The 288,358-nt window shown below is 37.3% G+C and overlaps 1 protein-coding gene across 2 annotated transcripts; it reads right to left on the reverse strand.

Moving 5' to 3' along the window:
* Positions 1-38,516: 38,516 nt before the first annotated feature.
* On the reverse strand, positions 38,517-224,693 carry LOC128865372 (chaoptin). Of its 2 annotated transcripts, XM_054105678.1 has the most exons (7): positions 224,604-224,693; positions 180,306-180,745; positions 84,857-85,001; positions 50,990-51,100; positions 45,162-48,483; positions 42,605-42,631; positions 38,517-42,504 (listed from the first exon to the last, which is right to left on the reverse strand). In XM_054105678.1, exons 2-7 carry the CDS (start codon positions 180,742-180,744, stop codon positions 42,331-42,333), a joined length of 4,218 nt encoding a protein of 1,405 aa, XP_053961653.1. In that variant the 5' UTR covers position 180,745; positions 224,604-224,693; the 3' UTR covers positions 38,517-42,330. The 2 variants fall into 2 exon arrangements, with proteins under 2 accessions (XP_053961653.1, XP_053961654.1); XM_054105679.1 differs by lacking the exon at positions 42,605-42,631.
* Positions 224,694-288,358: the final 63,665 nt, after the last annotated feature.

A 288,358-nucleotide genomic window follows, 5' to 3' on the forward strand; every position in this document is an offset into this window, starting at 1 on the left:
TCATGACGCTGTGCACTCCAAGTTCATTCCAAATGATTCTACGTTAAATAAAGAATATTATTTGGAAGTTATGCGACGTTTGAGAGAGAATATGCGTAGTAAGCAGCCCAATTTGTGTAAAGAAAATTCATGGATCTTGCACCATGACGACACACCGTCTCATAAAGTTCACATTGTGCACACTTTTTTGACCAAAAACTCGACAAATATCATCAAATAACCACTGTATTCATATCCCCCTGTGACTTTTACCTTTTCCCAAACCTTAAATTGCCGCTTTTGTCGATAGAGGCCATTAAGTAAAATTCGCTGAAGGAGCTGAAGAAGATCTCTTCAAACTCGTTTAAAAGGCGCTTTGATGACTGAACTAATCGTTGGCATCTGTTTATTGCTTCGGAACCTATTTTGAAAGGGACAAAATTAATTTAGATGATCAAACAATTATTTTGCGTTTTATTGAACAATTCACTGTACTAGTTTGACAGAATGTATGTTGAAAATTTTCCTGCCCTCGAAACAACTGTTGCAGTCGATTTCTAGAATGGCTTTCAAAGCGTGCAAAGATTCGGTTCTTGTCTTATCAAAATGGAACGACACGACGCTGCATCCGATGCGTCTTCTTGAGCTTGAAGAATAGTAAAAAGCGGCTGTGGGTCGATATTTGTTGAATTTTTAGCAAAAATATCTCGAAAAATCAGCGCAGTTTCATATGTTACATTGCTTGCTTTTGACACCAATAGCGATCTCCCTGTTTTTAGGCACTGAACATATTTGAAACAACTTTGGCTTGATTCTAATGAAATATTGGTGTACTATCAGCGAGGTTGCTATTTGTCAGCCAACAATTTTTGAGCACCAAGTATTTGATGAGAAGGCTCCCAAATAAAGAGAAATATACCCAAAATCGGCGTAACTGTCAAACACCAACAGATCTTCTAAAATCGATTTAGCTCATTGTCGTCTAATCGTATCAGCCACTGTTTGTTAGTCAATCATCCTAAATGCTAAGTATAGTTCTTCTAAATGTGATTGAGAGCATTGGTCATTCAATGTGAGTCTCACTCTATCTCGTAAATTAAACCACTTGTTGTCTAACGACAGGTATTTTATGGAAATTAAAGGGTATTCCAATAAGAGGTGTTATTTTGATATTCAGCAATGGTTTCGTTGCTTGTGTGTCACGTAGCGCCGTCTTGTTGAAAATGACCGTTGTTAAGATCAATACCAACCAATTCCGGCCATAAAGAATCATTAACCATCTCTCGATAGCGCAATCCATTCACCGTAACTGTTGTTCCAGCTTCATTTTTGAAAAAATAAGTTCCAGTAACTTCGCCGGACCATAAACCGCACAAAATAGTCACACATTAAGGACAGAGAGGCTTTTCAACAATAACTCTTGTATTTTCAGAGCCCCAGATCCGACAATTTTGCTTGTTGACGAAGCCACCGAAGTGGAAATGGGCCTCATCACTCAAGATGATTTTTTGATGGAATCCTGAATCATTTTCATGCATTTCAACGATCCAATCAGCAAAGACGCGACTTGAGTTCTTGTGTTAACTGGACTTTATAAGCCTTAAGACCTAAATCTTTATGCAAAATACGGTACAATAATGACGTTTGTGGAATGCCTAATTCCAAAGAACGACGAGGAATGAACAAACTTGGGCTTATTCAACACTTTCGGCTACAACAGCAATAGTTTCGGCTGTTCTTGAGCAACGTGCACCGGTTTTATTTTTCACATCACTAACTTGTCCCAACAATTCGAATTTTTTCACCTGTTTCTGTATTGCTGTCCGACAAGGTGCTTCACGATGACCCAAAAATGTTCGAGTTTTACGAACCGTCTCTGCCAAATTTTCACCATTTTTATAGCGAATTTTAATAATTTGAATGCGTAATTTAAGCCTGTATCGATTCATTTTTAGTTTCTACTTGTCAAATACCAGAAAATTACAGCTTCAAAAATGGCATCTACCGAAATAGCGGGCTATTCAAAATATCACCTGTTATTTGAAAACCCTTTTGTTTATTTCCTGAACTTTTTTTTGCAGTTCATGTTCATTTTTGTTGAACAGCAAAGAATTTCTGTAATATTCTTAATTTTTCTGCCGCAATAAATTATTTACCAAACTTTTTTTCTCAACCAAATCAGACGCCCTATAAAGTATATAGCCAAATTAGCTTTTTATTCTCCACAAATGGATACTTTGGTCGAATATTTGCACTGATAGAAAATACCAACCGATAAAACGCATTTTCGGTTTATCCTCAGTTTAAAATTTCAGCTAAATTTTTGATCCCTGTGTAGTAGCGTTCCCAAGATTTGTGAACAATAAAATATATGTTGTCCGAATGTTCCCCGTCTGCCAGCTTATTATACATACGTCGGTTATTTGAATGAAGTTTTCCAAAAAAAAGTTCTTAGTAAGGCATTTAAGTAAAATACTTTTTCATCTGCTTCAACATCTTTCCCACAGCAGATTTATTTTCAAGACGCTTTAGTGTGTTTATATCCTCTATCGAGCCAGTGGACTAAAATTTTTCTATTACCTTTTCAATTTCGAGCTCTACCGGATGACTTCATTAACGACCGAAAATATATAAAATTTTTTGAAATGTCAGAGATACAACATTTATATAGGTTTGTTTAAATGTATTCGATTATGATTGCCCTTGAGCGTAAGATGGATGAGTTGAACGTGAATTCGTCTGTTGTAGTGTCATTCTGAATGAATTGTGATACGAAAGCTTCATACTAATGATAAAATACAGAAAATGGCTTATATTCAAGTCTGATTTCCCTAAAGATATCTATTATTTGAATTGAGAGTCCAGATGCTCTAATCTCAGTTTCACTTAAGCAGGATAACTGAGTAGTAAATGCTGAGACGTCTGCCTCCCAGGAAAAGAAACTCATCACGTGCATGCTTAGCGAACAAAGGCTGTGTAGGACACGCGCCACAACCATGAATTGAGGATTTGTTAGTCTTAGAAAATTCATCGAGCATCTTCAATCCACCCGGTGGCCAATAAGTCACTTGATCTTGATCTTGACCTTAAGAATTAGTGTAGTTGTTCAGAGCTCACTGAGTTGATCCGTAGCAGTTCATTCACAGGGGAAGGAACACGAAGTGAAGTATCATTTTATTATCATTTTATTTAAAAGACTCTCCACGAAATTTAAATTTTGCTATTTAGCATCCGTTAGAGGCGTTAGAAAGTTGCCATCGATGTGTGTCAGCTATCGTGACAAAATTCTGTAACTCGTACTTGAAGGACCCTGTGTATGTGCGTATTTGATTTGCTAGTTTGTTTGAAATCTCACTGATGCGAATAAATATTTAAAACCAAGCACTTACTATTGCAGGAGGCTTAGCTAAATTAATTTAATATGTAATAATAATTTGTTGATGGTTGATTACTTTCAGGTAATCTAATAAAATATACGATTTCATAAATAAAGAGAGTAAATATAAACGATTACTAAAAATTTTACATATTTGAATAGCACTAAGCGTTTCTTAAGTGACGAAATAATTGAATAATACTTTTTATTTTAATTTATTGTAATCTGGTTTAGCTGGCTTTAAACGAACGCTTGAGTTGGTAAAGCGATTTATATGCATAAGTAAGTGCTTTTTATTAAAGTAATTTACTGGATTTGAATAGAATTCGAATCAGGTTTGATCATGGGAGAATTAGAATAACAGTTCTGCATCTTTAAATTTGGGACTACCAAAGATGCCTTTATGGGCAAAGATGCCTTTACTATTATCAACCCCTCCTGATCACCAAAATGTTGCTTTAGTTTTTCATTAAATGTTAAGTGATTTTTTAAAACTAAATGCATAAGTTTCTTGTTATTATCTATCAGTTCCAAGCTAAGGTAATTGTTGAAATTTCACCATATTTCGAGAAGCTGTCGAATTGAAAAGTATTTGTTGTGGGTAGAGTAAGAAAATATTATTTACATGCACCGAATGAAGTTAAGTAGTCAAAAGCTTGAAAGGAGCACTCAAATATATTATATTTGGATTTTGTACAAACGGCAGAATCTCTTATATATAATCTTATATACCTGCTCAAATGCATTAAAAGCAAATCACCGGAGGAAGCTCCTCGCATCGTTATCGCGAACGGCAGCTCTGAGAGTTGAGTCTACCAACCTCATAGTAACAGGGCCAGCTATTCAAGTGATAAGCGGTTCAAAGTTGAAAGAACGAGAAGAGTGTGAAGAAAGAGATAGAAAACTTGTAGGGCGCAAAATAAAATACGGAACGTTAAGGCTATTGCGAGACCAGTAGAGAAGCGAAACTCGTGGCAGATGGGCGGTCGGACAAATAAAAAAATGTCGCTACATGACGTAAATTTGTATGCAATCCAAATGCTTTCAGGACACGAGTATTTCCAGAAATACCTAAACAAAATAGGGAAAAGTAAATACTCTAGCCGCAGTTGACGCTGAATACACCTTTTTGCAACGCACGCGCTGGGAACAAAAACGTCTAACGTTGGAGAATGCAGTCAGTCATATAACCACTGAAAATGTAATCGTTGAGATGCTAAGCAGCATGGCAACGTGGAAAATCCTTAGTGGATTCGCGGAAAATATACTGCGGATAGAAGAGTGGGATTTGGACGCAGGCACACAAGCATAGATCTTGTAATAGGAAAGGAGGAACACCACTCTGAAGTAATGCGAAGGCGGCTTCAGGGTGGGCAACGGTTCTAAACGAGAGGGAGTTTTTTAATTCCTGGTATACCGTTGCTACGATGTCAACTTTGATGCTGCATTATGCATTTTAAACCTTCTCAACTGCGAAAGAAAATGGGCGGCGTCGGCTCGAAGAACATAATGCTTTTGTAATATTCCATAAAAAGGGGAACACCTCGCTGGCGATTGGTACTTTTTTTCATTATCATAGATGTAGCAATACTGGCTCAAATACCTCAAAGAGGGCATTTCGTTGTTGTTGTTGTTACTGCAGCAGCTTAAACATTCCCCATGTACATGCACGGGGAACGTTGTTAAAGTGATAATTCGTGACTGGATAAAAGTACGGGTCATTCCTTTAACGTAGGAACGACTGTCATGTGAACGAAGAGCCATTCGTCGATCAGCCTTGTCAGCCACAACTATTGATAAGATCTTTAAACGCTAGTCTGAGTCAGTGCGCAGACGTGCAAAGTGGATCTCACGACTGGTCACGGGTAGATCGGTGGCGCTCGAATGTACTTCTGAGGCTAACAAAGCCGCAGCTTTTTAGTGGGTGTCCTTACTGGGCATTGTCCTTTAGGTATCCATGCGGTGAGGCTTGGAATTGCCCCGAATACTTTCTGCTGAAGCTGACTTGAACATGAGAATTAGCTCAGCTGTCCTGAACTGCCCTGCTCTCGTCGAGCTAGATGAATCAAATCCAAATCCCAATAGAGCAAATAAAGATATTTTTATGTGACTGTATGTATATAAATGGCGCTTAAAACCTTTGTTGGATGCTTGGACGAGGTACTATTTGTTGTGCGTGCCTTGATATTTTCCCACGAATGGAGGAACCTACAGTTTTACGCCGCTTTCGAACGGCAGCTGGAGTTTTTATGACGAGCTTTTTTATGGCATCGAAGAGGACAGTATTTTTCTATTAATTTACTCTGGGTGCCAAGGCATAGTCGCATTAAAGTTAACTGTGAGGCAGATAAGTTAACTATTGTAGATAGGGCTCCTCGCTTCAAATTAGTCAAGACAAGGACTTTTAATGGACAGACACACAATTACTGTTGTAAATCCTAACTGGAAACAGTTAAACATCTGCGCTAGCAGTAGACAAACGTGACCCGATTGGAGCAGGGGCCGCACTCAGAGGATATTTAAATTACGTAGTACGGATGTAAGAATCATAGTAGGTCTCCGATCTGGGCGCTGTCTTATAGGAAGGCATACCAGTAGTTTAGGGGTATCATCCAATGACTGTTATAGAAGCTGCCAGCACATATAAGTAAAGGGTTTTTCAATAAGGGCGGGCAGATGTTGAAATCGTCAATCGTGGCATTTGCTGTGTAGCACGTAGCGCCGTCCTGCTGGAACTACATGTCGTCTAGGTCCATATGGTTCAATATGGGCCATAAGAAATTGGTTATCATCGTCGTGTAGCGCTCGCTGTTGACGGTGACCGCCTCACCAACGTCGTTTTCAAAAAAGTACGGACCAATGACGGCGCCGGCCCAAAATCCACACCAAACGGTAACTTTTTGAGGATGCATTATCATCTAGTGAACCTCGTGTGGATTGGTGTCGTCCCATATACGGCAATTTTGTTTATTAACATAGCCATTCATCCAAAAATGCGCTCAAAACTAGGGTTCTCTTCCTAACGATTCGAAGCCCAGTCAGCGAACAAACGGCGTTGTCTATGGTCAGCAACTTTGAGCTCCGGGGTCAGTTGGATCTTGTACGTGTGTAGGTCCAAGTTCCGACGCAAAGTTTGCCAAGTTGAAGTCTACGAAAGGCCAAGTTCTTGTGCACGGTGAGGAATAGACTGCTTCGGGTTCTGCTGTACACTTTCACGGACCGCGGCAATGTTCTCGGCTGATCTTGCATTCTTTGAATGTACGGGTGTTGGCTGATTGTTTACTGACCCGGTCGTCTTAAATTTGGCCACCAAACGTTGAAGAGCCGACTTTGAAGGGCCACCACGTCTACCGAAAAATGGGCGCAATGCGCGCAGCGTTTGCGTTAATGAACACTCATTTTAATAATAATAAAGTTTTATCATTTGAACGTGCTGTTCAATCGTGTAACTTGCCATGATGATTTGGCATAAACAACTGAATAATAAACAAAAGATTAGACAGATGTAACCAAAACAAAATGGCTTCCTCAGGGCGCCAAAATCGACCCGCGCCAATCGAAAAACCTTTTAGAAGACAAAGAGACAGTCGCACATCTTCAATGCAGATGCAGGACTCTGTGTGGAAGACAGTTGAGATTGCTCGGCCTCGCTTTTCTGTACAACATTGCGAATCTTAAACGAGCTGATATAGTCAGATTTTTAAAGGCTTCACAATAATTTAGAGAGGACCAAATACAGTAAAATTAGGATAGCTCTGATGGTACGACAAGGGGCCTCTAACTGGCCTAGATGCGTCCAGGACAGCCACTTCATCTTACCTAACCTGGAGCACAAAAATACGTGGATTGGATTTAATCATTTTTGAAGCACAAAATTCTAATGAATATTCCTTAAGTTTCCTGGAGTACAAAAATAAAAAATCCACTTCCGAAATCTTTCAAAGCACATTCTGAATTATAAATGCTTCTGATTTATTAAAAAAAAAAATTCTTCTTATATCGAACACTTCCAGTATAATATGTCAAGAAGGAATCAAATATTAACCAAACGCTTAAGGGAAACATGTCCATAATCATTTCGCCTCTCACTCAGTTACTATTCAAAATAATTGTCTCAGTACTGACAACCTGACATCAAATCCCTGCTCAGTTAATAATCACTTTGGCTTCTTTGGCATGGAAGAACAGCTGTCAACCATTTACTCCGGTGCACTCAATTGGCCACTGCAACAACAAATCTCATTTGGTCTACAACTACTGCAGTTGCTGTCTGCTTGAGTGCAACTGTAAATGCATTGCACATCGTACACGAAGCATACCTTTAGGCGGTACCCAAGATTTGCAGTTAAAATTAAGTTGGAAATCGAATTGTGGAACTTTTTGTACTTCAGGGCGCAATTGTTCAAAGCAGAGTTTTTTATTGCGTTTACGTTTTTTTTTTGTTTTCTACTTTTGAGCGCATTCCGACTACGACGATTTGCTTTTTTCTAGAACTTAGATTTGTGCGCTTGTAGTTCAGTTACTTTTTGTTTGGTTGCTTGGGACAACTACATGCACATAGACATGTGTGTGTATGTATGCATAAGTGTGATTGGATTTTTTATGTGTATGTGTACATATCTTACAATGCAATAAAAGTCTGGAATGAAATGATGAAGCAAAGCAACGTTCAACGCCGTAGGAGGAAATTGGGAAAGAACGCAAATGGCATTGTAAACAAAATCAGTTAAAAAGGGGAAGGAAAGGTGGCTAAAATGAAATAGTGGCAAGCATCTTGTACAACTAATGCACATTGCAACCACTGACATAAACACCAGCACGCAATAGCGGTAGAAATGAAGAAATTAAAAAAAGAAACAGAAAACAAAGAACGAAATTGGACTGCGGTTCGACAGACCCGGTTTTTTCGCTTTTCTGTTGGTTCTTTGTTGATGGTAGTTTCTGATTTTGTTTTCAGCTGTTGCAGATTTTATTTCCCACTCAGTCACTGCTGAGGTTAAGTATTACATTACCCTTGAGTGCTTTTGCGCAACACACACACACACATACACACCAGTAGGGATGGTGACGAAAAGCACGCCGAATCTTGCGTTCGCTGTCATGCACAGTGGTGTAGAAATGGGAAAAGATCAAATTTGAAATCAAAAATTAGGGGGAAAAAAAATTAAAAGAATTGAAATGAAACAGTCGATTCGAATGCTATAATGTTAATGCATCAGAAACACTTCAGGGGGTAAGAGCAGGAGTGATGGGGCCTAGAACACTCTAATCTTTAACACTCACTACTGATATCACAATTTTCCATGCGGAGCTTTTCGCTATAACAGAAGCAGTGGAAATCGTATCCAAAAGAGTAAAAACTAAAATACTTTAGGATATCCAATCAGTCCCCAAAGCCTTAACAAGCTTCACGTTTAATTTAAAAGTCGTTACAGATAGCAACAATGCACTCAACAAACTGCCGACTCATAATCAGATCTCCCTGATTTAGACACCAGGACTAGAGGGACACGAAGAAGTAAGAAGGCAAACTTTTATGCCAAAAAAGGGACGGACGGGTTATTTATTGGACTAATCCCATTTTCCAGCTTTAACAAAAACGTGCTCAATAGATCAAAATAAAAACCAAGGAACACTAGAACGGCACAAATGGCCTCAATTACTCCAAAAAGTTCCTGCACTTTAATACCAACAGAGCAAAATCTGCTCTCACCCTAGACAAAAAGGGCCTCAGATTACTCTGTGGAGCACTTACAGGCCACTTTGCCTGCAATGAACATTTCAATAAAATACGACTATCTAGCACTAGTTTATACAGATTCTGCTGTGATGAAGAGGAGTCCATGGAACATTTTGAAGTATAGCTCACAGGAGATACAAAGTACTGGACGCGTACCTACAAGAGGATGAAGCCTTACAAAGGCTCCCTTCTAAAGAGCTGGTTCGATTCCTCGCAATACTTAATAATTAAAGTTAAGCGCTGATTTGAATAAATATAATGAATTCAATAAAATGAAATAATGGAAATGAATAAAACGGATGAGTTGAACTAAATTAATGAATCGACGGGAAAAATGAAGGAAATTAATGAAATAAAGTGAAATGAAATGAATGAAATGAAATGAAATGAATGAAATGAAATGAATGAAATGAAATGAATGAAATGAAATAAATTCCTATGAGTGGTGTGGAAAAAGGAACTGAAATGAGCAGAAATAAGCAGCAGAAAATATAGTTTTTTTTTTCGCCAGTTTAAGAGGTGGGTGTAAATGGTCTCATACAGCTTGTTTTTTTTTTTTTTTATGCTGGTTGGGATAGAGCTCAAAATGCCTGCGCAATTACAGCTACCGTCGTGTACTTGGAGAGACACCCTTCCCGTGACTACTTTCTGCATTAATTCGAGGGGACCCAGAACGGCATCCATACAGGATTAATTCTATTCACCCACATCTGGGTCTACCGTATTTGTAGCCAGCTTTCATGCTATAGGCTCGTCTTCTTGTATTTCTATCTGTGCGGCTTCACTTTGTTGCACTGCAACGAGGTCTAGCTTTTTTTCCGTAGTACGGTTTGAATGCAGCTCTTTGCCGTGTTCCAGCTATCCTCGTGTTCAAAAATTTTGCTGATTCTGCTCCTTGGCGCTATATCGCCAATATGCTTCCTCCGATCATCGCTTACCTTGAGCCATCCGTGGGATCACCCTCTTCGCTCGGCGCTTCACAGTATACATATTACACCTGGGATCGCTTACCGAGCCCATGAGGTATAGGTATCTTCATTTCACCGAAGTCCCTTTGGATCCACCTTCCTATTGATGGAATGAGTTTCGCTGAGTTTTCGCATCTGCCACTCGGGTTAGAGTCCCACCGGCTTTGCCACCCAGCAAGGTTTGGCATCTCCGTTCCGCGACGCTAGTGATGACATGTTTTTTCTTGGAGTCCCACACATCCATTCGCTTCCGGGCTATAAAGTCGGCGGGTATCTCTCCACTGATCACAAAGATTGCAGCACCAGAGGCAGTGGCAACCCTGAGGGCAAGTGGTACAACCTATATCGTCCGAATATCTCACTAGATATGTATCTTCTGGCATTTCTATGCTCACGATCTCGTCGTAGCTCAGATTTCAGGGCTGCGCCAGACGTTACCGCTTTTGTGTCTGTCTATCTGGTGTGTCGTACAGCAGTTCACGCTCACTTAGGTAACCCTGGAGAATGCTTAGCAGGTATGCAGGTATTCAAAACCTTTCTCGTAGTGACATTATAACGTCTATCCATCGTAAGCTGTTAAAGGTGTTTCGAACATCAAGCGTTGCCAAGAGGGTGATGCGGTCCGGTTAGTGGCGTCTGCCTTGAGCTCTCTTTGCCACCTCCTCTGCGTCGGAAACCGCATTGCCTTTTTGACAATCCTCCTGCACTCTCAACAAACTCTGCGAGCCTGTACTGTATTTCCCGGCGCTATCCACCATGCAAGGCTGACGCCAGGCTGACGGTTGCACTCGGTTGCCTTTACCTTTACAGCGTCAGCTTCTGTATTTTCTTAGAAACTAAACAGACAACTAAAAGTGAAATTGAAAACTAATGTTTAATTTACAATAAAATTAAAATAAACTCAAACGAATTAAAATTAAAGTTCAAAAACGAAAATTAAAAAAAAAATAAATGAAAAATAAAATTAAAACTAAAATTGGATCCAATTAAAACTAAAATAAAATAAAACTCTTAATTAAAATTCGAAGTAAAATTTTAATTAGAATTACAAGTAAAATTGAAAAGAAAACAAAAAACATTAAAATTTGTATTGAATTTGAAAAAAAAGAGAATGAAAGCAAAAGTAAAAGTAAAAGTAAAAGTAAAAGTAAAAGGAAAAGTAAAAGTAAAAGTAAAATTAAAGTAAAAGTAAAAGTAAAAGTAAAAGTAAAAGTAAAAGTAAAAGTAAAAGTAAAGGTAAAAGTAAAAGTAAAAGTAAAAGTAAAAGTAAAAGTAAAAGTAAAAGTGAAAGTAAAAGTAAAAGTAAAAGTAAAAGTAAAAGTAGAAGTAAAATTAAAATTAAAATTAAAATTAAAATTAAAATTAAAATTAAAATTAAAATTAAAATTAAAATTAAAATTGAAATTAAAATTAAAATTAAAACTAAAATTTAAATTAAAATTAAAATCAAAATTAAAATTAAAATTAAAACTAAAACTAAAATTAAAATTAAAATTAAAATTAAAATTAAAATTAAAATTAAAATTAAAATTAAAATTAGAATTAAAATTAAAATTAAAATAAAAATTAAGATTAAAATTAAGATTAAAATTAAAATTGAAATTAAAATTAAAATTAAAATTAAAATTAAAATTAAAATTAAAATCAAAATTAAAATTACAATTAAGATTAAAATTAAAATTTAAATTAGAATTAAAATTAAAATTAAAAAAAAAATTAATGTGAAAATTTAAGTTAAAATAAAAGTAAAAATTAAGATTGAAATTTAAATTAAAAGAGAAATTAAATTTAAGTTTGTATCAAAATTAAAACTCATATTAAAGCTGAAATGAAAATTGAAACTAAAAATATGTGGGCGGCTTCCTCATTTTTTTGCGTTTTTCATAACTTCAGTAGCACCGTACCGCAGCTGTTCACGCCGCCGTACACATGGCCATTACGGTTTGCGACCATATGCATCATACATGCATACATACATACATACACCGTAACATTGGCACTGAAATGGTTGCCAGTTGTTGCTGGCGATTTTTGGTTTTAGTTTCGTGCACTTTTAATCCACTTTTGGCTAAGCAAGAGCTGAGTGGGTGAGTGAGTGGCCGGTTGAGCTGCGGTCATACGTTAGGGTTACTTGCCACACAGCCGCTTGCCCCTGCTTGGCCAGCTAAACTCAGCCTGGGGAGCTGCAATACAAAATGCCAAGCACGTGTGGGAGAACAAGTGAAGAGTCCGAGTAGCAGAGGTGACTAAGAGCGGAGCGAGTGGTAATGTGTGCGGGGAAGGGGCTATCGCATATTAGTGCAAGTATGTGCAAGGGTTTATTTGCACTTGTGGCCATTTGATGGTATCACGTGTTGCCTAACTTTCGGTGCATTTGCAGTTATTTTGTAATTTACTTGCAACTCGTTGCTGCCACATGCGCGCATTCGCTTGCAAGTAAACCCTTTTGCAAGCGCCACGCCCGCATGCCCGCACACCCGTGCTAGCGTGAAAGAGTCTCATGTTTCCGGAGCTGTTCGTCGACAATTGAGTACCTGAATGCCAGATAGCAAGTGTGTGTGTGTGTGTGTGCGTGCGTGTATATGTGCGCCCACTTGGCTGTTTACACTATTTTGGTGCAATACGCTGGTCGAAAGAAGCACTTCGTTTTCGTTAACTTTTGGTGTATAGCGCAGCGTTTAAACGTTGGCAATTTCCACCGAATCGCTTACTTTGCGCCATCCGACTTGCGTGGGTTTGGTGAGCAAGCAATTGAGCGGGAGCGGGAGAGGGTGCGGGCCAAAGCTTCATGGCACTCCAGCGCCAGTTGAGGTATTGCTTTTGCGTGATAAGTTGTTGTTGCTGCTGCTGCTGTTTGCTTGTTGTTGTCGCCGCCGGGGTCAGCATGCAATGGATTGCAGCAGCAAATATTGACTGTGGCAGCAATTAACAAATTGACACGCAATCAAAGACAGCTTCGGTGCAATAAAAGCGTATTACATATTTGGTGTGTGTGTGTGTGTGTGTGTGCGTGTGTAGCTGTATACGAAAGGCTAATATTGCGCTCGATAAACGATAGTGGTAGAGGGAACCCATTGCGTTTTAAAAGTTGTTTGCCCTTTTACCGTTATTTACTAGTCTTCATTTCTCTTGCTGCTACTTGACTTGCCATTGTTCTTGTTATTGTTGCCACTGCACCGTTAAGAGCCACAAAGAAAGGAAGTTTGGTCACTACGCTCAGAAATTGCAATTCCAATCAGTTTGCCATATGAGTTTTTGGCTGCGGGGGCGCTCGTACGGCGAGATCAAAGTGAAAGTAAAAAAGGTACGCAATGAGGTTTGCGGCTACTTACAAAAGAGCTGGCGCAAATAGCTCTTGAATGCATTGGCAAATATTGCAGCTAACTTCAGTAAAACGCAATTTTCGCAGTCATGTAATTTTGCATTCCATACGAAGAGACTTTCAGCGCGTGATAAGTTCAAGGAGTGATCCTTAAATTCCTTAGTAGTGTTGTAGTAAACTCCAAAGAGCTTATTAACTTACCAAGGAACAAAGAAATACAAAATAACGTTAAAATTTGGTAGTCACGCTTTCTAAGAAAAAAATGAGCCAACGATGCCACCGCTCTAAAATCAGCACTTAAGTTTCACTCTCTGAGGATGCATTGGCAATACATGATAAATTTAAATTAATTTAATATTTAAAAAACATAAAATCAGTGCTTTAACTTATTCCAATATTTTTCAAACCATTCAAATGCAAACCCTTAAATATATCCATATAATATAAAATGGACTTACACCACTTTCAAAGAAAACGGCTCATTTGGTTGCAGCCAGACCGCGCAACTTGCCACACGACACCTGCCACAATCGATCTTTTGCGCGCCTAGTACGGTTATCCTGTTAATCTATTGTCTCGGCAATGTCAATTGGCCGCCAGAGAACTACGATTTGATGTTGTTAGACTTTGGACTTTGTGGAGTGCCATGAAGAACCGATGTCATGTGAACTACCCAGTAACGATTCAAGCTTTTAAGGTGAATATCGAGTCGTGAGATAGAGCCAGAAACTGTCATCAGCTGTTAACAGAATGCTTTGCTGCGATGCCCTTTCGAGTAAACCAACACGAAGGTTGTGTTTTAACAGGGACGCCTTTGCAATACTACGTTTGATCAGCCGTTATTCGATATTTTCAACGAAAAGTTTTATATATTTATTTTAGCATAAATTCACATATAACAAACTTTATTTGTTCTACCAATTTGATTTGTCAGTAGTGAGACCAACATACGTACAAGAACATTTGGTCGTCAAGAAGATTCGTTTTCCTTGGATATCCCATAATTTGACAATTGCAAAGTGAAGAACTCGTGCCGATTGGTGTAAAGAAACGCTGAAGAAATTCATTAGCGGTGGTGCAAAAAACGTCTATGACATCGTAACAGGTGATGGATATTGGATCTATGTAAATGACCTGGAGTTACAACAGCAATCGATGGGTGTTCCAGGACGAGCTAAAAAAGTAGTTAGAGCAGGAAGCACGTTCAAACAAATGATCGTCTAGTTTTCCAAAAAATCTGATCATGACGCAGTTGTACCAATAGAGCCAATTTTGAGTCGTAAGCAACCATTATTATGCCAGAAATTTTTAGAGAATTAAGGAAATTTGACCCTCAAAGGCGAATCATCCTTCACCAAGCCAATGCGAACTCTTACTTACTGGTTCACATAAATCAAATCTTGAGCACTCGAAAGATCGAATTAATGGGTCATCTGGCTCACAGCCTTTATTTGGCACCTACACCCCCAGCGGGTCGCTGAAAAGAATACATCCGCGGTAGGGCATGCCTGTTGTAAGAGACGAATAAAATCCCAATGATTTCAGTAAATAATGTTTTGCCTGAATAAGTAGTGGTGAAGTCTTTAAATACCTGGTTTTGGTAGTATCCACTTATGAGTGGCAAAAGTGCTTTAAAAAAAATGCAAATAGTTGCAGAAGTAATTTGTTTTGGCTTAAGCATCTGAACGACATGGGAATGGAGTTCGGTCTGAAGTTTGAAGAAAACATCACCGCTACAGACTGGCTAGATCGCTGTGTGTAACTTCTTACCAAAGTGAGTATATAAGATATCAACATGGCAAGGCAAAAAGCACAGCCAAACGTGACGCGAATTGAGACTACTCAAAAGGGGAATCATATATTAAGGAAGGTATGCGGCTAGCTGATATTACGACAATTTTGAAAGCAAGATGTGGTTTACTGAAGCTATGCACCCTCTGCAATTTAAACAAGGAAGAAGATATGCAGCACTTCTTAGGCAGATGTCCGGTACTGAAGGAGATCAGAACAAAATGCCTAAACGCAGCGAAGCTAAATGAAGCAGAAGAGCTAGATATACTTAATGACCATAATTGGAAAAGACTAACTTGCTTTATATACTCAGCCTTACGCTATAGAAATTTTCTTACTGCAGAGTTTAATTTTTGATTGATTTTTGAGCTGTGACAGACAACATTGTTATTGCCACAAGTTTATTATTTCTTTCTTTATGTATTTATGTGTTTAAATGAATTATTGTAAAAATGATTGAAATGTAAGATGCAATATTTATAAATAAATAAAGAATTACTACTAAAAATAAAACAACAAAAAAAAGATGCAGAAGTGTTTTGATGTCCATGGAGAATATTTTGAATAACTATAAAACCATTTTCGTTATTATTTTTAGGCAACCATCGTAATAGGTATAACAAAAAAATTCATTTTTTTTTTAATTCAAAGGAGAAAAAGATTCTTTAAGAACCGACCCGATATGACAACAGTAATATATTATATTAAATAAGCCTCTTACTGCCTTATTTAAGTAAAAAAATTGTTTAAATTGATATCTATTTATTTTTTTTTAATTTTGCTAATAGATTTATGCGAATTTAATAATATTTTGCCTATGAAGGTAGCTACGACAATATTTCAATTTTTTTAATTTTAAATATTTTTATTTACGATGTCACTCAAATATACACCATTGAAATACATACACATATATAAAAATTAATATCGTTGTGATTTTGCGACTACTTCCACCGTACCCTGCGTAGAAACCTCAACAATGCATAAGGGCTGCGGTTTAAAAATAATGAAATCGATAAAAAAAAAAAAAAAACAATAACTATGGCTACCCGCAAAAACTGTAAAATAGTATCCATGTGCATAATCTGTATAATAAAATCCATATTCATAGTACTAACCAGGCCATTACGGATTATGGCTTACAGCAGGGAAGCATATGCTGCTCACATTTCAAGCCATCGCAGGGTAACTCATACGCTAAGGTGTACGACTATGCGCATAAAATATAATAATACAAATCGCTTATTTGCTTGAGCAACCCTAAATGTCATGTGTTGACCTTTGCTGCAACAAAAATGCTGAAATTTAAAAATATATCTTTGGCTGGAAGTATATTAAGGTATGAGGGTGGATCTGTTTTTTGGCAAACTTAGAGGCATGCCTTTTAATAATTTTCGGTTGAAATGTTTTGATATCAAAAACTGATGAAATAAAAATTATTACTATTAAATACGGGCAATTCGAATCGAGTGCAGTTATTACGAAAATATCCCGTAAATCGATTATAGTTTATTTGGTCAATTAAACAAAAAGAATAAAAGGACAGATACTTGTAAACGGCCACATTTTCCCTCATTTTCATCAAATTTATTTAAAATGAAAAAGTCAATATTTTTTTCCAAAATTGGCATACAGTTTATTTATACATTAAAGTAATATAACAATTTTTTTTTTTATTTTTATCTTTTAAAATGGTGGATGTACACTCAATTCTTCCAGGAAGGTGGCAGCGGGGCTTCTCAATTGGCGGGCATTGTAGCTTCGGCGTCAGTGACCTGAATTCAAAAAACCAAAAAAAATTGTGTTTATTAATGTCATAATTTCTATATGAATTAAAAAAAATGCTAAAAAAAATGAATTTTGGGGTGAATTTTCCTACTATTTTTGTTTCGAAAAAATTATTTTTTCGAAAAATTTTCGAAAACTTGTATTCACATAGAAAGTAATATTATAAAAGAGATGTGTGCAAAATTTCAGGGAGATCGGTCATTACCTTCTTGAGTTATCGTGTACGTCAATTCGAAAAATATAGTTTTGAGAAAAACGCGTCTAAAGTTTGAAAACAACGTAACTATACCTCTCCCAGCACTCGAACGCAAAGAATAGAGTCGTCATGGTTGACGACTTATAATACAGGGTTGCCAATATTCGACGGACCTATCTGGCAATCCTGTATCTTTTGACAGATACGTCAGATCGCTTAATGACATACCGCGTTGGAAACGACAGTCCAAGCAGGTTTGTACCATACCAACAGTGCACGCCACTCGAGCGCTCCCAAATTGTTGAAATTTACATACAACAAAAGAAGTCAATTATAAAAACTCAACGTGCGTATAAAAAATTGAATAATGTGAAAAGTGCGCCTTCTAAGAACATCATTAAACGTTTGTACGAAAGGTTTTCGACTGGTGATGCTCTTTCTAATCCAAAGAGGCCAAATCAAAACCGACCAAGGCGATCGGATGAAAATATTGCTCTTGTACGGGCCAGTGTGGAGACGTCGCCAAAGACATCCCAAAATCGCCGTTCTCAGCAGTTGGGCATTGCTCGGACCACTTTACAACGAATTATCCGCATTGATTTGCATTTAGCCCGTATAAGATTCAATTGACGCAAAGATTGTTGCATGTGGACAAGCCTCCTCAATTGGAATGGGCCCAAAAAATACATGGGTCTGTCGAATATGGGCAACCCTGTATAAGATATACTTAAATTTATGTTCTAAAAATTGTTTGACATATTCTTAAAGGATTATATTAACATTTTCTGAAAAAAAATTTGTTTTCGAAATTTTACAGATATCTGTCCCTTTAAATAAAATACAAATTTCTGATAATTTTCAACTAGATGTCTTCAGTGAGCCGGGGAAACACGGACAACACTTTAATGTTATATACAGTTGGCAACACACTTCAAGTGAAGGAAATTTCATTTAAATAAATCTTTTTTATTTCGTTGTTTCTTTAATAATTCGCCATCTATTGCGCCATTTTTCATTGGAATTATCCATCGCGTGGAGTCTTTTATGAGTCCAAACTTAAATGAATTGCTAGATTTTATTAATAACTTTTTTAACAAAAATTGTATTCATATATATTTTAAATAAAAAAACACATTTAGCTACTTAACAAAACAAATTTATTTACATATAAAATAAACTTAAAAAAGATTTCAAAACTTACAAAACAATTCAAAAAGTTCAAAGGTAACGATTTTATATATACGAGAGGGGTTCTGCAAGTATCCGTGTTAGAAATGAAGACACCATTTAACAAAAAAAAAATATTTTTCAACATAGTTCCTTTTAGAAATATACACTTCCGCCAACACTCCGGCCACTTTTTTTAATCCCTGAAAAAAAAGGATTTGTCGAACTCACCAAAATGCGCCTCTGTCTCGGCGTTGAATTCCTCGTTTGAATTAAATTTTTTTCCACGAGCCATTTCTTAATGTTGGAGAACAAGAAAAAGTTGCAGGGAGCCAGATCGGGTGAATACGGGGGGCTGCGACAACAACTCATAACGCAATTCACGCAGTTTGGCGGCGACGATTCCGGATGAAAGTCTGGTGCATTATCGTGGTGTAACAGCTGCTTCTTTTTCGTACCAAAACTCACTTTAGTATTGCCCAGTGATCGTTCTTTCTTTTTCTGAAAAGTCCATGAAGAGGACACCGTTCGCAACCCAAACAATCGACGCCCTGATCTCATTTTATGGCCGATGTGACTGCCTTCGCCTTCTTTAGAGCAGACTTACCGGGAGAAATACATTGTTTTGATTGTTGCTTAGTTTCTGGTGTGTAGTGATGAATCCAGGTTCCATCAACGGTGACGACTCGACGCAAATATTCCTTCCGATCTTGCTTAGATTGCTCCAAACACTGCTTCGAAGTTAAGAGCCACATCCCCTTGTTATCCACCGTGAGCAATCGGGGCACCCATCGGGCCGCCAATTTTTTCATCGCCAAGTTATCAAGTAAACTATGTATTAATTGCTATTCCGGTCGATACCCCTATGTTACTTCGCGCACTGTCGTTCGTCGATAAGCGAGTATCATATCGTGGACTTTTTGAATGATTTTCTCGGTACCCACGTCTGCCGAGCATCCCGGACGCTCCTCATCAAAAACGGATGCTCCCCCACGTTTAAACTCGTTGAACCCTATAAACAGCTTCCAACTTTGTTTTCATCTCCTTGCATTTTTCCCATCCAAAAACAAAAAGCAAATAATCAAACGATACTGCACTTTTTCCATCTTGGCGAAAATCACGAAACACATCTTACTTAAATATCTGCCAAATACAAACAAATCTATCAATCAGTCTGAAGTTTGTTTCGGCGTCGTTTTATAGATGACAGCACACGATGCTAACGCCAACTTTTCTCAGGAACACCCCCTGTCATCAAACACGGGTACTTATTGAGCCGCCTTCGTACTGTATTTTTTTATTAATTTTCAAGTTTTCGAAACTAAAAGAGGTAATATGGACAAAAATTTGGGTGAAGCAAAAACAAACAAAATTTAATATTTTTATTCTGCATATTCCATGAAAATTGTTTGGCAGTGTCTTGGGCAAATAGTTTTTTTGCGGCGGGCACAGGTTTTTGTATATATTTTGTCTAAATTCTTCCGAGTTCATATCTACAGTATTTTTCCTTCTGGTTGGGGAATATTTTCTTGTTCGCGAGAGCATTTTGTAAAACGCTTAATGGGAAGCCATAATTCCTGAGGCAATATTTTGATTGTACTTCGTCAAGCAAGATGAGTTTTAATCAAGGAAATTAATGAAATCTCTGGCAAAAGTGGCCTACTGAATAGTTAGATTTCAGTCAATCGACAATGTCAATACCACCTTTAGTGAGATTGTAAAATTCAATAATTTCTGGAAAAAATTGTGAGACACCTTCAATGGTTTATCATTCTTCATACCATGGCGACCATCGATGTAGTCAATTATTTCGTCACCGTTCTTCTCTTCTAACCATAGCAAAATGTGAGCTTCTTGTTGTCAAAGTAGTAATAGCTAAGGCCCGAATGATGCTACTAAAATAGTCGCATACGGTGAAAAAATACCCATGAAATTTCAAGCGACTGTCTTTTATAACAGCGACACAATAACTGAGCGAAATCACACAGAATATACATAGATATAACGCAGAGCATAACGGGAAGCTATAAACTGGCTCGTAGGTTCATTCGTGAAATATGTACAATAATTTTAACATTCTTTTATATTAAATAAAGAACTTTTTTCACCCCGGACAACGGGTTAAGTCTATGATTACAATACCTTACACATATCTTAGATATAAAGGAAGTTCTTAAGGGGTTACATACGTCCAGAATTAAAAAAAAAAAAGATTTTTTTTACACATTATTATTCTTTATAGTTTTAGGCATATTTATTATTAAAGTTCCCCATAGATAAAAAGTTATGGTAGAAAATGTACGACGAGAGCTTGATGCACACAGGTAGCTGTCATTCGGGTGAGGCAGCTGGTCGTTACTACTCGTTTTTCTCGAAACTACTTTTTCCGGCACGGTCTGTATGATAATATTTAATTTTTAATATTTTTTGATGCGGGTGTTTTTAAATATGCAAAAGTGTTTTCTCTATATTCTGTCGAGCCGGATTTTTGATATTTTTTATTAAAAAAATTTATAAACATAATTAAAGTGTGACTTTTACAGAAAGGAAGCTAGGAAGCTGATTAACAAAAGAAGTCAAATATGACCCCAAGATCTAAGAATTATTCAACACTAAAAAGTTGAGACTTTATGATGGAATAAATCCATACGATACGGTTTTAGGCTCTCGACAGAGTCGCTCCAAAAACCTGGTATGCAATGTTCGGAGAAAACTGTCAAGTTGCTAACTATGAAGCGACCTCAGACAAAATCATGATGTTTTGGTTCAGTTATTTCTTTAATTGCTTTCATTAGGCCCAGAATTAAATTCGAACCTCTACAGTCCACAATTGTCCATATTGAAGTAGCGATCAATCAAAAGCCGAAAGAATGACTGAGAATTTGAATGGGAAGTTCTATTGCATCCGCTGCATAGACCCGAACTGGTAAAGAGTGGTTATTAAGGATTTCAAAAATTGAATTTTTTTGATGGTATAAAACGGGTTTAGAGAGACTTGAGGCATGAGCTATTTCAGTTGCCTCTAATAGGGATAAGGACTTCCTTAATTGCGGAATTACGAATGGTTCTCAAAAGAGAAGAAACCGAACTTAAATTTACTGATTGTAGCAAAAGAATTTTCATATTATCATTTTACGATACTTTTTCATAAATCCACATTGTTTCACTTAATACACTCATAGCAGTAGTAGTAAAATAAGGCGTTTTTCAATAGGTGCGCTTCAACTTTTTTCCGATAGGGAGGGCGAACGACGCAATATTTTTTATTTTTCGCTTGTCATTTGCAAACTTCATTAGTATACATTTCATCACGGAACGCTACACACTTGAGCAACGCTTGCAAATCATTGAATTTTATTATAAAAATGCGTGTTCTGTTAAGAAAGTTTAAAGTCGCAAAATCATCTTCAGTGATGAAGCTCACTTTTTGCTCAATGGCTTTGTCAACAAGCAAAATATGCGTTACTGGGCAGAAAGCAATCCACACGTGATTCATGAGGCACCGTTGCATCCCGAAAAAATCACTGTTTGGTGCGGTTTACATGCCGGCGGCGTAATTGGCCCATATTTTTTTGTTGACGAGAACGATCGCCACGTTACTGTGAATGGAAATCGATACCGCGACATGATAAACGATTCTTTTTGGCCGCAATTGAATGGTATGGACTTAGACGACATGTGGTTTCAACAGGACGGGGCCACAAGCCACACAGCACACGCTACAATTGATTTGTTGAAGAGTAAGTTCGATGAGCGCATTATTTCCAGAAATGGACCGGTCGAATGGCCGCCGCGCTCGTGTGAGTTGACGACTCTAGACTATTTTCATTGGGGTTATGTGAAGTCACTGGTTTACAGTAACAAGCCGGCGACAATTTGTGAGCTCAGAGCCAATATTGAACGCGAAATTGCTGGAATTTCGGCCGATTTATGCAAAAGAGTGGTCGAAAATTGGGTTCAACGATTGGACTTCGTAAAACGTGCACGCGGTGGTCATGCAAAAGAAATCGAATTTCAAACTTAAATGTATGTGTTCAAACTCGATAATAAAAAAAAAACTAGTTAAAAAAGTCAAACCGTTTGTGTTTTATTCAAAAAAAAATTTGAAGCGCTCTTACTGAAAAACGCTATATCGAGAAAAATTTTTTTGAAAAAAAGTCAAGGATAAAAATGATGTAGCAGTAAAAATAAATAATGGATTCAGAATTATTTTGATCGCATATCGAACATAATGGCGTTAATTTTGCATAAAACAAATAATTCTAAGTATTTCAAATATTCATTGAAATAATGTTAAAAATGGTCCAGACTTTTCGCTGGATCTAATATTAAGAACTCCGATGTGTTTACTGAGCAGATGTTTTTCCTCTTTCCCAGCAAGATTTTGTATTTAAAAATAAACTCATAGATAGTAGTTTGGTCTATCGCGTACTACTATTTTTGCCCCAATTTGAAAAAATGGCTGCTTGGAAATTTTTTTATTCAAACGGAAAGAAGATAGAAACGTATGGCTATTTCTCAGACTTCGAAAATACCATTATTTGGAAGAGATCAACAAATAGAAACAGCGTTGGACGAAGTGTATAAGCCTAAAAGAAGACTATACCGAAGAATAAAAAAGGTTTACCCAAGACATTTAAGTAGCTTTTAATTTTTCACGGACTTTTCAAACGACCCTCGTACTCTGGATAACCTGAATTGCATATGTTTCGATAACATAAAACATTAAGAGTTTTGATAACATAAAACATTAAGTTTTAAAGTAAGCCTTAAAACTATAATATTTAATTTTTTTCTGTGACACCCCTAATGCATAAATGTTTTTGGAATATTTACCTTAGCACACCTTTTGCCATTATTGTTTGTTCGCATTTACTACCGTTATTTCCTTACCTCCGCTTGGGCGCTCATTTGCAGTTCATTTGTACTTGTTGAAAGCATAATTCGCAAAAAAAAAACAATAAAAACAAAAAAAAAAAATTCCAAAAATAAAAAATGAAACAACAAATAAACACTGGAGTAGTAATAAAAGGAGCCTCATTACCAGCCATGTAAGTAGATTCTAAGTATATTTCCTTGCCTTTTATGCCCTTAAAAGTATGCTGAAAGACAGCAATTGTGCTTTGTACTCGGCTACATGCGAGTATTTTCTTACTTTCAGGCTTTTTTGTATATGTTTTTACGTATGTGTTTGTGCTCACGCCGAAAAGTATGCTTTATGCTTTAAATACAAAGGAGAGCCAAGTATGTTGAGCTACTTTTTGAGTTGGACTACTTAGATGGGTGAAAAGGTACTTACAAACCTGTGTGTGTATGCAGTGGCACAAAGGAGAAAACCATGTAAAATAAACTCGCAAAAAAAAGAACGCGCAACTCAGCCGCCTCAACTGACTAGTTCAAGGTAAGAAAAATATGTGGACACGCATAAGTTGACATGTTTTACACTCGCAAACACACAGCCGCATACGCACGGTGTACGGTACGTGCCGGGTCAGTGCGGTCGCAGACGAATATGCATATGTGTGTGTGTGTAAGCCCGTTGTCACGTTAGCATTGACACTCTGTTTTCTAGTTTTTTCGCCTTCCGTTCTTTTTCGAGCGGCAAAAGTGCAGTAAAGCAGGTAAAGAGGCTCAGGCGTACATGGTCGAGTCAAAGGTGCAGTTGGTGTCTATGTACAGAAGCAAAGGAACGGCAGCGTGCAGTGAATGGAAAAATATACAATATTTTCGAGTCGAGTGACATATTTTGTTGGTGTTTTTTTCACATTTTTTTTTTTTTTTGGGCTTCATTGATATTTTTAGCACTGTGTTGGCTTTTTGCGTTGAAAGGATTATTTTTCCGACTTACTTGAGCGCCTGCATGTAATGTAAGGTGTGCTTGTGTGCTTTTGGGTGTATGGATTGCAATGTCGAAATATGTCGTCATAAAAAATATGCAATAATGGCAAGCTTTGAAGTGGAAATAACAAGTTATCATAGAATAGAATGAAAGGAAAGGAAATCGTAAAAAGAACTTGACTTAGGCTTGCTTAGACGTGCAACTGCTAAAGCATATATGAAAAAATGTCTTAAGAAAGTCACGTGAGTTAGAGAATTTAAATTCTATGTGATGAATTTATTTTCTGAAGGTTTCTAACTAAGGTTCCTATAATGAAATGCTAAATAGCTGGATAACTTAGTGTTGTGAATAACTACCGCTCAATCGGTTTCGGCTTCGTTGCTCCCTGGGAACAGCTTTTATAATAGCAGAAATTATTGAGGCGATATTATTTGCAGGCGGCCAGCATAATCACAATCCAGAGGTCTTTGGTCTCTTTTGACAGAGAAGTCAGATCGTTTAATGACATACCGCGTTGGAAGCGCCATTCCAAGCAGATTTTTACCATGGAACACTACACGCCACGCGAGCCCTCCCAAATTGTTGAAATTTACATTCAACAAAAGATGTCAATTGTGAAAACTCAACCTGCGTTTAAAAAATTAAATAATGTGAAATGTACGACCAAGGCGATCGGATGAGAATATTGCTCTTGTACGGGCCAGTGTTGAGACGTCGCCAAGGACATTCCAAAATCGCCGTTCACAGCAGTTGGGAATTACTCGGACCACTTTACAACGAATTATCCGCATTCATTGCATTTATTCCCGTATAAGATTCAATTGACGCAAAGATTGTTGCATGCGGGCAAGCCTCGTCGATTGGAATGAGCCCAAAAAACACAAGGGTCCGTCGAATATGGGCAACCCTGTAGCTTTCGCCTAACTTATAGCAGGTAGAGTTTGTTGATAAGTTTATGTTTAGAAGGGATCAATATATACGAGGGCGGTTCAATAAGTACTCGTGTTTGATGACAGAAGACCTTCCTGAGAGAAGTTGGAGTTGACATCGTGTGCTATTAAATGCATCGGGTGCTGCCATCTATCAAATGATGGTCGAACAAATTTCAGACTGATTGATACATTTTTTTGGATTTGGCAGCTATTCGAGTTAGACGTGTTTCGTGATTTTCACTAAGATGGAAAAAGTGCAGTATCGTTCGATAATTCGCTTTTCGATTTTGGATGGAAAAATGGAGGAGTTAAAAGCAAGTTGGATGCTGTCTATAGGGACGCTTCGCCATCTCTGACCCCAGTTAGATATTGGTTCAACGAATTTGAACGTGGGCAAACATCCGTTTTTGAGAAGGAGCAACCAGGATGCCTGGTAGACGTGGTTACCGAGGAAATCATTCAATAAGTCCACGGCATGATTCTCGCTGATCCACGAACGAAAATGCGCGAAGTAACAGAGGTCATAGATGTGTCGACCCGAACAGTCATGATAAGTTGGCGTTTGAAAAAATTGTCGGCCCAATGGGTGCCGCGACTGCTCACGGCGGACAACAGGCGGATGCGGATGTTAACTTCGAAGCAGTGTTTGGAACAATTTAAGAGCGATCCGAAGGTAGTATTGCATCGAGTTGTCACCATTGATGAAACCTGAATTCATCAGTAAACATCAGAAAGTAAGCACCAATCAAAACAATAGATTTTTCACGGTTAATCTGCTCCAAAGAAGGCGAAGACAGTCACATCGGTCGGTAAAGTCATTGTTTGGGTTAAAAAAAGGAAGAACCCAAGGAAGGAAGAACGATCACTTAATTATACTACAGTGAGTTATTGGATCGCTTTCATTGAAAGAGACACGGCCGCATTTGGCGAAAAAGAAGGTGCTGTTTCATCACGATAATGCACCAGCCTATCCATCCAGAGTTGTTGCCGCCAAACTGCATGAACTGCGTTATGAATTGGTGCCGCGCTCCCGGTATTCACCCGATCTGGCTGCCCTACGACTTCTTCTTGTTCCCTAACATGAAGAAATGTCTCGCGAGAAAAAAATTTAGTTCAAGCGAGGAAGTCATGGCCGAGACAGAGGCGTATTTTGGAGAGTTCGACAAATCCTATTTTTTTTGAGTGATTAAAAAATGGACGGAGCGTTTGGAGAAGTGTATCTTTCTAAAACGAGACTATGTTGAAAACTAAACTTATGTCTTCATTTAATATTATGTCTAACACAGGTACTTGTTGAGCTCCCCACGTATACCTTCAAACTCGTACGTTGATACTTCCAGATAATTAAAGTGAGACCCCTTGAGATAATAAACGTCTGTTTCTAGACAATGGAATAACTGCTGATATACTGATCCGAATAGAGCATTTTCATGTCTCATCTTTGCGGTGCGTAAGTATTACCAAAACGAAGCTGGAACCACTACTCTACATTGGGTCCAAAAACATCTGTCGCATATAACTGGCTTCACTAAATACTTCTTACCGGCTTCACAAAAATCATCTAGAGTTCTTTGCTTCGCCGAATAGATTGGCACAACTTAAAAACATATAGAAGTTGATTTAAATATATACAGGATGCACACAAGCTCCCGCACCCATTATTTTTCATTTTGCTATTTTTCAGATAAGATACGGAGGACTACAATTTATCTCATCAAATGAAGAGTTATGCAGTTACACACAGTTCAGAATTCTCTAATTTTCTGAAATTTGATCTTTTATTCGCTCATAAGGCTCGAGAAGGCCGAGAATTGGAAACACCAGGCGGTGATGCAAAATCTGTAGCAAAACGCAAAAAACACGAGGAATGTTCTGACACTGTCGGATCTGCAGAACTTACCCAACAACTGCAAGCGATCATTGACGAGGACCATTCAAAATCTATGAGGGCACTTTCGAGGGACCTTAGTTTTTCTGAAGGTCTTGTCCGTCGAGTTGTCCAAAAACATACACGGTATACCACTGTGGGCAAAAAGTAAGGAGAATTGGGTTGTAAAATGAAAAATCTTTATTTATTCCTGTAAATCAATTTCATCCCCTTTAAAATAATCCCCTCTCGATGAAATACACTTATGCCAACGATTTTTCCAAACATGCCAAATAGTCCATTTCCTGTATAGCCATCAGCACCTTCTTCGATTCAGCTTTAATTTCCTCAATCGACTCGAAACGCGTTCCCCGGAGTGGTCTCTTGAGTTTTGGGAATAGCCAGAAGTCACACGGAGCCAAATCAGGCGAATACGGTGGTTGCGGAACGATATGCGTGGAGTTTTTTGCGAAATGGTCACGAAGAACGAGTGCAGTGTGAGACGGTGCATTATCGTGATGCAAAAACCAAGAGTTGTTGGCCCATAATTCTGGTCTTTTTAGACGAATTGCTTCACGTAAACGACGCATAACGCTCAAATAATATTCCTTATTAACAGTTTGGCCAGGTGAAAGGAATTCATAGTGCACCACAGCACGAAAATCGAAAAAAACTGTCATCATGACCTTTATTTTTGAACGACTTTGACGTGCTCTTTTCGGTCTGGCCTCGCCTTTAGCACGATATTCGCTTGATTGGTCGGTTGTTTCAGGGTCGTAAGCATAAATATAAGTCTCATCTCCCGTAATGATGCATTTGAGCTTGTCCTGATAGTCTGAAAGCATTGTTTCACACACATCAACGCGACGACTTTTTTCCAAGAAATTGTGAGTTTTCGGTACCAAACGAGATTTGACTTTTCGTAGGCCCAAATGGTCTTTCAAAATGGTTTTCACAGATCCTTCTGATATTCCGATCATATCAGTAAGGTCTTTAATAGTCAACCGACGATTTTTGTGCACTAACTCCTTCACTTTATTGACGTGTTGGTCCTCTGTTGCTGTCGATGGTCATCCGGAGCGCTCCAAGTCATCAACACGTTCTCGACCCTCTTTGAAGTCTTTGTACCACTTATAAACATTTTTCTGCGACATGGTTGAATCACCAAATGCTTTCTGCAACATGCTAAACGTTTCCGCAGCCGAAATTTCATTCCGCAAACAAAATTTGATGGCACTTCTCTGCTCAATCAAATCAGACATTGTAAAAATCGAAAAATGCACTCTTGGTCGTTTGCTAAACACAAGCGTAAATATATTACTGACAATGACATTCACATGAAAGTTGGCCCAGATGTTATTAACAGTGCTGCCAACTCATGAAAAAAATAACTAGGGCGAAATTTAAATCCCGCGAAGTTTGACAAATAAATTCCCCTTACTTTTTGCCCACAGTAGTACTTTTCGAGTTATTCAACAATTAAGAAAGGGTGCTCAGGCGTTCCGGAGCAAATAGCAAAACTTTAAATGCGTTTGTCTCAAAACTATGTTTTTTATTACTGCTTTTGAAAAACATAAAAAACTCGCGCCTGATCGACGGATTTTTTTTTTCAAAAATTTCGATTTATTTTTAAACAATTAATTGTCGGGGTTTTTCGCGAAAATCTGAAGAATATTTCCTGAGGCCGCCTTATTGTTTATTTTGAAAAAAAAAAGCTTCGACCAGGCACAAGATTATCTATTAATAAAACCAATTTTTCTTGCCCGATTGATTTTAGATGAATCTTCCGGGAGTTGATATGATCCCCGCAAGGGACTTCTGGAAAAACAGGCTCCACACAAACAGCGATAATTTTTAAGAGCATTAATTTTTTTTTAATTTCTAAAATTTTTCTCAAATTTCGCTAAGGTTAGGCCGAAAGATGATGTGTTAATGCTATGTTTTTATTTTTGTAAAATAGAGTAATTGACTACCAAAAAATAATTATTGAAAATCATGATTTTTTCGGACCTCTGACTGCCCCTAACCCCTTAAGCCTACTGTTTCTTTGCAGGAGTAGAGCGATGTACCAGCCGTCTCTACTTTATCTTGAACGTTCAGCTCCCAAGAAAGTTTCTGATCTAGGATTAAGCTAAGGTATCTAGCGCTATCACTTGCTGACAGAATCGTACCGTTCAACATCGAAAGTTGGAAGGTACCTTGTATTAGATTAGAGAGAGTATCTGGAAACTTCCCTCTTGGTAGTATAACAACATCGTCCGCGTAGGCCACAACATGGATTCTCCTCTTCTCTAAATCTGCCAACAACTCGTTTATCGTCAGATACCACAGTAGAGGGAAAAGTACACCACTTAGAGGAGTACCTCTACAAACAGATCTACGCATCGTCGGAGACCTTAACGTCGACTTCACGAACCTGTTAAGCAGCAGCCACTATATGAAATTCACTAATACCTCGGCAGGTCACGGTTTAGTATCTAGGAAGGGTGCTAATGTATATTCTTTGCTTTAAATTGAACTTTCAATAGCTGTGATAAGTGAGTGTAAAGCCGGTTCTATATACTTACCTTTACTGTAGGTACATTGCGAGTTTGAGAGCTCCGAATGCGGTTTATTATTTCTGATAGACATATCAATAAACATTTCCAGCGTTTTCAGTAGAAAAGATGATAGACTTATAGGTCTAAAAAACTTCAATTTGATATGCGAACTCTTACCTGTTTTCGGAATAAATATTATATTGAGTTCCCACCATGGAGCGAGAATGCTAAAGAGTGCTTTCAAAAATGGTTATTGACCAGTTTAAAATGTGAGCTAAAAGCTGTTGTATGATAATTGCGCCAGAAAGCTTGAAATTCTCAACAGCCCAGAAGATATTTGTTTCTGCGATTATATCCAGATATCTGAGGTAACCGCAAGTTCTGAAGCTCCGGCGTTTAAAATACGAGCAGGGTCTGTGTTATAAACTTCGGAGTTGCCCTTAAGAGCTCAACACCTAAGTAGTTTGCAGAGTTCGAATACCCTTCTGTAGCACTGAAATTCCTCCGTCATACTTACTTTTTAAGCACTTTGCTTGTGCAACAATTACAATTTCCAATCCAAAATTACAATTTACAACAAGAAAAAAACGCATTTAGATTTATATTTTGTATGTATTTTTTATCATTCATATTTGTTTTACTTTTTATTTATTTAGTTTTAGTTACTTTCATTCATTTTTACAACTATTTTTTATGCTTAAAAATTCGTGACATTTTCAGTTTAACGCCGACAGCACTTACACTAACAAAGTGTTTGTACATATGTATGCATGTATGTATGTAAAAACATTGCTGTTATGCTGCATGCCGCGGTTGTGTGTGTGGTTTTTTTTCTCTTTTGCTTTTTGTATGTGTGTGAGTTGCTCAGTATAACTTTCTACAATTTTGGTAATTAATTTTTCACTATTGTTCCCTTTTTAAATTTTTACAATGGTGTGTGAGATAATTTTATGTGTTTTTTTATTTTAAATTTTTTTTTTTTTTAGTTTAGTTTGACTAGCTTATATTTATTTTGTTATTATTTAACTATTCGAAAACTAAAATCTAAACAAATATTTCAGCTTTAATAAAAAAGTATATAATGTGAAAAAAATTGGTTACACGATAGTTAACAAAAAATAAATAGTAAAATAAAAAAGAGAATATAAGAAAATTGAAAGGTTACACTAAAGGTCACCAAATGTGAAATTTCAATGCAAAACATCTGCCGCCAGCAAAAATTATTAACAATTATTGCAAAAGGATGCCGTTAGTTTGTTATAAAATTACTTTTGCGAAAAAGAAAAAATAAAATGCATATTTCAACATATAAAAAATTATAGCTTGAGGTAGGGCGTTAAAATGTCTAACACTTTAAAATACCTGCCAAAAAGAACTTTTGAAGTAGCCAGAGCCTCTTTTCATAAATAAAGTTATCAGAGCGATCATAATTTGGGTAACTTTTCACTCTACAGAAACAGTAATTTGAGCAAAGGTGGAATAATGTCTAGACTTGTATATTTCAATTTATCAGTTTATAAGTAAGAAAAGCCGGAAACTAAACAATAGCAGCTCAATATTTTTACCAGTTTAAACAATTTTTCGTTTGCTTTAGAAATATTTATTTTTCTTTTTTTCAAAAGTAAAAGCTGCTTAAGAACTGACAGAGAACTTGAACACTTCTTATAGACCCTTTCAGACATCAGGCGAGTGCGTGGAGGACTCAAAACGAACCAAGAACAGAAATACCACGTCATTTTGCGTCAAAAAAGAAAGCGACGCTTTATTAGGTGCTTGGCCGCGGTCTTCTTTCTATCCATCAGCTGAATATATTATATAAAATCAACACGATTTTTTAGCAGCTTTAAACTTGCACTTTATTACACTAAAATTTAATTAGCTTTGAAACTGCGTTCGAAAAATTTTTCTAGAAATTTTAAGCAAAAATCATGGAATTGCGATTAAAATTGCATAAAGTATGATTGCGTATTTATATTTATATGTTTTTGTTAGATAATGAGTAACGTGTTAAAAAAACAAAGAGACACAAAGGAAAACTAGCCAAAATTGTTCAAAATGCTGAGGTGCGGTCGTTTTATCGCGCGCTGTATGCACCAAAATTTCTTGCCGCTGGGGAGTGATTAGCTTACGCAGTATACTGAAATGAGCTGAATCCGAATTCGGTTGCAAAAGTTTACATCATACCAAAAATTTTACTCCAAACAACCAAATAATGTCTTTCGAGTTGGATATGAGCACCAGTAGAGATGTGAAAAAACATTAATTTCGTACGTGATATATGAATGTAAGCTTCTCCCGATAGAGAGAATAATAAAGTGGCGCCGATTATAGTACCGCTATTTTACTCTCAGCAAATTTGACAGAATTGCTGTGTATGTCACGCCGCACACGTTCAATTTGTTCATGTGTTGTGTAATTTTTTCTTTCTCTGGATTTCTTATGCCCATTTTCACATTTCTCTTATGCAACTGCACCAATGTGGCGGCATGCACTCTGATGAGAGCAATCTTGTTTCTATCATTCTTCTAATTTTACAATATCTCGATTTCACTCAAGAGAGACATAAAAATAATAAAAATCTATTATGAAAATGAGAGATCGGAACGGATGTATGAGGTTCCGTTTAGTCCTTAAAATTGTGCAACTTTTCCATAGAAAACGAAGTCGTTTATGTAAAGGAAGGTATTGAAGTCAATCAAAGTTTGCAAATTAAATTCATAGGAAGAATAAAATCATAAATTCTGTAAGAATATGTTATCCAGGATGAGCTCGATTAATGCCCTTGAACTATTTAGTTCTGTATAGATACTTTAAAGATAGAGTTTATGTGAAACATTCGTTTATATGAAAATTATCGAGGTGGATCCACAATTAAGCCATAAGTGCTTTCTAAAAGTTCCTAGGTGGCACTAGTTTTATTGCATTCACCACTTTTTCAGTTAGTACTAACCTTAAAAGGGCAACTGTTAAAATTTCTTGATATTCTATTCATTAGTTCATGACTTATAAGGCTTAGAGTGGCGCTACTTTTGTTACTTTCAAAACAATGAATCAAAAATAATTTCGTGTTTTAATTTTACACTGCTTCTTGATGGGAAAAATATCGCTCAAGTAAAGCAATAGCTGGAAATGTGTTTTGGGGACTCTGCTCCATCAGAAACAACAATAAAACGAAGGTTTGCGGACTTCAAACTGACTGATGTTCGTAGATATATCGATGGTGCACAACGCAGTGGACGCCCAAATGCGGCGGTAATACCAGAAAACATCAAAAATATCCAAAAAAATGTTTTGAATGATGGAAAAGTGAAGTTGCACGAGTTAGCTGATATCGTAAAGATATCAAAAGGTCGTGATAGCTATATATTGCATGATCGTGTGACTATGAGAAAGCTCTGTTTAAGGTGGGTGCCACGTTTGCTCACTGTGTGTAATTAATGTGTAAGTGATACGCAAGCAAACTTTTTGAAAACATTTAAATTTTATTTTTATTTATTTTTATTTATTTTTATTTCTTACGTCTCTGGCACTTTCTATTAATACACTGTGGACGAGCCACTGAAAAAAATGAAAAAAAACAACAACACAAACTTCAAAAGGCGTTAAAATTGCGGTATGTAATAAAATCAATTTCAATTCACCAATACATGCACATATATTAATATACAATATTTCATTTCAAAAAATCTTTCACTTAAAAAAACGTTGGAGTGTCTAAATTTCACGTTTGCTATTAGAAATCTTCACTTGTATTTTATGTCTATTGTTGTTTCTGTTGTTGTTATATTAAATGCATCAGTTCAAATAACGAGTTTCGTTTCGTTTATCGTTAAATTATTATTACAAACAAATATACATTTTCAGCATTGATTCTTCATCTACTTAATTTTAAGTATTACTTATCTTCTTCTGTTTAGGTATTTTCGTCGCCTGCTTCTTTTCACACAGACAATTTTCACTCTTCAATCAGCACTTCAGTAAATTTCAGCAGTGTACGACTTCATTTGCTATGAAAAAATCGCTTACTTTTATGGCTAAAATTGATTTGTTTTTTAATATTTTCATACGTTAGCTTTTACTAATAAACCGAATGTACTCGCATATCTAAGTACGTTTCCACTTATAATCTATTCATATTCAGTATATATTATTATATATTATATATATATGTACATATCCATTTGATATTTACAGCAGTAGTTGCTTAATTGTTAAGGTTTGCAGTTTATTTAATTATAATTAGTATCACGATTGTCCATTTTATAAATGAAAGTAGAGCAGAAAGCATGAACCTAATCTTTTATGTATCAAATATTATTGAACTGAATAGACTTCGTAGAGGAAGCAGCAGTTGAAACTTTAACTGAAATAAGACTCTACTTAAAAAAAAAAGAGGAGGAAAAATTAAATAAAACTACTATACCAAATAAAGCCATTCCGATTGACGAGTTTTCTGAGTAATATTTTGATTACATTTAGAAGCTGGACTGAAAGCAGGGGACTCGCTATAAATTCCTCAAAAATTGAAATAATTCCCTTTACAAAGAAACATAGGCGCCCTATAATATCCCCGCTAATTTTTAAGGTTGTGGAGATTCCTTTGAACAAGAATGTCAAGTACTTAGGACTCATATTAGGTAGGAAACTCACGTGGAAATCTAATATTAAGGAAAGAGTAAAGAAGGTCAACGTTGCATTATATACTTGAAAAAAAGCGGTCGCTATCAAATGGGGACTAACACCACGTGTTACGAACTGCCTCTATATTTCCGCAGTTAGGCCAATTTTAATGTATGGAATACTTGTATGGTTGTCATCTGCTCAAAAGGCGAGTTACGCTAAAATCATGAGTAATGTCCAAATAATAGCTTTTTTAAGCATCTCTGGCGCTTTAAGGACTACCCCGAACAAAGCGCTGGAAGTGCTAATCAATTTACCTGCCCTAAATCTGTTAGAGAAACACGTGACCGCCGCCTCGGCGCTCAGACTCAAAAGAATGGCGCTATGGAAAGACCGGTGGTTTGGCCACGCTTCTATTTTGCACTCTCTGAATAGTCACAAACAAGAAATAGACTACACTATCCCTAGACTCACCTCTGAAAGGCTCTTCAAGACGAGTATACCATCAAGAAGGGAGTCGCAGACCCTAAGGCCATGGAGAAGGGGGAATTAAATTTTTATACAGATGGTTCCAAGCTAGACGAAAAGGTTGGCTATGGAGTTTTCTCGAAGAAATTAGGACTGGAACTGTCCGTTTGACTACCAGACTGCTGCAGCGTTTAGCAGGCAGAGGTTCTAGCCATAAAAGAAGTGGTACATATCTAAATACACACGCTGTAACGAAAACGACTATAAATATTTTCTTGGATAGCCAGGCGGCCATCAAATCAATGAATGTGGCTATATGTACTAAGATCGAAGGTGACGCAAGAAATGATGGCAGAGCAGTTGGGAGTGACCCAAAAACCCATTTCCAAACGTTTGAAAGACATGGGGATGATTTTAAAGGTCGGAAGATGGGTGCCGCATGAACTGACTGAAAGGCAGGAAGAGAACCAAAAAAACACTTGTGAAATGCTGCTCTCCCGGTTCAAAAAGAAGTTATTTTTGGCATCGAATCGTTACGGGTGATGAAAAATGGGTGTATTTCTCCAATCCCAAGCGTAAACGATCGTATGGTCCGCCCGGCCACAAACCAAAAACAACGGCCAAACCAAATCGCTTCGGCCGCAAGGCAATGCTGTGTGTTTTCTGGGATCACCGTGGTATGATTTGGTACGAGCTATTAAAACCAGGTGAAACAGTTGACGGTGCACGCTACAAAGGACAATTGGCCGATTTGAACAGCGCTATACACCGAAAACGTGCCGATCGGCGTCACAGAGTAATTTTTCTTGATGACAATGCACCGCCACATCGGACAAGAGCGACCCCGTAATTGGTGTAGGCGTACGATTGGGAACCGCTGATGCATGCGGCTTACTCACCAGACTTGGCGCTTTCCGATTATCATTAGTTTGCATCGATGAGCCACACACTTTCCGAGCAGCGCTTCAACTCTCACGAAGAAGCCAAAAAATGGCTCAATGATTGGTTTGCGGCCAAAGACGGCCAATTTTTTTGGCGCGGCATCCACAAATTGCCTGAGAGATGGGGAAAATGTGTCGCTAGCGATGGCTATAATTTTGAAAATTAAATTTGTAATCATTTTTTGTTAATAAATGTTTGAAATTGAAAAACAAAGTCTCATTTCATAGGTAAGATAATAGGTAAGTAAGATAAAAAGTAGCTAAATTCTGCTCAGCCAAAGTACGATAAAAAGTAGCCAAATTAGGCTCAGAAAGTCTTCAGATCAGTTTTTAAAATTCTTGTCAAAATCAGTTCAACGTTTCTCCAGCGCCACTCCTGAAATACCATATTTTTCGTTAATCCATTACAGAGATTAGTCTTACGGTAGATTTTTTTTAAATGGTTTTATTTATCTCATTAAACGCTCTTCATTACTCATATTTTTTTGCTTTAATTTTTTAGTAATTTCAATATGAAATAGTTTTATTATAGTGCAAAAGAATCACAACGGACCTACGAGGAGTGCCTTTTATATTTCGGGATTTGGCAGCCCTGGTGTTGCAATCTGGCAACTCACAGCTGTATCGCAAAGTTTGGCATTTTTTGGCTTTTACGTACTCAGTACGTTTTGAAATACCGGCGCTATTTGTGTTGTTTACAGTAACTTAAAAGATTCATCTCGGTCCAAAAATGGAATTAAATCGTGAACATTTTCGTGCGATTATTTTTTACAACTTTCGACGTGGATTAACTCAGCAATATTGGACCATCAAGGACCAGTGTTTATCGATGGTATGGTGAATTCAATCGTGGTCGTAGTTCACTACAAGACGAATTTCGTGAAGGTCATCCAAAATCAGTTGTTGTTCCGAAAACCATTGATGCTGTGCGCGAACTGATATTGCAAGATCGTCATGTGACCTATCGTGAGATTGAGACAATCTTAGGCATTAGTGGGACCAGCAAACATTCAATATTGCATAAACATTTGACTGTCAAAAAAATTTGTTCGCGTTGGATCCCGCACAATTTGTCAATCGCTCAAAAAAAGACTCGTGTCGGTTGGTCGAAGGAAATGCTCAAAAATACGATCGCGGGGCTTCGAAATACGTCTATGACATCGTGACAGGTGATCGCGTATGAGCCCGAAAGTAAACAGTCGACTGTATGGGTGTTTTAAGATGAGCCAAATCCAACAAAAGTTGTTCGCGCACGAAGCACTTCCAAGCAAATGGTCGCCTGTTTTTTCGGAAAAACTGGACATGACTGGACATGTAAATTCTGAGTTGTACACAACCATTTGTTTGCCAGTTGTCTTCCAAGAAATTAGGAAAACCAATCGCCAAAGACATCGACAAAACATCGAATGAATGGGTCATCCGCCGTATAGTCCTGACTTGGCACCGAATGACTTCTTTTTATTCCCGTACGTAAAAAACAAACTGAGAGGTCAACGTTTTTCGACACCTGAAGAAGCGGTTGCGGCATTCAGAATGCATGTTTTGGAGGTACCTCATTCAGAGTGGCAAAAGTGTTTCGACAATTTGTTCAAACGCATGCAAAAGTGTATAGATCTTCATGGAGAACATTTTGAAAAACAATAAAGTGATTTTCGATGATTAAAATTTGTTTTTGTTCTCTAATTCCGACATATAAAAGGCACCCCTCGTATAAGGTCTGAGTGAGTATGTCATACGGACCGGCTACCACCATAGTATAAAAGAGGCCAATAAATTTCTTCGAATGCCAGACCAAAAATTTGCTAAAAAAAAGTTTTCAAACTCTGAAAATTATTTGGAAACAAGCAGAAAAAGAAAATAAATCGAATTGGAAACCTACTTTTTTAGTAAAAGCAAATTTAAATTTATTTAATGTATATTATTTAATTACCTCTTTTTAGTCAACTTTCTCTACTCGTATTTTGCTACTAAAAAAGTGCCTTATCATCCTTAAAAAATGTATAATTATTAATATTAAGATTCCAGAATTTTTCTATTTTTCTGCTCATCAACTAAAATCAATTCAACGTCAATGCGCTAATTAAAAAAATTATCTATTTTTTATTTACTTTTTTTTAGATTTATTTAATAATCAATTGCACGGTGCTGATATTTTTTCATTGGATACCAAACATTCTTTCTTAGAAGTCTCAACATTATTTCCTACTAATTCTGTTATTGCGCTAAACTACAACTAAACTACTTTTTTACTTGGCCTTAGCTTACTGAGAAATGTCCACAGCATAACCGAGTGTGGGTGTGTGGGCGTAAGTGTGTTTGGTGATTAGACTTACCCATTAGTATACTTTAGTATAGTTTTTATTTACAGAAAATTTTATACATTTTAAGGTATTTTGTTATTGACTGAAGTGTTTTTTTTTTTAATTTTAATTATTTTTTGCAATTTTTTATTTAGTGTTCATAATTTTTATATTTTTTTTAACTTAATATATAGGTATGTATAAATATGTCTATACCTTTTTAGTTAGATTGGGCATATTTCTTAATAAAAAATCGTGCTTGTTCATTTATTATTTATTTACTATTAAGTTTTTATTTTTACATCAGCTTTTTATATAAATAATCTTTATCAGCTTTTAAGGGGGCTGCTTTAGAGGCTTCAAAAAATCGATTTTTTTTGGTTTTTGCATAAATGTCTTCCGAAGCTATCCAAGAATGTTTCCTGCAAATTCCAGAAGCAAATTCACAATATTTTCGGAGTTACAGGAAAAATTGTGAGCAAGGTATACGCCCGGCCGGATCGCCCGGTTTTCTATTTTTGCAATTTGTCCTAATTGGCGGGAAAGATAGGGAAAAAGTTTAACGTCCTATTGAAACGAGATAACATTGATTGTATTTGGAATTAAATTCTCTTCTAGTTGAACCTAAAAAACCTTAAGAAAGTTGTGATTAACCCACTTTTTAAACAATCTAAAGCGAATTTGTTTTTCCAAAAAAATTATTTTTTTTTTGTTTTTGCGAAAAATTGTTGAATTTCTCACTTTTTGTTTAATTTTCTTGGTTTAACTAGAAGCTATACTATACTAAAATAAAAAATTCTTTGGGTTTTTGGTTTGAGATGAAAATTGCGACCTGCATTTGTCCCGCCGCACGACACATGCACACCCGAGGCGCCTCGGCAAAATGCTTGTACCAGGCATAATGTGACATATATTTTAACGAAAAAATTTGAGAAGACTGTTGAAATATATAACAATAAACCCAGAAAGTTTCAATTCAATCGAATATTTCTTTCCTTCCCAAAAAAAGCCACGAAAAAATCAAGTTTTTTAAGCCTCTAAAGCAGGCATGAAATGCTTGTCGCTACAGCTCATTTGCACGAGAATGTTTTTTTTTTTTGCACAGTTTGCATAGTTTTGGGGAAACCTCACTTTCTCCCTGGCAATAAGTGAATTTCTAACTAATCCATAGATGTCTAGAAGGGATATTGAAATGCCGTTGGCTGCAATAATGGCTGTAGAGAAATCTTTCTCACGGCTACGCTTGCGTGTACTTAGCCAAGTTTAGCTTTTTACGCGTCATAGCCTTGCGAGTGAGGCCAAAAGTGAAAAAGAAAAATGAGTTTCAAAGAAAATAATAATGGGAATTTCCACTAAATAACTCAAACTTACTATTCCCAAAATATGTTCGTAAATGTATAGTAATTACTTATTTTTAGGGTCTTAAAAGTAATGGATTTAGAACCCATAGTATCTTCTCTAAAACAAAAACCAAAAAAAACAAAAACACATGTTTTCAATTGATTACAAGCTGCTCTAATTTCCTCGTTTTTTATCTGAAGCGACAATTTTTTAATTTTTCTGAAAGCTTGAAATATTTCCTAAAGGACGCACGAGTTTTGTTCTCCTGTCTTTGATAGCTCGAAAGTGCCAATTGTTAATACTTTGCCTTAAAACAACATGTGGGAGACGTGATCCTACTTCCGTGCTTAAAATGGTAACCTCGCATGAGACAAGTGATACTTTTTCTGACCAAAAGTGAAATGCTCGTATCAAATACGAGATATTTTTTACCCACCTGAAAAGCTTTCATCGAAAGAGGCACAACTTCGTCGCTCGATTTATAAGGCTAGCGGTTAAAAGAAAAACATATGAGAAAACAAACAAAAAAAGAGGTTGTCTGTAAAGTCGGTTTACTGACGATAGTTTAACGTGACAACGTCATAAGAAAATACTGATGTAATGGTTGCAATTTTCAAAACAAAATTTTAATTTTATTTGTTTGATAGATATTTTGTATGGATATAGAGAAGGAGGTAAATGGAATTACATTTACACAAACGTGAACAATTTCAAATTCATGAAAGATATGTTCAATTTCGATTGTGCATCAGACGTTAATAAGTAAACAACACTAAGAGGCAACATGATCGTTTTCCTTTTTCAGGACACTTTACACTCGAAACACTCCCTTTCATTTCCTACTTTTTCTATCATCGTCCTATTCTCAACAGAGAAATGGTTCATTACCATGCACACAGGAAGAAGGCATATGCAAATACAAATATGTGAATTTATATACAAATGCGCATATACATACATATACATACATATACATATATGCTCACTCAAGTAGGAGAGAGCCAGATGTCGAACGTTGCCGAATGCGGAGGCCGATTGTGCTCTTTGTCGTTCGTTCCGCGCTCTCGCTTACAGTTCAAGTAAGGTAACGACGCATGAGCAGGATAACGACGAATGAGCAAGCAGCATAATGACGCATTTTTTGGTGCGTGCAGCCGGCTATATCGAATTATAAGACGTTACCACGTCAAAAAATTCAATTGTTAAGATTTGGTAGAGGAATACAATATTATCGGTATTTGCTCACAAAATTGCATGTAAAGCTTAACAAGAAACAGGGCGTGTATTGTAGACTTGTAAAAAGTTTTCGCACTACCTATTTGTCCCTTTACATTTCATGAACATTTTTGTAGTGCATCTTCCTTACGAATTGGTTAATGCGTGGGGCGCAGTCGGCTCCACAAACAAACAAAAAGTACTGTTATTACTATCTTAGGCACAAGCCTTGGTAAAAAGATTTTTAGAGGTGTCGTCAATTGATTGGCAAACGTCACCTGGGGTCATGCGAACAAAAAATCGAGATTGTGTTGGTGATATAGGAATAAAATCAACTCAATGCCACTTCGTTGCTATTTGAACGACGAGTGATTGGGTGAGTGTAGGAATGCGTGTGAAAGTGAAGAATTCGGCTGGCGAGGAAGCCGGCGTGGAAGCTGAAATTACTCTCACAATTTTGCTTCGGATGGCCAAACCGTGTAATCTATCATCCTTGTATAGCTAAGAGTTTTACAATTTTGTAAAGAAACCACTACCTGCTACTCTTGTGAGATGTATTTTGCTATTTCACATTTCTCTTGGCTCTGGATGGATTTCAAGATGAGTTTACTTCTGGTTTTGGCATAACAGGTGGGAGAATAAATTCGTTCGTTAATAACAACAAACAAAAAAATTAAAAGAAATGCTCAGTTATTACGTCAGCCAATTGGCTGACTTTATTAGAAATTCTTAGCGCGACATAGCGGTTCGCGCATGCTGCCTCTTTCTGTATTCTCTCAACCGTGGAGTTCGGTATGAAATACGCTATAATGCAGCTCTCAAGGTGAATATGGCGATACCGGTTCTTCAAATACAACAATTTGGTGGGCTATTATCAGTCTCCTCTACTATTCTTCACTGAATGCAGAAGTGAGACAGAAAGTGCAAATATTCTCACTTCTGCCCTCAGGCACCAAGCAACTGATGAAACATTACCACCTCGTAGAGATTCGCCTTGACAGTTTCTATCTAATAGCTCGGCACACGCTCGTGCATTTACTGTCCAGCTTATATGTGTGTGTGTCGGGTGACACACGTACTTGCTTCGTGTCACACATACTTGTTGTCGGCTTTTGCATGATGAAAATCAAAAATTTTTGTTACTAGCGTCATGCACCCGACACGCACACATATAAGCTGCTGGACAGCAAATGCATGAGCGTATGCCGGAGCTATAACGACCATTCCCCTCCAAACTGCTTTTTTCTCTCTCTTTCTCTTCTCCAATTGGTCTCCCCACTTTGTTCACACCCCAATATATATTTATGATAACATTTTTTTTCTATTTTATTTTATTTTTATATTTTCCAGTTACCCAAGTGCTATAATCTATTTCTTGCTATGTATCATATCATCATCGTCTTATATATTTAGTTGTTAGTAGAAAGTAACTGTTTTAGGAATCAATGGCCTTACAGTTAACATTATACTGTGCCGACTTTTTTCATATTTATTAAAATCTTTGCTTTCAACTATAAATTTGTTTCATGCCTTTTATCATTCAACCTATATAAAAAGAATTTAATTTAAATTTAGCGACGGCTTAAAAACTGTTTCATTTATGATCTCTTCACTTATATCTATATCAGATTTACATTTGCTATTATATAATTAAAATTAACATTGTTTTAGGAAATTTACAATAATTTACATTTCGTCAAGCCAACAACACATTTCTTCTCCACTCAGTTCAACAGTTAAAGCAAGAACCACTCCAATTTGTTTAAGGATAATTAATATTTTTTTTCTTAATTTTTACATGGCAACACTTACAGCTACATCACACTTACAGTGCTCTGCTTCTACTTAGTACTTTACATGCACGGTCTGCTGCTTTAATCTCCGTGCTTTCGCTGCTCGTCTTACAGTTACGCTCACGCTCTACTCTACGCTTCCAATTATCAAAGCGACATTGTGAAGAGCGGCAGCACAATCGCCGCAAATGAGAGCAGAAAGAGGCGTTCACTTGAACTGCTGAGCGCGCTCGCTTGGCACAGCAGGTCTTCGGGGAAGATCTCCAGTATGGGCAGGCGACGACCTGTTGTCGGATCGTGACATGTGTTGGAACGCGCGCGCTGTAGAGAGGTGAGATAGTAGAAAACAGAAACAGATAAGTAAATGTACCACAACTTTGCAGTGTTCGAAAATAAAGCAATGAACAGAAAAAAGGCTTACGCGCATAACGTGTGCGGGTAACGGTAGCTTCGTGCGAGGTAACGAAACGCAAAAGAATTTTTGGAAAATAAGAAAACACATTAATTTTGTAAGTGTGTAAATAAAAAAAAGACATGCATACACACATCGCTCATTTACTTCAACAGTGACTCAAAAAACAAGATTTTTTAGTTAAATACGAAAAAATGTGCTCAATATCATAGTTAGTATTGTATAAAAAAGTCTTTGTGATTAGTAGAAAATTGAGCGCGTGAGATAAAAATGTGCCGTTATTCCACTTGTTGTGACGCGTTATTTTTGTACAACGGCATCGACACATTTCAGTTTAACTTCAGTCGTCGTCGTGTAAAGATTATTAGTTTTTCCGAAAAAACGATATATTTTGAATTACAGCGATTTATGTGAAAAGGTAGTTCTATTTTTCGTGTTGCTAATTTTCATGTAAACTATATTATTTCGCGTTGTGACTGTACTGCTGAAAAATGTTAGTTCCTCATAATTTGCGCAATACAATATGTGACGTTGCTGTTGAGAACAAATTAATTGCGTAATTAGATATTTTGTTTTGTGACGTTTTTTTCGTGAAAAAATGGGCTCTGTAGAAATAGCGATTTTGTTTTAATCAAAAATATGTCATTATTTACGAAAATTGTATCCGCTATAATGTAAAACACCTTCTAATAACGCAAAATGATACGCTCTTGCTGATAATAAATGACGAATTTCGACTTTTTTTAGCTTACTTGGAAATGTCGTTATCCAAAAATAATTGCGCATAAACAGCCAAATTTATAATAACTGTTTCGAGGAAGATTCTCCAGATCTAGAATTATGCACGCCAGTAGCTAAACAAAACTCTTTTGATCTACAGCCAAACATAAACGATTCTCCCATCATTTTGGCTAGTCCGGCGATGAAAGGGAAAAAACGAGGAAGCAGCCGGAAAATTGGAAGAAAACATTGTCAACATTGTCAACATTGTCAAAAAGAGAAATAGTGGTGAATACTTTGTAAGCTTAAAAAAAATCATTCGAAACAAAAGAGAAATTAAACCTCCTTGCCGTGAGAGCTGCCGGTATAAATATTCAAATAACGAATTAGGAACATGCATTTTTGAATACATTAAAAGTTTGGCAAAGACTGATGAAGATGAAATAATATTTTATTCCCATAATTGCGCTGGACAACAGAAAAACAAGTTCATGGTTGCCTTGTATTTATATGCCGTTCGCTACTTGGGTATAAAGTCCATCACCCACAAGTACCTCATCAAAGGCCATACCCAAAACGAAGGTGACTCCGCACATTCCCTTATTGAGAGAGCAACTAAACGAATCCTTAAAAGTGGTCCAGTATACACCACTGACTCATTCATTACTATAATTCGATCAGCAAAGAAAACAGGCCACCCATTCTTAGTGCAAGAAATGTCTTATGGAGACTTCTTTGACATCAAATTACTCTCTAATGATATGGGTCCATTGAATATGGGAGAAATTAAACTCTCTGAAGTGCAAATCTTGAAGGTTCAACGAGAGTCACCCAACTCTGTGCTTTTCAAAACATCATACGCTGAGGAGAAGTTCAGGGAAGCCACTATAATCAAATCGAAGAAGAAACATAGCACATCGATTGATTTACAAAAAGCCTACCACTCCAAAATGGGAATTCCTAATATTCAAAGCGAAGATATCAACGAATTAATTAAAAAGAACTTGATTCCACGTTTTTATCAAGAATTTTATAGCAATTTGTGATTAAATTTTCCCTGTAATTTATTATTATTATTATTATTAGTAACATTTTTAAAAACTGAAAATAAAGTTCATATAAAAATTTGTTCTAATGCTATGAATTTTTCTATTTAATTTATGTTTTAGTTAAAAAACTTCGAAAATAAAATGTCTAAATGTGAAAATATTGTATTTTATTCCTCAACAATAATGACACATTTACTTTATGACGGAGAAATTTCTATATTTTTTCAGAAAGAATGACATAATTCAAAGCAGAAAAGTTTTTGTTCAAAAAAAAGTAGCAAATCACTCATTTCGGTCGAATTTTCTTCTATAATGTATACTACATATCGTCCCCTTAGTATTAAAATAGCCTATACATTTTTTGATGTTTTGAGAAAATGAATTTCAAACTTTTTGCCGAAAGTAGCTCTCACTCAAATCTCGTTATGTCTGTAAATATTTATTATTTTTGACTGACGTTTTGACCCACTTTGTGGAACTAGAATTTGACAAAATTTTGACCACATATAAAATCGACGATGAAGAATCCAAAAATTGAATAAAAAAATAATAGCCTATGAGCACATAGGCTATTGTTATACTAAGGGGACGATATGACATATCACTAGTTTGCATTGAAAATCTGCGGCTTTAGCTTTTATTTAACCCACAAAAGAAAGCTGAAATCTATAAATTGCTCTCCTGAATAATTTTGTTTTTTGAGTTATGACACTATTGAAGTAAATGAGCGACATGTCAATCAACTAATTTTAATATATTTTTGTAGTTCCAACACTCTTCGCATTTTTCCGACTTACCTGTACCATCCGTTTCATTTCGTCCTTTTGTATCACTTTAATTTGCGCTGATTCACGTAACCACCGCCTCAGCCAGTGTCCGAACCACACCAGCCCGCACTCGCACTCGAGCGGATTTTGTGACGTATCCAGTCCGCCCATAATGTTGCGTGTGCCCACAGTATCCCAGTAAGTCTTATTCGGATAGAAGCTGTCCGCCGCGAGCGCATTGATTTTGTTGTTTGAAATGTCGATAGCCAGCTGAGGCACGGCACGCAGTGTGTAAAAAATGCCCGGCGGCAAGTCAGATATTCTGGTGTGCGAGATTTTCACCAGCAAATGTTGATTGCGCGCTAATCCCGTCAGCGCATCCGGCGCTATAGTTTGCACATTCCCGCCATACAACTCTAGCAACTGTAACTTCGTGTTATTCACCAGCTTCGCCAATAGCTCTGGGCCGATATTCGTTTCGACGCAATGCACACGTAATTCTTGCAGGCCCGGTATACGTGCCACAATCTCACCCAAATTCTGATGCGACGTGAGATGTAAACTGCGCAGAGAACGCAATTTGATAAACACCGACGGATTGCTCACCTTCACGTCGATCAGATTTAGATCGGTTAGATGGCGTAGAGCAACGAAATCGTGGGCGGTGATGCGTCGCAGTGGGTTGTGCGCCAGATCGAGTACACGCACCGATGTGGGTAAGTGTTCGGCAACGTTGCTGGCATTGACGATTTTATTATGTGACACATTCACGTGACGCAGCTGACGCATCTCGTGCAGCGAGGAGAGCTCCTGCAAGTAATTGCCGCTCACATCGAGGTGCGAGAGATAGGGCAGACTGAGCTGTGGCAGCACATAAAGACCCATGCGCCGTATTTTCAGGCGTCGCAGGCGTGGCGTGTGCAAGAATACCTCTTTCAGATTGGTGGTAACCAACGGGTTTTGCGACAATTCCAAGTTGGTAAGATTGTTGAGAAAAGTGAAGGTGTTGTCGGGCAGCACTGTGATGCGATTGCACGCCAAGTTGATGTCGTAGAGAAACTGGGAATTAACAAACATACTGGAGTCGAGATACTCGAGCGTATTTTGTGCCATCTGTATGCTGCGTAACGTAAAACCGACGTCCGAGAAGGCAGGCACCGGCCACACTGACAGCTGGTTCTCGGAGATGTCCAAGTATTCGAGGCGCGTATTCATGAATACCTCACGTGGAAGTGCACGCAGACGATTGCCACGTACACGTAGTATGCGTAACTTGCGCAGATTCGAGAACTGTTCTACCTGCAGCTGTTCGAGGCCATTGTAGCAGAGATCCAACTCCTGCAAACTATTTAGACCCTGAAAACTACGACGCCGCAGTGAAGTGATATTATTATGTGCAAGATTGAGTATCTCGAGGAATTCCAAATCACCGAACGCATGGTTGGCCAGGCCACCAATGTTGTTGTTCGCCAAGTTCAGGAAGCGCAACGTATTGGCGAGATTCGCGAAGCTTTCGGTCTTGCTGATCGCATTGTGACTGATATCCAGGTTATAAATATACATGTACGAGCTGAGTTCGTCCTCGAAGTGTGAAATTTGGTTGTAGGTGACATTCAGCCTCAGCGGCGTGCTGGTGTTGGAGACAAAGTGGAACATTTTTAGCGAGAGCGTGCACAGATGGTTGTGCATCAAGTCCAAGGCCGCGAGGTTGGGTAGTATGGTGAAGGCACCATGTGAGATGTTGGCCAATTGATTGTAGGACAAATCGATGTAGCGCAGAAATTCCAAATTGTAGAAGCTATGCCGCTCAAGCAATTTCAACTTATTCGATTGCAAGTTAAGCGTTTGCAGGTCACCTAAATTGTAAAAGGTATGGCGCGCAATGACCTCCAATGTATTGTACGAGAGATCGATCTCCACCAAGTGGCTGTGTACGTCGGGTAGAAAGAGTCCACTCGGCAGCTGCTTAACTTGATTGAATGCCAAATTGATGTAGCTCAGCTCGCGCATATTCGCAAAAGATTCATTGGACAACATCTTCAGGTTATTATTGTCTAAACCGAGCCACATTAGTTGTGAGAGCGGCACTAGCGCATCGAGTGGATCGATTGACTCCAAAATGCGTGCCGGGAAGACCGCAAATGAGAGTTCAAGTATTTTCAACGTGCGCGAAACATTCTCGAAAACCATAGGGTGATGTATGTTGATGTCATTGAAGCTCAAACTGATTTCCTGTATTTGCTCCAACCCATAGAAGGAGCCCAAATGCAAGTGCGTGATTTTGTTGTTACGCAACAATATCGTCTGCAAGTTCGCACCCCAATTATCCACCGCAAAAATGCCCTCCGGTATATCCGATATCAGATTGTAGCCCATATTGAGATATGACAGCTGTGTATAGTTGCGCAACGCCAACACCGGGATCATCGTGAAATTATTGCCGCTCAAGCTGAGCACGCGCAGATTCTCGGTATTCTCCGGCAAATTGGTTAGCTGACAAATATTATTCGAGGCTAAATACAAATACTTCAGCTTGTGCAGCGTACTAATCGCCCCTGGCACCGCATTTAGTTCATTACGCTCCAGATCCAAATACTCCAACGTCTCAGTTATACCTTCAAAGGCATTGACATGTATGCGTTCGATGGCATTGAAAGCCAAAACCAAATGCACAATGCCAGTACCCTTGAACACGGCCGGTGGTAGCTGGCGTATATAGTTCTTCTCCAGATTGAGCGCGCGCACATGCACATCTGAGTAGTTGTTCTGAAACCAATCTGATTCCAGCGTCTCCACCAAATTCATGCCCATGTCGAGCTTTTCGAGTCGCATGCGCACCAACCGCAACTCTTTCGTTTGCACGCTACGCAGTAAATTGTCACGTAGCGATACGATACGTAGCCCGTGTAGGTGCTCGAAGAGTTGTTGTGGAAAAACGGTGAGCAGGTTGCTCGATAGATCGATGGTGACCAAAGAGCGTGGCAGGAAGTTGGGCGCTATATGGTAGATGCGGTTATTGGAGATATCTAGCCAGAGTAGCTTTTGAAGGCGGCTAAATGGTTTGCTGGGCGCAATGTGATTGCTCGTGCTTGGTATGTGGCCCGCAGATCCACTGAGTCCAGTCAGCGTGTTCAGCGCGTTATTGTGGCCGCTCTTTGTGGTGGCCAGCTCATCATGTCGCGTGATCGCCGCCAAGCTGGAGGGATGACCACTACCGCCACCATTCACGCCATTACCATTTTCATGCAGACCAAAAGGTGACACTTCGGTGATGTCGTTGCCCGAAAGGTGTAGGGATCGCAATGTGTCGAAGAGAGCTTCCCAGTTGCCTTCGAGCGAAGTGATGTGATTCCTTTTGGTGGTTAGAAGAGCAGGGAAAATACGGAACGTGTGTAAATTAGCTGATATTTCATAGAATTAGTGCAGTTAACATAAGTTTTTGGGAAAGCCGTAAAAATAAAATTTAACAAAATGTAAATTAACTGGATAATCAAATGTTGGCATTAGTACTTCGCTGGCAGAAATTTTGGAGAAAATATTTTTAGAGCCTAAATCGGTGGCCAAACCAGGGTTATCGGACAGAAATGTTCTATTGTGTATTTGGTGGGACTTGAAAGGAATAATTTGTTAAAAGTTGCTTCTGTATGGCCAAATAGAAACTCTAAAACTCAGATCGCTACTGTGAACAACTGGAACGTTTGAAGCTAGCGATTGACCAGTAACGGCCAGAATGGGTCAACAGAAGAGATATTGTATTTCATCAAGATAACGCAAGGCCACACACGTCTGTAGTGACTCGTCAAAAACTTCGGGAGTTGGGTTGGGAAGTTTTAATGCATCCAACGAATAGTCCGTATCTGGTACAAAGCGGTTACCACTTTTATCTGCTTAATAAAAATTTAGTATTAAGAGATGATTTTGAAAATCGATTACTAAACTTTGTTCTGGATAGGTGGGTACGTGAAATGGTTGAAGTGCCGGATTGGCACTCCTCAAGTAGCACTAAAGCACCGTTCTGATACTATTATGAGACCTCCAACAGGCAGATTATCTACAGCCAGCCAGAGCTGGAGGAGGAGATTGATTGTATTTAGGTTGGCGCACTGCCACAGGCTATCAAAGAAAGGAGCGCCCAGTGACTTTAGTCGTCTAGCTGCCAAACCCGGACATTTACAGAGAAAATGCTCTACATTCTCCTTCTCTGAAAGGTCCCCAGAGCTTCTACAATGGGGGTTACATGATAACCCAAGCTTTTCCGTGTGTGTGCCGATCGTCCAGTGATCGGTAAACACAGCTATGAGTTTGGGAATTGAATGGCGAGGAGTCCAAAGGACTTTCTGAGTCCTTCGTATACCGTATTCCGGCCAAAGGGTTTTCGAAATACCGCATGCAGAAATGCAGCTCCATCTTTTCTGTACTTTCCTGAGAAATAATTTGTGCAGTTCTCCTTTAAAAACAGTCAGGGAGATGCCGGTGCCCAGGTAGGAGGTCTCTGATTCTAATTTAGTCTCCTTCCTGGCAAGCTCATCAGCAAATTCATTTCCCTCTATGTTCCTATGTCCTGGAACCCAGATCAGAGAAATGTTACCTGCACGCCCAAGAGATTTGATCTCTTCTTTACAGGAGTTTACTAATTTCCTTCTCCACCGTGGCGTCGTCAGAGCCTTAATCGCGGCTTGACTATCGGAGAAAATGTTAATATTATATCTATCTCGCTCCCGCATTCCCTAAGCATTTTGGTTGCCTGCAAGATCGCAAAGACTTCTGCTTGAAAAACACTAGCAGTGTTCGGCAGTTTAAAGGGGATAGATAAATTGGCTGATTTCGAGAAAACCCCTGCTCCGACTCTCAATTCCATCTTGGAACCATCAGTGGAGACAGAGGTGCAGATTTTCCCCTCGATCCAATCCTGCCTATTTGGAAAGTTTGAGCAAGCACGACCTTCAAATTCTAGTTTGCGGATAGAGAGATATGTTCGAAGTTCCAACAAATACGGTGTTAACTGCCCAAAAATACTACAATGCCCCTTGAAAGATTGCCCGCAGAGGCCAATTTCCTTTAACCTGATTGCACATTGAGCTGCGATGGAAGTGACGAAAAAGTCGATGGGAAGTAAGTGCAAAAGGACATTCAGGGCAGCAATGGGGCAAGTTTTACATGCTCCGGTGACGTCAATGCATGCAGTCCTTTGCACCCTCCCCAGTTTAGTGTTATCAGCCCTTCCGAAAAGCTTCCCACCAAACTAGACATCCATACATTAAAATTGACAAAACCACTGCATTGTACATCCATAGCACGACCTGTGGCTTGAGCCCCCATTTTTTACCGAACATAGATTTGCAGGAGTAGAAGGCTATACTAGCCTTCTTTACTCAATTTTCAATGTGTAGCTTCCAATGGAGTTTGGAGTCAAGTATCACTCCAAGAGACCTAACTTCCGATGAGAGCGGGAGAACGTGGTTGTTAATTTGGGATAGAGACCAAGATTTCTGTGAGAGAGGCACTATGAAGCTGCCTTCAAAATTGTGCGGTCCATATTTGACCCATATCGTACAATTCGAAGCATCGTAAATAAAGTTTTGAATTTGACGCAGAAATAATGGATATATTTTTCCCCAAACTAATATTTTAAATAAGCTTTAAAGAGAGGTGAGGGAAACACGGGAAATAAATCTGAATGCGATAATGATCACTTCTGATGTGATTTGATGCGATGGGGTGTGAGTACTTAGACAGCTGTGGTGCCCTAAGAATGTTTAATGTTGGTGGAGCGTTCTTATTTTTATAATTTCATATAATTTTATAAAATTTTATTTACTTTTTGACTGAAATTAATTTTTAATTTCGATTTTTCTCACCTTTGCGCCACAAGCCGTGTTAGTGAATGCAATTTCTGCAATGCCTCCAGCGGTATGTGCTGCATTTTGTTGCCAGATATGTCCAGCGTCATGAGCGAATGCGTCATTGTGCTGCAATAGAGTAGAAAAAAAAATTATATATTCATAGCATATACATATCAACATATATATGTACAAATAAATAAAGTATTATATAAGTGTGTTTCGGCTAAATGAAAAACTCATTCAATTTAATCAAATATGCGGTTTTAATTACTAAATCAAAATTGTGATTTCCAGTGCCATTTCAAACTCGTTGAAAGCATTTTATCATACCACAATCAACTCTATAATTTTCACAATTCAATTTTGAAAATGAATACCTGCACACTTCAAAACGCTTAACTGCTACTTTCGAGCATAACTGCAAACTTCAAAATGAATTTTCATCTAATAGCAGGATACTCGCAAATCAGCACTCAACAGTTTAAAATCATATTTTGGCTAATGCCATTTTGCATTATGCTAACGAATTTTTGACAAAAACACTTATGGAAATGTGTGTAGACCACAAACTGATCATTTGCCTTTGTATTGGTAAGTGGCAAAAAGCCACCAAATATTTATCGAAAATATGCAATTTTGTCTGCATGTTATTAATGTTGAAGTGTTGTTAATACAAGGTCTTTCATGTTCGAGTTTCCTTTTTAAATCGTAATTAAAAAAATATTTCTAGTTAGGGTTCTTCAAATATTTATTGACAAACGAAAATGTAAAATAGCGGCCGCCGTAGCCGAGTGGGTTGGTGCGTGACTACCATATATGTAGCCAAAAGTAAGGTGAATTTGGTTGTAAAATGAAAAATCTTTATTTACTCTTGTAAATCAATTTCATCCCCTTCAAAATAATCCCCTCTCGATGAAATACACTTATGCCAACGATTTTTCCAATCCCCGAAACATGCCAAATAGTCCATTTCCAGTATAGCCATCAGCATCTTCTTCGATTCTGCTTTTATCTCCTCAATCGACTCGAAACGCGTTCCCCGGAGTAGTCTCTTGAGTTTTGGGAATAGCCAGAAGTCACACGGAGCCAAATCAGGCGAATACGGTGGCTGCGGAACGATATGCGTGGAATTTTTGGTGAAATGGTCACGAAGAACGAGTGCAGTGTGAGACGGCGCATTATCGTGATGCAAAAACCAAGAGTTGTTGGCCCATAATTGTGGTCTTTTTAGCCGAATTGCTTCACGTAAACGACGCATAACGCTCAAATAATATTCCTTACTAGCAGCTTGGCCAGGTGGAGGGAATTCATAGTGCATCACACCACGAAAATCGAAAAAACTGTCATCAAGACCTTTATTTTAGAACGACTTTGACGTGCTCTTTTCGGTCTGGCCTCGCCTTTAGCACGATATTCGCTTGATTGGTCGGTTGTTTCAGGGTCGTAAGCATAAATCCAAGTCTCATCTCCCGTAATGCTGCCTTTAAGCTTGTCCTGATAGTCTGAAAGCATTGTTTCACACACATCAACGCGACGACTTTTTTCCAAGAAATTGAGAGTTTTCGGTACCAAACGAGATTTGACTTTTCGTAGGCCCAAATGGTCTTTCAAAATGGTTTTCACAGATCCTTCTGATATTCCGATCATTTGAGTAAGGTCTTTAACAGTCAACCGACGATTTTTGAGCACTAACTCCTTCACTTTATTGACGTGTTGGTCATCTGTTGACGTCGATGGTCGTCCGGAGCGCTCCAAGTCATCAACACGTTCTCGACCCTCTTTGAAGTCTTTGTACCACTTATAAACATTTTTCTGCGACATGGTCGAATCACCAAATGCCTTCTGCAACATGCTTAATGTTGCCGCAGCCGAAATTTCATTCCGCAAACAAAATTTGATGGCACTTCTCTGCTCAATCAAATCAGACATTGTAAAAATCGAAAAATGCACTCTTGGTCGTTTGCTAAACACAAGCGTAAATATATTACTGATAATGACATTCACATGAAAGTTGGCGCAGATGTTATTAACAGTGCTGCCAACTCATGAAAAAAAATAACTAGACCGAAATTTTAATCCCGCGAAGTTTGACAAATAAATTCACCTTACTTTTTGCCCACAGTAGTAGATCTATTCGGGGCCCAATGCACAAACAGCCAATCAATAATAATAATAATAACACACGTCGTATTTTGTGTCATTTAAATTAAGAAAATATTAGCTGTGTGGTTCGCACGTAAAAAACCCACCCCAAAATTAGCTTAGAAAATTTTAAAGTAAAAATAGCTACGCTGAACAAACCAGCAAATTCATGTGAATTTCAGCAAACACTTTCACTCACAATTCAGGTACTTTTTTATTTGACAAGTGTTCACACAATTCGCAAACAAGTTGAGCCTGTAGAGCCAAGCTGAATGTAATCATAGAGGGCAGGAAAGGAATGAAAGGAAAGTGAGCTTTGCACAGAGTCAGCGTTGAAAATATTATTGTAGAACATTCATGCATACTCGTACATAAGTTCGAACATACTGTACATATGTTAGTATGTTTTTTTCTCCTTTCAAGCATACATGCATGTATATGTGTGCGTTTATATGGTCAGCATATGCCAATGACGCACATTTGAGTACTCGTATTTCTGTACACACCGATGTTGTGTGCAGGTTAGATATAAAAAGTTGCCTTGATTATGCATACCGACACGCACACACTTATAATATTCCTCAAGTATCTGTATGAGGCTCTATGGCTTTTATTCAACTCACCCGACTGCATTTATGTCGCACACGTGCGCCACACTGCGCATGAGCTGCATACCTACGAATGTATGTATTGTACATAGAGAGTAAAAAATGTTACATTCAAAATTTTTGATGACACACATGAGTCAACTTTACATGCATTTCTTTTACTACAAGCATTTTTCCTTTTTTTTTGTTACCTTGTCGTTTCTACCTTTTGCTGATCATCATATGAATGTGCAAATTTGAAAATTTTTGTGGCATGACCAGCAAAGAAATGTCTACACTCACGCATACATAGTTGAATGCAAAAAGGTATCATAAAATTTTGTGTTAGAGGTAAGAAAGTAAGGTATATTTGCAACTGTCAGCCTTTGTTCTGTGTGTCAACGTTAGCTGTGCAACTTTTTTGCGGTTACTCGAAAATGGCTTCGCTCAACATTTTTAGTATTTTGGAAAAATGTGTCAGTTGTGATGCTTTTTAAGTGACTTCAAATGACTCGCATCTACTAGCCCCCACAGTCATTGTTTAGGCACTTCAAAGAGAGTTGTTCAAAGGCGGGAATGCGCGTGTACGTGTGTTTGTGTATGTGTGCGTAGATAAACGCGTCACAGCTATGTTGTAAGGGCTCGCTTTGATGATGTGTCACCATCTTTCTTGTATTTATAAACTAGCTGTACCCGGCGCGCGTTGTTACGCCAACAACTAAAATAAATTTAAGAAAAATAACTTTAAAAAAATCAGTACACAAATATTCAATTCATTTTAAACCATTTTATTGATTTGGTTTATTTCGAAAAAACTGTGACATTACAAAGTTTAGTTTCAATTCGATGTTTATTGAAGTGCTGTGGGATACATAATATTTCTTGTTTTTCCATCCAGCAACATAGAGCTGTCCATGTGAGAAGCATGGCTTCTCCAAATTTAATCCACACACTTGTAACGAATGTCCTTGTGCTTTGTTAATAGTCATTGCGAAAGCGAGTCGCACCGGGAACTGTGAACGTTTGAATTCGAATGGCATATCTGTCGGGATCATTAGAATACGTGACAACAGTACGTTTGCACCTTTGAATTTTCCAGTCAAAATTGTTGCCTCGATAACATTGTTCATCGTTTTCTTGACTGAGAGTCTGGTTCCGTTGCAAAGTCGTGGTGGATTTATGTTTCGAAGAAGAATGATGGGTACGCCAATTTTCAATGTAAGAACGTGCGGCGGCATGCCTGGCAAATCAAGCGAATTCAGCGAATTCAGTTGGATAGTTGACAACCTCGTCTTGATTCTCCACAGTATCGATGGACTTATATGTTGTCGTTTCACTGGGTATTTCATGCTGAATGGTGGAGCTGATGGTATTGGCATCGATGTTTTTGGCTGCTAATATAGCGCGCGTACTGACCAACTGATGGCTTTTGTAGTTTTGTGCAATGTTTGGGAAAACTTTTTGCTCCACTTCCTCGATGCTTTCTGTGGTCTTACAGAAGTTTGCTGGCAGGGTGATGCATTGTGTAGATTCATCAATTTCCATTCGCTTAATTCCAATATTCAATAATTGTTTTGCAAAATTTCCAGCCGATGCATGCCGTTGTAGTTGTGCACGTATGTTAGTTTTCAAAGTCAATTTCTGTAAATGACGCAATAGAACTGATGATTTAAAATATGTATTAAGTTCATCAGCGGGTGTTCGTGGTATCATATAATGGAAAGTGTTTGTCGAAAATCACCAGACAATAAAATGAGTGCGCCACCGATGATCCGTCTGTTTCCTTTCATCCGTCTGTTACATCTAGGAACATGTCATATTCGTTTCCTCTGTGTAAAAATACATGGTGATACTAATTTCTATGACAACTGGTTGAACGGGCCAGAAGTTGCTACTCTTCAGCGCCACCTGGTGGCAAGTGGCAGCAATGAGTATATTCTACCAACCTTCTCCGTGGAAAAATACATATATATACCAATTTTTATAATAATCGGTCTAGTAGTTTTTGAGTTCATCGATGACATTCAGACAAACATTCATTTTTATATATAAGATTTAAAGAGCTAAGGAGTTTTTGGCACTGGTGTCAGCTGCTGACAGTTTACAGACATATATTGGGTTGGGAACAAAGTAATAGCGGATTTTTTTTAGAAAATCAAAGACAATTTTTTCATGGAACTAAATAACTTTATTCTGTAATGTATTTCCCATTTTGATCAATGAACTTTTGTCATCTTTCAGGTAGCTTCATAAGCCCATGTTCATAAAACTTCTGGTTTTTATTAGCAGAAAACTGAATCAGGTACGATTTGATATAATCATCATTATTGAAATTCAAGGAGTTTTGTAAAGATCGAAACAAAAGGTAATCAGATGGTGCAAGGTTGGAACTAAATGGTGGATATGGCAAAACATCTCAACCAAGCTCCAATAATTTTTGTCGTGTGACCAAAGATGTGTGTGGGCTTGCATTGTCATGATGGAATACAATACTTTTTCGATTTGTCAATTCGGGCCGCTTTTCTTCAACTCCATTGTTTAATTTCATTAGTTGTTCAATGTAGACATCAGAATTGATCGCTCGGTTGGGTGCTAAGAGTTGAAAGTAGACAATTCCTTTGTAAACCCTCCAAACTGATAACAAAATGTTCTTTTGATGAATATCAGCTTTTGATGCTGTGAGTGGGTTCCCCTGGCCTGCCCCACGATCTTTTTAATATTTTTGTAAACAACCCATTTTTCATCGCCAGTTTTTAGCCGTTTTAAAAATGGATCATCTTCATTACTTTTCTTTACCAAACCGCAGCTGTTAATGCGTTGCTTTAAATGCGTTCGTGAGCAACCCATGTATCGAGTTTTTGAACATAGTCAAGTTGTCAGGACGACCAGTGCGTTTTTGATCCTTGAGTGAAAAATCACCAGAACGAAATTTGGCAAACCAATTTTGACTCTGCCGGTCTTTTACGGCTTCGTCACCATAATCAGCACATAACTTTTTATGAGCTTCCGATGCGATTTCCCCTTTGCGGAAATAAAAAAGCAAAATATGACGAAAATGTTCTTTTTGATTTTTCAATTAGTTTTTTTTTTTTTTTAGTAGTAGTAATTCTTTATGTGTTTATAAATATTTCATCTTACATTTCAAAAATTTTTTCAATAATTCGTTTAAATATATAAATACATAAAGAAAGAAATAATAATATAAATTTGTGGCAATAACAATGTTGTCTGTCACACCTCAAAAATTAATCAAAAATTGAACTCTGCAATAAGAAAATTTCTATAGCGTAAGGCTGAGTATATAAAGCAAGTTAATCTTTTCCAATTATGGCCATTAAGTATATCTATTACTTGTGCTTCAGAAATTAGTTTTATTAATAGATAATCGTCGTACCAACTGTTTTTTTTGGGCTCGCCGGAATCCGATTTCTTCTTCGGCGGCGGTACGTAGAGAAGGAGAAATGTTGCTTTATTGCTCGTGCATGTCGGTTTGTTTGGCAGTGCTATCTGAGAGCAGGAGTGAGAGTTGTGATGGCAGCTTTTCGATGTTGAACATTCTTTGCGTAGGTACGTTTTTTTCTGCACAGAGGCGTGTGCGCAGTTTGGCTGCAACAAGTTAATGATCGGAGTCGATGTTGAGTCCTCGGATCGTACGTACATCTAATACACTAGAAGCGTGTCTTCCGTCTATCACAACATGATCGATCTGGTTTCGCGTTTTTCGATCAGGAGACAGCCAGGTAGCTTGGTGTATCTTTTTACGCTGGAATCTGGTACTGCAGACTACCATGTCGATCAGCCTCTGTCCTTTACCGGATGTTTCGTTGTGCAGGCTGAATTTTCCGACCGTGGGACCAAAAATTCCCTCCTTGCCCACCCTGGCGTTGAAGTCGCCAAGCAAGATTTTCATGTCGTGGCGGGGGCAGCGCTCATAGGAACGTGCCAAGCGCTCATAGAAGGCCTCTTTGCTCGCATCGTCCCTCTCTTACGTCGGGGCGTGGGCGCAAATTAGCGAGATGTTAAAAAAACGAGTTTTGATGCGGATTGTTGCGAGACGCTCGTCCACCGGAGTGAACGACAGTACTTGGCGACGAAGTCTCTCTGCCACAACAAATCCGACACCGAATTTGCGCTCCTTTACATGGCGGCTATAGTAGACGTCGGTAGGATCTTTATGTGGCGGGTCCCAAACCCAGCGCACAACCAGCTACCCTGGGATGCTTCGCCTTATCACGTTGGCGCACTCTCGAACGGGTGTTCGAAAGCTACCCAGAGGATACTTGGGCTAATCGCGGAAGTTGTGAGCTGATTGAACCGAATGGTAGATGGTTTTCTAAGAGATGGTTTTGCCATTGCCTGCCGAGGGGCGACCGCTATTAAAAAAAAAAAAAAATACCAGTCTAACGGTTAGACGCGATAGAAGTGAAACCTTCCGTAAAACAAACTGAGAGAGAATGAGACGAAAGCAGCATTAGAAGCGGAATAATTATAGGTTCATATAAATATTTTATTTTATTATTATTCATCCTCAATGTTTTCAATTTCAACAAATGATACGAGGGGTTTATGATAGCTAAAATATGATACAAATGCTTTGGTTTCGATGTTGTCAACATATCTTTGAAATACCGCGTCAATTGTTGTTTTTGATCGTGTTGTCGATTCAGTGCGATTGTTACACATTTTTAAATTGAATGTTGTATTGAGAAAGTCAATTAGAGGAACCGCTGTGTCCAATGCAAAATTTACGTTAAAATCGCCACTTAAAATCATTGGAACTTTATCGTAATCTTTTCTAAGTATCCGCGATACTTCTTGTGTATACTTTATTAAATTTTAGTGAATGAATTCCGTGATGCTATTTATTGATTGATTCGGTGAAATATAAATTGACACAATTAAAACTGTTTTTCCATTGCTCAATCTGGTTTCGCATGCACATATTTCTCCCACTTTAGAGAGCTGAACAGACAGTGATTCTAGTTGCTGTGCATTCAGATCTATCTGTGGAGTTACAATACGAGCACCGTCATTTTGATTGTGGTATATTGCAACACCGCCTGCAATTGCGGTAAATATTTAAAAATGAAAATATTTACGAATATAAAAATACGGAGGCAATACAGCACAATACAGGGAATGCTATTATGAGCGTCGTAACGCATATATTACACAGACGTACTAACATACACACAAACATTCGAAGGACGCTTGGTCTAAGCAAGTATTAGGTAGTGTAGTATAGGTATACATAATGCCTTCTCGCTCACCGTGGCTCCGTAATACGCAGGCGCGCACACATACGTACTAGCATGCATACAAACGTACATACGTATGACGCTTGAACTAAACACCAAAGCAAGTAATAGGCAGTGTAGTATACATACTACAATACTCATTATACTATCGTGGCTCAGCAGTACGCAGCCACACACATATACGTATATCAAAATATTATATAACTCTTCGTAGCCAAGAGTGTCGCTTTTTCGTTTCATCGAGTCTCAAATCACTCCCTACGATTCTAAAGAAGTTTTCACTTCAAAAACACTTTCTATAATTCTGATGCTCTATGCTCACAGTGAGTGTCGGAGCGTGGGCCCTACCGATTGGTAGCCACACATGAGCAACATCGTCTTTAAACCAAATAAAGTTACAGAATTTTTCCATTTTTAAATCAACTTCTTAACACAACAAAAAGTTTGGCGTTTCCTGGTGGCTTCTTGAGCGCATGCAGTAGAAGTGAAAGGTGTTTTTAAATTTCGGTATTCAATAAATTCTGCAATAGTTCGTAGTTTAGCTCAAGGCAAATTATCAATTCTACTCACGTTTGAAAGAATATATCGATATAAATCGTATTTCATTAAGTACCCGTTAGAAGTTCGGTAGCCAATCTGTCGATGTAGTCTAAAACAATCTGAAATAGCTTCTTAGAATAGCGAGCATTTGCTCCGCTGTTGACTTCACAAATAAGCCATAAACAGTTATCTTGGCAAATGCGTGAAATTTAGGTCACAGCAGCTATATACTCTACTCCTAAAGCTTCCATTATACTAAAATTCTTTCATAATTTAATTGCTTTACTCCCTTTGTGCTTATGCTGAATTTTCTCCACCCATTATATCCGTGGCACTAATGGCGTAACTACGAAATTGTCACAACTTTTCTGCTTAAACAAGTTTTCCACATTGTTGCTACTCATCATTGCTTTCTAAATATGGCCAATTATGACATCAAGTGGCAAGAGCAGCTGTTGCAAGTCATTCGATGCTGAAGTCTTGCAGAGCACATTAGAGTGCGGCAAACTGGAGGACATACGCATCTATGGTCTTACTTTGTATAGCTACTGTGCATATATATTTAAAGATATATGTATATAAATATACATATCTGTAAATATGTGGGTACGTATTTGTGCTGCTATCTAATGTGACCGTAATAAGAGCTGGCAAATACTTACATACATATGTGGATGTATCATATTAGATTTAACTACGTAAATACAGTCTACAGGTTGAAACTAAGCTGGAGGAAAATATGCTTCGGTACGGAATGAGTGAAAACATTTAATGGAAAAACGAAAATTTTTTGTTAATAAAAGTTTATTGATATACATTTCACTATTTTTTTCTCGAAACAATTTTGTAGTGCGGGAGGATAGAGGTGTTGCGAAAATGTTGTGAAATTCTGGCAGTCTGCAAGCTGTAGCGGATATAATAAGTAAATGAGAGACATGGATATGAATATGAGAAGTCAAGATAAATTTCATAATAAGAGAATAAAGGTTGTAGTAGAATATTGTTTACATTTAGTTGGTAATGGTAATAGTTGTACGGGTTAGGCTAATGCCTTTATGCACTGCTACCCGATTCATCTATCAATCTGTAATTTTAATATGTTGTTCACAACATCAATAGCTATCACCCGTATTAAAATCATATTATTATTTGAATTATTTTGAACTTTTTGATTAAAAAACTGAAAACCCCGATTTTTAGAGTATCAAATTCAAAGCCGTGCCATTTGGTCGATTTTTTTTTTTTTAGTACGGGACATAACTACAGTCATACTGATTAATAGTTTTTTTGTTTTCTGTGTTTTCCCATTTTTCGGGAGGGTCACTTTCAGCGGCATTTTTTAAATTATTAAAACTGAAAAAAAATTTTTTCATTTTTTTATGTAAAAGAAGTTAAATAAAAAGCCTAAACAAATTTAACATCGTTTTTAATTTTTGTATTGTAAAAAAAATTCCTGAAAATACCCTAAATTTTCGAGCTATACACCACCGGGAGTCTCGGATCTCTTGCCCCTACCTCTCAAGAAAAATATTTCTCACGAAATTTATTATTTTGTGCTGGAAATCATGACGAACGTGGTGCAAATGCTATATAAAAAGTGCTGAAATTTATATCAACTCTATAAGGGCTGCGACTCTCAGATCTATTTGGTTCTATTCAAAAAGTAAAGTATGCTTAAGGTACGTGCAATTAATTGCGCCATCTATTATTAGAAAATCATTTAAGATTCCTTTGCCCTTGTGTTTCAGTGTAGGTTATTGCTCTAGTTCAAGATGCCTTGAAGTTCCATTCAGCTCTCTGCAGAATCTAAACATTTCACATAAACTAAAATTACCAGCTTAGCCAGCTGATAGTTCACTACAAAATATCTCATCAAAATTCTATGATAATCTTTGAGATATTCTTTCATAAATAAACTCATGGATTTCTTAAGGTGTTCTCGGTTAATATTATTCCATACTCCTTTAGAAGCTTAAAGATTCAACAAAAGTTTTCTTAGTTCATTAAACGATTTTCCAGTTTCATTGCGGATAGTCCTTTGCCAAGTCATCAATGGTTTGCCTCTTCTTCTCGTTCCTTGAGGGTTCCAAGACAAGGCGCCATGCGGTACTTTCTCATAGGGCTTTCGCGGAGTATGCCCTATCCATCCCTATTTGCTTTTCTTAAATTCACTGTTGATGCTATTTTGGTGCTTGGTCTTCGGTTATAAGAACCCAAAAATAGTCTGGAAAATCATGAAATTTTTTCCGTACAGAATTTGTGCGAAACCATTTAAGCCAAATAAGAAATGTGTGGGTATTTTTGGTCCAAATCTGTTGAGCTTATCGCATAATACCCCCGCATATAGCGCCGACTGAAGTGATTGGGTTAAGGGGGTCGGGCCATCTGGAACGCCGAAAAAATGTGTTTTTTGTAGTATTTTTTTTAAATAAAGAAAAACAACTCAGCTCATTCAAATTTTGCGTATATTTGGACAAACATATAAGCTGTATTTCGTATTTTTTTCACTTCAAAAACTAGCTAAATGACGAAGTTATCCCGGGTGAAACGTAGCGCGTTCTGACAGGAGTATCCAGTTGGCAGGCATGATAGCGTCCACGAGTCTCATCTAAAACATGCAATTAAGCCTTTTTCTTAATTATTAGCCTTTCTTGTCGTCAATGAACTTCGAAAACAACAAAAAAATTTTTTCAAAATATTTTTTTTTCCTTGTAAAAGCTGAAAATCGATTTTTGGAGGTAATTTTCGCGATATTCTTTCAATAATATCAGTACAAACAGTTAGTTTCTACTATTTTTGGAGGTTCACATAGAATGGTATCTAAAAAGCTACAAAAAAGCTATAAATCCCGTCGATAGGTTGAATATTGCTTTTTTAATCCTGCCCGCCAGTTTCAAAAACATGGTTTTGAGATAAAGCGCTTTGAAGTTTTTGGAAGACCATAAGTTATGTACAGAACACTTACAACAATGAATGGCTAATCAGCTATTCCTGGACCATAAAGACATCCTTCCGCCTTCTCGAGAAGCTCATTATGTTTAGTTTTTTCTGCTCTTCGAGCAATTCGAGCTTCTTTAGTGCAATCGCTGCGACGTAGCTCTGCGCGTTCGATTCGGCTTTCGTCCGTTTTGTCGGCAAAAATTTTGCACTGTTGTTCTATTTTCAAGTCAAGTAGTCTCATCAATGTCAAAACAGCAGTGTAACTTTCGTTAAAAATGCCTGCAGCAATAAACGCAGCAGTTTGGATATCTTTTGGGTCTGAATTCAAATGTTTTGGAGCTATACGCCACACTGTGGCGTTAAAAGATTCAATGCCATTTTGAGTGTGTGCGCCCATACACTGTACCAGGAGATCATCTTTCGAAAGATCTTCATAAATAGGAAGAATGTGCTTTTCTACATCTGGTCTTTTCTTCTTTCCTCATCTGGTTCTTTTCTTTTTTTTTCGAAAAAGTAAGAGGCTATCCATTACACCTGCGGCAGAACTCGCTACCACTCAACTAGAAGAAATACGAAACGCTATAACTTCTACAATTTTGGAGCTTTGACGCTATAACATCTTCTGCAATAGTTAAATGATTAAATAAAATAATAAAAAAAAAAATCGATTTTTTTATCGCTCCAGATGGCGCGACCCCCTTAAAGTAGCCTTGAAGAGTTAATGCAACACAGAAATGCGTGGCGTCATTATGAGCAAGATGCAAGATTTTAAATTCTGAAGATTGGTAAATTTCTTAAATTTTACAGAAATGGAAGTCATGAGTATTTTTTCCTAGAATAAAACGAAACTCCGGTTTAAAAAAAAGAATTATTCTTTCTTGTAAAAAACCCCTGCCGCGAGAAATATTCTGATACAAACATAAGCTGCACCTTTCATACACAAGTTCTTGCTAAAAAGCATCTGCATATACTTAAAGCTATCTAATCAGTGCGGTTCACTCGTCCATACATTTCATTTCATCCATTTGAGTGGAAAACAAACATTTTCTCATTGAATTGCTCTTCAAAGTACTTTCCTTTGACTTCCTCTTCGCCTGCACCAACAGCTGCCCTGCCATTCAATCCAACACACTGCTAATAATGCGGAAAGCGCAAATGTCGCGTCAGCAGTAAACTAACACACACAAATAAGCATAAAGACGCACACAGACATTCATACATCCATACATCCATACATAGAAATGGTATAAATGTGCTTGAGTACGCCTAGAGGCGCTACATTTGCAATAATGGCAATAGTAGTGGTGGTAATAGTAATAATAACAGCAACATCCGACAATGACAACAACAAAGAAAAACAGAAAACAATAACAGTAACAGTAATAACAGCAACAAAGTTATATAATAATAGTGAACGCAGTGCCATCCAGCATTCCACGAACCGAGCACAGCGCATCACAGCAGTTATTATTTATCATTAGCAGTTACGCCGTCATCACTATTACAACATTATCACCACCATCCACATTATCAGCTCCACCATTATGATTATCATTATAGTTTAGTAGTGGCATTTGCCTTTGGGGCGGAGCGCGTTGTATTCATTGTATTGCCCGCCGCTGCATCCACACAATCGTTTTCCGCTGTCGGTGCAGCGCGGAAGCTCAAATAGCTGCTGTGTGCCGTGTCACTGCACTTTGCTGGAATTGAGCGCCCGTCTGACTGACTAAATAGCTGGTTGGCTGGCTGGATGACGGGCTGACTGACTGAGGGCTGCATGTCTGTGCGCGCACTTAACCCACACGCAATGCCCTCGTCGCCTCTTATCTTTCCACGCCTTACTTGCTTCCTAAAACATATCCGCAGGCAAAAATTGCTGCTCTCGTGCCAATGACAATACCTTGCAAACGGGTGATAGGTAGTTGTGGAAATGGAATGTGAGTTGCTTTGTCAGTGCATTGAGGTAGTATCTAGTTCTTACAAAAGCACCAGATGAAGCGCATTGGACGTAAGCATCGACCCGACAGAGAGACGCCGAATTGAGGAATTAAGGTTTAGATTCAAGTTCAGAAGTAATACTTTTTAGAATAAGTGAGGTAATCTGGCAACAACTTGGAAAAATTTAAATGTTCTTTGTTAAGATTTCAAGAACCGAAAAAGCGTATTTAATAAATTTGATCGCAGAACGTTATGGCCCACCTAAAATCGCAAACAATCATCAACATCGAAAAATATGAATGGAAGGGATTAACGGCAGTGATAACTGGCTTCTGATCCATAGAAAAGCAGGTAGCCGAAATGCCATAGCTGTAATCAATCGGAAAAAAAGGAAATTATCTTCAATTTCTTCTGTGAATGCACTGCCCTACAGATAGCGAGGATGTTAACCCTTGGTAAATCGCTTTTTGAAAACTTCGAAGAGCTGCTCGGTATAGACGTAAGCAAACTTATGAGGTTTCTCAATCACACAGACTGGATATAATCAAAATGAATGAATAACTCTATAACTTTTTTATAACGAGGAATGGTGCGGAAGCACTAATTGGATGCCTGGTGAAGCACCACTTCAACCAAGCAACCAAACTTGATTGTACAGCGAGAGAAGGGAAGAGATCCAGCCTTTCAAATGATTAAGAATTTTTACCTCTTAAGCCAGGTTAACATGTAGCCATAGATTTGTATGTAAAATTTTCCACAAAAAGGACAGAAGAATTGGAAATTATTAGGTATGGTTTGGAGTAATCTTGAAGTGGAATATTTACGGCTGCAATGTTATCGGTAATTCGACCTGCAAGGTTTCTAATTGGCGCAGTAACATTCTATAGTGAATATAATCCGTCAGTACGTATTTATCCACCAAAGCATGTAGGATCTCTTTTTCCAATTTGACATGTGCATCCTGCTGTTGTTCTACAAATTGAGAAACCAAGAGTTTTATGCCGCCTTCAAGTGGCAGATCACTTTTTATCAGAAGATTTACACTCTCCAAAGAAGAAGATGCACACTTTTTATCAGAAGACTTACACTCCGAGATTTGGCATTGCCTGCGACGAGTGACCTCTATTAGAAAAAAACCTTTTTTATCATTTGATATTTCATGTCTATTAAGGACCAAGCCCGGGCTCTACCGGTAATCATGTACCAACCTATTCGGCTATCGGAGAGCCTGTATTGTGAAACGGTTACTGGATTATTGGATCGACATAAACGGCATCATGGTGCGCCCTCCGACTCGGAATTTCTACAGAGTAACCTATGCTATGCTATGCGAAGGCGAATATCGTAGGCATTGAACAATGAGCTGTATGAGCTTTACGATGACATAGACATAGTGCAGTGAATAAAGATCCAGCGGCTTCACTGGCGGAGTCATGTCGTCCGAATGGATACAAACACTTCGGCTTTGAAAGTATTCGATGCGGTACCAGCTGGAGGAAGCAGAGGAAGAGGATGACCTCCTCTGTGCTGGAAAATGAGGTGGAGAAGGACTTGGCTACACTTGGTCTCCCTGACGTCGGTTAGCTCGAGAAAGAAACGATTCGCGGGCTTTGTTAATCTTGGGACTAATCGCGTAAGCGGTTATCGCGCAAATTAAGAAGAACTTATGCTACAAAGTTGTGAAACCTTCAAATCGGTACATTGGAAATATTATTAGAAAAATTATTCCCTGAGTCACGGGAATGTAGCAGAATAAACTTAAAGCCTATGTGCCAATCCAGATCACACATGGGAACATCGATATACGCGTGAGGAGCTCAGAGCTTAAGTATAATAAGCTTTTATTTTTAGTATTCTCCCAGAACGTCTGAATTTTTGGTTAAAGTACCTTAAAGTTGTTTATTTTTTGTTAAATTAGAGCCATAATTATTCTCATGGTTGTCCCAATCTTGTAGTCCATTGTTCTTGGATCTCAAAGTGCGGCTCAACATAAGGCGCTGGCGTCGACATATTTCTAAACTACTGATGGATCGATTCGGCTCCTATTTAAAAAATATATTGGATGGGTGAAAGAAACACTTTTCCAAATCAAAATTACCCGCTAGAGAGCGCTAGGTACTCAAAAACTCATACTTCTGGTCCTTTCTAAATCAAATTCGAGATAATTATTACTTAATAAAAGAATCTCCAATAGAAATGTATACCCCGTTGTGCCCTCGAAAAGAGAAAAAACTGGAAAATTTATATCTACTATTTTTTACCGTTTTCAGGAAAGTAACACCACGTGATCTCTAAAACAAACAATAATATTAAGGATTATATCGCCAGTTGAGGCCGATCCATACGATAGTACCAATCACGATTCGTGCTTAGTCTAGTTAAAGCAAGTCTAGTCAAAAGTTATTAACTTTATATAGCTGACCCAGTTCATGATTCTGCCTTGTAATAGGGTATTAGCATTCACACTAGATACTGTGTTGTTCCGAGTTAAAACTCGCTCGAGCAAAAATTTCTTTGAGACTGATCGTTACTGGAACGAGATTCTACCGAACCCTAATTGTCACGGATAGTATGAATGAGTATATTCTATCTTCTTTGACAATATTTTACGTGACTGTGAACGGTCCGCTCTCCATGGTTGTCACTATAGTGCTGATCAATCCTTAATAGCGAAAGGCCCCGCAAAGAATATTGTTTCATATTCTCTGCAGTTTAAAACCAGTACCAGAGGTATAAGCCGTTCTTGCGTGGTGTAAGAGGGTTTTAGAAATCTAAGGAAGCAGTTATCAGCATTTTATAACCTCAATTCGTACTTTCATCTGAACTAGGTACATCCTGCTAATCTGAGCAACCATAGTTGAAGACAAGGTGTCTAATCGTTTCCACGACAGTCACCCCTACGTTATCGAAACGACTCAGATTAAATTCGGCAAAGGACTTTCCCTCCAGCAGCATTCACCGCTCACTTATGAGGAATGCTCATGCTGCTACAACAACAACAACGAGGTACCCAATTTGGGTGGGAGGCTTGGTCAGAGCAACCGGGAAGGTAAGCTTTGTGAAGGTTTCATTGACATATACAATTTAAAGCCCTCCCAGACTTACAATATCTCTCTCGGAGTAGGCGGCTGCAAACGGCGTCAGTTTTTTTAGGTTAGACGCTATTGAATATCTGATCATCTTACCCGTGGAGCTCCCCAGATCTTCTTTATGCTTGTAATTTATGGATGTAATGTAGAAAATCAACCTGGTGTCGGTTTTCGAGGTGAAAAATTTGTGTTTTTATGAAAATAGTTCTACAACTGACACCTGAGACCTTATGTTCCATTCGAGGTAAAAGGAATTGATGATGTTGGATTTTCCTGTAGGGTCCTTGTGAGTGCCTTCATGTGTACTGATATGTGGGAGAATGGTGAAGCGCCCGCAGATGATACTAATGATTTTGCGTATTTGATTTTTTGTTGCTTGCTTTTAAATGGCACAATGCAGCACAAGCACGACGATTTTATTTGTCATTTGCCAATGGAGAAGCAACGATGCTGCAGGCTAGGTAATAAAGGAAGCTGGCTGACTACAATCCTGTGCATTTTACAATCACACAGACAGATATATGGACACATACCCAGTTGACGTTGTGCAAGCTGCTTATATGACATAGACAAATGGTCATCAATGACTTTGTCAGAGGAATTTCCCGTTTATCGGGCGTCCCTCTGGATGCATGACGCTCAAAATGACAACTGAGTTTATCTATTTTACTCTTCTGGACCACTTTTCTCCACTAACACAATTCCACATTGAAGACATCGCTTCCTTTCACTTGCTTGAATGTCACGCATGACATCCTAGATGACATGTCATTTAGCGTAGGCCTTTATTGGTTGACTTACTGCTTCTTGACGCGTCATGAGGGAGGTCAATTCTTTATTTCTTTTTTCAGGTAAAATAGTTGAATCCACACACCATCGATGAGCTATTTTCCGGCAGGGTATGCGCCATAAATGTGACGGCTCTGTAATAGCGCTAGTCTTATGTGCCCGCATTAGCGGTCAGCGCTTTATTAGGCCAGCAGAAATGTAGTGAGTGAGCAAAACGGCAAGAGAACAGAAGCGTTGGGAATGAGCAGGGCGAATACAAGCGTGTGGCGCCTAAATACACAACAATCGCTTGATGCGTTTTGTCGTAATCAGCCGATGGGTTGTCAAGTAGCCGCACTGCAGGTCTACTGCTGCATCTGTCGGCTCCATCTGAAAATATTTTGCATCTGTGTTGGTCTGTGTGCATTCATGCGAAATTTAATTTCCCAATTTGACAGACAACATAAGCGGCCAGCTTTGGTTGAACCACTTCACTGCTGGCCACTTACAACTGCCCGGTGCGCTCGCTCAATTATTGTATGCGGGTGCACGAGTGTGTGATCTGTGCGTGATGGCTGCACAAAGGTAATTCAAATGTGCATATGAGTAATGAACAATATTTCTGTTTAGTACAGTTAACTTAATGTTTGGGGAAATGTGCGTGAATATAGAATTAAGGGGGGGGGGGGGGGGGGGGGGGAGGGGGTAGGGTTTAGCGCTAAAAAAAAAACACTTTTTTTTTTGAATTTTTTACAGAAATATGGCTTAAGATACTTTAATAAAATCAGTTGCATGTTATTGTACATCTTTTCAATAAGTTTTTAAAAAATATTAATCGGCATTCGTCATAGAATCATCTGAAACTAAAAAAAGCGAATTTTTCAGTTAAAGTATGACGTAATGCTCCCCCCTACATTAATAAATTTTTTTTTGTTTTCATTTTTGTAGTTTTGGTGGCAAAAAAACGTAAAACGAGCATTTTTGGCGAAAAATTTCGCCATATTTGTAAGTGAAAAACAACCTTAAAAAAAAAAAATAAAAAAAAAACAGTGTAGGGGGGAGGTATTTTTGATTTAGAAAACGTGTGCCAAATTTGAAAAGAATCGGTTGAATAGTTTCGGAGTTGTGATTGGCACCGACTTTTAAGAAGTCGTTTCGGGAAAAACGCGTTTGAAAAAATGACTCTGAGAAATTATCGATGCTCCGCATTCGAGGTAGAGTGCCTACAAAGGCTATAACTTTGAGAGTTCTGCTCCGATCCACTTAAAATTTTGACACAACATTCTTGAAATGATTTACTATAAGATGAGTGAAGAAAAAAAATTTCGATTTTGTGACCCTACCCCCCCCTTAAAGTTGGTTAATGAAGATCAATTGAAAAATGCGATAGGAATTTAACAAATTTTAGGAAAGAGATTTGTGGTCGAACTGGTGGTTTTATTAACGGACGAATTTGTGGTTTCCCTACTCTTCAAAGTATTGTGTGTTACATTAAGTTTGCGCAGTTCCTCAACTAAACAAATATGAAAGAATTGTGCGTAGACTTTTATTCATAATAAATATTTCCTTTGTTAGCCACAAATATTTGCCATTTTCCTGTTAACTGTTGGAAGAACTCTTAATTTCTCATTTTTCTGGTAACAGGTAGCAGAATTCTTAATTTTTTGTAATTATCTACAAATGGTCCAATTTTCATGACTTCATTTTAATGCTAAGCGCTGCTCCGATGAGTTGTATGCCATGAACCGGAATAGGCGATCATCTGAAGGAAGTTCAATCTTCGGAATTCACTGTTTCCAAAGAGGATTTGACAAAATAATTTTTTAGAACATATAAATCCACTAGGTTAGGTTAGGTTATAGTGGTGGTCGGTCCATATGACCATTCGTATTGAACAAGTGTTTACCTAGACAACCTGCTCTGATTTAAGCTAAGGCTGGACAATTGCAAAGAAAGTGGTCCACTGATTTTTATGTTGACGACCGTCCGCGGGAAGGACGGCCAAAAACTTTCGAAGACGCTGAATTGGAGGTATTGCTAAATGAAGATAAATGTCAAACGCAAGAAGAGCTTGTTTCAGTATTAGGAGTTACCCGCCAATCCATTTCCAAGCGATTGCATGCTTTGGGAATGATTCAGAAACAGGGGACTTGAGTTCCTTATGAGTTAAAACCAAGGGAAGTTGAACGTCGTTTTTTCGCTGTGTCGCCTGTGAACAACTGCTCCAGCGGCAAAAAAGGACGGGTTTTCTCCATGGGTGATAAAAAATTGATTCACTACAGCAACCCAAAGAAAACAAAGTCATGCAGACTGCCCGGTTATGCTTCTACGTCGTCGCCTCGGCCGAATATTCACGCTGCGATGCATTTGGTGTTATTTATTATGAACTGTTAAAACCAAGCGAAACCATCACTGGGGATCGGTATCGACTTCAATTGATGCGATTGAGCCGAGCACTGCGCGAGAAGCGGCCGCAATAAGACCTCAAAGATGGAATTCGGGAGGTTATAGAGGACATAGGGCAGCCACTTTGCATTTCGGTTAAGGAAAATTTTATGAAAATGATATTGGCCTGAAAGCGTCGTCGTGGTGGTGATTTGCCTGATGGTATTTTCCACTATTAACGGCACACCTTCCTCTTTATAATGAAATAAACATCCGATCATTTATATAAAAAAATAGTATTTTTCTTTGAGTATCAAAATAACACATTTGTTTGGAAAACCCTATATATGCCATGAATTTCATTGCGATAAGCCCGCAAGATTATCCCAGTATGCTCTTCATTGGCTTTCTTCCACAACTCGAATAAACGAGAAACATTTACCTTTTCCTCGGCCACAAAATATCTCTAGATATTATAAAAGGTCGTCCCTCTCCTGGCTAATTCATTTGCCATTTCATTCACAATAATTCCTATACCGAATCTGGGACCAATAAGAGGAATACCTGGTTGTTTTGACCTAAGATATTATGTCTATCAAGACATTTCAGCACGAGTTTTGAGACAACCTGGTTAGAGCTAAAAACCTTGATTGTTATCCGGCTATCAGTAAACATAGCTAAGCTTTTTAGTTTAGTTCAAGTTCGTTAAAGTGAATACATCTTTCTGTTGGGTAGACTTCCGCTTGGAAAAAATTTGCACTCATGCCTAGCGCTTCCGAGTATATTTTGTTTGGTTCTGCATCGACATCAAATAGACAAAAGCCTAACTTATTGGACGCACATAACTCATGCTGCCAAAAGAGAGCCAAAGTAAGCGGCATGTTAAGTAAGTTCATGGCAAACCTTGGGGGTCCAACGCAGAACAAGCGAAAACTTTTGATGGACGCGACGAACTCGATTTTCTTATACGGATACGAAATATGGGCAGATTCGCTGAGAGTGCAATGCCGGCGGAAATCTCTGCAATCTTTGCAACACACCTGCGCTCTCAGAGTGGCTTCGTCATACAGAACAGTATCTGAAGCTGCGGTTTTAGTTATCAGCGGAACGATCCTTATAGATATTTTAGTACAAGAGCGCAAACGGAGATGGGAGGCAAGAATCACAGAAATCCCAGTGCCACGCTTCCCCGATATTAGAGTTGAAACGCTCACACTTTGGAAGGCAAGATGGAAATCGGAACGGTACGGTAGATGGACAGCGAGACTAATACCCGATCTAAAAAAGTGGGTAGATAAAAAGCACGTTGAGGTTAACTATACCTCACACAATTTTTGTCCGGACATGGGTCCTTTCGCAAGTATTCGTGGCGAATGGGAAAAGTGAGCCTACCAAACTGCATATATGGAGATACTGAGTTTCATGAGGCGGAGCACATCTTCTTTAAATGCGAGAGATGGAACATAGAGAACAGCTCTGCACCGAGCTATTGGTGTATTTAAAAAATGGAATACTGTCGCAAATTTCGTGCAGGATATTATCCGATAAAAAGGAGCGTGAAATGGAATCTTATGCTTAAGAGAATTGAGCATAGGTTTCTCAAAACAGGCGTTCTTGGACGCAGGGTAAGTAAGTAAGTGTCTTTCTTAGGACGCTGTCTGGGCCCTCTACCTCGAAGCAATACGGAAGCAGCCCCGGGGTGGAGGGAAAATCCAAGAGAAAGGATGCATATTTTTTGTGGAATCACCACACACGTAGTAGCGACGGCTGCTATAAGGTGCGAAGGCATTTTTATTTCAACTTCACCGCCAAAAAAAAAAAAATATATATATATGGTAAAGTGATGCCAGTTCTAGAAACAACGTCTATTGATGTCGAATTTCATTGGCCTTTGACCGGTACAGGTGGAAATGTGTTAATGTAGAAACAATGAAAATATTAAAGTCACTTATTTGTTGCGTATTCTTAACTCAAACTAAATTACATTCAATACCTTTGTTTTAATTGCTAGTTTTTGCCAGTAAGAGTATGAGTAGTTATAGTAATTCTTATCTTAGTTATAATAATTCTTATCTCTCGTAATTTGCTAGAGAGGTACCGTATAGACTTTGCATACAACTGCGGTGTAGCTGAAAATTTCTGTGACAATGGATTACTATTGTAAAATATTATAACAAAAATTGTCACAAAATCAATAAAGCAAAAATTTTATTTTCCTAAAATCACAAGCAAAGAATTTAATTCGATTATTTTAAGACAAAATATTTTGGCAAATAAGATTTATTTTTATTTTATCTTAATTCTGCCAGCACTCGATTTTATGGCAAAATTTTTCAGTCAAATTTTCATGACTATCAGGAATTGATTTTTATAACAAATATGTATTATATTTTAAAATAAAATAAATAAGATAAACGCAATGGCAGTCAGGTAAGAGTTTGAAGCAGTACAACAGCAACGAAATATAAGCAAAAAGAAAATTTGTATTTGTTTTGCATAAATGCGAGAGTGCGAGGAAGCGTAGAAATCTGCTTGCAAATGCGATATGAAGCAATTTGGTAAATAAATATGTAATGCACGCAAAATATTTATTTATTGAATTTATTTAGGTATTAAAATGGGGAATATTCGACATGAAAATTAAGGCGAGACTAATTTTCTCTCAATTCTCTAATTCTCATTCTGAATTGTTAATTTTTGCATGGCTTTTTTACTAATATTTACTAACATTTTTAGAATAACTTTGAAGAAGTAGCCCAAGAGGCAGCAATATTTGTGTAAAATTTGAAGCAAAATGCATCTATTAAGCAAATTCCATCATATTTATGTGAAAGAAATTCGCTCAAATTCAACAAAAACAAAAAGAAAAAAAATGTCTTTCTTCACGCAAATATTTTCAGCTAATAACAGTTTTCTTCTGCTTCTCTATTAATTATTGTTTATGCACTCAAGTAAATTTGATGCAATGCAAAAAATAACCAGAAATCTAATTGAAGTTAATTAGATTTTACTCAAATTTTTTCACATTCACCTGTGTGTGGAAAATATTTAATTAAAAACATTTAATTTTCTCTTTGTTATTGAAATCAACTAATCTAAGTTACTTAACTTTAATAATTTGTTCCAAAGAAAATAATTTATTGCAACATTCCGAGAATTTCACAGTTGTTTCTACAATCAATTAATGTGGAACGCACACACACACACACAATACCTTACAAACATTGATGAATTTCAGGTAATAAATCATTTTGCCCTAACAAATTAATTTTTAAGTTCACCTAACAAGGTTTTCCTTGAATTCAGCCATAAAGGGTGAGCCGAGTACAAGCAACTTTTCAAAAAATGAGATAAAATGCACAAACCTCGTTTTATTTTAGAATGCTATGACTGCAGAGAAGCTAACTTATTCAAAAATAATTAATAATTTTATATACCTTCTTATTTTATGAAAAAAAGTATTTTATGCCATTATCAAACATTCAAGTGACACGGATTAATCTCATAATTTTCCTTAATTCAATGTCTGCTCCCTAATTTGAAAATAAATAAATAATCTGTTGTATTTTTGACAAAGCGTCTCGTCCTATTTATCTAGTGCGTATTGATGTTGTTAAAGAAATGGAGAGACCTACAGTTTTAAGCCGATTTCGAGGGGCAAATGGTTTTTTATGAGGAGATTTTTCATGGCAGAAATAAACTCAAAAGTTTACCATTGCCTGCCAAGGAGCGACTCTTATTAAAAAAAAAAAATGTATAGCATTTTGCTCTTTCATGCACGAAGATTCGAAAATACGCACTCCCGAATGGTAGTCACACACCAACTCATTCGGCTACGACAACACGTGATTTAGTGTAGCTAAAAATGGAGTCTCAAATATGCAGACTCCCACTTTTGCTCAGCCCAGGACAGTGAAATAAGAGAAGGTAGTTTGTTTCTTCCTTCTCATCATTTTTACCGCTTCTAAAGCATCACCGAAACGAACCCACTTAACCTTTCTGCATACTTGCTTATTAGCAGTGCCTTATGAGCACTTCGGTGACTGTAAATATGCCCGCATTTTGTATCATAGAATATACTTGCCCACACCTCTTTTTTATTTATAGTCCATCTTCGCACGCGTCAATCTAAAAATACGATTGCGCTCTGTTTGTATAATATATTTAAGCAGCTCGCCTTGCTCTTTTAAAAAGTATGTAGCTTTAAGTGACTTCAAGAATACCAATAAGTTCCTTTCTAAGAAGAGTCTGCTTGGTCATACATTGTCTTGAAACCTCATCTGCCATACAGTTTCCTTCAATGTTCTAAAGACTTTCAAATAAGTTGAGCTGGAGTTTATTCTACTAGGCCTGTCACTGAAAGTGCAAAAGTCCAAAACTTTAGATTAGATTATATTATATTTGTGGGGGGTTGCACAAGTCTCGTTCCTTGTAATACCACAATGTCCAGGCAGCCGAATAAGACTTACTTTGTTGTGTTTTGTAACACTGTTCAGTTTTGTCTTACATTCATCGACTAACTTCGAACAGCATAGTGGGTTAATTGCCGTCAGATTATAAGCAATTTCAGATTCATAATTCAGATGTGTCTTCTGATATGTAGCTTCGATGCTCACCTGTTTAACAATCAAGCAACTAAGTTCTATCTGCTTTTTTGTTTATGCAGTCACATAAATTACGAAAAATAGTTTTAAATTGCAAGTCTCAAAAAAATAGTTTTTTTCCTTTTTGACTGGCTGACTGAATGTACTTTGCAAATTTCCAACAAATAATATTATCAACTTCCTCATGCATTAAAAGAATCGTTAGGGAATTGAAGTTTTTGTTAGTCGTATTAGATTGCAAAAACCTTTTTATAAACTTCATAAAACAGAGGCAGTACTCGTTAACAATATACTTAGATAAATTGTAACTTTTTTTACTTTTTGAAGTTCATAGAAATTTGTACTGAGTGCCTCATTGGCGCTAGTTCATTCACTTTATTTATTTCAGTCTACCGAAGGCTGTCTTACAGGTGAGCTATGATCTTAGAAGAGATTGATTAACTCATGGCAGTTATTGTTGCCATTGGTGGTTAAATTTCAAGGGCCGTTATTGAATGTGAACCACATCTAAACGTCAAGTTTTTTTTCTGCATTGCAATTGACATTTTTCAATTTCAGACTAAATCAATTTGAACCATGGAAAGATACACAATTGAGCAACGCGTTAAAGTTATTCAGGCTTATTATGAAAACGGGCGTTCAAATCAAAATGCATATGTGCGTACAAACGGAAAAATTGTGCAAAAGTTTGAGCACACCGGATCCGTAGGAGATGCGAAAACACCAGTGCATGCTCGTACAACTCGTATTGCAGAAAATATTGCTGCTGTTCGCGATAGTGTGGTTGAAGAGCCGTCCACCTCAACTCGTCGTCGTGCCCAACAATTGCACCTCTCACGCTCGTCGTTGATGAACATTATAAATGAAGACTTGCATTTACACGCTTAAAAGGTGCAATTGACTCAAGAACTAAAGCCCCTTGACCATTTCAAGCGTCGTCAATGGTCAGAATGGTGGCAGTAAATGGCAACAATGAATGACCAATTTTCGAAGAAAATCATCTTCAGTAATGAGGCACATTTTCACCTCGGTGGATTCGTCAATAAGCAGAATTGCCACATTTGGGCGAATGATAATCCAAGAGTGATTGCCGAAAAACCAATGCACACACAAAGAGTGACTGTTTGGTGCGGTTTATGGGCCTGCGACATGATTGGGCCGTATTTTTTCCAAATGAGGCCGGTCAGGCAGTTACTGTGAATAGTGTTCGCTACCGTGAGATGATAACGAACCTTTTATGACCCGAATTGGAAGATATGGATGTGGACGATATGTGGTTTCAACAGGACGGTGCCACTTGTCACACAGCTAACGAAAGAATGGCTCTTTTGCGCGAAAAATTTGATGGCCGAATAATCTTACGTCGCGGCGATGTGAATTCGCCGCCAATATCATGTAATTTGAAAGAAAAAGTGTACATCGATAAGCCAGCAACAATTGAAGAGCTAAAGGATGAGATAATTCGGCACATTAACGGCATAGAACCTCAATTATGCCTCAGCGTCATCGAAAATTTGGACCCTCGGATGGAGACGTGCCGCCGAAGCCGCGGCGGCCATTTGGCCAATATTTTATTCCATTCGTAATTACGCCATACCAGTATTATCATAATAAAGAGAAATGACAATAATTTCCTAAAAAAATTGTATTTTAGTAAAAATCAACACCGGCCCTTGAAACTTAGCCACCCTTCATACAAAAAAATTGTGAGAAGTAGATTCTTCTATCAGACAATGACTGTAGGTCTACAATATCCATCAGTCGATATAATGAGAAGGACCATTTTACCAATAAATCTTATTGAAGGCAAATTTGGTAAACAGTTTTTGTGCTTCTTCAATTTTTTTGGAATGGACCCCGTAGTATGGATTCCATATTATCGAGCAATATTTAAGGGGATGTTCACTTTGTTCTCAGCGCTGTTCGACCTTTTGCGGCTCTTAAGAAGAGAAGAAGTCCTCCATGGTACCATCACACCTATACTCGACGAAATAAGCTTTTCCATATCACTAGTTTACAAATTTTGGGTAGAAAGGAATGAACCGGTCGAAAAATATGATTTATAAGGTAATTTTCCCTTCGGTGTTAATTTTTGAATCTATTTACACTTAGTGTTTACTCTTACGAGTATTTTGTCGAGATAGCCGTCTCGGATCTTTAACAACTTCTCACAAAAAAGTTAGGAAGTTTGCTGATTCTCAGATGCACCAGTTTTGTTTATTAACGTAAGTATTAATAAAGATTAGAATGCTTCTGCCATCAAAAAAAGCTGCGAGTATCAAAATAATAAAGCATTCACTATTTCGTGCATTTGCACCACCCTGTAGAAGTAATTGATTTCGAATATGAAAGAGAAAAAATAAAAGAAAATAAACTACTTTTATAAATACATCTCACGCACACATGCAAGCTTATCATCAACAAAATACACACACACACTCGCACATGCACAAGTGTAGGTGCAGCATTATAACTCACTTACATAGTTTCGTAAAATTTTCCGTGAAGCAAGAATTATAGTTGCCGTGAATTTGTTATCCTTATTGGCATGACAAGATCGAGTGTGTGTCAGTTTGTGTTTTGTAATGATTTTTGCCTTGTGATGCACAGTGATGGTTAAAAGTTTCCGTTATCAAATTGTACTAATAGAAAAATGTCTAAAAAAAGAAATATAGACTTGTGGCACTCCATTTTTTTTTTGTTATTGTACGAGGTTTGATCGGTTGTTATTATTATTATTTGCTGGTCTGAAAATATTGTTAAATATCTTTTTAGCGCTTCTGCCATTTTTAGTAAATTTACTAAATTTGTCATTCTTCAGAAAGTAAATTTTTTTACTCCTCGCCTTGGACTATTTATTGTGATGACAACAAACAACAACTCTTGAATATGCGCATGTTTTCGTAAATCAAATTCATGGGATAAACTCCCTGGTACACTTTGCATAAAAAATATCACAATGTTTGTATAAAACGAAACGGAGTTGAGAATAAAGAAAATTAGAAAGTATAAGTAAATGGTTGCCATCAGTTTTTTATAACTAAATTGAGTAAAATATTACAAAATATAAATAAGTGTAAAAAAAGGTATTTAAGAATTTTTCAATAAGGAAATATGTTTAAATAGGGTTGCCATCTATCCAAGAAATTAAAATAAATCAAACGCATATGCTAATTAAAATATTACAATGGATTTATCAAGCAAATATGCTTAAGAACACCTTGCGTCCGGAAATATGTTTCAATAGGGTTGACACCTATATAAAAAAAAAATGAATTAAATATATAAGCTCATTAAAAGAGTGCAACGTAGTTATCAGCAAATACTCTTAGTATTTAAGAGCTCTTTAATACAGATATACATTTCAATAGGGTTGCCATATATATGTAAAATAAAATAAATTAAATATGGTAAACAGATAACATATTAGGATATAGTTGATTAAGTAAAACTGTAATGTATATCTGTTTTTAGTAGGGTTGCCACCTTCGTAAAAAAATTAGTCTTATAACTAAAATAAGAAAACGTAGTTACCAGATATCGCATTTATGAGCTCTTTAATAGAGATAAATTCCTATAGGGATGCCATGTATATGTAAAATAAAATAAAATAAATATGGTATAATTGTAACATACCCTGCGAGTAAGTAAAACTGTTTGCGAAAACCATAGTGCATATATTTATTAATAGGGTTGCCACTACTACTTACAAAAAAATTAAAATAAAAAATTAAGTAAAATTGAGCTTGTTAATACAAATATTTAATATATTACAATAGGGTTGCCATGTACATATATGAAAATTAAAATTAAATATTATTGTAAGCAAATTATTAATACATATCCACATCGCTTTGCAGGTAAAGTAGCTGGCGAAACCCTTAATATAAATATTTTCGTAAAAGGGTTGCCACGTATCTAATTAAAAGGTTCAGTGAGTAGAATATTTCAAATAAAACAGTTGATTAATTATTAGAAATATTTTAATTGTTAGAAATATTTTAATCTGAAATATATTTTAACCAGAGTTGCCACTACTTCCAGAAAATTTTAGATAATAAAATTGTTTCTAATAAAATATATTTTTTTAAAGTCAACAGAAGAGTTTTTAATTTTAACTAATATATTTTTGTATAAAATTGGTACTAAAAATATTTGGTTGGACTTGCCACTATTATATAAAATTTGGGAGTAATAAAATTTAAGAATCATAAGTAGGGTTGCCATGACTACACAAAAATTATAGGTAATAAAATTGTTTTGGTAAAATATTGTTTTAAAGAATTTTTATATTTTTAAAATATAAGAATTTTTAATTTTACTAACCTATTCGGCTACGGCGACCGATGTGATTGGTTAAATATCTATAGATTTCTATCTTGAATTTATTGAATATAGATTTAAATATTTCTCCGGAACTATATTTTTCAAGTCGGTAGATTCATTATTCGATCAAGATTTGAACGATTGGCTTGAAGTTTTAATTAAATCTGAACAATTACATTCTGACTGAAAGTACGCACGGTTCGGTATATGACACATTTTCTTATTAGGAACAAATTCAAAAAAATTTATTTTTCTTAATTTAAAAAAAAAAACCCCATACTTGTCTTTGACATCTGATTTTTCAATTAATTTTGAAGAAAATAAAATTGATTGCATTCCATTTTTCATTGAAAAATTTTTACATTATTCGTATAAAGCATTACCAGAACTTTTGTCCAGCACTGTATTTATTTATATTTACCGTTAGCTACATTATATTTTCTTCATTTTGCCACCTTCGCCGTATTAAATTCAACTTTATTTACTGGTCAGCGAGCACCGTTATTGATTTATCAGCGCATTAAAATCCACATGGGGAGTAGCAGAGCTCAGTCGAGTGGAAAAGGAGACAAGCAGCTTTGCGCCAATGCGCCAGAAGTGAGTGCACAACGTAAATGAAATTATATACTCGTACATATGTACAATACTTGTATGAATTTCTATTTAATAAAAACAATTCTGAGATGTGCGGGATAGGTCAAATTGGGAATTCCATATAATAATGAGCTGTGTGCACCTTTGCAAGATGGTAAAATGTAAATTGCCTTTTTTATTATTCCTTTTCATTAAGGAGAGCTCAATAATTTGAGTGAATATTATTTTCTTGTTACAAAAACAAAAAACAAAATAGTGAACTGAAAAACCCACTGTATCATATCATATATTATTTACTTCTCTTCTTGATTATTTTTACTTCTCTCAGTGAAGTGCAAAAGCAGAAAGAATTGTATATCAAAAGTGGCAGGCAGCAATAAATTATTACATATTTATTAAGTCCTACCTCGAAAATCGATATTTCTTTGTCAAACAAAGCGAAGAGCAGTGAAAGTTCAGCTGGTGCTCCCCAAGGCAGTATTATGGGGCCGAGCTTCAATAGTCCGGACGTTCGCGGATGACATTGTCGCAGTCAAAATTGACTTCTACCCCTATGTGGCCTCCCAAAAACTTCAGAAAAGACTTGATGAAGAAAATAACTCATTGGTTGAAAGAGTAGCATATTAAGCCAAACGAGACAAAATCTTTCCAAGTCACTTTTACACTAAATCGAAAAACTTGCCCACCCGCTAGGCTCAATAATATATTCATCCCCCAAACCAACGTCACAAAATATCTCGCCATGCTTCTTCATAACAAACTTACAAGGAAATCCCATACTTTCACTAAACGGAAGGATGTAGAAATAAAACTCAGAAGCTTATACTGGCTGCTACATCGAAATTTTAATGTTTCTCTCGAAAGTAAGGAAGAGACTAAGTGAGAGACTCAGCTATCTTGATACCAATATGAACGTATGACATTCAACTTTGGGCCACTGCACCTAACACCAACATCAAAATACATACTTGAAATATTCCAGTCGAAAATCCTCAGAATGATCTCAAACGGCCCATATTATGACACAAATGCACAAATTTATTGTGACCACAGAATATCTACAATAATTGAGGAAATAAGAAAATATGCCACATCACACAACATCCAACTTCAATCGCACTCAAATCCTCTCGTCATAGATATAATTGCAAATCTCATAACCTTCACCAGACTCAAGAAAAACCTTGCAAAAGACCTCATATGATAATAAATTAGTGTAAATTATTATTTATCATAAAATTAGTAAATGGTTGCCCTACTGTGTGTATTCCATAAAAGTTGTTTCTCTTAAATGAGTTAAATAGCTTTAAGTAAAAATATTGCTCAATGCTTAAAAAACAGATCGCAATAAAGAAACTGATTCAGAAAATACCAAAAATAATAATTTGTTCTATTTTTTTTTACCTATGAATTTCTTTATGTAATGTATGTAAATTTTTGTTTTTATTCCTTACCATACTATCGTTAATTCACACACCTACACCCTACAGGGAAGCAATTTTTCTAACTGTAACCCAAAATTTTAAAAACCCTCAAGAAAAAACAAAAAACAATGAAGGAGCTATTGCTTGAAAAGTGCGTTCAAAGAGCTTAAACCAGAGTTAGGCCTTGAAACAGCCATAATTCATTCAAGTTAGCATTGAGTCTCACAGCTTGAATGCCTGTTGATTAATCCTCCATTGGACGCCCGGGTCTGGCCTGACTGACTTTTTTGACTTTGAACGAGAACTAAACATATTTCTACTTTAGCTAACGGCTTGAGCTTCCAGGTAACTTATTGAAATTTAATTTTCCAAAGATTTATGGATATAACCTTTTAAAAGAAATCCTCAAAGAAGACGAAAAAGGCTAAACCTGGGTGTCCAACCGAAGGTTTTAAAATGGGTGTCCAATGGAGGTTTAATAAGCATTCACTTGTTCCATTCATTCATTCTGTTCCAAAATATTCGCTAAGGATTTTTTGAGCAGACTTAAGACAACTTAGTCAAATAGTAATCTGGAAATATTTAAAGAACGATTTCGTGTCAAATGGTTCAAGAAATTTGTACTTTATTTTCTTAAAAATTCTTTATTTGCAGGCTTGAGTATCGTCAGAAATACACTAAAAAAAATTAAAAGAAATGTACTAGTCCTCGAATTTATTTAATGTTGACAATTTTGGTATAAAGTTTTTTAAACTAAGATTTTTTAACATTTTAATTAATTTAATTTTAAATCTTTCTTAATTAAAAAAAAAAACTTATTTTTTTATGGATATGAAATGCGATTTTCAAAATATATTTGAATTTTTTCCAGGCCTTGTTCTGACATAAGTTCAATAGTGGTGTGATTGCACAACATTCTGAGCACGAAACACTCCTCAGTTGGTTATTATCTCTAATAGAGGCAGTGTAGCTAATTTGAATTTATGATAAAATTTGTTTGTTGGCGGTCTTGTGGATTTTTGCAGTAATTCCCCGTGGAACGCCTGCAGATGCATTGAATGCTTGCCTGAAGGCATCACCTTTGTGGAATAACGTAAAAACATTATCGCTAATCACTAATATGAGAGTTCAACTTCAAAATAATCAAAGTGCTGGACAATTTTCGAAACAATTGTTAGCTGTTGGAAATGGAAAAGTCCCAGCTGATGCGACAGCTGGATTAATTACTCTTACCAACGACATTTGTCGATTTGTAGACTCTCAATTACCTCTTATTGAAAATGTCTTCCCAAACATTAGTGAGAATTATCAGAATTATGCTTGGTTAAGTCAATGAGTAATTCTTGCCGCAAAGAATAATGATGTACATGCACTGAATTTCACCATTCAATCAAAAATCGTTGGCGATTTGGTGACATACAAATCCGTTGATTCCATAACAAATCCCGATGATGTAGTAAATTATCCAACGGAGTTTTTGAACTCTCTGGAGTTACCAGGATTTCCATCACATAACTGCAACTCGAAGTTGGTTCAGTTATTATGATATTGCATAATTTGAATCCACCGCGACTTTGCAACAGTACTCGACTTGCGGTGAAAATACTTATGCCGAATTTGATTGAGGCTACCATTATTAACGGAAAGTATGCAGGTGAAAATGTATGTATTCCTCGAATACCAATGATCCCGACTGATCTTCCGTTTGACTTCAAACGATTGCAATTTCCGTTTCGCCTTGCATTCGCAGTGACAATTAACAAGTCGCAAGGCCAATCGCTTAGTGTTTGCGGGATAAATTAAGAAAATCATTCTTTTTCACATGGGCGTCTAGCTATACGTTGCGTGTTCACGAGTTGGGAAACCATACGCTTTGTTTGTGTTAACGTCAGACCAAAGAACAAAAAATGTGGTTTACCAAAGAGCACTTCAATGAAACGGATAATTTGCGGACACGTATAAGGCTTCGATTGAGTATTTACTTTGGATTCACTTGAATTTTTTGCTTAGAGAAGTTCAACTAAATTACACTTCATTTTTGGAATCGAAATGAATTCATTACTGTTGTGAAATGAAATAAAACTTTTCCTGTTCAAATATAAAACAAAAAAAAACATAATTTGTCTTCATCTTTTAATCCCCAAACGAAATGTTACAAAAAACGAATCAATCTGGTTCGAACGGAGTTCCCCGGGTTTTCTAGTACTACAATAAAAATCCATATAAAGTAGAGTTACAAACTCTAAATGTAATACATTTTAATGAATTCGTGAAATTTTCAACAAAATTCCATATTTTTCACTCAGTTTGTTTAGAAAAAAAAGAGTATGCAGTTTTACACATCATTGAAATTTTGAATAATACAGTTTTTAAATTACAAGCAGATCAAAAATCTCAATGATTTCTGGGAAAATTTTTTCGGTCGCGGTCTTGTGCATTTTCCCTATTAAACGCTTGCTCCACATTTACATCCAACAGCGTCAGTAGAAATTATTTTCAAAACTCAACGCGAATTTTAAGCTACTTCAAACTGCACTTTGCTATACCAAAATTAAATGAGCTACTAACTGTATACTGGAAATTTTAGAAAAGATTCTGATAAACTGTTTTTTGTTAACTTGAACAATTTTTCAAATTCAGATTTTTGTAAGATTTTTGTATATTTTCATTCAAAATAATACCTAAAATTAATAAGAAGCTCATACACTGTTGAAACTTGTCTCTATCCCTGTGCTATAGTAATGAAATGCACTGCATATATAATTCGATATTAAGGTTTCATCCCTACTCATTCGCAAAGTTGATTAACTAATAATACAAGTAACCGGGAGACTAATAGACAGGTGAATGCATGCATGCCACACAGTGACAGTGGGCAAAGAAAAAAAGCATTGATCTCCTTTACAAATTCCTTCATTACTTTTTCGCCATTGCATTAAGCATTGAGCTCTTCTTATCCCCCAACTTCGTATTGTATCAGTATCCTCTGAAAAATACGTCCATCAATCGCTCAATTAAATATATACGTGCATGCACACACACACATATACAAATGCATTTATATCTATATATATAACAACTAAGCGAGTTCTACCTATAAATCCGCATGCATATCCTTTCTTTGAAACAACGTTTGCCCCTTTTGCTCGTTTTTCTTCCAACCCAAGTCTGCCACGATTGATGATATCAAATAAATACTTCATTGATTTATATGGCTTAAAAGCTCATGTGTATGCATGTATTACTTATATATGTATGTACGTAGTTATGTGTTACTGTGCACTCACCTGAAGCTGCGTTCTGAAATGTCCTGCAATTCGTTATCTATCAATTTCAATGTCTTCAGTCTGAGTCCCTGAAATGTTTCATCGTCGACACTTTGAAGATGTGTGCGTGACATTTCAATGTAACGTACGGAACTGTGAATGAATTCTGTAAGTAAAAGGAAAGATATGAAATAAATAACGACTAATAGGGCATGCGAAGGTTTTGATTTATTATCTAAATTATTAAAAATTTAAAAAGTAGAGAAGAAGTCCAAATAAGTTGATAGCAGATGAATATTTTGATATTAAAGGTTCAATTTTAGTTTCAGTAATTTATTATTTTATTCCTTAAAAAGATTAGAAGTTTACTGAGATTTCAAATGGTGTAGTAAATATTTCTCCCTTTAGGTTAATAGTGCCAAGTTCTCCATTGCTAATCCTCTGTAGACCGCGATGACTGCGCTCAATGCGGACGCTCCTACGCGAGGCCCATCTTCGTCCTGGCAATACGGAGGGCAGACATAATAAAAGTCCTGCGAGAAAGGTTTCGAATATCCGCATACCTGCTAAGGATCCTTCAGTGAGCGTGAACTTTTGTACGACATACCAGATGATCAGAAAATTAAAACAGTAACGCCTGGCGGTGCCCAAGGACCTATGCAGCTAGGCGCGACATCCCTAGTGACTCAAAAACCGGGGAAATACATGGGCATTCAACTCGCAATAGGCAAATGGGTTCAAAGGAACTTCGGAGAAGTTTCCGTATTCTGCTTCATTAAACTAAGTCCACTATTTCAAGCCACTTCTGAATACCCATAAGTGAATTTCTTACAGTTTTTCGACACTGCTTCCAATTATTTTGACCATTTCATGTAACTTCACATGGATAACACCGCTACACAAAATACTACTTATACATAATTCTTCTTAGACCATCTGCAGTATCATAACAGCAGTGCAAGAGCCCTGGGTCGTTAGGGGCCGTCTCTGTGGCTTAAGTGCGCTGAAAGGGGCCACGTTATTATATGACAGGAGTTCGAGTAGACCTAGGACCGGTCTTATAGTATCATCCCATCTCACTGTGACAGGTCTTGAGCAATTCTGTTGTCAAGACCTGGTAGTGGCTGGGGTGTGTTACAGAGGTAGACGCGGATGGTCGAAGTTTGTGATTGCATCTGCTTATTTTCCTTGCGATGCTCTGGAAGGGCCACCACCCGGAAGGCGCAATCTGGGCCTCATCCTATGTTGCGATGCTAATGCCCAGCATACAATCTGGGGCAGCAGCAAGGGCAATGGACGGGGTTCTCTACTATTCGAATTTATCGCGTCCTCTTGCCTAGACATACATAACAAGGGCTCACATCCAACGTTTGTAACAGCTAGAAGGCAGGAGGTGATTGATCTAACCCTATCAAACTCAAAACTTGGGTGGTCAATCAAGAACTGGAGAGTCCTTGCCGAAGATTCGTGCTCGGACCACAGGTACATTGAGTTTCAGTGTGGCGAGGAGGCACAAATGCCATTGTCCTCTAGAAACCCCAGAAAACCAGACTGGCAGAAGTTTGGACCTTGACTTTGCGCCACTAAGACTTCGAAAAGAACAGGCCATTGAGGCGGCTGTTGAGAAACTCAACGCTGCCCTAACCGAATGTTTTGAGTCAGCCTGTCTAATTCGACCTCTCCCTAACCGGACTCCCGTTCCTTGGTGGAATCGAGATCTCCAGATGTTGAGGCGTGAGTCGAGAAAACTTCTAAACCGGGCCCTCAAGACTAACCTTGCAGAGGACTGGGAGCGATACCGTGATGTTCAGAAGAACTAAAGAGGCTTATTCGGGAATCGAAAAGAGTCTCACATAGGGAATTCTGCAGCGGTATTGAATCTCTGAGTGACACGACGAAATTGGTTAAGATCCTGAAAAGGGGCCCAAGTGCAAAGTTGGGGTCACTTAGGAAATCTGATGGCTCCTTCACGGAGCGACAAAGTGAGACACTCAGCTTGCTGATGGAATCTCACTTTCCTGGTAATCACATAAGCGTCAGCCGGCAATAGCCCTTATTGATAGAGGCAGTTGTCAGAGCTGTTACACCTTCTCGGAATGACTGGTTCATTGCCAGATCTGTGGTGAATGAGGCCGCCATTCGATTCGCCATCAAATCTTTTGGCGGCTACAAGTCGCCCGGACCAGATGGCATATATTGTATCATGCTGAAGGAAGGCGCAGAGTCTGTGACAGCAGCCCTGAGGAAAATCTTCTCGGCATGCCTGACACTGGCTTACATACCACGCTCTTGGGGGATGGTGAGGGTCGCTTTCATCCCAAAGGTTGGAAAAGACGACTACACCAGCCCCAAAAGCTTTAGACCCATCAGCATGACCTCTTTCATGCTGAAAAGTCTCGAACGACTGGTGGAATTGCGCTGTGGCCATGTGTTGCACCGGAGCTTTTCCGATTACTTCAGGCCCGGCATTAGATGCTCTGATTGGTTTACCACCACTTGATGCTTTCATCCAAGGAGAGGCCTTGAAGGCCATCTGCAGACTGAAACACAATGGGAACTGGTACGGCCCCTGTCCGGCATTGGAACACAGAGTAGGCATGGACATCGATCCAACGATTCTCTCCATGCCCCAAAACTGCACTTTGCTCTTGAAATGCATGCATCTGTGTTTCAAGCGGAGGTGTATGCAGTTCAAGAAGGATGAACTTTGTTGTGGAAAAGCGATGGAGAGGGAGATCTATATATGTCTGCAGCGACAGCCAAGCTGCGCTTATGGCCTTAGACAGCCCCCCAACCACATCAGGGGTAGTCAAGTCCTGTAAATCCTGGCTGAACTATGTCGGTAGACATAATAGCCTGATGCTAACATGGGTCCCGGGACACGTGGGTATCGCGGGTAAAGAGACCTCTGACCCCTTTGCCACTCCCTTCTGCGGTCATCATAGCCACGGTTAGCAAATGTGTAAGTACCATCCAAAAGCGAGCTTGGCAGGCTGATAGAGGCTGCAGATGGACAAAACTGATGTAACCTGTCATGCCCCATCGACTGTCGCAAACCCTTCTGTCACTAGGCAGATGGGAGTGCAGACGCACAGTACGGCCGATTCCCAAAAAGCTTGCCAAAAGTCGAAAAAAAAAGTTTCTAGATAGAGTTTTTTTGTCTTTGGGTTGGTTACAGTAATGCCTTGAGTAGTGAAAACCGTTCATAACAACGTCCTGTACCCTAAGTATCCTCTGTATTTTCAGTCGCAACGTGGCCTTCGTTTGAGTATCGTATTACTGTCGATGAATAGTGAAAGTTGTACACATTTGAAAGATTTTGTAATGGAGTAAATTGAACAAAACCAAATGGAATCATCTTCGGAAGATTAGTAAAATACGAGAAATCTTTAGTACATATCAATACCTCGACACAAAATTTTTAGCTGCAGCAATACGTAGATACATTTTTTTAAATTTTTTTTATAAAATTTGAGTTTTCAAACTGTATAGTAATACAACGCCGTCATATGCTGCTTTGAAACCTATTAAAGGTTACTCAAAAAAGTAATGGTTACTGAATAAAACAAGATTCAGCTGCTACCACTTGCTACCTTGCGACCCCGAAAACGTATAAATTTACATGCATCTTGATTATGTTCTTGAATATACGCCATTTCACGTGAGGGGGTGGCCAATAGGGGTGGAAGGGGGTGGATTTTCAAAATTTTAAGATCAAATTCGTAATCAGCGACCCCGACAACCCCCGAGTAAGAAATTTTGAATCAATTACTTAATTTTTTGAGTTTTGGCCAGCTTTTCGGGAATCGGCCGCACTGTGAGACGGCTGGTTGGACTGATGACGGGCCACTTTCTGTGGGCAAAGCACATGGAAAGGTTGGGCATCTCAGACAGTGTACTCTGCCGAGCTTGTGAAGAGGAGGATGAGACGGCGGACCACTTCCTGTGTGTCTGCCCCGCCTTCGCTCGAATCAGGTTTGAGGTCTTTGGCACTGATGTGTTAAGAAACGACCACCTTGGCTGCTTGTCACCACAAAATCGACTCAGATTTCTTCGGAGATCGCGTAGATTTAAAGAAAATTAAAAGGGAATCCAATTGTAGTACAATGGACTTAATTAATGTCTGAGTGCTGCACTTGCTAGTTGTCCCTACAAAAAAAAAAAAAAACAAAAAAAAACAAAAAAAAAAAAACATACAAAAGGGTTCTAGATTGAAAATAGCTTCCGATGGGCCTTTTGAAATAAACGGATACTCCGGTCTCCGCTAGATTGTCCAAAAAATTATGTAAGTATTTAAATATTCAAGTATTTGAGTATGTAAGTATATAAGTATGTAAGTATGTGAGTATGTAAGTATGTAAGTATGTAGGTATGTAAATATGTAAGTGTATAAGTATTTAAGCATTTAAGTATGTAAGTATGTAAGTGTATAAATGTCTAAGCATTTAAGTATGTAAGTAAGTATGTAAGTTTTTAAGTGTATAAGTATGTGAATATGTAAATATTTATGCTTCCTCTTCATTCTTGCAGCTTCTGCAATAATTCAAATGAGGTATGTTCCATCTTTCAGCATGTCGACATAAGATATAGTGGCTTGTGATCAAAACAACTGACATAGAGACGTTTTTTCTTGAGCGGCCATCGAGAAACCAATATGATATTAAAATTTATATAATTATATATATAATATATAAATAATTTCGGCGTTCAAGTGTAAGTAGACTTATTAGCTGGCACCTTGAACAGTAGGAAGGAAAGAGTAAATAAAAATTCAATAAATTCTGATGAAGAGTAGTTGGTAAAAATTTTTTAAATACGTTTAATTCTTTTGCTGTGAACGTCATAGAAGGGATTCAATTCTATGGAACCCTGTGTCAATTTTAAGCGCACAAAATCATTCTGAATAACAAATAATGCCCCGATGTAGGGATACTCAAACTCAATAGAGAAATTTAATAGAGATGCCCGCTATAAATACACTGAAATATATTAGAAAATTTAAAGTATCGCAAAAGTTTTATTTAATTTTAATTTTTATTTATTTTTTATTAACGTTTCTTATTATTAATTATAGAGAAGCCTTGTACAATGCACCTGGTATATATAAAAGGATACTAACAAGCAGTTTTCATTTGACTTTTTTGCACTTGTCTTAAGATGCATTTTACAATATATTCACTACTCTCGCTCTCCATAAGGTCTGTTATCGTTGTGCGTTTTAAACGAGTTTGAAAATAATTCAGCCGAAGTAAGATGAATTCTTCACCGCCGACATGATTTTTAAATCGTTGATTGTCAGCTTTGGCATATCGTTACTTAGATATAGAGGAAGAGAACATTATTATGGCGGCCTTCGCTGTATGTCCGATTCATTGTATTTTGCTGTTTCATTGTTACTCTCTTCTCAATACTACTGACGTGGGAGTATAGAATTACTAGAAATTGGTTCTTACCAGCATCTACCAAATAGAATTACATGAAATGTGATTTTAATGTATCTGCAATCTATGAATTTAAGGTGATGCTATACACTACATACGCATTTATTTTATTTATTTATTTATATAAGCTTATACAATGTAAATTTACATATGTACAACCTAAAAACATGCAGCGCTAGCATCAGAGGCTATCAGCTGACATACGCATTTATTATTTTAAAGTCATTCGCAGCTTCGTGAGCCTTTATGCTTTTCTTTATTTGGTTTTTTGTTGATTATTTTCTTTTTACATCAGAAATTTTTTCAATTCATTTCTTAAGTTTGAAAATATTTCCCTCAATGCTTTCTTATAAACACGCTGATTAAACTTTTTCTCCTCTTTCACTTTTTAAGTAGCTTTTCTGCGCCACCAAATACTTTATCCAATTCCTTTTTTCCGATGTTATTGAAATTATCTTTTTCCTATTCTATTTTTCTATTCCTATTCTAGGTCACAAGAGATCGAAGTTTCGGTCAAAGTTCAAATTGTTTGCCATTTTCCTGGAGAGCAACACACACACATACAAATCCCCTGCCAGTTCATAGATTTGCAAACGTTTGTGGCTCAGATTGTTTTCAGCCACTCACTGCTGCCGCATAGGGCATTTTCAAACAGCACTGTGGTATAAAATAAAGCTAATACAAATGCAAAAATAAAATCGCGCACACAAAAATTACAAATAATGGGGTCATCAGCGAGGCCATCGAGTCATCAGAAATGACAATGGCAATTGGCTTGCGGGTGCACAGGGCGACTGTATCGTTGTAATGGGCACAATTCGTGAAAGCAATGAAAATTGAAATAGGCAATTAAGCCGACAGACAGCACAGCAGGCGGAGAATGATGCCGTCACACAAAGTTCACACAGTTGATTTTGTTGGAAGTGCTTTTCGGAAATGGATTTCTAATTTATTTAAAATTTAAAAGCAATTTCCATTGACAATCGTATGCGCAAATGAGTTGAAAACGTCTAAGTGATTTCGATTTAGATTCATTTCGTTTTTTTTTCTCTTCAATTTCTATTTAGATTTTGCTTAGGTCAGCTTTTTTGTAGTTTCTCTGTGTTAGAACAAATTCAATCAAGCCGCCTACCATGGAAATTCTAAAAAGTTACTCATACGCCATAGTACGCCACAGTACTTTGATCGTAATGAGATATTTACGTTGGCATTGCTTTCACGACCATTTGTGCGCAAGTAATTTTATTTACTATTTCAAATGAAAACGCAATACTGGTTACGTGAAATCATTGGTGCTATCAATTCACCATTAACGTTTAGCCCAAAAACCGCCTCGATTGTAAGTTAATAGATTTTTAATGAGCGCTGCTTACATTTGTAAGCTACAATTATTCAGAGAGCTTAAGCAGTGCTAGAAGCGTGCATGTGTATGTGTAAACGCAGCAAACAATAGACAACAAACTAGGGGAATAATGTGACTTGCGTGGGGGTGGGTGTAATATAATATTATATATGACTGGCGCGCGTGGCGACGTGGTGTGACTCCAAGCAGTGCGCAATAAAATAATGCGCTAAGCGTCTAAAGCTAAACACAGTCGGCCTCTCACACCAAAAGGTTCAAGAAGCCATCAGCGATTGCAAGGCTGCCTATGTACTTGTCTAACAATAAACTATCTTGCTTGTTTAGCTCTTGTGTGTGACTGCTGCGTGCCTGTCTGCCCCCGTCCAACTGCTTATCTGCTTGCCTTTTGTGTCGCACTGGTAATTAACATAAGATTAACTCTCGCACACAATTAAATAGGAAAACGCATAAAAGTTTTTGTGGATAAAAGTAAACACACACAAATGGTACAATTCACAGCGCACACACACACATTCACAAAGAGACATACTTTCAGAGAAAAACTTTTAAAAACGTGTAAGTTTGGCTGAATTGGAACGAAACTAGGACAAAGTATGAATGTGCAAGTATTTGTTTGGATTCGTGTGAAAGGATTTGCTATGCGCGCTTTTGTAAACAATTTGGCCTGCTGTTTTTTGGCACACTTACATTTATAGTATTTGCTTAAATAACTATTTGATAGCCGGCGTATTTACTTTCGCATTATAATATATATGATTGTATGTATGTGTGTATGGATGTACGCATATGTAATATATCTGTATGCACATTAGGGCAGGTCAAGTTTTATAGAAACAGTTTTTTCCGACAGCGTACCGCGCAAATTCGGATTTTACAATACATAAATTTATAAGAATAAAAGTGCATCAGAAATTTTAAAAGCAGAAACTAGAAAGGGAGTTATGGCTATGTAGGAGATACAGTAAGTGGCCATTGAATTATGACCGATGGCATTTTTCTGAAAACTTCAAATATCAGCTACAATTTTCAATCTAATTTGGGCTTTTCCAAATAAAAAAGGGTATTAAGGGGTTTTTAGCCTGTTCTTAGATATTTCTACGAATTTCCGGCCAATTGGCCTGCTACGATTAGAAAAGGATCAGTTTTTTTTGCTTATAAGTGAAAAGTTAAGTATGCAAGTGCCAGTGCGAATTAATTCGATCTTGTGTGAGGAGCATAAAAACACTAATTGAGAACATCTGAAAAGTGAAAGAATTAAATAGTGAATATTCATATATCGAAAATATAACAACAGTAGTAAGTACAATATATACATATCTTTCGAATTTGTCACGGGGATTATCCTTTTTTTTCAATTTAACCAGTCTTTTTAGAAAATGGGCCGAAAGTCGGATTTGACATCGGGACAAAAGCAACAAATTGCAGTTCTTTTGAAAGCCTAGAACCTGGGCTATGTAAGCATAGCAAGAACCGTCGGAATATCCAAAACGTCTATGGTAAATGTTACCAAAAAGTTCAAAAATACCAACAAAGTTTTAGCGGTCCGAGAACACATCACCTCAACCATGCAGAATCGCATAATCCTACAAACAGTTCTCTGGAACAGAAATGCTTCAAGTCGGATGATTTCAAGAGAGCTTCAGGAATCTGGAGTAAATATTTCGGAAAGAACGTCACGACGACGCTTATACGAAAACGGACTTTTTTGCAGACGACCAGCAAAAAAGCCAAAACTGACACCGTGTATGCGAAATCGGCGGAAACTTTGGGCACAACTTCACAAAGACTTCGACGTCGAATATTGGAAAAAAGTAAGTTTAAAAAAAACATTTTTTTCCTGTGTCAAATAGCAGTAAGAAGATGTGCATATTCACACTCTTGTGGTTGTGTTTTTCTTCTTACAGATCATCTTCAGCGATGAATGCCGATTGGAAGCGGTCACAAAATCAGCAAACTTTGTTCACAGAAGCGTCGGAGAACGATATTCTCAAGATTTTGTGCTTCCAAGGGTCAAACACCCCCCAGTGTTGTGGTTTCGGGCTGTATAACCTCAGAGGAACCAGGCCCGCTACATTTTGTTGAGGGAACAATGCGCTCTGTCCAGTATGTGGACGTGCTGAAAAACGTTTTGCTGCCATATTTAGAAACCCTGAAGTGTCCGAGAGACGAATACACATTTATGCAAGATGGAGCTCCATGCCACACATCCAGGATGATGATGAATTGTCTGAATTCAATGGAAATAATGGTTTTACCATGGCCTAGCAATTCACCGGTCCTTAACCCCATCGAAAATTGTTAGGCGTACCTCAAATCGGCAGTAGACCAGAGAAATAATACAACAGCTTAAGGTAAACATCGAAGATGTGATGTGTAATAACCAAAATCTTAAGATAAAGATAACACAGTGCGTAGCCAGTATGCCTCAACGAATTGCGGCCTTCTTAACAGCAAGGGGAGGAGCCTCGAAATATTAGTTAAAAATAAATATGTTTAGTGCAAAAATGTCAAGAAGCCTTTAATAAAAACAAATATGTAAATTTTTTTAAATCCTTTAAAACCATTTGCTTATTATTCGCTCCCAAAGCCATAAATACGTTATTTTTATCATCGGTCATAATTCAATGGCCAGGTATGTATAAAGGGAAAACAATACGTCTCTTATTCATCGCAAAAAAGAGCTATAATGAAAATAGTTTGAAATATGCCATTAATTGTAAAAAAAGTATGATATGAAACAGTTTAAAAATTATTTTTATTTTATATTTAATTTCTTTTGCGTTTTTTGCAAGTTTTTGTTGGGCTTACATATACAAAAATTACATATTTACAACCATTTTTCTTATTACTCCTATTACAAAAATAAAAAAGACGGTAGACAATGGACAATTTCTGAGTGCATTTATGCCATGAAAAAGCTCCTCATAAAAAAAAATAAAACCAAAAAAATAAAAGAATAGGGGGAAAAAAGTAGTAAAAAAACATAGTCAAAACAGTACAAATGCGCGCTAACCTAATTCAACATTGGCTGCGTCGAGGAGATGTGACTTTTGTAACCGAGACTATCCTCCTGAGTCTAAGCCTACGACCAGCCTACACACATGAATTAAAATGAAAAGCGCGCAGAGGTAAACACCACGAAAAATACTAACAAAATTTTCCGAAAAAAAACCGGCTATTTATTTAGTGTGTTTTGCATGCATGTGCATATGTGTGTGTGTGTGAGTGAGAGTGGCGTTGTCAGAGCTATTTTTGCTTTCGTGCTCAGCCACCGTCATCGCCACTCCTCGCAACAGCTGGCTGGCTGGTGGCCTTGCGCTCACGTTAGTGTTTATAGGCCTGTATGCGTGTATGTGTGTGTGTGTGTCAGCTTGAGCTTTGCGCTTTGTCCCCAGAGTGGCATCAACAATAGCAGAAACAACAGTTGCAATAGCTACAACAACAACAATCGAATAACGTTTCGCTGAGCATGTGTTAATTAATGAGGTTGCACTGAGCGTTGAGCGGCTTGAATTGCACGGTTTTTGTTTGTGTTTTTTTCGTTTTTTGTTTGTTTTTTTCGCTTTGTGTTTTTAGTGGGCGCTGGGCGGTGAACTTTAACGCGCCACGCCAAAACAAAGCAAGGCACAGCTGAGTGGCAGTCGCTAAAGGGCGCTGGATGTTGGTCTATAAAGCAGCTGGCTGGCTACGGGGTGCTTGAAAATGTAGATATGCCTTTGTGTGTGTACATATGTGCGTGGGGAATCCATTGGACAAACAGCCATGGGAAAGTATATGCACTAATACACGTGCATGCAGCTTGCGAGCTGCTTGTTTGCTTAGTTTTGTGGGAATTTTGTGTACGAGTATAATAATGTAATGGTGTTTGTTGGCTTCTGTAAGCGGTTTGACAGCTGCAGTGCGGCTGCTGTCGGCACTCGGCACTGAGGCGATACATTTATCAGCGCTGCGCACATACCTAAAGGCATACTCATATACATATATGTGCTTCTGTTTATTCAAACGCCAAAAGGATTTCGCTTACATACACACATATAAAAACATACAAACACACACGAATGAAGGCCCTCTTGTGCAACATTCAACTGAAGAAGGACTAGACCATCTAAGCTCTTTGGCTGTTTGGCTTATTTGGCGCGCCACCCGAGGGCAGGCTGCTAGTGGATGTGGATTGCTTTGCTGTCGGTGAATTGCTTGGCTACTTCTGGATTTTGCCGGCGGTTTATTGTTGTGTACCACTGTGGATGTGTTGCTTGCTACTTAGCTGGACAGCTGTTAAGCTGAGCTGATTAGCTGCTAGAATTGTTTCAAATGCTGTAGAGATTTGCTAATATTACAAGTAATTTCCCTGTGAGTGAGGATGAAGATAGTTGATTAGCTTTGTTGGTGTGGGGGCGTAGTAACACAAGTATGCATTAATTTATATAATTAGTGTTATTTAGGGATACAGGGATGATTTGAACATTTTCTAACAAATATATTTTTGGGTTAAAGTCCTAAGAAATCGCTTGGTGCTCGGGTCTATTAATGCTATCAGTAATAAATTCCATTCGTGCAATGTTGGCACCTGCAAAAGAACCAAGTGTTTCCTGAAAAGGCTTGATAGGGTGATTGGTTATGTTGTGGTGGTAGTCGATCTGTATGACCAAATAACTTCCAAGGACTGTCACTCCAGCAGCATTCCCCGTATGTAAGTATGGGGAATGTTTATGCTGCTACAACAACAACTGTTTCCACGACAGTCGGTTCTACGTTACCGAAACGACCCGGATTTATATCCGGCCAAGGACTGTCACTCCAACAGCATTCCCCGTATGTAAATATGGGGAATGTTTATGCTGTTACAATAACAACAACAACAACCAAATCACTTAGACCTTACAGGTCCTTTATATTTATCTACATGCTGAGACCGCCGTAGCCAAATGGGTTGGTGCGTGACTACCATTTGGAATTCGGATAGAGCTTAGGTTCGAATCCCCGTGAAACACCAAAGTGAAGAAAAAGTTCTTTTAAATAGCGGTCCGCTCTCGGCAAGCAATGGCAAAGTATATTTCTGCCACGAAAAAGCTACTCATAAAAAATATCTGCCATTCGGAGTCAGCTTAAAACTGTAGGTCCCTCCATTTGTGGAACAACATCAAGACGCGCACCACAAATATATAGGAGGAGCGGCTCGGTCAAACACCAAAAAGGGAGTAAGCGCCAGTTATATATATCTACATGAAACCAGTTTGTGGGAACCAGTTAATGAAGCCAGAATAGACTAGTTTAGTAGTAACCAACGGTCTTTCCATAGTTTTACATCTAAGCGCCAGGGCGGCAGTCACGTGTTTCCCTACAAGATTTAGTGCAGACAGATTGATTAGCACTTCCAGCACTTTTTTTGGAATAGTCTTTAAAACACCAGAGATGCATAAAAAAGCTGTTCTTTAGACAATACTCATGATTTTAGCGTCACTCGCCTTTTGAGCAGATGACAACCATAACAGCTTAAAACCTTAAACCCAATGTGAACTTTTCAAAAATTATAGAAAATTCCCGATTTCCAGCACTGAGTTTCTAAAATTCATTAAAAAATTCTATTGTAGTTTACCCAAAGTGATTAGTCTACGTCTGGATAAAGCAGGACGGTGGCACAAAAGGTGCAATATCTTCTCTTCCTCTTCTTCGGTTAGACAGCTTCTGCAGAAGTCGGAGGTAGTCTCTGAGCATTACTACTCATTAGGTAGTGCCCAGTTATAATGAAAATAAGTGTGCCAAGGCTAGGCTTATGTTTTCTTAGCAGATATGCCGTGCATTTAGCCTTGAATATCAATCGCAATTGTCAGGAAATTCTACAGTTGGGTTCATGGGGTCATATTTCTTTAGCTTTTCTTAAAAATTTCTCAGAAATATTGTAAGTAGGCTATGTGTTGGTTGGTACCCATAGCTGGTGATACATCGAGTTCAAGGGTGATGTTTTTTTAGCTCTGAATCATTCAGCTAGCATTTTAGAGGACTCTTTTATTGGACTTACGGTGGCGAGTATAACTGAGTACGTTATGATGTTTTCTTAAATACTTAATTTTATTAACACGTTGGCTGCCACGTATCACCGGTGATCACAAAAAAAAACCTCCCCCAGGTGCCAAGTATCACCGGTGATCACAAAAAAAATCTACCCCCAGGTGCCAAGCAAAAAAAGTCATGTTCCCGTTTGAATTTTAACGAGATATTTTTACCAGGAATAAAAGTCACGCTCCTGACGCGTATGAGCACGTTTTTGTGCTGTGTTCACCGGTGATCACTTGCCGTTTTTTTTAAATATTCTTATTTTTTTTGAAATGTGATCACCGGTGATCCGGTGAAGAAGTAAATCAAAATAAATCAGTATCAAACTTGAGTTCATAGCGAGCAGTTGGTTGCAAATTACAGTGAAATATAGTGAAGTGAAGTTGTGAAGTTATGAATTCCGAGGAAATACGTGACGCGTTGAATTCAATGGAAAATTCCAGTGTTAGTGGTGAGGATTTTAGTCCAGATGAAGATGAGTACATCCCAGATTCAGGCAGTGATACAAGGAGTGATGACAGTATTGATAAAGACCTCGATGTTAGTGCTACAAATGTTAATAATACTGCTGATGAAGATCAGACGGAAACTACGACAGCATGGACCTCGCCTGCTACCGGAGAGACTTTGAAGAATTTAGAAGAATTTACCAATCCACCCCAGGTTTTGCAATATGATGCCGGTACGCAATTTCAATATTACAGAAAGTTTTTGACCGATGAGATATTGAATATTATTGTTGAAGAGACAAATGGGAATGCAAACTCTCAAGTAAGTGGCATCGGTACTCGCAGCAGCAGTAGGATGAATATGTGGAAAGATACTGATCGCCAGGAGATCATGGAGTTTCTGGCCATAGTCATGTATATGGGAATGGTAAAATACCCTGCAATAACCGACTATTGGAAACCAAGCACATTGTTCAAAAACGCATTCGTCCCACAAGTTATGGCTCGTAACCGGTTCCAGATCTTGCTCAAATTCATTCACTTCGCACATAATGCCCAGTCCTCTGAAACAGTGTCAAAAACTTATAAAATGCAAATATCTGACTTTCGTCAAAGCATTATCCTTTTCATGAGTGGAAAAGATAGCGCTTCAATAGCGCGCTCACCTCCGCAGGAAAAACACTTTTTAATAACGTCGACAGAAGCAACAAAGGATGGTAGGCGCAAGAGACATCGTTGCGGCATGTGCTATTCAGAATTAAAGACGACAAACTCGTAGTCAGTCGCCAGTAAGAGGGCCAAACTAGTGGCAACATACTGCGCCCAATGTCGGAGGTCACTATACCTATGTCTTAAACATTTTCAACAACTACATTAAAATTAAAAACGAAAAATACAGTTTTTTCTGTTTCCAGAATTGGATTGAATTTTCTCATTTTTAATTTCGTATTATTTCAAAACTTTGTATTTTACTATGAAATAAAATATTTTTTCTTTTAAAATAAACTTTCATTTTTCCCAAAACTCCTTCCGTTAGGGTCCCAGCCCCTAAAATCTAGGGGCCTAAGCGTGTATCACTGGTGATACATTGGCACCTGGGGGTAGTTTTTTTAAATGATCACCAGTGATACATTGGCAGCCAACGTGTTAATATTAATTATTAATTAAATATTATTTTGTTATTTTTTGTGTAAAAAATCGTTGACTTTTTAACTATGTCCATATTAGTCAAACTTTCAGGCTGTTTCAGAATTTAGCAACATTTCAAAAAAGTTTTTAAAAATTCCATCTAGATTTGCAACTTTTTGCACTTAAACCCAAAAAAATATTTGTAATCAGAATTTACAAAAAAAATACGGATCCAGGGCTAACTGCCCATAAAATTTTAATAAATTCTCTTCTTCTTCTTAATTGGCGCGATTACCCCTTACGCGATTTTGGCCGAGTTTAACAAAGCGCGCCAGTCGTTTCTTTCTCGTGCTAACCAGCGCCAGTTGGACACACAAAGTGAAGTCAAGTCCTTCTCCACCTCATCTTTCCAACGCAGAGGTGGCCTTCCTCTTCCTCTGCTACCACCAGCTGGTACCGCATCGAATACTTTCAAAGTCGGAGCGTTTGTATCCATTCAGACAACATGACCCAACCGAAGTCTTTTACAACCTCGAAGTTATAACTGTCAACAGTGACGTGGGTGCCGATACGCGAGTGCGCCGACTGTTTGTTTGAAGCCAGGAGGTACTTCGTTTTGTCTTCTTCTTATCCAATTGGGAGAATGCAAAACCAACAGCGCGGTTGTTAAGGCCGATGATGTCAATATCATCGGCATACGCCAGCAATTGTAAGCTGCTATGTGAAATTGTGCCTGAGCGATTAAATTCTGCGGCTCGCACGATGCTCTCCAACATCAGGTTAAAGAAGTCACACGACAGCGAGTTACCCTGTCCGAAACCTCGTTTGGTATCAAACGGCTCGGAGAGGTCCTTCCCAATTCTGACGGCGCTGCTGGTGTTGAGCAACGTCATCTTACATAGCCGTATTAGTTTTGCGCGGATACCAAATTCAGACATAGCGGCATACAGGTAACTTCTTTCCGTACTGTCGAATGCAGCTTTGAAGTCGACGAAAGAATGGTGTGTGTCGATTCTCCTTTCATGGGTCTTTTCCAAGATTTGGCGTATTGTAAATATTTGGTCGATGGTAGACTTTCCAGGTCTAAAGTCACACTGATAAGGTCCAATCAGTTGGTTGGCGATATTTAGAAGACTAGTCCCGCGGTAATTGGCACAAATTGCAGGATCGCCCTTCTTATGGATTGGGCAGAGCACACTTAAATTCCAATCGGCAGGCATGCTTTCATCTGACCATATTTTGCATAGGAGCTGATGCATGCACCATAGGAGCTGATACCAGCTCATCACCGCCATGTTTGAATAGCTCAGCCGGCAGTCCGTCGGCGCCCGCGGCTTTATTGTTCTTTAGCCGCATTATCGCTCACCTCGTCATGGTAATAAATTAGGTAGCTAAAAATCGCGTAATTAAAAAAAAGAAAAATCTGGCGGCTATTTGCATTTTAAGCAAAAAATAGAAACGATTTTCTTTTGGAAGAAATGCGCAAGATTGCGAAAAAATTATAAAAAATCAACTTGATTATAAATTGCATTTGTTATATGAAGAAAGAGTCATCAGAAAATTTTTTTTGAAAATTTTTTTTTTTCATCAACGAATACATTTAGCACAATATCAATATTTATATTGGTTAAAAAATTAAGTAATTTTACCATTACCAGTTCGGTACCACTTAAGTACATATAAGTATATATGTAAAAAAGATTCTGTAACTCCTAGTGGGAGCATAGAGCGTCCAGTGTCTTAACATTCCATAGTCCGATCTGAGTCCCTGTACGCTAGCCTAATGTCATCGACGATTGAATTGGTTTTGTTAGCCGAGGCTGATTGTTTGACGATTTAGTGGCATATTGTGTTTTAGGTAAGTTCGTCGCTAGTCTCTATACCCCAGCTTAGTGAAAGGTGGACTATCCGCACCTCCAAGCAGGTGTTTCTCTGTTTTGGTTCGTGAGTGGTATTTTATTTCCCACTTACTCTGCATGATGCTGAGCCTTTCGAGATTCGCAACCTGAGGATGCGTTCGATGGGAGGCAGACAACTCCATTTCTAAAGTATTTTCCTTAGCGATTTCAGGCCTGAAACTGTGGAACCAAATCAATAACTTCAGTAGTTTGTTGCTTCGCCAAATTTTTTCCACCTAATTTTCAGAAAATAATTTCAGCTCTTCCTAGTCGATGCTCAATATAAAATAACACTCTCCAGGTCCCAATAGATTTTCTGAAACGCATTCCTCAGACTGCTTCCTACAGCCTTGCATAACCCTTACATATTATGAACTACTACTAGCACACTCATTTTCCACACAACTTTAGTTAAACGAAAAGTTCTTTAATTAATATTAGACACTTTTCAACTCATCTAATACATTTAATTAAATTGGAAGGTGTGAAAACTGACCCACTTAATTATTAAAGGTAAAAAGTATTAATTTTAATTTGAGATGAACTGGTAACCGGACAAAGTTGTGCGGCCGTAAATAATAATTACGGATAGAAGAGTCTAGAATATATCTACTTATACATGTATGTGAATAAAAACTTTGGTGAACATACTGAAACCATATGAAAAATGTGACTATTTTTGCACGTTTGAAATGTTGATGCAGGAAATTGCAATGCTACAAATGCATTCGCAAAAAGCCATTACCATAATGTCCCGAATGGCGGCCTTACTTGTTTTAAATAAAGTTTGCCATAAATTTTTAATGAGTGCTAAAAATGATAGTCGGTGTTCGTGTGTGACACTGTAGAGTGGTTAGTAGGCAAGGCTTTGTCTTTGGACAGCATTGAAATTCCAAGTATGTATGTATGTATGTATGAATTCAAACATATTACATCTTCTGACAGCTGAAAAGTGACAGGGAACATAAAAATGCACTTTCGTCAGAAAAAATTTCAACAGACGGAGGAAAAATGCAAATTGCAAAAAAATGTGGTATGCATCCGGTGATAAAATCTATGCAAAACATAGTGAAATATTTTTGCAAAAGTTGGCAGCTTTCGGTACATTTATTTTGGTTAGTAATGATGTCCTTATAACTGAATGTTTAATGCTTCGAAATTACCTTTGACATGCACATACATACATATTCTATACAGATTATGGCATACCCTGAGGGAAATTATTACTTAAACTCGTGAGTTGACTGAGCCACTCATGCAGTAATCAGTATGGGGTAAAAATGTGAGTTTTTTTTTAATTTAATGAAAAAAGTTGAATTATGTGTCTCTTTAATTAACGGATATCCCAGATTGCCTGTTTTAAATTTGAAGCAATTATTTTTAGCTCCGTTATTTTTTGCCCAAAATATTGACTGCGAGACCTACGTTCGACTTTTTTGTTATATGAAACAAAACAATTAACGGCGTCAGTAAACAAACAAAAAAGCGAAGAAATTATAAAAAGTCAACACAATGTACGGGCCACTGCGAAATTACATTTTTTACGCTAAATATCCATCTGCGATTCAACTGCAAATTGAACATTTTTTTAAATATTCTGATTACAAAATTTGAGTGTTTAATGGCAATTTGTTGAATTTTGTTTTGTAATTTTCACAAAGTTTGAAGTTTAGATTTATGTGCATTTTGTAGTAGAATGGAATGTTTTTTCACAAAAAAAATTAAAATTAAATGGTCAACAAACAAATTAATTGTCAAGATTTGTTAATAAGTTCCCCTGCTATAGTTAGGTATAGAAGCATTGAGGTAAGGAATTAAGTTGAGGTTAGTTGACTTGACTTCAATTGAGGTACTTTTGAGTGGGCTTTTTAGGTGAGCTAAGTGGTTACCGCGCCAATTAAAATGAAGAAGAATCCTTGACTAACGTGAAAGCCCAATATTGAGGGGAAAGTAAGGAAGGTAATGATCGCCTTGCATCGGTGTAAAGGTCGCTACTCTTAAGCTGCCATTTGGTTCTATAAACTCGTTATAGAGACAATTCTGTTGTATGGATTCCTTGTGCGGTTGAACTCTGTAGAAGGGATGGTGTACAAGCTGGAGAGGATCCAAAGTCTGCTCTCATTAGAATCAGTGGGGTATTTCGTACTACTTCTATTCTGGTCCTTAATGAAGAACTCTGCTGCTACACGTTCCGCAACCAGACTGAGAGGCTCAGACTAAAGGCTTGATCTCAATTACGAAGAATAAAGTATACTTAGTAGCTTTAGACGCATCCCCTTGGCGACTGATCAGTGCGCACCCCTGCTTAGCCCAAGCGGACCATCCTTCACTCACATTCATTCAAGGGAAGAGTGGGCGGGGTGTCGTATTTGGAGGCAGGACCTGATGAATTTGCTGACGGATGGCTCGACGTTGCATGAAAGGGTTGGTGGAGGAGTATTCTGGGAGGGGCTTTCCATCAAATTCAAGTACAGGTGAGTTCTCAGGCAACTGCGGTGTATTCCAAGCAGAGGTAGTGTCAATTAAAGAAGCAACTGGTTGGATGCTAATTTGTGCAATAACTGTCCCGGGGGGTAACAGCTACCCTGAAAGTCAATGGCAAAGAGGCCCTTGTAATCTATGATAATACACGAAACTGGTTGGGGAATGCCTGACTTCACATTCGATTACATCCGAATTCCTTGATATAAGGTTTATTTAGGTACCTGACCATAGCGACATTGCAGGAAACTGCAAGGCGGATGAGCCGGCCAGGCAGGGGAGGTAGTTATACGGCGAAATGAGGGAATTGAGATCTCGTTCACTATCTAGAGCCTGCTCCTGGAGAGGTGAGCTTCGAATCAACTCAACGAGCACTTAGCAACTACACAAATTTGTAAGACCTTTCTGGCCACGAGTGGACCGGGTGCGCTCGAGGGATCTTCTGAAGTTAATAAAATCTCAGGCCACGAATTTTGTAGGTGCCCTTACATTAGCCGCGATGCATGTAAGTACATAATGTGAAACTCGGCATTACTTCGAGTCCTTTTCGCATCAGTCGTATGGAGAATGCGAAGGAGTTATATCAAAACAATTTCCTTAGCTTCCTTGCTTTCGCGGGAGAAAGGTTTCTCATATTTTTGCTACGTCTCTTGATATAACAAGCCTTGGTATCAAAAATGTGATGAAATTCATCAACAGTACAAAGCGGCTAACACCACCGCAACTCAGTTATCGTTCGGTCGTCAACAACAAATACAGATTACCCATTTTTATTACTACCACTATGCGATACTTCTTATATAGGGTATGTTTTTAAGAGCTTGAGAACTTAAAATGATAATCTAAAACAGAATTGGAATGAATCTTTTTTTATGAGAAACTGGTAGATAATTTCATGGGATAGAAATAAGGACCGATGATGCCGCCAGTGCTCCAAGAATTTCGCGTAGAGATTTATATTTTTTAATTCATTTGCAAAAAAAATGTAGTTCATACTACAAAGCTTCAAAAGTTATACAAAATGTTTCAAAATTTCATCAAAACTTCAAAATTTTCGAACTATATTTTTTAGAAAATTTCCAGGTAAGCAGCTTAATAGTCCATACAAACAAAGATAGCAAATTTCGAATTTCAAGTGACTGAAAAATATCGTTGATTTTTGACATTTTTTTCTGGCTGAGTTGTCTTCCATCCCCTGAGTTTTTCTTTCATAAAAAGTAGATGCACGAACTCTTTCACTGTTCGTTTACAGCACATCAACCTTAGCATAAACAAGAAGTTAAAATAAACTGAAGTTTTTAGTAGCTAAGTAGTATTCAGTTAAGTAATTCATAACAAGTAAATAGATTTGATGAGTTTTCTAGCATAAAACAGTAGATGCATATTTACGTAGGTATAAAAATTTCATCAGCCTGCTGCATATTGCGGAAGTGTACAAGACTAGTTGAATTTTATTATTTTTTTCCTATTCAGTTAGTAAACTGTTGCATGTCACACACATTTGGCTGCAATTGTCATTGGCTATGAAATTGAGTGAGAGCAGCAAATGCATCGTACATGAGCGCATAAAAATTTCATGACAGACAATGAACGTGCAGCAAGGCCAGCTGATGCCGAAAAGGCAGGTGAAATAAGTGCACCAGCTAATATAACTCGACTCAACTCCACTTAGCTGGGCTCTTAAAGTGCCCAAAGGAAGAAATATTTTTGTGTGCTTTTGATAAAACAACTTAAGTACACTTAGCACTTTTTTCGGTCAGGCACTAAATTGGTTGCATTTTTCGAAATATTTTAATCAAATAAATATTCACAGATTTAGCGTGTGAAACCATCTTAAGGAAAGTTTACTAAAACTCTAAATTTGTCTCTAATAAAGCCGATATTTTTTAACTCAAGCAAAGCCTCTTAAACTCACATAAGTTGTTTTGCCAAGAATACAAACATTATATGCCAGTGTGTGTGCATTAGGGCGGGTCGATTTAAAAATGGCTCATTGTTCTGTGAAAATCGTATCCTAGGGTCAAAGTAAGAAACTTTGTCGAAGGAACCATACCTTTAAAACGAATTCTGATGTTCCCCAATTTGGGTCGAACGAAAAATCCCACTTTGACCCATTTAGAGTGCTCCAATCGAGTCCAAATGTATGACCGACCCCCATTAACTTTGGACGGGCGATCCACCCATGCCAGTGGCACACCCCCTGGAACTCCCCTGGGGGGTTCCCCATACAATCATTTCAAAATATCACCATTTTTGGCCTTTACATGAGAAAAGAAACTAAAAAGTTCGACCCAAATTGGAGGACATCAGAATTCGTTTTAGAGGTATGGTTCCTTTGGCAAAGTTTCTTATTTTGATCCCTAGAATATAATTTTCACAGAGCAATGGGTGATTTTTTTTGCCTCCCCACAAATCGACCCGGCCTAGTGTGCACGCATGTCTTCAGGCATGAATATATTTTCTCACAAAGTATATTATCTCACAAGTATATTTTCTCGCATATGTTTGGCCAATTTTTATTTCTCAACAAAAAAAGAAGTACGAGCAAATGGTCTAAATATTTACTTGGTACTTTCAAGAGAGCCTTTTGTTTTTGTTTGTTGCTTTCTTTTCCTTTTATTGACAGATTTCACAAATTCACAATGCAAAACGTTCCTGCCAACTATACTGTTATACCTGCATAATACGTGACTGCATTCGTGTTGCATATTCGGGTGAAAATGTGAGCGTACAACTAAACACTGGCTCGCCGGCATTTATTGCATGTCACGTGTGGCAAACCGATAGTGCATCAGAAAAGTGTCAGAGGTAATTTCCACACAGTTATCTGTCACATTTATCTGCTTCCTTTTGGCAGTTAGCTACAAGAGACTGCCAAAAAGTTTGAAATGCCTGAACAATTTTCAGCTTACGTATTTATGTTTTTATATTATATTATGTTTTCAAAAAGTAGATATAAATTCAATACTCGTAATTTCTAAATAAAATATGTACCTAGTAAAGTAATTATATTCCACACACATTTTGCTATTGTGGTTGCAAGTTTTATGCGTATTTTTCCACATTTCCATTATACATTTCGATAAAGCTTCTCTCTCTGAGGCGTCGCAGCGACCAGATAATATAATTTAGTTTTCGCCTGAGTTCTCTTTTAAGATCTTTTCATGGAACTTTTTTATCAAAATATATACAGTGTGCCTCATAAATCCTTCCTTGTGTAAATATTTGGCAAAACAAAAAATATATTTGAAGTGGAATTCGAAAAAAGTGATTAATTTAAAGTATTTTAGAAAAAAAGACAGTTGAAAAATTTGTCATATTCGGCACTGTGTGGAAACTATTTTCTACAATTCAACAAAATACAAGTCGCAATAAATGTACACGATTATTTTTTTGTTAATATTTGGTGTGGCCACCTGCATCGTCTATTATGCCCTCTTTTTAAACGATTTTGAAATAATGCGGTTCTCTAATAAGTTTTTTTACACGAAATTTTTATTCCCGCACGAATCTCAAAGCAAAAAAAAATTTTTTTCTAAACAAAATCAATAGTACTCGTGGTACTGGTGCTAGCATCGTGTGCTACCATCTATCAAATGACGGTAAAAGAAATTGGAGACTGATTGATAGGTTGGTTGGGATTTGTTCGAGTTAGACGTGTTTCGTGATTTTCACTAAGATGTAAAAAGTGCTGTATCGTTCGGTTATTCGCTTTTGGTTTTTGGATGGGAAAAAATGGGAGGAGATAAAAGCAATGCTGGATGCTGTTTATGGGGATGCTTCGCCATCTATGTATGACCACAGTTAGATATTGGTTGAACGAATTTAAACGCGGGCGAATATTCGCTTTTGATGAAGAGCGACCGAGGAAGTCATTCAAAAAGTCCACGACATGATACTCGCTAATCGACGAGCGAAAGTGGGCAAAGTAGGGGAGGGGGCCCAGTTGTGACGCGGGTTTTGAAAAAAATTAAAATTTTTTCCTCAGTTCCGCAAATTGAAAAATGAAGAAGTTTAACATTTAACTATTAACCAAACGCAACTTTTCTCCAAAGAAAGTATGTTTATTTGAGTTACTCAAAAAATTTTGGAACAAATTTTTTCAGGATAACTTTTTTTAGGGCAAAAAAAAAGTGGCCCAGTTGTGACGCACCTCAAGAAATTTACTGGAAATGAGAAAATATGAAAGGAATGTCACACCAATTGTTGTGATTTAATGATTTATTTATTTTGAAGGCTTTCAATGGCAAAAATAATGAAAAATACAAAAGAAAATGTCCTTCAATGGCCATAAATGACAACGATTTTTATTCATCATCGTCATCTAAATATTCCTAGTCGTCGTCCACGTCACTTTCGCAGTGTTTGCAAGTGAAATAACTTGCCTGCATGTTGGCGCACTTCAAATGAACTGGACGCTTGCATACGTTGCAATTGATCGAGTTGGCAGTTGGTTTTTTTTAAACAACAACAAAAATGTAGGAATTCGGCAGTTCTATATTATCGTAGTGCAAAAAAAAGGTGCGTCATAACTGGGCCACCCGCTGAGTCACAACCGGGTCACGATGCTATTTTGTGTATGACAAGCAAGTTTTTTATAGACACCACATAATCACATAAATCCATATAGAATCACAAAATATACGGCAAATACAATATTTTGATGCATTACACTCGCCTTTTCACTGTTAATTTCACAAAATTTTGGTACTTTGAAAAAAGTCAAAATAACTTTTTCGCACGATTTTCAACACGATGTTTGGTGCGTTTATACACAATGCGACTACTAACGTTGGTGTCTGCACAAAAACTGCTGAACGTCAAACGAACATGATTGGCAGGGCTCAAACTGTCATTTTCATACCGCATGTCAAAAATATTTAGCTGCGTCACAACTGGGCCTGCGTCACAACTGGGCCCCCTCCTCAGAGGCCGTATAGTAGGTGTGTCAACCCGAACAGTCATGATAAGTTGGCGATGAAAAAATTGTCGGCTCGATGGGTGCCACGATCGCTCACGGTGGGTGCCACGATCGCTCGCAGTGGTTTTGATGCTGTGCGACGGTAGGATATGTTCACCTCCTTCAGTCGATTTTCGATGGTGTTGATACTCACATCTATTCCTTTTTAGTAAGAACTGAACGTGCTTAGCGTAATCGCAAAGTAGAGTCTCGCTTAAAAAGTTGGACGTTCACTTTATGCTACTTTTTTGTCGTCACTCGCTTCAAGCCGCGCTCGGAAAAGTTATCAACATTTGTGTACACTTTAAATCGCTGATTCCACATCACAACAAACTTTTTTGATTTTTTAATCAGTTTTGTAGCCACGGCGCAAGACGATTTCGGCCCTTTCGAATGCGTGCATACAAATACTGCATCGAAACGCTTCGCACTTCTCACTCATTTTTGTTTTGGTTGAATTTACAGCAAAGTTTCGAACGATACTAACTTGAATTAGCACTGGCATAGTAGCCCTTGAGAGGGACTTTTATGCAGCAGAATGCAGAACGAAATATATCTTGAAGTTACAAAAAAAAATCCGGTTCTTTTCTTCTGACACAGACTGTGTATAGTAGTTATTAGTTTTTGTTTTCAGTTTAGTAGAGGTAGTTTTCGTAGTTTAGTAGAGATGGGCTTGAGCTTCAATAATTGTTATTGTAATTTTTGAGTCCCACTATTGATTCTCCCTCAAATCATCCATCCATTCTATGAAACCGACAACAGAGAGAGCATTTTTTTTACAAGTATACGTACGTAGCTTGAAACACCATCATCAGGAAGAGATGTACGTAGGCGCGCAATTTGTGATGCATGCAAGCTAATTGTGCAGCGGCATTTGCAGCAGCAATAAGAGCCATCGGCTTTGCTACTGTATTGCTGCAACAACTATTGTTTTCATACGGTGAATGTTGTTATTTTTGTTGTGTAAAAGCAATATGTGTTGCCTCTGACTGAATAGAGGAAGACAACCAGCGATTGAATAGCACCGACATTGACGGCTATTTGTATGCTTGTACATCACTGCGGGTAAATACAAATTTGTGTCACAGCTTCTGCTTTCAATAGGTGTGTGTGTGTGTGAGTGCGCATGTGTTATTGCGTTTGCTCGATGTGCCCATAGGTGATAATTAGCCACTCGAAAACAGTGTGATTTAGCGCGCAATACAGTAACTTTGCTGATTTGTGGCTTCTGCTAAATTCACACGAGTAGACGCACGAATAAGAGACGCCATGGCGTATAAGTGATTTTGGAGTTGCGATTGTTAAAGAGGAATGATTAGCTACAAATCACTGTATAGGTGCAAATTATGCACGACAGGTAGTAAGTGTTTTCGATGTTAATGCTGCCGACACAGAGTCAACAACAGTTTTCACTTTCTGTGAACTCTTGAAAACCAAAATCCTTTGGGAATTGAAGCTTGTTCTCATGCACAAGGGTAGCAAGCGTCTGTTCACAAATTAAGCAAAGGATATAGATATAGACTTATGTATGCGAAAATGCTCAGACTGATGTTAGAACTCTATTTGGACATAACTGTGCGTCCATTTGAGCAAGAATTTAAATATTTCAAAAAAACTTACTGCTCCTATTACTCTTTATCCAAGGCAGTTTGGTGTTGCAAATGGGTGAAATCGGTCAATAAATACGCCCACCTGTTAAATAACACTAATTTAAAAAAAGAAAACAAAAAAAAAAGAAAAAAACGTGGCACCTCTGTTATCAACGAATCAAAATTACTCAATCTTGGTACAAAAAATGAGCCGCGATGATCCCGCTGCAAGAAAAAATTTTGAGAAATGGTTGGTGCCAGGCCCATTATTTAGCAAAACGGTGTATTTCGATAATGACTTGATAAAGTTTCCTATCTCATTTACATGCGGCATAAATATTATTCAGATCCGCGCTCAGTTTTTCATGTTAGGACTAAATTTCCAACAATTCGTTCGCTTGGTGTTTCAACCTTTAACTCTTATTGTCAATGACTTTGTTGGACTCAAAAAACTAGCAGCCAGTCCAAATTGAATTTCACTTAAAAGTGCGGTCCAGCCGTTTACTTTGCACTTCCTATTTATCTTTCCTTACCTTTATTAAATGATTAGCAAAACTAAATATTCCTATTTACTGAAATCTGCATTTTCTGATTATTTCGAACTAATTTGTGTACAATTCTACTCAAAACTGTTTTCGTAGAGAAACAATAGCACCAACTCCCAAGCTTTGTGAATAAATAAGCACTGTGAGATAAATTCAATTTCTTCGCGAAAACCATAATTTCAACTCACTTTGCGCAAATAAGCAAAATTCCATACTTAAACCGAAACAAAACAACTAAGTGCAACTTAAACCACAATCACAACCGCAAAACACAAGCATCCACAAAGTCACACACACACAAACACATACAAATAGTTTTTCAATAACCACAAAAATAAATCATTTTCTGTGTTTATCTGCTGCTGCTCGCTTGTTTACACAGCTTATCGCTGGCAGCAGCAATTCGGTTAAGTGAGCTGACGCCAATTCCAACGAAGCTTCCACCAATTTGCCCCACTCTACTCCACTACCGGCACACAGGCAGCCGCAAGAAATGCCGCTTGATGTTATGACTGCATTTGGAAAATTTGCCGCTTAAGCATAAACTATGCCAGCGCTGTTTATCACTTACTTTCCGCTTTGTTTTCACTTTTTAATTTTTTCCTGGGCTTAATATTTCCTTTTTCTTTTCCCACTTAACATATTTTTTATTTATTTTTTTGGCTAGTCAAGTAGCGGGTTGGGTTTCTACGGAGAGAAGTAGACAAAAAAACGTTATAAAAATATTGAAAAAAAAACACGAAATTGCTTTTGCTTCCAAGAGAAGTTTATTGAAAATTATTACGAAAATTGTTTGGCATTTTCGCTATAATGGTTGGCCACACAAAACCATGGCGAATGAATTGAAAGGAAGAAAATGCTACAATAACACAATTACTGTTGTAGCTGGACTTGGCAGACGTCGAAACAAACAAAGGCAGGAAAAATTGGTAGTCTCAAAAAAATGAACCTAACGAAGGGCAAATATGAAAGGCGAAAATGCGAGAATGAGAGGCGGGAATGAAAAGAGAAGGGGACGGAAAATGTTAAGGGGAGGAAAAGTAAAGGTAGCAGTAAATATGTAACCACTTGCAGCAGCATATTTTGTAAAGGAGTGTAAATGAACAGCAGACGTTGTAAATTTGCGGTTGACTAATATACCAGTTCGCGACTAAGAAAGGAAGGAAGAAATCGAGTCTCTGAGCTGTAAGGTAAAATGAAACATGCCACCAGTTAAATAAATATTTAACTTACATAATGCTAAGTAATCAAATCGAAAGTGGAGTGGAAATTGCCCTCATCTAAGCGTTACCGTAAGTTTGTAAAGCCAAGAATGGGAAAGAATTAATGTAGTGGAAATTTACCAGTAAAGACAACAAAGTAATAGGTAACTGGTAACAGAAAGAAGTAAGAGGTAAGAGGTAAGAGGTATCAGGTAAGAGGTGAGAGGTAAGAGGTAAGAGGTAAGAGGTAAGAGGTAAGAGGTAAGAGGTAAGAGGTAAGAGGTAAGAGGTAAGAGGTAAGAGGTAAGAGGTAACAGGTATCAGGTAAGAGGTAAGAGTTAAGAGGCAAGAGTTAAGAGGCAAGAGTTAAGAGTTAAGAGTTAAGAGTTAAGAGGTAAGAGGTAAGAGGTAAGAGGTAAGAGGTAAGAGGTAAGAGGTAAGAGGTAAGAGGTAAGAGGTAACAGGTAACAGGTAACAGGCAACAGGTAACAGGTAACAGGCAACAGGTAACAGGAACAAGCAACATGTAACGATTTCGCCACCCAACGACCAAAGCAATCAAAAGCTCAAATACAACCCTGAATTGGAGCCTACAAAAGCTTGCTCTAATTTTCTGTTACAAAAAGTTAAGGAGGCCTAAGAGTGCCTGCTATTGAACAACCTTTCAGTAGCAGTATGTCTTCAAAACACCTTTTCAAAAAAATCCTAAAAATGTCATTTGCCCTCTCAAAAAATGATATGGAAGCTTTACACAGCAGCCAAAGATAGTTTCTCTTCCATCGAGACGCGGGCGCAAAAGAGCAAGAGGATGAAGAACCGCGCCTCCATATGGATTATTGCGAAGGCTCGTCCACGGAAGTGAACGAAAGCACTTGGCAACGAAGTCTCTCTCCCACAACTAATCCAACACCGAATTTGCGCTCCTTTACATCTCAGCTGCAGTAGATGTCACAAGTTTCAATGCTTTTCTTCTCTTGGTCCGTCCTTCGCTTCTCTTGAATGTCACTGATGCCATCCTTAGCTCTTACGAGAACAGCAACCAGTCGGGCAGAGGCATCTTCTCCATTACTGTACCAAAAATTCCAGGAAAATGGTTTCAAATCGTCATCAGTGTAGGTAGTTCTCGCCCGAGTCTCTCAGGAATTTTTACTCGTTGGGTCCCAAATCCAGCGCACAACCAGATTTCCTGGGCTGCTGCGCCTTCTCACATTAGCTTGCTCTCGAGCGGATGTTCGAAAGTAATCCAGGGAACACTTGGAATAATCCAAAAGAATCGTCCAGGTCATACCCAGGTGAATAGCGATCAGGGAGTTTCACCACTTTGACTTCTACGTTTGAAACATATAAAACCATCGAAATCAGGAGACTAAAACAAATGTTTTTATCCGTCAAACTGAGTAGCTTCAGCTCATTTTTTCTGGAATATTTGCAGATAACCTGGTACCAGCACATTAGAGAAGTGAACCTGAAGGACCGACCTCGGCGCATGCAAAAATTTCGTTCTCATCAGAGAAAATTTATGGAGAATGCAGTACTTACTTACAGGTTTTATGGGAATCTAAAAATGTCCCTGGAATATAAATATTTGCTCTGCGCGTTTTTATTGACGTCTCAGCGGGTTTGATACCACGTCGCACATAAATCAATAATTTCCATCAGAGACATTATGTTCGAGAGCACAAAATATAGAATGCGAGTTCAATGTTTTCTAAAGCCTGGAGAAGCTTTTGGAGCCTTCGAACAGCTCGTTTTGGAGGTATCCAATTTCGAGTGACAAACTTTGAAAATTGATTCAAGTGAACTCGAAAGTATATTGACTCCCAAAGGCTTCGATGGTTAGAACACACAGTTTTCATGGAGGAAATGAGCTCTCAGAAATCTTTTTCACCAACAAACTCTCTAATGAACCGGGCGCGAAGACGTTCAAGGTTAACCTGACTTGACCAAGTCATAGCCTTGACCTGAAAATGGAAAGAGTTAAGAGCTGGAAGTCTATTGCTATGAATCGTGCAGGTTATTAGAGGATTGTGGACGAAGCCAAAGCTCGCGCTGATCTGTAATCGCTATTTGATTATGATGATGATGATTGACCTCCAACGATAAATTTTTGAAAGTCATTAAAGTCGTATCCATTATTACTCTAATGTGTTTTCATTGGTCAAAAATTAAAGGTAACCCTTGAGCCTTAAATTAATTTATCATTTATACACTTCCTCAACAGAAAAAGGATTTTTTTTTATTTTCTCAAAATTAAATTTAAAAAATCTTGCTCCAATCTCATTGCGAAATCATCAGTGCTGTCCACCTTTTTTCTGATCTTATTTCTCCCTTTTAAACCAAGCAAAACGAAAATTCAGCAACAAAAGAAACAAACCAGTGCAAATAACCTTCTGAGTATTTATGTAATATATTACAAACTGCCCATTAAATAAGGCAAGCATGAGTGCATTTTACAGATACTTTAAGCTGATAAATATGAAATAAATGACCGCCAGAGAAAAACATTTCTTTTTCCGAACCCACAAAGCAGTTACCAGTTGGACCACCCGTGCCGTTTTTGCCCACTTTTGCGGAAAAAGTTGTAATATTTTTGAAGATATCGTTAAATTATGAAACGCATTCGCAGCTGCGTTGAACGAGAATGAGCAAGAGTAGGAAAGTAGAAGAAGAAGTGCAGTGAAAAAATATTACCAACTTTTTGGCAAATTTTATTGTAGCCAAAGGCGTTGCAGCGGCTGCAGTGGTGAAAGAAGAAACGCAAGAGCAGTGATTATTATGTCAGAAAGGATGCTTTAGTGCAGCCAGTTGAACAGAAGTGGTGTAGAAAAGCAAGAAATTATTACTGCCACTATGCGCAGCCAATAGTCGAGTTATTATCGGCTATGTGGATTTGCAGAAATTAAAAAAAAAGATAGCAAAATACGTTGAAGTAGTGGCAAGTAGTAGAATCAAAATTTCATTGCCAGTGCAATTGCACGCATACATATATACATGCACACATACACACATACATACATATATATATTACATACATATTACTTATATATATACATGCACAGCTGTAATACAGTTTTTCCTCCATCTTTCTCATGAAATTAACACAGCAATTTATCGATTAAACCATCCGGTTGTCTGGCCATCTGCGCGCTGTTGCTGCAAATGTCACATTAAAAGCCTGATTGTCTGACAACAATAACTACACATTAATCGTTTTAATATGAAATTTGAGTGACAGTTTCATTACGATACGGCAATAAATTGTCACATTTCTCAGTGGTATTGGTGCATAGCAGCCTAAGCATACCCATAAAGCCAAAGGCACACAACTTAAAATATATTTTCGTTGTACGAAATTTTGGTAATATCTGGAATAAGAATCAAATTTGCTTGCGGAAAGTTTAATAGAAAGTGATTTGAGGGGACATAATCTCTTTGAATCTGGTGTTCTGAGAAAAGTCGCTTCGCACTTTTGAGTTGATCCGTGAAAATGATTGAAATGAAATAGAATTCTCCGTCTCATAAAAGTACGTTGAAAGGTTTTTCTCATAATAGCAGTTTTTAAGTGAGTGAGCACCATTATTGTTATTATTTGGTGCTCTAGGCGCGGGATCAAAGTGCCAATGAGCATCAGCCGGTGATCAGAATTACTCAGAAAACATTGAACCGAGTTCTTAAAATTTTTATTTAATTTTTTCTTACTTTTTATTGACTATTTAAAAAAAATTGTTGTGCAAATTAAGCGGCTGAAAAATATTTTTTTTTTTGGATGAAATCAAATTTTCGAATTTTGACAATTCACCAATTTGCATATGTACGAGTATATTTCGGGTTCTTCGACTAATAGCAAAAAAATCTTTCAAATACGTAAATCCATTTAATGTTAAATTTCAGACGAATCAAATATTTGCAAAACTTTGATCACAGTAAAAAAGATCTTTGTTGTTTTAAACTTTTTGCACTTGAAGCTAAAATTGAGTACCGTTGAATTATTATTATTATTATTTGCTACACCGCCTGTTTCAGAGGCTTGAAAAAATCGATTTTTTCGTGGATTTTTTTGGGAAAAAAAGAAATATTCGATTGAAACGATACTTTTAGGTTTTGTTGCTATATATTTCAACAGTCTTTCCAAATTTTTTCATTAAAATATATACCATATTACGCCTGATACAAGCATTTTGCCGAGGCGTCTCGAGTATGCATGTGTCGTGCGGCGGGAAAGATGCAGGTCGCAATTTTCATCTGAATCCGAAAACCCAAAACAAATTTATTTTAGTATAGTAGAGCTTCTAGTTACACCAAGGAAACTAAACAAAAAGTGAGAAATTCAACAATTTTTCGCTAATTAAAAATAAAAATTCATTTTTTTTGGAAAAACAAATTCACTTTAGATTGTTCAAAAAGTGGGTTAATCATAACTTTTTTAAGGTTTTTAAGGTTCAACTAGAAGAGAATTTAATTCCGAATACAATCAATGTTATATCGTTTCGATAGCACGTTTAACTTTTTTCCTATCTTTCCCGCGAATTAGGAAAAATCGCAAAAATAAAAAACCGAGAAATCGCACTTCGATCCGGCCGGACGTATACCTTCCCACAATTACTTTTGTAACTCCGAAAATATTTCGAATTTGCTTCTGAAATTTTGAGGACACATTCTTGGATAGTTTGGGAAGACATTTATGTAAAAAAAAATTGATTTTTTGAGACCTCTAAAGCAGGCTTCCCCTTAAGAGCGCAAAGTGCCAAGGCTAATAAATTCCATTGGATTTGATTTTTTTCCGGCCACATCAGTGAACTGTCGTGAATTCATCGTACGGGCTTTTTCTTTGAGATCCTTTGGGTCGACCTCTACCTTGTGTACTCCAGTCCAGTGACATTTCGCTGACGAAAGTCGCAAATTTTTGCAAAGTATGACCAATCTAGCTCCATTTACGGTACCGTTAGATAATAAATCGTTTTCATATAAATATTTTTTGAATTTTTTGTTTTTTTTTATTTAAAAAAGAAAAAAAAATGTTGAAGATATCCTTTTTTTGCCCCACGTCTTTCATGAATTTAATGCTTTCACTCAAGCATAATACTTAGTTTCCGATGTTTATTTTTTTTTTGCTCAGAAATAATGATTCCCAGGTGAATTTCGTTTTTTTTCTTTTAAGAGTAATTGTTGCCACTTGACTTTTATTTTTCTTTTCACAACATCAAATTTAAAATCTTATGCAACTTAGAACTAATGAATTGAAATTTTATGAGAACATAGTCACTGGATACCTGGTTCTGGTAATGAAAAAGTTGCTCTAAAAGGAAGAGTGCGTACTTTTCCTTGTTATTTTAATTTGAAAAAATTTTTATAAAAATATATTGCACTCTACAATACACAACATATAAATCAAACTTCCAAACTTAGACAAATTTTCATTAAAATTAAAATGTTTGGGCTCAAATACCTGATCGAGTGAATTGAATTTGCTCCCGTTCACTTAAGGGCTTATATACAGCTATAATGCCGAAAAAAGCGAATTTCCCAGAATTTTTTTTGAGAAAATGTGTGCGCGCATTATGTTATCTTTTAACTGTGTTTTAAATAATAAAAATATTTATTTGGAAAGGAGCTACAGCTGATCTCCGGGAGCTCCTCTCAAAAAAGACGTTTTGCGGTGACCATTATATATATCTCTGAACTGGATCCTCTGAAATTCAATAACCAAGCAGATTTTGTTAAAGTAATGTCAAATCTAGTAATTAGTCGAAGCAATAAGCAAAATAAACTTTTGACGAAATGGCAGTTTCTTAAAAAAAAAAAAAAAAATAGATTTTTGTCCAAAATTTCGGCCTTAAATTGTTTATTAAAAAAAATATATTTATCGGTGAGAAAAATCTTCGATTTATTACTACTGTAATGTTGGTCACCGACTTTGAAAACACCATTTTGGGAAGAACGCGCTGCCGCTTCGGCCTTGTACTTTCAAGCACTCTGAAACGCCATTTCAAATTTGCATGTAACTTCGGAAATATTCACGGGAACGATATTAAAGATTCTGTGTATGTTCTTAACACGTTCGCGGACACTTAAAGTGTCAGGGAGCTGCAAAAATAGACAAGGAATTATTTTTCAAACTAGTGTAATACCCAAAATCTGAGTATACATATATTATAAGAGTAATCATAACATCGTATTATAACTGTTCTATGAAAGAGCTTAATGAATCAATTGTTCATTACTTTGAAATGTATATTAATTATAAAAACTTAAAGTTACATGAAATTAAATGAACAAAACTTCGCTTTAAAATTTGAATGCTGTAGCATTCACGTCATTTTGCATCACTATAAAAATGAATGTTATAGCATTCACGTCCGCGAATGTGTTAAATATATGTACATTAACAGGTTGAATGCCATGGAGTTCACTGGTGACCGGCACTAATTTTTTTATAGCGCCGTGGGGGTCACCGGTGAAAGCATACAACTTTTTGGAGATTATTAAAAATTCGACAGATATTCATGAAATACTCAGAATAAATAACAAAAATTGGGTATGAAGTTTAATAGTCCATCGAATTCTACTGCAATAAAGTGAAAGTTTGGAGAGGTTCGAAATTCTTTGAATATTTTGATAATTTTTCCCATTGTTCTGTTGCTCATTTTTTCCTTATAAAAGAAAATAAATTAAAATAATTGTTTAGATTGAAAATTTCGTTCTGAAATCATGAAGAAAGAATTTTCATGTTGTCATAGCATCATAGTCACCCATTGTTTCTTGTAGATGTTGCAAAATTTTCTTCTTTCCCACCGCTTTTTGTCTGGGAAAGGCCAATATCGATAATAGAAACCAGCTTTCTTTCTGGAGGCCGATAGTTGTTTCATTTTTCTAAGCTGAACGTCCTACATGACATCCATGCAAGATGAAAGAGAATTGGCGTCCAAAATGCCTTTTTATTGTCTCTTTTCAAACAGCAGCATGCCCTCTGGCAGTCCTCGTCCTCTGCGAGTCTACTTAAGAACTAGAGCTTTCGTTCTCAAGCAAAACAAATGTATAGTTTATTATCTAAACTAAACGATTTTGAAAAATAAAAGGCATTAAAATATAATTCCCTTCCTCTTCATTGGGGCAATAACCGTTCAACCGATTTTGGCCGAGTTTAACAAAGCGCGCCAGTCGTTTCTTTCTCATATTTCACGACGCCAGTTGGACACACTAAAATAAAATTAGCTTCGAAAAAAATTGTTTGTTATATGTTTTCAGTCGTTGGTTGTAAGTTAAATGGACCAAAATTATTTTGCTATGCAATTCCAAACAAATCTAGTCACAGCACCCTTGAAGATATTTTTATAGGTATATTTTCATATTGAAATCGGCATATGAGGATATTTTTTAAAGGCACTTTTTTATACTGAAATCGGTATAACATTTCTGCTCCTCATATTGGTTACGAATTTATGTTAGTAGTTCAATTTGAATTCAATAAATATTGTTCAAAAATCCTACTTCAAACAAAGCCTGCAGGTTTCGCTAATTGGGTATACTGTTATGTAAGTGTAAGCAAAATATGTATATATTTTGTTAAGCAATATGCACGCACGCACACTGAGCTCAGGTTATATCACGTTACAGAATGCTGTGAATTTGTAAATGGACGTCACGACGTATGATAAACATCAGTGCGGCCTATGAACATTAAATATTTAAATGTGCAGCTCAATTACAGTTGAAGCAAAGAAGACATCATCGTGGGCACCTGCTTCCATATAACCGAAACAATGACTCAATTTCACAATGAGATTTAGTGATATAATTTTATATATAAGATTATAATCACTTAGCATCTCATAAAAATAAGCTTTTAAGAAAGAAAACACTTAGCTTGGGGGTTCTATAGAGATAGAAAGGTTTGCATTGACATATTAGGAGCATGTAGACTAACTCAAATTATTTATTAATTATCAATTTAATTGCCGGTTTCATGATCCCAATACATATTAATAGGTAGAGATGGAAATGAATCAGAGTATTTTATTTATTTTTTCTCCACTTGAGAAACTCAAAGTTAAGTACAGGGAACCAGTTCAAGCTTTAAAAACAACATATCAAGCCTAATGAGAATATTTACTAACGAAGTACTGAACCTCTCACTATTAAATCAATGGTTAAGTGTCTCGCAAGGAATGGCAGAGTCTATATATTTCTCTTATGACGTCTTTTCGACTTCTGGATAAGAGTTTATCTGTCACTTGCTGAGCTCACCATCATGATGATATCTGACTGAAAATGTTGGAAGTATCCGCTCCCTATATCAGTAACAGATGTCTGTCAGGCAGTGTCTTTTTAATGCTCTTTTATGGAATGTCCATTATAATTACTGATAGAAAGTACAATATCAGTTTACTGAGATAACTAGATAGGACTAACATCTGGCAAAATTTGTATTAATAGGTTTGAAACTAAAAAAATAATATACAATACTGGAACACATAAAGGATTTTCGCTAAAACTAGTAAACGAGAGGAAGGAAAAATTTCATCAGTTATGAGAGACCTTAATGCGCTCTCAATATCTGCATATTATCCGAGGCTTAATTGGAGACCGTGCATTTTAATATAAAAAATTGAGCAGCTCAGTGTTATACTGAAAAAACTGCTGTGAAGCCTGCTTCAATGGCGTTCGAGTCATCGGTGTTGTAAAGAAAATTGAGCCTTCGAGTTGAGTTAAGAGTCATTGGTAGACTAAAACCTTGGAGGTAGTCGCACTCGATGCTTAAAATCCTAGACAGTTTTCCGCCAGTTCTTCATTTGTGATGTATGTTTCTTTAAGGGGTTACATGGGTTTCGTCGGGTAAAGCAAGGCCTATTTTCAATATTTTTTTTCTATGTAAAAAATTATTTATTTAATTCAAACTTTTTTGAGTCTTATAGATACATATTTAAAGAATAATTTCTAAAATTTTCAAAAAAAAAAAAATGAAAACTTCTCCATTGTGTCGTTATTTCCGGTGACCCCTCGAAAAAGATGCGTCCGCGTTGTCAGCATAACTCCTGACAGGCTCATCAAAAATGAAAAAAACAATAATAAGTGTTTTAGTTAAGACCATAAACTTGTGCTTGAACGAAGGAAAGAAAAAAAAGTACAAATTGGAGTTTTGGCAGACATTTAAAAAAAAAAATGAAAGCTTCGGTCAAATTTGCTTGACATTTTGTTTTTTTTTTTTAATAGTTGTAATTGAAAAAAAAAAAATCCATCGTTCAAGCACAATACAATTTACCGTATTTCGAACACCTGTGTAAAATTTCATCAAGATCGGTTGAGTAGTTTTCGAGAACGTTTGACAACCGACTTTGAAAACGCGGTTCCGAGAAAAACGCGTTTAAAATTTTGAGTAACAATAACAGTGGTTTGGAGCGCACACCTTCCAAAAGCTATATCTCCAAAACTTTTATTCGGATCGACTTGAAAATTTAGGATAATATTCCTGAGATGTTGTAGAAATTAATAAGCAAAAAAAAAAATAAATCGATTTTTTGAACCAACGAAACCCATGTAACCCCTTAAGTATAATTATATGTTTCTGAGAGTTTCTTTTACTTTATACTTTTCTGCTATGTTATTTGCTATAGACGGCAGTGTTTAAATTTTGATTACGCATTCATAGGTGGATCACAAAAAATCTGATTACTGAAAATTTATTATGGCATGAAAAAGAAAATACTCAGTTTTTCGCCGGGAGGTCTTGTGACATATATTCAGTACCTAGAACTTGTATGCACCACCCTAATGTTTATAAATACATTTACAATATAATTCTAAACAAACTATTATTGAAAATAACACAACATAGGGAGTGTCATAATTTTAAATGCGTCGATTTTTTGTGAACTACCCTAATGTGCATACGAGTTGTGTTCAAACAGTATCGCAAATTTGGAATCTTCGCATGTTACGTATATTCGAATTTCGATTTTTTTGTGGCGGTATTTTGGTACTTATGTCTCTCACTTATGCCGACGAGTTCGGCCTTTTTGTATGTTCAGTTAATTGATGACAGCTGCTTTGCTTGCACGTGTTTCGGCTCGTCTTCGATTTCTACCTATTCAAAAAGATGGATCAAATAACCTGAATCAAATTTTGTGTGAAAAACGAAATTAAGTGCGCGGATGCATTCCGAGTCTTGACTGTGTCATACGGAGAAGCTACTTTGGACCAAAGCAACATTTATCGGTGGTACAAAATATTCTCAGAAGGCCGAGAAGATGTGAACGACGAAAAGCGTGCTGGATGCCCGAGCACTTCAACAACAGACGAAAAAATTGATGAAGTGAAGAAAATGGTATTGGCCCATCGCCGAATAACCGTTAGAGAAGTTGCTGAGGACCTAGACATATCGATTGGCTCGTGCCATTCGATTTTTGCAATGGCTTGGATCGCCGTAAAATACGTACCAAAACTGTTCCATTTCGACCAAAAGCAGCATCGCTTGAACATTGCTAATGAGATATTGGACTCTGTCCGCGACGACTCAAATTTGCTCCAGAGGGGCATAACTGGTGACGAATCGTAGGTTTATGGTTATGACGTGGACACCAAAACTCATTCATCTCAATGGAAGCTGCCGCATGAACCAAAACTGAAAAATTGGCGCGCCAAGTTCGGTCGAATATAAAAGTTTTGCTTACCGTTTTCTTCGATTGCAGGGCCGTTGTGCATCATGAGTTCTTGCCACAGGGTAAAACGGCCAATAAGGAATATTACCTGCAAGTAATGCCCAATTTGCGAGAAGCAACCCACCAGAAACGCCCGGATTTGTAGAAGAACAAAAACTGGCTCTTGTATCACGATAACGCCCATGCTCACACATCGTTGCTTCTGCGCGACTTTTTGGCCAAAAACAACACAGTAATGATGCTACAGCCACCGTATTCCCCAGATCTGGTCCCCTGTGACTTTTTCTTGCTGCCGAAACTGAAGAGGCCCATGAAAGGACGACGCAAGCTACGATTGACGAGAAAAAGACGGTATCGAAGGAGGAGCTGAACAAGATAAAAAAATTTATTTTCTGAAGTGCTTCGAAGATTGGAAAAAACGTTGGCACAAGTGCGGAATATCTCATGGGGATTGCTTTGAAGGGGCCACAATAGATATTAATGAAAGAATAAATCATTTTTGAAAAAAACACAAAATTCGCGATACTTTTTGAACACGCCTCGTTTATAATACATGCATATGTCTATAATAACAATCCAAAATAATTGTAATTAGAAATTACGCTGCATGCGCAGTGTCACATAAATATTAAATTTTTCGACTTTTTGTGCACCACCCTAATGCACATATTTGTGTATATAATTCTAAAATATTTTCAATTGGAATTTGCGCAGTATGCGTTGTGTCATAACAAACAATCAATACTCCATTTTTTTTAACCACCCTAATGTGCATATAGGTGTCTCTAATGAATATATTTATAATATAATTCCAAAATAGCTGTTATTAGGAATTGGGCTCAGTAGGTAACAAATTTTCAACATTTAAATTTTTTTTTTAACCACCCTAATGCTCTTAAACATACATACATTTATAAAAAAAATATTAAAAAAGTTTCAACTGAAAATTACATTTTATTTAGAGCAACGGATTTCGATAGACAACTAAGCATTTGTTGTGAATACTGAACTAAGCCATGGTAAATACTGGCTATTGGGCTGCCGTGTCGTATACGTAACATTTCGCATTAAATGCGCTGCAATGTAGAATGGAATTTGCGTTTAACTTCCAGTTTAACGGCAATCTTTAAAATCGGCTTACATACGCAATTTTCAAATTATCCTAAGCTACATACACACACACTCACGCTCTCACATACTTGCATATATGTACATATGTATCATACATACTTTTGCAAGCTCACTCCCGCAAGCAGCTTAGAAAGAAATTCAAAATATTTATTTACATGTGCATGTTTGAATATTAATGGTCAGAGCCAAACTGGATATCTACTTCAATATAATTTTCAACACTTTTCAAGTTTTAATCTCTGTGGAATATAATAAGTATTACTTGTCTACTGGAATAAAAGGAGCGAGAAAAATAACTGACCTCTAACAATAAATTAGGTGTAGATACGCAATGTTCTTTTGCATTTAACTGCATGTTGACCATACTTTTAGTTTTATTTCACGCAAAAGGTGCTCGCATGGATAACCTACAAATTTCGAAAGAGCTGAGCGCAAACAAATAAATGGCACTAAAAAATGATATCAACATTGAATTTATGGCACCTTTTGTAGCACCTGAACCCATTATACTATGAACACTCTCATTTGATGCCCGAAAGCGTAAATGCTGCGATGGTATGGGTGTGCCTGTGCACATAGCAGAAGAGGGGAGTATCTTGTTTTCGATTTTAAACTTTTTGCCTTAAATGGAGTTGCAATCTATGCATTTATACAATAAAGTTAGATGAAAAACTTAAAAAGCTGCAATTTTCGCAAAGTCTGTAATGCAGCAAATATAGGTACATATATACGCAATGGTATATATGCGCCTTCAACGTGGGTTATCCTATTTCACCTGCTTCAGTTTCTACCTTCCTCCCTTTCCACACTCTATGCTTTAATAGATAAGCTTCACATGTATACATATGTATGATGCTAAAATTTGTATGTGTGTATGTGTGTATACGCATCTTCAAGCTTACACATTTTCACCTACATATGCGTTTATTTGCTGCTTGGCCGTTGCCGCTGGCTTACGGTTCTCTAATCTACTTTCCAGCTGAAAGCATTTGCGAAGCATCCAGCAGCAGCGTTTTGGTTATTTTGTAATTCAAGCAGGTGCCTTGTGGGATAGCTCGTTATCATTAGTTCCTGGTTACTGTGTGCCACATGGATACCTCTTCTATACACATATACATTGCAATGTAATGTATAAATATGTGTGAAATTTATTTAGAAAAACGAATTAATACAACAAATTAAATAAATCAACGAAAGCAGGAATATATGAGGATGGGTCAGTTGGTTCCTAAAAAGGCGATCCATTTGCTATGTAACCGCAAATACAATATTTTGTTTATCAGGAAAAATAAGGGCAAAGAAAGCACCTCAATTTGTTGTACCAGCTATCAAGTAGTGCTTTTGTGGCATCTACTTCAAGCAGACGTCTATGAGCTTATTAAAGAAAACTTTGAAAAGTATTACAGAAACCCTTAATTTTTGATTGAAACCACCCAAAACTGAGTTACTCAATACTGGTAATTTTGTGATGGTTTGGTGTAGCCACAAAGTTGCCCATTCTTAACCAATAAGTTGGCCTGAGCGCGATGAACACTTTTCACAAAGCGTCGATTTTCCTAATGCAATTGAGCGATTTGTAAACATTGTCCAGGCATAAGGCTTTCCATGATGAAATTTCAATGAATAATGAAGAAAAGTGTGTGGTTAGTTTGATAGTAGTCAAGCGTAATCTGTAAAAAACCCCTATTGGAGAAAGTATCGCCAATTTGATCACCATTTATTATCGATAAATATTTTTTCTTGGGCTATATAGGAAATAAGATAGAACTCTGCATTCAATGTCTCAGAGCTTTGGGTCTGTTTAAATTGCAACGCCTTTTTTCTTACCAATTCTAACCACTTTTAGTCGATCAACTTCTCCAATTCGGTAATTTCTTTAGCGTAGAGGCCAGGGTTCTCGATATTGTTGGGATATTGTATGGGCAACGAGTACCTGCATACCCGTTCGATGCTTGCTCCTCTAAAATTGTTGAGCTTAAACTCGCATGCATCGAGTTTTTTCGAGTCAGTTGAGCAATGAAGAAAATTCAAGCGAATATGGAGCTACATCTAGAGCTCTAGTAGATGTTCGAATTGAATGCTCCTCCTGATAGCAGAACAGCGTAAGACTCCCTTCTAACCACATCAAAGATACTTTAAAACATACGTGGACACCTATCTGGACTTGGGAATCGTAAACAATTTTTGGCACAATTTGTTCCTCTGTTATTCATATCTTCTCGATTACTTTCGTTTCCAGGTAAATGTAAATTTGCATAGAACTGAATAAATTCCTAAAAAATAGTCAACATCGCTGCTTATACTTCAAATATTTTCAGGAGGAAATATGATTTATTGCTTTGAAGGTAAATAAGGTTTTATGTAATATTCAAAATAAACTCAATTTCTTTCCAACCTCCTTGAATTTCCACCCACTTAAGTCTCTTGTAGTTCTAAATACACAAAGGAAAAGATATGAACACCCATATGTTGACGACGACAATTGCATTAGCCAATAAGCCTATGAGCTACAAGGTTGAGCAAATACCCAACAGACATTCAAAGAAAGGCGTTGGCGACGAGACACATGAAAGCACGAATACTGTACACAATACAAACAAAGCTGAAAGCAAGAAGAGAAAACACCACTCAATGTGACAAAAAGTAAAGGCGCAAGTAAATAAATAAAATAAATAAAAATAAGAATACAACCAATATTTACGTAGAAATTGACTTAAGGCCATAAAAAGTGGCACAAAACGTACGCAGGAGGTAGGCGACACATGTGCGGTGAACGAAAGAGAACAACCAGAATGTGGCGATGATTTTTCTGTGTATTTGTTTTTCTACGACAAAAACCAAGCGCAACAGTTGCTGACAGCAACACCATCCCCATCAACGTAAACATCACCATCAACAGCAACAACAACAGCAATAGCAACAACTACATTCTAAATAAATACCTAGAAGAGCTTACTTGAGCGGTATGCAAAGTGCTTAGTTTGTGACTGACAGGCGAGCTGAGTTTGTGGAAAAGCCACAAGAGGAGAATTTTGTGTGAAAGTAAGCACTTTTTGGAAGATGAAAGACTATTTAAGTGATGAGGAGAGTAATGGGAAGAAAATTATTTATTAACGACAAACATTTTCTAAGAAATATTAGATTGTAGAGCAGACGTTTTTTCTTTTTTTTAATTTTGCTAAGAAGGTATGTTAAGCCAGATTGGCAGACATATTTCACACAATTCGTGAAATTTTAAGATAAAATGTAACATATTTTATTTTTTTAAAGGACATTGTGTAGCTTTTGCAATGTTAAAATTAGTAAAAAGTTAAAAAATAAGTCACTAAGTAGTTGAGAAGTAAAAAAGTTCCACTCTAAAAATATGCAAATGCTTAAGCTTTACACCATTAATCTTTAGTACAATAGAGTTCAAGTTTGAGGGGGTTAAAAATTTTATAATTTTTTGTTGAAGCTTTTGCACATTCTCGTCATGCAACCTGAGCTATATTTTTACAAAAAATTATAAAAATCAACAAAATATCACAAAAAATCACAAAAATAAAAAAAAACTCATGATAAATAGTAGAAACTGTTAAAAAGGTCGCGATTTTATTGATTCCATAAATGTTTAAACATATATTTCTGATATGTAGTTACTTTGAAGCGTGGTAAGTGCTGGACTGTGGCGTATGAGTAACATTTAAGCTTTTATTGAGAACTGAAAATTATGCACTTACAAAATAGTTGATTGCTGAGATTTTATAAGAGATTTTGATGAAACGGCATATATTATAATCTTTGGCAAATGAAAGCATTATATTTCACTTATATGACCCATCGTGCTTACTTGAGAACTGCATAAGAGCGATTCCATATCAACCGATCTAAGTATTTTGGGCATTGTTGTTAATTATTTAAAAAGATTAATCTTTTTTTTAGGCCAATATAGCCGCCTCTAAATCTATGTTCGGCAAAAAATGGGGTCTCAAGCCACGTGTCGTACTTTGGATGTACAACTTAGTGCTTCTGCCAATTTTGACATACGGTTGCATAGTTTGATGCGTAGCTCTTCAGAAGGGCTACAACACCACTAAACTAGGGAGAGTGCAAAGAACTGTATGTGCGGGCATCACTGGGGCTTGTAGAACATGTCACACCTCTGCGCTCAATGTTATTCTGCACTTACTTCCTGTGCATCTGCAGGTTAAATGCATTGCTGCTTAGAGCGCTATTAGGTTGAAGGAGATTGGCCTTTGGAGATAATTTCCTGTAGGACATAGTAGCATCTTGAAGCAGACCTCCCCTTCCTTCTCTGTTCTTCGCACTGATCTCTCCATCCGCAAACTGGGATTTCAGGGTTGTGCTAGAGCTATCTTACCTAGCAGTCAAGATTGGAAAGAGGGGAGAGTCGGCACGGATACAGATACCTCTGCTTTCACTGACGGATCCAAGATGGAGTCTTGAGTGGGAGCGGGGGTTTACTCTAAATCAGCCATCATTTCGGTCTCCTTTAAACTGCAGGAAACAAGCAGCGTTTTCCAAGCAGAGGCCTTCACGATCCTGCAGGCATGCAAAATGCTTCGGGATCACTGTTGGGAGGGAGACATTAATATTTTTTGCGATAGCCAAGCTGCGATCAAGGCACTGTCGTGGCCGTATTGCTGCTCTCTCCTTGTGAGCTCCTGTAAGGAGGTACTCAAACACCTCGATCGAGCAAGAAACATCTCGCTTATCTGGGTTCCTGGGTATAGGAAAATAGAGGGAAATGAAATTACCGATGCGCTTGCCAAGAAGGGGTCGGCAGAACCGGTTTCAGCTGTCCCCTTCTCAGACATCGGTGCCCCCTTGACCGTTGTAAAGAAAAACTGCACAATTTCTTTCTTAAAAAGGCGCAAGACAAATGGAGGTCTGTCTCATCGTGTGCTATTTCGAAAACACTATGGCCCCAATACGATAGAAGCTGAATGCTTAAGGTTATGCGAATCCCCCGCCATTCAATATCCAAACTCATTGCGGTGTTCACTGGTCGCTGAGTGATTGGAACTCATGCGTAAAAGTTTGGACTTCCGTACAACCCCTATTGCAGAAGCTGTGGGGATCCTTCAGAGAAAAAGACTGTTGAGCACTTTCTTTGCAAATGTCCATCTGTGATGGCTAGGCGCTTCAGATTCCTTAGCGTGCCCTTTGGGGATGACTTGAAGAAATTATCCAGCCTAGGTCTCTTTTCTCTCCTCTACTACATCATCAGCACTGGATAGCTGTAGACGATTTTTCTCTTCCCTAAATATTTTCACAGGTAGTGACCCACATTATGGTATCAAAACGGCACGTCAGTGCTAATTGAAGGGTACCTGGGGTGCTCTTGACATCTTAGCTACCTACCTATCAGACTTTTTTTTTATTTTGTTGTAGGCTTGAGTACAAGAAGTAAACTGAACAAATTTTGAAATTATTACATATATTCGATGTTAAAATTTTTTGTAGTGTTTTTTACTGTAATTATCTTCGGTTATTTTCAACTTTTTTAAACATTTTTTTTTTTAATTTTTTAGATAAATTATACTTTTCAAAAAAAAATTTATTATTTTTTTGTTCTAAAAATTAGAAAAAGATTATTATATTTTTTTGTTTTAACTTAGTAGCGAAAAAACCCACAGTCAAAAATATAATAAAAGAAATTCACGTTGTGTTAGTAAAATTATAACTACATACGACTAAATCTATCTTGCAAAAGGGAGCGGCATTTTAATTCCAACCCCCCACACCAATTACCTATTGTTATTATAACAGATTGTAGTTTACAATAGAAAAAAAAAATTACAATAATAATTTTGATATTTATTCAACATTGATGAAATAGTTTTATGTTATTCAAAATTCTTTCAAACCTGTTTTTTCACGAACCTCTCAAGCTTTTTTGTTTTTCGCAATAGCCTATGGCCTTTGGCTAGTTTCCAAAGAACACTGCTCTGAAATTATTACACTTTTTTTTCTGCAATTGCTTGTGGCTTATAGCTCGAATGCAAATTTTAATCATCGTCCAGCTTTTTCTACTACACACTCTATATGTGTGTTTATGCTTATGGAATTTTTAGGTGTAGAAGTCATTCTTCATGTTGAAGAAAATTTGGTGAAACTTCGGGATATGCATTTGAGTAAATGTTATATACAGCATATCAGTTTATTAAATGAAATGCGTTAAAAACGCGTAAATGCTTCTAAGAATATTGAGTAGAACATTTATATTTCTTGTCGTCCAAACAAATTAACCACAACATCACTCATACGCCACCGCCTAGCTCTCATACAAATATGCCCATATAAAGTGTCTTCATCACATTTTGCTTATTTCATTTGTCTTACTATTCAGTATCTATCTAAATGCTCCGCAATTTGAGTGCAACGGATTAGTTATCATTTATTACTAGTTACTTTTTGGTAAGCAAGCAAATTTTAAAACCGACAGTTGATAATTTGCCCATTCATTCGATTCCCTCTACAGCTGCAACTCAAATCCACTATTGGAATAAATATGTATGTATGCATACAGAAACTACTAGTATTGGGTATATTAGAATGCAGCAGCTGAAGTGCAATAAATATCAGGAACGTGCACAATAAATTAAATGCACACAAAGGGAGGAACTGCAATGCGATTATTTACAGCTCTTGGTGTTGGAGGTGGGAGAAAAGAAGAAGTTTTAGTATCTAAAATGTCTCTTGCAACCTTTGTAAGTGATCCTGCTTATTTCTAATGTTTTTAATGCTGTTTTTGCAGAACAAGGCAAATTTAAGCACCGTAACATTACGTTTAGTTCATCCCATAGCGCCAGTTCTGCTTACCAATAGTGGTCCACTGGGCACATTATATCATAACCTCAACCTTTCTCTTTCTAATTTTATTCAAAATTTTAATCTTGTGCACATGCCGTTATTTCCAAGTAAATGTGCAGTTGCATTTTAACTCATTTATATTTGAGCACAGCGCATACTTGGATGTTAGGCTTTTCCCACACCCCTATAAAGTGGGGATATTTTGCATTTACAGAAATGTTTGTGTGCAGATATTTCGGACACAAACCAGCCGCATTATTCAGTTATCAGGCATGAACGTAAATATCCCCCGGGTAAACATAAAAAAACTGAAATAAAATCTGTACAAAAGTTTTCGTATTTTTTTTTGTTTTTTTTTTTTTGGACGATAGTGGTTTTAAATGTGACCTTCACTTCAATTCAGAAATCATAAGACAAATTTTGAAGAATCTACTTCCCTTCAGTTTCTAACCCAACTTGTGGCACAAGCACAGGAATGTGGCAAAGAAAAGCAGAAATCTATTAATTTATGACGTCTCCGATTTCAAAAGGTTTGCTTTGCCAGCCATGGGCCAATCGCAGTCAGAATTAAATTTTTCATTCATCTGTTTTTCTCATTTTCACATTGGGAAATCATACTTCAGTCACTCACAAATGCACTCGGCTATGAAGACGATATTATTTTGGATGTAGACCGAATCAAAGCCAATTGATCCAAGCACTTTGGACATTGTCGTTAATTCTTCTAAAAATTGTTTAGTTTCTTGGCTTGAGTATAATAGAAAGTAAACTAAACAATTTTGTAAAAACAATTATTATTTCAGGTCTCTGCTTTAATGTTGAAAATTTTTGTGCAGAGGTCTAAATTTTAATTTATTAGGATAAAATATACTTTCAAAAAACGTTTGTTACAAAAGAAATTTCAATTTAAATTTTAAAATTTCTTAAAAACCCGATTTAAGATTGTTTTTCAAATATGAAACATTTTTTTTTTAATTCTTTAATGCGGCTAGTTCATAAATATTTATGAGTAATTAACAAGCAACTTAAATATGACAACCTCATACAATTTTCACTCTACTTAACATAAAGCATTTTTATGGAAGTACAACTTTTTTTTACTATGACTGCTGGCAAAATTATAAGGTAAATACTCCTTGCAGTAATTGTCTAAGAAAAATATAATTTTTTCTAATTCAATATTGTTCAAAAGTTGCAAGCAAGTTAGAAAAATTTATGCATACAAGAAAGTAGCGACCATTTATTTGTATTAAGTTATGTAATCTTATTTGAACTTCGCTGAATTTCTCCAATACTTTTTCATCCAATTACGTTTGAGCCATTTAAGCCAATAGTTTTTCTATGAACCCTTTTGTATTTACTATATTCTCGAAACATGCCACTTTACTTAATGCATTCCACGTCCTTCGATTTTTATTTACACATTTCCCAAGCGAAGGCCACACGTCGCACATTGAAATGGCGACACGCTGTCGAACACCAGGTCGCATACAAGATATGCAATTATTGACTGTCGCTCTGTGTCCGCATACAAATTAGCTTGCGTTTCGTGTTTTTCTCAACCTTTTTAGACTACACGCGTATATCTCCTTTTCCGTTTTTTTTTGTATGGATTTTTTTGTTTCCTTTTGTTATGTACATTTTTTTATTTATCCAACAAACAACAGCAGCTGGCGCATGCAAATTAACAGAAATACATGAAGAGAGTCAAGAAAGAGATTTGACCGTGACAGCTTGGGAATGGAAAAATAGAGATGCAATGAAAAAAGGGGGAAAAAAGAAAGAGTTAAAATGTAAAGAAAAAGTAGACAAAAAGCAAAGGGATCGATGCAGAAACGGTGTATGTGTAAAAATCAACGCCAACCTGGCCTTCGAATGCAGAATACAGAAGCACAAATGTGCATAGTTCCACACACGGGCACACATTAAAAAATTCAGTAGTTGGTCTGTAGTTGAACGTACTAGTCCTGAACTACTTTCTCTACAGCCAAACTTACTAGTTTTAAATTACTTTATTATTTATTTTTTTGGCTAAAATATTTGTAACATGGCGGGATATCTTACGAATTGGCGTTCATGAGCCTTACATACCTTCTGCTGAAATATGAATGAGGCGATATCAATAAAACGGTACGCGGATGGCATATGGCAAAAATAATTTTTTTGTGTTTTGGTAGGACTGTTATAAGCTTACATGGCAAATTTCAGCGTGATATGTCGCATAGCTACTGTAAACAAGTCAAGCTCGAGTGTGTTCTTCGAATTTAACGATGGAAATTCAAGTTGAACAAAGAATTTGTTTTGAAATTTTGTTATTCCAACAAAATTTCGGCTTCAGACGCCGAATGTTGCAGACAACCTATGGGGACTCTGCTCCATCGCGTGCACGTGTTTTCCAGTGGTACAAATCGTTCAAAGAGGGCCGTCCACCAACCCAAAAAACCACGCCAAAGTTGCTCAAAAATTAAGGTTATGCTGACTGTTTTTTTCGATTACGAAGGTGTGGTGCACTCGGAGTTCCTTCCGCAAGGCCTATCGGTTAACGCTGAATATTATTTAGACGTTTTAAAGCGTTTGCGCGAGAACATTCGTCTTAAAAGGAAGGAATTGTGGGACAACAAGTCATGGTTCTTGCATCACGATAATTCACCAGCTCACACATCACGTCTTGTTCGCGATTATTTGAACAAAAATAATGTTAATATCGTTCCGCAAGCACCGTATTCGCCTGATATGGCTCCATGTGACTTTTTCCTGTTTCCCAAGCTCAAGTTGCCGCTCCGTGGAAAACATTTTGAGACAATTGAAGTCATAAAAGAGAATTCGAAGAACAGACTCGAGCTTGACTAGTTTACAGTAGCACAGAAAACAAACTATGTGACATATCACGCTGAAATTTGCCATGTAAGCTTATAACAGTCCTACCAAAAAACAAAAAATTTATTTTTGCCATATGTCACCCGCGGACCGTTTTATTGATATCGCCTCGTTCATATTTGAGTAGAAGGTAATGTGGCTCAAAATTAATCCCTCTATCGAAAGATTTATAACTTTTACAAATGGCGTCGTGCGTCAATCGTATTTGACACTTGTGAACTTGTTGAAGACAAGCAATGAAGCGTGAAAGTCTAAATAAAGATCTCCATCACTCAAAATAATTTTTTTTATTCAGTAAAAAATTTAATCAAAAACAAAATCTGATGATTAATTTGGCGCCACCTTTGAATATTTAATAGTCTGCTTTCCTATGGTGCGAATCGTGTAAGCGGTTATCGCGCCAATCAACAAGATTAAGAATAGTTCAATTGTGTACTAGTTAATAAACTAGTCCATTATGGACAAAAAATTTAATTTAAAATTTAAAAAATTTATTTCTATACTAATATTATAAAGAGGAAAACTTTGTTTGTTTGTAATGAATAGGCTCAAAAACTACTGGACCGATTTTAAAAATTCTGTCACCATTCGAAAGCTACATTATCAACGAGTAACATGGATTATATTTTATTTTGGAAATAGGGCTCGAGATATAGGTCAAAACGTGGACCCGGGTAATCTTCGGATGTGTATGTACAATATGGGTATCAAATGGAAGCTGTTGGTGAATGCTTTAGTACAGAGTATTTTTCATGCCGCTCCGTGACTGGGGTCTCGAGATATAGGTCAAAACGTGGACCCGGGTAACCTTCGGATGTGTATGTACAATATGGGTATCAAATGAAAGCTGTTGATAAGTGCTTTAATACGGGGTAATTTTCATACCTATTGATGACTAGGGTCTCGAAATATATGCCAAAACGTGGACCCGCAGTGTCTTTGCACCGAATTAAACTAAACTTACACACATTGTCAAGTAAGTATTGAAAATGGGTTTCGTAAAATTTGGTTGTAATTCGGAGCAGTGGCAACGGGTACAGCGTTCTTTTGAGCCCGCCATAATGTCGCTTACTTTTTTAACGCTTGGTGCGGAACTGAACTGTCAAATTGACAGTGTGAGTTACAATGTGTCAATATTTCTTTCTGATTTGGATGCCATAAGGAGAAGACGTAAGTGCAACATGTAAAAATTGTGTGTGAATTTTTTTGGAGTGGATTTTGGAACAGTGAATAATTTCTTACGAAATTTGAGAATTTAATGTGAAATCCGAATGAAATTATGTGTTCGTGCGAAAAACAATTTTTTTCGTTTTTTTTTTTTTGAAAAATATAAATGGATAATGGTTAAAAAAGCTCCAATGCCTAATAAAACATATAAATTGAAACGAACAATTCATGGATGATCAGGAAAAAGACGATTGTTATTCATATGCGTTGATTTGAAATTTAAAAACAATCTTCTTTTTTCCTGATTTTCAATTTATATTTTATATTTACTCAAAAACAAATAGAAAAACAAAAAATATTGTTTATGCCAAAGCGCTTGAATGAAGAATAAAGAAATAAATAATATGAAAACCATATATTTTCTGTTCTAAACCATATCTATTCTATTTTAGTGTGCCCAGCGAAGGGGGCCGGGTTTGCTAGTATTTTATAAAGTACTCGTATTCATTTTAAAATAGATTTTTTGCAACTGGTTCAGTTCTAGTCACCCGAAAACTAGTTCATTCGGTGAAATGTGTGCTGAGTAGATGGCCATTAACTAATATGTGAATTTTGCGTCACCTTCTATGTTTTAACAACCTAATTGCTCATCGACCAGTTATGTACTAGTTAATGAACTAGTCCATTAAGGACAAAAAACAGAAAGTGATTGATTTTATAAAGTACGCGTGTTTATAATAATGAAAATGAAATGAAAAATGCGTTCACCTTTTAAATAGTTCTTTGGCAACTGGTGCAGTTCCGGTCACCCCGAAACTAGTTCATTAGCAATTATGCAACTGCTCCAGTGTTAGTTCATTAGTTTAAGTGTGTGCTGACTGGATGGTCATTAACTAAACTGTGAATTGTGAGGTAACTTCTACTATTTAACAACCTAGTTGCTCATGGACCAGTTATGTACTAGTTAATAAACTAGTCCATTAAGGATCAAAAAGGCAAGTTATTGATTTTATTTATAATGCACTCGTGTTTATAATAATAGAAAATTAAATGAAATGAAAAATGAATTCATCCCTAAATAGTACTTTTGTAACTGGTCTAGTTTTAGCTAGCCCGAAACTAGTTCATTAGTTGAAATGTGTGATCAGTGGATGGCCCTTAAAGATCAAAAACGGCAAATTTTTGATTTTATAAAGCACTCGGGTTTATAATAATAAAAAATGAAATGAAATGAAAAAATGATTTCACCTCCAAATAGTACTTTTGCAATTGGTCCAGTTCTAGTCACCCGGCAACTAGTTCAAATGAGTGCTGGGTGGAAGGCTCTCCACTAAAATATGATAGTAGCTGAAAATTCGTATGCATAGTTTGAAGACATTCTACACATTACATATTTATGTATGTAAATGTGCACTTGCATCACTGCAATGTGCCCGCCTAAGTATGCAGTACTTGTCTTATACTTTTTTGTATGCGTACATACAATATATGCCACAACTTGCGGTTGCCAAACCTACCGCAACTGCAAGTTGGAATTTAAAATGTTGCATGCAACATTCATAAAATGCCAAAGGCAATGCGCAACGCTATGGTGTCTGCAAAGTCTGCAAAGTAATGGCAGGGCTGTGGTTAGAGGCAGAGGAGAAAAGCACACTTTACATGACTGAGACCAAAAATGTATTTTCATTCAAATATGTGTATATAAATATATGCATATCTGTGTACGTGTGTGAGGATGTGAAGTTTATACGCATTTCTAAATAAACCTGCTTATATCCAGACAGTTTAGTCAGAAAGTCAAAGCTTTTTTATTGCATATGTGAGCATGTGTGACGCCAGAGCGATGTGTGTGTATGTGCGCGCGTTTGTATGAGTAAAATAAATGATGAATTTTCAATGAATTTAATTTGGCAGCAAATGCAAATTTTTGTCTCACAATCAACTTAATGGTGGTAGAGTAAACACCAGACACCGATGTACACTTAGAGGCACATAATCCTTGCATTCGTTTAGGAAAGCATACAAATATTTATGTACATATGTAAAATGGTAACAATTTGACAAACACCAAGCCACAACAAAGCATTGCATACACATAAAAATTCCAAATAAAAGGCACGCACACCAACACACTTACTGGAGTATGCAAATTTACAAATGAATAATGCAAGTTTTTGCTTTGCAAATAAGCAAACCAGCAAGTAGACATTCCTAGGTATATACATATGTACATATGCACATATGCACATTGAAATATATATAAATACATATAGAAGTATAAACATATATACATACGTGTACATATACACATGCGTATATGTCCATAGAATAAATAAGTTCAGTGTCTGGCGCTGTGGCTGCATACAACGTACATAGCTCTAGGCAAGAAAACAGACAAATCCACATGCAATTTTCAGAGTAATGCATATATATCTATTGTGCACATGTTTGTTATTTACATATCTGCTTTTAAATATGTTTATACCAATAAAGGTATGCAGTTTTTATGCATATAGAAAGATAAGTAAATTCGCTGATGGATAAAATCAATGCACTTAAAATTTTTCGGCTTTCTACAATAGTTACATTTCGTGAAGTTTTATAGAGCGCTGAAATATTTTTTAGAATTCCTCGGAGGTTGCAATGTATATGCCAAGAACAAATTCGCAGAAAAAAGTTCCGTTAATTTTGCGTTGTCTATTCATAAAACATAATAAGTTTCGTGTCAAATTTCGCTTGTTAACAATGGAGTGGCGAGCTAAGGAAAATCGCAATGCAGTGATTGCATTACTGAAGTGTGGTAAAAGGTAAGTGAGTTTCACGAATTGCTGAAAATTTTTAATATTTCGGAAATGTTTGTTTACCGCACGATCAATCGATTTTCCCGAACGTTTGAAGAGGCAGACAGAAAAGAAGTGCTCATTCTCGCGTAGTTCGAACGAGTGCAGCTATAAAAAATCGTTACGGAAAGAATTCGCAGAAATCCGTTCAGAAAGCAGAAAATCATGAAAATCAAGAAAATTCATATCTCGCCCAGAGTCATGCCAAGACTAATTAGAGATGATTTTCACATGAAAGCCTTCCGTCGCTCAACTGATGCGCTTTAGATGACGCGCTAGAGAAAAATTAGACTCTTGAGATGCAAGCAACATCTTCGCTGACATGCGGTTAACGACCAAGTAAATATTATTTTTATAGATGAGAAAGTTTTCACTGTTGAAGAAGTTTTTAATAAGCAAACCGACAAAATCTATGCTTAAACTTCTACAGACGCAAAAAATGTTGTTCGAAGCATTCAGCATGGCCACCATGCAGCCTCCGTAATGGTTTGGTGGGTGAGTGCCTTGTAAAGGCATTACATCTCTTCATTTCTGTGAAAAAGGCGTTAAGACCGTGTTAAAAGTGTACCAGAAGAATGTGTTAGAAAGCGTGATGAAGCATTTTAGCAGTACTCTCTTAAATGGAGAGCGTTGGATCTTTCAGATTCCTCAAGATTCCGCTCCAGCCCATAAAGGAAAAACCACCCAATTGTGGGTAAAAAACAATATTCCTGGGTTTATAGCCGAAGCAGATTGGCCATCTGGAAGCGTAGATCTGAATCCACTAAAACTAACTTCATTATGGGCCATATAGCGTTTTCTTTTTAAACCATTTATTTTTTTGAGAATGGTAACACAAATGACATGCCAAATATGTTCATAATTTACTTAAAGGTTTGGCATTTACGAAATGGGACGCTATACTCTTGAACAAAATTGGGAAATATTGAAAACCTATTTCCAAAGTGGTGAGTCTTCTTCTTTTTCCGTGGTTACAGTAAATGGCGAGCGTTACCATGACATGCTCAACGAGTTTTTGTTTCCAAAAATTGAAGAGCATGACATGGACGACATTTGGTTTCAACAGGACGGTGCAACTTGTCACACTGCCAAAGTTACACTCGAACTTTTGGCTACCGTTTTTGAAAACCGAATAATCAGCCGAAATTCCGATATCAATTGACTGCCTCGGAGCTGTGATTTAAGCCCGTTGGACTATTTTTTGTGGAGAGCCGTTAAGGACAAATGCTATGCGAAACATCCAGAGGCGATTGATGCTTTAAAACACGAAATCGAAGTTGCCATTCATGAAATTGGAGCCCAAACAATCGAAAATATGCTTAAAAATTGGGTTGATCTAATGGCCTACTGCAAAGCCAGTCGTGGCAGTGATTTGAACGATATTATTTTTCATTCATAAATGACAATGTTCAATCTTCAAAATAAAAAAAAAACTTTGAAAAAATATTGATTTCCTTTTTTTTATAGCCGATTCAAAAAGCAAATTTTCCAGGGCCCACCCTATATAATACTTTCGCTGTAGCCAAATGGGTTGGTGCGTTACTGCCGTTCGGAATTCAGAGAGAGCGTACGTTCGAATTTCGGTGAAACACCAAAATGAAGATAAAGTTTTTTTATAATAGCGGTCGCCCCTCAATAGACAATGGCAAACCTCCGAGTGTATTTCTGCCATGGAAAAGCTCCTCGTAAAAAATCTCTGCCATTCAGAATCTGCTTGAAACTGTGGGTCCCTCCATTTATGGAACAACATCAAGACGCACAAAATAGAAGGAGGAGCTCGGCCGAAGACCAAACACCCAAAAGGGGTGCATAGAAACAGACAAAATCCCTCACAAAGCAGTCGACGACCTCCAAGGTAGCCATTACATGCCGAACATATCTTAACGAGAGAGCTGACTCATTTCACCGAAAGGTATCATGGGTTTCCATGGCCATTGACACATTCAGGGTAGCTGCAGAGTCGATGAACTAGAGAAAATCGGCACTAAATTGACCGATGAGTACATAGACAGTGATATAGGCATGCCCTTGCAACCATGTTAGCTGCTTATCTTTGAAGAAATTGCAAGAGGAGCGAGTGATAGATGGCGCAATGACGGCACATGCAGAATCGACCGGCAACTGTGGCCGACTCTCAATGCTAAACGCACAGAATTTCTGCTAAGTCGAGATGAGCAAAGTCTTAGCACATTGAGTTCAGTTATAACGGGGCATTGCCTTCGGTAGGCACGCCCAGCGGATGGGTGTGCAGACATAATATATGCCTTCCGCAGAAGTTAGCTAGATGAGGAAGAGTCGACGCGCACCTTTTGCCCCATTGTCCTGCTCTATCCAGACGTAGGTTTACAATTCTAGGTAGACAATGCTTTAATGAATTGGAAGATGTTAATTCAGTCGAAATCAAAGACCTTCTAATTTTTTGAAAAGTACACACTGATTTTAGGAGAGATAAGGACAAATTCCTCACGCGACATCATAATGGGCTATGAGTTTGAGTATGGCCCATAGTGAACAACCGCTTCAACTTAACCGAACCTAACGGACTTTACTTGTAACAGGGCTTATGGCAAGACTAAGTACTTCAATTATTTCGATTTCAAATAGACCTGCGTGAACGTCAAGTTGAAAAATGTTGATGTGCTTCAAAGATTTCTCATAAAGCCTATATATATATATATATCATCAGTTAGGTTGAACGTACACTGGTGTTCTTATGTTTACTACCAAGCCAACCAACTAAAGTTTTTGATTCGTGCTTCAAAAATGCCAACAATTTTGCGAAATTGCGAATTTTTTTACATCCGTGTTTTTTTTATAATAGAATATTTCTTCAGCAATATCACACACATTTCAATAAGTTGTAAATTTTCTACTTAAACAATTAAAAAATTCAAAAATTGAGAATTTGAATTTGGCCAAAAATTATGTCATCGAGCGAAGACAGCCGTAAAGCTCTTCATGGACATCATCAAGCCGAGCAAAAGTAACAAAAACTTCCTTCAGAATAATAGTAGCTGATGCTAAAACGTAGTGTTTGCAATAAGATTCAGAAAATGAGCAGCGTCAGAGTGAGTGTCGCCTCTGAGTCAAATCACAAAAAATATCTTTATTTATTTATTTATTCTCTCATCAATTAAAGTACAACTCAAATAGATTACTAATACTAAAGCTGAAATATAATATTTGGTAAACAATACTGTGAGATAGATTATTCACAATTCAAAATGTGTATCTCCAGATTAAGTTTTGACTTGAAAGTCTCTCGAGAGTTAGAGAATATATCTAAATTATTGCATAATTGGTTAGACTGCCTTATAAAACGTGCGAATGTTGCATCTCGACTACAAATGGTCTTGTGATAAAGTAAATGTAACATATAGCCGAATCTAAGGCTACGAGTGGGACAATTAAAAAGTATTATCTCCAGCAAGAAGTGGCATTTGATATGGTTCGTAACTATGCTCCTTATAAACATTACCGATGAAAATTTTCTCCACATATCTAAAGTTGGCAACGCTAGCAAAAGGCATCTACTTTTATATACAGGTAAACTATAAGACCAATCAAGTGAATGAAGAGCAAATCTAGTGAAACGTTTCTGAACCTTCTCAATTCTTAAAGATGAACCCATATAGAATGGATGCCAAATAATACAGCAATATTCGAAGTGTGATCTCACAAGAGAAATATGTATATAAATCTTTCAGCGTAGAAATATCCTCCCTTGAATTCCTTATTACAAAGCTAAGCACAGATCTAGACTTGGCAATCAGTAAGTCTATATGTTTACAAAACGACATTTTCGATGTAAATATGACCCCCAAGTCTTTCTTTTTATACATTTTTTTGAGAGTGATAGTGCCCAACTTGTAATCGAAATCAATCGTAACTTTGAGAATACAGAAAGACATGTGCTGGCATTTACCAGCATTAAGAGGTAAGGAGTTGTTATTACACCCAGCTTCCAATCTTGTTAAGTCTTCTTGAAATCTTATGCAGTCAGTTACGTCCTTTATCCGACTGTAAATTTTCAGGTCATCTGCATACATCAGACAATGCCATGTCTCGAAAACGTTTGGAATGTCATTAACAAGTATTAAGAACAATAGGGTCCCGAGATGGCTATCTCGAGGTACGTCTGAGGGAACTTTAATGGCATCAGATTTTATGTTATTTATATGAACGAATTGAGTTATATCTGTTAGATAAGATGCAAGCTACTTAGGTAAGGTAGGATGAAGACCAATCACCTAATCACATAAATCGCCTTTTTGCTGCTAGCGTGCACGTACTATCACTTTGAATGCAATAAATTCGTTTCTAACCACTCGAATACCATAAAATTGTTTAGCTCTCACACAGAGATGTCATCAGCAAAAAAATGTCTTATCCAAAACTTTACTTCACTTTCAACCCCTTATATTTTCACACCCACATTTATGCTGTAGTGAAAATTTTCCAACTTTTTTCTGGAAAATCAATCAAAAATAAATGCGAGGAACGCGCGTTGTATGGGTAAAATTAATTCGTCACGGTATTCATGGCAGCAGATGTTGTCAATTCTTCAATCACCCGCACCTCCAGCAATATAAACCAAACAACCACAATTGCCATAGCGAGCCTCTGAAAGCGTAAAATTGTTTCAATCATACGCTTATTTATTTTTTGGACTCATCTCGGCGTAGGCGCGGTAGATCTGCGAAAGTAATATCAAATTTCATTTCAATTTTTATTTTAAACAAAAAAGAAGAGAAAAATATGAAAATTTCATAAAATTAATGAAAATATGTTCTTAAATGCAAAAACCATCTTGCCACCAACACTCTGACCTTCCATAGGCTGTGACTTTTTTGGCTTGCCAGTAGACAGAATTTTGTATGGCAAGGTGAGAAAGTCTGCTTTGTGGTTGGCTGTGTTGGTAACTGTTTGATATTTCTGTGCATGCAATAGAGTTTGTGTGGTTGAGATTTACCAACATGCGATTGGAGCAACACACTACGGCTGACAAGTGAATCAGCAGCATAGACCAAGGACACTGAACCGCGCTGACAAGCCGACAAGCCGCAGCAGATGATGATTGCAAATGTGTTGGTTTGCTATTTGCGGCAGTCACAAATAAAAAAATAAAAAATATTTGCATGTGCCTGAATTTAAATAAGTAAATTAATAATATTCAGCAAAGAAAAAATCGGTAAAAAACGTTGAAAGAAAAATGTGAAAAAGGTTCTAGTAAATAGCGGCAGCGGCAACGGAAAGCAAATTATGATACAAGCAACGTGTCATATACACAAACACATATACACATAAACGTGTGAAATGGGAAAGCGTAAAAGTGCTTTACCAGCTAATGCGGCCACACACTGAAGTGTTGGGAAACGGGTGGCAGTTGGCGGCTGGCAGATGGGCGCATAATGAATTGAATTGCCGTGCAGATGGAAATGGCAGCAAATGAAATTACATTTGCGTTTGGCACTTCAAAAAAATTTCTTTTCTTTTCTCATTTCAGCGGAATGCGATTTTTTATTTAAGTTTTTTTTCTTTACTATGAACGCAAGGTGGGCGCGTGGTGGCGTTGCTATTACAGATATCTACAGATTCACATACAAAAACCAAAAAAGATTCTGGGAAATCCGAACTTGCTGCAAAACAAATGGGGCGCAAAAACTTGCAAAACAATGCTGGAATGAGGGAAGAAAGAAAATAACAAAGTGAATTGCAAATTTGCCAACTGCTTTTGTGAAGCGTAGCAAATATTTTTCAACGCTAGTAATTACTTTTATTCATTATGGCAAACTTCTAATTCACTTAAATCAATTGGAAAATTCTAATCCGATAAATTCTGATTTATTCAAATTGAAAACTTTTATATACAACACTCAACATTAGTGTAATTGCCAGTGATTAATTAAATTACATCGATTTGATTAGTTTTCGAGTTTACAGGGAAATTAGAAAATGTTTAGCATGAATTCACACAGCGATACTGCGCGCGTATGCGAAATTTAATTGAATAAAAACCAGTGCATAGAAATAAAAGTAAAAAATTACGCATCTTAAAAGTATACGCCGTTGAAAAAGAAATGAATAGTGAGGGAAAAGTATTGTTTGTATGCTGCCTAGGGACTTTTGCCGAATGCATAGAAAAAGTATTTGAAGGAAATTGCCAAATTGCGATCACTTCAAATCAAGCAATTGATATAATTTTTCAAGCATAAATGGTAATGTGCAAAATTTAAAAATTTATTACAAAAAAGTAACACACAAAATTATTTTTTTAACGATTGAGTAATCATTAATACTGATTTTTTTTTATTTGAAGTTTAATTAGTACTGTTGTAATAAGTATATTATTATTGACCTTTTAATTGACTGCCATCACATGCAAGTTGGCGCAAAATTAATCATCCAAAATCGTTTTTGAATAACTTTTTACTAAATAAAAAAAAAAAAAGTTTTTGGGGAATAGTAAAATAAATCTTTATTTTGACTCTTACGCGCTCCATTGCATGTTTGTTTTTATACTGGAGTTGTCAAGTTCACAAGTGATAAATATTCTTTCAATTTATTTTGCGCCAACTTGTATGTATTGTAAAATATACGTAGCTTTTATTTTCAAGTGATTATTCGCCTTTATCGATATCTTATTCGATTTATTTTCATCTATTTATTATAATTGATTTATTTTATCAATTATTTATTTTTAGAGGTTTTTTATTATCTATTTATTATTACTCATTTATGTTATCGATTTATCATTTATTTTTGTCACTTTATTATTTATTTTTATTAATTTTTTATTATCGAACTATTTTTATTTTGTCGGTTTATTATTTATTTTTGTCCATTTTTTATATATTTATTTTTGTCGATTTTTTATCGATTTTTTCTATATTTTTATCGATTTATTTTTGTCGATTTTTTATCGATTTATTATTATCGATTTTATTATCGATTTATTATTATCGATTAATTTTCTATACATCAGATTTTATGCATACATATTCAGTTTTTATCGGTTGACCGCTATTATCAATACATTTTTATCGCTACTTATTTTACTAGATTTATTTTCGTCTATTCATTATAATTGATATATTTCTGCAAATATTTATTTTTGTCTATTTTTTATCGATTTTTTATTATCGATTTATTTTATCGATTTGTTATTTATTTTTGTCGCTTTATTATTAATTTTTGTCGATTTTTTATAGTTTTTGTTTTATCGATTTTGTATCGGTTTATTTTCATCTATTTATTATAATTGATTTATTTTAGCAAATATAAATTTTTGTTATTTTTTATTACCGATTTATTTTATCGATTTATTATTTATTTTTGTCGATTTATTATTAATTTTAGTAGGCTTTTTATCGATTTATTTTCGTCGATTTTTTATAGATTTATTTTTGCCGATTTTGTGTCGATTTATTTTCATAGATTTTTTATAGATTTATTTTTGTCGATTTTGTATCGACTTATTTTTCTCGATTTATTTTTGTCGATTTTTTCTCGATTTATTCTTGTCGATTTTTTAACGATTTATTTTTTATGAATCACAAATATTCAGTTTTTATCGGTTGACTATAGCGGTCATCGATACAATTTTTTTATAAATCAAAATGTGTCTCAGTTTATCAATACCTACATATTTATTTTTTTATTAGCGGCTTTTCAGTCGACAAATCTCATATTTCTACATATGTAAATATATTAAACTTATTACTATATAAAAACGTTTTATCTATCGATAATCCATTTCGGGTTGCTATTATTATCGACCAATTTTTTAATTAAATTTTTGATAATAATATTACCAATAATAATTGGCGCTTACGCTCTTTATTTTATGTTTGGCCTGTCTCCTCCTCCTTTTTGTGGTACATATCTGGATGTTTTCACGCAAATGGATTTTATTCTGCTTCCAAACTGCTGGTGGCATTTATGAGAAGCTTTTTCATGGCAAAAATAAATTAAGAGACCTCGGTAGATCTCTATCATTCGGTGTCTTATTCACGAAAAGTTGAACTTACGCACTTCCGAATGGTGGTCGCTCAATAACCCGTTCGGCTGCGGCGGCTGCATCTTTAAATAAGTTATAGGAATGTATTTAGTTAACACCTCAAAATTTTGGTATGACAAATATTTTTTAATGGATTATCCTTTTATGTTTTTATAATTCGCTTCATTTTTTCAAAACAAATTATTTATAGGTTATTCGAGTCCAATAAATTTTATATTAACCTATTGTCATGGAAATGTATTTTCCAATCGATTAACAATTTTTTCGATTTATTAGCTCATCATGTCTATTTTTTCTATATATGCACTTTATCTTCAGAGTCTTAACTTTATGCCTTTTATCCACATAACAATTGATTATCGTTCAACTTAAAAAAATTCTACTTTTAAAATAGGAAATTATCATTCAGTAGATTATTTTTGATATCGGCATTTAGCTTCATTTCTAAAGTTTTCTACTTTGTATGTCAAACTCTACCCAACCAAATTGATTTTTCAGTCAATTTTCTAATTTAATCGATTTATTTTTAATGTGAAATTTTAAAAAGCCAAAATTTTTGGTTTAGATGTGTGAATATATATTATATAAGTATTTATATAATAAAACGATTTTTGGTTAATAATTTATTAAATTTAATTTAATAATAATAATAATAATCAAATTTATTTGTTTTAATTGGCTATTGATATATATTTATTTTTTAACACGAAATGATTTTTCAATCAATTATTTATTTCTAACCTTTTTCTGCTGCTACTACTTTTGTCAAGACTATATTACCAAACCTTATATCGTAGAGCACAATCCGCAATCACCAGATTTACCTAATTTAGCTGCCTGAGACTTTTGGCTTTGTTTGATGTTTTACCCAGCTGCTGCTATAGACATCGAATTGTGGTCACACACAAACCCTTTAATTAATCTACATTTGCAAGACACTTTTACAAAAAGGAGAGTAATTAAGAAGCGGACAAGATTTTTGAATTGACAAAGTTCGTGGAATAAATGGGAGGTGTTAATTGTTGAGGGTTTGTTATTTGCGACATGTGTCTATATCTGAAATTACTGTGATGCCTACCTTCAATTTGTTTTTAGTTAAACTCCAATAAAGTTTGTATTTGAAGATAGCCCTTTAGCTCTCACTGCTGTTAAAAAAAATTACATTTTCTTCCCACCAGCATCATTATCGATGCAGGCTATAACAAAAAGTGGAAAATGAGGAAACATTCAACCAAAATTACTTTCGCAGCACATCGCATACTTTTGTCTTCCTTTTCTTTAGAGTTGAGCAAAGTACTTTGTAATTATTATTATTATTATTTTTGGATTTTGTGCCGATTAAATTTTAAAAAGATTATAGGTGATGAATCGATCTCGACGCAAAGAGCAGACACTGGTTGGAACGCACATTGGGGTATTTTATCGCAAGATCTTATATTTAAGCTCCGTGTCCATGATAAATATTTATTGATAGAGCAGTTGTGAAACTTTTTACAATTTTAGGATTTCAAAGTTATCATAATTTCGCTTTTTAATTGCTTTAAAAGAATTAAAGCGACTGAAAACCAAACGAAAGCATATTGGTATTTTGCTCTAAAAAATGTACTGACTAGCATACAAGTACTCGTAAATATGTATGTATAAAATTATGTTTTTACACATATGCAATATACAAATATATATATATAGCATCGGGTGCTTTTTTTTAAGAGCTTGAGAACTTAAAGTACTAATACAAAACAGAAATACTGTTGGAATGATTTTTTTTATTATAATCTTAAAGATAATGCCATGGCATTTATATTTTGAAAATTACGCCCGGCATACGTTCGCCGTGGTTACGAGTTACATGGTCCAATCGATCGGGCCCAATTTCTTATTACTTTTTCAATGATTCTGTCCGTATGGCATCAACTGTGACTTGAGTATTGCAATTACGCTGTATGGCAAGTTGCTCTGTCTTGTTGGAACCAAATGTCGGCGATGTTTAGCTTATTTAGTTTTGGAAACAAAAATTGAATCAGCATGGATCTATAGCCTCGCCTCTCACCATCCTTCCTCATTTCGTAAGAAATAAAGACAGACTATGCCGCCAGTGCTCTATGAACTCCAGGCACAATTTTTTTTTTTTTTTTCAAAGTAACCATTAGGAAGCGCTGTTCTGGCGTTAAGCGATTCATGATGACTTGCCAAACCTAACTGCAAAGAAACGTTATCACAGTTCGCCGTTCTCAGCTACCAGATCATAATTTTAGATATTAACAGTTCTCATGCAACTAAAAAAACCCTGTCACTTATACAACAACAAAATAGCTGCAGACAATTTATTCTTCAAAAATGTCTAAAAGTAGAGAAATGTCAGAAGCCAGCGCTTGTTTGTCTGTGAGTGTTAGAATATCGCTGAAAGGAATTACATTTCTGTTTCCAACACCAAATTGAAGTTGCCAAATAAGGCTTCACAATACGTCAAGAATGTGCTTCAGGGCAGGTCAAATGCTTTGATTTAATGTAAGAAATGTGCCCAAAAATGAAAAGTAAATAAATGTAATAAAAAAGGAAAACTATGTACAGTATTTCAATTTAGCCAAAGAACAAAAAAAATGAATACGTGAGTGCGTGCCTGTGCTGCTTTTTATTCTCACTTATAATTTGATTTCTGTTCCTATTGTGAACTTTGACAACTGGGTTTCTGCACCGAAAATTGTAACATATGTTTGGTTTGTTTGTCTGTTTGTCGGTCAGCGGGTCACCAATGTTCAGCAAACAAACTTAAATTTGAACAATGATTGTTGTGCCTTTTTCGTTTATCTCATTTTCTTTTGGCTCACATTCTGTGGCATTCCTTTCACTATTAAAGCTTTCAGTGTATTTAATTGGTTTGAATTCAGTAACGAGTTCTACGGGGGGCAGTAGGATAGGCAATGCGAATTGATGGGTAAAATTGCAGTTGAGTATCATTGAAAGGAATGATTTAGTGGAATGATTGATAAAATTACATACACACATACACTACATATACTTTAAACAGATTGGGCCAGAGAAATAGTGCACTTATTGCGTCCCATATGCAACAGCCCACCAATTTCTTTTATTTGTTGAATCGATATCATCTTATATGAATTCGCCGTGTGAATGGATGCACATACCATAAATGGAAGAATTTCTAAGTGTGAAATGAGCAGGCAAAATTCTGCAGCCGAATTCCGGTGATGTGGCAGCCGAAGTTGCTCTCAGAGTTTTATTTTTCGTCATAGCTGAAGGCCAAACCTTGTAATCTATCATCCTTGGCATGTTTCTCAGTTCAATTATACACTACGATGATATCAAACTTTTTCTAAAATACCAAGGTTTCGCAATAGATGTTGGTCGAGGCGACAAGAATATTCTATTTCTGTCTGCATTTGCTGTTTTTACTTATTTCTAGCATTCTAATTGAATTTTGAGCTTTGGTGTATTAAGAGGCTCATAGTAAAATTGTATGACAAATACATTTGTGGTGCATCGTAACCCGTTACGTCCCTCTGTCATGAATATTATTTGTACTTTTCCATAAAAGTGACAAACAAGGCCCATTTATTGGGCAGTTCAAAATATTCTACAAAAAATTTCTTGTTGCATATAGTGAGTTTAATTGCAATTCATTGCTTAACTATATCCGCTGAACATATTTTATGTCTAAACTGTTAGGACCACTTAATATCAGATGCCAGTTTACCATAAGAATGCTCCTAAAGTGAGTAATTTGCCCCCAAATAGAAAAAAAAATCTCCCGAAAACTTTCAAATCACCAAAACACGAATATTTTTGTTGCCCAATCTATCAGAATTCGTTCTTCGATCAGGTGGTTTCTATGCCCACTTACGACATGAATGGTCGATAAATGGGAGCTTCCATCCCCATAAAACAAAATTCGGACCGTGCAGTTTTTATTTTTGTGTTATTAGATATCAATTGTTAGAACTGTGTAATATATTCTGAATTGTTCTAGGTTAAGCATAGTATTAAGTTCCCAACTCACGCGAAGTGGCTCTTAAAATTCATACAAATTGCATTGCCAAGAAATATGCGTGAAATTTCGTATGCATCTCAGGGCAAAGTAGTACTCAATTCACGTCGTGAAAACATCACGCAACATGCCAGCAACGTGAAGCCAGCAACATTTTTACTTCGAAAACATGGCACTTTAACCTGTTAACTGGGTATGACGAATGTACTTTTTTTACATTTTCTTAAATTATAAAATCTTAGAAATATTCTGTGAAAATTTGAGGTGAATCCAACAAATACTTTTCGAGTTAGTCAACAATTAACAAAGGGCGCTCGGGCTCTCCGGAAGTCGATACGAAAACTTTAAATACATTTTTCTCAAAACAATGTTTTTCGAACTGGTGATTACTGTAACTTAAAAACCGCTTAGTAGATTTCAATAAAATTTATACCGCATTTGAAAAACTTGTGCCTGGACAAAGGATGTTTTTTTTGCAAAAATTTCGATTTTTTTAGAAAATAATTTTCGGTTTTTTCTGAAATCTGAAAAATCTTTCCTGGAGCCGCCATATTGTTAATTTTGAAAAAAAGGGCTTCGATCAGGTACAAGATTATCTACTAATAATCTAATTTCTCTTGTCCGATTGATTTTAAATGAATCTCCAAGGACTTGTGATGATCCTCGCAAGGGACTTCTGGAGAAACGGGCTCCTCTCAAACAGCAATACCTTTTATAATTATTAGTTGTTTCTTTTTGAAAAGGCAAGTTAAAGCATGATATATTAATATGGTGTTTTTATTTTTGTAAAAATATAGCAACTGACTAGCAAAAAAAAATATTGAAAATCATCTTTGTAGCAGGCCTCTGGCTACCCGTAACAACTTAATTTGCTTAAAAACATTTTTCAAATCAAAATTTCCCAATTATAAATGCATGTCGGTGGTTAAACTTCACGGCTGTGAAGTTAGTACTAGCCTTTATGTAGAAGCTGTTTATAAGAAGAGAATTAGTTCATACGAAGCTTCTCCAATGTAGTCAAGTTGAAGTCAAAGATTTTACAAAAGTTCTGCTGAATTCTAAATAAATTTGGTATAATTAAAGGAGAAATACAGGAAGGAGAACATACCATAGATGCAAATTCTTGTGTCCAAGCGACAACACAAAGGGCATTGAGCTGAAGTGAGGCCTAAAGTACAAGGGGGCTCAAAATAGGTTAGAATACGCGGTATTCGTTTGAAGACCGTTTCATGCAGTCTATGGTAATAGATTAGAGTCGGTTCAGAGAGCTTTTTTGCGTTTTGCCTTGCGCAATAAAATTTATTTTTATGTTAGTGTATGCGTTTTCCGTTGTAATGAATTGTTTTTTGTGGGTGTTGCTAAAACTGTTTATGGAATGAATGCTCCTTTTAGAAGAAGCTCAATTTAATGCTTATTCTTCTTCCTTAGTCTTTGATTTCTCTTACTCTAAGCTTACTTTTAAGAAGTTAGTTATAAGAATCTTGTCATAAGGACTTAATTTGTATCTACCTATGTAATAGTCTGTAAGTCTTCAATTCAGTTTTTGAATACTTTTATTTACTGGATAAAATGAAAAAAAAAACTGATGGAAAGAAGTCGTGGAAATCTTTATTTTGCCCCTTACACGCCCATTGCTTGCCTGTTTGTAAACATCATCTGCCTAGCTGCCACAAGTGTCAAATACGATTGAATATAAATCTTCCGGTAGAGTGCTTAATTTTGCGCCACCTTATATAAGCGCCACACCAATTTAACCCATTTTAAATCCAAGTTAACTATTGAGAGATCGAAGGAAGGGTAAAATATTTGGTAAATATTTGTCTTCGATTTTATTTATTGTATGTAAACTGAATTGTTAGTAGCCATCATTTGAAGCAAATTTCAGCCCCTTTCACCGCTTGACTTAGCTGCTTTGATGACCTTCTATTTGAAAACAAAAGAATTTCCATTATTTGTCAAATATTCTTTTCGACTTTTCCCAAATAATGGCTTTGCCTTTCTGCAATTAAATAGATTTCACGCTTACTGCAGCACTAAAAACATTAAAAAATCGTATTGAATGCAAGTGAAAGGAAAAAGAGGAAACTAACCAAATTTAGAAACAAAACCCGAATAAACGAAAACAAAGCACAAGAACGAAACAATGAAATAGGAATGAATAAAAAACTAAGTTTTCAAAATTGAAATGGACTAAAGTGAATAGAAAGCAGAATTTCAAAGAAGCGTAAACAATAAAGCAACATGAAGCGCAAAGCAAAAGCAAAGTTAAGACGAAAACAATTAAAATAAACGAGAAAAATAGAAAGTGTAACTAATAGGCGCATTGTAGCTGTATGTGTGTTGTTAGTTGTGTGTCGTAGAGGCACTGTAAAGAAAAAAGTGAAAGCTTCGCCAAAACGTTGTTTAAGTAGAGCGTGAAAATAAAGCATCAACTTGTGAAAGGCGTCACTGTGATGAACTGAACGCAAATATGTAGATGGAAAATGAATGGAGAGTTTAGGGGTGTAAAATTCACAAAAGTAAAACTCAGTTGGACTTTTGCTGCATAACAGCAAAGAATATTCGCTTTTATTATATGTATGTTTAGTGAAAAAGTTGTACAACTTCGCGTAGAAAGCATCTTGTCAGATCTGCGCAATTAACACACAGAAAGTGACCTTTTCGGGTAAATGAAAAAATTTGTAATAAAACAAAAAAAAAGGAGTGAAGCTTTCAAGGCAGACAAAGAAAGAGGAAGAGACCCGAGAGAGAATGAGAGAGAGAGAAATAATATATATCTAAATAAATTCACAACATTTGCAGATAATACAAATAGACAAAATTTACAAAAAACGGAGAAGGGTCGACCGGTGTAGGTAAACACCGGATACAAACCGTGGCAAGAACGCGCACTACTCCGAGCGTTTATCACCCGCACAAACGCAATGATTCCAGGACCGCAGCAACGGTACAAATTACCGCAAGGCAATACCAATAAATCCGACGCCGGAATAGGTAGCACTTTATAGTACGCACAAGCAATAGTCAGGAAATGGAAATAACCACCAAAAAGTAGGCACCAAAAAAAAAAAAGACGCCAAAAAAATTTAGACCAAAAAACGCTCCAAACAGTAGGCACCGAGGAAATATAACGCCAAAAAGTAGGCACCAAATATATATCTCACAAGTTTGCACCAACAAGCGCCAAAAAGTAGGCAGTGTTATTTCTTACTAGAAATTAGCAACCACAAGGGAAGACTCAGGCAAAATAGACCAAAGTGTATCTAATATATATATATTAGTAGGTATAGCTCTCTCTCTCTTTTTCCTCTACGTTCTATATTTTTTCTCTCTCGCGGAACGCAAATGCTCAAAACGTTGCATGCCCTTGAAATTTTACTCTACATTCTCGCTCGTCAATCGACCCCTAAGAAGTTTCACTTCAAAAAGGACTTGCTGAGTGAAAAGAGTTTAAGATAGCCGCAGGGAATGTTCACGAGAAAAAAAATTAAATTTTGCGATAAATTTGTTTAATGTAAAAACGCTTTAGCATATTTTTAGGCACATGTCATGCAGGGTATGCGCGGTGTGCTACTTAGTGATTTTTCTAAATATTCCACGAAAGATTTGTAAGACACTTTTTGTATGAATGCCAGAACTGACTGGATCTGTATAGCTTTCCTTGAAGAAATGTATGGCTAGACAAGTGTTAGATGTGGTATAAACCACCCAAGGGCCTTTTACTCCTCATCAAGGAGTTGGCTGCCTGAGGTATTGGAAATTAGGGACAAGAAATAAATTCGGACTTCGCGAAGTAAAATTAGAGACATAGTGGAGTCTAGAGCGTCGGAGAATGACACAATGTTGCTGATATATTAGCAGGTTAAAGCTTTAGGGATATTTTTTTCAAAATTTATTAAAATGAAAAAAAGGCGCTAGTCCAAAAATTAGAAACAAACTAAGTTTTTATATGCGGAAAAATGGAATATGGAATAGTACATTTAAAATGGGGTAGGTCACAGGATCACATTTTTTTATTTAATTATACTCACATTTTCGGATTGTTTTTCGGTTTATTTTGGAAATCAAATGTTTTTGTTTTTTTTTGTCCCTGAAGTTGGCAACTTAAAAAAATTTATTTTGAAATAATAGTTCCTGTAACTATTTTTCGAACTTCTTTGGAAGGTGGTTCCCGTAGTTGGTGACTTAAAAAAATTAAGTTCACTTTTTATGTGTGCATAAGCGATACTTTTGTTTTCTCCCATCCGATTTTTTATTCGAACGGTAATGGCCTCTGAAAAAGTGCATAGATTTAATACATTTTTTTTCTAAGATAAGAGCATACAAAAAAAGTGTTCAAAATTTAGTAATTTATAATTAAGAAAATAAAAATAAATTAAAAATTTAAAAAAATAAAGATTAAAAAAAAATTGGAAAAAAATAAAATTAAATAATTAAACAATTTTTTTTATTAAAATTTTTCTTATATTGCCAAATTTTTTTGGAAAAACTTTTTGAACTTTGACAAATTATGTTTTTTTTAAACAATTTTTTGAAAAAAAATGTGATGTAAGGTAAGATAAGATAAGATGAGATAAGAAAAGGCAAGACCAGATGAGAGAGGATAAGAAAATATTTTAATTTCTTTTAATTTTTAATTTTTGCAGCTGTTAAGGTGCAATATTTGCTAGGTATGTAAAGTCTAGAAAAATTTATTTATCACCCAAGAATACAAAAATAAAACATAGTTTTAATTTTTTTTTTTCTATTGCAAACTTTGCCTTTGCTTCTTTGCTGCTTTATTTCAAGTCACTTCTGCTTTGTGGGCGCCTAAAATTGTGAGAAGGGAGCGCGAAAAATGAACGCGCGCTACTAAAAGTGGCGCAGTGGAGCAGCAAAACGCCAAAGCAGAGTAAAATAGACGCAATGGCGGCTGGAAAAAGGAGGCCACAGAAGGCCTGCAGTCAGGCACAAGAATGAACGCATTACACTCGACGTAAGTGTGGCTTTGTTGAGCAGCTTTTGTTGTTGTTGTTTCGTGTTGCTGCTGTTGCTGCTGTGCTATGCTATGCTATTATAATTTAAATTGTGAAACAATTGCGACGGCCTTGAAACAAATGGCGCAAAAGTAACGCAACACAAGTAAACAAAAGCGGAAAACATAAAATTGCACACAAACAAATACGCACACACACACACACGCACTGAGGGGGGAAAAGTAACAGTTATTAAAGCAAAAGCAACCATAGCGCGAACATTAATAAAGGCAGCATTTAGTGCTTGACTATTGCTCTGGAAATTAACACAAAACTACGAAGCGAAAAACAGTGCGAACACACCACAAGCGCCTAGAAGTATGCAATGTGCACACGAATGCCATTAGCAGAAGTAAATGCACAGGAAAAAATAGAAACTAAATAAATACAAAAAAGGAAAGAAGAAAAGTTTAACAACAGCAAAGCAATTGCCATACAAATGTTGCACAACTAATGTGAAAATTTTATATGCAAAAATGCAATTCAGGCGCCAACGAAACTAAACCAGAATGAAGGAAAGAAAGAAAAGCGCCCAAAAAAGTAGCGTTTTTAAAAACGACAAACTAAAAAAGCAAGCCAAGTTAAATAAAGTATAAAGAAAAAAAGACAAAAAAAAACATCGTAAAGCTGCGCAACACGCGCAACAAAATCGCCAACGAAAACGAGCTTTTGACGAAATTTGTTGGACTGCGAAAAGTGAAGTGGAGCAGCAGAAGCAACAGCACCAGCAGATTGTTGCAAGTTGGGACATTTGTTGGTGATTATAGTACGTTTGCTTCTTTTTTTCCTGCTTCTCCTTTGTTTTCTCCGATGTTGCTTCCTTTCGCATTTAAATGATGCAAACTGAATTGGGAGCAGTCAGGAAAAAAGGCGAAGCGCCAAGTGTGGGCAAATACAGAGCAAAGTATGTGCAAAGACCTAAGAGAGACATACAAGGGAAAGGAAAGTGGAAGGGCTGACGTTGGGTAAGCGTGCCAACGTGAGGAAATAGCGTACATTAAGCTTAAAAAGCGTGCGAAAATATGTTGCAAATAAAGGCAAGACAAGACTGGCCAGGCACGGCACAGACAGGACAGTGCATGCCAAGATGGCGGCGCAAATGCAAGTAAGAAATAGCGAAGAAAAATTGCTGAAAAAAAAGGAATGCATGGTGAATGCAGCAAAGATTTCGCCAAATGTAAGCGAGTTGAAGAAAAGTGCCGGTGAAGGAGGCAGCGAAAAGCTTCTATATAAGTACAGAAGGCAAGTAGAAGAAAAAGAGGTAATTATTGCAAGGAGCAGAAATGGTATGCAAATTATGCGAAAAACAAAAAGTAATAATCTGAAGCAGCAGCAAAGTAAAATAGCAACGGAAAGGAAACTTGCCCTCGCGCAGATACACGAATCTGGGATCCCGAATATCCGGGCAAGGGGTGCAAGATACTGTGATTTGTATGTCATTTATTTGAAAAGGAAAATGAGTTTTTCTTTTATTCCTTTTGTACGAAAATAATTTCGGGGTCCCGAAACTCGGGACAGCCGTATATTTTTTTTCAATTCGAATTCTAGGGCTCTGGAAGTCGTTAATAAGCTATAAGCGAAAAACTACAAAAATCCCGAAATGCCGGTATTAAATCTTAAGACTTGGAATTGTCGGTATTGAATGCCTTACTTTCTTACTATATTCAGCACTCAGCGGGAAATAGTTCTAAAATACTGCGATTCGTCTATTATTATTTTTTACAAGAAAAGGTATTTTTTCTTTTTTTCGTTGGAACTAAAATAATTTCGGGGTCCCGAAACTCGGGACTGCCGTATATTTTTTTACAAAGCGAGTTATTAATAAGCTATAAGCGAAAAACTACAAAAATCCTGAAATTTCTAAATTCCGGTAATGAAATCTTAAAACCTGGAATTGTCGATATTGAATGGCTTACTTTCTTACTGCATTCTTCACTAAGCGGAAAATAGTTCTAAAATAGTGTGTGTATAATTTATTTTAAACGGAAATCTTTTTTTCGTCTTGTACTAAAATAGTTTCGGGATCCCGAAACTCGGGACTGCAGATTTTTTTTTTCAAAGGCTCTGGCAGTTATTAATAAGCTATAAGCGAAAAAATTACAAAAATCCCGAATTCCCGAAATTCTGGTACTGAAATCTTAAAACCTGGCTTTGTTGGTATTGAATGCCTAACATTCTTACTACATTCAACTCTTCCGCTTTTATAATTTTTTTATAATTAATTTATTTTAAATGGAAAGGTATTTTGGCGTTTTTTTTTCCATCTTGTAGGGATCTTCCCTGATCCCGCAACTCGGCACTGTCATATATTTTTTGATATTCGAGACTGACTCTAATTTTTTTACATAGTGAATGCTACGGCCCTGGATGTTGTTAATAATCCATAAAAAAATTACAAGAATCCCTAAATCGCGAAATCCCGAAATCCCGGCACTGAAACATTAAAACCTCGAAATCTCGGTTTTGAATGCCTTACTTTCTTACTACATTCGAAAAGCACTCAGCACGAAATAACGTATTCGCATACATACATACACATATTATTGCCCTGTTTTTATTTAATTTTTTGTGCAACTGCGAAAGGGAAATAGCCAGCAAATGCTTTGCATATTTGCAACTTCCTGAATCGTCATCTATAAATACGCGACACAAGATGGCACGACTATTTTTTGCGCCATTTGCTATTTTCTTCTGCAATGCTGGGCAGCGGACTATTAAAGCTTACGGTGGCAGTGTTGCATGATAAGGCTGCTATGACGGCACTAACGAGGCTGGTGTACTGGTGTGTACAAAATACGGACGACTTGTGCGCGTAATTCTAGTTACAAGCACGGTACTAATTTTCACCGTTATGTGGGTTTATAGTCATTGTTGTGCTACTCTGGCAGTCAGGCGTTCAGCTCACTGCTGATATGTTTCATAATACTAATGGTAATTATGACAGTAATTTGTTGAAGCAGCTGTTGATAGCAAATGTTTTTTTTTTTGCAGAGATTTCATTTAATGGTGTGCATTTAGTAAATCATTAAATAGATAAAATTGCAAGTGTGTAAATGTCATAAATCATGGATTCAAATGATAAAATTGATCACTTTTAATATCCGAATCAAATGTTACTAATTCAGAGCAATTCATTTGATATAAAAGTGTGTAGGATTACTTAAAACTTTACTAACGATGACATGTTCGATTATGTCTGGAAATTTACTAATATTAACAACAATTAACAACTGACCATTCGTCGATTCATCGCTTTAGCAGAAATGAATATATGGACAATCTATCTGTCACTGTCCCACAATGTAGAGAGTCCGGCACTCGAAGTGTAATCCAACTTCAGATCGCTCGCGCAGCTGATACACGGGCATCAGCTGTCTGTGAGTTAGCTAAATGACAGTCCAGAGTAAAAGAGAATTAGTAATGGAAAAAAAGAAAGTCTGTAATGGAGGTGATCATCAAAAGACTGCAACGTCAAGTGCAATGGTTCAAAAAGTGAAGAAGCGACTTGAGCGAAATCCCCGGCGAAGTGCCAATCAAATGGTGAAAGAACTGAAAATATCTGACCGTAGCATCCGCCGCATACTGAAAAATGATTTCGAAGTTAAGCCTTACACGATCCAACAAGATACGCATTAAATCAGACTTGAGAAAGCGAAGGAGTTGGTTCACTTGCCGAAAGCGGTCAAGTTCAAGCATTGTATTTTCGGACGAGAAAATGTTTCAAATTGGGCAATTTGTAGACTCCCAAAACCTTAGAATTTAATTGACCGACCATTCATACAAGAATTGAAGTCATCGATTGGTCACCTCACCAAACCATTACCTGTGGCGGGTGCTACCTCCTGATGATAATCATTCTCGTCGAGCCTAGCGTCAAGGTAAATGCGAAATATTTTCTGAAAAGTATACTGGAGGTTGCTTGGAAGCCGTGGGCAGACAAGTAATTCAGTGTCACAATGGACGTTTCAACAGGACTCGGTACAAGTCTCATTAAACTCGAATGAACCAAGAATGGCTAGAATGGTCGTCGGATCCCAAGTAATAAAACATTGATCCTTGCACTATAGGGTGGCAAGGACTATCAAAGGGTAGAGGTTGAAGAGTAAAACGTCAAACTTGTTTTGACCTACTTAAATTCTTAGCAAGTGTGAGGAGTACATCGGATTTTAGATGACGGAGGCATACTGCAACTTCGAATGGACTAAAGCATAAAATAATATCTTCGACTCCAAATACGCATCACTGGTAGCACAATGGACCTTAAAAATCTGAGTGAGATCATGTCATGTTATCATGAGATAAAATCACTCAGCCCTCGATCGGAACAGGTGATAATCGGACAGCGCAATATCTGGAGTTTGCGGTGGATGGGGTAGGATTTCCCATTTCAGTGTTTCCAGGCAGGTTTTAACGGGTTTGGCAACGTGAGGCCGAGCGTTGTCATGCTGTAGAATCACTTAACACCTACTTGGTGGCACCAAATACATAGCATTACCTTCGCAGCGTGAATATTCGGCCGAAGCGTCGACGTAGAAACATTACCTGGCAGTACCCATGACTTTCTTTTCTTTGGATTGCTGTAATGAATCCAGTTTTCATCACTCGTCACGATGTGATGAAGAAAACCCTTCCTTATTTGCCGCTGGAGCAGTTGTTCACAGGCGACACAGCGAAAAAACGACGTTCAAAATCCCTTGGTTTTAGCCCCTAAGGAACCCAAGTCCCCTGTTTCTGAATCATTCCCAAAGCATGCAATCGCTTGGAAATGGATTGGCGGGTAACTCCTAATACTGAAGCAAGCTCTTCTTGCATTCTGACACGGATTCTCATTGAGCAATGCCTCGAATTCAGCGTCTTCGAAGGTGTTTGGCCTTACTTCATGCGGACGGTCGTCAACATTAAAATCACCATCTTTGTAGCCCCGAAACCAATCTCGGCATGTTGTTTCACTTAAAGCAGCATCTCCATAAACTTTTTGTAACTCTCGATGCGCTTCAGCTGCCGTTTTTTTCGGATGAAGAGGAAAATCAACACTTCGCCCAAATGACGATTGCTCGGCACAAAATCAGACATTTTCACAAAACCAAAAGTAAATGATACCAAAACGAAATCACTAATATGTCGAAGCAGTTGGTTTACCATATGTCTAAGCTTGGTTTATAACGTTTAGGTTATGTTAGAATCAACTAGCACACACTGTTGGCGGCATCTATTGACAAGCAGCGGGAAATTAGCTGTGCACCTAATACTTTTCTACGTGTTTACAAAACTACCCAGCAAAATATGATTCCAGGTTCATACTTGCTTTTACCACATCCCTGATGCATGTAAATATAAGTGGTGCGTAAATCAGTTTGCTGAGTGTTTGGCCAAACTCCTCCTCGAACTTGGGGTGTGCGTCTTGAAGTTATTCCACAAATGCAACGACCTACAGTTTTATGTCGCCTCGAAATGCCAAGGGAACTTAATTTTTCCCCCCATTCATATGTCGTTATTTTGCCAGCAGCTACTTCTAATTCAACTATCCTTCGTATGAATTCATTTTGATTTCCCATTTTCCTATGTCTCATTTTTAACTCTTTGATGCATCCACCTCACCTTGTTAATGTGCGCATTTCCACAGACACAGCAATACATTAGCATAGTAAAGGAATTCCGGATGCCATAATTTGTAATCAAATTGTAATGCGAGTTAAATGCATTTCTATTAAATGCGAATTCCTACACACACTCGTACAATTAGGCATCAACACCGCAAAGGCATAAAATTTTATATGCATACACCTACGTCCATATGCCTGGTAGTGTACACAAGCTTTGTAGCGCCTAAAAATATACAACCGCAATTTGCATGCCCCAATTAAAGTGCGGAATGTGTTGGGAAAGGTAGTAGCAGCAGTGACTGTGGATGGAAAAAAATCAAATATTTTGCTACATCAAGTAAATGTGAGCATATAAATGTGTTTTTATAATAGGGCACACAGCGAGATGGCAGCACCCCATGCCAGTTGAGGCATTAGCTAGTCTACCAGCCATTAGCTGGTACATCCATTAGCCGCTTACCGCTGATGGATTGGTAGAAAGGTGCGGTTATGTTGTCAGAAAATTGATATATTGCAAATAGGTTCAATACAGGTGCGTTCTGTTAAAAAAGTACCGGAAAGTTGGCATTTAAAAACACGTTTAAAAGGGTTGGCGAACTTCCAAATATAGTGCAGATGGTAAACGAAAAATAATATTTGGGTATTGGAGCGACTTTTTAGAGAGTTAATTCATCGCAAAAGGAAAATTCTGGATGAAAAAACTTCACTCTTACACTACGAACACGCGCTTTCCCTCTCGAAGCATTCATTGTGAATAAATTTCTATGGTATTCATATTCACCTAATACAAAAATATAAATAAAAAAAATATACAAAATTGTATGATCGCCTATATTCCAGTTCGAATTGGCAAATAAAGAAGAGGATTTGTTAAATAATTTCTAAGACCTTTTTGACAGAATATATACATCTAGAAATATGAATACATATACAAAAGTAGATACAGGTAGATACAACACTAATACTTGTACATTAGCAGCTGGTTGCTGGTCTATTTTGAGCTGAAATTTCACGCTCCGAAAATTCTTGTTTACGCTGCAATTAATTTTTGCTAACATTTGTACATTTGCACCTATACACATACGTATGCATGTACTTGTGTATGTTATATTTTTCTGTAACGTCTTTTTTGCTGTGTAACGAACCCTTTTGGCTGCATATGTACGCGCGCTCACATCTGGCCGGTTGCAAACATTCATCAATTTTAGTTTATGATTTATTCAAGTGCAAATTTCAATCAATTTTCCACAAAACCGGCAGCAACAAAATCGGCAAACGCGAAAAGTTAACTGCGCACCTAAATTAAACGAAATATGAAGAAATAAATGTGTGCAAGCTAGACTTCTAATATCTCGAATATATTCGCCACACATCTAGGGCAGGGGTCGGCAAACTGTGCCCCGAAGCGAGCCATATGCGGTTCTTTGGATGTAAAGCTGCGGCCGTTTAGTTCCATACGAAAATTTTATTAAAAAAAAAAATATTAAAAATCGTTGTGAATCGATTAATGAAGGATAGGCACCGATGCCATCTCTCAGCCAGTTATACTCGCGGGCTGTAAAGAATTCTTACACGAAATGGAAACTTAGTACAGGTCAGTCCATAAGTTCGTGCGTATTTTACCATTAATTTCACTTTTGTACGATTTTTGCATACGAAAAATTATTCGCGGAATATAACGAAACTATTTATATTTTCTTTGATATATTGTGCATTCAACAAGTGATTTTAATCGTGGATAGAAGCACGTGTTGTTAGAAAATAAAATGGAATCTTCGCGTATAAGAGGCATATTTTGTATTTTTTTTATAAAAGTGGTAAAAATTCAACAACTACTGCTGCAGAAATAAACACTGTTCACGGAGAGGATAGCGTGAGTGTAAGGATTTTACAAAATTCCGAAGAGGGAACTGCGACGTGGAGGATGCCCCGCGCGCTGGTCGTCCTGAAGTCTTTAACTCCGACGCCTTGTTCGAACTCGTGGAAGCTGAGCCAAATTTGACAGTCGATATGATAGCTCAGAGGTTAAATTCATCGCATGGAACAGTTCACAGTTCACAGTCACCTGGTTCAGTTGGGAAAGGTTTCAAAGCTGGGAAAATGGGTCCCGCATAGACTTTCCGCTAACCTTCAACAGAGAGTGAATGTGTGTTCTCAGCTGCTGAAACGGCTTGAAAATGAAAATTTTTTGAACCGTATCGTTACTGGAGATGAAAAATGGGCCCTTTACAATAATCCTGTTTGCACACGCCAATGGTTAGGTAAAGATGAAATACAGGAACCGACCCCTAGAAACGGCCTTCACCCCAAGAAAATGTTCCTGTCTATTTGGTGAGGTATGACCGGTATTGTTTATTATGAGCTTCTGGAACTAAACCAGACGATAACTGCTGATTGTTCTTCCCATCAACTATCGAACCTGAATGAGGCACTTAACGAAAATCGACCGTCTTTAGTGAATAGACGCAAAGTTTTGTTTCACCAGGACAACGCGAGACCTCATCCCGCAAGGCAAACATTAGGCAAGCTGAACGAGCTTGGATGGGAGCTAATGCCGCATCCAGCATACTCTGCGGGTATTGCACCTCGTTATTATCACCTTTTCCATGGACCTCAATCCCATATGAGTAACAAGAACTACTCCACAAAAGAAGCTATAAAAAGGGATATCGAAGCGTATTTTGTCTTCAAGGACAAACAATTTTTTGAGCAGGGAATTAAAAATGTGCCTAAATGATGGGATGACAATGTACATAATGAAGCAAAATACATTATTGATTAATAAATACTTTAAACATATTTTTTATTAATTTTAAAACCACCTTTAAAAAACTAATGGACTGATCTGATATTAACCGCTTCACGCTATTGATGAATTGCATCAGGTGCGCAATTATAAATCCGCAATATCCGCAGGTGTAGCAAAAAAGTGGGCGTCCAGTTGACTAAATCGTTACACACGAGAGCGGAGTAGCTGAAAGAAAAGTGCTGAGATAATTCCATCTCGTCTTCCAGGCAGATTCTGCAGGAAAAACCTGAAGCAATTCTAAGTCTCATCGCACGGACATCTAGCAGAGAACATCCGGTAAGGATACCTACCGAGTTCGAGAGCTGCGGCATTGTTAACCTTAGAAGTTCCTTTGAGCGCGTCCAATCTACCCGTGGCTAGAAGGATCTTGCGACATTGCACTCGCACTCACTGTGTTGATGCGAGGCCTATCTTTTCAGGAGTAACCCACATTATCTCAAGGGAGCTCCAATTCTCCTGCTTTGCGATTAAAGCAACTCCAGTGCTCCGTGTCTAGCCAGTTCATCAGCTCAGTAGTTTTCCTCTATGCCTCTGTTACGGGGAAACCAAATGAGTCTCGAGAGAGAATTTAAGTATTCCCTTACTAGTTTCGAACACGCACAAATAACGAGTCCAAGGCTCTAATTGCCGCTTGGCTGTTCGAGAAGATATTTACATTCTTTACATTAATTACAGAAGTACGCAAACTAATCCATTGCTTCCTTAATTCCGGCTATCTCCGCTTGGAAAGCACTATAGTGGTGCGGAAGCCTAAATTTGAGCTTGGTGTGTAAAATACTCCCCCATTAACTCTTTGTAGCTCCTTAAAAACTTTGAAATTTTGTAATTAGTAATTTTTGACTCTTCCGACTCAAAAGGTTGCCAACCCCTGGGGAAATGAGTAGCGAAGTAAATTGCGTTTGTGGGAGACTAAAATGTTCATTTGGCAAGCATTTTTTTGTATAATTCATATATAATTTTTTTTTTTCAAAATCGCATTTGTCTGCATTATTTCGTTTATTGCTACGATTGCGCTTTAACGTTTTTCCTTTCTTTGCTATTGCCTTGCAATTTTTCAACCTACCTGTATGTGCAATAAGCTTCCATATTGCCACGCTTCGCACACTTTTTAGTTAAATGAAATACGTGCTTCATCAAAATTACGCTGATTTAGCGTTAAATTCCGCACGTGTTGCAAGCGGCAAACAGCCGTGGAATAGAAATAGCAAATGCTACTAAAATAGTAAACTCAGTTAGCAAATATCATTAGAGAATTTAATTATGTGCACGACAAGTTATGAATATAAATAATGCAATAGAAATAAAGCGAGTGTTACCGAAATAATGATTATTTTAAACGGTAGGCAGCTCGAAGAAAAAAATAAATTCAGGTATTTAAGGTGTGGCAATTGCAGTCTGTGTCAGGAGAAAATAACCGGGGTTTCCTTGTAAATTTAAGATACATTTCGCTCTGATTTTTGCAGCATAATAGCACCATTCAAAGGCTACGACGCCAGTAATAACTCAGGTCAGTGCCGTTCGAATGCAACCAAACAAAAGTGAGCGAAAAGTTCGCGAAGCGTTTCGAGGCGATGTTTTTATGCTCGCATTCGAAAGGGCCGCGGCTGCAAAAGTGATTAAAAACTCAAGCACGCACAATTCTTGTTAAAAGGGAATAGAATAGAAAATCATAGTTTTGGACTGGCCCTCCCAGTCGCCAGACGCCAACCTCATTGAAAATGTGTGGTGAGTTATGAAAACGCATCTTGCCGGAAGGCCAGTCTATAATATAAAGCAACTCGTGCGTCAAATTCGCAAAGTCTAGTCCTGTTTGTCGTCGAGCTACACAGAAAAGCTGGTTCGAAGCATGAAGAAGATGGCAGACTATAGTCCACATCGATGAAGACTACACGGTTTATTGAGTAATTGCGACACGTAGATTTTTACACATACTTTCATGTAAAACAATTTTAAATATTATAATAGGACTATGAATAAGTTCGTGCGGTTTTACAACAGATGGCGTAACTTGATTATTATTCCATCGATCCACATTTCCAAACATTCATTGGAGAGCTACTGTCGTAAGGCACAAACGTCAGTATAAGTTTTTTATTTGAAGCGTAAACAACAATATTTTTACCACACTTGAAAATGTCGAATTTCGTGCCAAATAATGTGTTTTTGCGGGGAATTCTTCTTCATTATTTTAATATATTATGAAGAAAAAAGCAGCCGAAAGTCATCGTATCTTGGTGGAAGTTTATGGTGAGCATGCTCTATCTGAGCGAACGTGCCAGAAGTGGTTTACACGCTTTAAAAGTGGTGATTTTGGCTTGGAAGACGAAGAACGCGAGGGTGCGCCGCCAAAGTTCATGGATACCGAATTGGAGGAATTGCTCGATCAAGATCCGGCTCAAACGCAAGAAGAGGTTGCAAAAACTTTGGGAGTTGATCAATCAACCATTTCCAAACGTTTAAAAGCCATGGGAATGATCCGAAAGGTAGGCCATTGGGTGCCGTATGAATTGAAGCCAAGAGACGTTGAACGCCGTTTTATGGCATGCGAACAACTGCTTCAACGGCACAAAAGAAAGGGTTTTTTGCATCGAATTGTGACTGGCGATGAAAAGTGGGTCCATTACGACAATCCAAAACGTCGGGCAACGTATGGATACCCTGGCCATGCTTCAACATCGACGTCGGCGCAGAATATTCATGGCCTGAAGGTTATGCTGTGTATCTGGTGGGACCAGCTGGGTGTTGTGTATTATGAGCTACTGAAACCGAATGAAACGATTACGGGGGATGTCTACCGACGACAATTGATGCGTTTGAGCCGAGCACTGCGAGAAAAACGGCCGCAATACGCCGATAGACACGACAAAGTTATTTTGCAACATGACAATGCTCGGCCACATGTTGCACAAGTGGTCAAAACATACTTAGAAACGCTCAAATGGGATGTCCTACCCCACCCGCCGTATAGTCCAGACCTTGCGCCATCCGATTACTATCTCTTCCGATCGATGCAACATGGCCTGGCTGACCAGCACTTCCGTAATTACGATGAAGTCAAAAAATGGATCGATTCGTGGATTGCGGCAAAACCGACCGAATTTTTCACAAAGGGAATCCGTGAATTGCCAGAAAGATGGGCATTGGATATTTTGAATATTAAATTTGTAACCATTTTACGTCAATAAAGTTTCAAATTTCGAAAAAAAACCGCACGAACTTATTCATAGTCCTATTATATATCTTTTACCCTGCATGAATAATTGAGGTTCCTATTTTCTGACACAGACTGTAAGCTCTGTAAATTTAGTTTTAATATTAGAAACGTTTTTCACTACTCCTGCTACTACAGATTCCTGTAACAGTGTACAGCTAAATTTCAATAAACTCTTTACCACAATATTTCCTCCTAAAGAGGACTAGGACAGTGGTACGGTAGATGATGAAAATAGAGTCAGTATATTTATTGACGGATCTATGCTTGATGAAAAGGTAGGTGAAGGACCTTACTCTGTGAGTCTGTGAGGATAAAAATGTCGGAAACATTCAAGTGATGCCGTCGTGCCAATGATATATAGGGCATGCTCCTACTACAACAGACCTCCCCTCTTCGGCTAATTTCCAGCCCGGGACTGCATTTGCACTAAATTGAGGGTGAAGCCGTGGTTGTGGATAACAATTTCAAAAGAAACCTGCATCCAGGCTCTCTACCTATGACGTATGGAAGTTATGCGTCGCTGATAGTCTCCATTACATCATTAAGAAGTAAAAAGAAACCTGCGTCCAGGCTCTCTACCTATGACGTATGGAAGGTATACGTCGCTGATAGTCTCCATTATTTCATTAAGAAGAAAATGGAACTTCGGAAGTGCGCGGTAATGTCATGTGCATTACCTTCATGTCTGCGTATAATATGGTCGTGACTCTCTGGCGCACTGTTTAATGTTACCTTTATCACTTGTCGAGAAGTTCGGTGTGATCGGTGTAATATTACTTTGCTCTAGCTGCCGGTACTGAAGCAGCTCTATTGTTCGCCTTTCTTCGTCGTACTTGTGTAGCGTACGCAAACTTGCATGCAGCATGCCAGCAATGTTTTGAAATGCACATACTGCCAGTGAAATTAGTCTCACTTGGCTGTCTTGCAAGGATAGTGGCTAGCTCCTCACGTTGTCATGCGAATCTTGGACAGTAGAAGAGTACGTGTCGCGCGTCTTCAACCTTCTCTGGAGAGACCAAACCAAACCTATGCAGATAATACTGAAATCAGCCGTGTACGCTCAACATCTGTGAGAGGAAGTAATCCACTTCTACGTGTCTTCGCCGTAACTACCCGTCAAGGTACCTAATCACTGTAGGGTCTTCGAGGCAGTAGTTATAGCCATAAGGGAGGGCTTCTTGCTCTTACAGAAGATACCCCTAACTACGAGGAAAGTATAGGTCTACTTGTATAGTCAGGCAGCTCTGACATTAAGAGAGTCAGTAAAACATTCGTCAAAAACGGTAGTTGAATGCCACAAATTATTATGCGAAATATTGCAATATTTTAAAATATACCTGATCTGGGTGACAGACCATAGAAATATAGAAGGGAATTGCAAAACAGGTGAGCTTGCAAGGGAACCAGATAAGATACTAATACTGATTCCTTAATCTAGGAGCAAATTAGTAATAAATAGGCACTATATCAATGAAACTAGCACCCATTGAAGGCAATCCCCTTTTTGCCAAGAAGCAGGAAAATTTGGCCAAAATGGAACCAAGGCCGTAGAAAATCGCTACTGAATCTCAAGAGACAGGATATGTGAAATACGATAAGGTTACTAACTGAGCATTATATAATTGGAGGACGTAAAAATATACTGAGGGTACTAAATTATGACTTTTGTTGAAGCTGTCGTGATATTGAATAAGAGGAAACCCTGGAATACCTCCTGTGTACATGCATTGCCCTATACAGAAAAAGGCTTTCCACGCTCTGATTCACCTTTCGTGACAGCATTAAAGAGGTCTCTCTAATAGGGTTACCTAAATTCACAAAATTCATTAAACCCACTGGTTAGTTCAGAGAATACTTAGGTGTGTAAAAGACGAGCTGCAGTGGTACCACAATGTGACTAGTCAGGCCTAAGTGTGTCGGATGACAGCTACTCAACCTAATCTACATAATTTAGTTTTAACACTAAAGCGAGGATGTTCGAGTTCTAACTAAGACAATATTCATCTTTTTTTTCGGTATTGTGTGTATGTTCCCACCGTACAAATCGTGAATGGACGACTTTATGTTGGCGTGTTAGAGCGGCTGTATGAAGAATTTTTGGTGAACAACTGGATATAGCACCACGTCGTTATGTCATCTCATTCCAAATTCATTGTGTGAAAGATTTTGGTGAAAAAGCATTCCATTAATACCGCATCTTTTAGCTTTTTTAAGTTCTATGTCTTTCTAATTCACTAAAAAGAATTCATATCCCAGTAAAACCCATCATGCCGACGTGCAGAAGTATCATACAAGGCAACTTAAACCATGATTCTGAATGGGTTAACTTCGTAGGGTTAGCAAGGGTGCTTCGAAAAATGTCGCTAATAACAACTGTGCCTCCAAGAAATAACAGCTAATTTGCATTCGGGCAAATATCAATTATTACTTCCGTTATATTTTTTACATTCAGATGCACCACCAATTAAAGTTTTATTAAATATTGTCACTAAAAAATTGATACTTTTTGCCTATAAATCTGCGAGCAAAAGCCGATATTTTGTTTTCATGATTTAGGTATAAAATTAACTTTAAAAATTCTATACGGAAATTTTCAACTTTGAATATATCTCAAAATTATAAAAAATTTAATTATTTTTTTTCAGTTAACTTCTTATTATACTCTTCTTCTTTTTCTTCATCTTCTTGATTGGCGCGATAACCGCTTAAGCGATTGTGGTCGAGCTTATCAAAGCCAGTCATTTCTTTCTTGTGCTAACCGGCGCCAGTTACATCAACCAAGCGAAGACAAGTTCTCCTCCAGGCCTTCCTTTCCTCTGCTATTTCTACCAGCTGGTACCGCATCGAATACTTTCAGAGCCGGAGCGTTTATATTCGGACGACATGACCCAGGCAACGAAGCCGCTGGATCTTATTGTACTCACGTCGCCTACAAATAAAGCAATTTTCAAAAAATTTTAGACCTTGTCTAAAATACTTGAATCACTTCAAAAGGAATCGCTCTTTGTCCAGGTGAAAATACTCAATATACAGTTATGTGGAAAAAAAATAAGGACAGTCGCTCGCAGTAAATAAACTTGATGCTGATCCAGAAATCTTAGGGAATTTAGAATGTTAAGTTAACTAATTTATTTGGAACAAATTGAAGAAAAAGTTTTTGTCTTGTTTTACCCAGTCTTATCGAACTGTTGTAATTTAATTCATCCTTAATATAAATTGTGATTTTTGCATGTGAAAAAAATTACAATATCAAATAAGAAAAAAAAAAATAGTTTGCATTAATTTGTGTTAAAACTTACTTCTAAATTATTTACAATAGTACTTTAAATATGGCTTTTAAAATTTTCAGTAATTCCTCCATTTTTCTGTAAAAATTCCCTTGTTTAATCAAATTTCGAATATGCTCGAATATGCGAAGTGAAAGGGTTAAGAGTGATTTTGTAAATCGACTACAACTACGAAGGAAAGACAGCAAATGACAAACCCAACTAAAAGCAGCGTAAGCAGTTTAAATTTGCCAAAAAATTTTACGAGGTCAAAAGTCTCAACTAAATCGTTATCGAAATCCTTCATTTAAAAGATGAAGCATGCGGCTAAACGGCAGCGCAGACAACGACAATTGAGCGAATAACTGATAGACGGAAGGAGATTAAAAAGAGTATGAAGGAAATGTGGTAGAAGTACTTATAGACAAAAGGAAAAAGCAACAAACGCTTGATTGCATTTAAACAAACAAAAAGTATTGTTTTCGGAGTGAGAGACAAGGCTTACCAAATGTATAGACTGATGTCCAACTCACAGGCAAGGCGATGAAGATCAAAAAGGCCGCAGGGTGTAAGCTATTACTTCGGATACAAGGCATGACAAGCTGCAGCACCAACAACAGAAACACAACGACCGTAAACAATGGTAAAACAAAACCAAAAAGAAAGAACAGTACCTACAACAGCAACAACAACGCGAAAGCTGCAGAGTCGTGGACAAAACGGAATTTTGCCTCAAATCTTGCAGAAATTACAGTCGAAGCGGAAACGGAAGTGGAAGTGGAAAACAACCAGCCAAAAGGCAGTGAAGCTAAAGAGGGGAATGCGCAACGAGAGGAAATGCGACAAGCAAGAATGTAATCGGCGGTAAGAAGAGTGAGTGGCGAGGAAAAATGAAAAGTACGTAGAACGGACCTTGAGGGTCGCCAACCGAAATGAATTAATGGCAAGGACAAAAAAGTTATAGAAGACAGTAGAAGGCGAGTGAGAAGGAAATGAAAATCAAGCGGCCAAGTCGACAACAATTTCATTTCGCAACTAATTGGCAAACTTAAATACAAAACTTAATTTAGTAGTGTCAGACAATGCGCCAACGAAGCGGCTAAAAGCGATACTAGGCTCTGAGGGGTTGTGGCACAGAGGTGGTTGGCCAAGCATAGTGAAAGGTGAGAGTTGAAGGCCAAAGGCCAACAGAAGGACTTAAAGTGTGCAGCAGGAACTGGAAAAGAGTGGAATTCACGCTAAAGCTGTGGATTAGCTGAAATCTTTTTGAAGTGTAGATAGAATTAAGACATACGTATACTTACATGTATGTACGCGTATGTGTATAAGTATGCAGTATTGGTGTAGATTTTTATTTGTATTGCACTGAGCAATTGCTAAGCTGACTGCACTCGCATGTTTCGCTCGACTTAAAATTTCTTAAATTTTTTTTTTTAACTATTTCGTGCTAATGCAGCGCAGAGTTTTAGCTACGGTAGCAAAGAAGAGAGATAAATGAAACAAAAGCAACAATAGTGGACGTTATTAGCAAATAAGCAGCATTATGCCAATTTTGTTAGTGAAGGATAGGGATTACTGGCGGTATTGCAAAGGTTATTTTTACAGCAAAAATTTAAAGAATGCTAAGAATCTTAGCCCTTGAGTTATTAGAATCGAGAGTAAAATGACAAGGATGTTGATTATGACTTCTACGTTCATTAGGCAAAATCTATTTTTTATAGAAAAATATCCGTTTCTATAAAAAACTGATGCCCCTATTTCTTTGAAAAAGTATTTCTAGTGAAACTATTGAAGTAAAAATGGTAGGCTACTATTTTCTCTGTTATCTAAAATATAATCTTTACGCAACAAAAGTATTTTTCTTTTCAGTTCTTAAAAAGTTTAGTTATTAGGTGCGCAACTAGGTTCTCGCTGTTTGTTAATAGATTCCGCCAGCAGTGTGTGCTAGTCGATTCTAACATAACCTAAACGTCATAAGCCTAGCTTAGACATATCGCACTTGTTACGTTAAAGCGTAACAACTCAAAATCTGAACATTTTCAGTAGAGACGAAAAACTGTTTCCGTAAATATTAATAATATATTACAAGGAAAAAAATATGTAATAGGTCTATTTATAAGTTCGTGCGGTTTTACAACAGATGGCGTAACTTGATTATTATTCCATCGATCCACATTTCCAAACATTCATTGGAGAGCTACTGTCGTAAGGCACAAACGTCAGTATAAGTTTTTTATTTGAAGCGTAAACAACAATATTTTTACCACACTTGAAAATGTCGAATTTCGTGCCAAATAATGTGTTTTTGCGGGGAATTCTTCTTCATTATTTTAATATGAAGAAAAAAGCAGCCGAAAGTCATCGTATCTTGGTGGAAGTTTATGGTGAGCATGCTCTATCTGAGCGAACGTGCCAGAAGTGGTTTACACGCTTTAAAAGTGGTGATTTTGGCTTGGAAGACGAAGAACGCGAGGGTGCGCCGCCAAAGTTCATGGATACCGAATTGGAGGAATTGCTCGATCAAGATCCGGCTCAAACGCAAGAAGAGGTTGCAAAAACTTTGGGAGTTGATCAATCAACCATTTCCAAACGTTTAAAAGCCATGGGAATGATCCGAAAGGTAGGCCATTGGGTGCCGTATGAATTGAAGCCAAGAGACGTTGAACGCCGTTTTATGGCATGCGAACAACTGCTTCAACGGCACAAAAGAAAGGGTTTTTTGCATCGAATTGTGACTGGCGATGAAAAGTGGGTCCATTACGACAATCCAAAACGTCGGGCAACGTATGGATACCCTGGCCATGCTTCAACATCGACGTCGGCGCAGAATATTCATGGCCTGAAGGTTATGCTGTGTATCTGGTGGGACCAGCTGGGTGTTGTGTATTATGAGCTACTGAAACCGAATGAAACGATTACGGGGGATGTCTACCGACGACAATTGATGCGTTTGAGCCGAGCACTGCGAGAAAAACGGCCGCAATACGCCGATAGACACGACAAAGTTATTTTGCAACATGACAATGCTCGGCCACATGTTGCACAAGTGGTCAAAACATACTTAGAAACGCTCAAATGGGATGTCCTACCCCACCCGCCGTATAGTCCAGACCTTGCGCCATCCGATTACTATCTCTTCCGATCGATGCAACATGGCCTGGCTGACCAGCACTTCCGTAATTACGATGAAGTCAAAAAATGGATCGATTCGTGGATTGCGGCAAAACCGACCGAATTTTTCACAAAGGGAATCCGTGAATTGCCAGAAAGATGGGAAAAAGTAGTAGTAAGCGATGGACAATATTTTGAATATTAAATTTGTAACCATTTTACGTCAATAAAGTTTCAAATTTCGAAAAAAACCGCACGAACTTATTCATAGTCCTATTAATTGCACGAAAATATCATTAAAAACAATATAACGGTTCTTTCATTCTTATTTGCTTAGTAGTTGCGCTAAAATAACAAATTTTTGAGCTGTTACTCTTTTCCTGAAATTGTTTTATACACTTAGTGGTGTTATTTTGAGTTGTCTCTGTTTAACTGAAAAAATAACACGTAACTAAAACAAAGTTAAACAAACCGTTTGGTTGTAAACAGGCACAAATTTGTTCAAACACTTGGAGACAACTAAAAATGTAACTCTTTAGTTGAGACAAAAGAAGTCATTCTGAAAACAAAGAGAGAGTCATAACGTTTTTTTAACGAAAGACTAGACAAACCACCGAACGATTTTTACAGTGGGTAGAGATGACCACTGTACATTGTTTTCTTGCAAAAAACTAAAATTTGGAAATTTTGAGTTCTTACGCTTTAACGTAACAAGTGCGATATGGTAAACAAACTGCTTTGACACATTAGTGATTTTGTTTTGGTATCCTATACTTTTGCTTTTGTGAAAATGTCTGATTTTGTGCCGAATAATCGTCATTTGCGGGAAGTGTTGATTTTCCTCTTTCATTCGAAAAAAAACGGCAGCTGAAGTGCATCGAGAGTTACAAAAAGTTTATGGAGATGCTGTTTTAAGTGAAACAACATGCCGAAATAGGTTTCGTGGCTACAAAGACGGTAATTTTAATGTTGACGACCGTCCGCGTGAAGCACGACCATAAACCTTCGAAGACGCTGAATTGAAGGCATTGCTTAATGAGGATCCGTGTCAAACGCAAGAAGAGCTTGCTTCATTTCCAAGCGATTGCATGCTTAGGGAATGATTCAGAAACAGGGGACTTGGGTTCCTTATGAGTTAAAACCAAAGGATGCTGAACGTCGTTTTTTCGCCTGTGAACAACTGATCCAGCGGCAAAAAAAGGAAGGGTTTCTTCATCGCATCGTGACAGCTGATGAAAAATAGATTCATTACAGCATTCAAACTAGTCTTGAAAGAATTTGAGAATGCGTTAGCTTATTTTAATGCTATTACTATAGCAGCCTGAGAGACATAAATCGTTTTAAATAGCAATAAAAGACTTTTTTGAAGAGTCTGAAAATAAATGCACTCAAGAGTTAAAGGTGAGTAAATCGCTTCAGTCCTATTGTCAAACAGAAATGAGAATTCAATACTAATGCTTCTACTGTATAATTACTTTAAATTATCTACTAAGCACCGCGCGTTATAGGAAGGAGTTGGATCCACAAGCTTCAAAGTTTGAAAATCAAAACGAACAAGGGTCATTTGAACGCAATCAGGTGTTCTAATATGACAATCGTGAAATGATCTGCGTATAAAAACTACATTTAGTATTGCAACTTAAACCGAAAGAGAGAATTGTATAGTACCTTTAACGTAGCATTAAGAGTGCCATGAGTACAACCTCTGGCGATTCCCTAAATATTATGCTTGATTTGCTTCCCTTGGATCTTAAGATACAACTCGAAGTAATAAAGGCAATGTGTAAACTCCATAAATATGGTTTCTGGCACGCAGACAGAGTATCGGGACGCAGAGAAATCTTTAAGTTGCTATCTCAGAAGTATTCACTGTTTTTGACACCTGAAGACGATCTGATACCCACAATTACGTTTGGAAGGAAATTTGATGTCAGATTTCCATTCCGTGAGCAATGGAGCAATCAAGAATGCATTCAGGGAGGTTTAACTGATATTTTCTTTATCGATGGGTCCAAGAACGAAATAGGGTCTGGAGCCGGATGGTACTTAAACGATAGTAATAAGTATCACTATGCTATGGGTGAAATGGCAACTGTTTCCCAAACGAAAGTTTTTGCCATCCTGAAAGTAGCTGAATGAAGAATCGAGAGGAGATGGAGCGGGAAACAGATTGGAGTTTTCAGTGGCAGTCAGCCTGTACTGAAGGCCCTGGAGAACGCGAAACAAACGTCAAAGATTGCTCAAAAGTACAAGAAGGAACTTAATTCTGTGGCAAGACAGAATGAGCTTATACTTATATGGGTTCCAGGACACTGCGGTGTTCAAGGAAACGAAATTGCCCATGAATTCGCCAACCGTGGATCAGCGGTTCGCCCAGAGCCAATAATCGGAATCAGTTCCGCAGGAATCATGAATTAGATCAGCGATTATGTAGGCAATCTATTGTACATAAAGAGCAATGGTCCGGTCTAGAACACTGCAGAACTGCAAAGTGTTTTGTGACAAGTCCGAACAGAAAACTGTCAAACATTCTACTAAAACTTGGAAGGAAAGACATTCGATTAATGGTCGGTATTATTACAGGACACAACCCATGGGTTCAGCATATGACTACCATTGGAATCATTGAGTCATCAATGTGCTTGTCGTGCTTGCAGGAAACGGATAGCTCTGAGCACTTTCTCTGTGAGTGTCCAGCTTTTGCTAGAGGAAGGCTACGAGTTTTGGGCTCCGATGACGTGAGAATGAGTAATATTCGTTCTCTAAAACTGGGGGATATTTCCAGATTTGCCAAAGAATCTGAGAAATTCTCACAGGACTTACCATCTCTATCTCTGCCTCTATTCTTTTCTAACTCTTTCTCTGATACTTTTCTCCTTCCTTCCTTGACTATCTACCCTCTTTCGAGAGCTTTAAACACAATGGGCTTTTTAGCCTGAGTGTTTTAGGAGCCACCAAATCTCCTGGTGCTCCTTGGTTCGACCTTATCAAGTTTCAATTTTTTTCACCTTTAACTTATAAGAATCAGTATAGTCTGCACCAGTCGTGTAAAAGCTAAAATATAATAATCATTGGTTATTAAGTAACTTAAATGGCTGTGAAACCATAGTGTCAGGTTCAAAAACAACAGCAAGATCAGCAATGCCTTTAAGAGTAGTTAGACATGAGCATCAAAAAGAAGTTTCACTCTACAAAAAACTCAGTTTGACTTGTAAATTGGTGGGTTTAAGGTGTTTGCTGATATCGCTTAAAAAATTACATTCGAATTATTTGGTTTTATGTACCATGATCTAAGATCTGTTTTCAAGCAATCAGAGCTTTAAGCTATAGTCGTCTGTCGGCGAAAACATCAAAAACAAATTCCATACTAAGGCTAAAAAGTAGCAAAAGCTGGGCCATTCTTAGATCGATTTTTATTGAAATGTTTATGCAGATAGCAACAGCCTCGAACGAGAACAAGAAGAAGTCGATAGGCGATAGATCAAGACAGCGTTGTTACGGTGAAGTATGATATATACAGCTTATTAGCGTTTGTTTTTTTTTATTTTATCGAAGACTTTAGGCAAACAAATTATTCTACACCATTCATCTTTGCATTTGCTCAAGAGTAATGGCAGCAATTGGCCCAGTTTTACGGGAGAAGCAATCATTTTCTTTGGAGTGTTTCGTGAACACAACTTAAGAATATTCTTAATAAACTAGGACGACTTTCCCGATAATCATATATGTACTTTTTTATATTTGGAAAAGCAACGCATTTGATTTTTTCGAGCCTTTGTTTACATCATCTCACACGATTTGCTTTTTTCAGCCACGCGGAATACACCGACTCCAAACTTTCTATATAACTAAGTAATCATGCAAAATCGTTTTTATTTGACTTTTAGCAATACACCAGACAGTCGAAATCTAAAGATGTGCTATATGCCAATCCATTTTAATTATTCTTCATATGTCACAGCATCGACGCATTGCTGAAACAACCGCCGTTTGTGGACGATCTTCATTTTACTCGACACTCGTACTTCGCACTTCATTACGAAAAGTAGAATGAAGCCGACCGCTACCTTGTTAAGCCACATTTACAGGTAGAATCGTAAAGAAATCACCATAGGAAAATATTAGCGAGAAATCGATTTTTTCACAAAATTTGTTTTTCATAACGCTATTAAAGTAAAATTACTTGACGTGCCTTTAACTTACAGCCGGTATAGACCGTCTGCCGGAACTCCAGAAACTTTTAGTGTTACCTGATCAAAGAAAAATACAGAATTTTATTTAAAAGTAACAATTTGGTATTTCATTTCTAGACTTGAGGAAAAAACTTCCACGAAATATTTTAGGTTAGCTTAATTTGACTTGTCAAACAATGATTTCCTATAAACGGAAAGCTAAATATATTAGTCGCATATGATATTTAAAAGAAAATTTACAATTGCTTTCAGCATAAGAATTTGTTTTCTTCATGAAAAATACTGTTTACCAAAATCCTCATGGAATTCCAAATTTTGAATGATGGAAACAAAAATTTAATTCTTCATTTACTCATTACAAGTAAAAATTTGAAGGACTACAGATAATTTTTTTCCAATGAAAAAGCTCTTCATAAAAGGCTTCTTGCCGTTTAGAGGCGGTATAAGACGGTAGCTTCCTTCATTTGTGGAAAAACATCAAAGAAAAATCTCAGAAGCAGCTTGACCAAATACCCAGAAAGAGGCGTATGCGCCAGTTAATTTTATTATTATTATAGACTATTTTCGCTGACAGTTCATTAAGAATTATTTAGGATTACGCCATACTTAATTTGAAGTTAATTTTGAAGTTTAGTATTTCAGCACAATTTGCCTTTGGTGCTTACTGCATTACTTTCTACTTTTTGTATTACTTTCTTTTGTTGTTTTTGTCTTTTATTTATTTCTTATTTTGAAGTGCAGCTTCAATGTTATTTATCTTTTTCTTTTATCTTCAACCCTTTTAATAATCAATAGAATATTTTTTATTAATCGCTGGCCAACTTTTGCCTGGCTTTAATAAAATATAAGTAATAATGAAATGTTCGGTTTCTCAACCCATTTTGTAAGAAACGCAAAAAACGCGTAAAGGACATACTTCGTAATTTTTTCCGTTGCTATCTGTGCTACTCTAAATTTTCAATGAACGCTTAACCCTTTTGCATTGAGAAGTAGCTTGGCACGTTTCACTTAATCTGCATAATTTTTGTTTTTGTTTTTTTACTCCATCTTTCATCAGCACAAGAGTGGTAAAATATCTGGTTTATAAATATTTGAAGCTTATTTGGGATTTGTACATTTCATCCTTACACTTCACTCCATTCATTATTTACATTCAGCGCGCAACCCTCTTTAATTTCGTTATTGTAAGGCTATCGCTCATTCTCACAAGCTTGTATTGCATTTAACCGTACTTTTGCTTCATAGTGTCCTTCACTTGTCTCGGCATTGGCCGGTAAATCAGCAAACCAGCGAAAAGACAATAAAAGGGGACCGAACAATAAGATTTATGATGATGAAGTGTTGTAGAAGATTTTAATTGTTGAGAAAATTTTATGTTCAAGTAAGGTTGCGTGACTGATTGGAGGATGGAAAAAGGAAAATTGTTTTTTTTTAAGCCTGAATTTTCCGGTTGATAAAATTTCTTACCCATACCTGCTATATATCCGTTTAAGATTGAAATTTTAAACTTTTTTAGAGGAAAATGAAATGAAATTTAATCAAGTTAAAGGGCCCATTTTATGTTGCAACAGTGATTCATATTATTGTTGTTGTAACGTTTAAAAACATTGTCCATAAATGTTTTGGGGAAGTGCGAGTGTTTGGCCAGATTTAAATCCGTATCGTTCCGGTAATGTGGAAGCGACTTTTGAGGGAACGAGCGGAGATAGGTGAGCGAATCTATGTCAGGTGGCGCAAGTATTTTCAATTCAGAGATTCAGTTACTCCGAAAATTGGTTTACTTGTAGGTAAAATCTAAGCTAAAAGTAAAGTAACAGTTTGTTGAAATAAAATAATTTGTAGATTTATTGAATGTTCAAAATTTTTGTAAGGAGTTACTCAAAGTCCTATGTATTCGGATCTTTTAAACATTTTTTAATTTTTTTTTTTTTCACGAGAAAATATACCTCTTTTAAGGCAAAATATTCTTAGTTAAAAAAATTAGCTTCGCAAAAATGTAAAAGAAAATAAAAAAATTTATTTTATTTTTTGGGTAACATTTTTGCGGATTAATTTGAAGATGATGGGATTTAGAAAAATTGTCCAACCACTTTACAGACCGGACCTGCCTCCCATTGACCTTTTTCATACCCCAAATTTAAACAAGATGACGATTTTCGGATGGCAGTGAGATGCAGGCGGCTGTAGAAAATCATCATAGAAAAGAAAATCTGAAGAATATTTATTCCGTGCCAAAAATGCACTTTAAAACTTCAAGGTAATCGACCTCATTCGGTACAATCATAGATGCCAACATATTCTGGCCAGACGTTATTTCCAATGCTTATTTACGGTGTAGGTAACAAAACGACGCTAGGTAAGTCGCACATTATGGAAGTGAAAAAATGAATATTGCGAATATGGTACTTGAGTCGAATCAGCAGTGCTCTCGACGAAGAATTCCTTGACTGGGACTGCACGTTCGGAGCACCGACCCATGGGGTAGTGGCAAGAAATGTGTAGGTAGGCGGTATAGATTAGTTGCTGTCGGAGTTTTTTCAGCCTGTGCTAAGATGGCGATATTTTTACATTCAATACTTACTTTCTATTGTATTGTCAAAGACAAGCGCTAGTGAAATTCTATATGTTTGAATGTAAACGGTTGTTTAGACCTGTGACTTTAAAAACAATTAGAATTGTTCTTTTTCCTCAGAATTCATATATATTTGTTAGAATTTGGAACTCAGTAGAATATTTCATACTTTACTACAAAAGGACTAGCAAATAAAGTCAAGAATTAACCCTAAGTGGATAAAATAAGCTTTTCAGTTCAAGTCGTAGCTCTCTACAAAAACGAGACCAACAAGGCAGGGAACCTATAACTTATCTTCTTTTTGATTGGTGCGATAACCGCTTACGCACTTTTGGCCGAGTTTAACAAAGCGCGCCAATCGTTCATTTCTCGGCGTCAGTTGGACACACCAAGTCAGTCTAAGCTCTTTCCCACCTAATTTTCTAACACGGAGGAGGGGCCTTCCTATGATTTATCACTAACCCTTATTATGCGAGTTGTAGGAAGGAGATAAGATGGTATCATTGGAATATTTCATGTTCAACAAGTAGTGAGATTAAGATAGCGGAAGACCTATTTCACGACCAGATCTGTCAGGAGCTGAAATTAGCTTACACAGCCGTTTGAAATATTCCCCATCTAATTCTTGTGAATATTTCTATATTTTTAATTACACGCAACGATCTGCATTTTTTGTATGGTTTATCTAGATGGATGCCCCGCCCAAAACTAGCCATATAAAGGAAAAGACTAAAAATTATCTTGGCGATGCTGATTAACAAAATCCCAACAAGACAAAATGGTAGACGAAAAAATATTGCATTTATCGACTTATTCAAACCCACACCCATGCATATACATACCAATAAAAGGAAATTAATTTCATATTTATTGCACCCAAAATTATTATTATTATTTATTAGATATATCAATATGCTTATATCTAAATATAGAGCAGTACTAGCTGCCAGGGCTTACGACTCTGCACCCAAAATATTTTATTATTATTAAATTTATATGGATTTTTATTATTATTAAATAAATTTCCACAACGCATTTTAAATAAAATCAATCAACTTCACTCACCTGGAAATTTATACAGCGCCACTTCGTTGCAATTGATTTCAATCAGGGTGGTCGTCTCGTTGGGCAAACCCGCACACTGGCACATACTATTCAGTGGACACGCATACAACATATCCTGTTGTTGACCATTAAACAGCGCCGCGAAGCTACCACCACCAACAGCGCCACCATTCCCACTGGGTGGCGGCACAGCTGGTGGAGGACCACGTGCAGTCGCAACCGAACCGCCGTTACCCGGTGACGCTGATGCGCTACGTGGCGTGCGCAAATGTGTGTAAGTGGTTATAAATGTGGGCACATTTAGGGCAGGCGGGTTATGTGTACCAGGGCCGAGTACACCTGGACCACCGCCATCGAACTTCCAACATTCGCCTGTATGACAAAACCAATAGAGCAGGGAGATTGAGATGATGAGCAGTTGTGGACGTTGATGTGCCATCCTGAGTGGGGAGAAAAAGGAAATATATATTGTATTTTAATAAAGTAATACGAGACGAAAGTATTATTCTCTCTTTAGTGGGGAGAAGAGAGGTAAAGAAAAAAAATTTATAAACTAATTTCAAAAGCAAGTGCTTTGCTAAAATATTAATGGTACAGAAAAAATGTGTGGTTTCTTTTTGTTTTTTTAATTCTTAAGTTAAATGCTTTCAAATTTCATTTATATTAAAATATTAAAGCCAATGACAGCACGCTTTCAGCACTCAAATTTAAAATTCATAAACTTTTTAAATTCATAAACTTTTCTCAAACTTTCAGCAACCAACCATAATGCTATACCCTCTTTGTTGTTGTTATTATATTGTATTTTTCACATTGTTATCTGCTGCTGCCTGAAAGTTAATATTTTCCTAATAGCTACAGATGTTATTATTCTAATTTTAAAGGCATAGCTTATGCATAGCGCTTAAATAAGGGCGAAGTTTGCCAGGTGCCTCGAGTGGCTCGGGTGCGCAGCCGAAGGCGCATACATTTATAAAATGACAGATATGCAAAAGTTTGTGCGGAAAGCTGAGGTAGGAAATTAGGAGGAGATCCTGTGGTCTGATTATCATCAAGTGATATTTAATGAAACCAACTAAACTGCTAACCAGTAAAGAAGCGAAAGTGTGGCTTAAAGTCGTAGCGCCTTCTACTATGCTTAGGTTTAATTAGAAAAGTGCTATCAAAGAAATAGGAGTGCAGTGGTGTGAGTGGTGACTCGGCTGCCTGTTGGTGAAATAGTGTATGTATGCTCCTCGCATAATTCATTGCGCTACTCAATTCAGCCTTCATCAACCTTCTGCCTGCGCATCAAGAGCAAAGCCAACACTATCAATTTCTATGCAACAGCGCCAGCATAAGCAAACTGTAGTCACCAGCAGAAAAGGCAACTTCCAGTGCCACAAAATAGCGATAGAATGATTGTCATTAGCATTCCCATGACAAAAACAACATTATTTTCACTCTCATCATCAGCAGCCGCAATATCAACTTTAATTTTATTTTTTGGCCGTCAACCATATCAGCGCCGAGAATAATGTCAGCAACTTGCTTATTTTAATTCTGTTTTCTACAACTTTCACAAGCAGCTGTTGTGTGCACAGCTTTAGCTCGCAATCCACCCATTCTTTTTATAACTTATTTTTTTAAGACTCATGTTGCTGAAGTATCACTTGACTAGGCGCCTTCTTCCTCTTGCGCCCGGTGTGGTTGTATAGGTGTACGCTCTTTGCGCATTTATAATGAATTATCCCGCAGCTAGATGAACCTTTTCCCACAATAATAACAAAGGACACAGTTTGTAAAGTAAAGAGGGTAGCGCGTCACAGCGCTTGTCTGTCAGGTGCTTGTCAACAAAATTGCCTTAACTTTAGCAGCGACCAAACTCTTTGACAAATGCTGGCCATATTTTGTTTTCCTACTTTATTATTATTATTATTACTTTTTGTAAGTGAAGGGGTTTTCTATGAGGATTTCCTAATACTAAAATATTAAAAATAAATATAAAACAAAATTTTAATATGTAAAAATAAAAACACAAAAAAAAAATTATTAATTAGTTTAATTAAAAGTACTTTAGAGATAAAGAAGTTATTTCACCTCTAAAAATTATTTTAAATAAGTCAATTTCATGTAGAGCTTTCGTTAATGATTGTAGGCTAACAAGTACGAGGTGTGTACAGAAAAACTTTCCTTTTTCTCAAAAATTATTTATTTATTCATCAATTTCTATTTTATCTCTTTCAAAGTGGGCCCTTTCAGATATAAAACACTTGCGCCAGCGTTTTTTGCAATCCTCAAAGCAGTTCTGGCATGTACTTTTTGGTATGTCTTTGAGCTGTCTCAGCGATCCGGTTTTTAACTTCGCAATCGTCGCAAAACGCCGTTCTTTCATGGGTCCCTTCACTACTTGGAAAAGTCGCAGGGGGCCAAATCTGGTGAGCACGGTGGCTGAGGCATGATAAAGGTGTTGTTTTTGGTCACATAATCTCTCACATGCAAAAGCCATGCATTTTTTTCCACAATCACGAATGTTTTTTTCGTATTGCTTCACGCAAATGGCGCTTAACTTCAATGTCATCATCAGCATCATTTCTTCGTCTCCGTTGCAGATCATAAGGACAAAGTAAAATTTTTCCATTTTGTGTGATTTCCGGACATATTTTTTCTTGCTGCCAGGTCATTGTTTTGTCTACGGCTTTGTATTCCTCGTCGATGCAGCGTCGCCAAGAACCCCAAGGTCTGCCTATTCTGCACTCTCCATGGGCGTTCCTGCCCAGCGCTTGTCTGCTGATTTCAATGCAACGTTTCCGTTCTCGATTTACGTTCTCTTATTTCAGCGGAGATTGGTTTTTGATGGCACCGTCAATGCAATTCGGTGTGAGATACAAATTCGTCTGGCCCCCAGATACGTAGAATGCGTCTCATAACTTCAAGGTAACATTTTTTTAAATACCGTGCGACCTTGTGGTAAGAACTTCTGATGCACTACGCCATGGCAATCGAAGAAACCAGTCAGCAAAATCTTGACATTTGACCAAACATGGCGCGCTTTGTGTGGTCTTGGCTCTCCTGGACTCTTTCATTGGGACGATTGGGCTTTAGTTTCGATACCGTAACCATATACGAGTACCCATGATTCGTCAACAGTTATGGCCCTTTTAAGCAAATCTGGATCATCGTTGCCGTCCTTCAACAAATCCTGAGCGATGTTCATGGGGAGTTGTTTTTGGTCAAAATTCAGCAATTTCGTAACGAACTTTGCTGCCACACGCTTCATGCCCAAAATTTCCAAAAAGATTGCACGGCATGAGCCAACCGATTTGTCGACATCCTCAGCAACTTCTTTAATTGAGATTCGACGACTCTTCATAACAATTTTGTTCACTTTCTAAACATTTGCATCGGCTGTTGATGTGCTAGGGCGTCCAGAGCGAGCGTCGTCTTTAACATCTCGGCCTTCTATGAAAAGCTTGTGCCACTTGTAACCATTTTTTTTGACTCAGAGTACTCTCACCGTATGCCACTGTCCACATTTCAAGTATTTTTGAACACTTACTTCCATTTTTTACACAAAATTTGATGCAAATTTTTTTATTATTTGCTGTATTCGTTCGCTCTATGTTGGAAAACGCCGCGTTTATTTGGAGGCTATATCACAAATTTTTAATCGACAGAATCGAAAGTGTGCAAAAGGTGTCTCTGAAATTTCTACTCAGATCAGTAAAGTAGACGAATCAGTAAAGTAGAAGATCTCTCGTTAGTTTTCAATATCATTAACGGCAACATTGATTGCCCGTTTCTGCTTCAAAGTATTAATTTTCTTATACGTCCCAGAATTTTTCGTAATTGTTTTTTTCCGAATCAGCATACGATGGTCTCTGAGATACCAATTTTGCTTAAATGGTATCTAAGTAACCAGTTAGAGGTCTTAATTCTACTCTGCTGAGTGAAAGTAGTTCATGTAACTCCTCCTTCCGGTGTCAGAAATTGTTTTGCTTGTCGTTGATCGATAGAATTTCGCCAGTGTTCGACGAACTTCTTCTCCTTCTATCTCCTGAGAAGTGCGTTAATGTGGCCCACAGGAAAGCTATGAACCAATTGGGGAGATGATTGCCCCATTTTTAGTTAGATGGTCCGCTACTTCATTTCTCTCATGCGCCTCGTGTCCAAGAACCCAACCTAATAATACTGTGATGAAGCTCCCTAATATGTTGAGAAGCTTCCGGTAGTCATATACCATTTTTGAGGTAACTTTAGTTGAAAGAAGGGCTTTCAAAGCCGCCTGACTATTTGAAAGTACGTAAATGTGGCTTCTTCTCATTTTTCTGCGGGGACATTCCCTCACACATATCTCGATGCCATGTACATATATCTGCCCGGAAGGTTGTTGAGAATTTTTGAATTTATGCCCATCGATTCCCACTTTTGTTCTACCATCTTCTAATTTCGGCCCATCAGTATAGCAGTTCTCGGATCCAGGCTTAAAAGTGATAGAATTATTTTTCATTTTTCATTAATAAGAACTTTAAAATTCCTAAAGAGAATTGGTTTGGGTGATAATGTAATCACACTATAAAGAATAGGAGTATGTCGGAAGCCTTCAAAGATCTGTAAGTGGCCTTTCATATCTTCACTTTTTAGATCGGAGATACTTTTCAATCTTAAAGCGCTCCAATGGGCTTAACTTTCACTTAAAATGGAAGGAGGTGTTAACCATAGGAGTACATCTAATTTTTCAGTTGGAAATGTTTTCATTGGTCTTGTTATACCGACAAGGATCATGCGGTGCAATTTGTTGAGACCATTTACCGCCTTTCGTTGGTTAATTTAGGCCACAATGACATGGAAGCGTAGATGACTATAGAAGCCTTGTGCCAGCAAAGAATTCTCTTGGGGCTTTCGCAGTAACTTTCTCAAGATGAGAGTTCCAATTGAGAATTTTATCAAGATTGTTGCTAAGATAGTTCGCTGCTGTGGAGAGTTGAAGAGTCGATTCATTTGGGACAGGATATTTAATATTGATGTTCCTTTTCCAGGTGAACGGCACTAGCGCAGTTTTAGATGGGTTAATAGCGAGCTGGTGCGCACCATTTGCTTATTAACTGAGGCTTGCATGTTAGAATTGATCTCCTTATGCGAGCTTACTATGTATTTATATGTCACCAGGTCATCAGGACAAACTTGAGTGGGGAAGCCTGTATTATTCAGTTTATGGAGACGTTCGTCTATTACTAGTAAAAATTAGGATAGAAAAAAACCCCTAAAGCTAAAAGTAAAAACTAGGATAGAAAAAAACCCTAAATTTCAAAATAAAATAAAATAAAAATAAAAATATATGTGAATATTAAATTTTTTTTAAATAGAAAAAGTGGAATTAAAATAAAAATTAATCCAAAAATAGAACCAGATGAAAATCAAGACATACATACTTACGTGTATATGTATGTATGTAAGTTTAAATAGAAATATAAAAAATTTGAATTAATTCTTGGAAAATAAAGTCAGCTCGGTCGGTTACACAAATATTCCGCCCATATTTCTGTTACTTCAATTTTGGTTATTTAAAATAAAAACAAACAAATAATTGGCGCGTACACTTCTGTTAGGTGTTTGGCCCAGCTCCTCCTCGTATTTGTGCTATGCGTCTTGATGTTGTTCCACAAATGGAGGGGCCTACAGTTTCAAGCCGACTCCGAACGGCAGATATTTTTATGATTAGCTTTTTCATGGGAGAAATACACTCGGAGGTTTGCCATTGCCTGCCGAGGGGCGACCGCTAGTAGAAAAATGTTTTTATTAATTCTGCTTTCACCGAGATTCGAACCAACGATCTCGCTGTGAATTCCGAATGGTAATCACGCACCAACCCATTCGGCTACGGCGGCCGCCATGATAGCGAAAATAGTAACCCAAAAAAATTCTTCTGAAGAACAACTGTAGCGCAGCAGCTTATGGGGTGCCAGCTGAGTAGCTTTAAAAACGCGATTCTACATATTTCAATTTAACCCCATTCATACAATACGTTAAAAAATCTTAAAAAGTTGATGAAAATATTTAAGCTCTTCATTGACATTCGCTCAATATTTTGCGGTTTACCTTTGACAGTTGTCAAAACATACCCCTTTTGCATAATTTTAGGCGCATTATCGCATTTTGAGCTTTATTCGCGTCAAGGGACTTTCGAGGGACACCTGCTTTTTAAATGCTCGCTTTCATTTGGGTTTACCTTTATTTTTGTTTTATCCTTACCATCATATATATATATATAGTTAAAGGGTGTTTCATTGAGATCAACTATTTGGAATTTAACATAATTTGGCTTGCGTTTTATTGTGCACGGAAAATTACACAGCATCTTATTTTGCCACAATTATTGATTTCAGGAAGCTGAATTCATTTTTTATTTATTTGGAAGTCTTTGAAGACGTTTGTGTACTAAAAAACTTCTTTGACGCGATATTGCTGAGTGCCATATCGAAATCTCACCAAAAGTACTAACTGGCTTCAGTAGCTTAGCATCACCTGGCCGTCTATCGAATATAGTGTTTTTCACACCACAACCACGCCTACGTGCTTTGCTACAACAAAAACAATAGTAATTTTCAAAATTTCAAAAACGGCAACCCTAATAGAACACCCACTACTACATTTGTTGCTCAACTACCACAAGTGCGCACCTGGCCACTTATCGAGACCTTGACTCTGTTTTTGTGCTGCAGTGTGGCCTCGAAAGCGTTGACGCCAACTGAGTGCCTGGTCATTTCACATAGAAAATTAAAGAAATAAAAAAATGAGGCGTAGTTATTATTGCGGATGAAAGAGTTTATAATGCGAAAAAATATAAAAGGTGAAATTAAAAAAAGGAGGATTGGTAAGCAAAGCAGTAAGCCTGTAAAAATACTTGTTTCGCGCTTTTATTCATTCACTTATTTATGCCTTTTTTGTAACCTTCACAGCTGTGCGTTGTACACGCTTGACGTGCCACTGTGCAATTACTTCTAGTACTCGTAAAGCACAAAAAAAAAAAAGAATTAAATAAATAAATAAATTTGCTCCAACAAAATAGAGGGGAATGCGTTTGCGTGTTTGGCGGTACGTACGCGTGTAAATAGATATAGAATTTTTATATCTACGCTTCTCTTCTTTATTCCTCGAAATAACTTTAGAGGTACCTAGGAACTCGGTTAGTTGTTAATTTTTCATCGCATGGCTGAAAAGCATTGGTTATTTTTATACGCTAACGGCAGTGGCACCAACTATCTCACTTTCCCAATGTTACGAAAATATATGCATGAAAAATGACAAGAAGAGATAAGACGAGATGAGGTAAGGTAAGATAATAACAAAAAAAAAAAAAAAAAAGATTGTAATATAAGATAAATAAACTTAGATAAGGTATGAATAAAAAAATATGAGATAGGGTAAGTAAGAAAAGATAAGATAAGATCAGAAAAGAGAAATTAAAATAAGATCAAGTGAGATAAAGTAAAATTTAGATGTGATAAGATAAAACATGGAACGGTGAGCTAAGATAACAAAGTATATTAAAATAAAATTAGATATCTCTAGATAAGAAAAGGAAAGGCGAGACAAGATAAGACAATATGAAATTGAATCAAGAAAAAAGTTAAATATAACAGTAAACAAATATAAAAAATAAATAAGATAAATTAAAAAATAATGTAAAGTAAAGCCAGATAAAATAATATACTTCATTTAGAATATATTTTATGTATGAAGTTTATTTTTAGTTGCAATTGAAACAATCATATTTCTTAAAGAATACGAATCCAGATCCAGCTAACCTTAGCTTTTGGCATAAAATGCATTGAGATGCTCCACCAACCATAAGGTCGAATCAGTGTTTTAGTTTAGTAGACATACAAATCCGATACCGATGCAATGAAGTCGGTTAAAACAGGTGAGGTAACCAATGAGTAATCTCAAGTCGCCCCGGTTTTCGTCAAAGGTATACAAAAGGTTTAACTAAGTCTCTTCTAAGTGTATTCACAAATTTATTAGCTTCCTAAATGTGACCTCTCTAAGAGCAGAAAATAATTCTGGGCCCAACAGTATAAACCGCTAATTCTAGCTCCTTGGTGCCCTCTTTTTTTTGTAATCATGGGGCACGTACTGACTCTCTTTTTATGACTAGTGAGAGTAAAAAGGGGGCGGCCGCCGTAGCCGAATGGGTTGGTGCGTTACTACCATTCGGAATTCACAGAGAGAACGTCGGTTCGAATATCGGTGAAACACCAAAATTAGGAAAAACATTTTTCTAATAGCTGCCGCCCCTCGGCAGGCCATGAAAAAGCTCCTCACAAAAATATCTGCCGTTCGGAATCGGCTAAAAAACTGTAAGTCCCTCCATTTGTGGAACAACATCAAGACGCACACCACAAATATAGGAGGAGCTCGGCCAAACACCCGAAAAGGGTGTACGCGCCAATTATATGTATATATATATAAGAGTAGAAAGGGTCTGGATCTGATGGTGATCGAGACCACAACAAAACCGTCGGCGCACTAACGTATCGGCACCCATGTTACTATTGGTTGTAAGAGACTTCATTTAATTAGGAACCATCATTTACACCGATAACAATGTCAGCCTTGAAATCCGCGAAGAATATCTCTTGCCAACAAGTGCTACTTTGGACTAAGTAGGCAATTGAGTAGTAAAGTCCTCTCTCGACGAACAAAACTAACACTCTACAAGACTCTCATCATGGCCGTCCTAACGTATGGCGCAGAAGCGTGGACGATGACAACATCCGATGAAGCGACGCTTGGAGAGAAAGATTCTGCGTAAGAGTTTTAGGCCTTTGGACGTTGGCAACGGCGAACATCGCAGACGATGGAACGATGAGCTGTATGAGCTTTACGGCGAGACAGACATAACACCGCGAATAAAGATCCAGTGGCTATGTTGCCTGGGTCATGTCGTCCGAATGGATACAAACGCGCCATCTTTGAAAGTATTCGATGCGGTACCAGCAGATGGTAGCAGAGGAAGAGGGCGGCCTCCTCTGCGTCGGAAACATCAAGTGGAGAAGAACTTGGCTATATTTGGTGAGCCCAACTTTCGCCAATTAGCATCAAAAGAAACGACGGGCTCGCTTTTTTTGAATTCGAAGAAAATCGCGCCAATCAAGAAGAAGTATGAAAAGACTGCTGGAACATTGATAGAAGATGCGGAAGATTTTGGAAAATCAAATAGCGCGTTTCAATGAAATTCTCTTAGGGCAAAAAATAAAAACTGATTAGAGAATATTATTTCGGAGAGCCAAGGGCGACCAAAGATCTACAAAATTTATTTGGCATGGTTCTGGCCCATGCAGACTGTAAGAAAATAAACCGGTCTTATGTGGAGAAAACAAAGCTGTTTATTATTTATTTGTAAAAAGTTGTCTAGTATGAAATTCGCTCATTTTATTGTTTTTTGTTTTTTTTTTTTTGTTTTTGCGCAGCTACATAACAAAGTCGGCACTGCTTCATGGCTACCACTTGCGCTTTTTACTTCACTAAACTTGCCCTTGTTTGTGTATTAGGGTGGACCACAGATAGCGGAAGTACTGAATACTTGCAACGAGACCTCCCAAAATTGTGGTATATTGAAAAACATTCCACTTATTTTTCTAATTTTGTAATTAGCTGATATGTAATGATGTTGCAAAGTCTAATAGGAAATGATTTTTTTTTTTCAAAATTAAAAAAAAAATTGAAAAATTCTCTGAGAGAGAATATTCGAAAGAGAATTTTCGGAGAAGATTTTTAACAACAAAAAAATTTTGTGTATATGATTGATATCACGATTTATTAAATCTGAAAATTATAAACTTTCATTTTAATTTTTTTAGCTTACTTCTCATTATACTCAAATATATAGTCCTCTCGCATATATTTTTTTTATAATATCATCAATGGTAGCATTGACTGCTTATTTGTTATGGAAAGAATTAATTTCAATATGTCACAGCGTAATCTTCGTATCTCTTTACTTTTCGGTATTAAATGTAAAATGGAGTATTCGCGTAATGATTCTATTTTTCGAGCCTTAGGTCAATTGAATCTTGAGTTCTATCTTACACTGACTTTTCATCGCCAAAAAATGTATTTTCAGCTACTATACTTTATGATATTTTCTAGGTTTTTAAGTTATAGTTGATTGTTATTCGCCTTTTCGTTGTAAAAGGACTAAAAGAGACTTGTGTTCACCGACTAAATAATAAATAAATAAATAAATTAATAAATAAAATAAATAAGATAAATAAAATTTGTAAAAAAATAAATAAATAACTAATTTTCAGACAAATTTACAATGTCCAAAATACTCGATTCACTTGACATAGAATCATTGATTACAAAATATAAATTTTTAGCGTTTTTATGTAGAATTTGTTATAGAGAGTAAATCGATTCGTATATAAAATATTTCGAAAATTTCATCGCATTTACTGCACTTTTAAATATAAACCCATTTCAATATGATCAAAACAGCCCAGGGGTGGTGTCGCAGTAAATACGCAGCACGTCAGCTTCTTTATGGGCCACCCTATTGTAAACATATGTGCATTTCTCTACATAAACACGATTGTAGTTGTTGGTTTTAGAGAACCTTAAATGACACGCATTCCTTTGTTTACTGCCTCGCAGTTCCCTCTAAATAGCTGCATGTGAATATTTGTGGAATCATTGAGAAGGCAGTTGTTTTTCTGCTTAGTTTTGTTTGTCTGGTTTTTACTGCATGAATACAGAATCGCATACATACATTCAAAGGCCCATCAGACGTATGGGTACTTAAGTGTTAGTTTTTCATGACCAGCTTCATGACCAACTGGATTCGCTCGACTGCGCTTTATGCGATTCTCGTGTTCATACTACTCTATTTATTTTTTTCTATTGCGATATGTGAATACTTTTTTATTAACTTTTATTTCTACTTTCCAGCACGTGTGGCTTAAGAGCGGAAATACGCATTCATACATTTTAAGCTGCGCACGAACTTTGGGGCGGCACACCACATGCTACGCTGCATAACCTTTCACATATATGCTTATGTGCTTACATATGTACATATATCTATGGTACTTGCATGGACTACGTATGCTCTTATGCATATCTATGCGCATAGCTTTGCATGCAACTGCCAACAGTACCTAACTGTTCAGCTCGCGGAGGTGTTGGCGTTGTATAAACGCATTTGCATAAATTGTTAAACGTTGGCTAGCGTGTGTGCTTTTAGGCGCTCGCCACCGCTATCAACGGTGCGCTGCATTCTTTTACAATCCATAGAACTTTAGCGTTGCTGTTTCACTTACTTTCTGTGCGCAAATTTGCCAACATATTGCAAAGAATGCGGGAATAAATTTATATTTTATTCATTCGTTGCATGCATGAGTGGTGCGTGAAAAAATGTTAAGCATACCGCTAGGCGTTGAGACAATTAAATGGATATGTCCCCGTCTTTGAGGGTCGTTTGAAAAAGTTCGTGCAATATAAAAAATATTTAAATTTTTGAGGTAAACCTTTTTGATTTTTCGACAGAGTCTCCTTTTATGCTTATACACTTCGTCCAATACTGTTCTAGTTTCTTGATCCATTCCGAATAATAGGATTTGTCTAAGTCTGAAAAACAGTCTTTCATTTCTGCAATCACCTTCTCGTTTGAAAAAATCTGTTTTCCGTCAGCGATTTCTTCAAGTTGTTGAGCAAATAGTAGTCAGAGAGAGCCAAGTATGTAGAATAGGGGGATGTGAAACGAGTTGGAACCCTATTTCCATTAATTTCCCCACTACATCTGTTGAGGCGAGAGCTGACGCCATGACGTAATGGAAAAGAAAAATCATTCGAATTCGACCTTGATTCAAGCAAATCCCAAGCACAAAGGAACCAACCGATCTGCCTGTAACTTGGTGTGTGTTCTTCCAAGAGGTGCTGCTGCCTAAACATAGCCTCGAAACGCGCCAGCAGTGCCATCTCTCTGACCTCGCATATTTTTTCAAAATACGCTCATATTTCAAATTTCTACGAAATTCAACTAAATAGGCAAAAATCGTTAACAAATTAATTATTTGAAAATAAATAGAAATAGCCGAAATAAAGTCACGCAATTTTTTTTATTACTAATTATCATATTCTTCTTCTTAATTAGCGCTATAACGGCTTATGCGATTTTGACCCAATTTAACAAAGCGCGCCAGTCGTTTCTTTCTCGTGCTAACCGGCGCCAGCTGGACACACCAAGTGAAGTCAAGTCTTTTTCCACCTGATATTTCCAACGCAGAGGAGGCCGCCCTCTTCCTCTGCTACCACCAGCTGGTACTGCATCGAATACTTTCAGAGACGGAGCATTTGTATCCATTCGGACAACATGACCCAGCCAGCGTAGCCGCTAGATCATTATTCGCTGCGGTATGTCTATGTCGTCATAAAGTTCATACAGCTCATCGTTCGATCGCCTGCGATATTCGTCGCTGCCAACGTGCAAAGGTCAAAAAATCTTACGCAGAATCTTTCTCTCCAAGCGTCGCTTCATCGGATGTTGTCATCGTCCACGCTTCTGCGCCATACGTTAGGACGGCCATGATGAGAGTCTTGTAGAGTGTTAGTTTTGTTCGTCGAGAGAGGACTTTACTACTCAATTGCCTACTTAGTCCAAAGTAGCACTTGTTGGCAAGAGATATTCTTCGCGGATTTCAAGGCTGACATTATTATCAGATTCAGCATTATTAACAATTTTATAGAACAAAAAACTCTAAACTGCTTCTGCAATCAACAATAGTTTTTTGCCTCTCCACAAGCATTGTTGTTACACTCATATCTTGCGGGCTTTGCTAAACCAAAAAAATCCAAATATGCGAGTATTTTCTCTAGCTAGATTTTGTGCATGACAACTATTCGGTTGATTCCAGGTTCGATGTCCGTACTCGATAGGAGATCTCAAATGTCAGAAGAAGTATGAAGAGGCGAAAGACGGTAATTTACCGAGCCAGATCACTTGACAAAGTCATGCAAGGCAAGATTTGTGGAGCTCTTGGTCAAAAGTTCATTCAAAATGAGTGCTTTTCCTCGAAAGTTTTGCCTGTACAATGCAGGAACGTTGATTATCTTTATGTTATTGGGTTCTAAGTTACAATTGTAGAAAAGGTACAGAAAGGGTTGACGAGCATATTTCCCCGAGGGCTTAGCATTCCAACAACAATTACTACATTCTATGTCAACGAGCTCACTAACTTTCTATTACCTTATAAAAAATAGAGAACTTCAAGCAAACTAGACCTCCCAAGTGGCCAAACATCTCATGCAATTAGAGATCGAATAAGAAGTCGAAGAGCTGGTGGACCGTATGCTGGTGGTAGGCAACAAACTCAGATTCCGGCAAGTTAATGAGATACAGCGAAAGGGTTAAAATCGGCCATCAACATGAAACCAAAAATATTACCTCAGTAATTTTTTTTTATTATTATTATTAGGACATAAATAAGTAAAATAAAGTAGCTATTTCCATTTATAAGATTCCTACACTATAAGACTAGGTGGGCGCTGTAGCGGAATGTGTTGGTGCGTGACTCCCATTCGAAGTATGTAGGTTCGAATCGTCGTGCATGAAACAGCAAAATGAAAACGTGTTCTCTATTTGCGGTCATCCCTCGGCAGGCAATGCAAACTTCCGAGTGTATTTCGGTCATGAAAAATCAGTGCCGTTGGGAGTTGGTTTAAAACTTAAGGTTCCTCCGTTTGCGGAACAACATCAAGACGCACACTACAAATAGCAGAAGGAGCTCGGCCAAGTAACTAACAGACGTGTACGAGCCACTTACTAGCAACTAACTTGCCAGTGCGCTTCAAATATCTACTATCTTTATCATCAGAACATCAGAACGAGTATTTCAGTAGAATGAGCTCTAGACATAATGGCGCGTAATATTGACCTTCCAGGTATTTCGACTCAAACCCTACATATTTCTCCAATCTTTCTTTAAAAGCGTGTAAAACGGAAATGAAGAAAGGTTTTTTATTTTTGTTTTCGGTATTTTATTTTTTCAGCCATTGTTATACAACAAAAATTGTTTTTTTTTTTGCCATACGAGATTCGTTCAAGGAGTTGCCAACCTTTAAAACATGGTCTTCTAAAAAAGGTATATCGCTAGCGACACGGATTCCGGGACTCATAGGTGTCTGAAATCAAAAAGACAAAAGGGTTCTTGTTCCGTATGCATGTCGTTAAGGTGTGAATTGCGATCATTCGGAAGAAAAAAAATATTTTATTGTAGTATATATTTCGGACCTTTAAAAGCTAAAAAAAGGGTAAAAAAGTGGGTTTTCATTATTGAATGTCCCCCATTTTGTCTAATTTTATATTTTTTAAAGAGTCTCTGAGTCACGAAATCCGTGTTGCTATTTTTTTAAGGCTGGAAACTTTTTCAACGAGCCTCGTACGGCCAAAAAAAAAAAATGTTTTTTAACAATAGGTTAAAAAATAAAATACTGCAAACAGAAATAAAAAATCTTTTTTCGTTTTCGTTTTACATGCTTGCAAAGAAACACGCAAAAAACAACATATCAAATGACGCGAGGGTCTTAAGAATGAGAAACCGTTTGATTTTTGGGATCACTTTTATTTAACCTGTCGCAATGAATACGCCTAGATATGCGTCGAACTGTATTTCTTTTAGTATCCTCCATATCACAGAACTGAATGGAAATTTGTCTCATCAACTTTGTAAAGGTCATATAAATACTTGATAAGTACTTGATAAAAGATATGCGAAACACAACCTATGGAGTAGTTCGTGTTTTCCTGAATTATATTTTATTTTCTTGCTCCAGAATTTTTGGCTTTAAGAACTTTTTGGCTCTTTGAGAATCACCAAAAATCCTCAAAACTAAACAACTCTTATATCCAAATCATCCAAATACACAACTGGCTTTTCTCGCAGCGACCTTCACGAAAATTAAATTGTTTTTATGTTTCAGGTGACTGTTGTAGTTGTGAACAAAAGTTGACTCAAATTGCTTTGGTTGCTTCAACGGCTGCTCGTTAAGAACTTGAAAGCTTAAGATAATAATACAAAAACTTAAAGTATAATTTTTTTTATTATAATCTGGTATATAATTTAATAGGATTTATTTTTCGAATATGATATCAAAACGGAGCTGGTGCTATTTACCAGATATATAAACCTCCACCCTTTCGACTTCCCAAATTGAACAACCACGTTCTCCCGCTCTCATCGGATGTTAGGTATCTTGGAGTGATGCTTGACTCCAAGCTCTATTGGAAGCTACACATTGAAAATCGGGTAAGGAAGGCCAGTGTAGCCTTCTACTCCTGCAAATCTATATTCGTAAAAAATGGAGACTCAAACCACAGGTCGTGCTGTGGTTTTGCGAATTTTAACGTATGAATGCCTGGTTTGGTGCGAAGCTCTTCGGAAAGGCTACAATATCACTAAACTGGGGAGGGTGCAAAAGACTGCATGCATTGGCATCACCGGAACTTGTAAAACTTGCCCCGGTGTTACCCTGAATGTCAATTTCCATTTACTTCCCATCTAATTTTACGTTATTTCCATAGCAACTCAAAGTAATCAGATTAAAGTAAGTTAGCCTCTGGAGGCAATCTTTAAAGGGACAGGTCATTAGCATTTTCGGGCAGTCAAGACCGTATTTCTCGGAACTTCGAACAGATCTCTCTATCCGTAAACTAGAATTTGAGGGTCATGCTAGAGCAATCTTTCCAAATAGGCAGGATTGGATCGAGGGGAAATCTGCACTGAAGCTTGCACCTCTGTCTTAACTGACGGTTCCAAAATGCTTTGGGAATGCGGAAGCGAGGGAGATATTAACATTTCCTCCGATAGTCAAGCCACGTTTAAGGTTCTGAGGTCGCCATGGTGCAGAAGGAAATTGGCAAACTCCTGTAATTAGGAGATCAAATCTCTTTGGTGTGCAGGTAACATTACTCTGATCTGGGTTCCTGGGCATAGGAACATAGAGGGAAATGAAATTGCTGATGAGCTTGCCAGAAATGGGATGGAAATTGGCCTCAGAAACCTCCTACCCGATCATCGGCATCCCCCTGACAGTTGTTAAAGGAGAACTGCACCAATTATTTCTTAGGAAAGCGCAGAAAAGATGGACCTCCATAACCCTTTGGCCCCAGTACAATATACGAAGGACTCAGGAAGTCCTTGGAATTGTTCGCCATTCAATTTCCAAGCTCACAGCTGTGTTTACCGGTCACTGGTCCATCGGCGCACACGCGGTAAAGCTAGGGTTACCATTTAAACCCCATTGCAGAAGCTATGGGGGCCTTTCAGTTAAGGAGACTGTTGAGCACTTTCTCTGAAAAAGTCCGGGTCCGGCAGCTCTATGATTAAGATCACTGGGCGCTCCTTTCTTCGACAGCCTGTGGCAGTACGCCAACCTATATCCAATCACTCTTCTTCATTATATCAACAGCTCTGGCTGGCTGTAGATATCTGCCTGTTGGAGGCCTTATAATGGTATCAAAACGGCGCTTCAGTGCTACTTGAGGAGTGCCACACTGGCACTTCAACCGTTTCACCTACCTACCTAGCAGGACATCCGGCATATACGCACCGCGGCTACGGGTTACGTGGGCTATTCAATTTTTGACTATTTTTGCCAATAAATCTAAATAATAAATCTAATCCAATCAGCAACATGCAATGCGATCGATAGTCATTTAGAAGGACAAAGACTAACAAGTTGTGAGGCACATTTGGGTGTCTTCTTCAACATTTTGCTCAATGAACTTCGCGAACTGATTAATGTTTGCAAAGTAAATTCCCACAATTTGGAAGCGTTGTCCTTCAATAAACGACCGCCCGACTATGACCTTTGATCTCTTCTTTAATATTTTATTACTGCTTTTAAAGTGTATTTTCCGAACTTCGCCATTGCCGCATTTTTGCCGCTATTCTACATTATTAGCGCTCACTACATCAAAGAAGCAGGCAATGACCTTTGCCTTATACTGGCTTAAGGGAAGCAGCTTATAATATTTGTAAATACTTCATATTAAATTTTCTCTTTCGATATCAGAAATCCATTAAATCTCCCTCAAGCAACTTCATTTCCTGTGTATCACCGCTTATCCTGCCTGCATTGATGATAAATCTATACTGAATATATTAAAAAGAAAAATGTGATATAAGCCCACCGCAGCGTTGGTTGAATTTACATAAATTTATATACGCGCAGATATAACATTAGGCATCATAGGCACCAACAACGCAGCTTCAACAGCACCAGCGTTGAAGTGAAGTAAATGAATTTAAAGCGCCTTGTTATCCTTGACATAATGCGCGCAGCTCAATATGTTTGTTTGCTTTGAGCGGTTTACAAGTGTGCAGCAACACACACACATACACGCGTACGTGCCTAGCTACATACATAAAGAAGAAAGCACACGCTGGCGAGTATACCTGATGTTGCTTAGATTTACTTAGCTCAGTTGGTGATTTGAGCTATCTCTTCATTTGTGTCGTTCACGTAACGTAAGCCGTTGGCGGGCACTCGCTTCACCTTCAACTTGAAGACACACACCAATACGTGGTTACGCGAATATATACAAGTCACTTCAGGATTAAAGCAACGAACGTCGTCTGTTGGGATATAAGCATAAGCGCACTTAGTCGCTTTATAAGCATAGCAAAGCATAGATGGCTTTTTCGTCAATTTAGTCGCACGTCAACATCATTATCATCAAGTGGAGGCCTCGGGGTGCATAGGAGTGGCAGCAGCAATGAATTTATCAGTGGCATTATCAGTGTGGTAAGTTTTAATGTGTTTACTTGTCGCCATCGACTTTGCGTAGCAGTAATCGAAGGTCGACTTGTCTAAGTAAATTTTCATAAGCCGCTGGCATATGCTTATGCATGTACATTAGGCCGGGTCGATTTGTCGGGAGGTAAAAAATTCGCCCATTGCTCTGTGAAAATCATATTCTAGGGATCAAAATAAGAAACTTTGCCGAAGGAACCATACCTCTAAAACGAATTTTGATGTCCCCCAATTTGGGTCGAACTTTTTAGTTTCTTTTCTCATGTAAAGGGCAAAAATTATGATATTTTGAAATGATTGTATGGGGAACCCCCCAGGGGAGTTCCAGGGGGTGTGCCACTGGCATGGATGGATCGGCCGTCCAAAGTTAGTGGTGGTCGGTCATACATTTGGACTCGATTGGAGCACTCTAAATGGGTCAAAGTGGGATTTTTCGTTCGACCAAAATTGGAGGACATCAGAAATCGTTTTAGAGGTATGGTTCCTTCGGCAAAGTTTCTTATTTTGATCCCTAGAATACGATTTTCATAGAGCAATGAGCGATTTTTAAATCGACCCGCCCTAATGTACATACAGGGTGGTGCAAAATCATGTAAATTAGAGAAGATATAAGCTAAATAAATGTTTATGAAAAAAGTGACTTTAAAAATTTTACGGGTTACACACATTCGATTTTCTAATTAATTAAAGTTGTTGCACATTTTCCGAATCTACATACAGAGCCCTAACTGCCAAAAGAACATTTTTCTAAGAGCGGTCGCCCCTCGGCAGGCAATGGCAAACCTCCGAGTGTATTTCTGCCATGAAAAAGCTCCTCATAAAAAATATATACCGTTCGGAGCCGGCTTGAAACTGTAGGTAGAACAACATCAAGACGCACGCCACAAGTAGGACGTAGAGCTCGGCCAAGCACCCAAAAAGGGTGTACGCAGCAAAAAACAACAAAAAAATCCAAAAGAAGCAGCTAACCACCAAAACAAAGCTAAGGATTTTCAACTCGAATCAGAAGGCTGAACTGCTATATGGCTGTGAAACGTGGTCCGTAGCGGTGTCAACAACAAAAAAGCTCCAAACTTGCATAAACCGCTGTTTAAGAGCTATACTGCGCATATGGTCGCCAGATAACTGGATTTCTAATAACGAGCTCCTTGCTTGAAGCGAGCAAAGTTCTTTTGAGATTGAAATACGCGAACCAAAGTGAAAATGGATAGGCCACACAATCCGTAAACCTGCGACTGACATCAGCAGAATGTCCCTAGACTGGAATCCGCAAGGCTCTCGTCGAAGAGATCAGCCGAAAAGAATACGAAGATGTAGCCTTTACGACAAATTTACGACATCTGCGACCCGCTCACTTGCCCGCAGATAAAGTGAAAAGCTGCAAATCGACCCCAATGGATTTTCTTTGTATCGTCACTTTACGCTTCCAGCCGGCGCGATAGTAAATAATAATAATAACTAGCAAGAGAGCGTAAGCGATCAAATTTTCGATGTTTTGTTTCTGTTTTTCATACAAATCGATGAATTGCCACTATACGCGCAAACTTCCAAACGTTGAACGTCCTGCGAAATTATCGTTAAAGTTGTGTCGAATGAAATTTTGGCATAGGTGCTCAATTATAATAAAGAGAAATCCCTCTACTTCACTTTTTGTCACTTATGCCTTTTCAGTGGCTAGAGTTCCATATATATTGACTTTGTAATTTTTTATTTGGTTGTGACCGATATAAAAGTTGGGCGTGCTTCTCTATTCTTTCCAATTAATATTTTGAAATTGCTGAAATGTGACCAAAGGAAGAGTCGCATGGGCATCGGTAAAGAGAGAGTAAAACTAATTAGCTGTCTGAACAAAACTTAATGAACTTCACGTAGTTTTCTGACAGCAATAACTATGATAAGTTAATCTCTATCTAGAGAATCATTCAATAAAATGCCCATTAGCTGCAATAACTTCCTCGACCTGGGTTCGGAAAAGAATGGCATGCCCGTATCAACTGCTCCTTATTCATATTGACCATGACGGTATTAATTGCAGCCTTCAGAGAAGAAATGGTGTCATGAGGATGCTTACTTGTTTCACGCTAACTAACGGGTGATCAATTAAGAGGAGTTTTTTTCATTTGCGTTTTTTTTACAGATCGCGCGCGAGTTGTGGCAAACTGTCATCGTGGATTTGTTGAACAGCGTTTGGCATTTCATCATGGAAAGACTCACACCGCAACAACGTCTACAAATTGTTCAACTGTATTATGAAAATCAGCGTTTTGTGACAAATGTTTTTCGTGCGCTTAGACCGCATTATGGTCAACATAATCGGCCTGCCTTAAACACTACTCGACATACCATCAACAAATTTGAGTCCGAATATTCATTGGTGGATGATTCTCGACCGAATAGACCACGTCCAGCAAGAAGTATTGAGAATATAGCGGCAGTAGCAGAGAGTGTACATGAAAACCGCGATGAATCGATTCGGCACCGTTCTCAGCAACTTGGACTGTCGTATGGAACAACTTGGTCAATTTTACGGAAGGATCTTCATTTAAAAGCATACAAAATACAGCTCGTACAAGAACTAAAGCCAAATGACCTTCCTGCACGTCACCGTTTTGCTGATTGGGCTCTTGAAAAGATTGAAGAAGATCCGCTGTTTTCGAGCAAAATTTTGTTCAGCGATGAGGCGCATTTCTGGCTCAATGGTTACGTCAATAAGCAAAATTGCCGTATTTGGGATGAAGAGCAACCAGAACAGGTTCAAGAGCTACCTTTACACCCAGAGAAAACAACGGTCTGGTGTGGTTTATGGGCTGGTGGAATCATCGGTCCATATTTTTTCAAAAATGATGATGGCCGCAACGTAACTGTGAATGGTGCTCGCTACCGTACCAAGATATCGGACTTTTTGCTACCCGAAATTGAATCTAATGATCTCTACGACATTTGGTTTCAACAAGACGGAGCCACTTGCCATACAGCTCGTGAAACAATGACTTTATTGAGAAGTCATTTCGGAGAGCAGCTGATTTCACGTTTAGGACCTGTGAGTTGGCCACCAAGATCTTGTGATATCACACCTTTGGACTTTTTTCTTTGGGGATTCGTGAAGTTCAAGGTCTATGTTGATAAACCAGCTACGATTGAAGCTCTGGAAGCCAACATTACGCGTGTTATTCACGACATACCAGTCGAAATGCTCGAACGAGTGATTGAAAATTGGACCTTTAGAATGGACCACCTTAAGCGTAGTTGCGGCCAACATTTGAACATAATTTACATTTTTGTTTTTTTTTAACTATTGAAAAAAGCACCTCATGATTGATCACCCGTTATAACCCATACATAGTAATCCAGGGGATTAAGGTCAGGGGAGTTAGGCGGTCATATATCCGTTGTGGTCATGAACATTTTTAGCCATCCAATCTTGTGTCATTATCGAGGGAATAGAAAGATGTATGGCTACCACCGCGTACATTATCTATCGAAGGTTTCCCCACTGTCTCTAGAACCTTGATATATGCAACAGAATTCACTGGAGGATTGGAGCATAGCCACTTCTGCGGTTGGTCTATTGGTATTGGTCAACATTTTTTTTTTTTTGTCAGAAACAAACCATAACATCTCAGGCGTTTCAGGGTATTTAATTTTATTTAGAAAACCATTTAAACGAATAACTCGCTGTTTTAACTCTTAGTTGGAGCATAGGTCGTCAACAACTCCTCTTCACCATCGAACACGGCCTTGTGCAAGGGTCTTAAGTTCATTGCGAATCCTATACAAATTCCTCGTTTCCGCCTCCGTTAAACGGCGCCAGGTGGTTCGTGATCTGCCTACATTGCGTCCTATCGATTGAAAGGCGATTCATCGCAGCGCCTGTTTGGTCATATTGTCGTCACTCGTCCTCAGTCTGTGGCCGATCTATTACCATTTTCTTGCGGGTTGGGGTCCCCACATCGCATTGATTAGTTTTCCTCCGAAATTCGGTATTCGCTATAGTTCGAGGCCAAAAAATTCGTATTAGCCGGCGCAGTCAGCTAGTAATGAACGTTTGGAGACACCTTATGACTATTGCGGTGATCTTCCACGTTGTACAGCCGTACAGCAGGATGGACTTCACGCATTCGTTGAAAATTCGCACTTTAATGTGCGTAGTTATGTCATTATTTTGCCAGAGCGGTAATTCTGCTTTCAATATCAGTCTCGCTGCCTCCATCTGCGGCGCTCAGAAGTCACAAGTAGCAAAAAGTATCCAAAAAGTCTTTCAAAAACCTGCACACCCACTCGTCTGAAGAATCTGATGAGGAGCAGTTCAGGTTAAATGCTTTTGTATTTCTTGCGTTGATTTACTTCTCATTTTCGATCTGATATAAACTGTCTCCTGCGCATAACGTAGAATTTATGCTGGAGATCTTCATAGACAATTCGACGTATGAGACCCTCAACAATGGATAAGAGCCCTCATTGATTTTAAAGTGTCCTCGTCAAAAAGAACCAAACTAAAAATAATGTCTTCGGGAATTTATAGCTACATATATGCATGTACGCAACTACCGTAGGCACCCTGTTAAATGATGCTACGAAACGCATTTCGTTTTGCCATAAATATATATATAAATCGATAAAAAATTTCTTTGCTTTGAACATGATTTTCTTTTGCTTTACAATGAAATAAAAATAAGTTCTAAGCTCTATTGGAAACGGAGATATACATTCTTCGAAAGCCGAAAATCGCGAAGTACTCTGAACTTTTATTCTTGATAGTTCTCAAAAAAAAAAGGAAACAAACAAAGTTACGTATTTCTCTGTCTGTTATTAGTCTAGTAGTAAAAAAAATTGCCACCAAATCAAAAAAGGTGTTTGCTTTGTGAACGAATGCCCGTACATTCATGGTTCGGCAGACGTAAAGCAAATTATTTTTGTTACTGACTAAAAATAATTTGCTTTACGTCTGCCGAACCATGACTAGACTAGAAGAGTCAAGATTTTGAGCAGAGGGAAACTATCAGTATCAAAATATTAATAATTTAAAAAGATGTATATATTTAGCAACCCTTTATTATATTATCTATTTAAATAATACATTATAAATACATTTACTTTTGCTTTCACGCGCATAGAATTTTTTAGCAGCCTAACCGGTTTTTTTTACCAAAGAACCAACTGTGCTGCTTTCTTATTAATTTTTCATCCCTTTTTTAGATTCGTGCGTTTTTTTTCCAAAAACCGCCGGACTTGCTTACATTCCCAGTTTCTCAAAAATTTACCTAAACTTCTTTGTATTCATTTAAGAACTTCTGCCACATGTGAGTAAATAGCTGCGCCTAAAAGTTAGGCAACAAAGTTTTGATTGTATTACTGTATCCCTGCTTTGGGCGGCATTCAGCAGTCATTCCTGCAACCGAGTGAAGAAAAGGAGTTGCACTGAAAACTTTTGCTAATTTACTTAAATTTACAAGCTTGTAAAAATAACATTTCAGACGCACGTACACACATAAATACGCATAAACTCATTTACGTGGTGTGCGAGATGTAAACGAGTGCTGACAGCCATGACTTTCGTCAACACTAAACGCTTTTTAAGCACCACTTGCCTTTCGACTCACTTTTGAAAGTGAAAAGCACAACGCTTTCTCTTATTTTTCTTTTGAAGCAGCTCAATGTGCTTGTATGTAAGGATGTGTATAAGGATGCAGGTTCGCATATATTTTTGCAGGTATGTATTGATGTATTTATGTGTATATGAATGCATGCCGGTACGTATGGATGTATCTGTATATGGCAATACTGCTGAAACTGCTGACACTGAGTATATTATAACCTTTCATTATCGTCAACAGCAGCAGTTGCGCCAACTCAGCAGGGTCTATGTCAACTTGGAAAACCACTATCACCTAAGACTTTTCATTGCGGCTTATCTCCGCGCACGATTATGGATGTTATGCGATACAAAAATACACTTAAAGATGGCTGTAGACCGGAAAGATGCTACTTATGAGCCACTAAGTATGCTACAGGAAATTCGTGCTGGTGTGTAAAAGCTTGAAATGACTATATGCTTATGCGCATAGCACACATACATGCATGAAGTCGTGACATTTCAAAGCTTATGCACACATACAACTACGAGCATGTACTCGCCCCTACGAGTACACCGGTATGACATTGCTTTTTACAATTAAGGCAACCAGTAATGTCACGTTACTTTGTATTTCATGCTGATATATAAGTATTTTTACGCTTGTATACATACACAGGCACATACAGGATCGCATGGCTGTGCGGCTGAAGTTACAATTCAGCTTATGCTACAAAAACACTTGTCCTTGCAAATACGTGACGGGTGCCTTCGCGTGTTAGATGCGTGCAAGCTTTATGTGTCGCATTATCTTTAATCCGAAATGAAATTAGATTTGCTGTGAAAAAGAATACTAAAGCAGATACAGAAAAATGCACATCAAAAATTCATTGGAAAGACTTAATGTCATGCTTCTGATGATAGCGGATAGATCTTTAGTTAGGATAGTTTTACTTTTTCTTTTTTTTTTTTGAAAAAAATGCTTAGCTTTATAATTTTTTTCAAAGGTTACAACAAAATAACAATAAAATATAATATATACACCAACCTATAAAAAATAGATTGCAAGTTGACCATTAGATTGTCAGCAAGCCGTCAATACTGTATGTTGCATAGTGGGATTCGAATAACTTTACGAGTTGCATGCAAATGATGGCATTTATTTACAAGCAGATCCTCAGCATTTTTTAATGGTTTGCCGTACGTATTTGAATATAACTCGAAAAGTTATGAGAATCCCATTTGAAACTTTAGGGGATTACTGAGCTCAGATAATAAGAAAATAATGAAACAAAAAATAGGGAAATATTTGGGGGAAAGAGAATTATTTTTGAATGAAAAAACAACATTTTTTTCGCAAAACCTTTACTTTCTCAAGAAAAATTTATTTTAGAATTGACAAATATAATTTCTTAAAAACTAAGAAAAAAATTATTTTTTTTTCAAAAAAAGTTTTTTTTAAATATGACAAAGAAAAAATTTTTATTTCAAGAATTTGCAAGGAACAAATTTTTTTCCAAGAAAAGTGTTTTATAGAAATTAGAATACAAATTTTTTTCTCAAGAATTAAAAAAAAGTTATTTTTAAATAAAAAAAAAAAAATTGCTCAAAAATTTTCAAATTCATTAATTTTTATTATTTTTCATTAATTCTTTTTTTCCAAAAATTTTCAAAAAATAAAAATTTTACGTTTTTCGAGAAAAGTGTTTTCTAGAAATGAAAAGAGATTTAAAGTGAATGAAAACAAAAATTATTTTTTCAAGAAAAGTGCTTTTTTTTAAATATGACAGAACAAAACTTTTTGCGCAGAAAAATTTACGTTTCTCAATAAAAGTCTTTCTAAAAACGACAATAGAAGAAAAGTGATTTCAGGGAAAGTGTTTCTCCAAAAATTAAAAAAAAAATTATTTTTTTTCAAAAAAAGTGTTTTTTTAAACATGACAAAACAAAATTTTGAGCTCGAAAACTTACAAAAAAAATTTACTTTTCTCAAAACAGTCTTTCTAAAAACGACAATAGAAGATAAGTGTTTTTTTTTTATTTGCAAAACTTATTTTTTTTTTGTAAAATATTTTTGAGACAAAAATTTTGTTTCGGCACATTTAAAAATACTTTTCTTCAAAAAAAATTTGAATTTTTTTAAAAACATTTCGGTTCTTGAAAAAAAAAACAATTTTTTTCTTTAAATTTTTGGTTATCTTTTCTTGAACAGAAATTTAAATTCTTGAAAACGAAAATTTTTTTAAAAACGAAAATATTTTTAAAAAATTTAAACATTGTTTTAAGTTTTAGATTTAAATTTTTTTTATGAAAAAAAAAACAAAAATTAAAAAAAAACATAAAAAAAAAAAACTTTTCATTCAAAAAAAAAAAAATTTTCAAGAAAAGCAAACGAACACTAAAAAAAAATGTTGTTTTTTTTTAGAAAAGTGTTTTTTAAATATGAGAAAACAAAATTTTTTTCTCAAAACTTTCAAAAAACAAATAAAATTTTTTGAAAACGTCGTTTCTAGAAATGACGAAAGAAAATTCTTTTCTTAAAAATTTAATTCTTACTAAGAAAAAGTGTTGTTTAGAAATGACAAAACTAATTGTTTTCTCAAAGCTTCCAAAAAAAATTTAAATTTTTTCAAGGAAAGTGTGTTTTTAAAAATGGTAAAACAAAACTTTTTTTTCGAAAATTTTCAAAAAAAAGTTACTTTTTTCAAGAAAACCAATTTTTTAGAAATGACAAAAGAACATTTTTTTCAAAATTTTCAATAAACTACTAATTTTTTTTAAAAAAAGTTTTTTTCTCAAAACTTTCAAAATAATTTTTTGAGGAAAAGTTTTTTTTTAAAAAGAAAGAAAATTAATTTTCTTTTGTATATACTTATGTACGTCTTGATGTTGTTCCACAAATGGAGGGACCTTCAGTTTTAAGCCGACTCCGAATGGCAGATATTTTTATGAGGAGCTTCTTCGTGGCAGAAATACACTCGGAGGTTTGTCATTGCCTGCCGAGGGGCGACCGCTATTAGAAAATGTTTTTCTTAATTTTGGTGTTTCACCGGGATTCGAACTGACGTTCTCTCTGTGAATTGCGAATGGCAGTCACGCACCAACACATTTGGCTACGGCGGCCGCCATGTGGAACAACATCAACAGGCGCACCACAAATAGGAAAAACACCCAAAAAGGGTGTACGCGCCAATTATATACATATATATATATATATATATACTTATGCACGTAATAAAAATAAATCACAAAAATGTTAAAAAGAACCAAAGGTATGTATTTCAATTTAAAACACTGCTCACCAAAATTCTTGCCCTCTCTGGAGGTCTTTCTTATCTCTTACTTGATCGTACTGAGCGCATAGAAAAAACGTTCATTAAAGATTATAAGAAATTAATCCACTGGGAAACTTTGATCGCAATGATCCAATTTTTTCCTTGTTGTGTGTCTTGTGGCTCCATCCAGTGACAAATCAAGATCGCCTATGTCTATTCCTTCAAAATCAGGGCACAGAAAATCTTCAGTCAGTTGCTTATAGCGATATGGATTGACAGTAGCAGCTCTTTCATTTGCATATTCGCAGAAAGCAGGCCAATCATTCTACCAGCCCATAAACCACAATCCAAAACCAAATTTTTCGAGATAATTTCTCTAAATTATGTGAACGTTTTGTGCTCCGGATCCGGCCATTTTGCTTGTCGACAAACCCATTACGGGTAATATGAGCTTCATCACTAAAGAAGATTGGCATGAAAAAAAACCAATTAATGAAATTTCTGCGTTGATTATAATATGTTGTGTTTAGTTCTTGTGTTAATTGAATTTTATAGGATGCAAATGCAAATTCTTGCGTAAAATCTGTCCAACAGTCGATTTATGAATGCTTAATTGCCGAGAACGTCGAGCTATCGATGTTGAAGCTTCTTCAGCAATACCTTGCGATACAGCAGCAATGTTCTCAACAGTACGTGCAGTTTCTGGTCTGCCAGTCCATTTTGTATTCTCAAGAGAATCAATTTCTTTAAATATTTTCACCAACCTTTGAATTATCGACTCCTTCCGATGATTATTTTCACTAGAAATATCAGGAATTTTGCGATCTACAACTTTCGTTATCAATTTCAATGATTTTAATGCATTGCTCCATAGTGCAAAATTGCACATCTGACTACTTGACAAATGTCAAAGATCATATGAAAAAAGGTACCGTCTAGGAATTATTTAGTAATTCACTCTAAGCGTCACTTTTGAAATGTCTTTTATTTCATCAAAATTAAATGGATTTGATACACTGCTGAAAATATTACTTTAAAGAAAATCAAAAAAATTCTGTACTAGTTGTTCAAAAGCGCAAATCAAATTCATTCCACCAATTCACACACCTATTTAGTTTCTATGTATTGCATTCCCACTCGCAGCACTCCTTTGTCTTTTCCATTTCACTATTCCCAAATAAACTTAAGGGACTTTCATTTCGTTTCATTGTTTTCTTCTTACAATCATCTTTCAATTTTCTCCTTGCTAGCTTACATTTTATGCCTTGACCACTTGGGAAATTTCACACTCGCTCCCCATGAATCCTGGCTAAACAGTATATCAGGCGGCAAGAAGCTTCAATATATAAAAAGGAAAATAAGGAAGCGAAGCCAAAACCAATATAACACATACTCAAAGTGTAGTGCTTTCCAAAAGCGGAATGTGATTTCATTTTCCCAATTTCGTTTGCTCCCTGCTTGGTGACCGCAATGCCCACCATCAGCAGCAGTCATCATAAATTCTTTGGTTTTAGTTGCTGTTAGTTTCTTGTTGGCATTCAACGCTGCTGTAATTCCCACAACTGGGACATTCGCATATTTGTTTTTAGTTATGCCCTTTATTGCATTTCCCCTTCCCCTTTCCCTGACCATTTGCCCTGAGCATTTGACTTTCGCCACTTTTATTTGTTTTTAAATTCCCAAATGCGCTCATCTACTACAATCGTACGTATGTATGTATTCGTATATGCCAACTTATTTTAGCTATTGGGGAAATGTTGCCAACATTCTGTGTCAGCGTGTCAACTTGAGTTTCCAAATTGGCGACTGCAGTCGTCTTTTAGGCATTCGCTTCCACCATAAAGTATTTTTTATTCTTGAAAATGGTCAGGAAGGCAAACAAATCAAGGGGTTTTGGGTAGTGAAAGTTAAGTGAAAGGCTAAAACGCTTCACTGGCATCCGCTTATGGTGACAATGCTGCGGGTCAACTTTCGCTGTAATGCTGCCCTGATTCTCACAAGTAAACAAGTGAGAGGGCAGTACTTAAAGTAAATGGTGGACGTTGAAGGGTACGCCGAAAGTTTACAATACTTTTTTGCGAAACAAAGGAAAGTATTATATTTCGTGTGGGTGGGTGAAAAATTTCAATGACATACATTGACATTTTTTGAGCTCTCGCAAGTTTTCTTAGTTGTGGGTTTACAATATTTTTTTTTTTCTGATAATTTTTCGTGTTTGCGACAAACTATAAAAGTTGTAAAATGTCGCTGAAGTATAAAGTGAAATTGGAACAAAGAAAGAAATGTTATCAACAGCTGGTTAAGTGAAAGTTCCGATACACGAATTAGCAAGGTTTTGGTCATATATGCATCCAAATAAAATAAAATAAATACATTTAGGTTAGGATAGATTAAATGTTTACTCAAAGAGGCGGCCCACTTGTGATACATTTGCAGAGGAAATAAGGCAGGGGAATGAATGGGGCAGAGTGTAAAAGAACGAGCTAGAAGGGCTTGCAGTCGAAAACCGAACCGAGACTGCGTTACGGTTGTGTTGATCGCTTAATGCTTAACGATGTTCAACAGGTGGCTGATATACAAAACTGCTATAACAACAGGCGTAACAAAGAAATGAGAGTCAGGGTGCGTAAATCTTAGCCTCGCGCAACAGAACAGCGAAGGAAAACGTGCTGAGATAATTCCACCTCATTCTGCAGACAGCTGATGCAAAAAGTACACGAAGTAGTGCCGAGTCTCACAGCTTGCATGCATCGCAGACGGTGTCCTGTAAGGGTAACCACAAAAATCGAGAGCTGAGACCTTATTAAGCTTAGTAGATGTCTTATGCAGCTCAGATGATTTTGTGGTCAGAAGGATCTCGCCACCTTACCAGTTTGCGTACTTGCCCAGCGTTCGTTCAAGGAAATCTCAAATCTCTCATTTCACAGGAAAGCTACCTCTCAAGTTTCCTGCCTAATCAGCTCATCCACCCTGCATTTTTCTGCCTTATCACTTTGACCAAGTATCCTGTCACTGTGTACCAATGTGGTGTTCAAGGCAACGAACTAAGTGATCGAATGTGCAGTCAGTCATCCCAGATCAACACAATAAAATAGGTATAAAATGCACCTGATTAATACGTTCGCTTTGATCATTGATCGATGCCTAAAAACCGCTGAACAAGCTATTCAATCCTTTTACAGAGTGCGGCACTCGAAGTGTAACCAATTAAAAAGGCCTTACGTTTAGTTTGGAAAAATACTTTTATTCAATTCAAAGTAAAAAATATGTGAAAATAATACGAAATTAAGAATCAATTTACTTTTGCTCGATATGACCAACTTTTGCCTTGACTATGGCCTTGAGATGGCCCAGAAACGAATTGCAAGCTGCCCGAATGTAACTTGCAGGTATTTTGCCCCACTCGCGGACAATGGCTTTTTTCAGCGCCTCCAGCCCGTTGAATCTTTTAGTTCCGATCTTGCTCTCCAAAATGGTCCAAAGAGAATAATCTATCGGATTCGCATCTGGTGAATTTGAGAGCCATTGTGTGGACGTTATGAAGTTCGAAAGGTTGTTTGTTTTGCCATTCTTGGTTCACTCGAGCTTTGTGAGACGGTGCTGGATCCTGTTGAAACGCCGATGATCCGCCAACGAAATGTTTGTCTGCCCACGGTTTCAAAGCAACCTCGAGTATACTTTTCCGTTAATATTTCACATTTACCTTGACGCCAGGCTCGATGAAAACGATTAGAGAGCTTCCATCTGCAGTTGCAGCGGCCCAAACCCTTAACTGTGGCAGGTGCTGCGTCCTGGTGGCCAATGATGACTCAAATTCTAAACTCTCTTGAAAACTTCTCTTGTCAGATAACACAATGTTCGAACGGAATGTCCGGAAATTTACCACTTTTGGCCAAGCGAAGCAACTCCTTCGCTCTATCAAGTCTGACTTGTTGCTGCTTTAATGTGAGATCATGCGCCTTTTAGATTTTGTAAGGCTTATTTTTGAGATCAGTTTTCAGTCTGCGGCGGATGCTATGGTCAGATATTTTCAGTTCTTTTGCCATTTGATTGGCACTTCACCGGGGATGTCGCTCAAGTCGCTTCTTCTCTTTGGAACCATTTCACGTGACGTTGCAGTCTTTTGATGATCACCACTATGACGTTTCGCGCTGCTACCTGTATCACTATAACGAGTAATGGTGCGATAGACGAAAACTTTATTATTAGCTGCACAAGCGGTCTGAAGTTGGTTACACTTCGAGTTCCGAACCCTGTAGTACTTCGAAGTAAGTAGGCCTAATTTATGAAGAGAATTTTGAGAGTCTAGTCGTGCTGGAGCATATAATTAGATTACTATGATTTATGAATATGTAGGCAAAGGTTTAAGGAAATCTTCTATTGAGTTTCACAAGCGAATTCAATGGCTATCGAAGGGACTCTTGATAAAATAACAGCTTGCCTTACCTAAGATGGGCTAACCCAATTCACCTCATCACCAAAATTGTAGGATGTATAGGTGTACACTCATGGGAAGATTGTATACTGTCGTAAGCCCTTGGAAAATTCGATCAGTTTTCATCTAAATTTAGAGTTTTTAGTCTAAATTCATAGATGAAAATTTGTTAAATTTTTCCAAGTTTTGTGTAAAGTTTGATTGATGAATTTATGAATAACCAAAATGAAAAAAAAAAATATAAAAAAAAAAATTATCTCGAAAAACGTTGAAAATATAAAAGAAAAAATCATCTTGCATGCAGTTTTTCTCGCCACTTTAAATATTTTTCATTTATAAGGTAAACTATATAAATAATTATACCAGTTTTAAGCTTTCTGCAGTGGAAATTTGGATATTGTCTTTTAAAAATCCCCAACTTCTTATTAGACCAAATTTTCTTATTAAGCCAAGTTTTAAAACGGCAGTAGTCATCGAACTCGGAATAATCCAATAAGAACTATGAGCGGCTACTACTTTAAATTATATTTATTTTTAATATAATATTAAATTTTATAAATTTAAGTTAATAATTCTCAGCTATAAATTGAAAAACAAAAATTTAACCCATACATTTATAAAAGAAAAAAAGACTGAGTGCAATAGAAAAGTACAGCACTTTTGCTTTTAGAAAAAGCTGCTTCACGTCATGTCACTCACATTTAAATATAAAATCAAATATGCATTAGCGAATGAATCATCTGGAGGCACTCAAAAAGCCACAAATGACAGTGAAGTGATGGTGCACAGAAAGCGCGCTACGCTGCGCTACTCCATTTAAGTAGTGAGTTGGTACTAAATAACTACATTATCACCTCACACACACACACCCACACACATTCACACTTGGGAGCATATTTTGAAAGCACATCAAACTTGTTGAATGGGTTGAAGTATGAAGCATACTTGAAGGCGCCGTTTGAAATAGGCGCACAAATGTTGTATAATTTTCAAATACATCCACACATACTCGTAGACATAATGCTACACAAGTAATTTCGCGTGCATGTTACATTCACTGAAGCGCAACAACACAAATCCTTTGAATATCAGTTTCGCAGCCATGATAAGGTTATTTCCCACCCGCCCCCTTCCAGATTGTCAGCTTAAACACATGAGCGTTGCTGCAAAACATATTTTTTACGTGAGTCGCATTTAATGGCATTTAGCATACAATTTACACCATCAAAGCTAGCAAATGGGAGGAAGGGGGAGAAATCTAGGTAAAAAGTGGGTAAATTCGCGAAAACAATTTTCAATGCCGCGCTGTGCAATCAGTGATGCATGTCAGGAACACAAATCTACACTTTGAGTCAGGTAATTTTTTTTTGTTTTTTTGTGTTCGACCTGTCAGTTACACAGTTGAGCGATTGTTATGCTTCTTTCTTTGTTGATATGTCTTTATTGTTGTTGTTGGTTGTGCACAATTGAAATGTTATCCAGCACAGTGTAACGTGAAGAGACTAATAAAGGTGAACGTTTTCCACAGCTTACTTTTAGTTGCATGGTAATCATGAGCTTCGATTGCATGGAGTTTGGAATTACTAGGTCATAATTTGAAATTTTTGTATTAAAAATACTCAAAAAACTGTTTTAGATATAGCAATACTGTAAACACGCTTTACGGCTCCGAATGCAGAAGGTCGCTTTCGCTTATCCAACAACTCAACACCACACTTTGTTGGGTCACGGGCGCTCTGGAGGGGAGGGTGGATGAAAGAGTGGCTGAGTGTGCAGGGAAGGGCTCTGAACTGAACCGTCAGCGAGTGGTAAAGGGCCTTAACATTCCTCTAAACAAACTGTACACCGCGATTGACTTGAGCGTAATCGCGGAAACCAGTACAAGGTGGTCTGTGATTAAAAACTGTAGGGACTCAAAAGCGCTCTGGCTCAAACTGAATCTTAAAAGGATAAAATATTTGCTTGGATTAAACAAATGAACTACCAGCGTCGACACAGGTGTTGTAACGAGTCACTGCACAATTGGCACCATAGCCAGTCAAATGGGCGCACCTGACACTGACTTCTGCAGTAGTTGCAGATATGAAGAGCAAACTGAATATCCTGCACTTCAAAGAAGACATGCCAAATATTTTGGCGATTATTTCTTCAAAGGCCTGGGAAATTTGCAAAATGGCTCACTGGAGGGACTACTTTCCTTCTTAAAAAGATCCAAGTGGTTTAAGCAACTTAGTTGGAGGAATTAAATCAAATACAGGTATCACAATAAGCCTCAGAGCCACCGAGTATCTTTGGCTTAGACAAGCAACCTGTCTAACCTAACCTTTTCGGCTGCTACTCTACCTATGAAGTGCGGTGCTTATTGTTAAGCCTAAAATCATTGCAGAAGAGCAGAATAATCTTGCCTTTGACCTCCATTTTCGATTTGATCCGTAGTGCTGTTGCCTGTCGCCTACTTCTTGACAGAATATACTGAAAAAAATGTTTCATGTTCAAAAGATCGCTTACTGAATCTCGAATATTTATTACAAATATTTTATTTGCACTTTCTGTTTGTTAATGCCAATTAATCTTAAAACATGTCTACTTAGCCTATAAGAATTAAATTTATTCATTGGCTTAGTAAAAAAAAAAGTAAACTCAACATTCCATTCAAATCAAATCAAGATGTCGCTCTCGAACTAATTCACAAGAAAAGCGTAAAAGTCAACCAATTAGTAAGGTTACCTGCTTTAAGAATAGGTAAATAGTTGGCTATGAAATGTATTTTATGTCGGTGGACATAATATTCTGATGCTATCATGGGTCGCGGAGCACGTGGGTAACGAGATCACTGACTCTTTAACTAGGACGGGCTCTGAGGTTAACTTCTTTAGCCCGGAGTCCGATTTGCCACTTCCTTCTGCAGCCATCAAACTCACGGTTAGCAAACGGATTACTTTAACTCACAAGCGAGCTTGGCAGGCTGAGAGAGGCTGTAGATGAGCAAAATTGATTTTACCTGTCAGACTCTCCTGTTATTAAACATGAGAGACTGTAGGCGGCTGGCTGGACTGGTGAGGAGCCCATTTCGCTGCGCGAATCAAGCTTTAGGTCTTTGACAGTGATGTGTTAAGAAGCGACCACCTTGGCTCTTGGAGATCAGGTAGATAGTTTGTCCGTGCAAAGTTAGAGATATAGGAAGAACTACTGGAATGCTTCGATGTGGAAGAACACACACCAAGTTTCAGCAAGATTGGTTAATTCCTATGCGTTTGACTTTCGTTTGAATCGAAGAAGTCGAGTGAGTTTTCTTTTCCATCACAAAAAAGCACCAGCTCACGGTTCAGCAGGAGTGATCACAAAATGAACGGAAATGGGGTTCCAACTCATTTCACTTACATCCTACTTATTCTACAGCCTTTTTTGGATCTCTCGGACCACTACTTTTCCCCCAAATTGCAGAAATGGCTGGGAGGAAAAAGATTGTATTCTTCAGTAGAATCCAGAAACGATAGGCTATTTTTCAGACTTGGACAGATCTTAATATTTGGAAGGTACAAAGTGTGTAAGCTTAAAAGTAGACTATCTCGTAAAATAAAATAGGTTTACCCCAAGCAATTAAGTAGTTTTTAGTTTCAGGGACTTTTCAAATGATTCTCGTAAATTTGTTTTCATCCCTATCACAAATTTCTGTGTGAAAGTTCGCTGGCATTAAATTATTCTTAAAGATTTTATGCAACTCTTCGCCTAAGGATATACGAACAAGTGATGTAGGCTTTCTTTAATTTCGACGAAAAATTTGTCTTCTTAACCTTAGCAATACAAACAACAATACCAAATTTCAGATCTGCTCATTTGCCCATTTTTGCCCATTTTTGCCCATTAATCGCACAGTCTCGCTGCACTGTGTCTCAATGGGAGCGAAATAGGTGTATGAATACACAATGACACAAATATGCTAGTACACACCCATACAAACTTGGACAGGTGTGCTAAATCAATTTCACATACAAGCGCGTTAGCAGCGGCACAGAGAGGGATGGCTGATTTCGGTTAAGTCTTTGCGTATTCGCAAATTAAATGGCATTTTGTATTTTATACGCGCTGCGTGTTCGATTTTACTTTCCGTCTTTTTTTTTGTTGTTTTGACTTTTCTGCTTTTAGTTTCAGCGTAGAACATTTTTGTACTCCTCCTGCAAACGGCGCCTTCTTGGTACGGTATTTTGTTACCGAAATCGGCAATCGCTTTCGGTCTACTTCAAAGCAGCAAACACTTCACGTTGTAATCGTTCGCTTCGTTGTTTCGCTCTTTCTCTTTGTCTACAGCCTACCTTTGAGTAGTAAAAATGCCATGGTTTTGTTTTGTGTGTACGTGTGGGTGTGGGTGTGTGTGTGAGTGCTCGTTGGCATCAATGTCAACAACAGCTCCGGTCTACACGCATCGCTAACGTAATGCAGCCTGCCGGTTGATGGAGTCTTTGCTCACTGCCGTTTTATCTTGCGCTTCAAACACATATTTAAACACCAATACTCTCACATAAACAAACATAAAAAATCACCTACTCACGCACTGCGCACATCTCTGACATGTATTTCCTTCACATCCACTTTTCCTCATTGCTTGTTTGACCTTTCAATTCCACGAAATTTTCTTGTTATATGCTGCTTAGGCCTCCTATGCAGGTACACACACGCACACACACACACGTGCAAGCAATTTGTTTGACATTTCTTTTTTTTGGCATTTGTTGCCTTTGGCTTTCGTGGAAATACCAAAGCAAGACTTTTGATTTCGTTACCTTAACTTTTCAGCTCTCCATTCTTCTTCATTTTTGTTTATTTTACTCCACCATTTGGCTTTTACTCAAACTCAAATGCCTTTGTTATTGCTGACATACAACTTACATCGCTGCGCATAAGAGTTTTTGGAATTGGAAACATTTGATTAACATGTTATTGTACTTATCCTGGAAAATCTTTCCTTGCTAAAGTTAGCAGATTTTGCTCCTTCTTTTATTTGAAATTTCGAGAGTCTTTGTTGTGTATGCTGATATATGATTAAGGTTTTAAGCTGACACAGATCAATTTAAACTCTATTTTTTACTGGAATTATAGGATTTTTGCATTGGGATTGCAAAGTATTTGATAGCATTATTAGATACGATGGTCTTATAAGATGATTTAATTAAGCTGATTTATTTGAAAATTTAAAAGTCTTTGACATAGAAAACGGAGAGCATACATTTTTCATGAATGTTCTTGGCTCATTTTGGACTAGTGTAATTTGGCACACAACAGACTTAATCGCACACAGAATTTTTTTGTTTTAACTTTTCCTTTATGATTACTAATATAATTTCTCTTTACTTTTCTCCTATTTTATTAGCAATAGGAAATACCACCTTCATCGAAAAAATTCCGAAACATCCGCCAGGTGACGCCGTAGGTCAATTGATTCGAGTTTTGTTTTTTCTGGTTAAGTTCCCAAATCTGTTAGTAATACTTCTACAGGATACAACCCATGGGGTGAGTGTTGTGCCTTTGCTAGAGCAAGGCTACGAGTTTTGGGTTTCGATGTCATGAGAATGAGTAATATTCATTCCCTAAAACTGGAGGATATTTACAGATTTGCCAAAGAATCTGGAAAATTCTGACAGGACTAACTATCTCTTTCTCTGACACTTTTCTCCTTCCCTCCTTTACTATCCACCCCCTTTCCAGAGCTTTAAATACAATGGGCTTTTAGCCTGGTGCTCCTTGGCTCGACCTTTTCAAATTTCAATTTCAATTTCAATACTTCTACATAAATTTTATCGCCAGTGCTTGACATTTGTAAAAGTTACGCCGTCTTGAAAACCTTAGAAATGTTAGGCAGCTGTTTCGGTAATGATACTCTAGAGAAAATAGACGCTTACGCATGTTCGCTTCAGCAGATATCGCGAGTTCATTGAGGATGAAGTACATAGTGGTTGGCCATCGTCATCGAAAACTAATGAAAGCAACACTAGAGTAAATGAAAAGTAGATAAAGCAACGCATATTCACCATCAGAGAGCTGGCAGAGGAATTGAGTATCGTTTCCGCGACAGTCGGTTCTACGATACCGAAACGACCCGGATTTATATCCGGCCAATGACTGTGACTCCAGCAGTATTCCGCATATGTACATATGGGGAATGTTTATGCTGCTACAACAACAACAGAGAATTGAACATTGCTTACATAGTAGCCACGTACTTAAAGACAGGATGATCTGCGACAGTCGGTCGGACATGACAGGTAACATCGGTCTTGTCCATCTACAGCCTCTCTCAGCCTGCCAAATGCGCTGGTGGATTGAAGTAACGCGTTTGCTAACCGTGGCTTCGTTGTATGCCGAAGGGAGTGGCAGAACGGGCTCCGAACCAAAGAAGTTGGCCTCAGAGTCCATCCTAGCTAAAGAGTCAGAGGTCTTATTACCCGCTATATCCACGTGTTCCGGGACCCATGTTAGCATCAGGCTATTTTGTCTACCGACATAGTTCAGAATGGATTTACGGGACTCACCTACCCTTGAAGTGGTTTGGAGGCTTGTCTAAGGCCATGAGCGCAGCTTTTCTGAGGCTCCAGACACATACAGAACTGCCCCTCCATCTATTTTCCACAACAAAGTTCATTCCTTCTTGAACAGCATATAGCTCCGCATGAAACACAGATGCGCACATTCCAAGAGTAAGGTGTAGTTTTGTCCGGCTGGATTCCTCGTAGACACCAGAGCCGGAACCGCGCTCGGACCTGGACCCATCGTCGAAAATGCGGAAACAGGGTTTGCTGGGCTCATTTTCAGAGTTTGTATACAATTGAGACTCTGGCAGCACCACATTGAGTCAAAGAGCATGGAGAGGATCGTTGGACCGAAATACATGTCTCCCCTGTTGTGCAATGTTGGACAGGGGCCTTCAAGCCCTCTCCTTGGATGAAAACATTAAGTGGTGGTAGACTAATCACAACATCTAATGCGGTGCCTAAGATAGTCGGAAAAGTTTTTGTTCAATAGAAACTACAATGCGTTAGAGAAAACCACTTAGCAGCATTAAAGTTATGAAATCTGTACATTCTGCTCTCAATCAAAAGCTCTTAAATAAAAGACTTAATGTGTTAAATTTAAGAACTTCGGCTCGACAAAATACCTATAGAAAGTACACAAGCAAAACATCATCAGAATTAAGAGAGCAGTGGAGAGTTGACAATAAATGGCAAAACAAAAATTTGTGCAATAACTAAACCTTCATATGCCAAAAAAGCTTGTGTAAAGAGCATAAAATAGATCTTTGTGCCTCATGTGCAAAATGAAGTTTAAAACTTATAAAACTGAGTTTTTATTTTAATAAAATAAGCAAGCATTCAAAATAATAAATAAATATTTCGAATAAAAAATTGCATTTTTATTATATGGTTTTGGGTATATTTGCGATATGTAAGTTTAAATGTGCGCAGGATGTATATGCCGTCCTGCAAATAAAAATGTTATTTTGGGTTAAAAAAGCAGAGGGTAAGCCAGTAAGTCTTAGACCACTAACGAGCTCAAGGCCATTATTCATAAGAAAATCAAAGTTATATCACTCAAGGTGCTTGAAGAAGTAGTGGAAAATACATTAATTGCCATTATATTCAAAACTAGTCCGAATAAATATCAAAATACCAAATTAAATAAAGTCGAAAACACTCACCGTAGAAAAGATGGCATTTCAATGGAATCCTCAAGCCGCCACGTGTCTGCCCGCGAGGGTCCTTCCATCGCCACCTAAAGCAAATCAGACACATAGCGGCTGACAGAAATCATTGCAGAACATTTGCTTCTGCCCTATGTTCCGGCTTGGAACGACATAATATGAATTATGATATTTTTCTTAAATAGTTATATACAAATAAGAGTTATATCGATTACATATTTATATATTTATGTATATATATATATCATTGACGTGTACACTCATTTTGGGTGTTTGACCGAGCTCCTGCTTCTATTTGTGGCATGCGTCTTGATGTTGTTCCACAAATGGAGGGACCTACATTTTCAAACCGACTACGAAAAGCAGATATTTTTTTATGGGGAGCTTTTTTCATGACAGAAATACACTCGTAGCTTTGCCATTGCCTGCCGAGGGGTGACCGCTATTAGAAAACACTTTTTCTTCATTTTGGTCCTTCACCGAGATTCGAACCAGTGAATTCCGAATGGTAGTCACGCACCAACCCATTCGGCTACGGCGGCCACCAGGAAGTCGATTACATTTTTAAATTTTCCATCCAGTTATTTTTGCTCAACATTTATCTCAGTTATATAATATTACGTACTCTTACCGATGTTAGTAAAATAAATATTTTAGTAGCTTTTTATTTGGAAATTATAGTCATCCGCTCATCCACTGTCTGGTAGCTCAAAACTTTTTGTTGCAGTTCATCATATCAACTATTCCAGCCTCTCTATTAACTGGAAATGTTTCAATAACTTCGTAATCGATTTTACCAGTCTTCGTGTTTCTTTTTAATTGTTCTCGTAACTGTGCTTACGTAAAGTGGCATGCACGCAACAACAACCACTTTGTGGCATCACATACAGCTCATCACTTATTCATCGCTGCGTGTGAGAACTAATCAGATTTATATGCCGTACGCGTAATATCTTTACGAGAATATTTCAGTGCACACTAGGCGAAATGTGCGTGCCGATGTACTTAGGGCGAACAAAGATACAAAAAAAGGGAAGCAAAGGCGTAAATAACAGCAAATGTAAGTTGTCGAATATATAGAGAGTTTATGTTATTGATAGCGCTAAAGATTTTATTTACATTATTAAGCACCGATTCAAGTATCGACAAAGGAGAATAAGGTGGTTTAATTTAGGGAAGAGAAGAAAAATAATAGGTCTATTTATAAGTTCGTGCGGTTTTACAACAGATGGCGTAACTTGATTATTATTCCATCGATCCACATTTCCAAACATTCATTGGAGAGCTACTGTCGTAAGGCACAAACGTCAGTATAAGTTTTTTATTTGAAGCGTAAACAACAATATTTTTACCACACTTGAAAATGTCGAATTTCGTGCCAAATAATGTGTTTTTGCGGGGAATTCTTCTTCATTATTTTAATATGAAGAAAAAAGCAGCCGAAAGTCATCGTATCTTGGTGGAAGTTTATGGTGAGCATGCTCTATCTGGGCGAACGTGCCAGAAGTGGTTTGCACGCTTTAAAAGTGGTGATTTTGGCTTGGAAGACGAAGAACGCGAGGGTGCGCCGCCAAAGTTCATGGATACCGAATTGGAGGAATTGCTCGATCAAGATCCGGCTCAAACGCAAGAAGAGGTTGCAAAAACTTTGGGAGTTGATCAATCAACCATTTCCAAACGTTTAAAAGCCATGGGAATGATCCGAAAGGTAGGCCATTGGGTGCCGTATGAATTGAAGCCAAGAGACGTTGAACGCCGTTTTATGGCATGCGAACAACTGCTTCAACGGCACAAAAGAAAGGGTTTTTTGCATCGAATTGTGACTGGCGATGAAAAGTGGGTCCATTACGACAATCCAAAACGTCGGGCAACGTATGGATACCCTGGCCATGCTTCAACATCGACGTCGGCGCAGAATATTCATGGCCTGAAGGTTATGCTGTGTATCTGGTGGGACCAGCTGGGTGTTGTGTATTATGAGCTACTGAAACCGAATGAAACGATTACGGGGGATGTCTACCGACGACAATTGATGCGTTTGAGCCGAGCACTGTGAGAAAAACGGCCGCAATACGCCGATAGACACGACAAAGTTATTTTGCAACATGACAATGCTCGGCCACATGTTGCACAAGTGGTCAAAACATACTTAGAAACGCTCAAATGGGATGTCCTACCCCACCCGCTGTATAGTCCAGACCTTGCGCCATCCGATTACTATCTCTTCCGATCGATGCAACATGGCCTGGCTGACCAGCACTTCCGTAATTACGATGAAGTCAAAAAATGGATCGATTCGTGGATTGCGGCAAAACCGACCGAATTTTTCACAAAGGGAATCCGTGAATTGCCAGAAAGATGGGGAAAAGTAGTAGTAAGCGATGGACAATATTTTGAATATTAAATTTGTAACCGTTTTACGTCAATAAAGTTTCAAATTTCGAAAAAAAACCGCACGAACTTATTCATAGTCCTATTATAAAGCGAATCATAAGAGCTTATGATAGATAAAGAGAGTTCGCAGAAACCCTTGGTGAGACAAATATTTATTTAATTAATTGCTAGAATCTTAATTATAATACATTTTGACTGGGCTGTTTTAACTTAGTTTCTCCGCAATAAGCTAAAAGAAAATTTGCAGAAATTCACTTGTTTTGAGGTAAAGTGGTTTTGAGGTTACTAAAGACATTTATCTACGGGTACGAGTCTAGGTTAATATATCATTTTTCTTCTTTATTACAACTACGTACTATCCTAAATATGTTACATTCGACACTGTTTGCTATACGGGAGTTTCCTTCAGGTATTGTAGCATGAATTGCTACTTTTCACACCATTTGATGCAAATAATTCTTAGAGGGAATATTTTTAAATAATTCCTTAGAAATGCATTTATGTGTGGGCATACCCTTAATACTGTATTTTGACCACAGCAGCGTTTAGCGCCAGTCCTACTAAAGCGCTTAACGTACTAACACCATTAACTTAGACATTAAAACAATCGCTACCCGCGACGCGGTGAGACTCAGGGCCATAGGAAGCTGGACAATAAGATCGTACGGTTACAGAAAGATCCTCCTACAGGGACCCTCGCTGCTCAAAAACAGATCAGAGTTCAAAATTCTCCACCTTAACTTCAAGAAAGACTTTACGGTATGTTTTCCGCCGATAGCCGCATGGAGAAAAGGGAAGGTGATTGGTAGATTCGACATTGAAATTTTCACTGACGGCTCTAAGATGAACTGTGGTGTTGGAGCTCGCCTCTATACGCAGCCACTCAACATACCCAAATCAATTCGACTTCCTGACTGTGCCAGCGTGTTCCAGGCAGAACTATTAGAAGGAGAATTCAGAGAAGCAAGCAAATCACTAAAACACTACAGAAATGGTGCAAGCGTAGCTATCTTTAGATAGTCTAGCACCATCGGGCGCGTGCCAGGTGGCGGATAGGGAAGCCCTGGCATCATAATAGTGGCCTTCCCAGCTGGGTTAGGTTCCAGCACTCGTGTGATGACTCAAAGCTGGCATAGAATCAGGGTGCCATCCGCGAACCAAACTGATTAGGGAGGAGTCCCGAACAAAAACCGAAAAGGTAATGGAAAACGATGGATTAATTACTCCGGGTAGAACCGACACAAGTGGCAATCCAGCCGCTTCGGTGGCAGGGGCATGGATTCTGAAGGCCACAACCATTACACAAGTCTCTCAGCTCTATGAGTGAAAGCGGAGGAGACGGGGTTGCTATCGCAATGTCCACTTCTTCAGAGACGGAGAAGCGTTTCCCGGTTTCGGAGGACCTGAGTTGGGAGGCTGCTTCAGTGGCGGCACGACCTCCCAAAGAAGCCGGGAAATCGAAGAGCGTTGCAAGAAGGGAAAGGAGAAAGCGGCGGACAAGGCTCATGCAGGAGAAATCCTCTTGCGGCTCTGACGGTCATTCTGCGTCTGTGTCCTCCAAAAGGTCTCGATCGGCGGAAGCCAAGGGGTCCTCGGTAGACACTAGCGCTCCCAAATTGTCTCGCTCTAGACGTAAGCGGCCCCAAGGTACGAGCGTCATAACGGCGCCAGTCAATGTGGCGGGCGATGGTTCTGCTGAGCCGCGGTCTAACCGCCGGCTCGACAACAAGTCCAACCCTGCTGTCTGCTCGGCGAAAATTTCGTCAGTGGGGGATGGCGGGCTGGATCTTCGCCTGAGCATATCCAAAGTGTGCGCAAGGATATGCTCTAAACTGGAGGTAGTAAAGGACATTTGCATTCTTCTAAGCAAACTGTACACTGCGATTGACTTGGAACTACAAACAGTAGTGTTTCCAAAGCGCATTGGCCAAAACTGTAACTTAAAAGGACAAAATGTATGCTTGGATTCTAACCCACAAGCAAAACTGATGTTATCGGTCATGTCCAACCGACTGTCGCAGTTTCTCCTGTCACTAAGCAGAGAGGACTGTAGGAGGTTGGTTGGACTAATAACGGGCCACTTTTTATGGGGAAAACATATGGAGGCATCTCAGACAGTGCACTCTGCCTAGCATGTGGAGAGGAAGATGATACGGCGGACCACTCTTTTTGCGTCTTCCACGTCCTCGTTCGAATCAGGCTTGAGGTCTTTGGCACTGAAGTGTTAAGAAGCAACCACCTTGGCTCCTTAGCACCACAAGATCTACTCAGATTTCTTCGGATATCGAGTAGACTTAAAGAAGCAAATTAAAAAGAGAATCCCAGTGCATTACAATGGACTTAATTGTGCCTGAGTACTGTACTTGGTAGTCTGTCTCAACAAAAAAAAAAAAAAATGATTGGATTCAAAAGATCAAATGCCACCATCCTCACAGGTGTTAAAACGGGTTACTGCACTACTGGCACCCTAGACAATGACTTCTGAAGTAGTTGCGGAGATGAAGAACAAATTGAGTCGGTTCAACACCTCCTCTGTGAATGTCCTGCACTTCAAAGAAGCCGTGCCAAATACCTTGCCTGAAGGGGCTGGTTACCTTCTTAAGGAGATCTACATAAGTGGTTTTAACAACTTATTTAAGGTATGGAAATCAAATGTAGGCATCACAATCGGCTTTAGGATCACCAAGTGAAAAAAAAAACAAAAATAAGAACAAAACATCACACGGGAACAGTGGTAGAAAACTGCGCTAGTCGCTAATTAGGACAGTTTCAGTGAAAATACTCAATACCATGAACAGCAAAAACAACAACATATCTTTTTATATACTTACTCTCGTTAACTCTTTGCACTATTCGAAATTATTTAAGTAACTCTAATGCATTGAGCCCTAGGATCTTCCTAGGAAACTACACGTAAAGCAATAAAATCACCTTTTATGAACAAACCTGAAAATATAGGAAATACGAAAACTATTATGCATTATTGCCTTTGTATACTTGCAGCCTCTATCAGAAAGAAGTATAGGAGAAGGTGTGCTTGCATAGAAAATTGCAAAACCATATAAATAAAACTGGTTGTGCAAAAGTATAACTTAAGGCGTTATGCCCATCTAGCTAAAACTAATTTACTTACACGTATGTGTGGCTGTGTGTATGAATGCACGTGTGAATAGGTAACCACAATTAGTACAAATTCCTGCCCGTAAGTCTGTAGAAATGTTCACTTAGCCACCGGCCACTCCGTGCTGAATTACTGAATTAAGTAAGGGAGGAGAAAATTTAAGTTGGAACTTTACATACACTATAGGTACATGTATATATATGTGTGTATCAACTACATACACCGCTCAATATACATTGTAGTAGTGCTAAAATGATTATATTATTGCTTTGTTGTTGCAGCAAAGTATTTTTGGTCATATCCGGCATTTGTGGCATAGTTGACCGCCTCAGGCAGTATGCCATGCAGACGCTTGACCGGTGTTGTTGTTACCATTAGTGTGTGCTATATATGATTATATTTCTTTTTTGCTTTTAAAATTTTATTATGCTGCTATGTTTTCCTCTTTTGTCTAGCACTTAAATGCTCTATTCCCTACTGAAAACGATCAAGCCAGTTCGTCAGTTAGCCAGACAAGCGTTCAACCGAGCGTTCAACGCCACAACGGCAGCTGCTCGACTTTCAAGCCATTACTTGGCTTCAACTGCTTCATCACTTAGCACCTCCAGATGCTTCAGCTACAGCTACTTATGCTACATTGCATATATACATACACACATACACATATATGTGTGTGTATGTATTAAAGTACTCCCTGTTCTCTATCTACACTATTTCAACTTTTTACAACTAAATATCGAAAACCTGTGTTGTATTTTCAGCTATTTACGAATACGCCGTACCTCATTCTCTCACCTCTGCTATTTGTTCACTCCTTTCACCCGCCGTCCTGTGGAACCTTTCCTTCGGCCGTCGTCATTAATCTTCCTCACTTTAGTTGCGCTGGGGTCAAAAGGCTTGAGTGCGGGCAATTTATCTTTTGCAAGTTTCCGCAATTCTGTTGTTACCGATTTTCATTTTGTTGTTGCTCGTGTTTTTGGTGAAAATAACTAAATAAATATGTATATAAATAGATATATGTATATGTCACAAGCACTGAAATCACTGCTGTACATTTGTGTATCAAATGTGGCTACAGCTTGAAATTTCGCAAAACCCAGTGACGCAAAATTTAGTTTCGAAAGGCTTGGAAGAAAGCATGAAATCTGTTATTACTTTTTATTATTATTTATTACTATTTATTAATATATTATTATTATTATTAAATTTATTTATTACCTTGAAATTGGCCTTAGAGGGTACAGGCAAGAAGAAAGTTTAGTGTAAACGTAGTTGAAGTTAAAAAATAAATGCCGCTCTTGAAAAGCTTTCAGTTTTTTATTAGCACCATAGAACCTGAGAAACTCTAAAGTCACTATTCTATGAAAAACCAAGTTTAAGATAATAGAACCTATGGAAAGAGAAACAATTAAAATTTCGTATGTCAAACTTTTTTTTTCTAAGCTGAAGCTCAAAGCACAATAATGGCTTTAAGAATGTACTAAAATTTGGTTAAATTTCAAGGGCCGATGTTGAGTGTGAACCACATCGAAACGTCAAGTTTTTTCTGGGGGCCGTATTTTTTCCAAAATGAGGGCGGTCATGCAGTTACTGTGAATAGTGTTCGCTATCGTGAGATGAACTTTTTATGGCCGAATTGGAAAATATGGATGTGGACGATATGTGGTCTCAACAAGACGGAGCCACTTGTCACACAGCTAACGACACAATGGCTCTTTTCCGCGAAAAGTTTTATGCCCGAATAATCTCACTTCGCGGCGATGCCAATTGGCCCCCAAGATCATGTGATTTGACACCGTTGGACTTCTTTCTTTGGGGTTATTTAAAAGAAAATGTGTACGTCGCTAAGCCAGCAACAATTCAAGAGCTAAAGAATGAGATAATTCGGCACAGTAACGGCATAAAACCTCAAAAAAGGAGGTGTGCCGCCTCGGCAGCCATTTGGTTGATATTTTGTTTCGTGCGTAATTGAGCCATACCAATATTATTATAATAAAGAGAAATGACAATAATTTTTTAGAACAAACTTATTTTACTCGAAATTAACACCGGCCCTTAAAACTTAACCACCCTTTACAAATGAAAATCTTTCGAATACAAAATGTGTGCAAAATAGATAGCTAATCTTTTGCAATATCAGAAATTTATTTAGACGAATAGTTCAAATATTTTTTTAAATTTTCTATTAAACGACAATTTTCAGGAGTACATTTAGATCAATGCTCAGAGCTTTACGAATCCAAAAACTAAAGTAAATTTTCTACGAAATGAAAAATTTCAAAAATTTTTCTAGACGAAAGCTCAAATCTTCTTAAATACAAAATTTTCTGTGCAATTAAAAATTTTAAATTTCTTGATTAGAGCGTAAAACGGAATTGTAGTTTTGACTTATTAAATTTTCTATATTTAAATACTTTCTTAGGCGAAAGCTCATAGCTTGAACAAACTTTGTAAGAAACGATAATTTTTAACCCTCCGTTTAGTACTCAGGCCTAGCCAGACTGGCTTCTCGACTTTGGACGTGAATTTAAGTTATTTCTATTACAGCTAACGACTTGAGTTTCCAGGTAACTTCTTAAAACTTAATTTTCTACCGACTTATTAACATAACCAGCTATAAAGGATTATCGAATAGGACAAAAAAGGCCAGACCCGGGTGCACAACCGAAGGAATTAAAAAAAATTGTCCAACGGAGGGTTAAAATCTGTGGAAACACGAAAAAAGTTTTAGCTGGTAAAATTTTTTGAAGAGAAACTTCTTAGGCGTCGACGGACGAGCGAGAATCCACAGTAAAATTTCAACCGCATGTAACGTTTTTGGCATTTTCGTTCCGCGATAGAGAAAAAAGATATAAAGTAGAGGAAAAGGATAGAGAGAGCTATACCTTATATAGTAAGTAGTATCTTAGAAACACTTTAGGCTATTTTTCCTGAGTTTTTCCTTGTGGTTGCTAATTTCTAGTGAGCAAAAACACTGCCTATTTTTTGACGGTTGTTTGTTGGTGAAAACTTGTAGGAAATATATTTTTGTTGCCTACTTTTTGGCGTATATTTCCTTCGTGCCTACTGTTTGGGTCGTTTTTTGGTCTCAATTTTTTTGGCATTTTTGTTTGGTGCCTACTTTTTGGCGCTTATTTTGGTTTCCTGTCTAGTGGTTGTGCTATCCATTCCGGCGTCGGATTTATTGGTATTGCCTTGCGGTAATTTGTGCCGGTGCTGCGGTCCTGGAATCGCTGCGTTTGTGCGGGGGATAAGCGCTCGGAGTAGTGCGCGTTGTTGCCATGGTTTGTGTCCGGCGTTTACCTACATCGGTCGACCCTTCTCCGTTTTTTGTAAATTTTGTCTATTTGTATTCTCTGCAATGTTGTGAATTTATTTAGATATATATTCTTTCTCTCTCTCTCTTTCTCATTCTTTCTCAGGTCTCTCCCTCTTTCTTGGTCTGCCTTGAAAGTTTCACTTCTGTTATGTGTACTACTTTTTTTATTTTAAAAACTCAAATGTTTAGTAAATCCCACAAATTTACCAAACTTTGTACAGGACGCAACTTTTTAAGATCTAAAAACAGATGAAATCATGGAAAGTAGGGATATCTCTGAGATGAGTTAAAAACTTTAATATTTACTGTGAAAAAGCATTCGAAATTTTATAACAACCGAGAGATTTTTAAAGTGTTTACCTCAAAAGTGTAATGGAAACGAATACATTAAGATTTTAAATGGAGAGCTAAATATCGAAGCTTTAATATTTCGTAAGTTTGAATTTATAATTAAAGAGAAACTAAATTAAAACACTTTTATTTATGTTTAGTAATAATTTTTTTTAACTAATTAAATAAACTTTATCTAAACTTTGAAATTGAACCTTTCTTGAGAACTTTATAGTGAAGCTTTACTCGAGCCAGGAAAAAAGATTTTCTTGAAAATTGAGTATGGAAAATTTTATTTAAGCTTTGCAATTAAGCTTTCTCTCAAAACAGGCCAAAGCTTTTTTGAGATGTCGTCTAATATTTGCTAGTTACAACTTGGTGAAAGCTTTCCACAAAAATTTCACTCTACTGAAACTATTGCTTCTGCGAAAACTTAATTAACAAGCTTTTATGAAAGCTTTGCAATTAGAATTTACTAATAAAGCTTTTCTTCAAATCTGCATAAAAAGATTTTTATTTACGCTTTCTCTCAATTAATAATACGGAATTCACGAAGTCACCCAAAATATTTTAATCACAACTTAGTGAAAGCTTTCTTACTTAACTTTCCACAAAGCTTTCGTTCCTGTGAGTATTTATAATACAAATATTTTTTGCAAAAATTCATTAGGAAAAATATCACTTTTGGCAAGCTCACTTTTTACTTCGGTGGCTTTCAGTCCAAAGCAGAGCTTTGATGCTGGATTGTATTGTACAATCTTTTTTTTTTGTGCTAAAAGCTTCGACTAAACATCCGAAATATGAAATCAGAAATCAAGCGGAAATCACTTACCACGTTTCCACTGGGTTAATAAAAGAGCACATGTGCCTCCACTTAGCAAAACACAGACGCTCGTATGTATATTTTTGAACATATTCGTACGTCCTTACACACATAAACATACTTATGCGAATAAATGTGTGTACTCCTGTGTATGCCAAACAATGCATAAAAGTCATGTAGTTGTGGTCATATTGGCATGCGGTGAAGCTCAGTCGAAAAATTTAAACACCTAAAAACTAGCCGCTAGCTGCTTTTAAATTACATTCCTCCTACTAAACAACAAAATATCTGAAAGTGTATGGGAGCATGTTAGTACATTTTTGCTGAATTTGTATCGTCCGCCTTTGGCCCTTTTACACATTTTTGTCCCTCCGCTTTTAGTTTCAGCCACTTACATTGCTTTGCTGTGTTAAAATTGCAGTGTAGAATAGTCAACTTTTGTTTTCTCTTTTCTTATACATAATTATTTTAATATATATAGTTTTTTGCTTTTTTATTTTATTTTTGTGGTCATCCTCTTTCATTTAAGTTAATAATGGTGATGTGAAGTTTTGAAAATGATGATAAATGTGTTATACGATTGAAGTGGAGATTCTAACGAAGAATATTTAAGGTGAAACTTTTAAAGTACCCATTGGAGCGGGTGTGAGAATTTTCTGAGAGTTTAAATTGCAGTTTGCGTAGTTCAGTGGCTGGAAAGTTTTAAATTATTTTTGTTCTCAAATTGTAACCAAATTTGTAACCCAATTTTAGATAAATTTCGAGTATGCAGTTTTATTGATCATTGAATTTTGGAATAATAAAGTGTAGGTTTTGAGTAGAATTTTTTACTGGATTTTTTTATGATTTGAGCCACCACCATTAGCTATAAAGGCTTCACATATTTGGGTTAATTTATGCGCAAGTTGTAGAGGTAATCGGCTCAAAATCAGTTGAATTGGCCTTGGTGACTATTTGACTGTTCTTTTCCCTTTTCCTGTTCCTTTGAGTTTCGGCTTGATTATTGCTTCAACGTTTTCAATGAAGTCGGCATTAGGCGATTGTGAAGGCCAATCTCACATTTCAATCCCATTTTGCTGCTTCCACTCGGCACACCTTTGGCTTTGATGCTTGGGATAGTTGTCTTCTTGTCTCATCTAAGGTTGGCCATTTCTCATAAATATCTTGCCTGCTGATGAAATTGAATTTAAAATTTGGAAAGTCGAGCCAAGAAGCACCGAGAGATATGCCAACTCCTAAAACACTCAGGCCAAAAAGCCCATTGTACTTAGAGCTCTGAGAAAAGGGTAGATAGTTAAGGAGGAAGAAGAGAAGTAACACAAGGAAAAAGAAAGGACAGAATAGAGAAACAGAGGTAGTTAAACTTTGAGAATTTTCCAGATTCTTTAGTAAATCTGAAAATATCCTCCAGTTTGAGGGAACGAATTTTACTCATTCTTATGACATCGGAACGCATCGGAAAATGCTCAGTGCTAACCCCCACCTCTAAGCAAGACAGGCTTCTCAATGAATTCAATAGTATGTACAATATATGCTGACCTCAAGGATTGTATCCTATAATAATACCGACCTTCAACCGAACATATTTTCTTCCAAGTTTTAGAAAAAAATCCAACAGTTTTCTGTTCGGACTTGCTACCAAGTTGCTCGTTATGTATTGTAAATCGCACACATTAAGATCCACTTGATGATTGCTGCAAAACTGATTGCGATTATTTGCTCTAATCCCTGTTGGGGAACCGCTGATCTACATTTGGCCAATTCATCGGCTATTTTATTCCCTTGAACAGCGCAGTGTCCTGGAACCCATATAAGTATTAGATCATTCTATCTTGCAATAAAATTAACCCTTTGGGGATAAGCCTTTTTATTGTTCCGGACGCGTGTCGTCATATAGCCGCCCAAATTAGCTCGTAGCTGCACGGCTCGCCCCGCCTGTCGTTCTGAGCTATAAGATACGCATAGGTAAGAGTCTCGCTTTCATTCAAAGACATTAGGGGCCTTTAGCAATGCAGTCTTATCTTCCTCATAATGCAAAGTTATGATGTGAGGCGACGGTAGAGTACGAACGAATTTCAGTTCTTCGATTCAGTCCCTCAGTGTCACTGCCAGAGAAATCAGCAGGCTATTTATATATTTTATATCTCATCCTGCTCACGATGTCTAAGCGGTCTAGAGATGATATGTTAGATAGTGAGAGTTCTGATGAAAGTAATAATCTGGTAAGACGGAAGACGACGGCATTACTTCGTCAAGTGAAAATGAAATCGGTGCAATAAGGATCCACTGAGGTCTTTCAATATTGGCGGTGATAGTTTGTTTATAATTATGACAAATTATAAAGCCTTAGTTTGTATAATGCTCAAGGTTTTTCTTTGCGTTACTGGGCACTCAAATACCTCTCATCCTCAGCGACGCTCGCCAGTCCAGCGGCCCCGCCCCAAAGGGTTAAATTTCTTTTTTCTTTGCTTTGCGTTCTTCAGAGCCTTTAGCGCAGCCTGACTATGGCTGCTGATAGCAGTGATGCTTTTGGGTGAATTTTATTCAACAAAACTGCATTCAAGTTCAGCTTTGTCACAAACAAATTAATGACCTTCTGATCTTGTATTGGAGACGTATACTTTTTTGGACAACGTCCGTGGAAGTTTTCAAATACTTTCCATTAGTTTCGAAATATTTTACTTCACTCAGTTTTCTCTAGTGCTCTTTTCTATTTTTCTTACTTCGTTTATTTTTCTTGTAGTTAAATTAATTGGCATTTAAATTTTATCCTCAATTATATTTTAGTACCCATGATGAAAAATTACTGGGAATGTTTAATTTAAACGAACCGCGCACGTGGGAACCGGTTCACATTTTTGAAGTGAAAACTTCTTTAGAATCGTTGGGAGTGATTTGAGACTCGATGAAACGAAAAAGCGACACCAAAAAGAAGAAGAAAAAAGATATACGTATATATATGTATGTATAGAAAATGCTTCATTACCAGGCACACAGAAGGATGGCATAAGCAAATTTAAATTTGTGAATTTATATATGTATGTATATATGCGGATATATGTATATATGTTGTGTGTATGTACATATGTGCCTCGCCACAGCAAAACATATGGTAAAATTTCTCAAGAAATCCAGCGCGCATTTATAGGCACAGCGCACATTCATAGGCACAGCATTGCATGTACAGTAGGGCGGGTCGATTTAAAAATCGCTCATTGCGGGGACCTCTGATGTCCCCCAATTTCAAAATATCACCATTTTTGGCCTTTACATGAAAAAATCAGCTAAATGGCTATGTTTTTTTCTTTATTTTTATTTATTTATAATATTATCTACAATATTTTTTCTCTTAAGAAATTTATTTAGTCAGAACATATGTAAATGAATGAATGTGAGTTATAGAAAAGAAACTAAAAAGTTCGACCCATATTGGGGGACATCAGAAATCGTTTTAGAGGTATGGTTCCTTCGGCAAAATTTCTTATTCTTATCCCTAGAATATGATTTTCACAGAGCAATGGGCGATTTTTTTGCCTTCCCACAAATCGACCCGGCCTAATGTACAGTAACCTTGAACAGGCGGCTGCGGTTGTCGAGCATTTAGAAACATATATTTACATACATATATGGGTGCAAACATATTTACGGAGCCGCGGGCACTCGACTTGACAAAAATTGAATATTAGCAAATAATTCTACGCGAAATATTCCAATATTGACTATTTTCGAATTGTCGAGAAAATTAGCATATGGGCGGCTCGTTTTATGAATGAAAGTACTTGCTCTTAGAACTATGAGCTCGAATTTATAAATCAATTTTTTGATGATGAGTTTTTGTTGCACAGTACAATAGTTGAAACTGTTCGGCGCCGCCGCAACTGTTCAGCGCTATGGCAACTAGGATGATGGCCGCTACGCCTGCGCCTATTAATGCATTTTGTTCTTGTAGTCGCTAGGCATAGAATTTTACAGCAATAAAGTGAGTGGCCTGTGTGTGCGGTTGTATGTTTTGCTGGAAGTTCAGAACACAAATATGTATGTACGTACATAGGCTAGGCCATAGTATAGCATACATACATATGTATATTATAAAAAATTCAAACCAAGCGTCCTACGAATGTTTGCGTGTATGTTAGTACGTCTGTGTAATATACGCGTTACGATGCTCGTAGTAGCAACCGCGTGTGCTGTATTGCGTCCGTATTTTTATATTCGTAAATACTTTCATTTTTAAATATTTACCGCAATTATGCCGAAAAATAATGCAGAAAAGTGTCGTGAATTTCGACAGAAAAAAAAAAATACCAGTCTTACGGTTAGACGCGATAGAAGTGAAACCTTCCGTAAAACAAACTGAGAGAGAATGAGATCAAAAACAAGAATTGACGCGGTATTTCAAAGATATGTTGACAATCACACTCGTATCATTTGTTGAAATTGAAAACATTTAAGATGAGTAATAATAAAATGAAGAAAATAAAATATGAACTTTATAGCAATATTATAATGAACCTATGTATAATTATCCCGCTCCTAATGCTGCTTTCGTCTCATTCTCTCTCAGTTTGTTTTACGGAAGGTTTCACTTCTATCGCGTCTAACCGTTAGACTGGTATTTTTTTTTCTTATGTTGGTAGGCCTATAAGACACACATCTTTCACTTTTTAGCGCCATCGGATCGTTTGAGAGATTCTGTACGTCGCAAACGGGCGGAAATGTGGGAAAATAATTCTTTGATTTTGCATGATGATAACGCGCCGTCGCACCGAGCCCAAATTGTGCTGGATTATTTGACCAAACACCAAGTAAATACCATCGTGCAAGCACTGCATTCATCTGATATGGCCCCGTGCGACTTTTTTGTGTTTCAAAGAGAATGCGATGAAGGAGCTGAAAGCCTTCCCTTCGTTGGCCTACCAGGGGTGCATGAAGGACTTAACGTTGACACATGTGTGTTGCCTCAGACGAGTCATATTTTGAAGGAGATATATTAAAATAAATTTCCTTAAAATTTACCTCTGTTTTGTTTTATTTAAACATTCCCGGTACTTTTTGATCATAGGGTACATCTGGAAATGTATCTTATTTTCTTTTTGTTTTCTTTCTTTAGTTCGACAACAACATACCTCAAGCATCTTTAGATAAAAAGTGGCGCAAAATGAATCACTTTATCGGAAGAAATATACTTTTTGCAAATGATGTTCTACGTCAATCACATCTGATACTAGGGAACTAAACGGCTGCAGTACAAAAACAGACAAGCCATGGAGCGTGTAAATGTCAAAACGAAGTATCCTTTCATCCAAGATAGTTTTTTTCATACAGTAAAAAAGTTATTCAAAAACCAAATGTGACGAATGAATTCTTCGTAAGTCAAATATTTTCGTTTTTGAATTGTGGCTCTAGTTATGGTGGCTTGACTGTACAAATGCGTCTAAGCACACATGGGCGTTGCTCAGCACACAATTATTATACCAACATAATAACATATGTATGTATTCCAACACATATGCAGACATAGAAATTATGCGTCGTTACCTTTAATGGCGTAGTATAAGCAATTAACATTTTAATTAATAGCACGTATACGCCATGTCGAATCAACACATTTCTATGTATGTAACTATGTGGCTTTAGAAATTATATTTATGAGTATGTACTTGTGCATGTGTGAAAGTGCGCTTGTAAGGTAGCTAGCATATAATCTTGTGAACAAGCTTCGCATTCTAATTGGAAACAAAATATACAAGTACGAAGCCATTTGAAGAACAAATAAATGTTTAACAGTACATTCAGAGATATGTGCGATGGTATATATGTAATTATGTGTCAGTAAGAATGTGTAAGTTAGCACTATTCGGTATTTGTTATTGCGTATAAGAGCATTCGGTGCTGCGTTAATTAAAATTCATTCTACAGATGAGCACCTGGTGTTCCACGGCGTATGAGTAATATGAAAACATATTGGTCATATTTTCTACAGAGTCATGGATACTGACCGCCACAGTTTGCTCATTTACTTCTGCTTACTTCCACCAACTACGTTCTTTTTTAACTAAACTTACAAGGTGACCTAACTCCTTTATTCTGGCGTTGGCACGGTCAATGTTCTAAGCGTTCCAAGCTAAATTTTGCAATTCACACCTCTAGAATATCTACATATATATGCATATGTATGCATGGAGTTCAGTATTTGTAATAATTTGCCCTAATATATGTGCAAATATTATGTCTTGCAAATCTAATATCCAATCTGTATAATTACAGTGCAAATTAACTGTTAGGAAGGCAGCCTTATGAGCTTAGATTTATTAAATATGAATGGCCAAGTATATCATTTGAGTAGTGTTTTAGAGCATATCCTGCAGTTGTTTCTATGCTCATGAATAATTTATAAGGAAGGAGGAAAAACACAGGTGAGATATTTGAATAACATATCAGTTATTAGTCCGAAGTTTGTTGACTTCCTCGAGCATGAAACCAAGGCAAAGGGATCCATGGTAAGGGGTTGGGTCTTCAGTTGAAAAATATAATATTTTGTGCATTTGGAAAGAAGCCGAGTTCGCCTTCCTATTTGCGCCGCGCGCCTTGATGTTGTTCAACGAATGCAGGGAATGCACAGTTTCAAGCCGATTCTGAACGGCAGATATTTTTTATGAGGAGCTTTCTCATGGCAGAAATACACTCGAAAGTTTGCCATTAACTGCCTAGGGACCGGTATTAGAAAAATCTTTTTTTATCATTTGGTTTTTAATGCACGGAGATTTGAACCTACACTCTTCCGAATGGTAGTCGCGCCAACACTTTCTGCTACGGTAGCCAAATTATGCATGTGTATGATACATTTTTTCTCAATTAGGCCCCCTTGTGAGGGTTTCTGCTACGAAAGGTACAATCATTCAATTTTGTATGTCTGGCTGGAAGCTGACGGTTTAAAAAAAAATGCGAGTTGCGGACAGGGATTTTGTATTCCTCTCTGAGAATATATTTTGCATCTGCTTAAATAGTTCTGCGAGCAATTCATTGGAAAGGTGGGTTGATTTTACCAACAGTTGTCGCGTTTTGACGCTTATATTTTTTTGTTTTGTTTTTTTTCTTTGTTCACCCCTCTCGGGGGCATAGGGCCTCAACAAGACTCAGCCTTGCGTTGGTTTCGTCAACCTATTTTGATTTCTGACAGAGCAGGTGATTAGCCTGCCGCTACCAATCCTAAATAGTGCGAATGCCCACCTGTCGTTGCTTAGGAATAACACCTAAGCCATCCGTGCTTCACATTTTTCTGACAAAAGGATCTCATAGATGGTTCAGTACTTCGTTAAATTTTGTGCGTCTGCGCTATTACCGCGACCGCCCGCTTCCTCTTGCTGGCGTCACTGATTGTTTTTGTTTTACAATACAAACTGGGAAAATAGGTAAATTTGGAAAAGTGCGGGGACCATGCTTTACATGAGATTCGAACCCATAACCTCTGGGATGGCAGGCTAGTGCACTTACGCTAGACTACTCAAGCCGCTTAGTAATATATAAATATATTTGATCATACCCTTTTTAATTTTAGGGACACCGAAAGAAGCAATAAAATAATAAGAAGATACGTTAAGGACTCGTGATTGCAAAGGTACGACTTTATTCCTTTAAGAAAAATAGAGTGAAGCACAAAACTTCTTAGCTTGGAGCTTTAGCTTAAGTGGTAGGTTATTGAGGTTATATGTAAACCGCGTTAACTTGAGGACATGCATTGAAAGCCTACGCACAAAATTTATAAAACACCAAGATTAGTAACAGTTGGCCTACTGGCCATAAAACCATGCTGATTAATAGAAATATTACGTTTTGCAGCGAAGTATTGTACAATTTTGGTTTTATAATAAACTCAAAAACCTTCAAATCCGTAGAAGGCTTGAAAATAGGTGTCTAGTTCACGATGTTGTTTTTATTTCCATCTTTGAATATAGCTGTGATGGAAGTTACTTCCCCAGCATTTATAAATTGCCGATAAGCTAGTGATTTATTAAAAATTAGCAGAAGGGGAAGAACAGAAATATTTTGACAAAATAAGATGATAATCCGCTTGTCCCGTAATTTTGATGTACTGAATATTATTTCACACATCATCACCAGCTGGCAGGAGAGAAGGAAAATTAAGGGGAAAGATATTCGTAAAATTTCGAAAATTTTTTTCTTTTTCATAAATGTTATTGTAATATAATCCTTTAGGAATATGCCAAACAATTTTTAGATCGTAACTTTAAGTATTTCTTATATTATAGATCGTCAACCACGTCGACCCTCTTCTTTGCGTTCGAGCGCTGGGAGAGGAATTTTTATATATTGAAACTTTAGACGCGTTTTTCTCAAAACTATATTTTTCGAATTGGCGTACACGATAACTCGAAAAGTTATTGACCGATCTCTCCGAAATTTTGCACACATATTTTCTCTGATATTGCTTTCTATGGGTTTCAAGGTTTTGAAAATTTTTCGAAAAAATAATTGTTTGGATACAGAAATAGTAGGAAAATTCACCCCAAAACTAATTTTTTTTCTAAACAATTTATTCCGCGATTTTTGTTTGCATTTTTCTTAATTCATATGGAAATTATGACATTAATAAACAAAAAAAATTTTGGTTTTTTGTATTTAGATCAGAAGCCCCGCTGCGACCTTCGTAAAGAATTGGGTGTTCATCTGCCATTTTAAATGAATATAAGTAAAAAATAGAAATTTATATTATATTATTTTCACGTATAAATAAAATGTATGCCAATTTTGAAAAAAATATATTGACTTTTTCATTTTAAATAATTTTAATATATATCAGGGAAAATATGGCCGTTTCATGTATCTGTCGCCTTAACAGAGGAAGCGGTATTCCCACTAACATATCCGAATTGTTCTGACGCAGTCTGAAAGTTTAATCTAAGAACAGTCCGCAAAAAAAAAAACCAACGGCCTCCGTTGTAGAGGATGAGTAGCTTCTCCTGAAGAACACATCCAAGGGAATGCTCGAAATCTGCTTTCTGTGTTTTACATAACGCCAGAATGCATTTGGATTCATTTTAATCAGGGCTGGACATGGATCATTTAATAATTAACGCAATAAGCGGATAGTTGAATCACCAAAGAACTGAAGATTTAGTGACAATGGAACCCTTATTTTTGGTACCAATAAAAAATTAGAGGTAGTGCAAAATGCCCAATCCTGGTTTTAGTTTCATCCTCAAATCTTCGTACCTAATTACACTGCCGAATTTTACTTAAATACTAAATTTTTTTAGCAAGTCACAAATTTTTATTCCCATAAGCTTTTGTATTAGACAGTTTGCATTTTTTAAAAGACTTCTTTCTCAAATTCTTAACCTTTAAAAATTTCTTTGCACACCAGAAAATTTTATGGCAAAGATTTTACGAAAAGAAGTGTCTACAATAAAATTTTATGACGTTAAATAAATTTTTAGGAATCTCTCTGCAGATTTTGCTAAAAACCTCTGTAAAAATTCTTCAAGACGATGCCAAGCTATTACAGACCACAATGGGGAGCGGACGGCCTATTGACTATGAAACACCTATGTATGGAAGTAGTAAACTAAAAACAAAAGATAAGGCTTTTACAAACTATGGCATTTCTCTGCTTCCTGTAGCAGCTGATTCGTTATTTTGTGTGTGATTGACATGATTTGCAAGTTTATTTCTAAATTTGGTTCGATTCCTCAAGCATTTCTAACTCAACGAAATTTGATATACTCATTACCCTATACTAATAATCAAATTGCAATTGCTCACTCATGCAAATGGTCAGTTATGTCTATTGGGCATATTAAAATGAGATCTGCAGTTACTGTAGTAATCAACCCAAGGCACAAATGCATGCCAATATTAAGGCATATATTCAACTTCTGCATACAAGCATTTCGTAAAAGCAATTAATAAATATTGGTTATCAAATCCTGACCAGCCTCTGTCAGTTACCCAGACAATTGACTTGCTGACATGCGAAATTCCTATACTCTAGAGATAAATCAAAGCAGGTGTTGAGAGTAGCAGTCAGTGAGATAGGACAACAATGTGAACACTGTAAATAAATTCGCTGCTGCTACCAAATTGTGTTAATAACTCAGATCATAGAGCACAGATTTTGTTGATATAAAGGCCGACTCGTGCTGAGCCAAGAAGATATGCTTTTTAGTAAAGTGTTATGCAACTACATCAATTCATGTTGGTCTCATAGCAACTCAATGACAATTATAGCACCAAAAGCTCCCAACGCAAACTTAGCCCTTTAGTTTGGGGATAACCTTAGAGCGGCTGTGTGAAAGCCGCAAAACACAAAATCCAATTAAATTCAAACAAATAATTAAAGTTCCATGTAAATAGGCTGTGAAATAATCGCCAACCAGTAAAGTTTTGGGCAAGTGCGCCTATGTATGGGTATGCGTACGTCTGTGTGTGTGTGTGTGTGCGTGCCAGTGCTTTGAAGTGTTGAGCAGGAGTCAAGGATCAAATGAGCTCAAATAATAATTTGGAAACGAGCTTGATGACAGCCAGAAAAGCAACAACAAAGAAATATGAACGCTTGCTGTCTGCCATGCTGGATGTGTGTGTGTGTGTGTGTGTGTGCGCACAAACATAAGACAGCATAACCTAGTTTATTTACAAGTTTATTATCTGGCAAATAGCCAGGCTGAGGAGCGCATGAAAAACATTTGTTGGACCAACAGCTGCTGCTGCTTGAAACTGGACGACAAGTGTCAAGTCCAGTGCGGCAGTCATCTCCAGTTTTGGCGACAGTAGCTGCAGAGTTCACAATTACTTATTTATGTATGTATAATGCGATAAATATGTAAATTAGAATGTAAATAAATTGTGATACTTCATGAATTTGCTATTGGTGCGCTTGTAAACGTTCCTGTTGTTGCTGCTGTTATTATTACTGCTTTTGTTGTTGCCTTTCTTATAGCCTTAGCAAATTTTATCACAAGTACAGCACGAAATTTCAACGCATTTTCATTGCACTCCAGCTCACTCACCCTCAGCTAACGTTGGATATTCCTGGATTTTGCAGATTTCACTAATACTAAGCCACTTCAAGGCTTTTCGCCCAACACATAGCAGCTGTGTCAATTTGTTTACCTTGTTTATTTGCAACTTATTGACAATATAGTTTGTCTGATGAATATAAATACATTTGCACACACACACACACACACATACATACATGCACACATACACATGCGCTATATTAGTGAATTATAGCCAACACTCCATGAAATCCATGAAAATTGCAATTAGTTTTATGCTATCACTAATATAATTTCTCAACTCAAGTAATTGCTTCCTCCTCATAACAAAATTTAAAATTTTACTTCAAGCATAAATTTCTCATTTAATATTTACTCATCTTCCTCATCTTCTTCCTTCTCTATTTCCCACTGTTTCGTAAAATTTGCTGAAAATTTGCAGTTACTGTACTCGCTTGCTGATCTTTGCTCTTTACTTTGAGCTGTAATTAATTAAAATTTGATTAATTACTTTGATTATCCGATGAATACAATTAATTATTGCTATTATCCTGCTGTGTCATTCAACGGATTTCTGCTCCAATCCTTTGAAGTTGAAGAGGAAAATTCTTGTTAAATAACTGCAGCTAAAATTATGCTCGCTTTATTTATCTAGTTATGTATGTATGCAACAGTGTAGGTATTTATTTGCAAAATGACTTTGTAGTTGGCAGAAGTTATGCAGATTAGTTTAGCTGCATGACATTATTTATTGAAACTTTAACTTTTAGCTCTAACTTTAGCTTTCTGTCATACCAGAAGGCATGCATTTCCTTAAATAACTGTTGCACAGAAACTCATTGACAAGTTAAGTTTTATGAAAATGTAGTTAGACGAGCAGTAATTATAATTTAGTATCTGTGGTGTACCCAATGGCCGGCACTTTGACTTAAAAGACATTTTTCTTACTAAATGTTTTTGAAGTAGTTAATACTAGTCCTATTGAACTAATTAGCTTAGATAATCCCTTCCTCAGACTGGCAATTGGTTGAAAGCCAAATTATTTTAATAAATTTTCCGCCTTGCGGACAAATTTTAGTATCTGCAACAGGATCATTCATGATTCCACTCGACTGCATTTAACCTCGATGAAAGGCAATCAGTAATTTCATCATCCTCTAGACAGAATCTACATTCTATCGCGTTCCCTATGCGAATTTTTGAGACATAATAATTTAAGTAATAGTGACCTTACAGAAATCCTACTATTGGGTGGTCGAAAAAGTCTTCGTATTTTGTCAATAGATGTTGTTGGAGTCATCTATCTCCAGTGCTACCAATCATATTGTGTCATATCATATGGTGTTAGAAAGCTGACATTTTAAGCTTCATTTAACCAAAAAAAAATTAAATTCGGAGCAGTTAAAAAAAAGTTATAGCTGTTCAAAAATGAGTGAAAATCATGAAGAAATTCGCTATATTTTAAAATTTTTGTATAAAAAAGGGAAGAATGCCACGCAAGCCACCAATGAAATTTGTGAAGTTTACGGAGACGATACTGTATCAGTTCGTGTAGCACAACAATGGTTCGCTCGCCTCCGTTCTGGAAATTTCGATGTGAGAGATGCACCTCGCGCCTCGTCGACCTATCGTTGAAAAAGTCGATGAAATTATGGAAAATATTGACCAGGACCGTCACATAAGCCGCCATGACATCGCCATGGCACTAAACATTCATCATCAAACGGTTTTGAACCATTTAAAAAAGGCTGGTTACAAAAAGAAGCTCAATGTTTGGGTACCACATGAATTGTCTGTGAAAAATTTAATGGACCGAATTAACATCTGCGATTCTTTGCTGAAACGAAATGAAATCGAACCATTTCTGAAGCGAATGGTAACAGGAGACGAAAAGTGGATGAAATACGACAATAATGTGCGAAAAAGATTATGGTGCATGGGTGGTGAAGGTCAACAAATGGTCGCAAAGCCCGGATTGACGCCTCGAAAGGTTATGCTCTATGCTTGGTGGGATTGGAAAGGAATCATCCACTATGAGCCTGCTCCAACCGGCTCGAACGATTGATTCTACACTTTACTGTCAACAACTGATGAGATTAAAGCAAGCAATCGAAAAAAACGGTCAGAACTGATCAGCAGAAAGGGCGTCGTCTTCCATCAGGACAACGCTAGGCCACACACATCTTTGATGACTCGGCAAAAACTGTGAGAGCTTGGCAGTGAAGTTTTGATGCATTCACCATATAGCCCTGACCTTGCACCATCGGACTACCATTTGTATCGGTCAATGCAGAACTCCCTTAATGGAGTAAAGTTGGCTTCAAGAAAAGCCTGTGAAAATTACTTATCGCAATTTTTCTACGAGAAGCCACAAAAGTTTTACACTGATGGAATAATGTCTCTAGGAGGAAAATAGCAAAAGATGGTCGACCAAAATGGTACAATACATATTTGGTTTAATAAAGTTCATTATAGGTAAATATAAAAAAAATGAGTTGAAGTTTGATTAGAAATACGAAAAGACTTTTTCTACAACCGATATTATTCTGATGTCTACTGCACGCATTCTGTGTAATTCCCTATTGTAACACATGGGCTGAAAAGTCCCGTGACTAACAACAAGATGGCACGAGTTTTATTGCATTCATCTCTTTTTCAGTTAGTACTAACCTTAGAAAGGTAGCTGCTAAAATTTCATGATATTCTACTCATTAGCTCATGAGTTGTTGTGGTAAAAGTGGCGTTACTTTTTTATTTTCAAAACGATGGATCAAAACAAATTTCATGTTTTAATTTTACACAGCTTCTTGGTGGGGAAAAATATCGATCAAGCGAAGTAATGGCTTGAAAAGTGTTATCGGGACTCCGCTCCATCAGAAACAACAATAAGGCGATGGTTTGCTGACTTCAAAGTAGGTCGCAGCGACACCAATGATGCACAACGCAGTGAACATCCAAATGAGGCGGTAATACCAGAAAACATCAAAAATATCCACGAAAACGTTTTGAATGATCGAAAACTGAAGTTTCGTGAGATAGCTGACATTGTATGAGCATTTGACTATGAGAAAGCTCTGTTTAAGGTGGGTTCCGCACTTGCTCACTGTTCACCAAAAACAAAAACCCTCAACTTCGCATTGCTCCCACATCCACCGTATTCACCAGATTTGGCTCCCAGCGACTACTGGCTGTTCGCAGACCTCAAAAAAATGTTCGCGAAATTTCGTTCCAATGAAAAGCTTATCGCTGAAACTGAGACCTATTTTGAGGCAAAATATAAATCGTTCAACAAAAGTGGTATTGAAATGTTAGAGCGGCGTTTAAATGATTGAGTTGTGCTTGACGGAAGTTACGTTGATGAATATACCTAATATTGAACAAAAAAAAAACATGTTTTCCTAGCTGGGCTTTGAACTTTTCAGCCCATGTGTGATGTAAAATGTCTTATGAGCCTTTTGGCTTTACAGCGTTCTTGTATAACTAGTTGTATACTCCTTGAGCTAGAATACCAAATATTTACCGTGTATTTAGCTTCTGCCCAGTTGATACCAAGCCCTGATATCTGAACTGTAAAAATCAGCAGTCGACCCCGCCCAAGTGAGTTCATCAGCAATTTCATTACTTTTTATTCCACAAAATGTAAAGCTATTGCTTTTAATGCAACTTGACTGTCCCAATGTATAGATATGGGTGTATAGGTGCAGTCTTGACAATTTATTATTATTTAATTTGAATACTTTTTTACGAAAATGTAGTTCATCCTCCTACAAAAAATATATAAAAGACCAAGTTTCAGATTTTGCGCAATTCATTAAAAGTTAACACTTTTTCATTAGAGTTTTTAAAAAATTTTGAGTAAACTGTTTAATAACTCATGGAATTTAGGTAAGATAAGGTGGAAGTTTCAAGTGACTCAAAAATCGCGTCGATTTCTGACAATTTTTTGCTCACGACTTAAAGTTGTTTCTTCTGTATTCAAAATTTTCAACCATTCCTTATATGGAGGAAATGCAAAAGATTGCCAACAAAAACAGTGCGTGTAGAAGTGAAACTTTCAAGGCAGATAAAGATAGAGGGAATGAAAGAGAGAGAGAGAGAGAGAGAAAGAATAAATAAATTCACAACATTTGCAGAGAATACAAATAGACAAAATTTACAAAAAACGGAGAAGGGTCGACCGGTGTAGGTAAACGCCGGACGCAAAACGTGGCAACAACGCGCACTACTCCGAGCGCTTATCACCCGCACAAACGCAGCGATTCCAGGACCGCAGCAACGGCACAAATTACCGCAAGTCAATACCAATAAATCCGAAGCCGGAATGGAGAGCACTTTATAGTACGCACAAGCACTAGCCAGGAAACGAAAATAAGCGCCAAAAAGTAGGCACCAAAAAAATGCCAAAAAATTGGGACCAAAAAACGTTCAAACAGTAAGCACCAAGGAAATATAACGAAAAAAAGTAGGCATCAAAATTATATTTCCTACAAGTTTACACGAACAAGCAAGCGCCAAAAAGTAGGCAGTGTTATTTCTCACTAGAAATAAGCAACCTTAAGGAAAGCCTCAGGAAAAATAGACCAAAGTGTATCTTAGATATATATAAGTTATAGCTCTCTCTCTCCTTTTCCCCTACGTTATATCTTTTTTCTCTCTCGCGGAACGAAAATGTCCAAATCGTTTCATGGCATTGACATTTTACTTTCCATTCTCGCGCGTCCATCGACGCCTAAGAAATTTCACTTGAAAAAAAGTTCGCAATAATTGATATGAGTTTGAGCCCCCTGATATTTGTTTCATACCCGATTTTCATTTTATAGACTCAAATTAAAAATTTGGAAATTTTATTGGATTAGAAATTTTCAGGGTTTTTGTTTTAATTTGCACAAATTTTGGAGCTTGGATTTATGTATATGTTTTTTATAGGAGAATGACACATTTGCGTAAACAAATCATTAAACTTAGTTAAGGAATAAATAAATTGTTAATAAATCTTAGACAAAATTGTCCATAAGTTTTTGTGTTAAAATTATTTAACGCATAATCCTCGGCTAAGCAAGATGGGAAAAATTTGCGTTTTTGGACAAATGTTAATTTTATTATGGATTCCGGTAAAATATCCATGGAATAAAAATGCTTGCTAGAGCAGATTTGTTTTTACCCATAGAAATCGGCGCAACAGTTTTAGGACTTAACAAACAAAGACTTTATTGTAGATTTCAGCAGGAAATCCCTTTGTTAACAATCGGTGTGACAGTTTTAACACTTAAATTAACAAAATTAAGATTTTATTCTCGTTTTCGCCCCAACAACTGTTCGCTAACATTTTTTGCTCTAACATTTTTTTGTTAGAGAAGAAAAGACTCAAAAATGGGCATGGCAGTTTAAGTGTAAGTGAGCAAATTCGAACTGTAGGTTCAGACATAGTTTAAACGCAGTTCAAAAGAGAATGCAAATAGTTGCAAAATACATCGGATTCAGGTCAGCTGTAAATCTGTTCGTATATAGATTAGAAACAGAGTTTAGAAGTAGCTCTGAAATAGTTCGGTTCACATTTGAAAGTAGTTCAGACTCCCTTCAGAAGCAACTAAGTATCAATTGAAAAGCAGTTCAGAAGTAGTGCAGCAGCAGATCTTAACCAGTTCCGAAGGATTGTCATGAGTTAAGAATCAAATTAGAATCAAATCAAAAGCAACTCAGAAACAATTTAAATTGAATAAGTTGTACTCTATAGTTTTGCCGTATACTGCTAATTTATTTCACACAGGTTGTGGCACGATGGCTGTAAGCGATGTCGATTTCGAGGTAGATATTTCCATAAGCTTCCAGACTATGCGGATTAAATAAATTTATGCAAGCATTTTCTGAGCGATTTTCTTTATAATGTTTACAGGAAAAAAAAAACAGATGAGCAAATCCAAATTGTATATTCTATTAGGCTTCTATTTGATTGACTTTTTAAACACCAACGGCTTTTGTCGCAAAATAAGCCTATACAGTCTATTAAGCGGCATATAAATATTCCAATAAATATATACATTGATACCTCTCACTGTATGCAAATGCAAGTATGAAATTATGCACACCATCAACCACAGTTACGTACTTAAATATATAATAGAAAATTTGCGAAATTAGACTATTCCGATCTTTATTAAAAGCAGAAATAGCGCCAAAATGGCCAGAGTAAGCTATGAGTTACGTAACTGTCGCACTAATACTTGCTAACGCTTTCATAAATTCCTTGACTTTAATTAAAAGCCATCACTGATGAGCCAACTAGAAAGTGAGTGAGCCAGCAAAGCTAAAGGTCAATGCTGATAAGCTGAAAAGTAAACTTTATTAAATGTGAATTCACATAAACACAGATAATCAGACACACACACACACACATACATACATACACTTATATGCCTATCCATATGCAGAATTTCGACACTTAAAGGCCGCTATTAAGTCAAACTAAACATAAAAGCAGTCGACATACACATTCATATGCAAATATTTGCTGACAGTTGTATGGGTGTATGCGTGTGTTTGAATTTAAATGCATAATTAAGAGGCCATATGGGCATGTAGGTCAGGTATTGAGACACAAACAACTGAAATTCTCAGTTGCAGCTGACGTTTGTCGTTTCTGAAAATTTTGCAAAGATCAGTTGGTTGATAATAATTCAGATACACAAGTTCGGTATAGCAGAAGTGTAGGCACGTACCGCTGAGTTGCTGGGATTACAGTGCAAGCGAGTGTATCTCTGTAAGTGTTTAAAGGCATTTAGTTGAACGAAAACGATTTCATAAACGTGCCATTATGTGGCTGTGTCAGACGAATGAAATGAAAGCAAGCGATATGTTAACCAATGTGAGCATATAGTTAGGTGCATAGACGTAGTTGGACATCTACTATGGTTGTGTTTTAAAGCTTTGCAAGTGAAACTCTGTGCACTCACTCACTTTTGTAGGTTAGCAGCTGGTATATGGGAGTTCTCTCAATAAGCAGAAAATTGCTATGTTCATGCAGACTTTGCGGTAGCTGAGATATTGCCAAATTGCTCTTCTTTTCAAGTGGTACTGGTTTTTGGAGAAAAAGTAAGTACAAAAAGTGGCTGGCAGAAGAGGAGGGCTTTGTTTTTTAAAAGATTTATAAGTGAAAATTAAAGAGATAACAAAGCTAAAAGTGGAAAAATTGTGAAACTAAAATTTCTTAAAATTTACCAAATAAATATTAACAATAAAAAGACACGTTTCTGGCACTTCTAGCTTTGTTAGTGTTTCTCTGTTGGTCACAAATGGTCTTTGGCTGACCATACCGTCATAATTTTAATTAATTATAATACTGCTACATCTGGTGAGCCAGAAAAGAAAGACGTATCGTTTCTCCAATGACATATGTGAAGTGCGGCATTTCTTTTATTTCTCAAATTCTTTGACTTTAAAGGCAGCCAGGTAGGTATGTAGAATAAATAGCTGCTAATGGGAGCGGCCCACTTGGACAAATAATCGAAATTCGTCCATTATGATACCAACCAGGGGGCTTGTAAATAAAGGGGAAAGAACTAAACAGCCACAGAACAAAATGCCATTTAAACCCCCAATATCCGCAAGTGTAGCGAAAAAGTGAAGGCGCAGATGTATGAACCTTTGCCCAAAGAGAGTAGAGTAGGTCAGAAGAAGACGCCTTGTCCTCCAGACAGCCTCAGCAGAAAGGACTTGCAGAAATCCCAAGTCTCACCGGATGAACACCTAACGGACAATGTCCATAAAGAATACGCACCAAATTCGAGAACTGCGACTTTGTTAGTCTTAGAAGTTCCCTTGAGTGCCCCCGATCTACTCACGGCTAGAAGGATATCGCGACTGCACGTTTGTGCTCTCGCGCTCGCTGAGTGGACGCTAGGCTGATCTTTCCAGGAGTAGACCACAGGGAACTTTAATTCTCTGGTTTTGCGATGAAATCTTCTCCAGGTTCCCTTACCTAAAGACAGCCAAACAGCCGTAGCAAGTACTCGAGTTAGTAGCATTGATTCTTGATGAGTTGCCAAGACGTTATGACTAAATAGATTCTTACTGAAAAAATATGTACGCACAATAAGAGCCACTTGCAAACTACTTCTTCAACCAACCGTACTCACGCACTCAACAGTGGGCAAAGTGTAACGCAGTTGGTTAGTGTAGTGTAACTGAAGGGGTTAGTGTAGCAACATTTATTTTATATATTTTATAGATAATTAGATTCATTCAGATAGTTCAACAAATGGAGGGACCCACAGTTTTAAGCCAACTCCGAACGCAGATATTTTTTTATGTGGAGCTGTTTCAAAGCAGAAATACACTCGGAAGATTGCCATTGCCTTTCGAGGGGCGGCCGCTATTAGAAAAAAGTTTTCCTTTATTATTTTGAGGTTTGATGTCTGATGTTTTGACCCGTCCACTACTGGTCGTCCAAAATCAGTTGTTGTTCCGAAAACCATTGATGCTGAGCGCGAACTGATATTTCAAGATCGTCGTGTGACCTATCGTGAGATTGAGACAATCTTAGGGTGCGACCAGAGTGAGCGCTGAAAGCCGAGCCGAGATTGTCAGTGCGATAAAACTGATTACATACAAGTCAATACAAATAAGCTTGTGTATAACACAGTGAACGCCGACAAAAGCAGAGAGCAAAGCCGATGAGTGCCAGAAAACAGTTTCAAAGCATTTTGCTCGCTTTTTTGGATTGTTGATGTTTACTTTTTAGAGTGCAGTTGTGTTTTTAACACACTTTTATTACAATAGGTCGGGTTGTATGTATGTATGTATGTATGTATGTAACGGAATCTTTGAGCTTAATTTTCACTGGCTTCTAAAAATCTGATCGACTTGAAATTTTGCACACCTATCAAGGACCGATGACAATGCAATAATTTGACAAAAGTTTTCCATTATCCTTATTAGGATTGCCAGGATTAATATTTTCTTTTTTTACCTGTGGGCAAAAAGTAAGGTGAATTTGGTTGTAAAATGAAAAATCTTTATTTATTCTTGTAAATCAATTTCATCCCATTCAAAATAATCTCCTCTCGATAAAATACACCTATGCCAACGATTTTTCCAATCCCCGAAACATGCCAAATAGTCCATTTCCGGTATAGCCATCAGCACCTTCTTCGATTCAGCTTTTATCTTCTCAATCGACTCGAAACGCGTTCCCCGGAGTGGTTTCTTGAGTTTTGGGAATAGCCAGAAGTCACACGGAGCCAAATCCTTTTTAGTGTAATTGGATGTTTTCCAAACTCTTTTGTGTTAATAATTGCATTAATCACACTAGGAGAAGCAAAATACTCTTCATCAGATGAATCCATTACCGTGTACAGCAATTTTATAAACACAAATGAACAAAAAAATTAAATGACATAAGAGCAAAACACATGGAATAAACAGAATTTCAGCGCTGATTCTCGCATTCACTGTGTTATATACAAATTTTCTTCTCGCATGAAAATAAGCGTCAATAAGCTCGGCTCGGCTCCGCTCGGCATCAGCGTTCACACCCTTAGGCATTAGTGGGACCAGCATACATTCAATATTGCATAAACATTTGACTGTCAAAAAAATTTGTTCGCGTTGGATCCCACACAATTTGTCAATCGCTCAAAAAAAGGCTCGTGTCGATTGGTCTAAGGCAATGCTTAAAAAATACGATCGCGGGGCTCCGAAACACGTCTATGACATCGTGACAGGTGATGAATCATGGATTTACGCGTATGAGTCCGAAAGTAAACAGCAGTCGACTGTATGGGTGTTGCAAGATGAGCCAAATCCAACAAAAGTTGTTCGCGCACGAAGCACTTCCAAGCAAATGGTCGCCTGTTTTTTCGGAAAAACTGGACATGTCGCAACCGTACCACTAGAACAACGCAGAACAGTAAATTCTGAGTGGTACACAACCATTTGTTTGCCAGTTGTCTTCCAAGAAATTAGGAAAACCAATCGCCAAAGACGGATCACTCTTCACCAGGACAATGCGAGCTCTCACACATCGGCTCAAACAACTGCATTTTTGAGCACCCAAAACATCGAATTAACGGGTCATCCGCCGTATACTCCTGACTTGGCACCGAATGACTTCTTTTTATTCCCGTACGTAAAAAACAAACTGAGAGGTCAACGTTTTTCGACACCTGAAGAAGCGGTTGCGGCATTTAGAATGCATGTTTTGGAGGTACCTCATTCAGAGTGGCAAAAGTGCTTCGACAATTGGTTCAAACGCATGCAAAAGTGTATAGATCTTCATGGAGAATATTTTGAAAAACAATAAAGTGATTTTCGATGATTAAAATTTGTTTTTGTTCTCTAATCGCGACATATTAAAGGCACCCCTAAGAGGTAATTTAATAAAGAAAAAACATCTGACAAACAGGTACTTCTTCGGTCAACCGCATAAAGTAAATCCAATGTTATACAAATTTAAAGGTCAGTAATGAAAGGTAGGAAGAGAACTCTGGACGAAGAATACTTTACTGTGGCACCGCAGATGTTTCTATAAAGGCACATGGCTTAGTATTTTCATTTTCACTTTAGGAAATTCTATGCCAAAGTGAGTTCGGGAGTATGCTAAGTTAAATGCAGTTAAGTTAAAATATCATATATTGAATGCAAAATAAAGATTGTCACCGCACATATGAAAGATTTAGTTCCCTATAGAGGGATAAAATTAACGAAATAACATCCAAGTTTGATACCTCAAAGGCGCGAATGAAGCAGAAGTGCTAAGCAAAAATGTTTGCGAATCAGCTTTAAGGATGCAACGGGTAATTAGAGTCAATGTATTGTAAAATGTATTATAAACATAGTAAACATCTCACGAATTGCAAATATATTACATTGCCGCGTCATGCCAAATGGAATAGTGAGGAATTTTATTGCACTCCATGTTGTGCATTGAATAAACAATGGGGTACACCACGGCGTATGAGCACGAACATTCGCGCCATTGAGGTTTATTTATGATTAATATAAATATATTACGGAAAATGTATCACATTTATGCTGGCAGCAAAGTAAAAGATATCCTGTATAGAAAGGTTTTTAAAAACATCAACAACAACAATCATGAGCAGAAAGAATTGTAATGTTGCACGGCGAATCACAATACCTATGAAGCAAGCGAAAATATGTATGGGGTGGCCCGTAGCAAGTCAACAGAACATAAGCCACATATCCGTTGGTCAACTATCAGCTATGAATCGCCTGAAAACGGGTGGTCATAGTCACTCATATACGAGAATATACTTTTATAGGAGATACAAACAATGCCACATGCCGCATTTAAAAGTACATGCATCTATATGGGCGTATGTATCCATATAAATATGCACACCAGCGACTGGCACACTCGTCCGTGCTTTCGCCACGAGATGTGGTAAATCAATTAAATTGCTATAAATACAAAAGACAAACAGACGGCAACAAGCGCATAATCACATATGCAAAGTGAATGTGAAGCTTTTATATTTATACCACAGCACGCAAATGCACACTTACACATAGACATGTACACTCATATATAAGCATATTTTCAGCAACTTGTGCTCGCTGGCTGATTGCCCAGTCCGCCCAGCTATTTGGCATTCATTGTGGCTCGCGATGAATACAAATGACATGGAGGCCGTTGAAATTAAGCCAAATTGTCCCCAGCAGCAGGGTCAAAGCAACACTGTTGTTGTTGTTGCACATGCTGTTGTTTATTGTTATGCCATAAAGGGGTCTGCGTGTCGCTTGAATGTCGATAAGCAATAAATTTTCATTTGATTGCACCCGATACGTATGGGACATTGGTGGACTAACTGTGGCAACAGGCAGACAATGGAGACACTAACTAGTTATAAATAATTGAAAAATAACGCACAAAAACACAGCTCTAATAGAGCACCCAGGTTAACGCAGTAACTCATTTCCCTACGTGTTGGCAAACGTCCAGCGACATCAGACGTTCCCAGTCACTTAGCTGGGCAGCTGTGTGTAATAAGTAATAGCCTGCGCTGACGCAGGCACACATGTACATATTAGAAATAAATGGTATAGATAAGCAATACACGGCATACTAAATAATTTAAAAGGCGATATATGCAGGCGTTTGGAAAAGCGACCTTGAATTAGTTTTTAATTACGAAATTTTAGTATTTATATTCGGTGTCAAAGGCGGCCCTCAATTATTTCAATTACTACAACTGTGGTATGGTGCCTGACTGCCATTCGGAAGTGCGTAGATTTGAGTTTCCTTTCCAATCACCAAAATGATAGAAAAGGTTTTTTTCTAATAGCAGCCGTCCCTCGGCAGCCAACGGCTAACCTCCGAGTGTATTTCTGCTATGAAAAAGCTCGCCATAAAAATCATTTGCATTCAGAATCAACATAGAGCTGTCGCCACAAATGGGAGGAGGAGAGCTCGGCCAAGCATCCGATACGGTTGTAAGCTCCAATTATTTATTTTATTTTTATACTCACATACTTGCATTTGCGTGACATTAGAGCAGATGTAGTAATTGATTGCTCTAACGATAAAATCTTAATTAATAAAAAATAAATGTTGCTACAATAGCCTGAAACACGTGTTGCCATACGATATGTCTGCGACGAAAATGTGAAACGGTAGAAATGGCAAAATGTATCATACAACAGTGTTACTCATACGCCATGTACACCAGCGAGCCTCTACGGGCTCTATGAAAGCAATGGAATAAATTAATAAGTAATTTCTTTATTTCAACTTGAATCGATTTCTTTTATTTCATTCCAAAAACTTTTTTCTTTCTGTGGGTTCTAGCTTTCGACTCACCAAAAGGGAAGTCACTCTAAATTCTACTTTTACTACTCGTCTTATAAAATTTGATGTGCGTTTTTTTTTACTTTTTCATAAGAATGTGGGTAAACAAATTAAAAAAATAGATTAAGAATTAAAATAAATTAAGAAATTTAAAAAATTAGATTTAGAATTAAATTAAATTAAGAAATTGCTACAAATGGGTAATAATGAAATAATTACAATCGGACGTTATTGCTTCAGAAGAGTTCGCTACAATATTCTCTTTGAGCGGTTAGCGAGCGAAAAGCGTTCGAAATTTGTTCTAGGAGAAAGCAAAAATAAACATTTTCTATTATTTTTCTCAAAAAAAAAACTAAAATAAATTCCAAGAATTATTTTTTATAGCTTTTTTTCTAATTTTTTAAACATTCTTATTTTTGCTTCATCTTCAATTATACGCAAGTGAATTCCTGCAAGTGACTTCCTACAAGTGAGTTCCTGCAAGTTTCCTTTAAAATCAAACTCAATTTTTTGAAGATATAAAATTTCACGTTAGAGTTTTGCTCTCGATCCACTCTACTGCCGTGACGCAGTTCAACCGATTAACGTACAGTTGTTAGGAAATATAAATAAATTTGAACACACAACTTTGTTTTTTCTAATAATTTTACGTTATCAATCTATTCCAGAAACCATTAGTTGAGCTATGAGCAAATGTTAGACAAGGAAAAATATTTTTCTAGGCCGATACTTAGCCGAACCGAATTTTGCTGATTTTATCAATAAAACACCCAAATCGATTTTCAATGTTTATATAAATAAATAACGGTGTTAATAAATGCAAAAAATTCAATAAAATGGTAAAATAGTTTATATCCAAGCGAACAAAGCAAGTAGCCGAAAACTGAATGTTAAAAGTGGGATTGCATAAAATGAACTTACTAACCCGGCATCCTTCATAGAGAAATAAAATATTAAGGCTAACTCCCTTCTGAATGGGGCAATGCAATGCTTATATTAAAATTATAATATGTATATAAACATATTAATTAGGTTATATGTAGATAGTCACTAAGCTGGCTTAGATACTGGATAGAGGAAAAGTCAAAAAGGCATTGAAAACTTTATACGCCTATAGAAAGAGCTCATAAAGACCGTGTGTTTACACAGTTGACTTTTATAATAAATATATAAAAATTTTTCAAGACATGGAACATGGACGATTGCTGATAAAAAGACAGCATTCGCAAGATAAGTCGACGAAAATGATGAAAATCTTGAAACACTGAAATTTCTAAAGCCACATCATGTGCGAAAACTATGTTGTAAAATACTTAAGGGGGTGGTAGGGTTTAGCGCTAAAAAAAAACACTTTTTTTTTGAATTTTTTACAGAAATATGGCTTAAGATACTTTAATAAAATCAGTTGCATGTTATTGTACATCTTTTCAATAAGTTTTTAAAAAATATTAATAATAAAATATTGACAATAATGACAGAGTTTGTTTGGAGATATGTTTTTCGAGAGTCGATAAGTCGTTTCGGGGAAAACGCGTTTGAAAAAATGACTCTGAAAAATTATCGATGCTCCGCATTCGAGGTAGAGTGCCTACAAAGGCTATAACTTTGAGAGTTCTGCTCCGATCCACTTAAAATATTGACACAACATTCTTGAAATGATTTACTATAAGATGAGTGAAGAAAAAAAATTTCGATTTTGTGACCCTACCCCCCCCCTTAAGGGGGTAGTATGGTTAATTCGGTGTAAAACAAGCATATTTTTCGAAATTTTTTTTGTCGACACAGTTGATTTATTCAAAATTTTAAAATTACTTCATTATAAAGTCATATTTAAAGAATATTGTGTGAAATTTTCATTAATTTTTATGAAGAAATGAGTTGGTGGCAGCGAATCTTCGCGGACGTCTCATAAAAAAGTTTTATTGCGGTGTCCCTCAGAACTCATTACTGGATCAACTAAAATCAAAAAACCAAATTGATTTCATCAGCTAATAAAGTTTCGCAGGTAACAACGTCGAATTTTTTTTTTTTTTTTTTTTAAATTTTTTAAAGCGCTTTGAAGTCAAAACACCGATTTTTCATAAAAAAAACTTGAAAACTTTGTTGTTTTAAAATATGACAAAATTTAAAAAAAAAAAAAACTCGACGTCATTACCTCGTGAATAAAGTAAAGAAACAAAAAAACCAAATTTGAAAAGAATCGGTGCAGTAGATATGAATCTGCAGTGGACACCGACCGTAAAAAAGGCAAGTGTGAGAAAAACGCGTTTAAAGATTTTCGGCAGCGTGAAATCCGGTTGGAGAGGTAGATACTTAATCCTTTGTGTCTTTGTCAATTTAACTCTAATGCACTTCAAACTTTCACACAATAATCTTAAGATGTTATAGAATAATTTAAAGAAAAAAAAAAAAATGAAAAAAAAAAAAAAATACCATACTACCCCCTTAAAAGACATCAAATGACTGCAGCCTAGTAGGCAGTCCAGCGTAAGTGCACTAACCTGCCATCCCAGAGGTTGTGGGTTCGAATCTCACGTAAAGCACGGTCCTTGCACTTTTCCAAATTTATCTACTTTTCCTGTTTCTAAACAAAACAAAAATTATTCCTCATTCCTCAACCCAAAAAACTTATCCTTTCCATTCTCACTTCCGCACAATATTCAGCACATTATTTGCAAATGGAAGCGGCCGATCGCGGTGATATCACAGGCAAAGCAAATTTAGCCAGAAAAATGTGAAATACAGATGGCGCTCTTAGCAGTAAGAGGTGTTGTTCTCAAGCAACGACAGGCGGGTATTCCCACTACTTAAGACTGGTGGCGGCAGGCTATTCACCTACCCTGTCAGCAATCATAATAGATTAAAGAAACCAACGCAAGACTGAGTCTTGCCGAAGCCCTATGCTCCCGAAAGGGGTGAAGAGGAAAAAAAATGACTATAACTATGTGCCATACTTGAATAAAAAAATAAAAAAATTTTGTAAAAATGGCTCGGGTTTGAATTTCACACCCTAAAAATCGGTTTTTTCAGTTTTTTAATCAAAAGAATACGAAATAAATGAAAGAATAATATTATTCTAGTACGGACGATAGCCGTTAAAATTTCAGACGATTCGGTTGAATAACTCTTTTTTTTTTTTGACAACACCAGGTCGAAAAAAGTCGTTTCGTGAAAAATGAGTTTAAGGTTTGAGGTACAGGAGCGCGCGGACCGCTCTCTACTTAGTTAGTGGGCTCTAGAAGCTATAATATTGGGAATTTCCGCATGAAAATTTCACAGTATATTCTAAAAATACTTTACTTTCGAAATATCGAAAAAACAAAAAATCAATTTTTTGAAATTTCTAGACCACTGGGTCCCCTTAAGCCGAACAATGTAATCTGTAGATAGAGAAAAGATTTCTTTTTTTCTTAGTAATGAAGATGGTGCCAAGGTAATTAAGTAAAAAAAGTTAGACCTTTGAGTTTTCTAAACGGCACAGTCGAACTTGTTCTAGCGGAGGTTATTTTTTTAAGCGCATTTTTAAAAAAATCATTTATTAAAATACTTAAAAAAAATTCGTTGTTTTTAACTTGAGTATTCACTTCTCAGTTTAATCAACTGTTCGTCTTAGATCTTCAAAATAGGATTGCCAAGATATTGGAGGGAACGAGGGTAGATAGTCAAGGATGGAAGGAGAAAAGTATCAGAGAAAGAGATAGGAAAGAATAGAGATAGAGATAGTTAGTCCTGTGAGAATTTTTTAGCAAATCTGTAAATATCCCCCAGTTTCGGAGAACGAATATTACTCATTCTCGCAACACTGGAGCCCAAAACTCGTAGCCTTCCTCTAGCAAAAGCTTCACGCTCACAGAGAAAGTGCTCAGTGCTATCCGCCTCCTCCAAGCATGACAGGCACATTGCGCCCTCAATGATTCCAATTGTGGTCATATGCTGACCCATGGGTTGTGTCCTGTAATAAGACCGACCATCAACCAAACGTCGTTTCTTCCAAGTTTTAGTAGAAAGTTTGGCAGTTTTCTGTTCGGACTCGTCACAAAACATTTTGCAGTTCTTCAGCGTTCTAGACCGGACTATCGCTCTTTATGTAGATTGCATACATAATCGCTGATCCAATTCATGATTCTTGCGGAACTAATTCCGATTATTGGCTCTGGCCTTTGTGGAGGCACCGCTGATCCACGGTTAGCAAATTCAACGGCACTTGCTTTTCCTTGAACACCGGAGTGTCCCGGAACTCATATAAGTACAAGCCTGTTTAGTCTTCCGACAGAATTAAGCTTCTTTTTACATTCTTCAACAATCTTTGAGGTTTGCTTCGCGTTCTCCAGGGCTTCAGTGCAGCCTGACTGTCACTGAAAACTTTAATCTGTTTCCCGCTCCATCTCCTCTCGATTATCCATTCGGCTACTTTCAGTGTCGCAAAAACTTCCGTTTGAAAAACAGTTGCCATTTCCCCCATAGCATAGTGGCACTTATTACTATCGTTTAAGTACCATCCGGCTCCAGACCCTGTTTCATTCTTGGACCCATCGGTAAAGAAAATATCCGTCTAACCTCCCTGCATGCATTCTGGATTGCTCCATTGCTCACGCAATGGAAATCTGACATCAAATTTCCTTCCGAATGAAACTGTGGGTATCAGGTCATCTTTAGGTGCCAAAAACAGTGGATACTGCTCCGACAGCAACTTAAAGATTTCTCTGTATCCCGAAGTTCCATCTTCGTGCCAGAAACCATATTTATGGAGTCTACACATTGCTTTTATTGCTTCCTGTTGTATCTTAAGATCAAGGGGAGCAAATCAAGCATTGCATTTAGGGCATCACCAGAGGTTGTACTCATGGCACCCGTGATGCATAAACATACACTTCTTTGCAGCCTGTATAGTTCCCGGATTGTGGACTTACCCATGCTCCGTCGCCACCAGACTACAGAGACGTAAGTGATGATTGGTCTGATAAGTGCTGTGTATATCCATAGGACCACAGCAGGGTTCAGACCCCAGGTTTTACCAAAGGCTCTGCGGCATTGCTGAAAAATCCTTAATGCGCGATTCACCTTCAGTGAAACGTGTACCTCCCAAGTCAGCTTCTTATCCAAGATTACTTCAAGATTTTTAACTTCATCGGAAAGACCAAGCGTCACAGCTTTCAGTGTTGGAAGACTGCGTCCATTCAATTTCCGCTTTCTCGTAAGCAAGACTATGCTTGTTTTGTTCAGATTAACGGAATTCTTAAAAACATACCGCCAACTAAAAAAGTACTAACATAAATATTTAGCTTCTCTAATCCAGTAATAACTGTTTTATATATTTAAGGTATATTTTTATTTATTTTAGATATTTTTTTCATTTATTCCATTATAAAGCAATTATTTGATTATTTGCTCTTATTTACACCAAATGCCCCAACCAAATGCCCTACTCTGGCTAACCACAACTTTTCGTGTCATTCTATTAAAATGGTAAATTTAGAGTCGTCTTTGTTATTGTTGTTATTCCCACAATTGTTGCTGGTGTTGCCGTATCCGCTTGTATTGTGTTGAGTCACAATAAATTATGCAATAGCAATTTACATTGCAACGACCCAACTGTAAAATGAAATTGAATTGTTGTGCCGAGTTACGGCAGCAGCAAAGCACTAGTTGTAACAGCAACAACAAACAAAAAAAAACATTTGCAACAACAAACCCTTGTATCACAATCATGAAAATAACACGAATGGGTTATGAGACGAACAACGCTCGACTCTCGCGGGTCTGAGCGTTTAATGAGTTGTAAGTAAACTGAAAAATGTGGGGAAGAGAAAGTTAGCAGAGAAGACGGACGGAGAGAGTGAGAGGGAGAAAATAAATAAATAAGTGCAAATTGTTAAATGTGTTGAAAGGTAGTTTTGCGTTGTCCTAACGCACGCTAACTTTGGGTGGAGGTGTGTGTGTGTGGGTGAGTAATTATATATGTATGTGTGTGTCGCTGAAAAAGGGCACTAGCATGAAAAGGCTACACAACCGACATGAAGTAAACAAAGGTGTCTACTTTGATTAGAATGAATATTTGATGATGCAAGTGTTGCAAGTGTTGCGAGTGTTTCGAGTGTTGAAATGGACTGCTAAACTGAGAAAGTTATTGTAATTATTATAAATAATTAAGTAAGAGACTAAGTTCGACTGCCACAAACGCCGATAATTATACGTAATAGTTGTTGTTGTTATTGTAGCAGCTTAAAACACTTTTGCGAAATACTTTTGATGTTGTGTGAGAAAATTTTCTAGGTCATGCAGTAACAAACGGTAGACTGGGTCGGCCGGCATATGAGAAGTTGTAAAAGTATCATAGAATTGAGAGGATTTCTAATTCTCTATTTGCAATTCGCTATCGCACGTAAGCGATCATGTGTAAAATAAAATGGTTAAAATGAAACGTTTACAATAAAGTATTTTACCATAAATCTGTATTTTTTACAAAATTGAAGAAAGTATTTCTGTTTCTGGTTTACTCCAAGAGATGACCAATACTTTGAACTCCAATTCATTGACATATATTTCGTAGTTAACTTCATTGCTCCGATGCGTCGTCTTCCTTCAATCTTTCCTTCTAGCATAAGTTGAAGGGGACTATATTTATAGGTCTGGCGTATATGGCCCAGGTAGACTTTCGCTATTAACTTTTCGAAGTACTTCAGAGACAATTTCGGCCCCATAAAAAATACATTAATTTTACAACGATTTGTTTGCTGTGCGTATTTCTGCTCTGCAAAACTATGTTAATTGTATTTTTGAGTTATTTAATTTTTTATTAAGTTTGAGGCTTAGAAATGGAATACCCAGGAGGCAAAAATCAATATTTTCGACAGCTGCTCTTCTTCTCTTTTCATCGAGGTCAAAAAGCTACCATCTGTCCGGGGCATTTGCGACGTGGATGGAGAAGGTGTCATAGGCGATTCTACAGCACGGAAATGGTTTGCAAAGTTGAAAAGTCGTGACTTTGACGTCCTTGCGAATTCAATGAGGAACGTCTCAAATCACTTTTGAAGAAGAACGGCTACCGAACCGGTCATGAAGTGGCGAAAAAAATGAACTGCGAGCAGAAAACGATTCTCAATCACCTTCCATGAATGTGATTTACGGAGAAATTAGGAGCTTGGATGCCTCACGAGCTCAAGGAAAAAAACAAAGAAAGTCACCTTCAAATTGTTTCTCAGCATCTCGCCCGCCATCGAGCAGCACGCGGTCATTAGGAGCAGAGGAAGAGAACAAGAGATCAGAAATGGAACCTTTATATCAATATGAAGCAAAGAGAGTAGTGGATGGCTCCAGGAGAGACACCAAAGCCGGGAGTCAAGCTGGATCTTCATCCAAAGATAAGTGTTTGGTGAGACTAGGAAGGCATGGTGCACTGCAAAATGCTCGAAAACAAAGTCACGGTAAACAAGGAGCTCTACATTGCCCAGCTACTCCGCGTGAATGAGACTATTCGACTGGAAAGACCTGATCGACATGGTCAGAAAATACTCCTTCACGAAAACCCCAGGCTCCATGTTGCACAAGTCATCAAAGCTGCACTCCAAGAGCTCGAATGTGAGGTCCTTCAGCATCCGCCATAATCTCAAGACCTTGCACCGACCGATTACAAGTGCTCCTTAAAAACTGGCTCAACAACTTCTTTGACAGTTTTTGGCGGAACGGCATCAACAAATTGGTCGAGAGGTGGGAAGAGGTTGTAAACAGAAACGACAAATATATTGGGTAGTCGAAAAAGTCTTTTCGTATTTTGTCAATAGATGTCGTTGGAGTCATCTATCTCCAGTGCTACCAATCACATTGTGTCATATCATATGGTGTTAGAAAGGCGACATTTTGAGCTTCATTTAACCAAAAAAAATTAAATTCGGAGAAGTTGAAAAGAAGTTATAGGTGTTCAAAAATGAGTGCAAATAATGAAGAAATTCGCTATATTTTGAAATTTTTGTATAAAAAAGGGAAGAACGCCACGCAAGCCACCTATGAAATTTGTGAAGTTTACGGAGACGATGCTGTATCAGTTCGTGTAGCACAACAATGGTTCGCTCGCCTCCGTTCTGGAAATTTCGATGTGAAAGATGCACCTCGTTCCGGTCGACCTATCGTTGAAAAAGTCGATGAAATTATGGAAAAGATTGACCAGGAGCATCGCCAAGGCACTAAACATCCATCATCAAACGGTTTTGAACCATTTAAAAAAGGCTGGTTACAAAAAGAAGCTCGATGTTTGGGTACCACATGAATTGTCTGTGAAACATTTAATGGACCGAATTAACATCTGCGATTCTTTGCTGAAACGAAATGAAATCGAACCATTTCTGAAGCGAATGGTAACAGGAGACGAAAAGTAGATCAAATACGACAACAAAGTGCGAAAAAGATCATGGTGCAAGGGTGGTGAAGCTCAACAAATGGTCGCAAAGCCAGGATTGACGCTTCGAAAGGTTATGCTCTATGCTTGGTGGGATTGGAAAGGAATCATCCACTATGAGCCTGCTCCAGCCTGCTCGAACGATTGATTCTACACTTTACTGTCAACAACTGATGAGATTAAAGCAAGCAATCGAAAAAAACGGTCAGAACTGATCAGCAGAAAGGGCGTCGTCTTCCATCAGGACAACGCTAGGCCACACACATCTTTGATGACTCGGCAAAAACTGTGAGAGCTTGGCAGTGAAGTTTTGATGCATTCACCATATAGCCCTGACCTTGCACCATCGGACTACCATTTGTATCGGTCAATGCAGAACTCCCTTAATGGAGTAAAGTTGGCTTCAAGAAAAGCCTGTGAAAATTACTTATCGCAATTTTTCTACGAGAAGCCACAAAAGTTTTACACTGATGGAATAATGTCTCTAGAAGGAAAATAGCAAAAGGTGGTCGACCAAAATGGTACATATTTGGTTTAATAAAGTTCATTATAGGTAAATATAAAAAAAATGAGTTGAAGTTTGATTAGAAATACGAAAAGACTTTTTCTACTACCCGATATTATTCTGATGTCTACTGCACGCATTCTGTGTAATTCCCTATTGTAACACATGGGCTGAAAAGTCCCGTGACTAACAACAAGATGGCACGAGTTTTATTGCATTCATTTCTTTTTCAGTTAGTACTAACCTTAGAAAGGTAGCTGCTAAAATTTCATGATATTCTACTCATTAGCTCGTGAGTTGTTGTGGTAAAAGTGGCGTTACTTTTTTATTTTCAAAACGATGGATCAAAACAAATTTCATGTTTTAATTTTACACAGCTTCTTGGTGGGGAAAAATATCGATCAAGCGAAGTAATGGCTTGAAAAGTGTTATCGGGACTCCGCTCCATCAGAAACAACAATAAGGCGATGGTTTGCTGACTTCAAAGTAGGTCGCAGAGACACCAATGATGCACAACGCAGTGAACGTCCAAATGAGGCGGTAATACCAGAAAACATCAAAAATATCCACAAAAATGTTTTGAATGATCGAAAACTGAAGTTTCGTGAGACAGCTGACATTGTATGAGCATTTGACTATGAGAAAGCTCTGTTTAAGGTGGGTTCCGCGCTTGCTCACTGTTCACCAAAAACAAAAACCTGTTGATGATGGCAAAACAATGACAAAACCGCATGAATTCAACTTCGCATTGCTCCCACACCCACCGTATTCACCAGGTTTGGCTCCCAGCGACTACTGGCTGTTCGCAGACCTCAAAAAAATGTTCGCGAAATTTCGTTCCAACGACCAGAACTGATCAGCAGAAAGGGCGTCGTCTTCGATCAGGACAACTTGGAGAGCTTTGCTGGTAAGCGTTGATGCATCCACCATATAGACCTGACCTTGCACCATCGGACTACCATTTGTTTCGGTCAATGCAGAACTCCCTTAATGGAGTAAAGTTGGCTTCAAGAGAAGTCTGTGAAAATTATTTGTCGCAGTTTTTCGCCGAGAGACCTCAAAAGTTTTACACTGATGGACTAATGTCTCTAGAAGGAAAATAGCAAAAGGTGGTCTACCAAAATGGTACATATTTGGTTTAATAAAGTTCATTATAGGTAAATATACTGTAAAAAAAATGAGTTGAAGTTTGATTAGAAATACGACTACCCAATATAATTGATTACCTTATTGATATAATTATTATTTTTCGTTTAAATATAAGTCTTCGGTAAAAACGCTACGAACTTATTCCCCAACCTAATATATTACGAATTTTTATTTAAAATAAAAATATTATAAAAATTTTTATTTTTTTCCTTTTAAAAACCACCAAGATGAGTTATTTTTATTACAATTTGGTCACTTCGCATTAGATTTTCAAAATCGATATGCCATTATTTTAGTCTTGGAGCGAACCCTTATTATATTCTGATAACATTTCAGATTTCTGAAGTAAGTTGGGTCAGTTGTGCTAAGTTCTCCATTACATACCCATGCTCCCACTACCAACAACAAAAATTTTCCTACTCATGCTCTTCTTCTCTCTCCTACTTATATTCTCACATCTCTTTTTGACTTTTCTTAATTTGCTCACCTACTAACTGAGCTTCTCTTTAAAGGTATTGTCTGAATAAATCTCTTTCTTACTACATAAAAATAACAACAAAAATTTATATTTTGACTCTCACTATTAGTTTTTAGGCTCATATTTGTTAACTTAGTTGTAAAAATTGTGTAACCTTTATAGCCGAAATAATCAAACGGGTAACTTTAGCGGTAATAATGATTAAGGAAAATTTATTAAATATGAAAATAGAAATAGTATTAAACTCAATAACAGAATTCTAGACTAGCGTCTTGATCATGCGCTATCGATGGCAATCAAAACTGACTGTCCCTGCATTTAGCTCGCGCTCTTTATCTCGATCGGCCGTCATCCCCTGCTAGGATTGTCAACTGTAGTTGACACCTTGAAGTTGATTGGAAAAGCTACTTTTGAAAAGAATGGATAATTATTATATCATTTTTGCTTCACCAAACTGAAGTACTTTAAGATTCATTAAAAGTTTGCTTTCAAACAGGTTTACTAAACTCGTAAATCAAACAGTTATAACAATTGAATTTTTGATTGGAGTCATTGATATAAAAAGAAGCATAATCCATTTAGTAGATCTAATTTTATAATGCCTTGTAGTTCGTATTATATTTTTAAGGAGCCATTTTACTCAAGAGCCTGTACGGGTACGGTATAGTCTAAACAAAACTAAAGACGCTGGTGGAATTCGCGAAAGTATATTATTTGGGAAATTTATATGGAAAATTAAAAAAAAAAATTGAGGAAATTAATTGCCAAAAAAAAAAAATAAGTGGAATTTTTCTTTAATCTTTTATTTTAATGTAACTTTACCAACCCCCCTTAACCCAAACTATAACCTTTCGTTACTATCACTGCAATTCGTCGTCTTGTCCTTGAATTTCCTCACTTCAAAAGAGGCATTTAATTTAATGGAAAGTTATAGACATACATAGCTAATAGAGTAATTTCAAGAACTTATAAAAAAATGTATCAGCGCCAGATTTTCAATGCACTGTCATTAATTTCATTAATCTCAAAGTTTGCTAAGTGAAAGACAAATTTGTCCTATTTCACCACTTGCATTTACTCGCACGCAGTATTGATTTTATTTTTTATTTTTTTTCAAATATCCAAATTCTAGACTCTAAGGGCTTGTAAATATCTGCAACATTTACTAACTGCAAAAAGCCGAAAGTTGTACGTAAAATCGAAGATAAACTTTACACCACTTAACATGCAGATATTTAGGCAAAGAACCTAACCCAACTAACCTACTCTTGCAAAATCAAACGTAGTCTTAAGAATTCGGATTGCTTAAGAAAATTTAGAAATGCAAATATGAAAAATTTTTCGTGCATGTTATAACAGGCCTCCGAGTAAAATTACCCAACTGAGCCTAATGCGATTTAACCTGATCTATCTCTATCTACTTAATTTGCAAATTTTTAATATAGTAATAAATTCATTTCATTTCATCACTCATTTTTACATAAATAGGTATGACAAAGAATTCATTTTACTTTTTAACTATACAATACTTAACAATATTTAAAGTAGTAGTCCGGCGTAACGACCGAAATTTCGACGTTTTTTCATGAGTCTTTTTATATTTATATTAATTTGTTTAACATTTTTGACGTCAAAGTAAAGTTCTTAAAAAAAAGCTGAGCTGGTTCGGGGAAACACACAGCCTTCCAAAGTCGTCGGAAATAAAAAATTCAAAGAGAACCTAAAATATACATAAAAATATATATACAAAAACAAAATGGCGGACTTGTGAAAAAAGTTCTCAAAATCTAATCTTTTTTCTTCTTAAATTGTTTAAATTAAACAGTTTATTATTAAAATCTTAAATGTTTTAAAGATCCGAGATCTAGATATGTGTGTCTAGAACAACGGGTTAAAGTTTTAGCCAAATCGATTGAATAGTTTTGAGGAAAACGCGTTTAAAATTTCGACAACAGCTGCTGCTGGCGTGTGACACGCTTTCATACACACTACGGCGCCCTCTCTTATTTTAGCTATAACTTTAAAAATAATTAAAATTTCTGTCTATATTTTTCAGATGTTTTCCTTCCGAAAAATGTAAAAAAATAGATTTTTTGAACCCGTCACACCGGGCTACTATCTTAAAAAAAACAATTTTTCAAGTTGCTTCAACCAACTACCCACCCAATAGTCCTTAATCCTGTCCACTCTCTGGTGTAACGCAGCTAAGATATTTCTTTTCTTCCAATCCCTCGTTTGCTTTGTACAATAAACTGCAATTACTCAAATTAAGGACCGCTATCGAATATGATCGACATATGCAATTTTGCGCCGCTTTATCGTTGGTGGCACCTCTCTAACCTTTCGAAGTTTGATTAAGACTTCTTTATAGCTGAGTTTGTCTATCCACGGTATCTTTATCACCCACTGATAGCATCATCTCTCAAATACCTCTAATTTGTTCATACCCGTTACTTCCAGTGTTTTTTTTCAACATCGTGCAACAAAAAAAGACCAAAAATTACCTTTAAGATACCGCCGACATAGTTTTGTATTCAAGTTTCTATTGGAAAGAGTTTTTCTATAATTGAAAAAGGCTGACCTCGCTGCTTTGATCCTATAAAAAATGTCTTTGTCATTTATCCAAGTATCGCTAAGTCAACATTCTAGGTAGTTAGAACTCAATATTTTTTTAATTGGATAGCCATACATGTATAAATACCTAACCTATTCTAATCAAATCTCTCCATATTTAACCAAACCAACCTAGAAAAAGCCAACCCATTCGTACCTGGTTTAAATAAACCTTAGTTCACTTTTGGGGCATAAAATATTCAAATACCACAAACTGGTATAAAAATCGATCACTCTGAGTAAGAAATGCCTAATTTCAGCCACGGAAAAGCTTCTCATAAAACGCGACTCACATTTAGTAGCATTATTGAACAGAAGGACTTTCCTTTTTAATAAGAATATGACTAAGAAATAATAAGAAAGAAAAGTTACAACAAATGCGCAGCCTTATCCCTTCAAGCGTTCATAAATCACACTATTATTACTATTAAACGAGCGCGCGCTAAAATTTGATATACATTTTAGTATTCAAATCAAATCAATTTCCTCAAAAATTACTCTCCAAACCACAATAGCAATTTCCTCTAACTAACACCACCAACCCCATACACCCATATCACTCAACCAACTCAGTTAAATTGTTAATATTGCCCAGAACTCGCAAAATAATAATATTATTATTTGCTGTCACCCATTTTTCGTGACGCATAAAATTTCATACAAAATAAATGTCACGTATACGCCACACCGAACCGATACGGTGCGATCCCTACAAGTTTTGTTTGCCTTGTGTGCGCCACAGTTGGCAATTTATTAAGTTGATTGCAACGCCATGAAATACTATTATAATATTATTGCATTGCAATAGGAATGTTTAATGCAATTTGTTGTGTGTGTGTGTGAGCTCTTGTTGGTTACGCGGAAATGTACTGCAGTTTTTGCCACAAATCAGCGGTTAGTGAATAAATTTGTGCGACATCCTTTCGATGCGGTGAAAATATCGAATGGAATTTGTGAATATACGCATACATATGCGATAGCTTGTTGTTTTTGTAATGCCTAGATAGATATAGAATTGCATTTTGTTAAGTATAATTTGACTATTTGTAGGCAATTCAGTGAAATATTTCATAATCTCTAAATAAAATGCGCACCAGTTGGCACGCGTGTGTGGGTATGCAGACATACATACATACATGCACATTTCCCTACATAAAGTTGACATAGTGTAAATGCAAAATTTTGTTTTTGTACTTTTCAATTGAAATAAAATATATTTACATTTTAGTTTTAGAATTGAAAGTTTTGCTGCACTGCGCTCAAAATGTAATATAATGAAAATTCGAGTGAATTGAAAATGGAAAACGGTTGCAATTGAAATTTAATTGGCCAGTTTTAGGAAACATCGGCAACAGAGTGGGGTTGAGTGGTTGTAATTAAATGTGGTAAAAAGTGGTTAAATGTGAATTGAAATACTGCGGTAAAGGGCGTGTGGTTAGCGAGGATTAACAAAAAAATTTTACAGATTACAATAGATAGGTGAACTAATATGATTGACATGTGTAAAGGTACTCGAAATGTGGCTAATTACGTGGATAATAAGAAAACCGGTGGGGTAACTTTATAAGGATAACAGTTCCGTTAAATAAGCCGAATTTAATATAAAAGTTTAAATCAAAAGTAAGTGAGGAGGGGAATCTCTATGGGATACGAAAAGTAATAATAAAGCTTCCTAAAGCTAGTAGAGGCTCTTCCTTTTGCATTCAAGGCCATGCGGGAAACGGTGGCAATTGGCATATGAAAGTAAGCTTGGAAGAAAGCCTGAAAGATATTCTTGAAATAAAAATCAAGTAGGTATCACACGTGAAACCTAGCCCCTTTTTACAAATAGGTGTAAAATAACAGCAGACTTAACATTAGTGGTAGCTACCATGTTGATATTTCTGAGCTTTCAAACCTTTATAAAACTCAGTATGTTAATCAAATTATCTCGCTGAATCTCGTTGAGTCTTAAAATTCAAATCTGCGAATTTGAATTCAAGACAAAATTCGCCTTACATAGAAATGCATTTTATTCTAATTCGAAACTAACTTATATCAGTTGAACTCCTTGGAAGCGAATTCGCATAACTCCCATATTGCCATGCGATCAGCATTTGTTTTTGGAGAAATGTTTTTAAAAATTAGTTTTATTTATAAAAACCCCGAGCTTTGGAGGTATTTTCAAATCGATACAACTCACGTAAGTCTTAACAGTTTTTCAAAATACTTTGGCGTAAGTATAAAAATATAAGACATTTTATAATTCCGGAGAAAAACTGTGCGCTTTTTTCTCTGTTTTTAAATAGCGAGTGAATCGCACACATGAGCATACATATGAGCATAGTTATGCATACTAAGATATAACACATATAGCATATATTCATCAACGCACCTGAGATTTAATGGGCATCATATCAATATTAAAGGAAATATATATTACTCCATGCTTACCTGAAAAAAGAAAAGAGCACTGTTAAAAAAGCTTTACTTGGTTATGTATTTTTTATGTTGGGTAAATATAATTCAATGAATAATTGTAAGAGTGAAGAGATTTTTGTTTTCTTGTTTTCTTAAAGTTTTTTTTTTTTTTTTTTTTTTTTTTTTTTTTTTTTTTTTTTTTATAACTTACTTTATTTGCAATCTATCTACTATAAGACATTCAGCAAATTAGATCTTGATGATGCTTTTGTGCAAATTACAACAGCTTGTTAACTTGTACAGTTCGTTCTTAAATTATTAAAATTCTTTAGTACTTCAAGATTGCTTAAATTCATTGTTTGTTAATATTATCACTTAAGATTAACTTACTTAATTTTACCTTAAAGTTTATAGGTTGAGTAGTTTCATACTAGAGGAATGGCAAGTCTAAGATATGATTGCGTTTCAACCGTATAGTTTCATTGGTTGTGTCTAATAAACAAATAGCAGCTGGATTTATGTGATTAGATAACACGGTGTGACAAAAAAAAAAAAATTAAATATACTTTTATGGAGACCTAGCACAACTTGTAGGTATAGTAAAACTAAGAAACATGGTATAGGAGAAATTTCCAATACACCCCCAAAATCTCATTTTATGGCCATAAAACCGATTTTCAGTAGGTTGATGTGAACAATCACTCCTAACTTTGCCAATTTCCATCCGATTTCGAATTTGTTTTTTTAGTTCGAAAGAACAAAAACAAGTCTTTTTGACAGTGTGTTGACATTTTTTCTGAAATGACAACTGACGAGACTGTAGACGGAAGTATTTGGAATTTTTTTTATTTTTTCTCTATTTTTTCAACTTTGACATAATTTTTCCGATATTATCCGATATTGAGGATTTTTTTTAGTACCCTACTGTTATAGTAAATTTAATTTTGCGTCGAATGAGCTATATTTGATTGTAATTGAATTAAAATTAAAAGAGTTGTGTGAGTTTTAAGATTTTTTTTTTTGTTTTACTAATTTGGTATGTAGGTATATCTTACGCTAAATGGGAATAAGGACGTGTTTTGATGCGTTATTATAGATACGTAATATTTATTGGAGTGTATATGTATGCATAAGAGTACACTGTACTGCATACAACAGAACTGGTTAGAACTTACGAAAATATCTGACATATTATAGCACATTTTTTTTTTCAATAGAAATATGAAAAAGCTCCCAAGTGTACCAAAGTTCACACTGTACATTGATTAACAAAAGAAGTTTGTTATTATAATTTAACCTTATTAAAACGTCAAAGTTGTATTGTTTGTTTCATTGAAATTCAAGATATATAAATCAAAACGTTGCCAGAAAAGTCCAATTTCTCAATATTCTCCGATGATGTGGCATCATCAGCCTTATCATAAACCAGATGATTGCTATTTTTGTAAAACGGACGTAAACGGTCATCATTATAAAACTCGAAAGCACATAAAGTATGCTGATGTTGCAACTGTTAAGAACCCCGTAGTCTTGGACGATATGATTGACTCAACTGCAAGTCATGAACTGAAGGAAGTTCAACTCATTGCTGACGATGATCAAACTGATAACAATAAACCTGATGATGAAGAGTACTTTCCGTCTGGTTCTAAGTCTTCAGAACGACACATTGTATAAAATTCAGATTTTCAGGATCTTTCTCGTGATTTACTTCTATCGGGAAGACAATCTGAAACGCTCGCTTCTCGATTTAAACAATGGAATTTAGTTGATGACGACTTAAGATGAATGATGATGATCGAATTTCTTACAGAGAAGTATTCAAAACTGATGAAGAGAATGACAAATGTACCGTACCATACTAAACTCCAAAGGGCCGTTTCCAATACATTTTTAAGTTTGGAACCAGTTCCGTTGTATACTGCACCGTACCGCACCGTACCATACCGTACAGTGCTGCACTGCACAATACTCCAAGAAATATTATGTGTTTATAATGACACTTGTTATCATTTTCATGCTTCGAAACGCATACCAAATCTTGTAGTAAAAAAAAAAGAAAAAATCTTAAAACCCACACAACTCTATTAATTTTAATTCAAATACAGTCAAATATAGCTCATTCGACGCAAAATTAAATTTACTATAACAGTAGGGTACTAAAAAAAATCCTCAATATCGGATAATATCGGAAAAATTATGTCAAAGTTGAAAAAATAGAGAAAAAATAAAAAAACTCCAAATACTTCCGTCTACAGTCTCGTCAGTTGTCATTTCAGAAAAATTGTCAACACACTGTCAAAAAGGTTTGTTTTCGTTCTTTCGAACTAAAAAAACAAATTCGAAATCGGATGGAAATTGGCGAAGTTAGGAGTGATTGTTCACATCAACCTACTGAAAATCGGTTTTATGGCCATAAAATGAGATTTTGGGGGTGTATTGGAAATTTCTCCTATACCATGTTTCTTAGTTTTACTATACCTACAAGTTGTGCTAGGTCTCTATAAAAGTATATTTTCACTGTCGCACAGTGTAATCGTTTCAGATATCTAGTACTATATTTTGGAATTTCATTCTTTATAAAAGGAATACCTAAGTCGTTATGAATAGATTCATTGTTAATAAACCAAGTGGCATTAACAAGGCTTCGTAATGTTTTTGATTGATAACGTTTTTGATTGATAACGCAAGATCTCCACATTGGAGTTGCTAGCAGTTCCCCAAAGCTGTATTCCGGGCTTCAGAATAGCTTTGTAGATCCGTATTTTGTTTTCTAGACTAAGTCGAGAGTTTTTTGCAAATGTCTCTGTTTTGACTTCGTCACTCCTACACCATACGCCGACTGAATCTCGTACTGCTACTTTACGTTTGGTTGGTCGCTTAAGGTATTTGGTAGCTTTCCAAAGACTGTGATCATCATTTTTAGTGGGTTCAAGGTTCTTCATAAACGAGCTAAAAATCTGATTTTTTAAATCAGCAAGCTTTAATTTCAGTTGCTTCTTTGCTCTATTAAGATCTCTCTTTTGAGCAGGGTATCTATTTTCCTGCCAGGCTTTCCTTAATCTTCTTTTGGTATTAATGAGCAGCAATATCTCAGATGGGACTTGGGAATGGTTATTAGAAATGGGTTGGTCCTTTGTCGGGCTAGACAGGTATGCGGCCTCATGAATCATAAATGAGTCTATTGCTGCTTCTAGTTCAATTCCCGTTTCTAACGGCGCATACAGATCAATATGTTTATCAATCCATTGTTGAAAAGATTCGAGGTCAGTTTTTGGGCGAAGTATTTTATATTTCTTGGAAATATGATAAACGTTGTCATTGTATATAACAATTAAAGGAGAGTGATCTGAATTGAGATCATTCTGAATGCTTAACTTACAACTGGGTATGCCACAGTATACCTGCACTCATATGCAGGTACAAAGTTATAAATATAAAATTACGAATTTGATAGACATCATGAAAAATAGGAATAGCACATGATCTGTATCAAATTATCTTTACTTCACTCCCACTTCAGTGCTGTTGTTGTTGTTGTTATAGCAGGATAGACATTCCTCATACATATTTACATACGGGGAATGCTGCTGAAGTGACAGCCCTTGGGCGGATATAAATCCGGGTCGTTTCGGTAGCATAGAACAGACTGTCGCGGAAACGGCACCGGCAGTCTTTTCCGGCAGTATACTTTTCCAGCTCCTCCACGTATTCGAAAAAAAAACCTTCTGAAAATCAGCTGGTTATAGTAAATAAACTTAGGATATACATATACGATATGAAGTGCTTCCTATTCAAAGCACCATAATTTTTTTGTGTGAAATTAGTTTTTATTGATTTCAAAGACAAAATTGTCCAAAAATGATTAAAATTTTAATATGCATTCACTTTAATTCGATATGACCACCTTTCGCCTTGACTATAGCCTTGAAGCGGTAAAAAAATGAGTTGCATGCTGCACGAATGTGATCTTGAGGTATTTTATCCCATTCTCGTATAATCGCTTTTTTCCATACTGGCATATTTTTTAGTCCTCACCTTTTTCTTCTTCTTAATTGGCGCTATAACCGCTTACGCGATTTTGGCCGAGCTTAACAAAGCGCGCCAGTCATTTCTCTCTCGTGCTAACCGGCGCCAATTGGACACACCAAGTGAAGCCAAGTCCTTCTCCACCTGATCTTTCCAGCGCAGAGGAGGCCTTCCTCTTCCTCTGCTACCACCAGCTGGTACCGCATCGAATACTTTCAAAGCCGGAGCGTTTGAATCCATTCGGACGACATGACCCAGCCAACGAAGCCGCTGGATCTTTATTCGCTGCGCTATGTCTATGTCGTCGTAAAGCTCATACAGCTCATCGTTCCATCGCCTGCGATATTCGCCGTTGCCAACGTGCAAAGGTCCAAAAACCTTACGCAGAATCTTTCTCTCGAACACTCCAAGCGTCGCTTCATCGGATGTTGTCATCGTCCAAGCTTCTGCGCCATACGTTAGGACGGGCATGATGAGAGTCTTGTAGAGTGTTAGTTTTGTTCGTCGAGAGAGGACTTTACTGCTCAGTTGCCTACTTAGTCCAAAGTAGCACTTGTTGGCAAGAGAGATTCTACGTTGGATTTCAAGGCTGACCTTGTTATCGGTGTTAATGCTGGTTCCTAAATAAACGAAGTCTTTTACAACCTCGAAATTATAACTGTCTACAGTGACGTGGGTGCCGGTACTTCGTTTTGTCCTCGTTCACCACCAAACCCATTCGCTTTGCCTCTTTATCCAGTTTGGAGAAGGCAGAACTAACAGCGCGGTTGTTAAGGCCGATGATATCAATATCATCGGCATACGCCAACAATTGTACGCTCTTATAAAATATTGTGCCTGAGCGATTAAGTTCTGCGGCTCGTACGATGCTCTCCAACATCAGGTTAAAGAAGTCACACGACAGCGAGTCACCCTGTCTGAAACCTCGTTTGGTATCAAACGGCCCGGAGAGGTCCTTCCCAATTCTGACGGCGCTGCTGGTGTTGAGCAACGTCATCTTACATAGCCGTATTAGTTTTGCGGGGATACCAAATTCAGACATAGCGGCATACAGGTAACTCCTTTCCGTACTGTCGAATGCAGCTTTGAAGTCGACGAAAAGATGGTGTGTGTCGATTCTCCTTTCATGGGTCTTTTCCAAGATTTGGCGTATTGTGAATATTTGGTCGATGGTAGACTTTCCAGGTCTGAAGCCACACTGATAAGGTCCAATCAGTTGGTTGACGGTGGGCTTCAGCCTTTCACACAATACGCTCGCTAGAACCTTATAGGCGATATTTAGAAGACTAATCCCGCGGTAATTGGCACAAATTGCAGGATCGCCCTTCTTATGGATTGGGCAGAGCATACTTAAATTCCAATCGGCAGGCATGCTTTCATCCGACCATATTTTGCATAGGAGCTGATGCATGCACCTTACCAGCTCCTCGCCGCCATGTTTGAATAGCTCAGCCGGCAGTCCGTCGGCGCCCGCGGCTTTGTTGTTCTTTAGCCGTGATATTGCTATTCTCACCTCGTCATGGTCGGGTAACGGAACGATAATTCCGTCGTCAACGATTGGGGTATCGGGATCTTCACTTTCTCTATGACATGCGCAGCTGTCACTGTTTAACAGGTTCGAGAAGTGTTCCCTCCATAATTTAAGATTGCTCTGTACGTCAGTCACCAGATCACCGTCTTTGTTCTTACAGGAAAACGCCCCGGTCTTAAAACCTTCTGTAAGCCGCCGAACTTTCTGGTAGAATTTTCGGGCGTTGTTCCTATTGGCCAGCATCTCAAGCTCCTCGCACTCACGTATTTCGGCCTCACGTTTCTTCTGTCGGATAATACGTCTCTCTTCCTTTTTCAGCTCTCTGTAGCGATCCCACATGGCTCGCGTTGCGCCCGATCGCAGCGTGGCTCTATAGGCGGCATCGTTTCTTTCGGCGGCAGCATGACATTCCTCGTCGTACCAATTGTTTTTTCGGGCTCGCCGGAATCCGATTTCTTCTTCGGCGGCGGTACGTAGGGAACGAGATATGTTGCTCCATTGCTCGCGCATGCCGGTGTGTTGGGCAGTGCTCTCCGAGAGCAGGAGTGAGAGTCGAGTGGCGAATCTTCTGGCTGTCTGTTGTGATTGCAGCTTTTCGATGTCGAACATTCTTTGCGTAGGTAGATGTACGTTTTTTCCGACTGTGGGACCAAAAATTCCCTCCTTGCCCACCCTGGCGTTGAAGTCGCCAAGCACGATTTTTATGTCGTGGCGGGGGCAGCGCTCATAGGAACGTTCCAAGCGCTCATAGAAAGAATCCTTGGTCGCATCGTCCTTCTTATCCGTCGGGGCGTGGGCGCAAATTAGCGAGATGTTAAAAAATCGCGCTTTGATGCGGATTATTGCGAGACGCTCGTCCACCGGAGTGAACGACAGTACTTGGCGACGAAGTCTCTCTCCCACAACAAATCCGACACCGAATTTGCGCTCCTTTACATGGCAGCTGTAGTAGACGTCGCAAGGTCCTATGTTTTTCTTACCTTGCCCCGTCCATCGCATCTCTTGGATGGCAGTGATGTCAGCCTTTACTCTCACGAGGACATCAACCAGCCGGGCAGAGGCACCTTCCCCATTAAGGGACCGGACATTCCACGTGCATGCCCTCAAATCGTATTCCTTATTTCGTTTGCAGGGGTCGTCATCAGTGTTGGAAGTTCTCATCCGAGGCTTTGTTGGTGTTTTCATTGGGGGGGCTTTTTAAGTGGCGGGTCCCAAGCCCAGCGCACAACCAGCTATACTGGGATGCTTCGCCTTCTCACTTTAGCTCACTCCCGGACGGGTGTTCGGAAGCTAACCAGAGGATACGTGGGCTAGTCCCGGACGTTGTGAGCTGCTTGGACCATATGTAGAAGAATCGTCCTGGCCACTCCCAAGTGAATGGCGATCAGTAACTTTCCCCACTTGCGTGGACTTCTACACATGGAACCATCCAGTCCTCACCTTGCTCTCCAAAATTGACCAGATGGAGTAGTCCATCGGATTTGTGTCTGGCGAATTCGAATGCCATTGTGTGGACGAAATGAAGTATGGAACATGATTTTTTAACCATTCTTGGTTCACACGAGCTTTATGAGACGGTGCCGAGTCCTGTTGGAACATCTATGGTCTACGAGTCCACGGCTCTAAAGCAGCTTCTAAAACATTTGCCCGATAATAAGTCGCATTCACTTTGACACCAGGCTCGATAAAAAACGATTGGAAAGCGTCCATCAGCGGTCATTGCGGCCCAAACCATTACTTGCGATGGGAAATTGCTTCGAGTGGCCATACGTAGGCTCAAATTCTCGTATGAGCGTTCGGTCAAGTAAACACGATCGTGTTGAGTGTTTATGAACTGCTCAATTGGGAAATCTTTTTCATCAGAAAACATAATGTTAGGAAATTCGCCACCTTCGTGCAGGCGCAAGAACTCCTTTGCTCTTTCACACCGAACTATTTTTTGCTGGGGTGAGAGAACGTGTGTTTTTTGGAACTTGTAAGCCGTGACCTTGGGCTCATTTTTCAATGTGCGTCGAATGCTGTCTTGCGATATTTTCAGTTCTTTGGCCATTTTGCTTCCACTTCGACGCCGTTGCGGTTTTTTTCGGTGCACCTCCATAGCGTTTTGCAGTGCTACCAGAATCATTGTAACGTTTTATAGTGCGATACGCAAACATTTTATTCCCTTTGAGATGACTGAGCTCACGAACAATGGCTGGTTGTGATTTTCCAGCAAAATATAACGCAATCACACTATTACGTTTGAATTCCATCACAGAAAAAAAATCGAACAAAACTGAGACGCAAATGCTTTTGATGGCTTATACACAATATATTGAACTGTCATTAGAACAATTTTGACGTTGATGTCATGAGCTGTTTTACAGATACAAGCAGTGTGAAGTTGGTAACACTTCATATCGTTCACCCTGTATTATGTGGGCACAAATGTATATAGTGAGTTTGTCTACTTGTTTCCCTCCTCTTGGGAGCACAGAGCTACAATATACAGCTTAGTAATAGTTTAACATAAAAATTCACCAACTAATGTTGCAGGTGAAGCAGTCAAGCTACAGCAACGGCGGCTTTTAGTAAAGGTGCCTTTAGTAGTACTCTCAGCTGCCCCTGAATGTGTATATAAAGTAGTTATATGTATATTTGTATTTAAAATTCCATTTTAGAGTGAACCCTAACTATGTAATCATAATTAAAGTGGACTTTCTGGAAATCTTAAGAACCAGGAAATAATTAAAAATTATTTTGCAAACTTTTTTTCGACAATTCAATTTTTTTATAGGTGAAGCTATACCCAACTGTGCCAAACAAAAGTGGGCATGCACCACCAGTTCCTCATTTTTATTTCAAATCTTTGTCGATTTTCTTGTTTCTAATACTATATATTCATATTTCTAAAGCAATTTACATTTCTCATTTTAGATTAAACTTTTCAGCCGCTTTCCTTGGCAGTCAAAATTTCGAGTTCTTTGCACTCTCCCGTAATTCAATCGTTCAATTGTTCTTTCCATAATGAGTCTATCTTCTTTTGCAACTTCTCCTACCACTACCACAAGTCTCATATTTCGCCCAACAGCAAGCGAGCTTTGTAGGTGCTGTCATTTCCATCTACAGCATTTCTCTTTGTTACAAAGTGTAATATCTTTGGTAATGAAGTTACCATAGCATTGTGAAGCTGAATTGAAAATAACAATGTTTTATTAAAAATATAAAATCAATTTCTGTTTTGACAACTTTCACACACATACACGCATATATACTTCCTATATTTGCAATTTTATTTTGGCTGAAATTTGATCGCTCTTTCATTTACGACTTCAGCAGCAGCCATGGCAGCAAATGAAAATCATCAAAGAACAATCATCAACAGAAGTTATTTCATTTTAGAATTTCACATCTGTCATTCAACTGATTTCATTGATTTCAATTCACTGTCGCATATACGCACCCACCCATACACACACACCGAAGTGAAGTTTGCGATATTTTAAGTCATTAAAACGTGGGTGTACACATTTACATACATGCATACATACCGAAATATATACTTACACATGCTCATACATACATTTATACAAAAATATATAAATATCCATACACATACACTAATATACACATACATACATGCATCCATACATACAAAATACATATGTTCTTACATTCATCAGCAAATATACATCCATTACACATTACACTTGCACACACATGTACACAAATTTCCGCTTATAGAGCAATTTACGCTTTTATTATTTACATATGTAAACCTGTTTCCTTTTTAATGTTTGTTTTGCTTTGTACGAGCATCATCCATTTGTGTACCAATCCGCTGTTCAATTTTGTGATTTTTCGTGTCGCTTGTTTGATGTTAAATGGTTTTATGGTCATTAAAATGATTTCACTTCATTACGTGCAACGCAAAAAATCGAGTTTCTATTTGTATTTTTTATTTTTATTTTTATTTTTTTTTTTCAATTCATACTGAACATTCGCATTTAAATCACTGGTATGAGAGAAATGATAATTGGATATGAAAATATATGCAGTTGCTTCATTTGTTCGCCTTTTTTTAATCGAATAATAAAACAAATTATTGAATGCATTGATTTTAAGTATCAAATGGGACAATAATTATTTTCAGTGGATAAAATGTACTACATTTGTTGATAATGGAGATAAACAAGAGAAATTATACGAGGTGCAATTAATAATTAATTCAGCTGACATACAAATAAATAAAGATGTGATTATGTGCATGTGTGTGCATGTATGCTTGTGCGTGGGAGAAAAGTGATTTTTTTAAATAAAAATATATATAATTTGCGGTGAAAAAAGCATTCAAATAGTACCTAAAGCATTTTTGAAAAATATCGTCTAGGTGTCAGTAGTGAATAATTCTTGGACAGTACCTTTTTTAATGCCACCTTTGACATTTGTCAAGTTAACGGATGTACAATTTTACACGATAGAAACTCCATTAAAATTACCGAAACTTATTATGAAAATGGTCGCTCTTTAAGAACAAAATAATTGTAAAATTCGTAATTTTTTGAAGGAAATAATTATTCGATTGAGTCGACAACTCAAAGATTGGCGAAAAAATTAACGAAAATGACTCCGTCAATCATAGAAAAAGGACTGGCAGACCAAAAACTAGACGATTTCTTGGGAACATTTCTGCTGGTACGCAAAGTGTTGCTGAACAACCTACAACAACAACTTAAATATCTCGATATTCGCAACAACTACGCATTCATGAATCGAATTTTTGGCGGATTTTGCCTGTAGATGTGCACTCACGATGAACGTTTAATCGATATGATTTTTACATACGAGTATAACTCTTAAGAGTCGTATTTTGAATAAAAAAAGCCAAGCAGGGAAGCATCTAAATGTGCATATTTTATTTTAAAACAACAGCTAGGCTTGTATTTTGAAAAACCCTTTTCAAACTTGTGGTCCAAGCAAGAATACACTCAAGCACCTAAAAAGTGTTAGAACTAATCTAAAAAAAATCCAAAAAATATATGTTTTATTAAATTATTATAATCTTAAATTTTTATCAAAAATATTGGGTGCATTCTAATACAATTTATCACTGACTACCGGGTATTTTTAAGAGCTTGAGCACCTGAAAGTGATAATAATAGGACTATGAATAAGTTCGTTTCGGTTTTACAACAGATGGCGTAACTTGATTATTATTCCATCGATCCACATTTCCAAACATTCATTGGAGAGCTACTGTCGTAAGGCACAAACGTCAGTATAAGTTTTTTATTTGAAGCGTAAACAACAATATTTTTACCACACTTGAAAATGTCGAATTTCGTGCCAAATAATGTGTTTTTGCGGGGAATTCTTCTTCATTATTTTAATATGAAGAAAAAAGCAGCCGAAAGTCATCGTATCTTGGTGGAAGTTTATGGTGAGCATGCTCTATCTGAGCGAACGTGCCAGAAGTGGTTTGCACGCTTTAAAAGTGGTGATTTTGGCTTGGAAGACGAAGAACGCGAGGGTGCGCCGCCAAAGTTCATGGATACCGAATTGGAGGAATTGCTCGATCAAGATCCGGCTCAAACGCAAGAAGAGGTTGCAAAAACTTTGGGAGTTGATCAATCAACCATTTCCAAACGTTTAAAAGCCATGGGAATGATCCGAAAGGTAGGCCATTGGGTGCCGTATGAATTGAAGCCAAGAGACGTTGAACGCCGTTTTATGGCATGCGAACAACTGCTTCAACGGCACAAAAGAAAGGGTTTTTTGCATCGAATTGTGACTGGCGATGAAAAGTGGGTCCATTACGACAATCCAAAACGTCGGGCAACGTATGGATACCCTGGCCATGCTTCAACATCGACGTCGGCGCAGAATATTCATGGCCTGAAGGTTATGCTGTGTATCTGGTGGGACCAGCTGGGTGTTGTGTATTATGAGCTACTGAAACCGAATGAAACGATTACGGGGGATGTCTACCGACGACAATTGATGCGTTTGAGCCGAGCACTGCGAGAAAAACGGCCGCAATACGCCGATAGACACGACAAAGTTATTTTGCAACATGACAATGCTCGGCCACATGTTGCACAAGTGGTCAAAACATACTTAGAAACGCTCAAATGGGATGTCCTACCCCACCCGCTGTATAGTCCAGACCTTGCGCCATCCGATTACTATCTCTTCCGATCGATGCAACATGGCCTGGCTGACCAGCACTTCCGTAATTACGATGAAGTCAAAAAATGGATCGATTCGTGGATTGCGGCAAAACCGACCGAATTTTTCACAAAGGGAATCCGTGAATTGCCAGAAAGATGGGAAAAAGTAGTAGTAAGCGATGGACAATATTTTGAATATTAAATTTGTAACCATTTTACGTCAATAAAGTTTCAAATTTCGAAAAAAACCGCACGAACTTATTCATAGTCCTATTACAAAACAGAAATATTGGTGGAATGAATTTTTTTATTATAATCTGGTAGATAATTTCATGGCATTTATACTTTGAATATGATATTTAGCATGTATGCGCTGCGGCTAAGAGCTACATGGTCTATTCTATGGCATCATTTCAATATTTGACTACGTTTCCCAATAAATAGGAATAATAAATCTTCCATCAAAAATGCGCCGCAAACTATGGGAATTTGTCTCCCATGCCGACGACTGTTCGATAATGGCGTCAAGCAATAACATCGATGGCCTGTGTTCCAAAGTAGACGAATACCTCACCAGCCTTTCACGCTTTTTCACCATAAGGAATCTTCAACTTTCCCCCAATAAATCCACGGCGATCCTCTTTACCAACTGGACAAAAGAGGTCAAACTACAGCTTAAGGTTAAAATCGATGACACACCAATGCCAACAGTAAACAACTAGAAAAGTTTGGGAGTCACCTTTGATAGTTTGCTCTCCTTTTTTGCGCAAACAACCGCAATTGCTACCAAGTCCAAAAAGTCTTCAAATCGCTTGCCAACAGTACTTGGAGCAAAGGCAAAGAAATGTTGCTGGCTACATTTAAAACAATTGGCCGGCCGGTTCTGAACTATGCTGCACCAATCTGGTCACCTGAAACTAATAATTCGGAGTAGATTAAGCTTCAGCCATGTCATGATACTAAAATCAGAACAGCCATGGAATGCCTCGCGCTATCCCCTCTACAACACCTACACAATGAGGCATTAATGCTTCCCATCAAGGAGCATATTAAAATGCTCAGCACACAGTTTCTGCTGGGGTGCTACTGAAGGTTTCACCCTTGCAGACACTTGCTAGAACCTGGTATGCCTCCCAGACACGTCAGGAGGCATTTTTTAAACTACTCTGACGAGATCCAGAACAAAATGTCCCTACAACGGCTGCTAGATGACATTGTGAGACTTACAACTTTCTCGGACAGTCAAGCAGCAAGCGCTAGAATCTAAAACTCACTCGTCAAAAACAGTCATAGAATGTGTTGAACTTCAAAATGACGTATCAAAATACTACAAAGTTCACCTTATTTGGGTACCAGGCCACAGGAATATAGCAGGGAACTGCAAAGCAGATGAACTTTCTCGAACCGGCACAACGCTTGACCTTCAAGTGGATAAGACGCTGATACCTATGCCTATAGCCACTTGTAAACTACTTATAGATAGGGAAACCATCAAAAAGGTAAATACAGGCTGGTAAAATGTCACACCATGCGAACTAAATAGACAGACATGACCGAATTGGAACAGCCGTCGATCGAAAATCTTGTTAAAATTTTACAGGGAAGAAAACTGATAGGGGTATTAACTGGTCATTGTTTAAAGGCAGCCATGCTAGAAGGTTAGGACTCCCGTACTTCGATTTCTGTAGAAGCTGTCATAATACAGAAGAAGAGGAAATAGTCAGACACCTTTTATGTGAGTGTGAAAGCTTAGCTATGAGGAGGCTTCGCACTCTTGATATGGCATTTTTAACCGATGTAGCGGGTATAGCGCATCTAAAACTAATGAAGCTTTTCTCGTTTATTAAAGCTACCGGATGGTTTAAAAGGAACCCATCGGGAGATGGAAGGAAAGGAAGGATAAGTTCCAGTGGTATCACAATGGAGCTGTGAAAGGTCTAAGTGTGTCATTGCGGCATCCACCCCACCTACTTAACTACAACCTTCTTAAACTCCCGGCCTCTGAATACCGTCATCGGAGTTCAACCAGCACCAATTGCAGATAAAGAGCCTCAGAGCCTGAGAGAACCGCGCATGCTTGGCATAATCACGTTCTGGATACTGTTGCAAACTAAACTCCCAGTTATCCAGAAGCGGCCCCGCATACCCAACATATATCTAGTATGTGAAGACACACCACACGATCACCTTTTCCATGCAACATCAAATCTACTCACCAACACCCCTCTCCCTCTTGACCCAACCCCTCGAAACAGAGAGAAAAAACAATTTTTAAAAGATTTGACGAAAGTGGCCAAAATGCTTGGGCCACTTGACAAAGAATCATCCCTTTCTGGAAAGATCCATGCATCCGATTGTTGCTTAATTTGGGTTCAAATGCATATTTCTATTATTCGTCGCGACCTTTATACACGCCTTTTATTGTACCGCGTTTGAGTTTCCAATCGACGTGAATCTTTTTTTGAATGATAACCAAATTGGGAGATAGCCAAATGTTGATGCAATTTGAATACACGTATGTGAGTAATATTCAAGCTTGTCTCAATCCACATAAAGATGTCCCCATAACAGTTCACGTCTTGTGTACATTTTTATGGACACCAGAACTGATTTTAGATAACCTTAACGAAATTCGGTACTTAGTGCAGCGTGACAACGATTCAATTTGAAAAAATAGGTCAAGCAAGGTGGCTCAAAATTCAACGCGGGTTGGTCGATAGGTTTTTTTTTTCCTTTTGTGACTACTCCTTTGAAGAGCATAGGGCCTCCACAAGGCCTCTCCAGTGTACGCGCTTAGATGCTATCGTCTTAACAAACATAGGTCCAAAGCAAGTTGTATTGGTTACTAGAGCCGAAGTAAATATTTCCAAAAAGTTGTAGATCTCAGATGATGGGCTGCAATCTATCGCTACCTAAGAACAGTGCTACTCCAATCTGTGTAACCCTGCACAGCTTTTCAGTGTAAATGGTGGGGGGCTGTTGTAGGGTTTGCGTCTATGCTAACGATCGAAGCGTATTGAGGAAAGTTTCTATTGCCTTTTTTAGTTATTTTTAGCTGCAGAAGTGCACAGGCTGCGTGTGGTGAGTCTTATAGAAAATTAGGAAAAGAATTTTCACTGTTTGTAGCGAAGAGAGATACTTGAAATAATTAGAAATAATGCTTATCCAAGCAGACAGACGAGAAAAACGGAACATAAGGAACATACCCAGACTATCCCATGGTGGGATTCGAGCTCAGAATCCCTGGGATGATAGCTAAGTGCGCTGCCGCTGGGCTGTTGTGGTTTATTGCGCATCGAAAGCCAAAGAAAATGACTGCATGGAAATGTGCACGATTTCATTCAATTTCAATTCCTTTGATTCAAAATAAATTTTCAAATAGCTGCGAGCAACCTAAATAGCGCTCGTATGAGAAAGCATTCTGAATATGATTTCTCTTAAAGTAGCCGCAGTTTATTATAGCATTGTCAGATTTGGCATAGCCAAACTATTACTGTCATATCATAAAACATAAATAGCAACCTTAATAAAAGTATGACATAAACTGCCTTTTTCGGAACAAAAATCTGAAAGCAAGAAAACATATTATAAATTATAGAACAACACCAAAAAAGATATTATTTTTTGCTGCCGAAACTTAAACTTTTGGATTGAGAAGTCCTTGCCACTTCATGCTAAGCTTTAAGGATTGATGTGCCGGCGACTGGGTGGTGCGAACTGACGGCGCTACTGTAGCACCACCTACTTTAGTACCTTCCCTGGCGCAAAGTGCACGCGCTAACTGAAGTCATGTATGTAAATTTTAATTTATTACGGCCATTCCAAAGCGTTAGCTTGGCATAATTTCCGCAGCACATGCACGTACAAATGAGGCACGAAGAGAAGCTTTGCGTTATGTGGCGTCGGTTTCTTGGCTTTCGCGCTACATTTATTAGCATTCCAACGTTATTTAAGTTTATTTGTTTATTTTTACGCCTATTTTTGCACGCACGAACATTAGTAAAACAAACATAAAGAAACAAAGCAAGTAAGCAAAATAAAATGAAAAACAAAAAAATAAAAAATGAAACAAAAACACTAAAGTACAGCAGAGTAAACAATGCGTAAAAAAATAATGGGAGCGGAAAATTTTATACAAAATTTTGTAGCACTCGATTGACTTGAGTGAAATGGCAAATGAGCCAACGAGCAATTGCGTTTTTCACATAAATATACACCCCCACACACACCCACGCCCACATACGCATTAAAATTTCAACACACAACAAATTTTTGATGTCTGCACGCGGAGCAGGGGGATTCAGCTTACATATGTATAGCAGTGGGCGACTGTTTTCGGCAATGGCAGCATGAAAATCTCAGTTTCGCTTGCTCACTTAACAGGCCGAATCATAGGCACTCACGCATGCAAATGACATACACATGCACATGCAGAGTATGCGTGTGAACGCGCCAAATTACACAGACATTAGTGCCGCTGTTTTGGCACTCCAGCACTACCTCGACATAATTAGCATATACACTGAAATTTATGACCTTGTGCTGAGGCTTTTCACTTGCCTACACATAAAGGCACACACACACATACACCATACTCATATGCAGGTAGATGTACGTAGCGCACAAAATTTGCCATTTTGAACTGCTTGCAGCTCACTCTCACGCTCAGCGTCGGGCATCTATTACATATTTTTAGGCGTTAGATACTATATTTCACGCAATGTCACAGACGAAATGACATTTTTATGCAAAGTAATTGTAATTTGTATGACTATTTGTTCGCATTCTTCTACGCTGGCAGAACATTTTCCAGCTGCCATTCTTCATTGTTCACTCCTTTGTGCATTGGCAGTATTTTATTTAAATTCTTTTTTCTGCACTTTTGCCGTCTGACTCAATTGCCTTTAAGCATGCATGCAGGCTTCATGAGTAATGAGTCAGAGTCGTGTGAGGGGCAATAAAAAGATTTAATGAGGGAGTGCTGGAAATTATGAAGCGCAAATAAGTTATTGCATGTATTTTGGGTGTTTAATTTTCAGTGAAACTAAACTTCTAATTTACTTTTTAAAATCTCTTAACTCAACTTATTTTATTAAACTTTCACATACATAAAAAATCTTATTTTTTTAGAATTTTGCAGACTACTTTGGCTTTTCATTTCAGTTGGCAGTAATAGTGCTTCCACGACGTCTTGGAGAGACTTCTGTCAAAAGATAGAAAGCGTTTCGGAGACCAGTAGACTCCGGAAAGTAGTATCAACAAGTCCCAGTAACCCTAGCTACTTCATAAAAGAGAATGGCAACTGGACAACCAACAGTGAAGAAACACTAGAATTACTAATGCAGACGCACTTTCCAGGTTGTCTCTGCAACGAAGACAGTAGAACCCATCCTATAGTTCACTACGAGAGTCCCCCAACAGATTTCATAACGGAGGACAACATAAAATTTGCCATTGGCAGCTTCAAACTTTACAAATCACCGGGACCTGATGGAATCATTCCCGCTGATTTGCAACACACAAAAGATATGATTGCACCTACATTCGCCTTAATTTTTGAGGCAGCGATACGTCTCAACTATATCCCCAAGAAATGGGCAGAAGTAAAAGTGGTATTCATTCCCAAAGGAGGGAATACCACACATACGAAACCGAAGGACTTCAGGCCAATTAGCCTATCATCCTTTTTGTTAAAATCTTTAGAGCGGTTGCTAGATGTGCATATCAAAGGAATAATTAGCGACAAATTATCACCTTCCCAACATGCATACAGCAAAGGCAAATCAGTGGAAACAGCGCTCCATGAGCTAGTTCACACAGTCGAGAAATCACTTCACTACAAAGAATTTACCCTCGCTGCCTTTCTAGACATCGAGGGTGCTTTCAATAACATATATCCGGAAGCAATTACCACTTCGTTAACGGAAATGGGAGTAAGCAATGCAATAGTCTCGTTTATAGAACGAATGCTAACTGGGCGAACGATAAACGCAAATTTGGGTGACACATTTGTTAAAAAATTTCCGATCAGGGGTACACCCCAAGGTGGGGTAATTTCTCCACTTCTGTGGAACCTAACTGTCAACAATCTTCTACAAGAACTGGAAAAAATTGGAGTTAAAATAATATCATATGCCGATGATATTGTAATAGCAATCTCGGGGAAACACCTTCCAACATTATGTGACCTCCAACAAAGATCTCTCAACAGACTATCACTTTGGTGTAAAAGTCGAGGACTAGAGGTAAATCCGGAAAAAACGGATCTGATACTTTTTAGTAGGAAACACAAAACACCTACTCTTCAACAAATATTCCTAGGAGGGAAACCACTTAGAGTAATAGAAAGATAGGAAGCTAAATTGGGGGCTCACAGTCGCAGACGGAGCACGAAAAGCTATGACCGCAATGTACTCCTGCGGAAGGCTTATTGCGAAGAAATGGGGATTGGAACCCAGAATGATACATTGGCTCTACACAGCAGTGGTTAGGCCAATTCTCTACTACGGTATAGTAATATGGTGGGATGCCCTTTAGAAGGGTGTGGACATCAAGAAACTTGACAAGGTGCAAAGATTAGCATCTGTTCTGATAACCGGCGCCATGTCAACCACATCATCGAAAGCATTATATGCGACACTAAACCTCCTTCCGGTAGACCTGCAGGCAATATATAACGCACGCAGTGCGGCAATAAGGCTGAATACTCTAAACAAGTGGTCAAACACGGATTATGGCCACGGTAAAATCCTGGCTGCCACTTTAGGGCTTCCCAGACTGGTGGACTATGCACTCCCGCCTATACTTGCCATTACATCGTTTACGACCCTCCTACCCTCAAGGGAAGAGTGGGAACGGAACGACGTGAGACAGGGCGAGTCCATCCATGTATACACAGATGGCTCAAAGCTCGAGGGCAGGGTGGGCAGAGGTGTATATTCTGAACATCTGGAGATCTCCTTCAGTTTTCGGCTCCCCGACTACTGTAGTGTCTTTCAGGCTGAACTGATGGCAATAATAAAAGCCGCGACACTGATACAGTGTGATGCGATATCCGGAAATGATATCTACATTTTCACTGATAGCCAAGCGGCGATAAAATCCCTCACAAAACAGTCAACAACCTCCAAGGTAGCCATGAAATGCCGCACATCATTAAAGAGATGGCTGAGTCATTTCACCTAAAGGGAACATGGGTTCCTGGCCATCGTGACATTGAGGGTAACTGTAGAGCCGATGAACTAGCAAGACTCGGCACTAAATTGTCTGACGAGCACATAGATAATGACATAGGGCTACACATCCTAGAAGAAATTGTAAAGAAAGCAAACGAAAGATGGCGAAATGAAGCAACCTGCAAAATCGCCCGTCAACTTTGGCCGACTCTAAATGCTAACCACACAGAATCTCTGCTAAGCCAAAATAAACACAGTCTTGGCACATTGATCTCAGTCTTAACGGGGCATTGCCTAATAGGCAGACACGCCCAAAGGATGGGTGTGCAAACACATGACTTCTGTAGAAGTTGTCTATATGAGGACGAGGAAAAGACAATCTCGCACCTACTGTGTCACTGCCCTGCTCTATCCAGACGCAGGTTTACTATTCTGGGTAGACAATTTTTTATTGAGCTAGAAGACCTCAGTACTATAGAAATCAGAGATATTTTAAAATTTTTGAAAAAGACACACTGGTTTTAGGAGAGATAGGGACAAGCTCCCCACGCGGCATCACAATGGGCTATGAGCCTGAGTGTGTCCCACAGGACAACCTCTTCAACCTAACCTAACCTAATAGTGCTTCCAGCTAATATTCAATATTCTTTTAATTTTTCAAAGAATTATGGGATATAAAGCAGTTAGAAATGGAAATAAAGTTCTTTTTCCTTGAATAACCGTATTTGTCAGCCAAATAAATCTTTTATCACATCAGACGAAACAAGATATGTATAATTGATATGATAAGAGGTATAAAGGGGTTTTGAAGCTTAGAAAATGAGTTTGTGACATTTTTCAATATTAAGAAATAGACAATTCATAAGGCACCAGGAAAATAAATTATTCAACTCGGACTGAAGGCCGGCTGAATCACTAGGATTTCTTATTTCAGCGTACACTTTAAGATCATCAGCATAGAGAAGAAAATTAGCGAAGGAAAAACACGAACAAATATCATTGATAAACAAAACAAAAAACAAAGGTCCTAAAATACTACTCTAAGGTACAC

This window comes from Anastrepha ludens, chromosome 5 (assembly GCF_028408465.1).
Source record: "Anastrepha ludens isolate Willacy chromosome 5, idAnaLude1.1, whole genome shotgun sequence".
Taxonomy (NCBI): domain Eukaryota; kingdom Metazoa; phylum Arthropoda; class Insecta; order Diptera; family Tephritidae; genus Anastrepha; species Anastrepha ludens.

Coding starts and splice junctions, on each gene's coding strand:
- LOC128865372 (XM_054105678.1), bottom strand. CDS start 180,744: ATGGCACATCAACGTCCACAACTGCTCATCATCTCAATCTCCCTGCTC. Junction 85,002..180,305: donor GGCGCTGTATAAATTTCCAG/GTGAGTGAAGTT, acceptor TTTTACTTACAG/AATTCATTCACAGTTCCGTA. Junction 51,101..84,856: donor ATTTCAGAACGCAGCTTCAG/GTGAGTGCACAG, acceptor ACTCTATTGCAG/CACAATGACGCATTCGCTCA.